The 288,039-nt window shown below is 43.0% G+C and overlaps 3 protein-coding genes and 4 non-coding genes across 8 annotated transcripts; 1 reads left to right on the top strand and 6 right to left on the bottom strand.

The window, feature by feature from the left end:
• Nucleotides 1-70,839: 70,839 nt before the first annotated feature.
• NOP58 (NOP58 ribonucleoprotein) lies at nucleotides 70,840-99,962 on the bottom strand. 2 transcript variants are annotated; one of them, XM_056111885.1, is made up of 15 exons: nucleotides 99,824-99,962; nucleotides 95,245-95,321; nucleotides 92,537-92,589; nucleotides 89,939-90,060; nucleotides 88,940-89,076; nucleotides 85,576-85,640; nucleotides 84,197-84,331; nucleotides 82,891-83,036; nucleotides 80,270-80,396; nucleotides 76,135-76,298; nucleotides 74,984-75,118; nucleotides 74,464-74,525; nucleotides 72,200-72,330; nucleotides 71,336-71,496; nucleotides 70,840-71,067 (listed from the first exon to the last, which is right to left on the bottom strand). In XM_056111885.1, the coding sequence occupies exons 1-15, from the start codon at nucleotides 99,866-99,868 to the stop codon at nucleotides 71,017-71,019; spliced, it is 1,611 nt and encodes a 536-aa protein (XP_055967860.1). In that variant the 5' UTR covers nucleotides 99,869-99,962; the 3' UTR covers nucleotides 70,840-71,016. The 2 variants fall into 2 exon arrangements, with proteins under 2 accessions (XP_055967860.1, XP_055967861.1); XM_056111886.1 differs by having other exon boundaries at nucleotides 71,336-71,490.
• Nucleotides 79,998-80,080, bottom strand: LOC130021216 (small nucleolar RNA SNORD11). Its single transcript, XR_008792115.1, has one exon. It is a non-coding gene; the product is annotated as a small nucleolar RNA SNORD11 (small nucleolar RNA).
• Nucleotides 82,757-82,840, bottom strand: LOC130021217 (small nucleolar RNA SNORD11B). The gene has a single exon (XR_008792116.1). It is a non-coding gene; the product is annotated as a small nucleolar RNA SNORD11B (small nucleolar RNA).
• Nucleotides 92,353-92,439, bottom strand: LOC130021211 (small nucleolar RNA SNORD70). The gene has a single exon (XR_008792110.1). It is a non-coding gene; the product is annotated as a small nucleolar RNA SNORD70 (small nucleolar RNA).
• On the bottom strand, nucleotides 93,276-93,360 carry LOC130021212 (small nucleolar RNA SNORD70). The gene has a single exon (XR_008792111.1). It is a non-coding gene; the product is annotated as a small nucleolar RNA SNORD70 (small nucleolar RNA).
• Nucleotides 99,963-118,513: 18,551 nt separating the features above from the next.
• On the top strand, nucleotides 118,514-152,038 carry SUMO1 (small ubiquitin like modifier 1). Its single transcript, XM_056111644.1, has 5 exons — nucleotides 118,514-118,652; nucleotides 142,886-142,960; nucleotides 146,530-146,607; nucleotides 148,559-148,630; nucleotides 151,206-152,038. The coding sequence occupies exons 1-5, from the start codon at nucleotides 118,641-118,643 to the stop codon at nucleotides 151,272-151,274; spliced, it is 306 nt and encodes a 101-aa protein (XP_055967619.1). The 5' UTR covers nucleotides 118,514-118,640; the 3' UTR covers nucleotides 151,275-152,038.
• Nucleotides 152,039-155,491: 3,453 nt separating this feature from the next.
• On the bottom strand, nucleotides 155,492-274,773 carry KIAA2012 (KIAA2012 ortholog). Its single transcript, XM_056111873.1, has 21 exons — nucleotides 274,653-274,773; nucleotides 273,174-273,446; nucleotides 261,128-261,287; nucleotides 258,270-258,425; nucleotides 254,620-254,762; nucleotides 252,800-252,983; nucleotides 251,817-251,947; nucleotides 248,523-248,691; nucleotides 245,760-245,900; nucleotides 237,851-237,952; nucleotides 218,047-218,123; nucleotides 202,948-203,085; nucleotides 188,014-188,086; nucleotides 176,157-176,247; nucleotides 172,381-172,552; nucleotides 170,145-170,259; nucleotides 168,184-168,521; nucleotides 161,504-161,694; nucleotides 160,669-160,841; nucleotides 158,280-158,499; nucleotides 155,492-155,806 (listed from the first exon to the last, which is right to left on the bottom strand). Exons 1-21 carry the CDS (start codon nucleotides 274,734-274,736, stop codon nucleotides 155,668-155,670), a joined length of 3,270 nt encoding a protein of 1,089 aa, XP_055967848.1. The 5' UTR covers nucleotides 274,737-274,773; the 3' UTR covers nucleotides 155,492-155,667.
• Between the last annotated feature and the right edge of the window lie 13,266 nt (nucleotides 274,774-288,039).

Below are 288,039 nucleotides of genomic sequence, written 5' to 3'. Positions count from 1 at the left end.
GTCCGCAGGCCGGGCCCCGAGCTCCCCGAGACTGCGGGCGCAGGGGAGGTGCCGGGAGGTTGCCCCTTCCAGCCCTCCCGGGTGCGCTCCTTTCTCTCGCGCTCCCTTTTCTTTTTTTTTTTTTTCCTCCCCTATCGCTGCCGCTCGATCTGGCCGGAGGTAAATTCCACCGTGAAAGTCTCGTATGCTCCAGGCAATGGCTCCAGGGAACGAATCACAACCCCCTCCACCAAGTAAGAAGCAGCCGCCGCCACCACCGCCACCGCCGCCGCCGCCGCCGCCGCCACCGCCGCCTCGTTCTCCCGCAGCTCGGGTCTCCGGGAGGAGCTCGGGCGTCGCGAGCCGAGGGCGGGGGGCGGCGGGAGGGCGGATGTAGGTGGCTGGGAGGGGGGTGTGGGCGGCGAGGCGGCGAGACCCTCTGCGCCCCTCCGGGAAGCACTTCCCGTGGCTCCGAACAGACCAGACACAAAGGGGGGAGTCGCCGCAGCTGCCAGTCTGCGGCGCTCCCGGTCACCGGAGTCGCCCCGCCTCCGCCGCCGCCTCCGCCTCCTCCTCAGTCTCCGGCTCTTCCCGGCCCCGTCTGTCTCGGGCCTGTGGTGCAGCGCGGGCGGCGGCGACAGCGGCGGCGGCGGCGGCGGCGGCGCGACCCAGCCCGCACTACGCCTGCGCGCTCGCGGCCCCGCCCGGCCCCGCCCCTCCCGCGCCGGCGGCGGCTGTGGGGGGGACGCGGCGGCGGCCCTCGCGGCGCGTCTCCTCCGAGTCGCGAGGTGCTGGGTGGAGCCGGCCACCCGCGACTGTCGGCGAGGGCCCTCCTGTGTCTGTCTCTGTCTCTCTCACACACACACACACACACACACACACGCACACACACACCCCTTCCCGTGCAGTCTCGGCTTGTGTTCGTGCGCTTAGACTCGAGAGAGGATAACAGCGTCTTTTGTCCGGCCTTGGGCCACCTCCTCGGAGTTTCCTGAGCGAGGCGTCGCCGTGCCCTCTCGGACCCTTGAAGGAAAACCTCGAGGCACAGGACGGTTCCCCGTGGTTCCGAGGGGCCCGGGCCTGCCTCTTCCTTTCCGTCAGTCACCTCTAGAACCCAGACGGACCCGCCTTTCCCAGAACCGGAAACCTCGGCCTCCTGGGGCTTCCCACCCGCACTCAAACAAAAGCCGGGAATGGCACCGACCCCCCGCCCCGGTGACTAGATCGTGTTCGGCTCTTATCGGCTTCGATCTTTCCTCCGGCACCCAGGCCTGACGCCTTGCTTGGCTGGCCGGAACGCTGGAGCTTTGGAGAAGGAAACGGAGCCCGAAAGCAAACAACAGTCTGTCCTCCCCCCTCGGCCGCCGTGTGTGGCCGGCTCTGCCCGCGGTTCCACTTGGAGGGTGGGTCCTGATCCACAAAGTCTGGGGGTCTTCCTCGGGTCTTGGGGAAGGAGATCGAGGCGCTGGGCGACTGTCTAGGGGGCCGAGAGACTTCACCCCCTCCTCCAGAAAACTCGACGACCCGCCTAAGCAGCTGCAAAGGACTGTCCGTCGGGTTGGGTTAATTACAAAAGAAAACAAAAAACAAAACAAAACAAAAAACCCTTAGCTACCGCGGTGGAGGAAGGCGGTCCTCCACGCAGCCTTTCTAACACTACACAGTCCTGGTCTGGGGAAAACAGGGAGAGAGGGTGGCGTGTGTGACACCACGATCGGAAGTCGGGGTTCGCGGCGCGGCGGCGACGTGGAAAATGTGCGTGGGCGGGAGATGCGCGCGGTGAAGTCTAGCCTCCCCCTTCTGCGGAGCGGGAGGCCGAGTCTGCAGGCTGGTTTGGCAGGTCTGGCGCCGAGACTAAAGGCAGTTTCAGAGATAGGTTCGGAGATACACTCCTGAAGTCATTCGCTGCTTACTCAAGTCCCCCTTTATCTCTTTAAGTAAACGATGGGAATAATCCTCACATTCCTTCAAATGGTTACTGTTATCATACGAAGTATCTTCCATAATTAAAGGTTGTGGTAATTCCAGTCTAGGAGTCTTAACACTCTCTTAATGGAAATATTTTTTTATACTGCTTACCCTCAGGCAGAATTTTTTCTATATAGTAAAATTCCTTTATTTAAAAAAAAAGGTCATAGCTTTATTAGTATACAGTATTTTGTTTTGCCCCAAAGGCCTAAAATAAGAAACCGGTATTGTTTTGCTGTTTGACTATCAAAAAAAGAAATCTAGCACTGAATTTTTAGTCTCAGGATTTTAGTATGTTAGAGTTGCAGAAAGTGTATTGGTTGACAGTAGGATCGGTTGTTACTGTTTTTACTAAAATTTAATAAATGTCAGTAAAATTTTTCCTAAGAAATAAATATCATAACTCATATAGAAAAGAAGATCCTAATAAATGCAAATGAAAGATATGCCACTAACTTGAAATAATTAGTAGACAACAGGACAGACAATCCTTTTCTGTTGCTCCTTGTAATATCTCAGTGAGGACTTGGCAGTTCCCGAGACAATGAGATAGAACATCAGAGAAGAGCTAGAATCTAGCACTTGGGCCTCTAAAACAATTGGTTATTTGTCCTCTAAGATAGAACAACACAAGTCAACTTCATGTGAAAACAAAGGATTGACTAGGCAGGCAAATCTCAGTATCTGAAATACTCAGGTTAGGATAGGTTGTAACAAAAATCTCAGGAACTTATTAAACAAAGGTTTATTTCTCACATGATACAAAGAGAGATGTTACATGTTTGATACAAGGCATCCAAGAGCCTTTCACCAATGGGATTCTTGTAGCAACAGAGCACAGGGGAGATTCTGGTGGAGAACTCTCAAAAGAAATCAAGAACTGCCTTGAGCTGCAACACAGTTGCAACTGAGGCTCCAATCAGTTCTGTTGGGAGCCGGCTTTCCTCCAGCACTGTCCTAAATTTAAGCAGAAACGAAACCTTTATACCAATCATTGGGTACTAGAGAAGAAAGAGGGCTCAGACCCTCGACTTGGAAGCCCATCTCAAGCGCTGGAGGAAAGGGTATCTAGGATGGAGAAAAAAGCACTAAGTAAATGATGGTTGGAGGGGTCTCTTGGGATAGTAGATGGGTGCTGAAAATAGACTATGGACCAAACATGATGGCTACTTGATACCATAACACCCAAAAGAACAGAGAGAGTAAGAGGGAATGTGACTGCCACAGAGACGGGGGTGGTAAAGGTTGGGGATGAGGGGAGGGGTACTGGGAACATTGGTGATGGAGAATGGGCACTGGTGGAGGGATGGGTACTTGAACATTGTTTGACTGGAACGCAATCACGAAAGTTTGTAAGTCTGTAACTACATCTCATGGTGATTCATTAAAATAAAATAAATAATAAAAAAAGAAAGAGGGTTCAAAGAGGCGCCCAGTTAAAGCAGTAAAACACCAGTATTCCCAGCATTTAGGAAATAGACAATTTTGATTCTAAAGGATGGATCTGAGTAAGTCTTTGTACTAGGATTTAAATCCAGGGCCTCATACATATGAAGTATGCACTCTGACAATGAGCTACATCCTGGTGATTAATTCTTAATTAATTATGGTTTTATTCTAGCCATTAAAATACTTTCAGGCAGAAGCAATGTGCATCATGTCTACTCATTTTATTGACCAAAGAAGTCACTTGACCAAGCTTATCTTCAAGAGAGCAAAGAAATATAAGCTTACCTTATTGTTAGAAGGGAGAAAACATAAAATATTGTGATCTACCCTGGTGACTTTCATGGTATCCAAAATCAATATAATCTCCAATACCCTAGCACTAGCACTAGCACTATCCTCCCATTGTTCATCGATTTGATTGAGCGGACCCAGTAACGTCTCCATTGTGAGACTTGTTACTGTGTTTGGCATATCAAATATGTGAGTCACGAGTAGCTTGGGTAGCTTGCCAGGCTTTGCCATGCGGGCAAGATACTCTTGGTAGCTTGCCGGGCTCTCCAATACCCTAAATCACCAAAAATAGAAGAGGAGGATCACCTACTAATTTATGGTAAAGATTTGGATGGTTAGAGGCCAGAGCAATAGTACAGCAGGTAAGGCACTTTCCTTGCATGTGAACAACTCGATTCAATTCCCAGCACCCCTATGGTCCCCCAAGCCCATCAAGAATGATCCCTGTATGATCCCAGAATTAAGAGTAAGCCCTGAGCACTACGAGTGTGACCCCCCCCCCAAAAATGAAGACCTGGGGGTTAAGGAATCAGGAAATTAGGGAAGCAATATAGAATTTTGGTGACAAAAAATTAGAGAGAGAGAGAGAGAGAGGAGAGAGATGCCTCCCACAGGGGCAGGTGAGATGGGGGAGAGGGAAACAGATAACATTGGTGTGGGGGGAGCTGGTGAAGGTATTGGTGTTGGAATATTAAATGAAACCCGATCATGAACAACTTTGTAACGTGTATCTCACTCTGATTCAATTTTTTTAAAAATTTTTAAAGAATTTTGATTTCGGACAAATCAAAACATCTACAAAGTTGATTTTAGGTGCTAGGGATAGAACCCAGGGTCTATGTGAAATGTGTACTTTGACAGATTGTATATTTCTTCTTAGGTAGAAAAGACTTAGAAAAGCAAGGCCCTGGGGCTGGAATGATAGCACAGCGGGTAGGGCATTTGCCTTGCACGCAGCCAACATGACCGGCACAGGTTCGATTCCCAGCACCCCATATGGTCCCCTGAGCACCGCCAGGAGCAATTCCTGAGTGCATGAGCCAGGAGTAACCCCTGAGCATCGCCGGGTGTGACCCAAAAAAAGAAAAAAAAAAAAAGCAAGGCCCAAGACTTAGAAGAGGGTTGGGCATGGTGGTGGAAGGGACTAAGCAGATTATTAGAAAATAGATTGGAATAGGATTAAAACATCATCCCCGTTATATGAAATAGGAGTTACCTGGTCTCAGAGATATGAGTTATTTTTAAGAATAAACCTTTTGATCATAAAGTGGTAGTGTTAAAGAAAAAGAGAAGACTGGCCCTAAATCTAGAAGAATTAATACAAATGTCTAGAATTTAGCATTGGGATACCCTTTAGGCTAGAATAATAGCAACTTAAAGTTGCATAGAAACTTCAGGGCTTAATTTTTTGTTTTGGATTTTAGACCATACAGGGCTTACTACTGGCTATTGTCAGGGAACAATATGCAGTACCAAGTATTAAACTCAGGTTGGTTGCATCCAAGGCAAGAAATGGTCTACCCACTGTATTATTTCTCCAGCCCTGATCTTTAAAATTAAATTTAGGAGCTGGATGTGGCATAGTCTCCTTTTATAAGACGAAAACATAGCTCTGGGCAAAAGAAAAACTCAGCTGTGAAATACAAGGAAAATGAGATTGGAGGTTACTCCTTTTGACATCTTCCATAACTAAAAGCCACCAATGTCTCTTCCTAACATAAGCAAAGTTTAAGAAAAATGAGAAAAGTAAAGGCTAGGAACGTAGCTCAATAGCATAACACTTGTCTTACATATGTGAGTTCCTAGGTTTGATCCCCAGCACCACACACAAACACACGCACGCACGCACACAAAGGGTGATTTGAGTTCAGCTGCAGAAATAATTCATGCACATGCTTGGCATACACAAATCTTAAATTCAATCCCCACTACTGGAGGTTTCAGGGAGCGCTTTGACTTTGGTGCCTACATCTACTGTCCCATCATTTTCCGTTTTTCTCTTCTTTTTTTTAATCTCTGTTTTTTTTTTTTAACCTAACTTCAAATGTCAAGTCGGTATAGCTTCTGACTTCACCTTTCTCTTAAAGAGCAAAATAAAACAATCTGAACTTCCTAACCTGAGTAACTATCGATGAACTCATTTTCTCCCTCGGCATTTGAAAAAGCTCAAAAAATATTCATTTATTCTTACAAATTTACCTGACTTGCTCTGGAATTTTCTACTAGCATCTTTTAATCAAAAACCCTCTCCTTTCTGATGCTAGTTCTGCACTCTGCTTTTTGTTTGTTTTGTTTTGTTTTTTGTTTTGTTTTGTTTTGGAGCCAGTCCAGGTCTTACTCCTGGCTCTGTGCTTAGGGATCACTCCTGGAGGGGCTTGGGGGACCATATAGGGTACCAGGGATCAAAACCAGGTAGATCTCATGCTGTGCCCTCAATGCTATCTCTTCAGCCCCTGCTACACATCTTTCTTTACTCATTCATTTATACAACCAACAAATGTTTATTGAATTATGTGCTAGTCACTGTTCCAAGCATAGACACAGCAGGAAGAAAACAAGGGAGTCAAGTTCCTTCCTCTCGTCAGCATATGATACTTATCTGCATTTGTTTTTGACTGGTGTGTAAGAAATTCTCTGAAAACAATACATTTATTATCTCATAGTTTTTATGTCTGGAGTCTTAGCTTAGTTCAGTAGGGTCCTTTTCTCAGAGTCTCAAAGTTGAGACCAAGATGTCAGTCTAGCTGGGTTTTCATGCATGTTTGACTGGGGAAGAATCTTTTTACAGATATGTTTTTTCCAAAGCTGGCTACCAGGGCTGCTCTCAGTTCTTCAATACACTAAAAATTCCAATAACATAATCATGGAACTGTTATCTCATAAACTTTGTCATATTCTAAGGATTTAAGACAAATGTATGCTGCTGACACTCAAAGAGAAAGAACTTTACAAGGATGTGGATGGTTGGGCAGTTAAGTTAGAGCGCAGTTTATTTCATTAACATGTGGCAAGGAAAAACAATCTGAGGGAGACAGATGTCCAGCTTAAAGAATTCATCAGGGAAGACTTCTCAAAGTAAGTGACATTTGACCTTATGTCTTGGATGATGAGAAGGAACCAATGGCTAGGCAGAGATCTGGTGGAAGAGCTTTTGACCTTGGAAACAAGTAAATCTCTGAGATAATTGGAACATTCTAGTAATCTGAAGAATAAAGAGGGGGCCAATTAAGTGGAACATAGATGAAGTTGAGAGGTGGGCATGTACCACAGCATACAAGCTAGTGAGCCATAATGAGAATGTGGATTATTTACCAATTTGTTCTTAGTCCCTTTCCCTTCCCTTTTCTTCTTTGTTCAGGTGCTGATTCCAACAAAGTAAATTGCCAAGAATCTCTTCTACATTAGGTTCAGTCAGTGGGAGGCATGAGATTCTATCCCAATTCTTTTAAATGTCAGGTGATTCCCTCTCATTTGGCTCTTTGTTCTGCAAAAACTTATCTACTTGCTCCACACTGGGTGCTAAGATATTATAGATACAATGGAAGAAAAAATGAGAGTCAGTTTCTCTGCCCTCACAGAGCTCTATACTATCTGAATTTACTTAGAAGTTATCAGAAGTTCCTCAAATACACTGACCTTTGTGACTTTGCACTTATTATTTTATGTATCATAATGTCCTTTTACTCTAACACTCGACTCAGAGAGTAACTCTAAAGGTAGCCTGATACTCAAGCTAATTTATTCCCTTTTTGTATGATTATGTGCCTTTTATAAATATTAGACAATATTAGGCAACATTTTGGGTTTTTTGGTGGGTGGGAGTTATTATGGTTTGGTTTTTGGTTTTGAGCCACACCTTACCTTGCTCAAGATTTAAGATTTACTCCTGGATTTGCACTCATAAATCACTCCTGGCGGTGCCTAGGGGACCAAATGGGGTGCCAGGAATCAAACCTGGGTTGTGCGTGCACAAAACAAGTGCTGTATCTGCTATGTTATCACTTTGGCCCAAACTTTTTAATTACTTGATTTCATTTTCTCCTCTACTAGACTGTGAATAATATTATAAGAGGAATTTTGTGGACTTGAAAATAACTCAAAGGGCTGAATGCATGCTTTGGGTAGAGGAAGCCCAGGGTTTGATCCCTAGCACCACACAGTCCATCTAGCACCACTATGAGAACACCCAAGCACAAGGTCACAAGGAGCTCCCTAGTAACACAAGGTATATGCTCCCTCAATTAAAGATAACAAAGAAAATGGAAGAATTATCTCCTATTACTTTCTTCCTAAAATTATAGTTAGTCCCATATAATAGGTGTTCAATAAAGACTGCTGAAATAAATTTAATTGGAATTGCTCTTTCTCTTGAGGATGGTGTTGGGGTTGGGTCACAGACGGCAGAGCTCAGGGCTTACTCCTGGCTCTGCCCTTAGGGATGTCTCCTGGTGAGAGTTGGACATGCAACCCAAGTCAGCTGTGTGCAAGGCAAGCACCCTACCTGCTATACCATTTTTTTCAGCTCCAGTTAATAATGTTTTTAGAACAACTCCTCTAGAAGACTTCTATTATGAGGAAAAGAACCATTGAGTTGGCTTTGTGGAATATAAAGTAACAGAATAGAAGACTAATACCCAAGAATAGTAGAGATAAGTATCAGAAGGATCACTCCACAGCTTAGAAGCCGGCCTCACATGCTGGAGGGAAAGGCAGCTCAGATAGAGAAAGGACCACCAAGTAAAGGGTGCTAGGAGGACCCGCTCAGGATGGGAGATGTGGGCTGAAAGTAGACTATAGACCAAACATGATGGCCACTTAATATCTCTATTGCAAACAACAACACCCAAAAAGAGAGAGAGAGCAAAAGGGAATGCCCTGCCACAGAGGCAGGGTAGGGTGGAAGGAATGGGATGGGGTGTTGGAGGGATGCTGGGAACATTGGTGGTGGAAATTGGGCACTGGTGGAGGGATGGGTACTTGATCATTGTATGACTGAAATGCAAGCACAAAAGTTTGTAAGCCTGTAACTGTACCTCACGGTGATTCACTTAAAAAAAAAAAAAAGAATCACTGAGTTGGGAATTGTCCAAAAGAAAACAGATATTAAAGGAAGAAACCATCCCTTGACCCATGAGAGCGGTTTATGTAGATATTTATGTTTTGGTACTGGAGATCAAACCCAAGGCCTCTCAAATGCAAGGCAATTGCTTTACGTCTGAGCTAACATTACCTGCTCCTTGCAACTTTTTAGTCGGAATGAATCTTAAACATAGGGGGAAAATATATTGAGATGGGACTATGAGATATAGTTCAAGGGACTATAACATACATAGGAGAGGCTCAGTTTCAATCCCAGTGCCACATAGTCCCCCAACGATAACATCTGAGCAGGAGCAACCTCTGAGTATTTCTGGTGTCTCTCTATCCTCCAAAATTCTCAAGACAGAGGCCGGAGCAGATAGGGTGTTTGCCTTGCATGCAACTAACCCAGATTCAATCCCCAGTACTTCATATGGTCCTGCAAGCCCTGCCAGAAGTGATCCCTAAGCATAGAACTAGGATTAAGCTCTGAGCAAAACGGGTTTTGTCCCAAAGACAAAAACCAAAATGATCAAGTTGGTGACATAACTCAGTGGCTTGGAAGGCCTACTTTTCTAGCCTAAGGCTTCTACATATATGGGCTCCCATCTTGGCTGCTCTGTTATTAAGCCTGGCAATTCTGTTGCTTGGTCCCTAGTGCTGCAAATTACTTGTTGAGCATGTGTATGTGTATCACAACAAAAGGAGATGACCCTATGAACACATTAGACATATGAAAACAAAAAAAAAAAGGTGCTTCCCTGTAAACATCACAGTCAGGAAGTGTGATCCCTGTTGAGCATGTGGGAAGTGATTGAAATATTGGAGTAAGGTGTCCAATCAGATAATAATTAGGTATTACAAGAGAGGTAAGCAGTGTACTGTGTTAAGCATGTGGCTTACTCAACCAGCCCTTAAAAGGTGTTCATCAGGGGAGTAACATGATCGAATATGTATTTTTTAAAATTTTTTAAATTTTTTTTTTTTTTGCTTTTTGGGTCACATCCAGCTATGCACAGTGGCTACTCCTGTCTTTGCACTCAGGAATTACCCCTAGTGGTACTCAGGGGACCATATGGGAAGCTGAGAAACGAACCCGAGTTGGCTGCATGCAAAGCAAATGCCCTACCCGCTGAGCTATGGCTCAGGAACGATAGCACAGCGGGTAGGGCGTCTGCCTTACACGTGGCCAACATGGCCGACCCGAGTTCGATTCCTCCGCCCCTCTCAGAGAGCCCAGCAAGCTGCTGAGAGTATTTGATATGCCAGACACAGTAACAACAAAATCTCCAATGGAGATGTTACTGGGCCCGCTCAAATAAGAAAGAAAATGAATAAAATTTGAGCACAGAGAAAATGCTTTGTGGGAGTTTGAGGTCAGCTACATACAAACTATCTTTTTACTAAATATTGGGGGCTGGAGTGGTAGTACAGTAGGTTTGGTATTTTGCCATGCACATGGCTGACTTGAGTTCAATCCCTTAACATCCCATATGGTCCCCTGAGCACCGCCAGTAGTAATTCCTGAGTGCAGAGCCAGTAGTGACCCCCAGACATTGTCAGATGTGGCCCCAAAACAATAACAAAAAAAGAGATTTTTGGCTGTGCAGTACCATGTAATTCACCATCATTTCAGTCTCCTGTGCTGCCTCTGTCTGACACCTTGAAGAAACCGGGCCCATAAGCCTTAAACAAAAGAAAAAAGCCATTATTTTTTGTTATGTTTGTTTGGACATATTTTTGGACTGGTTATTTTTGTGGGGGGGACTTTGGGGGGAAGGAGGAGGGGATTATCAAACCCAAGGGTCTTATGGACCTTATGTATATGAGGTGTGTGTTCTACACTGAGGTATATTCCTAGCCAAGAGCTATTCTTTATTAAAATAATTTAAATTGTGTTTATTGTTCATACTGTTGTGAATGCTGGGTAAAATTGAGAACTTGGGCATATGAGCCTTTCTTTGGGATAGACTTTTATCTCCCAGATAGTAATATTCTTCTATCAGACTAGCTCTGCCATGGACATACTTTTTCTGACTGCAAAATTGAATTTTCTTTGGCACATCTGGTGTTAGAAATTACCAAATATTTTTGGGGGCAGGGATACTTTATGTCTTTAATGTATTTTTCTCCCATTGAAACAAATCCATTTGTTGGTTGCAAATGTATCTAAACTAGGCCGTTTCATATGCTGGTAGAGAAGTAGCTAATCAGAGTCTTTGTGTTAGTCTGCTTTCTCTGAACTACCTGTCATCTTGACTCTGAAAATAAAGCTCTTTTTCTCATTTTATTTTGGCTTTTGGGCCCACATCCAGAGGTGCTCAGAGGCTTGGAAGTCACTTCCAGGGACAAACCAGGGCTTCACACATGCCAAGCATGCACTTAGCCCATTGAGTTACCTCTTCGTCTCTTATTTTCTCTTTATACTGGTGACTATTGTTGTTTTGGGTTTTTTGGGGGGGGCTGAGCAACACAAGCAGGGCTCAAGGAGTACTTCTAGCTTCAAGGGTCATTCCTGGAGCTTCTGGGGGACCCTATGGTGCCTGTGATGGAACAAGCCAGCCCTCCAGGCCCTCTTATGTAAAACATGCACTCAGCTCATTGAGCTATCTCTTGAGATTGGTTTAAAATGAGTGGCTTCAGAAGTCAGTTGGGAGACTAGCCTAGCAGGAGAGAAGGCCTTTATGTCAAAATAAGAATCCCCTGCACCAGATTCTGAGAGCTGTGTCCAGAAGTTAATAATAGAACCAGAAACTCCTGTCCATAGCTAATTATTAATGCCCAGCAAGCAATATTTTCAGATACACTTCAGTCCTACTTTAAACTAGCTCTCTGCATCAATCTCAAAGATACCAAGTCTTAGAATGATCAGTTTCATTGGGAACCCAGGCACCAAAAATAATAAAATAGGAATGAAACAGGAGCACAAGGTAGTCTCCTATACATTCAGAGAAATTGTAACCTAGAATTGAAAAGAGTTTTAACCCAAAGACCCAGAACTCTCATTGCATAATCCCTTCCCATCTTTGATCATGGGAGAAGGTGAGCCTAGACTTGTAGTAAGGAGAGAAGGCAAGGTGTCCCTCGTCAACTGACAGCTGTCCTGTGCAAAGTTTAGCTACTTTGCATATGTGGCAAGATATAGATATTCCATAAGCAGATCATACACTCCCCTATATTTACAATTCCTTTATGAGTCTGTTCACTTCCACACCAAAGCACAGAAGGGCCAGTATTACACACCAGCTATCATTTTCCCTGTTACAACCAGGGAAACCAAGTATTTCAGAAAATACAAGAGGGTTGCATCTTCATTAGTGTGTATTCCTAACAACTGAGCAGATACTTTATTAACATGCCCTATACAGGCTTCTTGAATGAGACACTTTTTATCTTAAACTATAGCAATGAGGAGATAATGACTGAGCACAATAGATCCTAATAGAGTAATAAACCAGGGGTTACCTTCAACAGTTAGAGTATCAAGCAACAGGCACCATCACTATGATGCTGTCTTATGTCAACACATTTTTACAAAACTGGGCCATGATTCACAAGTGAGAATTATGAAAAAGGACAGCTAAGTATTTATTAAAATTACTGAAATAAAGTAAAGTAAAGTAAATCAAAGTACTGGGATTATTATTAAATATCGCAAAGATTCCATGAAGAACAAATAAGAGTCTAGAGCACCTGTCTCTACCATGGGAACTGAGTCTATCCCAGATATCAGGTGGATTAATAAAAGCTGGCAATGGTTGGGCAGAGGGAGGTGGGTATATGAAACAATAGTAATTCAAAGATTCAGCATAGAAAAAGAATTTTGATATTAAAATTTATTTGTTTTTAGGTGACATCCAGCTCTGACTGCTGGCTAAGGGATCACTCCTGGTAGGCTCAGGACACCATATGGATGTCAGGAATTGATACCAGGTCTGCCTCATGTAAGGCAAGCACACTACCTGCTGTAATATTGTTCTATCCCCACACATATTTAAAAAAATATTTTGGGGGGTCTGATTAGGGGTGTTCAGTGACTAAACTCATCTGCATTGCTTGAGTTCGATTCTTGGTGTTACCCACTTTCATCGAGTGAAGTCCTGGCTGCCCTATTACCTGGAACCCCTGGCTGGCACACAATCATGTGCAAGCACCATAAGGAAAATCTGCCCCCCTGGCTGGCACCACAACTAAAGATGTTCTAGGGCGGAGAAGCAAGCTTGGTGGTCAGCAATGGATGCCTTGCATATTCAAGGATCCAAGTTTGATCACCGGCACCTTATAGCTTCCTGCAAGGCACTACTGGGGGTGGTCCTTTCAGCATCACTGGGCCTGGGCATTGAATTGTCTAGTCACATAAAAGCAAAGTGACTTGTGAGCACAAGCCCCAGCATGAATGTTTATGAGACCCACTGTGACCAACGGAGAATATTACAACCAGAATGATTTCTAGTACAAGCAAAGTGTGCCAGCACCACACCCGAGGGCATCTCCTTTCCTCATCACAACAGCAGCATCAAGAGAAAGGAAAGAGAGGGAAATAAACCAAAGCACTACTTTCGTCAATGGGGTATAATTGGCATATATCCTTCTTAATATTTTACAATTTTCAACGTTCATAGCTGGGGAGGGGTGTCAGTATGGTAGTTGAGAGCCTGTCTTACATGTACTGGGTTTAATCCCCTCCCCCCCATAAAAGCACTAAATCAAACTTTACATCTTATTCAGAATACTGTACCATAGGAAAAGAGAAATAAAGAAAAAGAAAAAAATCCCATGACATAAAAGTAAGATTAATTAGTAATTACCATTTATGGGTTCCCTGCTATAATTTTGTATAAATACTATGTCAATACTAATTTTTCAGGCTCTACAGTTTAAAGAAGTGATAAAGTTATCAGGTAATCTTTTTAAAATTATTTCAGATGCACTAATGTATGAAACTCTTCTTTCAGAAGTGGGGTGAAGTTTGGGCCACACCCAGTAGAGTTCACATACTTCTCAGATCATATGTGGTGCTAGGGATACAACATGCAAACATGCACTCAGCCACTCTTCCCAACCCCTGCTGCCCCCACCCCCCCACACACACTTCTTTGTATTTTATAAGTTAGGAAAAACAACAACATAATGAATAGGGTTTTTTTGGCTGCATTTTCTACAAATGTTTGAAACAGGTTTAATACTTTTCCAGGCATTAAGCATGATACGATTTTCTGCTTAGAGATGCTGAGGTTGTTGAATAAGCATTTGAAAAACCCTGAAGTTAAAACATAATACTGTTTATGACCTTGCATACTAATTTCTCTGGATTTTGATAACTATTTATCTGGCATTTCAAAAATGACCTCCAAATAACTGCAGTAGACTATCTGTTTGTAGAAATTACACAAAGAATTTTAAGAGCAGCTGCAGCTACTGTAATACCCATGCTCATAACCTTCACCCTGTTCAAGATAAGAACACGTTCACTGGGGCCTGGGAGAAAGCTCAACGGGCTGGAGTACATGCTTATTTTAATAGGAGCAGGTACTGGAGGGTGGGGAAAACTGGCTTGCAACATACCCTGCAGTGCTCAGGAGTTAATCCTGGCTGTGTTATCAGGGATCACTCCTGGCACTGCTTGGGGGACAGAAGACCATATGGGGTGCTGGGGATCAAACTGGGGAGTTAGTTGCATACAAAGCAACAACATGTTTTTTTACATTGGTGGTTTCTTCCTGCCCCATCTTCACCCAGCACATCCAGGGAGTGACCCCTGAACATAATAATGTAGTAGTCCCTGAGCACCATTAGGTGTGACCTTCAAAACAAATAAAACAGAACATATTAGAACTTACTACTTTTGATCTGGAAAGCTAGCTCAGTGGGCTGCACTCATGCCCTGCGTGCTCGAAGGCCTGAGTTCCGTGCCCCATTGATCCCTGGCTCTTATGGCCCCCTGAGCACAACTGGATATAGCCCCAAGCCCCAAAAACAAACCAATTAAAAACCCAAAGGAGGGGGCGGGAGCAATAGCACAGCGGGGAGGGTGTTTGCCTTGCATGTGGCTGACCCGGGTTCGATTCCCAGCATCCCATATGGTCCCCCGAGCACCGCCAGGAGTAATTCCTCAGTGCATGAGCCAGGAGTAACACCTGTGGATTGCCGGGAGTGACCCAAAAAGAAAAAAAAAAGGAAACTTTTTCCTTTTTTATCTAAAATTTCCCTAATTTAAAAAGTCAGTTCCTGGGGGGTATGGTGCCGCCAGCAGGTCAATATATACCTGTGTGTGAGGCGAGTGCATCAGCAGCCTATGGCGCCTTCAGATTTCAAGATACCCCAAAATTGCTGCTGTGCCTTTGGCCAGACCCCAAAAACTTGGGGCAAAGTTTACCAAAAAAGTAAACAGCCAAAAGTTAGGTATGTTGGAGACACACCCATAAACCACCTCCGGCTTAGCTATATAATTGGAGGCAAGGCCTCTCTGGTTGCTGATTGAACTGTTTAATGGCCATGATCCCAGAGACTCAGAAACAAATCTCGAAACCCAGCAGCTTTTGGCAGAAATGCGTCCGGTCCCTGCACTAGGTTACTGGCGCCGGGCCACCTCAGGTGGGAATAGGTTTCGTGCCTTGATCTGTTCCCCCTGGTGGCCCAGTGGCTGCCATCCTCCAAAGACCACTGGACAGTCAGGTTTGGACCCTCAGTCACGAGACATGCGGGACTTCACGGGTGGGGGTGGAGCCGGCCCTTTCCTCCCCATCCCAACAAGACCCTGAATTGTCGCCCACGAACGGCCTCTCTGGATCCTGATCAAGCTGCTTAATGGCCATGATCCCAGAGACTCAGTAACAAATCTCGAAACCCAGCGGCTTTTGGCAGAAATGCGTCCGGACCTCGCAGTAGGTTACTGTCACCGGGCCATCCCAGGGGGGAAAGGGTGATGGCCCTCCGCCTGCTCCCCCTTGGCAGCTCGGTGGCTGCCATCCTCCAGAGGTCATTGGACAGTCAGGTTTGGGCCCTCAGTGATGAGAAACGTGGGGCCTCACGGGATGGGAGTGGAGCCGACCCTTTCCTCCCCGTCCCAATGAGACCCCAAGTCGCTGTCCACGAATGGTCTCTCTGATTCCTGATCAAGCTGCTAAATGGCCATAATCCCAGAGACTCAGGAACAAATCTCAGAACCCAGCAGGTTTTGGCAGAAATCCCTCCAGATTTAAGTGTTAAAGTTTCGGAATTTCAAAATTGCACGGCTACTACAGCAACCGCGCCACATAATTTGTTATTCATAACCAGCAATAGAAAACAAATTGTCTACTGTTGCCTTTTTGGCAGATTTGAGTTTTGGGATAAAATCTCAAGTAATAATGGTGAGTCAGATGTCAAAATATTGAATGTAATCAAAGTAGAGAGAGAGTAATGTGGAGGTCATCTGCCCCAAAGGTAGGGGGAGGGTGTGGGACAGGAGTATACTGGGGTTTTTGGTGGTGGAGAATGGGCACTGTTGAAGGTACGGGTGTTTCATTGTATGACCAAGACTTAAACCCAAAAGCTTTTAACTGCTCTCACAGTGATTCAATAAATAAAATTATAAAAAATGAAAAAAAAAAAGTAAGGTGGAGTTCACGCGCAATTCAATCAGCCTAATCAGTAGCTGAATAAGTAGCAGTACTCCTACATTTAAAATAAAATAAAATAAAATAAAAAGTGAATTCCTAACTTAAAATTAAAATGTGATGTTTTTGTTCCCAAACATAAAACTTAAGAGGTTTTAAAATGTTAGCCTCTTTAACTAAAAGTCTGAATTAAAACAGAACAAAACACTTTTTTCTTAGGAAATTAAATTATACAGCAAATCTAGGACAAAATCTTGGTCTAAATTTAGGACCAAATGTCAAAAAAAAAAAGAAAATGACCACCCACTCTTTTGCATATGTGTGTGTGGTTTGGGGGCCACATTCAGTGGTGCTCTGGGCTTACTCCTGGCTCTGTGTTTGGGGGTTATGCCTGGTAGTGCCCAAGGAACCAAGAGGTACAGTACTGGGAATGCTGCGGGCAGGGCAAGTGCCTTAACCCATGTACTATCTCTCTATTCCCACCCCTGCAACACACACACACACACACACACACGTTCTTTTTATGGAGCAAAATCCAAGTTTCAATATAAAACTAGACTGATGACAAGTTGCTCATTTTAGGGCATGTCCTACTTCATCCTGCATGAGGCTTCTTTAATATTCTTTTGCTTCAGAATCATCACCACCTTCTATGACAAACTCATTCTTGGGGACATGTTTTCCTGTAGATGATTCTTATTATAATCCTTTCCCTTTATTCTTCTTAAAATACAAAATTAACAACTGGAAGTAAGGGACTAAAGGGATAGTATAGCAGGTAGGGCATTTGTCTTCCCCTAGCATCCCATATGGTTCCCCATGCACCACCAGAAGTAATTCCTGAGTGCAGAGCTAGGAGTAACCCCTAAGCATCACTGGGTGCAACCCAAAAAGTAAAAAAAGATGACAAAAACCTGATAGTACAAGGCTGGAGTGATAATACAGAGGATAGAATGCTTGCCTTGCACGTAGCTAATCTGGGTTCAATCTCTAGCATCCCATACAGTACCCCGAGCACATCCAGGAGTAATTCCTGAGTGCAGAGCTATGAGTAATCTCTGAACATCACCGGATGTGGTTCAAAAAACAAAAAACAAAAAACTGAAAGTGCCAAACTTTTAGGGGGTTCTCCCTCTTTCAATCAGTACAAATTAATCATTCCATATACTAAAAAAATATTCTTTGGAAATTTCTGAATACAACCAATTACAATAATTACTAGAGTGGTTTCACAGTTAAGGATTGTTCTTGGGCATTATGTTTGCCAATTTTGGGCGGGGGTGTTTTCTTTTGTTTGGGGCCACATTAAATGGTGCTCATGATCCTAGCAATGCTCAGCGCACTATGTGTGATGACACAGCCTATCTCTCCGGCCTCTTTTGCAAAAATTTTAAGTAGGACATCTGTTTGTAGGAAATCTTATTTGGAGCTGGGCGGGGGGCTGGGGGGTGCGGGGAGGATAGTACAGAGGCTAAGGAGCTTGCCTTGTAGGTACCTGATCTAAAAGCAGCTCACCCTGATTTGATTCCCAGAGCTCCACGTTCCCCAGTGTATGAATACTGCTTGGAGTAGCCCCTGAGCACAAAGCTGGGAGTAGCCCCTGAGCCCCAAGAGCCCCAAAACAAAAAACAGCAACAACAACAGCATGTATCTGCCATTGCATTAACTTTCCACATATTTCCTGGCCATAAAATTTTAACAACAGGAACTTACTTGAGAGGTAGCTACTTGCCTTGTAAACAGCCAACTCAGTTTCATCCTGAGGACCCTATATGGTCCCCAGAGCCCCTCTGGGATTGTTCCCTGAACACAGCCAGGTGTAAATCCTGAGCACCGTTGAGTGTGGTGCCAAAATAAATAAATAAAATCTTTAAAAGCAGAAAAAATGGGGAAGGTGAAAAATTTAGGTGGGGAGATTAGGCTAGGTAATAACTTCCAGGTTAAATCCTGATGATAATCTCACACTCCCAGAACGCTTTTCTGTACTCTGAAACAAGTCAGGAGATCTTGACCTGCTTCTGAGCTTTGTGAGCAGGACCCTCAACATTTTTTCCAACTTTCCCTTGTACACTTTCCTCTTTACTCTCCTTGAAACCTAGACACAGTCCTCTTAAAGAGGACTGAACAAATAAGGTCCTTTTCCAAAAACTACCTCTTAAGAAAAAAAAAAAAAAGGAGGTGAAGTCTTATCATTTTCTACAGATCCTTCCCCCTATCTTTCTTTCAAGGTTTTCCCTGACCCCTTCCAGACAAGCTCCTATTCTTTTTGTCAAACTTCATGATAATTGTTATCTACTGAGTTAAACATATCCCAATTTCTAGGTCATAATTGACCTTGTCCTCGGTGTTTCCAAAGCACTTTGTTCACACTCAAGTCGTGTAATATTTATCTTCTATTTTTATCACTCCTTGTTTTGATTTGGGAAGGGAGGGAACTGTGGGAAAATTTAAACTGATTTTCTTCCTGATATTTAAAAATATATTTTGATTTGCAACAACATATTATTCTGTCTGTTTGAGGCCACACCCAGCCATGCTCGAGGGACCATGTGGTGCCAGAGATGGAATTTGGGCCTTTCACGTGCAAGCATGCACACAGCTTTTGAGCTTCTCCCCAGCCTCTACAACTTACTCCCCTTTTATTAGAAACAAATAAATGGAACTATTTTTAAATAGTAGGTCAGGACAAAGAAAATAAAAAGAAAAATCTTTGGTATCCAAAAAAAATTTATGCTCAAGATAAGGAATACAAAAAAATACAGATACACAGCATATTATTTAAAAAATTCACTCATGGATGATGGCTTATCACAGTACTTTATCTTACAAATTATTTTCTGGGTATGTTTACATTCTATTTAGCACTCTGGTTTATTACTATATTTACTACTGTACAAACCCTTCAAGATTGATTTCTGAGCATAGAGCCAGGAGTAAACTCTGAGCACTGCTGTGTATAGCCCCCAAACAAAACAAAACAAAAAGAAGGAATTCAAACATTTTAAATTGTTTCTTCAGAGTCCACCAGATCCACATATATACCTGGAATGAGAGTGCATCTTTGAAGCAAGACCTCACAAGGAGAGTAAAATAACTAACCAAATGCCTAAAACCCATCATGTAAAAGGTCTCCCATATGTTGTATCACAAACATGTCTACATTGTAACAAACCAAAAATAATAAGCAGAAGGTTCTGATATTTATTGCCATGTCCTCTTCATTATAGAACCTGTGAAAAACCTTGGTTGCAAATGGCTAAGCTGTGTTTTCTGTTTTAGTTTATCTTCTTGCATAATTCAATACTGATATTCTTTTGTGTATTCAGTTCCTGTACCAGACGTTCTGGCTGGAATGCAGGGTGTCTTCTGAGGTTAGTGCCTTTATTACTATTTGTAAAACCAGTAATACTTTCCAAACCTGTCATTTCTGAATATTGCGTCAAGTAGGACTCAATTGTATTTGTTATGGAGGAGGTCTAGTCAATGCTCTGTCCTGTAAGTTCTGCTCCTTGGCAGCATCTCTCATTTAGCTGTCTCCTTGTTTGATGTGATCAGCGTTTTCTATACCATGGTGACTGATACAAGGTATAATTTATAACGTTTGACTTTTTTCCTTCTTCTGCAAAAACAGATTCCTTTCCATTCCCTCTGTAACATTAATTGAAATATATCTGTATCTCCACAAGTTTTGCTGTTGTTGCTTTCGTGGTGGGAGTCACTGCCTGCAGTGGTCACATCCCTGACCCCCTGAGAAGATTTTACTGTTGAGCCATTTGTATCTCCACAAGACGCCTACACACACTATTATTTAAGCAGGATATTGCAAGGATGCTTTAGGAAGCCAAGAGATTAGTATGAATTCCTTAGGGTGTGGGACTTGAGCTTCATGATTTAGCACAAATATGGCCCATATTAGTACCTCAATAAATGCGATACTCATTTGAATAGAGAGACAAAGGAACATAAAAAGAAGTAAATTGCCATTGCTAGAGTTTAAGTGAGAGGGAAATGGGAGAAAATTGAAAGTGACTTGTATTAAAGAGTTTCTATTAGGTGTAAGGGAGATAGAGAAATGTGGTGGAGTCCTTGTGGCAGATTTTGATCTCTTGCAGGGAGGTTTGAACTGCACTTGCCTGTGCTCAGTGGCTATTCCCAGCTCTGTGTTGGTTTAGGGGTTGTTCCAGGCAGTGCTTGGTGGACTATGCCTTTGCTGTTGATCCAAACCCACACATCCTGCCTACAAAGCATGCACTGAGCCAGTTGGCTCAGGGATTATTTGTGGCTCAGAGTGAATCTTGGTGTGTTTGAGGGACCACACATGGCCAGAAATTTTAATAGAGATCTTGTTATATGCAAGGTAAGAGCCTTAACTCTTAGAATTGAAGCACCGGCATGATGCTTGCCTTGCCTTGTTGGACTGACCAGGGCACCACAGGGTGTAACCCGAAACTTAAAACAAATAAGCAAAAAAAGAACCTTAACTCTTCTACTATCTCACTGTCTCCTGTAGCATATAATCTTTTTTTTTTCTTTTTGTGTCACATCTGATGATGTTCAGGGATTACTTCTGCCTCTGACTCAGAAATTATTTCTGGCAGTGTTGGGGGGACATTATAGGATGCCAGGGATTAAACTCTGGTAGGCCATGTGCAAGGAAAACACCCTACCCACTATACTATCAATCTGGCATTGTAGTATATAGTCTTAGTCTTACAGTAAAACTATGAGTACTTATACTAATATTACAAACAAAGAGAGAGAAAGAGAGTGAGAGCGGGAAGAAAAAGTCAGAGTTATGAAATTGAATCATTTCTTTCCCACAGGGCTTGACCTGGCATTATCACCACATTTCTAAATAATTCAGTTTATTGAAAATAATGCCTAAAATCTTAAACTAATTCAGAATATATGAAGGGGGAATAAGCTTATCGTGTAAACTTTAGCCTTCCAGTAGACAATAGAATTTGTAAGCTTTGTTTTAATAACCCATGGCCTTTCTACTTCCTTCTAAACTCATATGCAGGCAAATGGTAAATTAAACAAGAGAAAAAGCTATGCTAAGAGAAGAATTTCTTGTAACAGAACACCTGGACCTCTGCAGAGATGACATCTATTTGGTGACACACTTGTTCTATTTTTTCTCAAAAAAAATAAAACCCTAGCTAGCAATACCATAATTCAATCTATGCAACAATTACAGCAACTGAGAAAATAAAACCGCTAACCAACAATACAGATCCACTACAGTGCCAAAGTTGATCTCCACGACACAGAGGATTCCAATACTAGGGCTAGAGAGAAAAAATAATGAGACCAGAATTGAAGATACTCTGCTGAGCAACAAAGGAGAATGATGAGTGAAATGATCAGTCCTGAGGATATATCCAGTAAGTCAGTAGACATCTGCAAACATGTTTGCTATAAAATTTACATTAGGAATAAAAAGGGGCTTGCCTTGCAGAACAGTTTTAGGAGGATGGATTTACATGATTTATTCTAACAATCAGTAAAGTGTCTTTTACTTATACAAACCCCTCTCATAAGGGGGCTAGAACTGGCATTTCTTACAATACTATCAAAGAAATGACCTGAATTGAGATTTTATGGCCTAGACAAAAATGGATGTTTGGATGCCACCACTTTAACCCAATAAAACATTTTGACTGGGTCATGGGGAAAAATAAAATTTCATGGAATTAATGCTACTCAAGAAAACCCTCCAAAAGTAGTAGTCAAAAAGTTGATAGCATTTGATAGGGAAGATAAAACCCTGAGAACTGAAACAAGTCTCTTTATAAAAAGTTCACAGAAATTATTGATCCAGAGCAAAAACTTTCAGAAAAATGTAAATGAAAATAGAAAAATATTAGAAGTAGTTTCAGAATACTGCATAGAAATTTGATCAAAAATTAAATTGGTGGACTGGATAGATGGCTGAAAGGGCTAAGCATACATTTTGCATGGAGAAGGCCCAAGTTTGAGCCTCAGCACTATATAGTCCCCTAGCAGCATTGGGAGCACCCGAATGCATAAAGCCCAGGGAAGTAGCCCCTAAGCACTACTGGGTCATGGTCACGGTCACGGTCCTCCCGTTGTTCATTGATTTGCTCGAGCGGGCCCAGTAATGTCTCCATTGTGACACTTGTTACTGTGTTTGGCATATCCAATACGTCCTGGGGAGCTTGCCAGGCTTTGCCATGAGGACGAGATACTCTCGGCAGCTTGCCGGGCTCTCTGAGAGGGGCGGAGGAATCGAACTCGGGTCAGCCATGTTGGCTGCGTGCAAGGCAAACGCCCTACCACTGTGCTATCGTTCCAGCCCAAGCACTACTGGGTGTAGCCAAAAAATAAAATTAAGTTGGTTATAATAATTATTTAAATGAGTTTAAATATAAGATTCAAAATGGCAGATTAAAATAATATACCTGGTAAGGCACTTGCCTTGCACACAAATAAATGGCTCAGATTTGAGCCCTATCACTACATATGGTCCCCTACTCATGGCTTTGAGTGACCCCTGAGCACAGAGCTAGAACTAACCCCTCAGCACCGCTGGGTGTGACTCAAATACCAAATAAAAATAATAATAATAAAAAGTAAAATAAGAGGCTGGAGTGATAGTATAGTGCATAGGACTCTTGCCTTCCATATGGCAAACCAGTGTTTAATCCCTGGCATACCATATGGTCCCATGAACACCAACAGGAGTAAGTAATTCCTGAGTGCAGAGCCATGAATAACACCTGAGCATCACCAGGTATGGCCAAAAGCCTCCCACACACACCAAAAAGAAAAGTAAAATAAAACCACACACCTGGGAGTGAGGTGGGGAGACGACTCAAAGAGCTAGTGCACAAACTTTTGCTCAAGGTTCAATCCCCGGCACTGTGTGGACCCCCAGCACCCTGGGAGTGATGCTATAACTATCACTATCATCCCGTTGTTCATCAATTTGCTCTAGCGGGCGCCAGTAACATCTCCATTCGTCCCTGTCACGTGCTAGTGCAGCCTGATGACATATTGGGGGCTCTTTTAGGGCCAGGAGAATGAGGACCATCATTGTTATTGTTTTTGGCATATCAAGTATACCACAGTAGTTTGCCAGGATCTGCTGTGCGGGCGGGATACTCTCGGTAGCTTGCCGGGCTCTCCGAGAGGGATGGAGACTTTTGGAGCAGCCTCTAATCACCTTTACGGGTGATCTCAGTCAGGTATATATGCGGGCATGATACTCTCAGTAGCCTGCCGGGTTCTCTGAGAGCAAGAACTAGAGAATAAGAGGTTTGTGGCCCTGCGCTTCCAGGAGCTTGGTTTTATAGTCTCTGGATCTAATGATGGGGTTACATGACAGTTGGTGAGTGTTAACTGTCTAGCTACTGGAAGATGTGGGATCTGGGTAGAGGAAGCCCAGTCCCTAATCCAGCAGGCTTGGAGATCTCAGCCCCGGGTCCCGCACTCCTGGGTTCCTCTGCTGGTTCCTTCATGCGTGAGGCTAGTCCAAACGTGAGAAGAGTGGCCTCAGCATGGCTGTGACTGGGCCCTGGAGGTCTTCAGTTGCCGGGGCTCTGCTTGGGGCGGAGAGGGAAACTCAATCCGCCATCCTCCAAGGGGCCCCAGTGAGGACAGCCAGGTGCGGGGGCAGGAAACTTTGCCTTGTTCTCCTCCGGGAGCTTGGTTTTTCCGGGAGTGATGCTACCTTTAAAAAAATGTCAGGATCAAATTGGCATCATTGGTTTGATTTTTGGAACTCTGCCTGACATGAATGTCATGTAATGTTAAATAAATTTTGTAGTCAGGCTTTCTCTTTACCTGTTAAATAAGAAATACAATGATAGGAACTACCTCATCATGTTGCAAATTGAGATAATGCTTTTAAAGTGGTTAGCCTAGCATGCAGTGTAAGACAAGGGCATTTTAAACCTGACTTTTAGAAAAATGTACTGTATCCTTTTACAGTGCCAGGCCAGGGTTTTTAAAAATAGTTCCCCTAGTCACTAAGCCGCATTACTTTTATCTGTAAGCACATTTCTTGTAATTGACAGAATACCCCAGCAGATCTCTAATGAAGCTATAATAGCTTTTACCTCTAACTATTGATATATTTTAAAATAGAAATTTTAATTTAGAAAACATTGTCCTAATCAACCATTGGGGTATGGATTAATTTAAAATATTCCTGATAGTCTAGAAAGTATAAAGGTATCTCATTTTTAAAAATAACTCATGAATTTTAATTTTGCTTACCTTGTAAATAGCTTTAACTCTTTTCAAAAAGCATGGCAGGGCTGGAGAGATAGTACAGAGTTAAAGAGCTTGCTTTGCATGCAATTAGCCCTAGTGCGATCCCCAGCATCACATATGGTTCCCCAGAAGTGACCCCTGAACATTGCCAAATGTGACCACCAAACCAAAAAAAGCATGGCAGCAGGATAAGAGCTCAGATATTCCTATGTAAAAATGACCAGTGAAGTGATGGCTGTTTTAGTTTCACTAATAGTAATGAGGTTTGGAGTATAGGAGAATCTTGGAACCTACCAGTTTTCTCATATGGAAAACAGACAGAAAAAAATTGCATAATTCAGAATTGTTGTGAGTACTAATTACTGTCTCTGCTTTGAAATTCCCAAGTAAAAGGTACTTTAATAATCTAATCTTTATCAGCTGAGAACTGGTCTTCAGTAGGAAGCTTAAGGGGCAGGGTAGTAGGATGGAAGGGCACCTGGACAAACGTGGACGCTCTAGTGGAGGGTGTGGTGCTGAGATGTGTTATGCATGAAAGCCTACCATTAAAAGTATTGTAAACCATGGTGCCGAATATTATAAAAAAATATCTGATCCTTATCTAGGAGAGATGGATAACACATACACGGAAAGACACTATTCATCTAGAAGCTAAAATTGGCTCTTGCTTGTATAACTTGAATTTCTACTTGGCAAAAATACAGCAGAGAGAATGCAGCTAGACAGTATTCTAAGATGTATGTTTCAAAAGCAGTCATTTTTTTCACTGTTTCATTTTTAAATTATTTCATTTTTCTCGTTGTATTTGGAAGGGCTCTTTTGGGTCACACCCAGCTATGGTCAGCACTTACTCGTGGCTCTGTGCCCAGGGATCACTTCTGGTGGTTTGGTGCACTGGGAACCAAGTGGTAGGGGAGAACCAAATGTGTAAATGGGTATTGAAACCTGGCTGGCTGCTTGAAGGCAACTACCTCATTACCCTCTGTACTCGCTCTCTAGCACCATCTTCTCCTGGTAATTTTAGGTTGTCAAACACAAATCACAAAGTGCTCAATCCGATCTTCAAGCATATATGGCATGCCAAACTCTTGGTGTGTTCATGCTATTATTGCTTTCATCTCTCTTGCTCTTTCTGTAACCAAAAATGTACAGTTAATGTATTTATTTTTTAATTTTGTTGTGGTTGCTCTGAGGGATGAGATTTGGTTTGGGGGCCACACCCAGTGGTGCTGGAGGGCTGCCAGTTCTGTGCTCAGAAGTTGCTCCCAGCAGTGCCCAGGAGACCAAGAGGTGCTGGGATCAACCTGGGCCTCCCACAGGCAAAGCAAGTGCTCAGTATGTTGAGCAGTCTCTTCTGCCCCATAAGTTGCTTGTGTGTGTGTGTGTGTGTGTGTGTGTGTGTGTTAGCCACGCCCAGTTGTCCTCGGGACTTATTACCTGCTGTACTCACTCTCTGCCCCCTGTTAGTTATTTTTAATACAATATTTGAAGGAGGGCATGAGGAGGCTTGAGATCACTCCAGCTGTGCACAGGGCTTACTCCTAACTCTGTACTCAGGGATCGAACCTGGTGGGACTAGAGGGTCATATCAGGTGCCTGGGATAGAATCTAGGTCAGCGCTATACAAGGGAAGCACCTTACTCGTTATACTATCACTCCAGCCTCTTAATAAGAGATTTTAGAACTATGTAGCACTGTAGCACTGTCCTCCCATAGTTCATCTATTTGCTTGAGCAGGCGCCAGTGACAGCTCTATTGTGAGACCTGTTGTTACTGTTTTTGGCATATCAAATATGCCAAGGAGAGCTTACCAGGCTCTGCCATGCCGGTGGGATACTTTCGGTAGCTTGCCGGGCTCTCCAAGAGGGGCGGAGGAACTGAACCCGGGTCAGCCACGTGCAAGGCAAACGCCGTATGATTAAAAAAGCAAATATTTACAATCATCTCAAACTCCAGGAAAAAAATCACTTTTGATAACTTGGTATGTATGTGTGTGTATATAATATATATATAGAGAGAGAGAGAGAGAAAGAGAGAGTCAGTTTTCTTTCCCCTTAATACTTACACATACATTCAAATACACATGCAAGTGATAACTAACATATAACTTTTAGACATCTAAGTTTATATGCAAACATATACACACACACACACACACACACACACACACACACACACGGGCTAGAGCAATAGCACAGCGGTAGGGCATTTGCCTTACAAGCAGCCAATATGGCCGACCCGAGTTCGATTCCTCCGCCCCTCTCGGAGAGCCCGGCAAGCTACCGAGAGTATCTCGCCCGCATGGCAGAGCCTGGCAAGCCACCCGTGACGTGTTCGATATACCAAACACAGTAACAACAAGTCTCACAATGGAGATGTTACTGGGCCCGCTTGAGCAAATCGATGAACAACGGTAGCACCGAGATGACTTACACCGAGATACACACACACACATATATATAGTATATGTCCTTCAAAGAGTGTCTAACATAGGCCAGTGAGAGAGCTCACAGGGCTGGAGTGCATTCCTTGCATGTGGGGTGCCTGGGATTCATCCTTGGCATTCATGCTTCCCTTGAGCATCACTGGTAATAACCCCCAAAGGCAGGAGTAGCCCCTGAACACTGCCAGGTGTGGGTTCCCCAAACAAACAACAGCATGTGTCAATTTGCACAATCGCATATACTTCCACATAACTGTTATTTCCCTAGAAAGGATTGTCTTGTGCGCAGCACCTTGCAGAGCTGGGTCTAGAGTCAGAGAAAAAAAGGGAGATTGGATCTGACACATCAGGGTGATGAGGAGACTCAGGGACTTCTGAGTTCCTACACCACAGCATGAGTGCTCTTGTATACTGTATCCTAGGAATTGCCTCACAGGTGTCTGGTCTCTCCTGAGCTTTTTTTTTGGGGGGGGGGGGGGGCAAGGACATGTCCAGCAGTGCTCAAAGATTGCTACTGCAGTACTTGAGGATGATGGAGCTAGGGATCAAACTCAGGGTTCTATCACCCCAGGCTTTGAGCTCTCTCCCTTTCTCACAAGAGCTTTTAATTTTCCCTCTTTAATTTATCTTGTATATCTTTCCATACAACTATCTATTTTAGTGGTTGCATAATCTTTAATTTTGCAAATAGATTGTAACTTATTTTTATAATCATCTTTTGAAGGACTTACTCATTAATGTGTTGGTTGGTGGTTGGTTGTGACACACCTGTGTATCTGAGGATTTCTCTGCAGTGTCTGTATCAGACCTCTCCCAGCTATGCCCATGACAGCTCTCAGCATGTTGCTTCAGGGAATCCACAGTGCTGGGGGAAACTGATGCTCCAACATGCAAAGCATGTGCTCCAGCCTCTTTTTTTTTTCTTTTTGGGTCACACCTGGCAATGCACAGGGGTTACTTACTCCTGGCTCTTCACTCAATAATTACCTCTGGCGGTGCTCGGGGGACCATATGGGATGTTGGGAATCGAACCCGGGTCAGCCACATGCAAGGCAAATGCCCTACCCTCTGTGCTATTGCTTCAGCCCCCCCAGCCTCTTTCTTTGTGGGAGAGGATTTCTGGGTCACACTGTGTGGTGCTCAGGGGCTATTCCTGACTCTGTGCTCAGGAGGGACCCCTGGCAGTGCTTGGAATCATACGTGGAACCAGGGATTTAGAACCAGGGACAGAGGGATGCAAGGCAAATGCCTTAATCCCTATACTAGCTCCTTGGACCTCAACCTTTTGAGCTATCTTTGAGATCCCAGTGCTTATTTTTCTTCTTCCTTTTTTTTTTTTTTGAAACAAATAGATTTTATTTGGAGGATTTTTAGGTGCAGAGGAGGAGAGAGAGAGAGAGAGAGAGAGAGAGAGAGAGAGAGAGAGAGAGAGAAGAGAGAGAGAGTAACATACTCAAGAGAGAACACGGGCTTCTTCAAGGGCGGAGAGAGAGCCCCTACACACATCCTAGCATTAGACACGAAAGTGCTTATTTTTCTTAGTTATTTTTACTAATTTTATTTCCTCTGCCCTTCCCCTTTCCCTTCATTGTCACTGCTGTTTGTGGTATTGTTGCTGACGTTACAATAGTAAGAGTCAAACACCCACCTGGCTATGGTGCTCACACATTTTTAGCTGTGGTGCTCACGCACTCAACCAGAGTGCTCATCACAATTTACACATGTTCATTTGTAGTGCTTGCACACCTGACTGCCAGCACAAGCACTCCTAGCTGAGGCACACACAAGTTACAGTTGCAGTCATTGGGGGTTACATTGATGCCCACACACAGACTTGACAGAGGTTGTATTTCCTGATGGTGCTCACACTACAGTGCTCACTAAGGGTGGGGCCTCTTTTTGTAATGCTCATACATGTGGCTGTGGTGCAGCCAGAAATCATTTGTGGAGGCATGGTTCACAAGTAACAGAGCTGCTAGAATTAAATAGCAGTGCCGGGGTCAGGGAGATGACTCAAAGGGTTGGGGTGCAGGCTTTGCTTGAGAGAGGCCCAATTTCAATCTCTAGCACTATATGGTTCCCTGACATCACCAGAAACAACCAAAGAGCACCATGAGAAGATGTTGAAAAATTCTAGGTGTGGTTTAATAACCAAAACCCAAACACCAAAAGTAACAGAGCTGTCAGGATTATGTTCAGAGTGTTTGGGACCTGGAATTTGAACTTATAACCATATGCTATGCTCTCAAAGTAGGTATTCTAAGTCACTGCATTATTCTTTCAGACCCTGGTGGATTTTCAATTTGTTTCTAATTTTACAGTGATCCTACTCATTAAAATCATGTATAATTTCTGTGTGGGGGGCCGGAGAGATAGTACAGAGGTTAGGCACTGGCCTTGCGCATGACTGATAGATCCCAAGCATCCCATATGGCCCCCTGAGACTCACTGGGATTCTGGAGTGCATAGCCAGGATTTACCCCTGAGCACTGCAAGGTGTGGCTAAAAAAATGAAAAAAATATTTTTTGTGTATTGAATTTCTAAAAATAGAGAACAATTGGGCACGGCAGAGCCTGGCAAGCACGGCAGAGCCTGGCAAGCTCCCCGTGACGTATTCAATATGCCAGACACAGTAACAACAAAGTCTCCAATGGAGACGTTACTGGGCCCACTCGAGCAAATCGATGATCAATGGGAGGGCCTTTACTTTTACTTTAGAGAACAATTGGGCCAAAGGCTAATGTGCACTTTACTTTTTTTTTTTTTTAACAACTAAGGGCTGAAGCAATAGCACAGTGGGTAAGGCGTTTGCCTTGCATGCAACCAACCCAGGACGACCCAGGTTCAATTCTTCCACCCCTCTCGGAGAGCCTGGCAAGCTACCGAGAGTATCCCGCCCGCACGGCAAAGCCTAACAAGCTACCCATGACGTATTCGATATGCCAAAAAAACAGTAACAACAAGTCTCACAATGGAGACATTACTGGTGCCCGCTCAAGCAAATCGATGAACAATACCCTTTAAAAAAATTCATACTAATTTGCACTCTTACTAAAAGTGCGTGTTTCCTACCACTCTGAGCAACACTGGGTGTTATGAACTTCTTAAGTTTTCATAGTTGGATAAGTAAAAATAATGGCTTGTTTTTGGTTTCAACTGAACTTCTTTAAATGATATTGGGCATTTCTTCCTCTTAATCATCAGCAATACCTCTCTTGAGAATTGCCTCTTCATGTCTTTAACTCTTTTTTTTTTAATCACCCGTTCAGCAATGCACATGGTTTACTCCTGACTCTGCTCAGGAATCAGTCCTGGCAGTGCTCAGAGAGTATATGGTATGCCGAAGAGTGAACCTGGGTCAGCTGCATGTGTCCTACCTGCTGTGTTATCTCTCCAGCTCTGTCTTTAAATATTTTTCCAAAGCATTTTTTTTCTTTAAATACTAGAAGATTTGTGTATACTTAGGGACCTTTTTGTCTTTTGTATCTCTAGGAGCCATCCCTACAGTGCTCAGGTGCCAGTCAAGTGATGAACTCAGCACTTGGGGATCAGGTGGTGCTGGACCAAACTTGGATCTTCACATGTATATGGCATGTGCTCCATCTCTTTGAGCTATCTCACCTATAAATAATTTATAGTAATTATATTAATAATAATATAATTTGTATTTTAATTATATTTAAAACATACATATGTATATTTTAAGCTTTTAAAATATGTACATTTGGAAACACTTTTTGCAAGACTGTCTTGTCTTTTGATGCTGCCCTGTCATCATTTCTTGTGATTTATTTTATTGACTGGAGTTGAATTTTTATTGGTTGTTTTTGGCCACAATCGGCTGTGCTCAGGGACTAGTGAAGTGAAGTTCAGTGCTCTGAAGTCCCTAGTGAAATGCTTGAAGGACCATTTGTGCTGGGGGTTAAACCAGTGAACTCCCACATACAAAGCATATGCTCCAGTCATTTGGGCCAGTCTTAAGAGTTCTATTTTTTTTATGGAGTCCAATATATTAGCTTTTTCTTTTATAACTTCTGTGTTACATTACATGTACAAGGAGTCCTTTCTCATAACAATTTTTGTGCTCCCATATATGGAAAATTAAAAAAAAAACAGAGCAAGGAGGAATCAGAGAGATAATACTGTGGGTAAGACGCTTGCCTTGCATGTGGCCAACCCTGATTTGATTCTTGCCACCACAAGCACTGCCAAAGTGACCCCTGAGCACAGTGCCAGGAGTAAAGACTGAACACCACCAGACTGGGTGTGGCCTCCCTCCTCCTCCCCAATGCCCCCACTCCCAGCAAAAGAAAGAGGAAAGAAACACAGTAAAGAAATAATAAAAGGCCAAAGACAACAGAAATTAAAAACTGGTCTTTATTTATTTTTTTTAGCTTTTTCAAGATTCTAATTTTTTATTTATTTTATTTTTTATTTTTTTTATTGATTCACTGTGAGGTACAGTAACAAAGCTTCCATGTTTGAGCTTCAGTAAGAACAGTCATCAAACACCCTCCCTTCACCAGTGCACATTTTCCACCACCAAAATCCCCAGTATCACACCCCCCACCCCATTCCACACCTCCCCATGCCTGTGTGGCAGACAATTTGCACAATGCTCTCTTTCTCTACTTTAGTTACCTTCAATATTTCGAGACCAGTTCTACCACTACTCATACCTGCCGAAAAGGTAATGCTTGCCAATGTGTTTTGTATTGCTTGTTATGGATATAATATAATGTCGCGTGGCTGCACATTCTAGGAATTCTAAAATTTTAATAATTAGGGTCTGAAGAGATCGCTGCAGCAAGTTGCTCAAGTCCGAGATTCGTTTGTGTGTCTCTGGATGATGACCATGTGGGATCTTAAGTTGACGGTGGTCGGATGTGGAGTCATCTCAGAGTCCCATCGGGACAGGGGGAAGGAGAAGGGAGGACCACTCCTCTGCTGTCTTGTCAGGCCTGGCGTTTGCCACCACTGCCACTCGTACCTGGAGCTTGTCACTGACTTCTAGAAAATGGTGGCCACTGGGGTCCTTCAGGGCAAGTGGAGGGATGGCACCTGCCCCCGTCTGGAGCAGCCCAACAGAAACGGCCTATTGTAAAATCCAGGGTCATCTCTGCAGCAAGTTGCTCGGTTCCGAGATTCATTTGTGTGTCTCTGGATCATAACTGTGTGGGAGCTTAAGTTGACCGTGACCAGATGTGATGTCATTTCAGAGTCCCATTGGGTGGGGGAAGGAGAAGGGCCTGCCATGGGGACTTCTAGAGGGCAGACAGAGGGACAGCACCAAAAACTGGTCTTTAGTAGGGGAGAAGAGGAAAGTTTGGTCCAGGGTAGGGCAATAAGATGGTGGGGGGAGGGGGCGGGGGACACTGGGACAGTGGTGGAAGGAAGCTAACACTCTGGTGGAGGCTGTGGTGCTAAAGTGTTTTATTCATGAAGCCCTACCATTAACAATATTGTAAATGATGATGCCTAAAATTAAATAAATTTTAAAAAGGGGCCGAAATGATAGTACAGTAGGTAGAGCATTTACCTCGCTTGCAATGAATCCGGGTTTGATCCTCAACATCCCTTACGGTTCCCTGAGCAAAACCAGGAGTAATTCCTGAATGCAGAATAAGGAGTAACTCCTGGGCACTGCCAGGTATGTCCCCCAAACAGACAAAACTAAATAATAATAATTTAAAAAATTTGCAATAATTTGTTTTTGATTTTGAGGGTGGAAGGCCTCCCAAGCAGTGCCTGGGGGAGTCTTGGGCCACTCCCTGTGATTCTTGGCCAATAGACCTGGTGGTTCAGTGCTGGGCCTAAAGAGGTAGTGCTTCTTTGGCCCTGGGGGCCCAGGGACCACCAGGGTCACAGGCAGCTATGCTCAGAGTCTTCCAGGGCTCTACCCAGTGATGCTTCAGAGACATATGGTGCCAGGGATTGAATCCTGGCTGAGTACATTGAGGCATAAGCCTTAACTCTTGTACCCCTGCAATGTTTTATTGAGATATAATTCAATAAAATTCAATAAAAATGACACAAAATTCATTCTTTTACAGTACATATCTCAAATTTAAAAAAAAATTCAGAGTTGTACAGCCATCACCACTATCTAATTTTAGAACATTTCATTACTGCCAAAAGAAACCCAGATCCATTAGCAGTCATTCTAAATTGCTCCCTCTTTCTTGCCCTTGTCAACCACTAACCTAGTTTAGTCCCTATAGATGGTCTATTCTGAACATTTCAAGTAAGTGGAATTACCTGATATGTGGTCTTTGTGGTAACTTAGACTTAGCATGTGTTCATATTTCATCCATATGTGCCAGGCCATTTAACACCCTCTCCCCAGCATCTTTGGTGTGTGTGGGAAGGCAGACCCAGTGATTTCAGAGGTTAATTCTGGCTCTGCACTCAGGAATTTCTCCTGGTGGTTCTTAGGGAACCATATGGGATGCCGGGGATCAAACTGGAGTCAGCCATGTGTAAGGAAATACCCGACCTGTAGTACTAGTGCTCTAGTCATTAACATTTAATCCCTTTATATGGCTGCATAACATGCATAACATTGCTTATGTGAACATCCGCTGACAGGCATTGAAGTGTTTCCAATTTTTTACTATTTGTGTTTTCTTTGTTTTTTTGAGGAGACACATCCAGCGGTGTTCAGGGCTTACTCCTGTCTCTGTGCTCAGGGATTACTCCTAACGGAACTAGGAGTACCAGGTGCAGTGCCAGGGATCAACCCAGGTCAGCTGAATGCAAAGCAAGTGCCTTAATCCCTATACTACTTCCATGTATACCTAGTTTTGTCTGGACACATTTTCAATTATTTTAGATATATGGTTAGGAGAGAAATTGTTGGAACATCTGTTAACTGAGATTTGGGGTGAACTACACCCTGCAGTACTAGATGGGTGCGTTCCCGCTGCAGGGCTTACTCATGGCTCTGTGTTCAGGGATCATTCCTAGTGATGTCCAGGGGACCATTTGTGGTGCTGAGGATCAAACCAAGGTCAGCACACCTTACCTGATATACTCTTTCTCTAGCCTCCTCCTTTGCATTCTTGAGAAAACAGTATTCATGTACATTTGTAAAACTCAGAAAACTAACTGTCCTCTAAAGGCTGAAAGAACTGAAAGAACTCTTGATTAGGAAAAGCTACAGTAAAAATAACTGGAAGCAAACAGTAATCAAATAATACAGAGTTTTTCCAAATAAATTATAATTAAAAAAAATTCAAATTTCCTTACTTACATCCTCTGGAGTTCCATGAGAAAAAGAAAGGAGGGCTCTTTGTTCCTTGTTAGGCATTTGTAAGTGAAGTTGATTCTGAGCAAATAACACCTACTCAGTTGAGAAATTTGCATCATGAAGGATGTGGGAAGAAATCAGCCCTGGGGTGTTCAGGCTGCACACAGGAGCCAACGTGATCAACTGACTTCAGTGACTCAAGCCAAGCAATAAACAAAGAGGAAACATGAATGTCTGTGCAGGACTCAACTTGATGCAGAATTAAGGGAATTCAGAAATAAGCACCCAGCATTACGGTTTGGATCTTTGTTTCTCATAGTCTGTGCTTTGAATCTCTGCTACTGGGTCTATCCTTTCCTAAAGAGTCTTTTGAAGTACTCTCATCATGTCAGGTTTGTTCCAGAAGCACCAAGGAAGAAGACAGAGGTCTGCAGCTCTGCCCGTGGGAGAGTGGCCCTGGGACTAGCCGTGGAAGCACGCTTCGGTGTAAGTGCCCTTACTCATCCCTAACAGGGCAGGGTTGAGCACTGCAATGAAAAAGGATGAGACTAATTCTCAGATGCATTTATAAAGGCAAAATGCCAACATTATTCTTTCTTTCCTTATTTATCTGCTGTACCAGGGAGCCCTGTGTCTCACACCCCCACAGCTGTGGGTGCATGAGTATGTGTGTGTGTATGTGCGTGTGCTCTCGTGCACCCAGAAGTACTCAGAGCTTCTCCCCGCTCTACACTCAGGGATAATTCCTGGAAGTAACTAAGAATCTGCAAAAGTGCCTTAGCCCTTAGCCCCAGTACTATCTCTCTGGCCCACCTATCTTTGTTCTTTCACTTTAAAATCACCAAATTAAATCTGTGTTGATTGCTTAGTGTTCTTTATTTGCCCTAAAGATTAGTATCAAGGACCAGAGAGATAGTACAGGGATTAAGGTGCTTATCTTGCATAAAGCTGACTGAGTTTTATCTCCAGCACCACATCTGGTCCCCCAGTGACCCCTAGGAGTAATCCCTGAGCTCAGAGACAGGAGTAAGCTCTGAGAAGAGCTGGTATGTCTGCTCCCCCACTCCCTCCATAAAACACACAAAAATAATTATTATGATTGCATGCATAAATCATCCATAATATCAATACAAAATTTTTGACCGAATATGGTTTCTGATAATAAAAAAGAAGAAAGGACAGGGCTGGAGCAATAGTACAGAGGATTGGGCACTTGCCTTGCACGCAGCTGACCTAGGTTCAATTCCCAACATCCCACTTAGTCCCCTGAGCACCACTGGAAGTAATTCCTGAGTGCAGAGTCATTAGTAACCCCTGAGCATTGCTGGGTGTGAACCAAAAACAAAACATAAACAAAAAAAAAAAAGAAAAAGCATAGAAGTTCACATACCTTTACATTAATGCTGGCACTGAAAGCTTAGTTTTTTTTTTTAATTTAAAATTTTAAAAATTTAAATGAGGATCACACACTGTGATGCTCAGGGACTATTTCTGGCTTAGTGCTCAGGAGTGACCCCTGGTGGTACTCATGGCTTTGAACCATATTCTGTGTCCCCAAAACCCTCTTAAAAAATAAAAGAGGGGGACCACAGAGATAGTACAGAGGGTGAAATGCTTATCTTGCATGCAGCCAAGCTAGAATCGATTCCTGACATCCCATATGGCCTTCTGAACCTGCCAGGAGTGATTTCTGAGCATAGAGCCAGGAATAAACCATGAGCGCTGCCAGCTGTGGCCCCCAAACGCAAAATAAACAAATTTATCAATAAGAGGGCCAGAACAATGTTATAGCAGGTAAGACACTTGCCTTGAACAAGGTGGGTTCATATGCTTGTTATCTCATATGCTTGTTATGCTCCCCAAACATCTCCAGGAGTGATCCCTGAGCACAGAGCCAGGAGTAACCCCTGGGTACCACTGGGTATGGCCCCCAAGCAAAACAAAAATCAGAGAGAGAGAGAGAGAGAGAGAGAGAGAGAGATTCATATTAAGGATCCCAAGTAACTCAGCAGTGGAGCCTTGCCATGCTAGGATAAGGCTGGTAAGACTTAGCACCCTACATGCATGCCCGAGCACAATCCCAGTGGCTCTGCTATTTGGGATCCCCAGAGCCACAACAAAAAAAAAAACCTGTTATCTCTAGAGCACCCCAATCAAGTGTGCAGAACCTTTAGCCATCACAGAAAGACAAACAACAAAGGAGAAGGGAAGTGGAAACAATATCCACAATAGTTAAAAGATTGGTATCAAAGTCAGTACCACCATCATCATGTGCTGAACAAGTACCATTCTCTATGCTTTGAGACAGATTTCATGGGAGATGTTGAGTGTTATTGTTGGTGCTGGCATTTTGCCCTTATTTCCCATGCATCCAAAACCAAAAGTTGATATACTATTTTGGAGCTTTCAGTCAGTAAAATGAACCAATAGACTGGTTAAGATCAAGGTGTTATCCTAATGGAGTGTTTTATTTAAGAAGAAATGTCTTACATACGCCATGCTGCTCTCTCCACAAAGCTTTCTCTTTGTGTACTAATGTGACAACATGTTATCCATCCTTCAAATTCTAGTAATAAGTAATCCACCGCAGGGTCTATCTCGCAGTGACTCAATAAAAGTAAAGTAAAGGCCCTCCCGTTGATCATCGATTTGCTCGAGCGGGCCCAGTAACGTCTCCATTGGAGACTTTGTTGTTACTGTGTCTGGCATATCAAATACGCTCGGTAGCTTGCCGGGCTCTCCGAGGACTCAATAAAAAAGTAAAAAAAAAAAAAAAGTAATCCACCTTACCACTAGAATGGTCTATGTTTTCCATGATTTCCTTTCTGTGAATCCCATCTCCCTTTGCGTATACCTGCACTATATTTTTCCACTCGAAAGTTTAGTATGTGTGTTATGATGCAAGATATCTTGTATGAAACTGCCACATCAGAGATCGCATGTCCTTTTGTCCTGGAAGAGAGCATAACATGACGCTCGTCATAGCCATGCCACCAAACCCTGTGCCAGACTGTTTCAATCAGGGCACCCTGAGTGGGCAGATGAGAGCCCTCCCCAACCAAGGGACCCAGCCCTGGAAGCTGAAAACCTCCAGAACCCAACTGCTCAGGCCAAGCCTCATGCATAAGTGAACCTATTCCTGGACTCCGCGGCCATAGCCACATTCGCAGCCACATGACACATCTTAAGACACACCCTACCCATACTCCAAGAGTACTGCACCACATTTGATGGGGTTCAAATAGATTGCAACCAATAATATAGGGAAATATATATATATATCTGTATATATATACACATATATGTTCATGTATACATAAGGCTCATGTATACATATACATAAGGCTCAACCTTGAGCATGGTGGCAGTTCGGTTCTGGAGGTTTTCAGCTGCCAGGGCTGGGTTCCTTGGGGCAGTACTAGGGGACCAAGTAGTACCAGGGATCAAAGCAGGGGCTTTCTTATGAGAAGTCTATACACCAGCCCCTGAGCTAGCTCCTTGGCCCCACCCAGGAGGTGAGTACAGGTAAAATTGCTAAACACCATAAAAGGAGAAATATTTGTAGTAAAGTTTACTCCCACCAAGTGAAGCAGGTAAGAAAGATACTTTTAATTTAATTTTATTATAATTATTATTATTATTATTAGTAGTAGTAGTAGTGTGTATGTGTGTGTGTGTGTGTGTGTGTGTGTGTGTGTGTGTGTGTGTGTGTGTAGACCACACCCTTACTCATAGCTCTACACTCAGAGCTCACCTCCTACAGGGCTTGGGGAAATGTGGTGCTGGGGATTGAACCCACATCAGCCAGGTTTTGTTTTGGGGCCATATCCAGTGGTACTCAGGGGCTACTCCCAGCTCAGTGCTTGGCAGTCCAATGAGAATTGACAGAAGGGCAAAGGAGAGAAGGGATAAACTAGGATGGGAAAGAGGAGGAGGAGAAGGAAAAGGTGGAACAAGAAGGGGGGAAGAGGATCTGCCCTTAACAATCATTCAAGACCCAGGTTGTTGATACATTGTGGTCCCCCCCCCCTTTTTTTTTGCATCACATCTGGTGATGCACAGAGGTTACTCCTGGCGGTGCTAGGGGGACCATATGAGATGCTGGGAATCGAACCCAGGTCGGCTGCATGCAAGGCAAACACCCTAGCCGCTGTGCTATCTCTCCACCCCGCTCTGGTCCCCTCTTTAAGGACAGGAGGTCAGATGGTAGGCGAATATGGAATATGAGAATCTGGGAGATAGCTCAAAGAGCTGGATTGCTTGTCTTTGATGTGAAAGCCCTGAGTTTGATTCCCCATCACCAAGGTCTCCTAATCACTGCTTGGAGCAACCCTGGAAAACAACTAGTATGTGACCTAAAATCCCAACCCTCTCCCTCAAAAAACGATGATTGTACTTGGGAACTTTTGTGTACTAAGGAGTGTGAGGCATGAAGCCTTACACGTGTGCGTGTGAACCACAACTGAATCATAAGCCCAGCCCTGTGTCTAAGCAGTTTCTTTGCATCTGGAAGTGATGTCTGCCACACTGCTTGTCTTCCACTGACCAAACCATGGTCACATGGCCATGCCTACCTGTACTAGAGACTGTCAGAATTTTTTTTGAAAGTGCTGAGGATTGAACCCAAGGCCACACACATGGAAGGCATATGCTTTATGGCAAAGTCACTTTATTCCCAGTTCCCCCAAATTATTTTTATTTTTCTCCTTTAAAATACTTCTAACAAGAAAAAGGAAATGCCCTGCCACTGCTACAGAGGCAGAGTGTGTGTGTGTGGGGGGGGGGTCGTAGGGGAAGGGGTGGGGATGGTGGGAGGGATACTGGGACCATTGGTGGTAGAGAATGGGCACTGGTGGAGGGATGGGTACTCGATCATTGTATGATTGAAACACAAGCACGAAAGTTTGTAAGTCTGTAACTGTACCTTACGGTGATTCACTAATAAAAAATTAAAGAATAAATGAATAAATAAATAAAATACCTTTAACATTTATATCCCCTATTTCATAGAAATAAATTGATTGCGGAGCAGCCCCAGGGCCCAGTTTCCATCCTTCACCCGTCTTCTGGCCTGGGGAGGCGGCTTTCAGTCTGCCGAATGCCATTGACGTGTCCTGCTTCTGCAAGTCCATTGCAACCACCTTTATCTTTTATGGAAACTTACATCCATGGGCTGGAGAGATAGCACAGCAGGAAGGACATTTGCCTTGCACACGGCCGACCCAGGTTCGATTCCTCTGTCCCTCTCAGAGAGCCCGGCAAGCTACCGAGAGTATCCCACCTGCATGGCAGAGCCTGGCAAGCTCCCTGTGGCGTATTCGATATGCCAAAAACAGTAACTACAAGTCTCACAATGGAGACGTTACTGGAGCCTGCTCGAGCAAATCGATGAACAACGGGAGGACAGTGCAGTGCTGATATTAATATGTCTCTTGCATCCATTTTTTTATTTCATAAGCATGTGTCATTCTACTACTTCAATACTAACCATAATATAGACTTTCCTATAAGTATTATAAATAAATGGTGGTAACTCAGAAATGAGGGATAGCATCATACACAAAGATGCAGTGCATTGCCAGTTATCAAATTCAAGGCTTCCATGCCAGAGAGAGAGTCCAGAGGTTAAGGCTCTTGCCTTGCATGTAGCAGTGACTGTAATAATGGTTTGAATCCCAGCACCACATATAGTCTCCTGGAGGCATAAGGTGGGCCCCCTGAGCACAGCAAAATGTGTACCCCTGCTCCTCAAAAAGAAAAAAAAAAGAAAAAAGGAAAATAATGTTGAAATTCAGGGCCTTACACATATGCAAGATGAATGATTCACTGCTAACCCATATTACCAGGTCTCCACATATACTTTTTTTTTCTTTTTGGTTTTGGTACCACACCCAAATGTGCTTAGGGCTTACTCCTGTCTCTGGGTGTGCTCAGGGCATCACTCAGAGCGAGTTTAGGAGACAATAGAGGGTGCAAGAGATTGAACCCAGGTCAGTAGCCTTACCCTCTGTACTTTCTCTCCGCCCCTCACCCATAAATACATTTTTAAAAAAAATCATGTTGAGGGTCAAAGAAATAGTACAGTGGACAAGGCACTTGTCCCGCACACAACTGATAAAGAGTTTGATCCCCAGCACCTCACATAGTGCTTGGAGCACCACCAGGAGGAATCCTGAGAGCAGAGCCAGGAGTGAGCCCTGAGCACTGTTGGATATGACCCCAAAAAACAAAAAGGCAGGGAAAAAAAAACACATGCTGAATAACTTCAGCAAAGGCCTTGGAATCCTCAATTTGCAACCCCTAGAAATATGGAAACATTTAAGTTTGGTTTAGTTGCTATGGCAAAAATTAATGATTAAAAGATACACAGATGGCTTGATTTAATCATTGTTTGACGTTACAGTTGTGCAAAAGCAAGGTTTTCAGTACTTGTAAAAAAAGTAACTTCAGGGGGCTGGAGCAATATCACAGCGGGTAGGGCATTTGCCTTGCATGCGGCCGACCCGGTTTCGATTCCCAGCATTCCATATGGTTCCCCAAGCACTGCCAGGAGTGATACCTGAGTGCAGAGCCAGGAGTAACCCCTGAGCATTGGCTGGGTGTGACCCAAAAAGCAAAACAAACAAAAAAAGTAATTTCAGGGCTGGAGCAATAGCACAGTGGGTAGGGCTTTTGCCCTGCACATGGCCGACCCACGTTCAATTCCCAGCATCCCATATGGTCCCCCAAGCACCGCCAGGAGTAATTTCTGAGTGTATGAGCCAGGAGTAACCCCTATGCATTGCTGGGTGTGACCCAAAAAGCAAAAAAAAAAAAAAAAAACCAGTAACTTCAAATCTGGAGGGTTTGATTTTTTTTTCCCCTGGGCTAGTGATATACCGCTTGTGATTTATGATGCTGGACAATTACATGGAACCTCAGCTCACAACACATGAATTCTCAAGGGTAAACAAGTGGTACTCTATATTTGTTTCCTTTAGGGACCAAACCCAGCAGTGGTAAAGAAACCATGCAGAGCTGGGGATTAAATCCAGTCCTCTCTCATGAAAAGCATGCTTGCTAACCATTTGAGTTTCTCCCTTTCCCTGTTCTGGCTTTATTTCTTTCCACTTTCAGTATACTTATTCAGTTAACTACTTGAGATCTTCAACATTTTAAATTAAGTAGCTTTCAAGTTTGAATTTTGTTTCATTTGGCTTGGGTTTTGTGTTGTTTGTTTGGGGGGCCACACCTACCTGTAATCATATATTATTCCTGAGAACACACAGGCCCGCCTGTGTTTTGGTATCACTCCTGGTGATGCTCAGGGGATCACATATGGTGCTGGGAATCAACTGGAGTTGCTCACATGCAAGTAAGTGCCTTAACTTCTGAAGTATCTCTCTGGAACTCTGTTAAAATATTTTTTCCAGCTGCAGGCAAATGTGCCTTGAGCACATTTAAGGTAGGCTAGGATGAGTTCAGTAGATTAGTTATATGCATCTTTGACTTAGGATTTTTAAAATTTATTTGGGGGGGGTAGCAGTTTGGGCCATACCTAACTATGCACAGGGGTTATTCCTGGATCTGTGCTCATGGATAACATGCAGAAAACTCAGGGGAGACTCACCATCCACATCTGCCGCCATGTCAATTCACATACTAGTCCTGCTCCATCAAATCCTGACCAAATCTCCCAGGGGATGCAAGTCAAGCAGCCAAACCTTATTGAATTGCCAGCACCCATGGGAAGCAGGGGGGCCGGATACCACCAAACCAAGACTCTAGCAACAGCAACCATACACATCACTATACCTATGCCAAGGGCTCAACTCCACTGCCTCAAGAATATTTTCTGCAGATACCAGTCTCTGAATAATTTCAGGTACCAGTGCCTGAGCTGAGAACACTGGTGTTTCTTTCAGAGTCAGGGTGGGTAGTGTCTACCCCAACCCCCATATTTCCAGAAGTTACCAGCAGCGTGACCCACAACCCACATTGTCAACTCTTTGGCCCAGACCATAAATCTGGAATGTCTAGACTGCGCAGCCTCACTGGACACCTCCTGAAGCAACAGAAAGCTGAATAAATTCTTAGACAAGGACTTACCAACCAAGCAATCAGATATAACAATGTTAACAAAAATTTGTTGTCTAGATCTAATGATATTATCATTGCAACTTTGTTATCTAATCAATTTTAATTTTAGAATTGTATCAATAGTTGCCACTGTCCCCCTACATTAAATTAAATAATAAAATAAGAGCAAAAAAGATTAATGAATTAAAAAAAGAAAAGTTTGGAAACTGTATGTGGTGCCAGGGATTTGAACCAGCGTTGCAGCCAACATGGGTGCAGCAAGGTAGACGCCTTACCTCCTGTGCTCCCTCTGACCTGGCTTAGGATATTTTTTATTTACCATGAGTTTATCAAGATGTAGCCCTATCTTAAGTGAGGAGTATCTGTGAAAGGAAGATTATAACAAGGGGAGAGAGCAATTGAATATTCACCAAATGTATGAATCACCACAGGGAAATTGTTAACATTGCAGTGATTTGTCTGCTGACTGCATCTCACAAAAGTTTGTGGCCATTCAGCTTCGAGCACTTGTCAGTGCCGTCTCCAAAAGCATATGTATCTTTTGTGTCCCTCTCACATTGTTCAGCAATAAATTAGTTTTAAATTAAGATAACGATTTTTAGACACAATGTTATTGTATAGCAGAATTATGCCTCTAATTAGTACTGAGAAATTAAAAAACTTATGTAACTTGCTTTTCTCATGATGATAGTACTGAGGATTCAACTCAAGGTCTCAAGGATGGAGAGATAACTCAGTGCTGAGTGCATATTTTTGGATGAAGGGGCCTGGGATTCCTTCTAAGCACCACACGGTCCCCCAGCAGTGCCAAGAGCTACTCCTGAGCACAGAACCAGGAGTAATCCCCAAGCACTGTAGGGTATACCCCCCACCAAAAATAAAAAAGTAAAGTGGGGTCAGAGAGATAGAGAAATAGTACAGCGGTAGAGCATTTGCCTTATACATAGCTGACCCTGATTCAGTTCCCAGCATCCTATGTGGTACCCTGAGCCTCAACAGTAATTCCAGAGTTCAGAGCCTGAGCACTATTGAGTTTGCCCCTCAACCGCCAATAAGCAAACTCAGAGTCTCACACATTCAACAATGTGCTGTACCACTGAGACGTATCCTGAGCTCTCATGCAGTTTGTTTTACTGAAATATTTACTGTGGTGGGTAGTCTGGAACCAAACCCTCAATATCTCCTATGTGTGTATACAGCAAAGTGATATACACATACACATTTCAAAAAGGAGAAAAGTGCTAGTGCAGCAGAGTATTAGTATGATGCCACTGGAAATAAGATGATGGGTATTTTCTTCTGCTCTGTCTTTTCCCCCCTCACATATTCTAATTTTTATGTAATAAATCAATATTATTAGTGAAAAGTGTTTGTTCTCTTTTATGTTTCACACAGGCAGTACTCAATGCTACTCTAACTCAGTGCTGGGAAGACTCCTGGTGGTGTTTGGGAGGACCATGCTAAGTCTGGAATTGAACCTGCACCTTCTGTGTGCAAGCAGATACCCTTTGAACTCTCTGGCCCTAAATTTTGTTTGTTTGTTTGGTCACACTTAACTGTGCTCTGCACTCTGGGATCACTCTTAGTGGGCTTGGGGACTATATGTGGTGCCCGAGATCAAACCCAGGTTGGCTGCATGCAAGGTAAACACTATACCTGCAAGTTCCCCCACCCTATTTTAATAAATTTTAAAAAGTAATGAAAGACAAATGTTGCCTCAATATTAAAAAAAGCACAATCAGATTAATAGAGAATTATTTTTTATTTCTTTATTTTGGGTTTTGGGTCATACTTGGCTCTGCTCAGTATATGCTCCTGGCTCTGTGCTCAGGGATCACGCCTGACAGTGTCCAGGGACAGGAATAGAACCCAGATCAGGTCAACTGCATGCAAAGCAAGCGCCTCACCTGCTACACTATGTCTCCAACCCCAAACTTTACCTTTAAAAAAATATATTTAAGGCACCACCATCGATTTGCTCGAGCGGGCCCAGTAACGTCTCCATTGGAGACTTTGTTGTTAAGGCACCATCATTTACAAAATTATTCTTGCTTGAGTTTCAGGCATACAATGTTCCAACACTAATCTCTTCATTAGTGTCCACTTCCCTATACCAGTTTGTTCCCAGTTTCCCTGCTACCTCCTCTCTGTCTCTATGACAAGCACTTTTGTTTGTTTCTTTCCTCATTTTAGGCACCGTGGTTTACAAGATTGCTACTGATAGATAATCTTCCCAAAGAGTGACCTTCCACCATTGTCTCAGTGTCTCCCTCCGCATCCTATACTCTCTTCCCTCCCGCATCCTACTGAAGACCAGTTCTCAGTTTCTGTTGTCTTTGGGCAATTGTTATTCCTCTACTATGTTTTTTGTTGTATCCTGCAAATGAGTGAGATTATCCTGTGTCGGTCCCTCTCCTTCTGACTAACTTCACTCAGCATGATACTTTCCAAATCTATCCTTGTAGCATCAACTTGCATGGCTTCATCTTTACTTACCGCCTAGTAGTATTCCATTGTGTATATGTCCCGTATATATATCCATTGTGTATATATCTGGTCATCTGTTCTCAGGGTTCTTAGGGTTGTTTTCAGATTTTGGCTATTGTGAATAGTGCTTCCATGAACATAAGGGTGTAAATGTCTTTTCTAAATAGTGTTTTTGGGTCTTTGAGGTAGATGTCAAGAAGTGGAATCGCTGGGTCAAGTGAAAGCTTAATTCCTAGATTTTTGAGATGTGTCTATAATGTTTCCCAAAAAGGCTGGACCAGTTGACATTTCCAGAAGCAGTGAATGAGGGTCCCTTTTCCCCCACATTCATATAAACACTGTTGTTTGTTTGTTTGTTTTTTATGTGAGCCAGTTTGTTGTAAAATGATATCTCATTGCTGTTTTGACTTGCATTTCCCTGATGAATAGTGATTCAGAACATTTTTTCCGTTGCCTTTTGCTATTTGTATGTCTTTTCTGGGGAAGTTTCTGTTCATCTTTTCACCCATTTTTTGATGAGGTCCAAACATTGTCTTTAAAATGGAAATCTTGGGGGACCGGAGAGATAGTACAGCAAGTAAGGCAGTACAGCAGGTAAGGCATTTGCCCTTCATGTGGACAACCAGGGTTCAATCCCCAGCACCACATATGGTTCCTGGAGCCTGCCAGGAGTAAGCCCTGAGCTGTGTGTTCCCTAAAAATAATTAAAAAATTTTTAAAAATTAAATGAGGGGACTGGAGCAAAAGCACAACAGGTAGGGCATTTGTCTTGCATGCCGCCGACCTGGGTTCAATTCCCAGTATCCCATATGGTTCCCTGAGCACTGCTAGGGGTAATTCCTGAGTGCAGAGACAGGAGCAATCCCTGTGTATCGCTGGGTGTGACCCAAAAAAGAAAAAAAAATTAAATGAGGGGTCGGAGAGATATTATAGTGGGTAGGACACTTGCCTTGCACATAGTCAACCTGGGTTTGATTCCCAGCATACCAAATGGTCCCCTTAGCACCAGCAGAAGTGAGTCCTGAGTACAGAGCCAGGAGAAACCCCTGAGCATCTCTGGATATGGCCATAAAACAAACAAAAAATGAAATGAAATCTTAATGGGAGCTATGGCTCTGAAGACTGGCTCACATGCTCCACATGCAGGAGGCTTGGGTTCAGTCCTGGCACCACACGGTACTTTGAACAACTCAAGAAGGGACCCCTGAACACAGTTTGAAGTAGTCTCCAAGCCCTGCCTGGTACATCCCTGTAAAATCTATGCACGCCGAATGTTGTGTGTTCACAGACTCTCTGAAAGGCTCTATCTCACCACTTGCATTCGGTGCTCTTGAGCTACTGTGTGTGGCCTGGATCAGGACAGCTGTTGGCCAAGGACAGACGAAGGAAGAAACGAGGGCTAGGCTGGTCTATATCAATTGTAATTTATTCCAATATTCACTCCCCTTCTGCTTCTCTCTCTCAAGCCTGGGCCCCTCTTGCTCTGACTCTGGATCTCTGGAGCCCGAGCCCTTAGCGAGCTTACAATCTTAGTTTATATAGCAATCACATAAGATGGTGACACAAAGGTAGGTTGAACATTAACAAATCAACAAAGAGAGGTAAGACCACTCTTACAGGAGATTAACTCAAGGATAAAATCTCAAAGAGATTACTCCAGATTACTAGGAGATCTGCTCAAAGGTAGGATCCCAACAAGGGTGTGTTCTTTCCTCAGCTAGTAATCTACTTAAATAGTTGTAGTAAATCTATTGCTAATATTTCTAGCAGTGTCATTCTGTATGAGCACAGTGAGAGATATAAATTTACAGTTTGGTTCCTTCTTAGAACATCTCACTATATATTCCACAGTCCTTCAGGCCAGGTTAGTCTTCCTAGCCCCAGCAGGGTCTTAGTCTCATCATTAGCTTTGGATCATGACAGCATTTGTCTATGACCATGCCCTCAACTTATAGTTGAGTATTGTGGTGCTTTGGCCTGACCCATTTCAATGGCAGGGTAGCTCACAGCTTGTCCTGGGTCCATTCAGTCTCTCGTTGGGACCCTGCCTTGGGGGTTCTAGGAACTAAGGGCAACTGAGTCAAGAAAGAAGATATCCAAGAGTAAATATTATTCAGAGTCAATAAACTCCCAAGTTACAAAGCATAATATTAACTGTCTTCCTGTGTCCATACAGAAAGGACATTGCTTTAAGGTAAACTATGCAAAAGACGTAACTTACAATACAAGTACAGTGTCCTTAGAAGGATCTGATCTTACAAGCTAACAGAATCTGATTAGGGAGAAAAGGTTATTAACTGGCTGGGGAGGAGAACACAGAGAAGAGTTTACAGATAAACAGAGGAATGGGAGTGACTCAGGAACACTGGGATGGGTGTGACCCAATAAACCTAAGCTACCTGAGAAAGGACAAAACAGTGTTATCCTACACGTCCCAATGCCCCTCACATCCCCCTGCTCCATCAACAAATAAAACCACTCCATATAGCCAAAACTATAATAACTTTCCATACAAAAATAAAAATCAGGAATATGACTCAATGGTAGAGTACATGCATCTTGTGTGTGATGCCTGGCATTCAATCCCCAGTACTATAACATATATAAAGTTTGGAGACTGGAGAAATAGTTCAAAGCACTAAAGTGCATGCCTGAGATACAAGGGTCCCACGTGTGCTTCCCAGCACTGCATGTCACCCTCAGCACTCAGGGGCAGCCCGTCTGGTTCCCAGCAGCCAGGGACCTAAGCAGCACCACTTTGCTCACCAGGACACTGACCTCTCAGCATGCAGAGCTGGACCCGTATCACCAGGATTAGGTCCTGGGCTCCCAGCACTGCTTGGGTGCCCCCACTCCACATGGAATTAATAATTTTGGATTAATTAATTAATGGATTATGTAAAAGTCAAAGCCAAAGCAAAAAATTAGTATATATGATTTCATGCAGATATAAATAATAAATGAATAAATAATGAGGAAAGAAGAAAGGAAAACAAATCTCCCTGACAGGAAAATTTCTGTTTTTGGTTTTGAACTACACCTAGCAGTGCTCGGGGACCACTCCCAGTTCAGTGCTTCAGGGTCCCTCCAGGAAGTGATTGGGGAACCAAGCAGTACAGGGGATCAAACCTGATGCTGCAGTATAAATATTTGCTCCAGTCCTTTGAGCTATCTCCCCAGGCCCTGAGAGGAGAATTCACTTAAAATAATGTAGATGTTCCATGTTCCAGAAGGTTGGCTTACTCATTATTCCCCCTTTATAAGAGTAGGATAGACTTTCTCCCAAAGAATGGAGTACAGGGGCCAGAAAGATAGCACAGCCAATAGGGCACTGGCCTGACATCTGATAGACCCAGGTTCAATCCCCTGCACTGTCAGGAATGAACCTGAGCATAGATCCAGGTGAGTAAGCCCCGAGTGCCATCAGCTATGGCCCAAAAACCAAAACCAAATAAACAAACCAAATTTACCCCTTCCTTTCCTCTATTGTTGTGATGACTACTGGTTGCACACATACTTGGCTAGAGTGCTCACAGTGTGTTTTAGTGTGTTGAGGTCATGCCTTGCATACAAGAGGCCCAGGTTTGATCCACAGAATCATTTCCCCTACTCCCAAGCACCACTGGGAGTGATCTCTGAACACAGACATGGGAGTAACTCCTGAGTATCACCAGGAGTAGACCAAACCTCATCCCTAACACACACACACAAACACAAGAAAAAAATTTTTAGATAAAGGCTTGGGAGATATCTCAATTTGCAGAGCACCTGACTGTCAATCCCTCGTACCACATTGCACCACACGCCAGCATAGTTTTTGGGTTACACCTAGAAGTACCAGGCCTACTCCTACCAGTTCTGTTCTTTGAGAACCATGTGGTGCCAGAGATTGAACCCAGGGCTCCTGCATGCAAAGCACACACTCTAGCCCTTTAAACTCTCCCAGGCCCCTGAAAAAAATTCTCACAAGATTTTTTTTATATCAGATGTTATAGATGTGACTCAGAAGTAGAGTACTTACCTTGCTTGTGTGAGGTCACATGGCATCACACACAAATATGTTTTGTTTGTGAGGGTTGTTTTGGAGTGGGTTGTGTCCACACCCCGCAGTACTAAGGGCTTGTATGTGGTGCCAGTGATCAAACCTGGGTTGACTGCATGCAAGGCAAGCTGTATTATCTTTCTGGTACATATACATACATTATATATATATATATATACACATATATATATATATATATATATATATATATGTGCTCAGGAGTCACTCCCTGCAGTGCTCTGGGGACCTTGTGAAGCAGAGTCTTCCACATGCAGAACAAATGCTTCAATTTGATGAGCTATCTCTTTGACCCCTCCTGCATATCTTTTTTCAATTTTTTTTAAGGTTGGAGAGAGGCTTTTGGGGTTTTGGCTTTGGATTGGGGCCACTCCCATCAGTGCTAGGGCTTTCTCCTGGCTCTGCCCTGAGGGTTAACTCCTGGCAAGCTTGGGGGTCCAGATGGGGTGCCAGGCCATGTGCAAGTCAGGTGTCCTACCAGCAATACAATCACTCCAGCCCCTAAAAATTCTTATATAAAATGTGTGAAAAGGCAATTCTTTGGAAGGAGGCACAACTATAAAATAACTTTTAAATGAACTATTTCCCCTTGAAAGTGGTTTTATCAAGAGTTAAAGATGAGAGTAAAGAATTTCTTAATTTTATAAAATGTGTTTTAGGGCAGAATATATTAGGCTTTTGGTCTCAGAACTCCACGCTAAGCATTTATGTGGGAATTTTTAGAATGTTCACATAAGTAACATAGGGCCTGCCTGTCCTTGCCTGAGGCTTTATTCATCTGTCCCTGTTTTCTGGTTGAAACTGTGGATTTGACATCTGAAGGAACATTTTCCCACTGATTTCTCATGCTTGCCTGGGGGTGAGCCTTCAGTGGAACTCTGGATTTGGGGAGGGCTAGCAAAGGGGTGATTATGCAGTCTGAGTTCTCTGTATTTCCCTTCCTCCGCTTGGCAGCACAAGTACAAAGTTCTGAAGATAAAAGGATTCCATTAATACAAAGCCAATGGAAGTCAAAGAAACGGCTTGACTATGGTGAGATCATAACCACAATTTCTCTTTTTCCTTTAAAAAAAAATAACATGTTTATGAATTAAAGTCAGGAGTTTGATCCTCCCAGGCTATTTTCCAGCCTCCCTACTCTAGGAGTACTGCAAAGATTCAAAGGCAGAATGTTTCCAAGTATGAGGCAAAGCAAAAGTTTTCAATCCCTGGAAGTACCTTTTTCACTTGCAAGTGAAGCTGGCAGATGAAACTTGGCCATGAGTTCTTGGGAAGTAATAAAACCAAGATGTGATGGGGAAAAGTTACTCCAGGGAGCCAGAGGTAGTATAATAGACAGGGCTGTACAGTGGTAGGTAGTACAGCAGGTAGGATAGTTGCCTTGCACGAAGTCAAACAGGGTTCAATCCCTGGCACCTCATATGGTGCCCCAAGCTCACCAGGAGTGATCCTGAGTGCAGAGCATGAAGTGAACCCTGAGGACTGCCAGCTGTGACCCCATCATCCCCTCCCCCTCAAAGAAAGTTACTCTGTCATTAGCCCTAAAATAGTCAAAATCATTAAGGCTGGATCTGCTTTGTGGACACAGGACGGAGAGACCTCTAACTGGCACCAGAACAGGCCAGAGAAAGCTGGACCCCCTCCAGAGAGAAGCTCCAGCAGGAACAAAGAGTTGTGATAAGGACATGAGGGTAGACCACGAAGTTTCAAGCTTTTCCCCTTGACTATGCCAGTAGCAGTGGACTCTTATCTACACAGAAAGCCTGGGAACTTTCTATATAGAAAACCTGGGGACTCTGGGAGAAAACCTGCAACACCAAGTCTCAGCGGGGTGCTTCCCTATTCTGGGAGGCATGTCCCAAATCCCACCTGAGATGTGACTCAAGGGAGAACCCCATTCTTTCTCTCTCTCTCTCTCTCTCTCTCTCTCTCTCTCTCTCTCTCTCTCTCTCTCTCTCTCTCTCCTCAGAATCCCTGTAGAACAGATAAATCTGTTCTACTAGATAAATCTGTTCTACTTTCCTATTCGTCTCTTCCTGAAATTATTTCCTGTGAGGCAAAGCAAGGCAAGGGACCTGGAAGACCTGGCTAGAATTTAAGACTGATTCTCCTTTCTTGGGTTCTACAGGTCTTCGGAAAATCGGGAGTCAGGGATCATTTCCTGCAGAGGACAGAACATGTGGAACCCAGGAGTGGGCTAACAACCATCTCCTGTACCGTGCAGGTGCTCTTGGAAGATTCTTATCAGTCCTAGATGTCCCCAGGAACTTCCCTGCAGGTGGTAGAGAGGGAAGCATCAGTAAGCATCTCAAAGCTGCCTCCTCTCTCCCCCCACTTTACATAAGCCACATGCAACACACAGAAGGGAGGAAATGAATAGAGAGAGTAGAAAATGTCCCATCCCACACATCATTGCCCTGCACTTTGTGGCCACCTCCTGTTTGCATCCATCCTCAAGGAGAAGCCTCCAAGAATTGCCCCCACGCCTTCCCAGCATGAGACCCACTGTTTCACCAGGACCTCTCATCATCTTTGCTCTAATAGTGCACTCACAGCAGGGACCCCAATCTCCTGTTTTGTGGATCCATTTATTTAGTCTAAAGACTGGACTGAGCATACATTCTGAAGTGAATGAGGGGCAGGTTAGATCAATGAACAAAACAAAGCAGAGCCTGCCCACCAGAATTTACACGGTCACAGAGGTGGCTACGATGGAGGAGTAAATGTATCACTGATAGACTGAAAGTCTGGGAGTGAAGAGATAAAGGTTAGAAAGAGGATGGAGAAGGGCTCCTTTAGAGAGGTATATGGGGTACAGTCCACCCTGGAGTCACTCACAGCCCAGCTTTCTTTTACTTTTGGGATCTTTATCTCTCTCCCCACTCTCATACCTCCTAAGTAAACAGTTCTACTTCATGGGGAAGAAAAGAAGAAAAGTCAGATGTGTATTACAACCTGAGCACAGGATTGGTCTGAGTAGGAGTGAGTCTCTCAGACTCAGGGAACTGCAGGTGCCATGGTCCCAAGATAGGAAAGTGCCCCTGGCTCTGCCCTGCTGGCAGGCTCTGCCCAGAGATCACATGAAAGGAGATAAGGCCAGAGAGACAGACAGGAGTGGCCTCGAGGTCCATAAATTTAATTTTTCTGTCCTGGAAAGTTACAAGCAAGTTCTATCCTATTAGAAAATTATAAGCAGAGGAGTAAAATAATGGATTATTTATATATATATATATTTTTTAAGCCAGACCTGGCAGAGCTCAGGGGCTATTTCTGCCTTTGTACTCATGAGTGATGCCTGGAGGTGCTCATATGATATGAGGTGTCAGGGATCCAACCAGGGGTCCAAATGAGATTGGCAGCAGCATCTGCATGCAAGTGCCTTCCCTCCTGGACTCACTCCTGCCTTCTTTTTAAATTTCTTCTGGGGTTTTGGGTCACAGCCAGTGGTGCTCAGGGACTTGCTCAGTACCTCAGGGTCACTCCCCAAGAGACTTTGTGGTGCTTGCAATGGAAATCAGAATTCCCACTACAAAGTAAGTGCTCTTTCCCTAGCCATGGTTTACTTAATTTAGATGGGTTATTTTTTTTCAATATTCTCTTTACTCAAATTCACCCATTGTTTATATTTTATCTTTATTTGTTTGCTCTCATTTTGTCAAACTTCTACTATCTTGTAAAAGGAAAAAAAATCACCAATCATTAACAGGACATGATACAGAGACTCATATATAAATCTCGAAAGAGATCAACAAGTTGCAGAGATGCTTCAAGACCCTGCACCAGGCTTAGTCATCCGGGTCTACTAATGTCACAATCCAGTTAAAATTTAACTCCAGCTGTATTATCCCATTCAAAATTTGTATATATGTTATTCCCCCACCATGTTTCTTTATATCCTACATGAGAGAGATCTTTCTGTGTCTGTCCCTCTCCTCCTGGCTAACTTCACTCAGCATGATACTCTCCAGACCCTTCCATAATTTTTGATCATTTTTAGAGAATTATTTATAACAAGCAACATAAAATAAATTATTCAGGGCCTGATATAGGGGCAGACTTGAGGGGTAGTTGGGAAAATTGGAAACAATGGTGGGAAGATGCAGTGGTGGTGATATTGGTGTTGGAATATTAAATGTAACAAATCATTATAAACAACTTTATTTTAAAATTTTTTTAAAAATAAAGCTTATTGGCCGGTCCAAAAAAAAATCAGCAATAACAAAAGCTTCTTCTAGAGCTCCACTTCCCCTCTCAAACACTGACTTTCCTCTACCACTGCCTTCCTCAGAGACCAGAGGGGTTTTTTTGTTTGTTTCTTTCATTTCAGGGGCCACACCTGGCTTACTCAGGATCATTTTCGGTGGGCTCAGGGGACCATATCCAGGTAGGTGCCAGGGACCAAATCCAGATTGGCCAAGACAAGCGCCTTACTTACTGAACTATGGCTTGGGCCCCAATCATAGCTTCTTAAACTTTGGATCACAACACTACTAAGTAGAGTGACAAAATGTGTGGGAGAGGAAAACTTATTTGACATAAATTTTTGGAAGCATTTCCCTTAGAAGCTTTGCCCCAGGATTATCTTCTTAGAGGACCTTCTTTAGAGGTTTGAAGGCTGGGACACACACACACACACACACACACACACACACACACACACACCTGGCGGTGGTCAGGGCTTACGCCTGGCTCTGAATTCAGGAATACTTCTAGAGGGGCCCCGAGACCACATGGGTGCAGGGGCTGGAACCTGGGTCCTCCCCTTTGTACTCCCCTTTGCTCCTGCCCCTTAGAGGACCTTCTATCTTTGTCCATCTCATGATTGCAGGAGCTCCGCAATGGGAGGGAAGCAGCCGAGGGAGTGTCCATTTGCCCAGATGAAAGTTTTCTACTTTATTTACTTTTTAAACTTTGAGTACATCTGTTTATTTTTTTATCTGGGGCTGTTTCAACAGTTCCCAATGATGCTAGGGGGCCATCCTTGGCTCTGTGCTCAGGAGTGTCCCCTGGTGGTCCTCAGGGCACCATATGTGATACCTGGGATCTGAACCCTGGCAGGCCTTATGCAAGCCAAGGGCCTCCTGCACTTCATTACTCCAGCCTTCATTTGCATTATTTTATAAAAAATTTATTCTTGGCCCCTTAGCATTTTTCCCCTTTAGTCCCTACTAGGGGCTGGAGCAATAGCACAGCACAGCAGATATGGTGTTTGCCTTGCACGTGGCTGACCCGAGTTCTATTCCTCTGCCCCTCTCGGAGAGCCCGGGAGCTACCGAGAGTATCCCGCCCGCACGAAAGGGCCTGGCAAGCTCCCCATGTTGTATTCGATATGCCAAAAAAAAGTAACAACGAGTATCACAGTGGAGACATTACTGGTGCCCGCTCAAGCAAATCGATGAGCAACGGGAGGACAGTGATATAGCGATACAGTAATAAATAAATGTTAGACTTGTGTTTTATATGCCTGGGGTTGCATAAAACATTCTCAGGGGGAAAAAGGGTTGTGAGTAGAGAAAGTGTAGGAAGCCTTACCCAAGACACCTTCATTCATCTGCTTTGTTTTCTGCCTTCCTTTTCCTTTTCCTTAGCTCTACTCTAGGTCTCACCTTAAAGACTTTCACTGGGAAGAAAGGGGAGTAGAGAGATAGCACAGCAGGAAGGGTATTTGCCCTGCACATGGTCAACCCAGCTTCTACCCCTTGCAGCCCTATGGTCCCTGAGCCCCACCAGGAGTGATCCCTGAGTGCAGAGCCAGGAGTAAGCCTTGAGTTTTGCTGGGTGTGACCCCCAAAAGTATCTTGTGGGGGGGAAAAGACTTTCATGGGGGCAGGAGATATAGATAGAGCAGTGGTTAAGGGCTAATCTTAGGCATGACCAAGAATAGCAACTCTTTGTCCCTTAAGAACCACCAGAATCATCGAGTTGATTAGCTCCTAAGCACCATGGCATGTAGCAAAAACAAAAATGTTAAATAAAGCCCGATTTCCTGGGCTGTCGGAGGCACAGCTCACAATTGGGCATAATGCTGGTTGCACTGGCCATGACAAGAAATGTGTTCTCCAGAAAACACCCCAACTTAGTGTGGAGCTGGGAGCAGAATAGCCAAGTGTGTGTGACCCTGAACCATTGCAACAACAACAAAAGGAAGGGAGGTAAATCATAATTTTTCAAGTTACTTCCTAAGGAGACCTGCCTTCAGTGGGAAGGTTGCTTTGCAGGTTCCTTGTGCCCTGAACTTTCATCCTCATTGTCTGCAGAAAATGACCCCCTCATCATGAGCTTGCTTTCTATTTTAAGTTTTTGAGTTACATCCAGCAGTACTCAGGAGTCACTCCTGGCTCTGCACTTCAGAAATTATTCCTGGCAGTGCTCGGTGCTCATGGGATGATGTGGGATGCTAGGGATCAAGCTTGGGTTCAGTGTGTGCAAGGGTCTTACCCATTGTACTATCTCTCCAGCTCCGAGCTCTCTTTGTTTTGTTCTGTTTTGTTTTTGGGACACATCTGGTGATGCTCAGGAGTTAATCCTGCCTTTGCACTCAGGAATTGCTTCTGGCAGTGCTCAGGGATCATATGGGATGCTGGGGATGGAAATTTACATAGAAAGGCAAGGCAAGTGGCTTACCCACTGTACTACTTCTCTAGTCTCTCAACATAAGCTTTCTCCCTTAGTTCCATGAAAAAAAGAGTCAGGGTTTCTTGCTCAAAGATGTATCCCAAGCGTTTGACACAGTGCCTGAAAGTGTAGTTGCCAAATGAATCCATAACTGATCTTCCATCATCGGGCAACTTGTGCAGTGTGCAATGAGTCTGTGAGAGAGTGTTAACCACTTTGGGTAATCCTGTGCACATACTGCTACATTAGACAAACAGTAGATGAAGAACTTGCATGGACAGTCTTGCAAGGCATCTGGCTTCTTCTCTAGTGCAGCTAACTCCTCACTTAAACAGCTAAGTGATCATATGGAGAATGACCCTGTCCTGTGTGTCAAGCCTCAGTTAAAGGCAGAGAAGATCTGAGGCCACAGTTTACCATGAGGAATTGCATTCCCTTTAAATGGGCTTTCCCCCAAGATCTTCCACAAGACTTTACAAGGGTTACCATTCTGAGAAGCATCGCCCTGACTCTGGTTCTCACTGTGGAATCTTAAGATTGTACACCAGGTGACAAATACCTTACGAGTTAGGACTCTTGGCTTGCCCTTTCAAACCTCTATTCTCCCTCTAATATGTATCTCTCTCAGCTTTAATCCACTCTAGAGAAGCCCAAGTTCTCTCTTGAACATGTATTACTTTCTTCCTATCTCCTCATGTCTTTCTATGTAAAATTCATTTAATAAAAACTCTCCTGTTTCATACACACAAAAAGGTCTCTCCAGGGTGGAGATATAACATGGGGTTAAGGCACTTGCCCTGCATCCCAATTCAATCCTGACAACACATATGCAGGAATGATCCCTGAGCATCACTGTGTGTGGCCTAAACCTCTCCTGAGAAAATAAAAACAAGGGTTAGGATTCTGAAATCTCAGAGCCTGGGTTCTAATCCAGGTTCTTGCACATTCTATAAATGTGGCCTTAAACAGACAACTCAATCTAACCTCTCTATCCTCTTCACCTATCTCACTCAGAGTGCAAGGACTAAGAGTGATCATGACACTAAAGAAAGCTCTTATTTCGCTTAACATGATACTTTTCATGTAGTACCACTTGTATGTAAATTTCATCTTTTCTAACAGCTACATAGTATTCTGTTGTGTAGATGTACCAAAGTTTCTTTAACCAGTCATCTGTTCTCCGGCACTCAGGTTTTTTCCAGATTCTGGCTATTGTAAAGAGTGCTGCAATGAACAAACAAGTGCAGATGATGGCTACTGGATCATTGTATAACTGAAACCCAAGCACAAAAATTTGTAAGTCTACAACTGTAACTCATGGTGTTTCACTAATAAAAATTAAAAAAAAAAAAAAGAAAGCTCTTAGAACTAAGCCTGGAGCACAGTGAGTGTCCAGTATACAGAGCCTGTTACTACAGGAAAAATACAGGAGCATGCTAGGACGACTCCTCCCTGTAGAGCTCTGACTAGACAAGGCAGCAGTGTCAGTTTAGCTGACTTACCCACTTCCTCTGCGCCCTTAGGTTATAAATTTCCAGGTTTACTCAGAATCATTTTATTTTAATAACTCCATACGCAACTCACTTTGGAGCTAGTCAGCATATTTTCAATTGATGGAAACTTCAGTAGTCTCTGAATTTTCTCAGTCAAGTACGGGTGCCTGATATTGGAACAAAGACGGCTTTTCTTGCTTCCCTGAACCATTTTCAGATGTCCAACAGGTATATAACAGAATATCATCAGGCAGAGGCATTGTCCGCTCTGCACTGGGGAGTCTTAGGAGGCTTTTCTCTTCCCAACTTTAAATTATTTTGAAAAGTTACAGTAGCTATGTGGTCCTAGGAAAAAGAATCTCAAACAAATGGAATAAAATTGAGAGCCAGAGATAGACTTTCAAGGAGATAGCCAGCTAATCCTAAACAAAGGAAATTTCTTCAACAAATGGTGCTGGAAAAACTGGTCAGTCACATGTTAAAAAAATGATCTCAGATCCCTCTAACACATGAACAAAATTTAATTAAAAATGAATTAAAGACCTAGATATCAGACCTGAATTCATAGGTTATATTGAGGAAAACAAAGTCAACAGCCTTTACAACAATAAATTGATCAGTATTTATCTTCAATGCTACTGGCCAAGCAAATGGAAGTGAAAGAGACTACATTATTTAAGTAAATGGGACTACATCAAATTAAATTTCTGCACTTTAAAAAAGTGATTACCAGAATAAAAGACAACCCACAGACTGGGAAAAAATACTTGCTTACCACTCAACTGAAAAGGATTAATTTCCAAGATATATAAAGAAATGGTAAATATTAACAATAAAAAAATTAATGGGAATAAGTGATTAGCAGAAGTTTCTTCAAAGAAGAAACACAGGTGGCCAAGATTTGTATGGGGAAAAAATGCTCTATATTACTGAGCATCAGAAAAATGCTAATCAAAACAACAGCGAGATGTCACCTTACACCAATGAGACCGGCACTCATCAGAAAGAATGAAAACAAAGCACTGGTGTGGATGTGGGGAAAAGAAATCATTCATTGTTGGTAAGGAAGTTGATCAGTTCAACCTTTTCGGAAAATAACAGATACTTCTCAAAAAACTAAGAATGAGTCAGCAATCCCACATCTGAGTATTTATCCTAATTGCCCAAAACCTCTAATCAAAAAAGACATTTTTGCTTCTGTATTCATTACAGCACTGTTCACAATAGCCAAAATCTAGAAACAACTCAAATGCCCCCAAACAGATGACTGGATAAAAAAAAACTACAGTTGTTATGCAAAATGGACTACTACTACTAGCTATAAGAAAAAGATGAAATCATGCAATTCGATGCAACATGATTAGAACGGATGGTATCATGCTAAGTAAGTCAGCCAAAAGGAGAGGGACAGATACAGAAATATCTTTCTCATATGTGAGATATAAAAACCCATCGTAAAGAAAAAACAATTGGCCAAAAGCAACAGAATCTAAGAATGGGTCTACAGAACAGAGATAACCATGACAATAAGCCGTGGGGAGTTGGGGTGGGGTTGGGGGTAGGAGTGGGGGAGGCAGGAACCTTGAGACAATGGTGGAGGGAAACATGCACTCTGGTGGTTTGTGTGTCACTGGACTGTTGTAGCATGAAATCCTACCATCGACAATACTGTAAAATGTGCCTCATGGTGGTTAAAATCAAATAACAGTCCCACTCCCGGGGGCTGAGATCTCCAAGCCTGCTCGGATCGGGGCTGAACATCTTCCACCCAGATCCTCCATCTTCCAGTAGGCAGGGGTCACACCCACCAACTGGCCCCCTGGCGCCGTGTAATCTCATCAACGGCCAAGACCCAGAGACTATAAAACCCAGCTCCTGGAAGCGACATCTTATTATCTCATTCTTACTTTGGACAACCTGGCAGGCTACCGAATGTAACCTGCCTACACAGCAGAGTCTGGCAAACTCCCCGTGGCGTACCCAATATGCCAACCAGTAACAATGACGGGTCTCATTCTTCTAACTCTGAAAAAGCCTTGAATATGCCACTTTTTAAAATCTAGGGCTAGAAAGGAGACGTTACTGGTGCCTGCTCGAGGCAATCGACGAACAACAGGATGATCATGATCGTGACCGTGACTCCCCAAAAAAGGACCAGAAAGCTAGTTTAGGAGTTAAGACAACTGAGGCTGACCCTCCTCTGATCCCCAGCACCAGACAGTCCCTTGAGATTGACTGGGTGCAATCCTGAAGGCCCCCGTACACTTCAAGAATGACCCAAGAGGCCCGCAAGAACCAATGAGGTGGCCCTGATAGATCAGAGTCTGAGCAGTGCCACATCCTCACATTGAACTGCTGACCCACACAAAAGACCCAGGACCTCCTGAGCACTGCTTGGGGACATACCACACTTCCCTTAGCCCCTCAAAACAAAAAAACCTTTTTTGTTTTGTTTTTGGGGTACACCTGGCTGTGTTGAGGTATTACTCTTGGCTCTGCACTCAGGGATCACTCTTGGTGGGTTCCAGGAACCATTGGGGTACTAGGGATCAAACTCAGGGCAGCTGTGTGCAAGGCAAATGCCTACCTGCTGTATTATCTCTCTAGCCCCCAAAGAAGTTTCTTTCCTTGTTGAATTTTGCTTTGCTTTATACTTTTAGTACTCTTTTGATTACGTAATTGTTATGTAAACATATATATCAATATTCGGAGAGCCCGGCAAGCTACCGAGAGTATTCGATATGCCAGACACAGTAACAACAAAGTCTCCAATGGAGACGTTACTGGGCCCGCTCGAGCAAATCGATGATCAACGGGAGGGCCTTTACTTACTTTACTTTATTCACCATATTATCAAAGCAGGAATTATAAAAATATTTACTTATTTAAAATAACAATTGTGTACTTTATATTTTTCAGTTAGTTAACTATATTCTAGTTAACTATATTCTAAAAGCTACTGTCATATTTTTACAAGTCTCATAAATAAGGTTTTATTGAAACTCTGCCACATTCATTTGTAGAGGCATCTTATTACTTATGACTTTTCGCACCACAATGTCAAAACTAAGTAATGAAATAGAACGTATATGGCCTGTGAAGTTTAAAATACTTACTGGTCCTTTGCAAGTGAAGTTTGCCAAAAGTTCACCATCTGGCTTAGATGAAAGGAAAGGTTTTATGACACTGTTTTTAACACTGGGATATGTGGTCAGCAGAGCTTAGATGAATTTTCATTTTGGAAGGCAAAGAAGTTAGTCTAGGCTGTGGTTTAGAAGAAAAATAACTGGTCTTACCCTCCCCAGGAACCCTGAAAGTCTGTCCCTTCCAGTCCTGGGAGGCTATGGTTTTTACCCCTTGGGCTCCAGCCAGTCGCCTGCAGATGGCTAAAGGCAATGACCTGGCAGTGTGCCAACCCCCCCAACCCTCCCCCAGTTTGGAGCCTGAAATTCCTGGCAGATAAAAAAAGGATTTCCTTCAGAAGAACACAATTGCAATAAAGCTCTAGCCAGCTACTAGCTAGATTTCACAGGGTGGGAAAACATCTGTGATTTGAGAAGAGTAAAGAAAACTTATTCATAAGAATTGATGCGAGATAGAGGAAACTTCTGAGGAAGTCTATGAGGAATACAGTAACACTTCTAGAACAAGTAGAGAATTAGTAGTTAAAATCTTTCTGATTTCTTTCAAACTACTAAAGATCATTTAAGCTCCAATCAGAAGTAGTATTAAATTATGCCTACCATAACCCTTTGATCCCCAACTTAGTATTTCATAATCATGTTTCTCCCATATATTAAATAGGTTAAAGCTATTTATATTTCAATGAGTTATAATTCAATTGCTGTAACTTTTCTATGACTCCAGGATTTTTTTGCTATAAATTTGGAATGAAACTATAACATGTTCAAAATTATTAGGCAATTTCTCAGTCTAAAATCTAAAGACTAGTAACTAGTAACTGATGATGACTAAGGGAGGTTCATGTGTGAAGAACTGATAAATCCAAATTTGTTCATTTATTCTTCATTTATTCTTAGTGATTAAACTTGAGGCTTGAGAATTAAACCAGTGAGACAATAAAGCTATCAAATGTTTGTTTATATATATGTGTGTGTATCTATCTATCTATCTATCTATCTATCTATCTATCTATCTATCTATCTGCATAATATCTTCAGGGGGAAAAAAATTACAGAATTGAACCCTAGGCAGGTACTCTACCAATAAGTCACATCCCTGACTCCTGCCACACAATTTTTATGTGGCCAATTTTATTAACCTTTTACTTTGGTTTTCTGAATTTCATTTTATGTTTTAGAAAATTCTTTGTCTTTTAAGATGGAGTGTAGGGGTAAGAGAGATAGCACATAGAGCAAAGCACTTTTCTTGCAAGAGGCTGACCTGAGTTCGATCCCTGGCACCCTATATAGTACTCAAGCCTGCCAGGAGTGATCTCTAAGTAGATCCAAGAGTAAGCCCTGAGCACCACTGAGTGTGGATCCTCCAAAAAGACCAAACATGTAATCCTTTGCTTATTAAAAACAGATTTTTTGTGGGGGGCACATTTAGCAGTGTTTGGGGAACCATGTTTTGTCAGGGATTGAACCTGGGCCTACCACATGCAAAGTCTATGCATTAGCTCTTTGGGTTATCTCATTCATTGGGCCAGTTCTGTTCTTTTGATCTTGTTTAGTTGGTTTTAGGCTTTTGTTTGCTATATTGATTCTGAAAATCAAAAAGCAAATGAGAAACAAAAATTTTACTTTTGTTTTTTGTTTTGGGCCACACCCAGTGGTGCTCAGGGGCTACTCCCAGCTCAGTGTAAAAGGAATGCTTCAGTTCCTAAGTGTCAGAAACTGACCTTAGACCTCCACATGCAAACCATGTGCTCAGCTTCTTAAGCTATCTTTTCAGCCCAACAAAAATATACTTTAGGGGCTGGAGCAATAGCACAGTGAGTAGGGCATTTGCTTTGCATGTGGCCAACCCGGGTCAATTCCCAGCATCCCATATGGTCCCCTGAATACTGCCAGAAATGATTCCTGAGTGCAGAGCCAGAAGTGACCCCTGAGTACTGCCAGGTGTGACCAAAAAAAGCATATATATATATATATATATATATATATATATATATATAGTTTTTATTCAGTAAATGAATTCAACATTTAAAAACTATGTGTATGTGGCCGCCAGCCACCAGAGGCATTGGACAGTCAGTTTGGGGTCTGCAGTAATGAGACATGCAGGGCCTCACAGGATGGGGGTGGAGCTGGCCCATTCCTCCTCACCCCAACAAGACCCTGAGTCACTGCCCGTGAACGGCCTGTCTGGCTCCTGATCAAGCTGCTTAACAGCCATGATCCCAGAGACTCAAGAACAAATCTCGGAACCCAACAGGTTTTGGCAAGAAATCCCTCCAGATTTAATTGTTAAAATTTCAGAATTTCAAAATCGCGTGGCCACCACTGCAGTCACGCGACATCATATGTTATTCATAACCAGCAATAGAAAACAAATTGTCTACTGTTGCCTTTTCGGCAGGTCTGAGTGTTGGGGTAAAATCCCAAATAATAATGGTGGTCTGGTGTCAAAATATTGAATGTAATCAAAGTAGAGAGAGTAATGTGGAAATCATCTTCCCCACAGGTAGGGGGAGGGTGTGGAATGGGGGTACTGGGGTTTTTCGTGGTGGAGAATGGGCAGTGGTGAAGGTACGGGTGTTTCATTGTATGACCAAGACTTAAACCTGAAAGCTCTGTAACTGCTCTCATGGTGATTCAATAAAATTACAAAAAGGGGGAAAAAAAACTATGTGTGTGAGGCCAGGGTGATAGTACAGTGGGTAAAGTATTTGCCTTGTACATAGCCAACCTGGATTCAATCCCTGGCACCATATATGGTTCTCCAAACCCCAACTTCCCTACCCCCAGGAATGATCACTGAGCTTAGAGCTAGGACTAAGTCTAAGCGCTGCTGGGTGTGAGTGACCACAAACTCCCACCCCACCGCCAGAAAAAAATGGAAAGCTGGGGAGCCATACTTTACATGAGACAATATAGACTTGAAATTTTAAAAGGCCATAAGGAACAGGAAATGTTATTTCTTAATAATCAAGGGATCAATAGACCAAGAGTTCACACTCCTAAACATATATGCAATATATAGGCAACTAATAGTGGACCATCAGAATACTTAAAAACGCTGACACAAAGAAAGATATTGACAGCAACACAATACTAGTAGAAGACTAACATTTTTCTATCATTACTGGATAGATCAACTAAGCTAAACCCTAAACCAGGAAACACTGTTCCTAAAGGAAGAAATGGAAGATATAGATGTAGCAGAGATATAGATCTCGGGTCCTTTATTACCCCCAAATTTAACTACTCATTCTTCTGCAGTGCACAGAGTACTTTCTTCAGGATAAACCACATGCTTGGTCACAAAACAATTTCCATAAAATCAAGGATAGGCATTGTATCAACTATCTTCTCAAACCACAGTGCTCTGAAAATAAAAATTAGGGGCCAGAGAGATAGCACAGTGGGTAAAGCGCTTGCTTGCTCCCAAGCTTATCCAAGTTTAATCCCTGGTAGCCCATATGATCCTTCAAGTCTGCTGCTGCCAGGAGTGATCCCTGAGTGCAGAGCCAGGAGTAAGCTCTGAAAACCACTCACTGTCACCCAAAAACCAAAAATAAAATAAGTCACAAATTAAAATAGGGAAAATACTCAAACACTTGGTAATAGAACAAATATTTTCCGAATTTTATAAAAGGTCATAAAAAATCCAGAATCTCTGAGAAAAAATTTTAAATAAAGATACAGTTGAGGGAACAACAAATAGCCAAAGACAACAGAATTAGAGATTCGTCTAGAGAACTGAGCTTACCTTGGTTGAAGAAGATGGGATAGCTTTTTGGAACACCGGTGCAGGGAAATGGGCACTCTGGTTGGTGGATGTGTTATTTGAATAATGTATGCATGGAACTATCATTAACAAAATTGTAAATCACAGTGCCTCAATAAAAATGGGAAAAGAAAATAAAATTTTCTCAAAACCATTAAAAACAAGTTTACTCTATTAAACAGTGCACTACATACTAAAAAAGTTAAAAATAAGCAAGCATAGGCCAACAGTTTGTGAAGCTAATCAATTATGTATTCACTCACTTCAGAAACAAAGGTAGGCAAGCAGCCTAAAATTACTCTTTTTCTTCCTTTTTTTTTTTTCTGAGCCACACCTGGTTGTGATCAGAGATTGCTCCTCTGAGCTCTGAGCTCTTGGTGGTGCTCAGGTGACCATATGTGGTGCCAGGGACTGAACCCAGGTCTGTCATGTGGTTCAAGACAAATACCCTACCTGCTATATTGTTGCTCTGATCCCAGCCTATAATTTCTGACTCATCAGGGCAGCAATCCAGATTTCCCTACCAACCTTTGAAACTATGGCTACTGGGGCAAGACCTTGGTAGAACACCTGCCTTCAGGACGTGGAACCACAAATTTGATCCTTGGCATGACCACACACAATGGGTGTAATCCTGGAGGCACTGCTATTAAAGGCATCTCAGGTGCTTCACAAGCAAGTGTGTGTGGACACAGCAATTAAAGTGTATGACCACTATTTTGTTTGTGACCCCTGATAACTGCAACAACAGCAACAAGGGGAAGGGAAAAGGGAAAAAATGTCAATTGTGGCTTAAGAAAGGGGAGGTCCTTCAGGAATGGAGAGAGAATACAGCAAGTAGGGCGCTTGCCTTGCACACAGCCAACCTGGGTTTGATGCCTGGCATCCCATATGGTCCCCTGAGGAATGAACCCTGAGTGCAGAACCAGACAGAAACCCTGAACACCACTGGGTGTGAGCTAAAAGTAAAAAAAAAAAATATGGGGTGGGGGTGGGGGGCATGGCAGGGAATATGGCTGTGCTTGAGAATATTTCTACCATATGAGGTCCTGAGTTACTTCCTGGAACTGCATGGCATTTCTGGGTGTGTTCTTGGCGGCCCTTGACCACCACCCTGTCATGCACCAAGTAGCACCATGAGTGACCCTTTAAAAAAAAAATCTGTTCAAGACTTCCTCTAAGATGTGTTTACATTAGGTACTCAAACCAAATATATTTGGCTTAAAAAAAAGGTCATTGTTTTGGGACTACACCAAGTGATATTCAGGGAATATATTCAGTGCAAAGCTGAGGGACATGTAATTATGGGAATTTCGGGGGTGTGGGGGACCACACCTATTAGTCCACAAGGATTGCTTCTGGCTAGATACTAGGAGACCATCTGGTGCTCAATCTTTGGGCTCCACATAGCAAACCATGTGCACTACCTAGCATTTGAGTATTCTTCATGAGTGTGTGTGTGTGTGTGTGACTGTGTGTGTGTGTGTGTGTGTGTGTGTGTGAGAGAGAGAGAGAGAGAGAGAGAAACAGAGAGACAGAGACAGAGAGAGACAGAGACAGAGATAGAGACAGTGTCAGAGAGGAGTGCTGAAGAGCACAACAGTGGGGGAATTTTTATGATCAGATCTCCAAGTAATGTGAAGTACTATTCTACCTTTCATTCCATTGATGAGAGCTGTCAGATTGCCAAGGAAGGTTGAGAAATACGGTCTGTGTGTCAAAAATAAGAAAATGGGGCTGGTAAATGGTTGAGTTATAGCTGCCAGAAATTCCCTAATTCCCCCTACTTATATACTTCCAGAAACAAATGTTAAGTGGAATCGATTTTGAGTAGTAATTGTGGTTCAATTTATAAGGAAAATTTTGCATAAATATACCTCATCTAAGTTTTCTAGACACCTATAACAGAATTATTTCCATTCTATAAATGAAGAAACAGACTCAAGGAAAGCATACGTTGACTTGTCCTAAGACCTGAACTAGTAAGTGATGGAGCCAGCTCCTGACAGCAACAATACTTTATATAACATTTTGGTTCATGCAGCAATTTCATGTATATTATTTTCTGACCACTAGCACAAGTATTCCCATCCTGTCAGTCTGCTTGTGGCCACTGCATCATGCCCAGCTGGTTATTAGTATGCTGCTGGCCCAGCAGATTAAAAGATATAAATAGATGTATTTGTTGTCTGACCAACTCTTTTCCTGGAGTCAGGCACATTTGCCACTGCTAAAAAATCAAGGCCTTCTCTGAGTTTTGGCTCAGGGCAGAAAGGCAGAAATTCTGAGGTCCCAAGAACACACACAATGGTCTCCCTCCATTTCTGTAGTACAGCAGTTTCTCAGATGAGTACACCAGGTGACCCAATCTCAAAGGACATCCAAAAGCAGTTTAAAGGAAAGATGAGGTACAATGAGATACACCATAAACTCAAATCTCTCTTTATGGCTTGCTTTATGATTTCAATTTCTCACCTATTGAGATCTCTACGTGTTGCTTCCCTCTTCAAACACTAAAGGAATTAAAATGGGATGAGAATATATGATCTTCATCAGCAGTATCTAAGATTTGAGCTTCTCTGTGAATACAAAAAGTAATGGCTACAGAAATTTTCTGCTTCCTTGAGATCTCCCAGCTAGTTAACAAGTTCCTGGTCCGGAGGGGAAGTTTCCAAATGCTCTCTAAGAATGTCAAAATCTTACTGGAAAAATTTCAGAAGTAAAAAATTCAGAATTGAAAAGGAAATAGTTTTATTTGCTTTTTAAGAAAGACTTTCGGAGCCAGAAAAATAGTACAGGAGGTAAAAATCACAGCCAACCATAGCACCATCTATGGTCTCCCAAGTACCACCAGGGGTCACTCCTGAACAGAGCCAGAAATAGTCTTTAAGGAGGCGTGGCTTAACCCCTTCAAGTTTGGTGTGGCAAACAAGGCTGGTGGTTAAATGTCAGAGCCTAATGAGGTTCAGTGGTGGAGGAGAGGGAATTAACATCAAAATTAAGATTTACTTTTTGATTTGTGGGTCACACTCAGAAAAGCTCAGGGGATAAGATGTGAACCTGAGTGGCCACAGGCATGGCAAGCACCTTACCCACAGTATATCTCTATAGCCCTAAAAAAAAAGCGGCTTAATTTTCAAGCATAAAGGAAAAACTCAAGTTGATTAACATCTGTATACGCATCACATACAGTGCCTGACATGAAAGTGCTTAATAAATGACTCCATAAATTTTCCTTAATTAACCAAACAGAAGAGTGTTGTCAATTCATTACATGAACTTGGGTAGGGACACTAATTTACTAGTTATTATTTAGTTGACAGTCCGCCAAGGCACAGTGGTAGTACATTGAAGGGATAGTTTTTTTTCTCAATTTTCCTATTTGGGTTAGTAGCAGAAAACTATAATCTTGAATAGTTTTTATACAGCTTGACTATAAAATTTTGAGACGTAGAATGAGAAAATCATCCAGTTAAGAGATACTTAAGGTGGAGCTGGAGCAATAGCACAGTGGGTAGGGCGTTTGCCTTGCACGTAGCCGACCTAGGTTCGATTCCCAGCATCCCATATGGTCCCCTGAGCACCGCCAGGAGTAACTCCTGTGCATTGCTGGGTGTGACCGAAAAAGAAAAAAAAAAAGATACTTAAGGAACTGTAGACTATTGCAGATAAAGACACTTCGCACATGGCTCAGCCGGATTTGATCCTTCATAGTTCCCAGGCGACCACCATGAGTAGCCCCTGAGCACTGCCGGGTGCAGCGCAAAAACCTAAATAAAATAAATGGCAAGAGCTAGATAAAGAGCAAAGCAGGTTGGGTGTTTGCCTTGCACTGACAGGATTGATCCCTGAGTCCAGAGCCAGGAACAACCCCTGAGCATTGCCAGATGTAGCCCCCAACAAAAAACAAGAGATACTTAGTTCAGGGATCAAAGAAAGTAGAGGCAATGCCTGGCTTACACATGCCCAACAAGGGTTTGATTCCCAGCACCCCAAATGGTTCCTCGAGCCTTGAGAAGTAGTCCCAAAGCAGAGCCAGGTGGAAGCCCTGAGCAACACTGAATGTAGCCCAAAGCTGAGAGGGGCTGAGGGGAGACAAAGGAGGGAAGACACTTAAATTCAAGAATCTTTTTATTCAGTGCTGGGTATCAAACATAGGGCCTCACATAAATATAAGGAAAAGGGGGCTGGAGTGATAACACAGCGGATAGGGCATTTGCCTTGCACGCGGCCGACCTGGGTTCGATTCCCAGCATCCCATATGGTCCCCTGAGCACCGCCAGGAGTGATTCCTGAGTGCATGAACCAGAAGTAACTCCTGTGCATTGCCAGGTGTGAACCAAAAAACAAAAAAAATAAAATAAATATAAGGGAAGTAAACTACCACTAAGCCACATCTATGTCCCAATATATGAATTCTTTAATTTTACTACAGTGTTCTAAGGTGCTGGGGAGGAGAAAATGACTACTAGAGAATTCCTGGGGCTTGACAGACAGTATAGAAGCAGATAGAAAAAGCAGTTAAGACACTTGCCTTGCACACAGCTGACCGGGATTCATGGCACCCATATGGTCCCGCAACCCACCCAAGAATGATCCCTGAGCACAGTGCCAGGAGTAAGCCCTGAACACTGCTAGGTGTAGCCCCCCGAAAAAAACTCCTGATGGCAGTTTTCTCTTAGCAATATTGAATTTAATATGCAAATTAGAATATTTTGAAGGCATACTGGCACTATTTTACACTTAATCCCTGACACAGAAATTTATCCTATATGAACACAAGTACATGAATATAAACAAAGGTATTCAGTAGTTTTGTTTATAATGAAACAACATAAAGACCATCAAAAACTAGAAATACTCCAAAGAGAAGAAATGGTGACCTGGTTTAGACAGATTCACCACATTCTTTCGAGTTTTTAATCAACTGAAGCTAAGACAGAAATGTTTTGGGGCTTTGTTTCTATGATGTTCTAGTACTAGTTTACTTGCTTTTGTAACCTGCTTCAAGTTTGGTGTTTCTCACATAGACAAAAGCGGCCAGAGATAGGTTTTACTCAGAGAGAACTCCTGGTGGTACAGGAAACCACACAGTACAGATCTAATGAGGTTAACTGTCTGCTAGCTAAGTGCCTTAACCATTGCACTCTCTGGCCCTTAGGTAGTGTTTTAAACAGCTAAGACTTCAGTACTTAGGGCAGCTGGCAACTCAGATTCAAAGTTTTTCCCAAACCTGTAGACTACTGAAATCAACCAGGGATAGTTTATTAACAGCCAAGCGCCACTTTCATACAATGCTGTTGGGGGAAAAAGTCTGTTTATGTTAAAAATCAATAATGTGGCTGGGTACTGTGAGGAGATACAAATGACAACATCTCCCTGGGGAGCAAAATAATCAACTTCATTACAGAATTATGCTTACTGTGTACATGTAACTTCATGCAGTTACCTCAAAATATCTAAACATGAAATGAATTTACATTTATGCAAATTTGCTAATTTTTCTGGAAACCAACCACTGTCTATAAAAGGTGTTTGACATTTCAAATTAGTAAACTGAAGCATTGAAGGACTGGGGACTGTAGGGTTAATGACAGAATGCCTGCCTTGCATGTGAGGCCCTGGCTTTGATTCCCAGCATTATTTAAAAAACAGGTGTGAGGGTTGTATGGTGGGGGAGTTGGAGGGAGAGCTCTGAGTGATTTGAAGTTTCAGTTGATATTCCTTACCACTGAAAGCTTTTCAAACTTACTTGCCCTACTAACCTCTACTCAGAAAAATTAAGTGAATAAAGAACCCTCTAATTGCGCCCAAGGTTACTATTGCCTCCCGCCCCTCCATCGAAGAGAAAGACAATGCTTAAACTGGCCGCTGGGCTCCACCTGGCAGTGCTCAGGAATTACTCCTGGTGGGGTTTAAGAGAATATATAGGATGCCAGAGGTAAATCCGAGATCAGTTGCCTGCAAGGCAAACGCCCTATCTGCCATGGTACCTCTTCAGTTCACTAAATTGGTATTTTAGTATGCCTAGAACTTAAACTCAGTGTGTGTATGCCTGTAGCATACACAGATATGATTAAAAAAAAAACACACATTTAAGTCCTGTGAATGTTGCGATATGTCCATCAACCAGATCAATCACATTAACTGCTCACACAATAAAAGCTATCTTTCAGTAACAAAGCTTTTGTATTCTGTACTGGTCTATAACCTCACTCCTGTATTTTCCCGGCTACTCTTTTCCCTTTTCCCCCTTCATCTTTATACTGTAAAATCATTTTGCATTACCTTTTTGTTTAGGTTTCTGAGCCACACCCAGTAGTGCTCAGAGCTTACTCCTGGCTCTGCACTCAGGAATAACACCTGGTAGTGCTTAGGGACCATAAAGGGATGCTGGGGATTGAACCCATGTCAGCTATGTGCAAGGCAAGCACCCTACCAGCTGCATTATCTCTCAGCAAAGCATTACCTTTTAAAAAGTCAGTTTGGATCACTTTAGAAGCAAATCAGGGTCTAAAGTATAGTAATTATTTTGATACAACTTTTAAAAACTACAAAAAAGAGTAACTTTATCCACAGTTTTGTTTTCTTTTTGAAGATACATTGATACATTTTGCTCACTTACTTTTAAATCTAAAACACAGAACACAATTTTAGTTAGTTAACACAAAATATTAAGGAAAAAATGAAAGGCAGTCCAAAAAGGCAAGAGAAACAGTGAGGTTCTTAAAATGATCCATGGAGTCACTGTCTGCAAACAGCCATTTCAAGTCAACCATTCACAACTCTTTTCTTAGGCTTAACTAGCAAAACAATGATCTTCAAATGCTAGCTGAAATATAAAAAAGGGCTGAGGATTTTCTACCTAATATAAAGAGATCACAGAACTGCCTTAAAATACAAAGAAAATATTTTATTTGTATAACAAAGACTCTAAGAAATGATATATTAAAGTTAGCAGTTTATGCTATGTGACAAATATACACAATTAATTAATCACTTTGTTTTCTCCAGTCTTCCAGTCTTAAGCATGATGTATCCAGGTGAATTCAATTATGGTTCCCTTCCATTAGTCCTCATTATCTCTCTTTTTTTTCTTTTTCTTCTTTTTCTCTGGACTCTGAAAAGAATCACAAGAATGCTTTTTAAAGAGCTGTGAATAGTAACTTTTCCTTATGAAAAAATAAATGATACCTGTTCTTTTAAAAACTCTGGAAAAATATTAAAATTTAGATATATAAGGGGCGTGAGATATAACTCAGTATAAGAGCAAGGTGGCCCTGGGTCCAATAAAAATTGTTTTATTAAAATCCACCTGGCCAGTTTCATCTAAATGAAATACAAAATTCCAGTCTGAGCAAATGTATTAGCATTAAAAGCAGACATACAATAACAGTTGTGCTGGTGCATGGCTCCTCATCAGAAACTGGTTCTTCTTTTATGTGTTTCTTTTTGTCTTTTTTCTTTTTCTTTTTCACAGATGTTTCCTGTTCTTCTTCCACTACCATTGCTGCTTCCTCCGGTGCCTCTTCCTCCTCCTCCTCTTCAACTGAATGGGATAAATTCGAAAGACACAATTAACAAGGTATCATTTTTTTTCTTTTTTGGTCACACCTGGCAATGCACAGAGGTTACTCCTGGCTTTGCACTCAGGAATTACTCCTGGCGGTGCTCAGGGGACCATAAGGAATGCTAGGAATCGAACCCAGGTCAGCCACGTGCAAGGCAAATGCTCTATTCACTGTGCTATCACTCTAGCCCCCAACAACGTATCACTTTCATTGCCAAAATCTGTTTAATTATAAAAAATTTTCAGGGGACCAATGTGTTAGTACAGCAAGTTAAGGCTCTCTTGTATGTGGATGATCCAGGTTTGCTCTCCAATACCCCATCCAGTATCCTGAGCCCACCAGGACTGATCCCTGAGCACCACTGGGGTCGCTCCCAAACAAAAACGAGATGTAAAAATCCCTTCATTCTGATTAAGCATCCAACGTGAAATGCTATGCTCAGAAAGCACTACAACATGATATGTGACCTGCTGTCACATTTCCAAACATAACGTATGAATGAACAATTAAAAGAAGGGTATGGAAAATTGTACTACATGATCCCCTGGGTACCACTGGGTAAGGCCCCAAAACAAACAACCACAACAAAAGTGGGGAGAAAGGTTAAAGACTTCTACATAAATAACACATATTTATTAAATTATGCAATGTTAAGTGACACTTTAAAAATTAAAAACTAACCTTTAATTTTAATCTTGGGTTTTTTAGCTTTCTTTTCAATAACTTCTTCTGTATCTACCTGTTCTATCTTGCGTTTTTTAGAACAGGTTGGCAGTGTAGAGTCACCAGATGGATCATAAGTCTTCACTTCACTGAAAAAGCCAAAAGTTTAAAAAGACCTTAAAATTTAAGGCAAATAGCATTAGATATCTCATTAATATACTATGTTGTTTTAGGTTTTATCAGGTCACATCCACAGTGCTCAGGGTTTAGACCTGGCTGTGTGCAGAGGGATCGCTACTGGCAGTGTTCAGGGGACCAACCATAAATAATGATATTGGGGATCAAATCCATGTAGATGGCAAGCAAGTCCAAAAGTTCTACCCCTGTATCATCTCTCAGATTTTCTAAATTGTTATCTTTAATCATGAGGCAACTTAAGAATACTAACAGTTTCCAAAGGTAAAGAAGATTAATGTTTCATGTTTCAAATTTCATGTTTGAAACGTAAAGAGATAAGCTAGGTAAACTGATTAATCAATATGGTAATTATGGTAAAGGAAATTTTTAATGGGGAAAACAGAGGAAACCTCATACTAATGATTACAAATTAGGCTTTAGAACACCGGGAAATTTGACTGAAAAAAAAAAATCGGGGCTAGAGCAATTGCACGTTGCGGAGGGCGTTTGTTTGCCTTGCACACGGCCAACCTGGGTTCGAGTCCCAGCACTCCATATGGTCCCCCAGCACCACCAGGAGTAATTCCTTAGTGCAGAACCAGGAGTAACCCCTGTGCATTGCTGGGTGTGACCCAAAAAGCCAAAGTAAATAATAAAATTAAATGCTTAAAAACAAGCAAACAAAAACAAATAAAATGACCTTTGAAGAGGCAGCCAAACAACAGATACATATTGATTGTTCCTCTTGACTGCATTGGATTCACTAAAAAGGCTGCTTAATTGTTAACAAGGCAAAAATAAAAAATCAAAATAACAAGTATGTAAATGTGAACTTAATTTTGTAACTTGCTTTAACTGAATGTGCTAAAAAGTTTGAAGTATGATGTCAAAGGAATATTTGAAACAATTACTCTAAACAATTACTCAAAGGAAGTCTATCTCTTAAGCTATTAGACTCCTGGATGTTTAGTTTATAGGCTAAAAATGTGTAACAAAAAACCCCACACAAATAGAGATTGGGGGGCTAGAGCCGGATAGCACAGCAGGTAGGGCATTTGCCTTGCCTGCAGCTGACCTGAGTTCGATCCCCAGCATCCCATATGGTCCCCCCAAGCACCGCCAGGAGTAATTCCTGAGTGCAGATCCAGGAGTAACCCCTGTGCATTGCAGAGTGTAACCCAAAAAGAAAAAAACAAAAGATTAGGGAAAATGTAAGACCAGGAATGCTGCTTTTCATATGGTTGGACCCCAGTTCAACACCCAACACCACATGGTCTCCTGAGCACTGTCATAAATGTGCCCTGAACACTGTGCCAGAAGTAGCCTCTCTAAACACATAATACGTGGTCACTATATATTAACAATGGAAAATTTATAAAATGAGAAAATTATATTGGGGCTACAGCTTTTTTTACAGTCTAGTACTGATCTCCTACTAAACCCCCTACCTAGCCCTTTTATTTATATAGAAATTATACCTGGGAGTGCTCAGGGGCCCAAGTAGTGCTAAAAACCCAACTCAAGACCTCACAACTGTGTAAGATTTAATTCCTGGCATCCTATGTTCCCCTGAGCACTGCTAGAAGTAATTTCTGAGTGTAGAGTCAGGAATAACACCTGAGCATCACTAGATGTGACCCAAAAAGAAAAAAGTAAAATTTGTCCAATAATTAGGGTTGGGAAGATATAACAGTGGTTAGAGTATGACATGGTCCCCGAGGAGCAATAAAACATACTCAGACCCTCTCTCTTCATTAACCACCTCCAGGGCCTCAAAACACTGGTGGACATCCCCAAAAAGTCAATAATTAACATTTAAATTAGAAAAACCATTCATCTCTCTACCACAAATATTGCGATAGCATGGGGGTAGGGCATCTGCCTTGCATGCAGCTGACCCAGGTTTGATTCCTCTGTCCCTCTCGGTAAGCCCGGCAAGCTACTGAGAGTATCCTGCCTGCATGGCAAAGTCTGGGAAGCAAGCTACCCATGACATATTTGATATGCCAAAATCAGTAACAAGTCTCACAATGGAGAAGTTACGAGTGCCCACTCGAGCAAATCGATGAATAATGGAAGGACAGTGCTACCACAAATATACTCACCTTTTATGTTCATATTTTTCTGCTTTTGCTAAAGCTTTTCCTGTTCCACTAATTTTCCTTATCTAAAAGAAGAAAAGATATTAATGTTTTCCTCTTTTAAGTGAAGCAAGATTTTACTGAAACTTATCTAGGAAGATATGAGGTTAGAGAGAAAGACATTGAGAGCGAACACAGGCTTCTTTAGAGAAATAGGCAGGTAAAGAAACATTGAGATAGCAAGTGAGATATGTGTTCGAGAGGATTACAGAGCAAATTATGAATGATTTTCTAATACATAATCTCCTTATATATAATCTGCTTTTACCAACTTATCCAGAAAGCAGTTTAACTGCAATTACTCTATCCCACATCAAGTTTTGGTGGCTATAAGGAAAACCAAACAGCAAGCACCAAAACAATACAATGCATATAAATATTTCACAAAAGGTTCGCTAAATAAAAATCCCTCTGCACACATAAACTGCTGAGCTTACTAACTTTTAATACATAACAATTCTGCAATAGGCTGAATGTTTCTTACCCCTCTATCTTCCAAGGTCCTTAACCTGGCCTCTAATTTGGCTCTGTTCTCAACTCCCATGGCAGAACTGGAATCTTCACCGAACGCATCATACCGAATAGCCAGAACAGTCTTGGCTGCCAACATTCGAGAAATCTAATAGAACATGAAAGCACAAAGGCATTCAAATTACATTCCAAACTGGGATATAAAAATCTCTTAATTTTATCAGAAAATCACCACTCTGCTATTCATTCTAGTGTTTTCAAACTGAAGAATTACAAAGTATTATGAATTGAACAATTCAAGTCACCTATTTTATATTTAAATTATGGTATAGTGCCTTACCACAATGATTTTGGCAGACAAAATGATCTTAAAGCAGTTCATCTAGGGTTGGTCCACATGACTATTCCAATGTTTTTCTTAAGTTTCTGGTAGATTGACATTATTTCTAGACTCATGAGAAGTGTAGTCCCTTTCTCTTGTAACATAGTTTCAAATACTGGGCCAGAGAGATGGTGCAATGACTAGTGTTTGCCTTTCCCCCAAGCAGTCCTGAGTTTGATCCCCAGCATCCCATTTGACCCCGAACCTGCCAAGAATAAGCCCTGAGCACTGCTAGGTGTGTGTGTGTGTGTTGGGGGGGGGGGGGGGGGGGGGGGGGAGAAACACTTCTTTCGTGTATTTGAAGTTTCTTTTTCAAGCTAATTAAATTTTAGCTAACTAAAAGAACCTTTTCTTTCTCTCATCACTTTGCTTTAAAATTTACTATTTTATCTAATTCACAAGTTCCTCATTTGTAGAGAAGAACCTATTGTTTCATAGGACTATTAAAAAGGGTGCCGAGGATTGAACCTGGGTCAGCAGGATGCAAGGCAAGTACCCTACTCATGGTACTATCTCCCCCCTCCCCAGTTTTTGTTTCTGGGTCACACCCAGCAGTACTCACAAAACCTTACATGGTGCAAAGATTTGAACCAGGGTCAAAAGCAAGTGCCTTACCTCCTGCTCCATCTCTCTGGTCTTGCAATAACAATCTCAGTTTACAAAGTGCTTTTTATTTAAAGGACTTACCAATGATTAAAACTACTTATTACATAATACAAAGGAGGAAAAACAAGCTGTTTGAAAGGGAAAAAAAATTAGCCTACTATAAATAACTAACTCACCTTTCCTTTGTGTTTGGGACTTGACTGGCCTACAAGTGAAGCATGATAAATGAGCCCATATTTAGGAGTATCTCGTCTAGACTTGAGGGCTCTGAAGAGTGCCTTTTCTGCTCCAAGAATCTGAACGGTAGAAGCCGCATGTTTGGCCAAATTCAAGAGAGAACCTTAAAAGAAAAGACGGAATTAGAAGGAATGCATATACTTAGTATTTATAAGTCTCCTCAATAAATCACAACATCTACAGTCTTTTGTATTTACCAAGTAAATAAAATTCTGTATTCTCAATTTTGTAGTCTCAATATTCTAAATATCCTGTTCCTGCAGAGCACTAATGTAGCTCAGGTAGTTTAAAGTGCCTGCCTTATAAGTGTGAGGCCTAAATATGAACCCTGAATTTGCAGCACTAGCGATAGCACAGTGGTAGGGCATTTGCCTTGCATGCAGCCAACATGGCCGACCCGAGTTCAATTCCTCCGCCCCCTCAGAGAGCCCGCCAAGCTACCAAGAGTATCTCGCCCACACGGCAAAGCCTGGCAAGCTACCTGTGACATATCTGATATGCCAAACACAGTAACAAGTGTCACAGTGGAGACGTTACTGGGCCCGCTCGAGCAAATCAATGTACAATGGGAGGACAGTGACAGTGATCTGCATGCACCAAACATAACCCTGGAATCTCTGCTGTCTGTGGTCCAGGTATCACAGACTTCTGGACATTCCACAAAATGATGTAAAGGTTGTACAGATAGCTCAACAGGCCAAGCACATATTTTGCATGCAGAAAGCCATCTTTAATGCCCCCTAGCATAGAGCTGGGGGAATCTTCCCAACCCACAACCTCAGCAAGACTTCTGAGCACTGTGGCCAGGAAGATAACCCTTGGCAACCATTCACCACCGTATCAACTGATACTGGAAAGAAAACTGCGTAACCTAAACAATTATGATCTTTCCCTTAGCAATCCAGGCAGAGGTTTCAAATAAACATCTATAACAAATCAAAGGTTAACCCTGTTAGCATGTCACAGCAAGGTACCATAGCTATGCTGATAAACACCACCCAATCACTACCCCTGCATTTTTTTTTGGACAACCACACACAATGGTCCTCAAAGGCTACTCATGGCTCAATGCTTGGGCAACAATATTCTTTCCTCTGAGGATCTGAACCGTGACCATACATATGCACAAGCCAAGCACCTTGTCTATTGTCTGTACTCTCACTCAGCCTAGTGCCTATTATGTATTTCTCATATCTCCATTTTGTGGGGATGAGGTCACACCTGGTGCTGCTCAGGAGTTACTTCTTGCTCCACACTCAGGAATCACTTCTTTTGTGTTTGGAGGTGGAGTGGGACACACCATACAGGATGCCAGGGATAGAACCCAAGTTGGCCATGTGCAAGGCAAGAGCCCTACCTGCTATACTCTCTTCAGCCTCATAAAATCACCATTTGCTGACATTTATTTTGATACCAAATATTCTACTTTAGATACAGAAAACAAAAGAACCAAACAGTCAGGACATCTTTGTAGAACCAAGTATGTAGGAAAACAGCAGTTCGCTGGAGATCTCTCTGAACCCCATACCGAGCCAATTCCACTGGGGTACCTCAGATGAAGTGGGTGTGCCCTCTCCGCCCACTCCAGACAAAATCACAGTGGCCATAAACTTCCAGAAGCAAAACTCAGGTATGCAGATTCAAAGACTTAGGCTCCAGGCTACATGACAGCAGTGGGAGGCCATCCCTTCCCATCTCCCCGCCCACTTGGGGCCCTGGCTGTCACATCCACCATCTGCCTCTGGGCACCATCTCAGCACATCAGTAGCCTTGATCCAGAGACTCCTAAATAAATCTCAAAATGGATTAGTTCCTTACAGAGATGTCTTTGGACCCCAACCATTTACAATTTTAGAATTCCAGAAGTGCAAGGCCACTATTGTGGCTTCATGACCTCTCATGGTATTCATAAGTAATAGAAAATAAATTAGTATATATCCCTGGCAGGCAGGCTTGAATGGCGGTGGGAAAATTCAAAATGGTAGGATTGGCGTCGAAATACTGAACGTAATCAATTAATATGAACATAATAAATTAATATGAACTTTATAGAAATAATATTAGGGAAAGAAAAGGAACCATCCATGTGATAAAATTCTCACATTTTATTTGTCCAAAGGAAGACATGTTCAGGAGATCCACTAAAAGTGCTCACCAGATGTTAAAAGTTTATCGTTCACTCTAGGGACTAGTGATAGCTAATGGGGGGGAGAGGGCCTAAATCCTGCCAAGTATGTGCCCTCAAAACCCTTTATCTCTTACAGCTATAAATTTACCTAAACTTTGAAGTTTTGGATCTAGATAAACTAGCCCCAACGACCTGAATCTTGCATCTGAGGGTATTTGAAAGGAATACATGTCTGATTGATTCAACTAAAGGAGCTCTTCTGAACACTTTGGAGTAGTCAATACATAAGATCTTCTGTGAGAGGGAGTAGGGGAAATGGATCAAAGTAGAGCTAGAGCACATACTTTAAAGGTAGGAGGAGCCTTGAGCCATAACCATGACGCCAGATCCTGTGCCAGACTGTTTATCACTCCGGGCGCTCCAGAGGGGGGCGGGCGAGAGCACTCCCCACCCCGAGGGATCCAGCCCCAGCAGGTGAAAACCTCCAGAACTCAACCACCTCCATGCTCACGGCCGTTCTCCACAGGGAACCTATTCCTGGACACTTCATACCACACATCCTACCCAAATACACCAAGAGTACCACAACACATTTGATGAAGTTCAAAGTAGAAGGCAACCAATCTTAGAGGGAAACATACTAACAGATATATACATAAAAGCACACATGGCTCAACTTCTAACAACGTGCTAGTGGTCTCTTATAGAAGGGCCTAATCGCCCCTCAGTCGAATATAACAATCCTCACTCTCTTTCCTCTAATGATACTTTATTGTAGCATTCTCAGCGGTTTTTCATAACAATACAAAATATATTATTTTACTCTGCTTTGGGGCAGGGTTTTGGGGTTCGGGATGGAAACATCCAAAATATGGCAGTGGGAAGGTGTAATAATGGTGGGATTGGTTTTTGATTAAATGGAATCAAGTATTGTGAACTACTCTATAAAATAAAAAATTATAATTCTGATCCCTGGCACTGGTCTCCCAAGCACCCACTGGGTGTGATTCAAAAACAAAGATAATCTTCTGTGAAACGTCATTCCGAGTATTCAAGTGGATAGCTTTTAGTAGCACAGCAAAGTAACAATATTATTATATTTAGGTAAAGGTAAAGGTAAAGGTAAAGGTAAAGGTAAAGGTAAAGGTAAAGGTAAAGGTTCTCCCGTTGATCGTCGATTTGCTCGAGCGGGCCCAGTAACGTCTCCATTGGAGACTTTGTTGTTACTGTGTCTGGCATATCGAATACTCTCGGTAGCTTGCCGGGCTCTCCGAGAGGGGCGGAGGAATCGAACTCGGGTCGGCCATGTTGGCCGCTTGTAAGGCGAACGCCCTACCCGCTGTGCTATCGCTCATTATATTTAGGTATTAAAATATATTACAAATCATTTATAGTAGTGATTTAATACTTTGGCTTTCATCTGATTATTCAAAACCTACCATTAAAAAGTAATTCAACAAGATGGAGTAAAAGAGGAGTTAAGGCACACAGCTTCCTGACCCCAGTCTGATTTCCAGTACATGGTGCCCTGACCACATTGGGAATGGCCTGTGAATCACAGGGTTCATTCTAGGACCCTCCCACTGAACCAAGAATTGCCAAAAAATGACCCCGAGCATGGCTTTCAAAGTTTCTCCCCAACCACCCCAATAACCTGACAATGGACCATCATTAGTGTCTCAGAAGAGGTAGTGACTACTGATGCCTTCATTAACCAAAAGGAATCAGGCATGCAAACAAAAATCATCATTGAACACTTGGTCCTTAGTCCTTACCCATCAACCACCTATTTCTACTTACTACTTAAAATTTCTTTAATAACTGTAGTTTAAAGATTAGTAAGTACTGGGGTCTCTTATTTCCTAAATAAGATAAACTAAAATAAAAAAAAAACCTAGAAAACAACAAAGTCTACCCATGTTTACAAATTATATTGAAACCGTCACCTGCATGGGCAATAAGTCGTGCTCCAACTAATTCGCCAACCATGACTGTGACATTGGGTGCAATGGCCATCATTCGATTTTGTAGATATTCATAGAGCTGGGTTCGATATTCTGAGATTTCAATCACCTAGCATAAAGAGCAAAGTTGAGCAAATCACCAATGCCTTAAGATATTTCACATCATCTATTGTTAGAGAGCAGCTGTTCAACTCAAAAAACACCCTTTATTCTTTTATTTCCTATAAATCGGCTGTTATAAAGATTTTAACAGACAATGTCAACAAATAATTACACTACATAACATGTCACCTGTATCACATTAAAACATTTCCAAAGTATCTGATCAATAGCACTGCGGGTAGAATGCTTGTCTTGCATGTAACTGACCCAGGTTTGATCCCAGTATCCCAAAAGGTCCCCTGAGCCTGCCACGAAAGATTCCTTGATGGCAGAGCCAGGTTAACCTGTGCACGTGGCTGGGTGGGACACAAAGACAAAAACAAAACCAAATAAAAACCCCACATAACATGTCACCTGTATCACATTAAAACATTTCCAAAGTATCTGATCAATAGCACTGCGGGTAGAATGCTTGTCTTGCATGTAACTGACCCAGGTTTGATCCCAGTATCCCAAAAGGTCCCCTGAGCCTGCCACGAAAGATTCCTTGATGGCAGAGCCAGGTTAACCTGTGCACGTGGCTGGGTGGGACACAAAGACAAAAACAAAACCAAATAAAAACCCCACTTTAGAGCTAGAAAGACAGTATAGCAGTTAAGGTGTTTGCTTTTGCATGCAGCCACCTGAGATTTGATCCGTGGCACTGCATATGGTCTGGATCATCACCGGCAGTAACCTCAGAGCACCACTGAGTGTGGCACAAACAAGCCCGCCCTATAAAAATTTTTAAAAAATACAACCAAACAACAAAATCATTCCAAGAGGGCTGGAGATATACTGCATGCTTTGCTGCAGAAAGCTCAGATATTGATCCCTGGCCCACATGGTACCCCAGAACACTGCTGGTCTTGATCTCTGAGCAGTATGGTCTCCAAATGAAACTAAAACAAAAACCAAATACTCAAAGGGAGCTGGGATTGTAGCTCAGACAATGGAGCACTTGTCTTTCATGTGAGAGGCCTGTCATCAATCCCTAGCAATTCAGGGGCCCCTGAATATCACTAAATATGACCTCAAAACCAAACTAGCAAAAAACCTCCAAGGGGCAGTGTAGGAAAACATTGGCTTGTCCTTTCAGTCTTGCCTCAGGGAACTTAGGTTTATCAGGTTACACCCATCCCAGTGCTCCCAAGTCACTCCCATTCCTTTATCTGAAGTCTTCTCTGTGCTCTCCTCCCCAACCAGTTAATCACTTTATTCCCTAATCAATCAGATTCTTTTAGCTTCTAAGATCAGATAGTTTTAAGGACACTGACCTTGTTTTGTAAGTTATGTCTTTTGCATAGTTTACCTTAAAGCAATGTCCTTTCTGTAAGGACACAGGAAGACAGTTAATATTATGCTTTTGTAACTTGGGAGTTAATTGACTCCCAATAATATTCATCCCTGGGCATGTACTTTCGACTCAGTTGCCCTTAGTTCCTAGCACCCCAAAAGCAGGGTCCCAACAAGGGGCTGAAAGGACCCAGGGCAAGCTGTGAGTTACCTTAACATCAAAATGGGTTAGGTCAAGTGCCATAATACTTAACTATAAGAGTACATTCATGGACAAACTTTGTCATGACCCAAAGAGGTAACTGGACATAAGTACTCTGCTGGGGTTAGGAAGACTAACCAACCTGGCCTGAGGATTGTGGTCTGGAATATCAGTGAGACAGATACCCTTAGGAAGAACCAAACTTTAAGCATGATATATCTCCTACTGTGCTCTCATACAGAATGACATTGCCAGAAATATTAGAAGTAAATTTACTACAACTTTTAAGTGGATTACTAGCTGGGAAGGAAGAAATCAACACATCCTGGAAAGAAGAACTCAACACATCCTGGATGGAATCCCGCCCTTGAGTGGATCTCCTAGTAAACCAGAGTAATCTCTTTAGATGAGATTTTGTCCTTGAGTTAATCTCCTGGAGTGGCCTTATCTCTCTTTGTTGATTTATGTTCAACCCCACCTTTGTATCACCACCCTATGCGATTGCTATTATATAAAGTAAGACTGTGATTGCTATATAAACTAAGACTGTAAGAATCTAGGAATGAAGGGTGAAAAAAAGGGGGAGGAATAAAGAGTGTGTGAGATTGGAGAGACTGAATAAATGGCAACTAATCAGCAACCGGCATGGTTCTTGTTCTTCCTTTGCCTGCCCATCCCCAACAGCCATCCTGATCCAATCCACACACAGCAGGCTCAAGAGCACCGAATGCAGGTGGCAAGTGAGAGCATTCACTCTGAATGTGTAACTTATTAAGACAATGCTAACAAAATATTACGCATTAGTGTACATTCCCTGTGCATAAAAATCAAGATGGCATCAGATGAGGTAGTGACTGAACACCCTCATATTTACTTATCAGGTAAGTGTAATTTTTAAATCATCATAGCCATCAGATTATAGCACCACTACCATCACAACTACAAATCAATGTGTACATTTTACCTGAGTGCACAGATGCAGAATGTTACAAATATCTTCTTCTGAAACCTCCGTTCCCATAGATATCTCTGCAGCAGCCTTCACCTCTGCTTCAACTTCCTCAGGTAGTAATTCAGAAAGTGTGGCAGAGGCATAATTCCTCCTATCACCTATGGAATGTTAGTATTGAAGGAGGAATGTTAGTATTGAAGAGAATCACTCTTCAACAAATTATGTAAAATCCATCAATCAAAAGAAAAAGTAAGCCAAATAAAAATACCAAAAGGGTGCCTAAACAGAACAAAAAGCGAACAAATTTGGCTTAGCAATTTTCCTTTTTTTTTTGGGTCACACCCAGTGCAGGGATTACTCCTGGCAGTACTTGGGGGACCATATGGGATGTTGGGAATCGAACCTGGGTCAGTCATGTACAAGGCACACGACCTACACACTGTGCTATCGCTCCAACCCCCTAGTAATTTTTCTATGTAAAAGCTTGATCTTTGATGATAACCTCCCCACTACCTCCCTACAAATAACAAATTACATTTAGAAAAGCTACGCGAAGAAATAAGATTCATGATATCTTAACATGTTTAAGATTCTGTAGTTAGTTATACTAAAGCTAGAGAGAAACTTGGGAGGGTAACATAACAAGTTAATGACGTTATTAACAATCCCTAGATTTCTCTTATTACTACTAACAAAACTAGTAATATGGAAAACAGTACTACTTTCAACGTGTTAATGTATTCTAGGATATCCGTGTCAGTCTGTTGCCCTGTTAATGACATTTTCACTATGAAATATATTTACCATAAATAAGTCTTTAAATTTTAGTTTTGGGGCCAAACTTGACTATACTCCTGGCTCGATGCTCAGAACCTTGTATGGGACCAAGACGCAAACTCTGGTCAGTCACATGCAACGCAAGTGCCTTAACTCTGTCATATCTCGCAAAACTCCAAATAAACCATTTTAAAGCACCTGCCTTGAGCGCAAACGACCGGGATTCAATCCTAGGCGTCTCATATGGTACCCCTAAGCACCACTGAGAGTAATTCCTGAGCCAGGAGTAACCCTTGAGCATTGTCAGGTGTGGTCTCACCCCCAAAAAAATGTTTTCTGGGCCATAAAAATGCAAGTTAAAGTAATTATTGCTTCTAAAATCTAAGAGATATTAGGATATACCTATATTTCAAAAAACCCAAGTCATAAAAAACCTCCATGAAGTGTTTAAGGAAAAAATTATTGTAAACAAAGGATACAAATACATTACATTACAATACATAGGTACAAATACAGTACCTAAATCTATAAAGTAACTTACCAACTTTCTGTAGACATTTGCAATATGTCAAATTATCTGAAATAATTTTTCCTAATTCAGGGAAATGCCAGCCATACCATTCTCTACACCGCATAATGTAGTTGTTTAATTCTTTATCTAAATCATCCAATAAGGCTGCAACAGATTTCAAACAAATAAAAAAGCACCTTAAAAGAAGTTAAATTATGGTAAAGTATACATAAAATTTAACACTTTGGCCATGGTCAAGAGTATGTTTAAGAGGCATCTAAATATTTAAATACTTTCACAGTATTGTAGAGCTATTACATTATCCATTTCAGAATTTTCACCACCTCAAACTGAAACCATGTCTTCGTTAAATAATACGTTCACATCTGACCTAAAGTCCTTGTAACCTGTTTTGTATTCTTGGATTGCAGTGAGAGGGAATGGTTGGGTGGGGATCCACAACGTTAAGGAGATCATATAAAGCCCGGGAATAGAATCTTGGTCACTGTTGGTGACACATGCTTTCCTGGCTGTAGTATCTCTCTGATCCTCTTCTGTTTTACATTTCTATGAATTTCCCTATTCCAGCACCTTTTAAGTAGAAACACACAATACCTCAGTACTGGCTTTCTAAATCTGACTTATTAACTGGACAAGATTTCAAATTTCAAATATGTTTCCAGCCTTCATAAGAATTTAACTACATCTATTTATTTAGTTTTGCTTTTTGGATCACACCTGGCAATGCACAGGGATTACCAATGGCAGTGCTCAGAGGACCTTACTGGAAGCTGGGAATCAAACCTGGGTCAGCTGCGTACAAGGCAAACGCCCTTCCTGCTGTGCTGTCGCACCGGTCCCAAGATTTTTCACTACTTTTAAAGGACTGCCTAATATTCTCCCCCCCCCCCCTTCTTTCTGGGTCACACTCGGTTATGCACAGGCGTTACTCTTGGCTCTGCACTCAGGAATTATTGCTGGCACTGCTTGAGGGACCATATGGGATGCTGGGGACCAAACCCAGGCCAGCCATGTGCAAGGAAAATACCCTACCCGCTGAACTATAGCTCCAGCCCCAGGACCGCATAATATTCTATTATATTCATACATATATATTTATGCCATATTTTATCTATTCATCTGTTAATGAATATTAATTTGGTATTTGATTTTTGTAGCTAAGGCTGATAGTAATCTTGAATATTTGAGTAACTGCTTTCAGTTCTTCTGGATATATGCAAGTAATGCAACTGCTATTTAAATATTTTAAAATCTTAAACTGTTAAGCTTTTGACAAGTTTTTTTTAAAGAAAATCACTCAATGGCATGTGACAATGACCTATTAACTTAAGTTTTAACAGTAGGAAGAGGAATATTAATAGGATAAGTCTGGAATGAACCATACTTACAAATTGCCTGAACAATCATTGTGTCCACTTTATCTGCACTGAATTTCAATCGGTATCGGGACAAACTGGGTAAAAGGGGGAAATGAATTACTGTAAAATTCAGGAAAAGCATATTATTAACATCTTAAAATTACTTTTACCTAAATCTCTTTCCAAATACTCTTTTCTATACTGAGAAAGAAGCTTAAAAGAAATACAATATGCAAAACCAGAAAGCATACACTAAAAAAATACACTTCGCCTGCTATCTTCCTCCTGTATTAGAAATGACAAACAGTAACTACCATGTGATAAAAGTTAAAATGGCTCATATGACTTTTACAACATATTAGTATTTTTATACCCGCGGCTGGGGAAAAAAGTGCAATATTTTATTTAAAAACAATTTTTTAACACACCCAGCGATGCTCAGGGGTTACTCCAGGCTCCAAATTCAGAAATCACACCTGCGAGTGACTCGGGGAACCATATGGGGTGCCAAAGATAAAATCCCAGTGAGCCACATAGAAGGCAAGAGCCTTACCCACTGTTCTATCTAGCCCCAAAAGTGCAACACTTTAATATCTGAAAAAATGTTATTTTTTAGTGTGTGTGTGTGTGTGTGTGTGTGATAGTTGCACTTAAAGTGTCCCCAAGGACACTCTCAGCAGTATTTAAGGATTTTTGAGGATTATATTGTGTAGGAGACTGGACCTGAAGTTTCGGTATACATAAGCAAGTACATAGCCAAGTACTCCAGCCTTTTGGGCTCTCTCCCTTGAATACATAAGCTCTGTATAAGGTTTCCTTTTGCGGGGTCACAAGTGATGCTTTGACCATGTGTGCTGGGGGATCAAACCCGGGACTCCAACATGCGCTCCAGCCCAACTTGTGAACCTGACGCTCTTCAAGGTTTCTTTCTTGGCTTTTTAGGCTCACACCCAGCAATTCCTGGCTATGCACTTGGGAATTACTCCTGGCGAGGCTTGGAGGTCCATATGGGATGCAGGGGATCAAACCCGGGTCAGCCGCATATATGGCAAATGCGCACCCACTGAACTATATATATATATATAGATAGCTTCAGGCCCTCCTACAGGTTTCTTATTAAACTTGTCATTACTAATACTATTGACTTGCTAAGTCATTGTTATGGGAGAACGATCTGTAAAATATTTAGCAATATCCATGGCCCATACTGATTCTAATCAGTATCTGATCCCAACTCTATTTTGGTAACTAACTTGTGTCTCTAGATGTTGCCAAATGTGCAAATCAGAGTTTTTTCCATGTGACCTTTTTTCATTCAAGAAATTTTTATGTGATCCTGAGTATGCAGCAATATAACACATGTACACATATTTCGTGACTAAAAGTCATAAAGAGGGACTGGAGCGGTAGCACAGCGGGTAGGGCGTTTGCTTTGCACGCGACCGACCCAGGTTCAATTCCCAGCATCCTATATGGTCCCCTGAGCACAGTCAGGAGTAATTCCTGAGTGCATGAGCCAGGAATAACAACCCCTGTGCAACGGCGGGTATGACCAAAAAGCAAAAAAAAAAAAAAAAAAAAAAAAAAAGGTCATAAAGAAATTTGCGGCTGGAGAGATAATAAAGCAGGTAAGGCATTTTTGCCTTGCACATGGTAAACCCGGGTTTAAACCCTAGCACCCATATGGTCCTCAAGCACCACCAGATCCAGGAGCCCAGGAGCGCAGAGTCAGGACTAAGCTCTGAACACCAACAGCTGTGGCCCCAAAACAAAACAAAAAAACAAAAAAATCATGAAGAAATTTATTTTAAAACTTTGAAAATTTACACAGCCCCATATAAGGACCTGATCCATATAAACTAAATTCTAAGTGATATCAGACTATTTCAGATTAAGAATCATTGCCCAGGAGGCAGATAGAGTACAGCAGATAGGGCCTTACACGTGGGTTTGATCCCTGGCCTCCCACATGGTCCCCTGAGCATCACCAGGAGTGATTCATAAGTACAGAGCCAGGAGTAACCCAACACTGCCAGGTCTGGCCCAAACACCAAAAGGGGGAAAAAAAAAATCACTCCTAGGGCTGGGGAGATAGTGTAAAGGGCTGGCACAACCTATTGGCATCCTGAAATCTAACACTGCAAGGTCATCAGAGCACTGACTAGTATGGCCCTCCAACAAACACACAACAATTAAAAAAATAAATAAGAAATAAACCATATGAGGGGCTGTAACTATAATACAGCACGTAGGGTGCTTGCCTTGCACACAGCTGACTAGCTGGGCTAGATCTCTAGTACCCCATACGGTTCTCAGAGCCTGCCAAGAATAATCCCTGAGTACAAAGCCAGGGGTTAAGTCCCAAACACCTCCAGGTATGGCCCCCAAACAAACAAAAAAGACAAAAACAGTGCTATACACGCTACTGAGTCAGACATTTAAGTCCTGACTTAGTTTTAGCAATAGTTTTTCTTTTTAGAAATGCTTATTTGCATTTTAACTAGAATAAAGCAGGCAGCACAGACATACCCAGACAAAGCATGGAAACCTGTGCAGATAAGAAAACCTGAGGAAAGAACAGCGATAACATACAAGGCAAGGTGCTTGCATGGCCAACTTGGGTTTGATCCTTGGCACAATATATGGAGCTATTCCTGAGCACAAAGCCAAAAGTAAGCCTGAGTATCATGCAGCATGACCAGAGGAAAACCTGAGAATATGGTGGAGTAGCAAATGATTTACTTAGCAAAGAAAATAGCAAAGACCTTAAGAATTATAGGAGCTTAACACTAGAGTAGAAAATGACTATTAAGAGTGACGAGGGGAGGGGGCTGGAGCCATAGCACAGCGGGTAGGGCGTTTGCCTTTACACGCGGCTGACCCAGGTTCGATTCCCAGCATCCCATATGGTCTCCTGAGCACTGTCAGGAGTAACTTCTGAGTGTAGAGCCAGGAGTAACCCCTGCACATCGCCGGGCGTGAACCAAAAAAAGCAAAAAAAAAAAAAAGTGACTGGGAGACACTTGCAGGGCTGGAGAGCATGCTCTACATTAGTAAACACTGGACTCTAAAGCTGGCACATGTCCCCTGAGCACTGCCATGAGTCTCCTCTTTGTCCCAACAAAAAGAGAACACCTATGATGATATGAACTTTAGAGTCTGGGTAATGAAGTCAGAACTGCCTGGGTCCTCAAATCCCAGCTTGTTCATTTACTAGCTATATTAACGTAGGCACCAGCTTCCTCATCTGTAAAATTAGTATACAATTCTCTTCCTAACACCAGTCTGAGGATTAAATGAGGACTTAATGACTTATTGTAATATGCTTAAAACAATGCTGTATAGTTGCTTATTAAACATAAATAAGGTGATTCATCTTTCAGCATAGTTTTACCTGTGTGCCAATCCAAGACACATAGCTGCCATTTCTCGTGGCTCTACCCCAGGAATTAAACCATCCATCTGAGAACGAATTCCTCTCATAAGCTCATTAACAACGGGACTGTGGATACAACTGAGATTCAGCTTTTCCTATAACACATACATTTGGATTAGAAACACAAACTGCCTTGAATTAAGTATTACAATGACAGATTTAAACACATATATTAGTCTCATAAAAAGCAATTTTCAGTGTTTGTTGAAAAAATAATGTAATTGATCTAAGCATTCTACAGTTTGTCAATCTGACTCAAAATCCTTCAAACATCCCTTATGATCCCGAGTATAGCCCAGAGGAATTCCTGCGTGTGAAGGTAGAAATAACCCCTGCACAGCAGGTACGACCGAAAACTTGTTTAAAGAAAAAAAAACCCCATAAATGGTAAGCTGAAGCAACAGCACAGCATTCAGGGGGTTTGCTTTGCATGCAGCAGACCTGGGTTCAGTCCCTGGCACCACATGTAGTCCCCTGAGCCCTGCACCAGAAGGATTCCTAAATGCAAAGCCAAAAGGCCTACAATACAATACTATAATTTCAAGTTTCAGAAGAATGTTCATAAATAAAATGATTGCATGTAGTATCTATCATAACTAAAGATTATAAACTTGCACAATTGTCAAATTATTCTGTTTCTCATGTTGGGGAGCTTACTTTTCCAGCCTGACCCTGCACATTCACTTTAAATTTTACTATCTACCCTTCATAAAAATATATATATAAATGCCCTAATCCTGGGGGTGGGGGGAGTGCCAGAGTTAAAATGGTACTTAAAATAATTGGGTGGTATATCTGTCATTATTTTAATATATGCTTAGTTTGGGAACCCAGTTGTATAGCCTAGAGAAGACTAACTATGAGAACTTGTGACAAACAACTTGTGGCATGACTTTGTAGTCACTATGCCTTCTGGCGAACTTCTTTAGGAGGCAAGAAAGAAAACCCTAACTTTACCTTTATAACCCCTCCTAGTTTAGCATCAGCCACAGCCAAGGGTTCCTGGGCTTCTTTTACTATTTTCTTCAGAACTTTCTTCAGCTGCTTATTGATTTTGCCCTCCATCAGAGCTGTGAATGCTTTTCAGGAAAAACAAAAACAAGGGTCAACTCTAAAACTTTTAACTCATAAACAGCAAACTTTTCTGCTTCAAAACGTTGCAAAGTACTTCCTCCAAGAAAAAAAAAACTAAACTAAATTTAATATTACTTCTGAGTGACAAAAATGGTCTACAAATTACATATGTCACACTCTCATTTGACCTTTCCACCTTACTTCTGCTCCGGAACCGATGTTAAGCCAAGCGCAGCTGTCCTTTCCCTGTCACACAAACCTTCATTTGATTCAGATCTAGATCATAAAGTGTTTGTATTTATTTTAAAGTTCCATTTTATTTTAAAGTAAAGTCTACAAAATTTGGGGATTACTTTCACTTCTGGCAAGCTCTAAATCTGCTCAGTAACTCCTAACGCTGTTTAGACCTACTCTTAGATCATTCGAATCAACTTCTGATACATCTAAGTTCTCTTTACTTTTCTTTTGTTGGGGGGGGGGTCACACTCAGTTGTGCTAAGGAGTTATTCTTGGCAGGGCTCAGGAGACCACACATGATGTCAGGGATTGAACTCAGGCTGGTAGAGTGAAAGGCAAGGGCCCAACTTGCTTTATTATCGTTCCAGATCCACAAAAAGAAATTTCTAAGACACCTAGAGTCAGGGTTGCATCTTTTCACATATAATCCCAGAAGTTGTTCAAATCCCATTCTATGTGAAAAATACCCCTCAGACTGGGAAGTAAAGCTAACACAACCTTGCTTGCCAAAACAGAATTATCAAAATTCTACCTTTATTAAAAAAAATATTTTTTGAGGAAGAAGGGGGTTTCTCACAGCCCACTGTACTTGTGGGTCACTTCCTGTCAGTGGTCAAGGGGATGTGAAAGCGCCAGGAATTAAACCTGGCGCACCTGCAAGCAAAGCTCCAAGCTCCAGCCCTTTGAGTCATCTCTCTGCCCACCTGATTTTAATTTCAAAACTGTGAAAAATTATCCAGGCAAACATTACTACAAAATCTAAATATTGAACAGTGGGTAAGGTACTTATTGCATATGTCTGATCACTACATAGGGTTGTCTAAGCACAGAACCAAGAGTAAGTCCTGAGCATCACTGGGCGTGGCTCCATCAACCATCCCTCTGCCACCGAAACGTTTCTAGCCTTTCTTTATGACTCTAAAAGTCTTTACTTACTATTGTGTTGATAAAAACAACAATAGATTAGAATAGACTATTTTTGAACACAATACTCCAGGTCATTTCGGGGTCTTCCTTCAGCTCATCTTTCTACCAACAGTAAGGAGAGAACACCCAGTATCAACCGGCCATTATTTAGCTAGTCCTTCAATGTCCACAAGAAAAATTAAGTTGCACCTTTCTTCTGTGGTTGATCACCAACATTATTTGGGTCTATCAAGTCCTAGTCAATTTCAGCCACACCCTATAGTCCTTCATTTTGAAATCGCATCACAAAGCAGCTGGCAGATTTGTCACACAAAATATAAACAAGTGAAAAAAACCTATGATAGAATTTTATATTGAATCTTATTTTAACATTTAAAAAAATCATTATAATTAATGCCTACTGAAACTAAACAAGTTAATAAACTATATCACAGTTAACTGAGTAGTCAAAGAACGTAAGCCATCCATATGAAATCATTAAAAACCAGGCCCATTTTGATAAACTAGTTTTTAGAATTAAAAAAAAACCTACCACACAAATAAGAACTTATATCACAGTTAACTGAGTAGTCAAAGAAGGTAAGCCATCCGTATGAAATCATAAAAAAAACCTACCACACAAATAAGAACTTTTCCCCCCTAATAGCTTTAATAACATAGTACCTTTTCAAAATAAAATAAACAAAACAGTCGAAGAGCTGTTTTATTATAACTCCAACTGTGAATCCTGGCTAGTCTTACTGCTACTTTTAGATTAAAATGCTAAAAAAGCTGTGTACTAGACCAGCATTTCTCAGCCCAGAGACAAATAGCTCTTGATGGGAACCAGGCTATTCCAAGAGGGCCACAAGTAAAAACTGCTTAAACGGGGGCGGGGAGCTAGCAACACAGGACTAGGGTCAATCAGGAGATTAGGAAATACAGGTGCATCACAGAAAGGAAACAAGGTCAGAAGGGGCCACAGTGGGGAAAAAGGCTGAGAAACACTGTACTAGACTGCATTACCTTGGGCCCTTGTAGAATAGCTTTTACTGAATTGTGCTTCAGCATTGTGCTGTTGGCTTCCACAGATCAATTTAACCACTTCTCACCTCTCAGGGGAAAAAAAACAGGCCTACGGTGAAAAAAGCTAACTCAATGTTGTCTCAGTGGTAGTGACGAATTTGAGTTAGATCACTTAAATTCAGTTCCAAAAAGAATACATCATTGACAACATTGAGTAAGGTTAACTCAGGCAACTGAAGGAAACAATTTTCAATAAAGAAAATAAATGACCAAGATTAAAAACAGATTGAAAAAACAAATCCTTGATTTTACCTGCTAATGCTTCTGCTGTATCCTGAAATTTTTCAAAATGTTTCAGCTTTACTCTAGAATTAAAAAAAGAAAAGTGAGTATCTTGATTCTGCAAACATCTTATAAAGAGGTTGAAATTGTTCCCAAAACATACACAAAAATTTTGCTTTAATTTTTGTATCAGGGTACAAAGTTAGCTTTTCTTTATGTGTTTCTCTAAAGGTTAAGCTAACAATGTTGGATTACTACTAGAAAGTTGTAAAACACAAATTCTGTTTAAAGAACACAGATGACTTTTACTATATGGCATAAGAAGTGACCTGAGAAAAGATCTAAGAGTTCCTCTTAGGTCAGGAATCTCACACATTCATTTGTATATCCAGCACAAATGCTGTTTAAAAATAGCTTGCTGGAATCAGAAAAATAGCTCAATGGGTTAAGGGTATGCTTTGCATGCAGAAGACCTGGGTTCAATTCAGGTACCAAGCCGGGGATGGCCAAAACTAAAAAAAAAAAAAAAAAAATCCAAACAATTTTGCTCTCAGTCCTTATCCCTATTATACTTATTTTACCCCTTCCTCTGCATATACTTATGTGCAAGATAACACAGGGCAACATAATTTAAGTTTTCAGCATCACCCAGTGGTGCTCAAGGGACCATAAATGGTGCCAAAGGCCAAATCAGGGTTGAATATACAGAAAGCATCTTAACCCCTATTCTACTCCCCAGTTCCAGTTTTGAATTAAAACAAATGCTCAATTCATTGTTGTCTCAGTGGTAGTGACGAATTGTGCAGTCTATCACTTTAATTCAGTTCCAACAATACATCATTGACAACAATGGATAGCATTTACTCAGCAAACTGAGTCAAACTACTTTTCCATGGTATCCGAAAGTGTTACTGTAATCAAGATTTTCTCAACTCAACAGAGCACAACCTGTCCCTTCCCACAAACACAAAATGCAATGATTTAAGAATAATTTCTACAACTTTTCCAATTTTCCAAAGTGGCACCTGTTCATCTCTCTGCACTTCGCATAAAACTACATGCATCAAGGACAATGCAAAAACAGAATCGCATCATACGAACTACTCTGAAACAGTTTTGTACTAACCCTTCTCCAAAAGATTTATAGATATACTGCAGTTTAACAATTCTACCACTGATAGGTATTTAACTGCCCAAAATTTGGCTTTTTGCAACTGCAAATGCTGGAACACCTTATTTCTTAGAGAGACATACTTGATAGTGATGAGGGGGGAGAGGGAAGGAGGCATCAGGAATTGAACACAGGAACCAAAACAACTAACACTTGAGCTATCTTCCTGGCTCCAGCAATGATGTTGTTTCTCTAATTGTTTAAAGAGAACATCATTTGGGAATGGTACGTTTCCTATGGCCAACACAAGTATTTTCCTTGTACTTGTGTTCTGCTTTTAGTTCCAACAAATTTTAAAGGGCTTCTTGGCATCTATAGATATAATTCAAATATATCAACAGATCTTTAGCTTCTTTCTGGATCCCACTCACCAAATGCATTGGGTTTCACCAAGGAATTCATGGTGAAATAACCATCTTCATCCCATGTAGTTGAGAAATAGTCAACATCTGACTATTTATTCATTATTCTTAATTTGGGCAATCAAAATTATACTCTTTCTGGTCCAGACAACTTGGAGAACTCAAGCATACTTGAGAATTTATTAGCTAATAGCTTCAATTATTAAGGAGCTGATAAGCAGATGTCACAAAGAATCAATAAACATTTGACAATCACTTAAAGAAACAAAGTTAAAAATAAATCAGTAAGGCCAGAGAGTTTAATGGGCAAAGCACCTGCCGTGCACATGGCTGACCCAGGCTCAATCCCTGGCAGCCATCTCTCTCTGATTTCTGAAGTTCTGCCAGCAGTAATCCCTGAGCAGAGCCAGGTATACACTCCCCACAAAAATCAATTGGAGTAAGGGACTTTCCTTACCCTCAACTGACCCTGGTTTGATCCATATAAGGCCCCACAAACACTGCCAGAAGTGATCCTTGAACATAAACCCTGAACACAGTCAAGAATAGTAAAAAATGAAAACAAAGAGACTGCAGTCCATGTTTTGGGGACACTGCTGGTAGTAATCTGAGGCTACTCCAACACTGCATAAGGATTCCTCCTGGTGGTATTCTGGGAATGATACAGTGCTAGGGATCAAACCCAGGAACCCTCAACGCACAGCATGTACACTGGCCCATTCAGCTATCTGGCCAGCCCTTTCATTGTCTACTTTTAACAAAATTATACTTAATTCACAACCAGAGTATATCTCCAATTACTTTATAAAATAGTTGTTATAGGGTGCCGTCCAACCTACTCTTCAACTGATAAATTGAGAAGAACTATGCTTCAAATACACTATCTAGTAATACGGCTTACACATTTATTATTTCTGAAATAGACTAACCCACCACAGGGGCTGGAGTGATAACACAGCGGGAAGGGCGTTTATCCTGCATGCGGCCGACCTGGATTCTATTCCCAGCATCCCATATGGTTCCCTGAGCACCGCCAGGAGTAATTCCTGAGTGCATGAGCCAGGAGTAAGCCCTGCGCATCGCTGGGTGTGAGCAAATATAAGTAAATAAATTAACCCACCAAGGGAGGGGGGGTAGCATGTAAAAAATAAAACAATGGTCAAAAAAATCTTAAATGTTAACTGCTAAATTTCAAAATTACTTACATTTTATTGGCTTTCTCCGGAGTTTCAAATTCTTTCCACAAACTATCAACCTCTTGAAGTTTCTTTTCATTGAGAACCTGTAATAAATATTTAAATGACTGTTTATTTCCAACATAACTGTTCATGTAAAATTGAGGCTGGAGAGATAGTACAGCAGGTAGGGTGCTTGCCCTGCATGCGGCTGACCCAGGTTCAATCCTGGGCGTCCCGAGCACTGCCAGGAGTGATTCCTGAGTGAAGAGCCAGGAGTAACCATGATTTATTGCTGAGTAGCCCCAAAGACAAAACAATTATACACGTAAAACAATGGAAGCTATTTTTCTCTCTAAAATCATAAACCATCATGGGGGTTTATGGGGGGTACATCCAGCAGTGCTGAAGACTTACTCCTGGCTCTTCAAAGATCACTCCTGGCAGGGTTCAGCAAGCATCCTACTTACTGTATTATTGCTCTGGTCCCTAAACTAGCATTCTTTTCCTTCTTTAGGCACTTGGAATCAAACCTGGGGACTCATACATTTAAGATCTGCACTCTACCACAAATATATGACCCCCCCAAACCTTTAACATACCAGTTTTCTTATCCTGCATCCATCTGTGGTTGTATTAGTAGCCCATTTAGTAACTGAACATGAAACTCAGATCTACTTGAGATCTTTGATGAATATTTTTAATTAAGAGTCCTCTACCAAGTACAGCACATAGCTAACAATATCATTAACCTTTCCTGATGTTATACTGCTTCAGTCTTAATAATCTGTAATTTTACATTATATTTTATAGTCATGTGGATTAAATTTAAAATTTAAAGTGACAGGGGTTGGAGATAGTACATATAGTACAATAAGGCTTGCCTTGCATGTGGTTCAATCTTTGGGTGCAGAGCAAGAAGTAAAACCTGAGCACCAATCAGGTGCCCCCCCCCCGCAAAAAAAAATAAATAAACTTATATTATAGTGGGTGCGGGAGAATGGGAGAATAGACACAAAATGGACCTGTAGATGCTGAGCAAAAAACTAGGAAGACTCATTAAAATCTATTTGTCCCTGAAATTCTTCACTGTGAAAAACCCAAGACATTTAACAATGTAACAGATATACTTAGATCACCCACCTCTATACCAGAAAGGAATGAATTTTTGAACAAGGACATCACTTGGTTATCTCCCTATCTCACTTCGCATTGATTACTCAGGGCTTTGTTGCCTAAGGGCTAGAAAGATACTATAGGGATAAAGGACAAAGTAGTTAGCAGGTAGTCCCAGAACCTCTGGCCTAGGAGCCCATTTCACCCTTCATCCAAATAATAGCAAAAGTATGCTACGTGGAAAAGTTAAACATAAAAAAACATCAAGGCTGGAAAATCAATCAGAGTGCATATAAGGCAGTGCTAGGCCCCAAATTCAATCCCAACACTAAAGGGCTACAAGCACTGCTGGATTGGAGCAGCATCCACATCACTCAACACGAACAGTCAAGACCCTCACAGACAGGGCTAAGAGGCGCTCCAGAAAATGCAACAACTCCTTTTCCCCTGCAAAATCCTAAAGTGTTGGAAGGAGGGAGGGAGGGAGGGAGAGAGGGAAGGAAAAAAAGTATAATTTTGTACAACATAAAATTGCTAGTAAAACCACATCCCAACACTGGAAAGACTGTGGGAAAAGGTTAATAAGTTGTATATGGGGGCCAGAGTGATAGTACAAGTGGGTTGGGCGATTGTCTTGCCCTCGGCCAACCCGGGGTTCATCCCCGACATTCCATATGGGCCCTCTGTGCACAGTCAGTAGTAATTCCTGAGTGCAGAGCCAGAAGTAACCCCTGAACATGGCCGGATATGACCCAAAACACCAAAATAGATAAATAAATAGTGTACGTGTTTTTAATTGACACCAAACTGGTTTGCAATGTTATATAGGCTTCAGTCGTACAGCTATATAAATCTACATCTTTATCCACTGCAGGGAGGGCACCTCAAACCCAGCTATGCTCAATACTTATTCCTGGCTCTGCTTTCAGGCTAATTCCTTGGCGGGATGAAGGAGTGCCAAAGATCGAACCCAGTCTACCATGTGCAAGGCAAACGCTATCTCTCCAGGACCTTTATCCATTACCCCCCCCCCAATTTTTGCTTTTGGGGGCCATGCCTATCACTTGGAGCTTACTCTAGACTCTATACTCGGGGATCCCTTCCTGGTGGTGCTCAGGGAACCACATGCAAATGGCAGAATTTTTATCTTTATTAGATTTAAAACATACTAATTTGCAACATATATTTACAAAAAATGAGCAACTACCATTAGCTCCAGAATATTTTTATTCTAAAATAATCAATTAGCTGACAGATTAACATTTCTATTCGAGTTAGTATTTCAAAATATTTAAGTCTTTGGGTATCTATTAGGTTATATTATCTTGTGGTATTTATTCACAAAATTGTGTGCAACTGCCCTTAATTTCAGAATTCTTTTATTCCAAAAGAATTATAAGTTGAATAATATTTATATTCAACATATTAAAGCCCTCAGGTATTTCTCTATTAGGTTACATAAAACTATCATTTAACACTTCTGAACAGTAACATGCACATAACGTTGAAAACTGCAACCAAACCTTTCCATGGAGAATACTCTTTATCAACAAAAATTTACTTGCAAAAAGCCACAGCTGAGTATTTTTGAGCCAGCTCCTGAAACAGTAATATTGCTAGACCAATGCATACCCCGCCAGAAGCAACCATGACTGTTCAAAATCTGCCCCTTCCTCTTCGGTCAACCTTCTTCAGAAACTTAAGTTTTTATAACATATAAGTTCTAATTTAAAACACATAAAAGAAACTTGAATGAACTTCATCTGTAGATACAGATTCCAATCACAATAGATCTCCTTCCCCCATCAATCTAATGGAAAAGAAAAACAGACACTTGCTAGGCTCTAAAGAAGGAGCCCTTAAAAAAAAAAAGTCCCGAGCTGGAGCTACAGCACAGCAGGTATGACATTTGCCTTGCATGCTGCTGACCGTGGTTGGATTCCCAGCATCCCATATGGTTCCTCCAGGAGTAATTCCTGAGTGCAGAGCCAGGAATAACCCCTGTGCATCTCTGGGAATGACCCAAAAAGTGAAAAAAAAGAAAAAAGTGAAAACACTCATTTCCAAATATCAGAGAAAATTGGGAGAAAAAGAAAGGCTCTTCAAATCAACATTTCACTAAATTCGATACATCAAGATCCGGATTTTCTGTGCCAGATTTCTGGGTTCACAACTAGAATACTACACTGAACAATGAAAGACTTACTCCTGTCTCTTTAAAGATCACTCCTGGCAGGGTTCAGCAAGCACGAACACTTCTGCTTTCACCCCCCCCCCCCCCCCCCCCCCCGCCAAAGTCCCGCTATTCAAACGGTTCCCTGCTCTTTTTAACTTTTTCATCACAAACTTTACGTACATAGACAGTTAATTCTCAAGGGAATCACCACACAGCCAGCAACTTTTCCCGGGTAAAATCAAAAAGGCAGTTAGTAACGGCCCAGCCCAAAGATAAGTAACACGGAACGCATCACAACGGATGAAGTCTTTCGTCTCCCTGCAAACATTCCACAGCCTGGTTCTCCTCTTCATTCTGATCACTGCACTAACGTCTTAAAAGCCAAAATCCACTTTGAATCCATTAGCCAATCCTGTCAGTTCTACCTTAAAAAAATGCCGGGCCGGAGCGACAGCACAGCGGGTAGGGCGTTTGCCTTGCACGCGGCCGACCTGGGTTCGATCCCCGGCATCCCATATCGTCCCCCAAGCACCGCCAGGAGTAACTCCTGAGTGCAGAGCCAGGAGTGACCCCTGAGCATTGCTGGGTGTGACCCAAAAAGCAAAAAAAAAAAAAAAAAAAAAAAAACTAAATACTCTGGGGGGGGGGCGGGGGAGAACTATTAACAGCGGGAAAGGTGTTTATCTTATGTGTAGCTAAATCGCACTGGATCCCCGGCACCCCACATGGTCCCCCGGCTCCCACAAGGCGTGATCTCTGAGCATTGCTGTGGGTAAGCCTTGCGTACTGCCGAGTGTTGCGCCTTCCCCCCCCCGCCCGAATTCTCTGGATCTTTTTACATCAACGTCATGTTGCGGCCCCAAATGAAATACTGAATGTGTGTGGGGGGGGGTGGGGGGAGGGGGGTTCTGCTTCCTACCAGAGCCCATGAGCAGCCACTGAAGCAAAGTAACTTCATTGAAGAACACATTATCTGCCCATTCTATTATTAAAAAAAAACCTTCCGGTAATTCCTCAAAGCCCGCACAATAGAGCCCCCAGTCCTCAACACGACCTGTAATAATCGAACAGTCCCCCTCAGCTCTCGAACGCAGCAAACGCTCTTAAACTTAAACCCACGCCCCATTCGGCAGGGCCACGTGCTCTCCGGAAAAACGCGTCTCCCAGGCTCCAGGCCACCCCCCCTGCCTTCAGGGCACGGAGGCGGAGAGGGCCCCCCGATGCATCTCCGGGTGGTGGGTCCTAGCCCTCTTCTCACCTGCCCTACACCCAGGCGCTCCCCACTACCCCCTCCGCGGGCTCCATCGCCCCCACTACCTTAAAGATGGCGTAGCCGACGGACGTCTCAAACAGCACCAGCATGGTCAGGCCGGCTCAGGGCGCTTCGCCGCCCGTCACGAATTTAGACCGGTGGGGAAAAAAAAATGTTGCGGCCCCCCCCCCCCCAGAGGCCCGCAAGACCCGGGCGGGCCAAGAACACGCGCGCGCGCGGCTCCCGCAAAGAGCCGAACCACGTTGCTAAGCGTTCCACGCTAGACTGCAGGACGCGTGAACGAGCTTCTTCTCCAGGGATTCTGGGACATGACGTCACTTCCGACAGCTACAGCGCCTCAGAACGGGCGTCACTTCCGGGATGTTCCCGCCACAGCGGGGAGGCGGGGCGGGGAGGGAAGAGCGCCAAGGCTCTCGCGAGAGTAGAGGCAAGCCTTTATGCGGAGAGGTTGTGCGGAGAAACTCAGGAGTGGGCGTGGCTTTCCGTCACTCGCTGCCATTTACAAATAAATGGACCAACAAATCACAAAAAAACTCCCGTTTATCATATATTTAACATGCTAGAAGAGTGCCGCTGTCTCGGTGTCGGCCTCTCTCATCAAGTCTTTGGAAGCTGCTAACCTCGGGCTAGACTCCTCCCTGGGCAGCCATGCTTCACCTTGTTGAGATGTTTTCCTAAGGGCAGTAGGCCTGTGGCCGAACAGGTGACCATTCCTGGCCGCTCTGCTACTTGCCAAACGGATTCGTTCAAGAAGATCTCCTTCAAATGTCTATATGTGTTGCAGATAGCGAGTATGCACTTAGATTTTATATTCCTTGTCTTGGTCTCTGTGATACACCAATTCTTTCACAAATCTGCCTCCTGACTGGGAATAAAACCTTCCTCCCTCCGGTCCAGGGCTCTACCTACAGATGATCTGTATCTAAAGTTGCAGCCTGCTGGAGTTTTATGAACAAGAAGTAACTGTTTCCTCCAGCAGCTCTGCAAGCCACAATCGAGCATCAGGAAAGTCTAAACTGAAGAACAGAAAAAATGGAAGTGGGGGAAAGTTCAGGGATAAGGAAATTTAGTGACAAGAGCATGGCTGATTATACCCTCTATCTAATCAGTATGGACTGATTAGATCCCTGTGTTCAGGGAGGTGAGAAATGACTTAGTTGTGAAAGATGGAGGTGGGTGAGTGATGAAGAGATGAAGTGGAGAAACTGTTAATGGTGTTACAGAGCTTCACAATATTTTTTGGTCCTCTTATTTGGGGGAGAATACACCCAATGGTGCTCAGGGTCACTCCAGTGGTGTACCTGGGGGACCGTAAGCAGTAGGGGGTAGGGGCATGCTGGAAGATCAACTGGGGATTGGCTACAAGCAATGTGAGCATCTTTACTTTTTCTCTGGCCCTTTGATTAACTAAAATGCAGTATTCTAGGCATGAAGTGAGATATCAATTTTTTTGTCTTTTTAAAAATTGTTTAGGTAACATAATTACAATAATGTTAACATTTATGATATTGATGTACAAAATTACTGCACACCACCACCACCAAATTCCTAAGATTATGTCACCTCTAGTCCATCCAACAACCCCCGTTAACTAATTTTTAAACATTTAATGAATTAATGTCTGCAGGAAGCAGTTTGTTTTCTTATATTTACAGCTTGCATTGTGGGGCTGAAGAGATCATACTGCAAGTAAGGCACTTGCCACACATAGGGCTGACAGGGGTTCAATCCTTAAACTGCATATGGTCTTTCAGCACTGCCATGAGTGAGCCCTGAGTACAGAGCCAATAGTAAGCTCTAAGCAATGTGACACTACCCCTCCCCATCAAACAAGGTAAAAGGTAAAGGCCCTCCCGTTGATCGTCGATTTGCTCGAGCGGGCCCAGTAACGTCTCCATTGGAGACTTTGTTGTTACTGTGTTTGGCATATCAAATACTCTCGGTAGCTTGCCGGGCTTTCCGAGAGGGGCGGAGGAATCAAACTCGGGTAGGCCATGTTGGCCGCTTGTAAGGCGAATGCCCTACCGCTGTGCTATCACTCCAGCCCCATCAAACAAAAAATAAATAATAAAGTTTTCATCCTTTACCCAAAGAGAAACAAAATAACTAATTCAGAAAATAATTTCTTCATGGTTGGCATCTCCTAGAAGTTGTCTTTATACATTACCGTTTCTATAATCAGCTCGGTGATGAATCAGGGGTTCAGCCCAATGCTAATTTTAGATTTGAGTCCTCGCCAAACACAGTAATTGTCAGAAATTCCCTATTGTAAGAGAAATGTAGGAGATTTAATTCTTCATTAAACTAGTACTAGGTCAAGGGGACCTAATGCAAAGTAGTAAGAGGAGAGAGCCAGAGTGCATGCAGCTGACCCAGCTGACCTAGCAACCCATGTGATCTCCTGGACCCTCCATGAGTGATCCTGAGTGCAGAACCAGGAGTAAGGCCTGAGAACCAATGGCTGTGCCCCAAAAACAACCAAAATAAAAGGCCATATAGGAGAATATGGGGGAGGATATAGAAGAGCTTATAGCTCTAAGTAGGGACTTAACATGGTGAAGCGACAAGGACAAGAAACATGTTTCCTGTGCTAGAGATGTGGCTTAAGTGATAGATCCACCTGCAAGTCATGTTTGGGGACCTGGGTGTTGATGCCAGCTCTGTGTGGCCCCTGGAAGCACTGCTGGGTATGATCTCCACAACAATGACAACAGTAACAAAAGAAACACAGTTCTTCTATTCTCTCTACCCTCAATATCCCATTCAAATTCTGTGAAAGTGCATTGCTGGCGGTGGAGAAGGGAAACAACTGGAGGGCTAGTGTAGGGGGTAATGCACTATCATCCGGCTTTCATGCACCCAGGGTTTGATTGCCAGTGCGCCTTATAGTTCCCCAAACACTGCCAGGAGTGATGACCCCGAGCACAAAGTCAGGAGTAGCCTGTGAACAGCGGCGGATGTGGCATCCCAAACCCAATTCTTTAGTCATGCAAAAAGAAAAGCACATTACTGGATCTTCAGTACTAAGTCTGTGTCTGGCTAAATAAATAACTATGTAAATATGATTATGAACAAGCAAAGGAGAGGAACCAGGTACTTTGTGAGACCTAGTGCTATTAGCAAAAGATACCCATGTGCCTTGTTAACAGGAAAGAGATAATCTGGATCTTCATTTAGTTTGGATAGTGAATCTCTTTCATGTAACCAACACATATCTGAGTAATCACTGTCAGGTAACAAATTGCCAGCAATTTTTGAGTACTCACAGTCCTTGAGTACTGCCAGGAGTGCCTCTCCATAAAAAAAAATAAAATAAAATAAGATAGGAATAATTGTTGATTTTGTCTTTTACTGTGTCCAGAATTAAACCCAGGGCCTCATACAAAGCAAATGAGTTAAAACTTGAGCTACATTCCTGGTTTCTCAAATATAGTATTTTAAGTAAGCCCTGAGCATCACTAGTTGTGGCCACCAAACCAAAAAGTAAATAAATACTTATATCAGTATGACAAAAGTATAAAAATCTTAAAATGTCAAAGTTATATATTATATATTTATATATATACATATATCATTTGTTTCTTTATGGGCCACACCTGGTAGTGTCAGGGGTTACTCTTTTAATATTCAGGGGTCACTAAAAACTGAGGTCCCAGGGATTGAATCTGGGACTTCCTCAAGGAAATCATGCATTCTAGTCCTTTGAGATTTCTCCTTTGCCCCAAATTAATTGTCCTCCTATAATTACTATTTATATTCCCACCAGCTGTGTTTGAGAATATTCATCTTGCAACCCTTAATAATACTAGGCTTTATCATAATTCTTTATCATAAGTCTTTGCAAAGCAAGTAGATAAAATGTATCTCATTTTAACATACCATTTATTAATGCATTTGTTTTGGGGTCACACCTAGTAGTGCTCAGGGATTATATACTGGTTCTGTCCCCTGGAATGACTCATGGATGTGCTCTGGGAACCATATATGGTACTAGAAATTCAAATTGGGGTCATGGCTGATGAATGCACGTGGAAGTAAGGCAAGTGACCCTCTCCTGTACAATCTCTTTGAGCCCTAAAATGTCTATTTTATTTTTTTAAATTTGGTTTTGGTGGCCACGTCCGGTGGTGCTCAGGGCTTGCCTACTCCTGCATCTGTTCTCAGTGGTTACTACTGGCAATGCTTAGAGGACCCCATGTGCTGCTGGGAATCAACTTTGGGTCAATTGCATACAAGGCGAGTGCCATACCTGCTGTATTATTTCCCTCCTTTTCCTCTCCCCCCGGCCCCACCCCATAATTCACTTTTATCCAATCTCAGGAACATATTTCACAGATATAAGAATACTTGAGATTAAGCTCTAATTCTTGCAAGTATTTTGCTGGTTTATTTCAATTACACCAGTCTTAGTGGGACTACCTGTACTGGTCCCATTTCAAATCTTAGTTTAGAGTACTAGTAGTGTTTGAGGGCCCCAGTTGCTTGGAGAAGCATATGTTACTGTGGACTGAATGCAGTGCTTGTGCCTGGAAGCTGCAAAACAGCTCTTTGACCACTTCCCTGGTCCATATTCCAATCTGGAAGCATTTTCCAGGGTTTCCTCTTCTGATAACCTAGGTTGTAGTAATTCTATTGGTAGTGGGAGGCAGGTAGACTCAATACCAAGGATTGAACCAGGGTCCTCACACATTTGAAGCATGCACCCTACCACTGAGTCACATCGCTAACACTAGACCTAGCTCTTTTTTTTTGGTGTGTTCGTTTTGTATGTGTGAGTGTTTGTGTGAGAGTGTGTGTATGTTTTGTTGCTGTTGTTGTCTGCTATTGTTGCTCTAGGGCTACTCACCAGCTTTGTGTTCAGTAGTCACTCCTCATAGTGCTCAAAGAATTGAACTGGGTTCAACCAGATACAAGACAAATGTGCTATCTCAGGTAATATATGACCTTTTCATTATTTTGTTATTGTTGTTTTGTTTTGTTTTTGAGCCACACCCAGTGATGCTCAAGGCTTACTCCTGGCTCTGCACTCCTGCACTCAGGGCTCACTCCAGTGGACTCAGGAGGCCATATGTGATGCTGGGGATTGAACCCGGATGGACTGTGTGCAAAGCAAGCACCCTTCCTGTTGTACTATCTCTCTGACACCTGACCCTTTAATTCTTTTAATATTAAATAATATTTCATCGTATGGACATAGTACTAGATATTCTACTTTTTTTTTTTTTTTGCTTTTTGGGTCACACCCGGTGATGCTCAGGGGTTACTCCTGGCTCATGCACACAGGAATTGCTCCTGGCGGTGCTCAGGGAACCATATGGGGTGCTGGGAATCGAACCTGTGTCGGCCATATTGGCTGCGTACAAGGCAAACGCCCTACCCGCTGTGCTGTCGCTCCAGCCCCAGTACTAGATATTCTAGACTTATTTATTTTGAGGCCACATCTGGCTGTGCTCAGGGATTATACCTGGCTCTGTGCTCAGGGATCATTCTTGCTGCTCAGGGGATCGTGTAGGGTTCTGGGGATTGAACATGGGTCAGTCACATGCAAGGCAAGAGCACTAGCCACTGGCCTATCTCTCCATTTGCAATATTACTATTTCTTTATCCATTCATTTATGGATGGACTTTTAAATTATTCCTACTTTCTGACTATTATTAACAATGTTGCTATAAACAGTATAGCAATCTTAGGTATAGACATTTTTTTCTTTCAGGTATATACACATGAATGGAATTGCTGGGTCAATGTTAATTTTATTTCACTTTTTTTTTTTGGTTTCACTTTTTGAGGACTTTGGAACAAACTTGCACAAAAGTACAATATTTATTGTTCCAATTTCTCCACATCTTTGAAAATGCTTATTTTCTAATTTTTCATTACAGTAATTTCCAAGGTAAAGTGCTGCATTTCATTGTGCTTTTGATTTGCTTGTTTAATTTGACTAAGATAAAATTTTCTCCATCATAGAATCCCATAAGTGACAGTTCTCTTTTTCTCTTTCTTTTTCTTTTTGTTTTTCTTGGTTTTTCCCTTATATACAAGTGCCAGTTCTTTGCAAAAATAGGCTGTGGGGGCCATCGTTGCTTATACTTAAGATGTAGTAGTAACATTTGTAATTTCATTAAGAGTATGTAGTAGGGGCTGGAGAGATAGTACACCAGGTAAGGCATTTGCCTTTTGTGAGCTGACCAAGATTAGATCCCTGGCACCCCATATGGCCCCTGAGCCCACCAAAAATGATCCCTAAGCACAGAGTTAGGAGTAAGCCCTGAGCACTGCTGTGTGTCCTGAAAACAAAACATAGCATAACAAAACAAGACTGTGTAGTCAAAATAAAACAAGACTGTCAGGTTAGGTCAGATTATACTGTGGTAAGTGAAGAATTCTAAAAATTAGGGGGATAGGAGATAGGAGATAATTCAGTGACTAAAATACCTGCCTTATAAGTTTCAGACCATGAACTTGATCTTCAGTGCTATCTCAGGCACAATCCTGGAAGCCTTTCTGTTCGTGCCTGGCAGTCTGCTGTCTATGGTACCCTGCACTGCAGCAATTTCCAATCTTTAGACAACCAGATGTGTGCAAGCACTGTAAAGAGTGTGACCCCTTGGAAAGCACTGCGATTGAAGTGTGCGAGCAATACAAGTGATCTTGTGACCCCCTAGTCATCACAACAGTGGAGAGGGGGAGAACGATAGTTAAATAAAACACTTGCCTTGTGTATGGCAGGCCTGTGTTCAATCCCTTACACCATATATATAGTTGGTCCTCTGAGCATTGCCGAGAGTGGCCCTGGAACACAGCTAGGCATGCATGGTTCAACCATCCACTACCCCAACACATTAACAACAACCAAAGCAACAGCAGCAACATAGGAACAGGAAGGGAGGGGAAATGGTTTAGTTCCAGGAGTGTAGTGTGGCAATAAAGTACATGCCTCACTTGTACAAAGTCCTCAGTTTGATTCCCAGCACTCCCAACATGTGGTTTATTTCCACACTGGGTGTCTATTGTATGTTGGAAAGGAAAGAAAATTCTCCTCATCAAAGTTACTCAGACTTTTAAGATGATCAGGCCATGTCTCCAAAGATGCAGAGGAAAACAAGGGTTTTGAAAGGTTTCAACCCATGGGTTTTTTATTTATTTTTAATTTATTTTTTATTTTTTTATTAGACACCATGAGGTACAGTTGTAGACTTACAAATTTTTGTGCTTGGGTTTCAATTATACAATGATTGAGTACCCATCCCTCCACCAGTGCCCATTTCTCACCACTACGGATCCCAGTATCCCTCCCACCCCCTATTCCCCCTATCCCATCCTGCCTCTGTGGCAGGGCATTCCCTTCTTCAACCCATGTTTTATTACATATTCTCCAATAAATGGAATTTGTAACTACCACGCATGGGCAATATAACAGATAACTTCACCCAACCACGAGGGCCATTAATCTTATTATGCACTTGCAGGTTTCACTGTTCAAATTGTGATCCTTTTGGTCATAAAATGCTTGGCTCAGTTTGCTTCTTGCAGGTAACACACACACACCATCCACTAAGGTAGACAAACCAAAAGTGTCATCACAGCATCAAACTCAAAGCCAGAATTTCCAAGTAATGCACAATAAAGAATCTGTTGGGTCATTTTTAAAAGAAGCATTTTCAGATTTCTTTCTTGCTTGCTTGCTTACTTGCTTGCTTGCCTGCCTGCCTGCCTGCCTGCCTTCCTTCTTTCTTTTCTTTTTTTCTTGCAGGGGGTGGGGGGTACCTCATCCAGTGGTGCTCAGGGCTTACTCATAACTTTGTGTTCAGGGACTACTCATCACTCCTGGTGGTGTTCAGGGAACCATACGCGTTGCTAGGATTTGAACAAGAGTCAGACATGAGTAAGGAAAGCACCTTACCCCTGTACTCTCTCTCTGATGGGGGTTTCTTTTGATCTGGAGGTCTATGAATTGAAAGAGATCTGTACCTACATGTTCACTATGTCAAGGTGATGTGGGACAGAGCATCTGTAATAAAGTTCCTATTCAGAAAAGGAAGGCATGGGAGGCACACAGCAGTCACTTATCCTAGAAGAGAATGTGGTCCTGTTGAGACTTAATTTCTGTATTTGGGAAGGACTCCTTTGCCCTTTGATCTCCTTGCCTTTGGCTGCTGCTCTCTGGGAGGCTCTCCTTTCTGTGAGTCTCCTAGATCTAACGTGAAGTGGATAACACAAAATATAATAATTTCTGTGTAGTTTTCTCAGCTATGTCAGCTTACTTCCTGCTCATAAAATGTGAGACCCCAAATTCTGACTTATCTTTTCAGTGTTGGGGGTTAAACCCAGGGCTTCACATTTGCATGGCAGGTGCTCTTCCACTGAACTATGGCCTGGTTCCCGAAGGTCAGCTTTACAGCTCAGTAGTTAGTTACAGACCTCTCTTCCTTCCTTCCTTCCTTCCTTCCTTCCTTCCTTCCTTCCTTCCTTCCTTCCTTCTTCTCTCTATCTCTATCTCTGTCTCTGTCTTTCTCTCTTTCTCTCTTCATGGATCAAGCCAGGGCTTGACACATACAAGGCGAGTGCTAGACCATTGAACTACATCCCTCTCTTTCTTCTCTCCTTTTCTGTTACTTTTGTTTTAGTGTGGTCCCCTTTTCTTTCTTTTGTTGTTGTTATTATCATGACCAGGGGTCATACACACGTACTTGGTTGCACATCAGTTTGTGTTGTTTGCACCATCAGTCATGATGCTTGCAGGGGGTGCAACTTTCCTTGTCGGTGCTTGTGCACATTCTGCTGATAGTGCTCACAGGGGTCTCTGTGGTGCTCATTCTCCTGGCTACTGTGCTCACGCATCTTTAGTTACAGTGCTTGCTGGGTTTGCACAGCCCAGTAGTGGTGCTCACACATACCTGCCTGTGGTCAGTTGAAGATCACATACTCTGTTGTGGCATTGAGAGTCAGGGGGTCCCACTCAGCATGTGTTGGGCACCACTCAGACTTGAACTCACGGTCTCATTCATGCAAGGCAGTCAGTTTGTGCCTTTGAGCCATTCCTGGACCCCCTCTGTGTCTGTTTTTATTTCTCTGACATAATGAAAAACACAGGTCTTTTGGCAAGTTCTACTTCTGGCAGTGGTAGATGTTTGTTTTGAACTAACACTCCCGTAGAGATCAGCTAGACCCGTGGATAGAAAAAGAATTACAGACAGATGGGCCCAGGGAGCGTTCACTTGGTAGACCACCTGCTTTTCATCTTTCCTGAACCACCAGGCTCACACCACTGGCCAGCTATCACCTAAACTAATGCCCAGAGTCCCAGAAACTTATGGATTTGTTGAAATAAATATAATATAGTTATAGTCTTGAAATCAGAAGCAGATAACAGGTCAGGTTCAAAAGTGCCAAAGAGCATACATATTTTGACTCCAAAAATCATGTGGGAAAGTATCGAAATAGAAAGTTAACTTTTGTTTTGTTTTTGGGCTCCACCCAGTAGTGCTAATGCCTACAGGGGAAAAGCTCCTGGCAGTGCTTGGGGATCAAACCAGGGCCTGCTGCATGTAAAGCGTGTGTTCAGTCAGTTGAGCTATCCGTGTCCAAATAATCAAATTGAAATGCTACCTTATTTCCTTTTAGATGAAAAACACAGGGCTTTTGGCAAGAAGACCCTCCCTTCTCCCTCCCTTCCTTTCTTCCTCAATTTTTTTTGTTTGTTTCTCTATCTTTTGATCTTTTTCTTTCCCCCAGCAAGAAAATATGAGTATTGCATTTAATGGCTTCATTATTTTTACCATTAAACACCAATTTATGTACAGTTGATTCTTTGAAATCAGCAAAGAATTTTCAGGTTTTTGTTTTGCTTTGTTTTTGTGTCATACCCAACTATGTGCAGGGCTTACTCTTGGTTCTGCTCTTAGAGATCACTTCTGGCAGTGCTTGAGGTACCATATTGGGTGCAGGGAATCAAACCCAGGTTGACCATACGCAAGGCAAGTACTCTACCTGCTGTACTATAGCTATGGCCTGCATTTTTAGTTTAATTAAAAAGGTCTCTTTTAGAGAACACAAGGGATTGCCCTGCCACAGAGGCAGGGTGAGATGGGAGGGATGGGGGTGGGAGGGATATTATCCATGGTGGTGGAAAATGGGCACTGGTGGAGGGATGGGTATTTGATCATTGTATAATCGAAATCCAAGCACAAAAAATTGTAAATCTACAACTGTATCTCATGGTGTTTCACTAAAAATAAAAAATAAATAAAAAATAAATAAAATAAAATTTAAAAAAAAAAGGTCTCTTTTGGGGGGCTTGATTCACAGGTGGCCAAACCTGGTTTGATCCTCAGAATCCCATATGGTCCCCCAAGCACCACCAAAAGTAATTCATAAGTGCAGAGTCAGGAGTATCTCCTGAGCATCACCAGGTATGACATGAAAACAAATAATTTTTTTAAAGAAGGTTCTCTTTTTAAAAGTTCTATTATTATAACAGAATTTAGAAAAATATAGATTAGATAGCTGAGGTTATAAACATAATGTGGCAAGGGATGGGGTATGCTTCCAATTTTTTTTTAAATTTTGGGTTATGCCACACATTGATCAGGGCTCACTCATGACTTTGCCCTTAGGGACACTCCTGGTGGTACCCAGAACTAGTCATATGAGGTGCTGGGGATTGAACCTGGGTCAGCAAGCTTGCAAGGCAAGTATCCTATCTGTATATTTTCTTTCCAGTTCCCCAAATACTCTTTTAAATAAACATGCTTTATGCGGTGCAATGGATAGCACTGTACTTCTAAATAAATGTGCTTATAACTGCTTAACAATAAGATTTAGTTTTTTTTTTTTTATGGCATTGGGGATGTGCCTCAGCTATAGAGCATGTACCTTGCCCATATGAAGCCTGGCAAGTATCCTATTTGCTGCATTATCTCTTTAAGCCTTGCTTTCACTTTTTTTTCCTATTTTGTCCTAGAGAACAAAACAGTGGCCTGACATATGCAAAGCCAGTACTGTCTCGCTGAGTTATATCCACCACCCCAATGGTTCCACTTTTCATTGCTTTGCTTTTGAATACAGTTCCCCTTCCTAACAAACACAATTCTCAACTTTTTCCATGCTCTCTCAATTTTACTCTTCTGTACATCCAGCTTTGTTATTTGTGTGTTTGTGTTTGTTTTTGAGTCACACCTACAGGTGCTCAGGGTTCACTCCAGGTGGTCCTTGAGGAACCATGCAATGTTGGAAATCAAAATCGGGCCTCCTCAATCAAAGTGTGTGCTCAATCCTCTGAGCTATCTCACTGACCCCTTCAAAATATTTTGACTATTTTTGACTGGAGAGATGATACAACCTTGCACATGGCTGACCCCAGTTCACCCATGGCAACCCATATGGTTCCTCGAGGTAGCCAGGAAGTAAACCCTGAGTGCAGAGCCAGGAGTAAGCCCTGAGAACAGCAAGATGTGGTTCAGTAACTTCTCCCCCATAGATAAAGCAAAGCCTTAGATAGATAAGGCTACACACAGGCTCTGTGGAGTCCTAACTTCTTCAAATGTAAAGAAGTTTGTGCCTGAACTCAGGAATTTACTCTTGGCAGATTTATCCATCAATTAATACAACTGTGGGATTCTTCACCATGGAGTCATGCGAATACAGGAAAACCCTGTTGTGATTCTTTACTGGGGAAAGAGAGGAGATAGAACAGGGGATATTAAATAGTGGCCCAGAGCAACAGTGCTCCTGCAAAGGGTCTTTGATTTCTTCAGGTCTCTTGGTTGAGAAATGTTGAGATTGTTTCAAAACGCTACAGTTATAGTACAGCAAGTAGGGCACTTGCCTTGCATGTGGCTCACCCGGATTTTATCCCTGACACTACACATGCCATCAACTCCACTTGGCTAAGGCCTGAGTTAGTCCTATAATGGATTTTGGTAGTGCAGGAGATCAAATTCAGGTCTCATACATGTAAGTCATGTGCTTTGTCACTGAGCACATCCGCAGTACCCCCAATGATGTCTGATGGCTCATCTGTGATGGATAACATTTCTCCTGCCTTCATGACCTCATGCAATGCACTGGTGGAACTAGAGTCAAGTTCTAGGCTCAAATTCTGAGTTCATCACTCATTTAGCTAAGTCCACGATCTCATCTATTTATAAAATAACAAAATGATTATCCTTAATAAAATTAAGTGAAATCATAAGTGTGTAGTACTTCGGAGAAGACGTACCCCTCAGTAAATGGTCACTGTCACTGTCCTCCCATTGTTCATCGATTTTCTCGAGCAGGCCCAGTAACATTGTGAGACTTGTTACTCTGGCATATCAAATACATCATGGGTAGCTTGCCAGGCTTTGCTGTGTGGGCGAGATATTCTCCATAGCTTGCTAGGCTCTCCAAGAAGGGTGGAAGAATTGAACTTGGGTTGGTCATGTTGGCTATGCAAGGCAAACACCCTACCCGCTGTGCTTTCACTCCAGCAGTATTTGTATTCTAATTATTTCCAAGTCTTTTCAGCTAATATTTTTCTTTTCTTTTCTTTTCTTTTTTTTAATTTTTATTAGTGAAATACCATGAGGTACAGTTGTAGACTTACAAATTTTTGTGCTTGGGTTTCAGTTATACAATGATCAAGTACCCATCCCTCCACCAGTGCCCATTCTCCACCATCACTGATCCCAGTATCCCTCCCACCCTTCATTCCCCCCATCCCACCCCACCTCTGTGGCAGGGCATTCCTTTTTGTTCTCTCTCTCTTTTTGGGTGCTGTCGTTTGCAAAAGAGGCATTGAGTGGCAATCATATTCTGTCTTTAGTCTACTTTCAGCATGCATCTCCCATCCTGGGAGGATCCTCCCAACACCCTTTATTTGGTGCTCCCTTCTCTATCTGAGCTGCCTTTACCCGTAGCATGTGCGGCTGGCCTCCAAGTCATGGAGTAAACCTCCGGGTACTTATCTCAGTTTTTCTTAGGTGTTAGTCTCCTATTTTGTTACTTTATGTTCCCCAGATGAATGCAATCTTTCTATGTCTGTCCCTCTCTTTCTGACTCATTTCACTTAGCATGATACTTTCCATGTAGTACCACTTGTATGTAAATTTCATGACTTCATCTTTTCTAACAGCTACGTAGTACTCCATTGTGTAGATGTGGCAAAGTTTCTTTAACCAGTCATCTGTTCTAGGGCACTCAGGTTTTTTTTTTTTTCCCGGATTTTGGCTATTGTAAACAGTGCTGCAATGAACAAACAAGTGCGGATGTCACTTCGACTATACTTTCTTGCCTCTGCGGGATATATTCCCAGGCGTGGTATTGCTGGGTCAAATGGGAGCTTAATTTCTAATTTTTTGAGAATCATCCTTACTGTTTTCCAAAAGGGCTGAACCATTCAGCATTTCCACCAGCAATGAAGGAGGGTCCCTTTCTCACCACATCCGTGCCGGTTGTTCTTTTGGATGCGGGCAGCTGAGGTTCTTCTTAATGCATCAAATAACATAAGCTGCTTCCTGGACTTTTACTCTTGAGTGATTCTGAGCATCGCACACTTACATCTAAAACAATATTATTATTATTATTTGAAAATCTTTTCCTCTTCTTCACAGTTTTCTATTAATCTTAAAATACTGTCATCACCCAGAATTCTCCAGGTCAGAAGCTAATAATTCACTAAAATCTGCAGGATCATCTCCATTTTCATTTCTATAACTACCAGAATTTCCACTCATTTTTTTTCCCTCCTGGATGACCACTGCAGCTTCCTAACTTTCCTCTTTCTTTTGTCTTGCTTCTCCACACTGCAAGTGGCATTATCGCTTCCTGCTTAAAAACACTCTAATGTTCTCCCACATCCCTGCACTTTCAATCAATGCCTTTAAGGAGTAAGTTCACATTTCTTAATAGACTGACTAGAGTTTCTGTGACCAGACCTTTCCTTTCAGGTGGTTTCTTTGAAGCTCCTATCCCATAAAACCATACTGCTATTACACAGCACCCTTCATGCTGGCCTCTTAACCACTTGCTGTGCCTCTAACCAGGAAAATCTCTGATCTCCCTTCCTCTATCTTAGTGGTTCTCAAAATGTAGGCTGTAGGTAACTGGAGAATCTGAGAACTTTTCAGGGGGTCTGCAAGGTCAAAGCTATAATAATGTAAGACATGACTATATTTTTTACCTTACAGATCTTAGCATGGGTAGTGTAGAGGCACTGGTTAGTAAAACTGTGGGCATGTTAGTATGAATCAAAACAGTGATACCTTTGGGCTTGAGAGATAATCCAGGGGTTTAGGTACTTGTCTCACACACATCAACTCACTTCAGGTTCAGCCCCTAAAATGGTACCATATATATGGTACTCTGAGCTTTGCCAGGAGTGATTCCTGAGCGTAGAGCCAGGGGTAAGCCTTAAACATCAACTTTATTAGTGTTTATTGTGTTCCTTACTGTGACACAGTTGATGAGGGAAAAAAAAACAATAACTAACTAGTTTCATTTAAGAATATGCATGCTAAAAATAATAAAACATAACGGTGGGCTGATTAATGACCTCCTAAAGATGTTTGCTTTCTTATACCTGAAATCTGTGAGCATGAGCATGTTTCTTTACATAGCAAAACAAATTATGTAGATGTAATTAGTCCACATTGAGATGGCGGAGTTATCCTGCATTATTTGGCAGTTCTATGTAATCTGACAGTTTCTCTAAGAGGGAGAGAGAAGGAAGAGTGTCAGAGGAAATGTGGCCACAGAAACTGAGAAGGAAAGCGAGAAAGAAGGAAAGAAGGGCCTTATAGACCTTGAAGATGAAGGAAGAAAGGGGCTATGACCTAAAGAATAAAGGTTGTTTCTAGAATCTGGAAAAATAAAAATGAAAAATGAAAAAATCCCCAAACCCAAGTTTATCCAGAAGGGATGCAGCCCTGGTATACCTCGATTTTAGGGCTTCTGACTTCCAAAAATATAAGATAAAAATATAAGCTGTGAAATTTGTAATTGCAGCAGTAGAAAGTGAATTTATTTTATTAAATGTAAAATAAAACATTTATTTTATTAAATGTAAAATAAAATTTTAGGTAACATTTATTTGGGTATCATTGGAGATTTTTGTTTCTATAACATGTCTGTTTCCAGGAAAAGCATGAGATTTGAGTTATAAATTAATTTAACCACTTTAAAAAATGGAACACCATTTTTATATGAAGGAACAAAATGTGAATAAAAATCAATTATAGTTACCCAGACTTATAAATACAACATTATATGTATATATGTATACATACATAATACAAATGAGGAAACTGCTTTAAAAAATGCAGTCATTTTGAATGCAGATCTTGCGATAATGTGGCTGTGAATTCAATCCTGGATGCCACCACACATGCATGGCATCTCTGTTGTTTGAGCCTAAGCTGTACTATCTCTGATTCCAAGACCCACAACAATTTCTGGCCACATCACAGTTAGGTGTGTGTCCCCACAACCCCCAGTAGATACTACTAAAAGAAGTATAAATATCATGGCTAGAAAGTACAACCCCTGGTAAGCACTTGTGTGAACACTGCAGTGATGACCACTGGTGAACACTTTAACCAGGATTTGTGTGAGCACCATAACGAAAGAGTAAGAATCCAGTGAGCATGTGTGCAATGCACACAGCTAAAGAAGCATAATTCTAAGTGTGCACCATGGCAAAGCATGCAGTGAGAAGCACAACTAAACATGGGGAAACAATGCTAGGTCTGTCACTGAAAAGGGGAGGGAGGGGGGAAATGAACAAATATGAACAAATATGTCTAAACAAATGAAAAGAACACAAAATAAACAATTGGCAATAATGTCACTGAAAAAAATGAAGCATCCACACACAAATTAGCATTTTGGAGAATTTATATTTCACTTTGAATTTGACTTTCCTAATACTTAGATCTTTTCTAATGAGTTTGTAAATAATGAAAATGACATTTAGATGTTATATAATGAAATGTATTAACATTTAGAAAATTTATCTCAGTGCATCAATGTTTTTTATTTTATTTATTTATTTTTGCTTTTTGGGTCACACCTGGCAATGCACAGGGGTTACTCCTGGCTTTGCACTCAAAAATTACTCCTGGCGGTGCTCGGGGGACCACATGGGATGCTGGGAATCGAACCTGGGTCAGCTGCGAGCAAGGAAAATGCCCTACCTGCTGTACTATCACTCCAGCCCCAGCATCAATGTTTTTATTTATTTATTTATTTATTTTTGCTTTTTGGTTCACACCCATCAATGCTTAGGGGTTACTTCTGGCTCTGCACTCAGAAATCACTCCTGGCATACTCGGGGGACCATATGGGATGCTGGGAATGGAACTCGTGTTGACTGCGTGCAAGGCAAACTCCCTACTCTCTGTGCTATCGCTCCAGCCCCATATCAATGTTTTTAAATGACCAATTCATGGATAAAGCATCTCTTTCAAGTGCAACATAAACATTTTAAAAATAAGAGTGTAAAGCTTCATTTATGATTTCCAGTCTTACGCGATAGCACAGCGGTAGGGCGTTTGCCTTGCACTCAGCCAACATGGCCGACCCGAGTTCGATTCCTCCGCCCCTCTCGGAGAGCCCGGCAAGCTACCGAGAGCATCTCGCCCGCAAGGCAGTGCCTGGCAAGCTCCCTGTGACATAAGGCAGTGCCTGGCAAGCTCCCCGTGACGTATTCGATATACCAAACACAGTAACAACAAAGTCTCCAGTGGAGACGTTACTGGGCCCCCTCGAGCAAATCGATGATCAACGGGAGGGCCTTTACTTACTTTACGGTTCATTTTCATTTATTTATTTTGGTTTGGGGGCCATACCCAAAAGTGCTCAGGGCTTACTCCTGTAGGGGTCTTGGAGGAAGCTCTCTGTGGTGCTAGGATTGAACCTGGGTTAGCAGCATGCAAACAAGTACCTTACCTGCTAAAACTCTGGCTCCTAAAGTTTACGATTTATTTACTTTTTTTAAAAAATTGTTTGATGGGGGGAGGGGACTGACACCCAGCAATGCTCAGGTATTACTCCTTGCTCTGCACTCAGGAATTAATCCTGGCCATTCTCAGGGGACCATATGGGAGGCAAACACCCTATCCGCTGTACTATCGCTCCAGCCCCTAAAGTTTACAATTTTTAATCATTTCTTGTTTTGTTTTGTTTTGTGGTCACTGCTGGCAGACTCAGGACTTACTTCTGGTTCTGGATTTAGAAATCACTCCTGATGGGTTTGGGGACCATATGGGGTGCCAAAGAAAGAACCCGGGTGAGGGACTTGCAGAGAAAGTGCCTTTTTCACTGTATTATCTCTATGAACCCCTCAAGTTTACAATTTTTAGTTTTCTAGTATATTCACAGAAATGTGTAACTATCATCATAGTTTTAGAGCATTTTTTATCACCATCCACATCTCTCCCATCCGCCCCCCCAAAAAAAAATCTGTGCCCCTTGGCAGTCTCTTCCTATTTCTTCCTAGCAGCCAGTCTTGCTGTAGTGGGCTGAAGTAGTAGCACACTATTTCCTGTTCAGAGTTGCATTTACTGGATACATATCATGTAAATGAAATCATCTTTTTTTTTTTTTTTTTTTTTTTACCACACGGCTCTACTCAGGGCTTACTCCTGCCTCTGTACTCGTGTAATATTTCTGGAAGTGCTTATTACACCATCTAGAGCGCAGGGAAGGGGCCACAATGGGGTTGCCGGATCCAACCAAGGTTGGCTGTGTGCAAAAGTGAGCGCCCGTTTCTATACTACCAGGTATATAGTTTGGCACCCAAACCAAACATTTTTTGGCTAATATTTTTAAAGCGTGCGGGAGACGTTATTGGGCCCGCTCTAGCAAATCGATGAACAACGGGAGGCTAGTGCTATTGTGCTATAGTTTTTGAACGTCTATTAATGTTTATTTGCCCATGGGTTTATCTTCTTTGGAGAAGTGTTGACTCAAATCTTTTGTACGTTATAAAATTTTATTATCATTTTATCTGATGAGGATCTAATCAGAATATAGAAAGAACTAAATAGAACAAAATTAATTGATGTATTGATGTAAAGGTGACAGCTAGTCGATGTATTTCCTTAATCTCAATTGTTCCGTTTCTATCATCTTCTATACTTATGCCAGTAGGGACATTGCACCGCAAAGAAATAATGAAAAGGATGGGTCTTTAACTCAAATCAAGCAACTCAAGAATCGGAAAGTGCTTCTCCCCCTCTACCAGTTTAGAACTTTGGGTAGCAACAGTACCCACCCATATTGTCTCCAATGGGATCTTTGTTGGTTTCTTTCGTCTTCCAATCAAGATGACGTGTTGGGCGGTGAATGGGGACTGGTTAAACCAAAAACCAAAATAACGTTAGCTTTCGAGTAAGGAGCACTGGCATCCATTCCAACTTACTTCGGGAGTCTGGCCGGCCAAACCGGGAGACAATAGGAGCCCGGGCACGGCGCTCGGAACCCGCAAGGTGCCGCAGAGCGAAGAATCTGGGCTGTTCACGGGTTTCGAACACCGAGCTTGGGGCTCAAGAACTTTCTCCCCAAGCGCGGGGGGGGTGGTTCGAGGGAGAGCGGCGAGGTGAGGTTCTGGCAGAGGCGAGGTCGACGCGGACCATCCCCAGTGCCCGGGGGCCGCGTCCCGCAGCCGCGGTGCCCCACGCCCGCTTTTCCCGCCGCTCTCTTTCCTCCGTCCGCGGCCCCCTCCCCGCGCGGAGAGGAAGTGACGTGAGGCGGAGCGGAAGTCCCTCCAGCCGCGGTGTTGTGCTGTGTGGGGAAGGGAGACGGGTTTGTAAACCCCGGAGCGAGGTCCTGCCTGCCGAGGCCGCTGCTGTGCGGAGACCCCGGGGCAAGCCACCGTCACCATGTCGGATCAGGTAGCCGCCGGGTAGCCGCCGGCCGTGCCGGGCCAGCTCCGGCCGCACGTCCTGACGCTTGGCCGGGGCCGGGGATGGAGAAAGCGCGGGGGAGGGGAGCGCGGCATGGGGGAGGGGGCGGCCGGTAGGGACTCGGCGGGCGAAGGAGGGGAGTGGACGTGGGCCGGAGCCGCGGGGGCCTGCCGCCGGCCCCGGGAGCCGCCCCTCCAGCTCCCCGGGCTCGCTCATCCTCCGCGGCGTCCCGGCACTTGTGCTCGCGGCCTCTCCGAAGCCGTCCCCCGTTCTCCGGGGTCGACCAGGTGCAGCGCCCAGCTTCCACCTCCGGGAAAGGGTCCCCCGGGGAACCCGTCGGCCTTCGTCTCCGGAGGACGGATTGCAGAAGCCGGGCCCTAGGCCCCAGTTATGTAACGGCGGAAAAAAAAAATCCCTGCCCGGGAGGCTCCGTGGACCTGCAAAGCCAGGAGCTGGGGGGACTCCCACTTTCTTTGCTTCTCGGGCTTTGCGTAGTCCCGGAGTGGGGCCGTGGGGGCGGGGAGGGAGGCGGCTCGCGTTGCTGGGAACCTGGAGAGCTCCGCTTGGCGTTTGGCTGGCGAGGAGGGCCTGGCTGCTGTGGCTCTGCCGAGCCTGGTGTGTTTGGGGGTGGGGGCTCGGGGTGGGGTAGGGTGGGGTGGGGTGCGTAGCTGTCGCTTTTCTTGTACTTGCCCATTCCTTACTCGGGATTGGTTCAGCAACTCGCCAGTTGCAAGAAGAGCGCCCAGAATAACCCGGGAACAAAAGTAGGACAAAACTGCCAGAGTAATAAAAAGCATTTTATACGTATTCATCTGAAGATGCCTGATCATTTTGAGAAAAAGGAGAGGAAAACTTTGCGTGCATGGCGCAGTGGCAGAACCTGTGCAGAAACAGTTTTCTTTGCTACATTTCAATGTTAAAACGGCGGGAATTTATTGAGGGTTCTCAATTAGCAATGTTTGGTTTTTATACGTGGGAAAATTTTTTTTCAATAGATAAACTTTTTTGGGGGGGAGGTCTGGTTTTCACTTTGTTTAGACGATTTTGCCTTTTAAAAGTGTGTTTGTTTTCTTTTTGTTTGTTGGTGGATTTTAGATAACTTTTTTGGGGGGGGGGGCCGGGTGCCAGGCATAGACCCCAGGAGCTCAAGTATGGTATGAAATCTACCACTTGAGTACATCCCTAGTCCCTAGGAAACTTTTCTCCTCAAATTCCATAATGTACTCAAACTTTTAAATTTAACACACATATTCCCTTGGCATTTAACCCAGTTTATATCACTTGGTGAGAGCAAGACAGATGAATATTTCAAATATTATGTAAAACGTGCATTTATTTTTTTAAAGCTTAGCTATAATTTAGATTATTTTCAGTTGGATCTTTTTACTGTCTGAAATAATTCCTAAATTGGTTTGGAAAGCGTATTAGAAGTATCTCCCTGGATAGTTGTTTACTTAGTTACAGGGAAGGAAAGACTCCAGGTATAAATCTTAGTTTCCTCAGCCTTTTATTTTGATGCTTAAAAGTTTGTTGGATTTAAATTTTTTGGTTTTGTTTTTTGGAGACCACCCATTTACTCCTGGCTCTGCACTCAGGAATTGATATTGAGGGGATGTGCTCAGGGGATGATACAGGATGCTGAATGGAACCTGGGCAGTTCTAATACAAGGCAAGTGCCCTGTCTGCTGCTATCTGACCCCTTGATGCTTAGAAGTGGCCACAAAGCCTATTGAAATATACTGTAATTTATTGCTCAAGTTTGAGTCAGGTAATTTAAGGAAGTAATGAAGGAAGGAATAAAAGATACTGGAAACAAAAGATGTTAGCCTACCTGGGTGACTCTAGGCTACAGCTTCTGACACTTCATTTCTGCAGATTCCGGAGACTGAAGTCTATTTTCAGGATAGTATTGAGACATTATTGATGTTTTCACTCTCTTTATATCATGAGTGTTCTGTGGCATTTTTTTCAAGACATACGTGACCTGTGTGTAGCAGTGTGTGCATGCACGTGCGCACACACACACGCACACACACACACAGAGCGATACTCAGGCCACTCCTTGTGGTACTTGGGGGAACCATAAGTGGTGCCGGGAATTAAATGGGGATTGGCTACATGGAATGCAAATGTCTTAAATCTTCTGTACTATTGTTTTCAAGATATATTTTAGTAAAATAAGTTATCAGTACATAATGGGCTTATTTTAAGTGAATTAATAAATACCTGAAACCTGTTTTTTAGTTTCACTAATACAGAAAGCCTCAACAGATATAACCAATCTTTTTGGTTTTAAGTAATTTTTAAAACTACAAGTTTTGAGACCATTAAGTTTGTGAACTTTTTCTCTGAATTGGTTGCTCAGCATAGTTGTGTAGTTACTATGTATTTAAAACTCAGTTCTTCTCACCCATAAGATTCTTATGGGTGAGAAGAATCCCAAGTGTCTACATATCATACCTGCAGCATGAGACCAGATGACTGTCCTCAAAAGACAGTTTTAACTGGATTCTTTTACAAAGATTTAAAAAAAAATGTTTTTTTTTTTTTGCTTTTTTTTGGGGGGGTCACACCCGGCGATGCACAGGGGTTACTCCTGGCTCTGTACTCAGGAATCACTCCTGGCGGTGCTCAGGGGACCATATGGGATGCTGGGAATTGAACCTAGGTTGGCCACGTGCAAGGCAAACACCCTACCCGCTGTGTTATCGCTCCAGCCCCTTAAAAGTTTTTAAAATTTATTTGTTGCTTTTTGGGTCACACCCAGCAATGCACAGGAGTTACTCCTGGCTCTTCACTCAGGAATTACTCCTGGTGTTGCTTGGGGTACCATATGGGATGCTGGGACTCGAACCCGGGTCGACTGCGTGCAAGGCAAACGCCCTACCTTCTGTACTATCGCTCTAGCCCCAAAGATGTATTTTTCTTGGGCACCTCTTAGAAGCTAGTGCTGAAATTGCGTTGTAAATTCAGGGTAAAAGTCGATGTATTAGGTTCAAGCATCACAAAAATTTTGGGTTCTTCATTGATGAATAAAAAGTGGTTATTTTTTTTTTATTTTTATTTTTTTTGCTTTCTGGGTCACACCCGGCGATGCACAGGGGTTACTCCTGGCTCTGCACTCAGGAGTTACTCCTGGCGGAGGCTCAGGGGACCATATGGGATGCTGGGAATCGAACCCGGGCTGGCCGCGTGCAAGGCAAACGCCCTACCCGCTGTGCTATCTCTCCAGCCCCTTAATTGTAATTTTTTAAAAATTTGAGTGAAGCATTTTCTAACAATTTAACAATTCCAGTGTTACCTAGTATATATGTGGATCATAATCCTGGGAAACAGGTACTAAATCCTAGGTTCTTGAATCCTGAGGGCTGCAAATTCATGAAATGATGTGGAGTGCTTTTTGTACATGTGTATCTTTTAAAGTGGTTTTTAAATTTCATCAGGTGTACATGATTCCTCAGACAGGCTAAGAACTATCCTTTTGGGGCCAGGGAGATGTCTTGAAGGACTTAAGTGCATGCTTTGTTTGTGAGAGAAGTTGCATGTGAGAAGCCTGGTTTAATACCTGTCACCACATGGGCTCTCAGCTAGTACCAAGCCAGGAATGGCCTGAGCACTGTATATGGCACAGAAACCAAAATAAGGCTATCTTCTTACCAGTAACACATATGATGGATGTTCTTCTTAGTCATTTATAACATTCAGCAAAACCAAGTACTTCTACAGAATCAGAAGCTTAAAATCAAATGGTGTGGCTAATTTGTAGAGGTATTTTACCTTCTTCCTTCCCTTTATTTAAATTCATACGTGTATATTTCTATCCAGTATCATGAAAGGCAGCAGTGAATTTTAGGACTTCACATCAAGTTTATTTAATAATTGGATGGTTGATGTATTTTAAATAATTACTGAATCTTCTGTAAGAAGGTTTATCATGCTCTTTATCATTCTGGGAGTGATTAAATTATTTCTTTTTCTCACTAGGCAAGGATTTGGAAACCTATGATTCTGATTATCTCTTGGCACTTAACAAACTACCTCAAAATTTAGTGCTTTGAAATAGTTTCTGTTTTGCTCAGAAACCTGCAATGTGTGCAAGATTTGTTGGGTTGGACTTATTGGTCTCTGGTGTGGACATTTGGTCTAGTCCAAAACATGTTAGGGTGTTTGGTTTAGTCATAGGTCCGTGACAGTTGGTTCTGTTCAAAACTTTCAGTGCTATGTTTGGTTAGCACCTGCAGGTCTTTGGTATTTGGTCATTTAAAAAATGTAAGGAGTAAGCCTGAGTGGGTGTGGCTCAAATATCAGGGGGAAAAATATATCTGTCGCAGGCTAGGGAGATAGTATTGTGGGTAAAATGCTTGCCTTGCATGTCGCCAACCTGGCTTCAATCTCTAGCACCACATAAGGTCCTTTAAAACAATCAGGAGTGATGCCTGAGCACAGTAGAAATAGTACTGCATACATATATAGTTACTTATATGCATATGTTACATATAAGCATACATATAAGCACGTCCAGAGTCACTTCTGAGGTGCTTGTGTGTATGCATATATGTGTTCATATGTAAGCATGAAGCCAGGAATAGAATCTTAACATCACCAGTGTGGCCTCCAATAAAACAAAAATGCTATCATGTTTTCCTGTTTGTTTGGTTTTGGTTTTTGTGCCACATCCTGAAGTGCTCAGGGCTTACTCTGTGCTCAGGGATCACTCCTGGTGGTGCTTGGGGGACCCTATGGAATGCCAGACTTGAACTCCGCTCAGCTGTGTATAAGTCAAGCGCCTTACCCACTGTACTACCTTACTGGCCCTCTGTCACTTTTTATTGGTCTAATACTTTTGTTGTGGTTGTTTTGCCTTCAATAACTCTTAGCGTTTTTTTCTTAGTAGCGTTAAGCTACCAGGTAATGACACATGGATTAAGTAGATGGAAGGGATTAAAATCTTAAATAAGTACAGGATTTATTTTTATTTACTTGTTTATTTTTGTTGATAAGAGACCCAGTGGTGCTCTAATGGTGTTTCTGGGGCTACTCCCAGCTCTGTGCTAGGGGATTGCTTCTGTTGGTGCCTGGGGACCATGAGATACCAGGGATCTCATTGGGTCAGTTGCATGCAAGGCAAGTGTGCCTTGAACAAGCCTTTACTGTCTGGCAGGATAAATTATAATAATCATGCATAATTCATTGAGATGGAGGGTTTTTGTTTTGGGGCTATACTTGAGTGTCTTCAGAGGCAATTCCCTCCTAGTACAGGAAACCATGTAGTGCTAGGATTCCATCCCCTGGGCTCCTGGGCTCCTGTATGCAGAGCTTATGCTCTGCCCATTGAGCCACCTATCTGCACCAAGGATGAAATTGAAAGGAGGAGCTTGGTTTAGCTGCTTTGTAAAATGGACAGAAAAGCCTTGGTGTGATTTGGTCAGGAAGAATAAAGTTGTGGCTCTTTTAGACCAAATAGTTTAATGGATCTTTTGGACAGAATTAACGTGTTCTGTAAGGGATCCCAGGGTATTCATATTTGTGGCAGCTCAGGATTCATAAAGTGTTATCAGAGAATTTGGGTGGAAGCTCATTTCTAGGGCCACTGTAGGGAAACTACTTCTGCTCTTTTGGTGATTATTGGGGAGGGAGGTGTAACTCTCAGGATGCCCCGAGGCCACCAGGGTTACTTCTGGAGATGCTGAGTTGAGGAAGATGTGAAGATTTTGGGATCTTCCTTCATATTCTAGGCATGTGCTGTACTACTTGAGTGATATCCTTGATTATGAATTTTTTTTCCTTTTGGGTCACACCCAGCATTGCACAGGGGTTACTCCTGGCTCATGCACTCAGGAATTACTCCTGGTGGTGCTAGGGGGACCATATGGGATTCTGGGAATCGAACCTGGGTTAGCCATGTGCAAGGCAAATGCCCTTCCTGCTGTGCTATTGCTCCAGCCCCGATTATGCATTCTTTATGTAAGGCAGATCACAAAGTGTAGCCCAAATTCAGGTGAGAGACATTTGACTTCATTTCTCTATTCGAAGAGTAACAGAATTTTTGCAGTTATCTTTAACTTAATATATGTAAGTATAATATATCATGCAATATATGATACATATAATTGATATAATACATATTTTATAAATACATAAATATATACTTACATAATATTTTATATATATGTATATATTTGGGTTTGGGTCATAGCCAGCTCTACTGAGAGATCACTCCTGGCAGGCATGGGGATCATATGGGATGGTCTGCCTGCTCTGTTGTCTCTCTGGCTCCCTAACCTACCATATTAATTTTTTCTTCTGTTAAGATATCATTGTTCCCTGCACTGCTCTTCATACTTACTATTTTTCTTGTTGATATTTACCAATCTTAACGATCTCTTGATAGCATGAGAATATGAATATGTTAAAATTTGTAACTGTATGCTATTTATATCATAGAATAATTATATTAAACTGGCTATGACTTGAACATGTGTGTATATACACACACAAGATAAGTATTCCATTCCTAGGAGATGAATAATGTGTTATCTTTGACAAAAGGCATGAGTACATGATATCATTTTTTGGAGGGGCTGCACCTGTCAATGAATGCTTAGGGTTATCTATTCCTGGCTCTGCATTCAGGAGTAATTCCTGGTGGTACTCAGGAGACCATTTGGTATGCTGGGGCTTGAACCCTGGTCAGTAGTGTGCAAAGCAGTTGCTTTACCCACTGTAGTGTCTCTCTAGCTCTGCATGAGGAGGTGATAATGTTGGCAGCTGTCTAGAATAAAAGCATTTCGGACAAAATGACCTAGAAAATATTTAATACTATTTTGAAACACTGTGATTGTTATGATTATAACCCATGAAGGTTAGTTGGGCCATTTATGTTTCAAAACTATAAAAGCAGTTGTCAAATATTATTTTTTGGGTTGTTTCTGGGCCATATCTGGTGGTGTTCGGGATCTATACTCCACTTGATGCTTGTGTGTGTGTGTGTGGGGGGGGGTGGTTTCCTGGCAGTGCTGATGGACCTCGTGGCGCAGGAAATTGTTTTTTTTGTTATGTTTTATTTTGCTTTTCTGTTTTTTATTTTTGGGTCACACCCAGCGATGCACAGGGGTTACTCCTGGCTCATGTACTTAGGAATTACTCCTGGCGGTGCTTGGGGGACCATATGGGATGCTGGGAATCGAACCTGGGTCGGCCACATGCAAGGCAAATGCCTTACCCGCTGTGCTATTGTGGCAACTGCAGGAAAAAAAAAAACTGGACAAACTGGCAGGCTACTGAATGTAACCTGCCCACACGGCAGAGTCTGGCAACTCCCCGTGGTGTACCCAATATGCCAAATACCAGTAACAATGATGGGTCTCATTCTCCTAAACAGCCTTGAATATGGCACTATCTCAGGGCTAGGACGAAGGAGACGATACTGGGGCCTGCTCAAAGCCATCGACGAAAAACAGGATGGTGTGATCGTGATCGCTGTGCTATTGCTCCAGCCCAAGCTCTGTGTATTCATTTAATTTTTTTTCTGCAGTTGCCACAAGCTTTTTTTTTCTTTCTCATTTGTTGAATAACGAGATGATGAATATATCTGTGTTCTAGGACCTGAAATCAAAGTTACCTAAAAAAAAACAAACTTAAAACAGCAGGTATCATCAACCTTTTATAATTCCCATGTTTTATTATTGAGGGAAGATTGTCCTGGAAAGCCCAAGACATAGTATTGTGCGTGTTTGACCTGGTTTGATCCCCAGCATTGCATATGGTCTCTTGAGCACTACCAGCAGTACCCCCTCAAAAACAAACAAGAAGATTGTCTTGGAGTAGTTTCCCTTTTATTATGTTTTTACATACCTTTTTGATCTTACTAGCAGTAGAACTGGAAGCTTTAATTCTAAAAATGATTTGTTGCTTCTAGGACATTGGGATTGCTAAGGGTAATTTTCTTTAAGGTATCTTTAGCCATCTCTTTACTCAGATTTTGATTCTTTTTGGAGTTGGGTGGGTAGGTAAATTTCTGATAGTTCTGTGTGTGTTCATGCCTGGACTCTGTGTGTGTGTGTGTGTGTGTGTGTGTATGTGTGTGTGTGTGTGTGTATTTGGTCCTGGTCCATATCCGGCAGTGCTCAGTGTTTACTTCTGGCTCAATGCTTTGGGCTGAGCTCATGGGGTAGCTTATATGGGATGCCAGTTATTGAATATGGGTCCGCCACAGCCACATGCAAGATAGGCACCCTACCCCCTCACTGTCTCTCTGGTCTCCATATATTCTTTTTTTTTTTAAATGTAGGAGTACTGCTATTTTTTCAGCCATTGATTAAGCTGACTGAAGCAGGCATAAACTCCACATCACTTTTTTCTTAATATTTCATTTTCTTAAGATTTCATTTTCATAAAGTTGTTCACAATAATTGTTTACATTCAACATTTCAACACCAATCCCACCACCATTACACTTTCCCACCACCGTTATTTTGAATTTTCCCATCACCACCCAAGTCTGCCTCATAGGCAGATGCTAAATAATTTTTTTTTACATTGCTTGTTATGAATAATACGAGATGCCATGGGGCTGCTTTCACAGCAGCTTCTGGAATTCTAAAATATTTTAAATATTTGGAGTCCGGAGGCATCTTTGAGGCGTGCTGCTCTCTTCTGAGAATCATTTGTGAGTCTCTGATTCATGGCCATTAATGCGCTTAAGTGGTGCCCAGAAGCAATTCTTGGGCATAACTGTCAGGGACTGGAAGGGCAGGGTGATGTGGGGAGGTCGCCCATCCCCGAAGAGTGGAGTTTTCAGTTACAGGTCCTGCATGCCTGGGTTTCTCAGCGGATTCATTCTCATGTGTGGGGCGCAGGGAACGAGCCTGTCAAGGAGAGCCGTGAAAGTGGTGGCGATTGGGTTCTGGAGGTTTGCAGCTGGGGTGGGGTTCATTTGGGGTAGGTGGAGGGACACATCTGCTTCCCTCTGAGGTGCCCTGGTGAAATCAGCCTGGCACAGGGTGGGGAGACATCTCTACTGCGTGCTGCTCTTCTCTAAGATTCATTTGTGAGTCTCTGAATCATGGCCATTAATGCGCTTAAATGGCCTAGTTTTGATCTCTTTTGATATTTATTTATGGGTCTCTGAAGCAAGGCTGATAAATGAGCTTGTATAGCTGAGCTGGAGGTGGTTTGTGGGTGTGACCCCACATCACCTAACTTTCGGCCATTTAATTTCTCAGGAAACTTGGTCTCAAGTTGTTGGGGTCCTGCCAGAGGTACAGCGGCAATTTTGGGGTATCAGGAAGCCTGAAGGCACCATCAGGCTGCTGATGCACTCTGCCCACAGGTACAGGTTGACCTGCTGGGCGGCACTATAGCCCCCATATTATGATTTTTTAAAAAGTTACCCGGGTAAGTAAATACAGATTGTGTTTATTTGCATCTTAGGTTTATCGTTTAAATTTTGGATATTCCTGTACAATGACTTATGCTTGTGAGAAGATACTTTGTATTTGTTGTGCTTTCAAGTTTTGACCATTCTTTTTTCATTTAATTGCCTTTGCTGGGTTTATGGGACTCTAAAGGAAAAGATATGAAGGAAGGAAGGGTGCTTTTCTATTTTGCTAAACTTCCTGTTCTCAATATCTATGGCCAATTTTTTTCCCTCCCTCCCTCCCTCCCTCCCTCCCTCCCTCCCTCCCTCCCTTCCTTCCTTCCTTCCTTGTGTTTGGGCCATACCTGGTGATGCTCAGGGCTTATTCCTGGTTCTGCTCTGGGGGATTATTCCTGGCACACTTTGGAGATCATCTGTGGCCTGGGATTGAATCTGGATTACCTGCATACAAGGCAAGCACCCTTCCTGCTGCATTATCACTCTGATCCCTCTGGAGCTTTTTTGTTAGTTTGTTTCTTTTTTTTTGCTTTTTGGGTCACACCCAGTGATGCTCAGGGGTTATTCCTGCCTCTGTGTTCAGGAATTACTCGGGGCAATGCTGAGGGGGACCATATGGGATGCCAGGGACCAAATCCCGGTCAGCCGTGTGCAAGGAAAACACCCTACCCGTTGTACTGTAACTCCAGCCCCTCTGGAGCTATTTTGAAAGGCTTTACTGAAGATTAATGTATGTGGATAAAGTGCATGTAAGCGTGCAACTTGTTGATTTTAAAAAAAATTGGATCACTGTGAATCACAAACTTTCCAATTTATTTATGATTGAATTTTAGGCATGCAGTGTTTCAACAGTCATCCCTTCACCAGTGTCCCCAGTTAGTTCTCCTGCCCACAACTTTCTGAATTTTTATAAACTGAACAAAATATCATGTACTCAGTGTCCAGATTCAGAATCATTATTTTGACTACTAACATACAGATTAGATTAGTCTGTTGTAGAAATATTATGTGCCTCTGTGTCTTGCCTTATTTTCCCCTTGACTCAGTGTTTGTTTGAAGACTTTTCCGTCTTACTTATTTATATGTTGTGTAAATCTAACTGGTATGTATTTGTTGCATAATTGTTTGGCGATCACAGCTACCCATCCTGCTTTTTATACACATACATTTAGCTTTCTATAACTTTTGTTTTTGTGGGTTGTTTTTTTTGGGGAGGGTCACACCCAGCGATAATCAGGGGTTACTCCTGGAAGTGCTCAGGGAACCATGTGGGATGCTGGGGATCAAACATGGGTTCGACTCATGCAAAGCAAGCATCTTCCCTGTTGTACTATCACTCAAGCCCCTAGGACCTGTTATTTTCTTTTTTTTCTTTTTCGGTCACACCCTGTGATACTCAGGGGTGACTCCTGACTCTGCACTCAGAAATTACTCCTGGAGGTACTTGGGAGACCCTATGGGATGCTGGGTATCGAACCTGGGTTGGCTGTGTGTAAGGCAAATGCCCTACCTGCTGTACTATTGTTCTGGCTCCTGTAAATGTATTTTTTTATTGCTAATTTCATCTGCTTTGGGTATATTTCTCTTCTAACCTAATCAAGCAATTCTCTCTTTTCTCTGATGACCTCTTCTTCCCTACACAGTGCTGAATGTTTTCACTGTTTTGTCACTGCTATGCCATTCCATTCTGTAGTTTTTTTTTTTTTTAAACAGAGTAGGAAGGAAAGCTCACAAAAAACACTGAGATCATTGGAGACAAACTTTTCCTTTTTTGTCCATTTTACAGGCTATTTTGTCAAGGGAGAAAAAGGAGCATATGAAAAGTGAGATGACTGAGAGGAGGCAAGCATGAGACTTAAATAAGTGCCACAAGATGACATTGCTACATTGGATTCATGAAACACCTAGAAGAGATCACTCAAATAGGGTGATAGGGAAAGTGGCATTTTTTTTCCTATTCACATATTCTATGAAATCAGAACAAATTACTACCTTTATCTTATTCCCAAGAGCGAATTAAAACGTGCAAGGGTTTTGGTTAGACTGACTAATGTGTACTGAAGTTGAATGAATTATGAGTAAGATTCTGTGGTGGGATACAACAAATAGGGCTGTCAGTTTAATTGAATAAACATCAAATATCTAGTGTTTGCCTCTTCCTATGATGATTATAAAGATAAAAAGAACTGGTTCATTCCTTTGTAAACTGGTAGGGATGACAAGACATACAAAACTGTCACAGAAAATGCATCTAAAAAGCATATTGCAAAACCTCACTGTACCATTAACTGTGTTTGGCTGAAATACAAAGAAGTGTAAGTTATGTCAATAAGGAATCAAGCTGGTGGGAAGTAAAGATATGCATGCATGTAACAACAAGTCTCACAACGGAGACGTTACTGGGCCTGCTTGAGCAAATTGATGAACAATGGGAGGACATTGCTATAGTGCTACTTAAAAATAGGAAGTGTTAGAATGTTTAAGAGGGTATTCAGGCATACAATTTAATAGGAAATGATACTTGCCTGGTATTGGAAGAGGAATAGGGTAGGGAACTCCATTCCACGCAGAGGGGATTAGCATGTAGAGGAAGGAGACAGATTAGGGGGTGCCATGGTCAAGAACTGTAGATATTTCAATATGACAGAAGAAAAGGATATTAGCAAGAGTGACTGGATTACAAGGTAGGGAGTACCTCACAAAGAACACATCAGCTAAGTAGTTTGAATTTTAAACAAAATTCTAATTAAATTACTCTGATTGGGGGGGCCAGAGTGATAGAACAGTGAGTAGGGTGATTGCTTTGCACGCGGCAACCCAGGTCCTACTCCCTGAACACCGCCAGGAGTAGATCCTGAGCACAGAGCTCAGAGTAACCCTCAGCGTTGCTGGGTGTGGCCCAAAAACAAAACAAAAATCAAAACCAAACCCCTGTGATTGGCTTGCTCTTCAAGTCAGTGTTCTCCCTTGAACACTATCCTGCTTGCTTATCTGTTTCTTGCTTTTTTCCACCCTGGAGAAGGCTTATCTCTTTCATTTCTTCCTGGCTTTTTGGGTCATACCTGGTGATGCTCAGGGTTACTCCAGGCTTTGCATTCAGGAATCGGTTCCTGGCAGTGCTTGGGGGACCATATGGGATGCCAGGGATTGAATCCAGGTCTGCCAGTTGCAAAGCAAACACCCTACCTGCTGTTCTTTGGCCCCCATATTTTTCTAAGTAAGATCCATTCAATAAAAATCACCTTGCTTCACTAAAAACAAAACAAAACATGAAACTGTGATTTACAAAGTTATTGATAATTGAGTTTCAAACATATAATATTCTAGCACCAATCTCTCTACCAGTGTCAGCTTTCCTCCACTAGTGTTCCCAAGTTCCCTCCAGCTCTACCAGCCTGTGGGAGTTTGAATTTTATCTTGAATGTTCTATGCATATCAGGTTGCATTTTAAGAGATGGCTCTGGTGGTAGTTTGGAGAATTAATCTACAGGACCAGAAGCAGAAGGCAACTGTTACACAATTGAGTGATAATAGAGAGTGTCTAAGGCAGAATGGAGAGAAAATAGGATAGAGGAGAGCCACCAAACTAGTCAGAAAGATAAATCAGTAAGATTGAAGGAAGGAAATGTAGCCAATAATGATGAAGTATCTGTTGTGACCAGATGAGTATATGGTTGCCATTAGCTATTCTGGATCCAGAAGTTGTAGATGGGATGTTTTGGGTTGCATCCCATGGTGCTCAGGGGCTACTCTTGATTTGGTGCTCTGGTGTTGCTCTTGATGGTATTTGGAGAACCATATAGTACTGGGATTTAACTCGGGCCTCCCATATGTTTTCAAAGCATGCACTGGAGGCCTTTGAGCTGTCTGCTCAGCCTGAGAGTCAATTTTTTTTTTTTTAATGAAATGACTGTATTACAAAGTTACAAAGGGTATTTATGATTGAGTTTTAGGTGTATATTGTTCCACCACCAGTGCCTACTACCTTTCCATCAGTGTCCTGAGTTTCCCTCCCACACTTTCCCCCTTCCCCATTGTCTTGGTATTCCCTTCCCTAACTTATCTCCTCTCAGCCCCACCCCAGTGCCCGACTTTGTACTGAAGACCAATTCTCCTGCTCTTTGTTTTGCTTGCCACTGGACATTTGATATTCCTCTACAAGGCTTATTTATATCCTACATATGAGAGAGTTGGTTCTTCTCCCTCTGGCTGATTTCACTCAACATGTGCTCTCCAGATCTCCACTTTGCAGCAAATTGAACAACTTTATCTTTTCTTAAGGCTGCGTAGTATTCCATTGTGTAAATGTACCATGGTTTCTTTATCCAGTCATCTTTTTATGGGCATTTGTGTTGTTTCCATATTTTGGCCATTGTATATACAGTGCTGCAGTGAACATAGGAATGCAGATATCTTTTCTGGTTTGTGCTTTTTGGCCTTTGGGGTATGTTCCCAGGAGTGGAATTACTGGGTCATATGGAAGCTCAATTTCTAGTTTATTTTTGGGAAATGTTCATATTGTTTTCCAACGAGGATGGACTAGTCAACATTCCCATCAGCAGTGAATGAGGGTCTCTTTATCTCTGCATCCTCGCCAACATTAGTTGTTTGTTGTTGTTCTTTGTGAGTGCCAGTCTCTGGTGTGTGAACTGATCTCTTACTGTTGTTTTGATTTGCATTTCCCTGATGATTAGTGATACCGAATATTTTCTATATACTTCTTGGCCATTTGCATTTCTTCTTTGAAAAAGTTGTTTTTCATCTCTTCTCCCCATTTTTTGATAGGGTTGGAAGTTTTTTTTTTTCACCTACTAAGGTAAAACCAGTGTTTTAATTTCTTAGATATTGACCCTTTGTTGGGTGTGGTGGACAAATAATTTCTGGAGCGATAGCACAGCGGTAGGGCGTTTGCCTTGCATGCAGCCAACATGGCAGACCCGAGTTTGATTCTTCCACCCCTCTCGCAGAACGCCGGCAAACTACCAAGAGTATCTTGCCTGCACGGCAAAGCCTGGCAAGCTACTCGTGACGTATCCGATATGCCAGACACAGTAACAACGAAGTCTCACAATGGTGATGTTACTGGACCCGCTCGAGCAAATAAATGAACAACGGGAGGACAGTGACAGTGACTTTTTTTTTCACCTACTAAGGTAAAACCAGTGTTTTAATTTTTTAGATACTGACCCTTTGTTGGGTGTGGTGGACAAATAATTTCTCCCAGTTTGTGGGCTGTCTTTGGACATCATCTCCTTTGAGCTGCAGAAGCTTTTTAGTTTAGTGTAGTTCCGTTTGTTTATCTCTGCTTCTACTTGCTTGGTCAGTGGTATTTCATTTGTAAAGATCCCTCTAGTTTCAATGTCATGGAGAGTTAATCCTGTATTTTTCTCTATGTACCTACAGATTCATGTCTGATATTTAGGACTTTAATCCATTTTAAGTTGACTTTTGTACATGGCATTGGAGAAAGGACTAAGTTCAATCTTTTGTATGTGGTTAACCAGTTTTCCCAGTACCATTTGTTGAAGAGACTTTCCTTTGGTTCACTTCATATCTTTTGCTTTTTTTTATCAAAGATTAACTGATGACTTAAAAAATTTAATTTTCAAGTCAGAAGACGGGTTTCAAGCTAACAGATAATACATTCAATTTTGGACTCTTATTTTGAGGTACCTGTCCCAGAGTGGAGTTTTCTTCATTAAGTACATACATAAATGAGTATGAACGCAGAATAAACAGGTTGGATAGGATGGTTGTGACTCATTAGTTAGTAGCCTAGAGGTAGTTAGAAGCATGGGTTTTGTCCAATAAGATAAAAAGGACATGGAATCCACAGAGCCCCAGGATTTAAGGATTTAAAGACATGGCCAAATACAAGGAGAAAATGGAATCTTGGAGGCCAAATGTGAGGGGGGGTAAGTTTTCAAGGAAGAAGTCATCAATATCACTTATGTTAGACAGTTCGAGACGAGATTTGAAATTGTCCATTAGAGTTTGCAATGGAGTATTGAAGTGGTAATCTTGGTGAGAGCAGTGTGAAATAGAACCAGATTACAGTGAGTTGAGAGTCAAAGCTGAGTACTCTTGGTGAAGTTTGACTGAAACAACTATGAGGGCAAGTTAGAGAATACTGCCAAAGGTATTTTAAGATGAAAGTAATTGCCATAAAGGTTATTAACAAGTTATAAATAGGAGCATTAAAGGAAAATAGTAACATCAATGGGAGGAAGGTGTTGCAAGAACCTTTTGTTTTTGTTTTTGTTTTTTGGGGACATACCCAGTGATGCTCAGGGGTTACTCCTATCTGCACTTAGGAATTACTCCTGGCCGCTGCTTGGGGAAATCATCTGAGGTAGGCAGTATGTAAGGAAAGTGTCTTACCCACCCAGAACTTTTTGTTTTTATTTATTTATTTTTTTGCTTTTTGGGTCACACCCAGCAATTCCAGGGTTTACTCCTGGCTCTGCACTCAGGAATTACTCTTGCTGTTGCTCAGGGCACTGTATGGAATGCTGGAAATTGAACCCATATTGGCCACGTGCAAGACAAAATGCCCCATCCACTGTACTATCACTACAGCCTCAATACTTTGTTTTGGTGCCACACTCAGTGATGCTCAGGGGTTACTCCTGGCTCTATACTCAGGAATTACTCTTGGCAGTGCTCAGGGACCATACGGGATGCCAGGGTTTGAACTGGGGTCAGCCACATGCAAGGCAAGCACCGTACCTGCTGTACTACTGCTTGGCCCTTCCCCATCTAGAACTTTTTTTTTACTTGTATTTTTTTTTATTTTACTTTTCATAAAGTTATTCACAGTAATGGATTACATTCAATATTTCAACACTAGTGCCACCACTATTACATCTTCCCACTACCATTATTTCAAATTTTCCCACCAGCACTCAAGCCTGCCCCACACGCAGATGCTAGATAATTTATTTTGTATTGCTTGTTATGAATAGCATGAGATGTCACACAGCCACGAAAGCGGCTATGTGCACCTGGAACTCTAAAATTTTAAAATTTTAAATAATTGGTGTCCAGAGACATCTCTGCAGCAAAATGCTCGGTTCTGAGATTCATTTATGAATCTGGATCGTGGCCAACTGGCACCTGGAGGTAGTTCATGGTTATAACAGCCAGGACCCCCGAAGGGGAGGGGAGATGGGAAGTATTGACTGGTTCCCAGTCGACCCGTTTCCAGTCCCTTGAGGTCTGAGGTTTTCAGTCACTGGTTCCGCGTATCTGGAGTTTTCATTGGGTTATGGAAGTCTGTGGCTGCTGGGATTCATATGGGCTAAGTGGAGGTCCCCACCTAGAACTTCTTAATAGTGGACTTCAGATAATGTGTGGGGTGGATTTCTGTGAGTTTTCAAGAGAGGCTGAGGGAAGAAATACATATATTTTCCATGCAAAGGCCATAGGGACTCTAAATGACTGAAAGTAAAAGAATAGTGGTAAAGTTGAGGAAAAGCAAATTGTCTAGTTTAACCAAATTAACCAGGTTTATAAATTTCTTACTTTGGACAACCTGGCAGGCTACCAAATATAGCCTGCCCACACGGCAGAGTCTGGCAAACTCCCCGTGGCGTACCCAATATGCCAAATACAAGTAAAAATGATGGGTCTCATTCTCCTAACCCTGAAAGAGCCTTGAATATGGCACTTTAAAATCTCAGGGCTAGGACTAAGGAGACACTACTGTTGCCTGCTCGAGGCAATTGACGAACAACAGGATGATCATGGTCGTGATAGTGATAAATGGTAGGACATTTATGTCCTACAAGTGGTAGGACAGAAGTGAGACGAATTTGGTGAGGAATTGGAAGCTGGGCTGTGGAGTTTGGTTGTAGGTCTTAAAGTTTTAGAAACTATTAATGTTTTTTGATTGGGTAGTTTAGAGGTCAGAGAAGCAGTACTGTAAGAAAGAGTTCTGAAGCACGGTGGATGAGGGATTGGAGGAGGGAGAGGAGCTGCCCGGGACACACAATCTAAGAAGTAGGCACAAAATTACTCCTATTGTGCTGATGTATTGCTGCTGGGGATGGGGTGAGAACTGTCCTCCTTTGTGCTAACTCAAACAAAGCTTCCTAAGGCTTTCCTCTCTGCTGAAGAGAACTGAGGCTTTGGTTGCTGTTTATTGCTTTTCACTGCAAAGAATAAGCTGTCTTTGCCCTCTAGATACTTAAAGGAAGAAGCACCTGTTTACTATGATTATAAATTCTAGAAAAGTTGGGGCCAGTCTGTATTTGAAGACAGTTTTCTAGTCTGCAAATGAAATACTGTCTCACTAAAGAAGGTTAATTTTGCCTCCTGCCATAATATGCGGTTGTCAGCAAATGTTGAAAGTACTGCAGAATGAAAAACAGGCAAGGATTCACACTAATGAAGTCAATGTTGTTATCTAAGCATTTCCTAGACTAGCTTATATTTTGAAGTTAAAAGCTCCTTCTAGTTGAATAGATTAAGTTTTGAATGGTAAAGCAGTTCTTGGAAACTGGGGGAAGGGCATGTGAGGCCTAGCCTGATGCCAGGTTCAGTGTTTGCACCTGATGATGTTGTGCTGCGCATTTCCAGCAGTGCTGGGGGCCACCAGAGCTCCATTTGGCCTTGCTTAGTGGTCTGTTCAGTGCCAGGGGTTGAATTGGGGCCTTGACCATGGTCAGGTATGTGCTCCAACTGTGTTATCTCCCTAGCCTGTTTGCTTAGTTATTTACTTTTTAATCTGTTAATACCGATGTACCATGTACCGTCTTGGTGCATCACCACCAAAGTGCCCATGACCTCCCTCCCTTCCTCCCTTCCTTCATTTTCTGTTTTGGGGCCACACACAGAGGTGTTTAGGGCATATTCCTGGCAGGGTTAGGGCACCATATGGGATCTCAGGTATCAAACCTGGATCAGCTGTTTACAAGGCAAGCTGCTGTACTGTTGCTCCAGCCCCTGATTTCATCTTTTCTTATGCATAGCATTCCATTCCATTCTCTCTCTCTCTCTCTCTCTCTCTCTCTCTCTCTATATATATATATATATATATATATATATATATATTGGGTAGGGTGTTTGCCTTGCACGTGGCCGACCTGGCCGGCCCAGGTTTGATTACTCTGCCCCTCTTGGAGAGCCCTGCAAGCTACCGAGAGTGTCTTGCCCACATTGCAAAGCCTTGCAAGCTCCCCGTGATATATTCGATATGCCAAACACAGTAACAAGTGTCACAATGGAGACGTTACTGGGCCCGCTCAAACAAATCGATGAACAACGGGAGAACAGTGACAGTGACAGTGACAGTGATGAATGTATGAATATATATATATGAATGTATGAAAATATATATATATGAAATATACCACAACTTCTTTATTTGGTTTTTTGAGGGACAAACCCAGTTGTGCTTAGGGGCTTACTCCTGGCTCTGTGTTCAGGGGTCATTTCTGGTGGTACGTGGGGGCCACATGTGATATTGGGGATTGAACCCAGGTTGGCATTGTCTAAGGGTAGACACCTTATGTGTTGTACTATTTCTCAGGCCCAACCACATTCTTTTTCCATATGTGTTATTGGACATTTGGGTTGCTTCTATATTATGGCTGTTATACTAAGCACTGCCTGGTTATGTTCTTACACAAAGTGTATTAGATTTGAAATTGTTTTGAACACTAGAACTATATAAAAGCTAAACAAAGGTATAGTGTGTAGTAATGTTATTTCTATTGCACTATGGAATGGAATTTTTCATTGTTAAAAATGGCTTGCCCTTTTTTTGGCTGAGGTTTGGGTTTGGGCCAGATCTGCTAGTGCTTGGGACCAATTCCTGCTCTGTGCTCGGAATCTCTTGGTGATGTTCAAGGCAAGTCATTTAATCATTCTGCTCTCTCTTGGCCCTGGCTTTTCTTAATAACTTTGTGGTGAAATATACCTATTTTAACTGCTGTATTCTGTTAACTTTATTTTCAATTTTCCTTCATTTGAAGTTATTTTATAGCCCTCTTTTGTTTTAGTGGTCTTGGGAATTCAATCCAGGGCTCACACATGCAAGGCAGGTGCTCTGCCACAGAGCTGTATGTCTCTGGCCCCTTTTTAAAATCTTATTTTTTATTGGGATGATATTGGTTTACATGAGTGTAAATGTCTTTGTGTGTTTGGAGTATACCATTACCACACCATGGCCGCCATCAAAGTCTATATTCCTCCATCATAATCTTTTGGGCCCTTTCAGTTCATGCCCTTGCCTTCATCTTGGTAATCTCACTTCATAAGAGCTTTTTATTTTTTTTAATTGGGCAGTGACTATTTCCTTGCTTTGTTTGTGTACCACATGAATGAGAATACTGGATATTTGTCTTTCACCTTTTGATTATTCTGCATGACCTTCTCTAGTTCCATCTGTGTTGTTGCAGAAGATAATTTCTTATATAGAGTGATATTTCACTGTGTATATATGTGTGGGTGTAGGTGGGTGGGTGGGTGTGGGTGATTGTTACTGTTGGAGAGTGCTGCAGTGAGGGGTTCCTGGGAAAGTAGTGCAGGGGTCAGCCGAGTTCAGTTCTTGAAAAACTTCCTTGCCCCCATGGAAACACACACTCTTGTCAAGTAAGTCCAGCCCCTGTGGCCTGGGAACCAGCAATGTCCAGTCCAGCATGGAACTGCCCTCCTTGGCTGGCTGAGCCCCCTACCTCATTCCTACCACCCCCCCACCCCCTCAAAAAAAGAGAGAAATTGCTGCAGTGAATATGGATTCCAGTGAATGGAGTTGTTGGGTTATATAGGAGTTCCATTTTTAAATTTTCGATAAATCTTCTTGCTGTTTTTCATAGAAGACGAACTAGTTTACATTCCTACCCACAGTCAGTGAGGGCTCCTTCACACCTACTGTGAAGCTGCAACACTTGTTTCTGGCCTTTTCTATGTGTGCCATTCTCTTTGGTGTAGGTGATTTCTTACTGTTGTTGATTTGCATTCCCTAATGATGTGTGATGAGCATTTTTCATACACTCTATTGTAAATATTCTTTGTTGAAATGTCAACTCTTCTTTACCTTTGATTTTTTTTGTTTCTATAACTTGTATATTAACCCTTTATCAGATAACATTGAGTTTTTCCCCCATTTTGTAGAGTATCTTTTTTAGTGATAGTTTCCTTCGAAGCTCAGAAATCTTTTAGTTTGATGGAATCCCAATTGCTTTTTTTTTGGTTTAATTTTTCTTGCTAGTGGGACTGCATCATTGACCTCATTTCTGAAGTCAGTATCATGGAAGTTTTGCCTATGTTTCCTTCAGTGTGTTTTATTAACACACTATATTTCTTGTATTCCTATTTTGTTTTCTCTTTTCTTATTTACTGTTTGTATTTTTTCCTTTGGTTTCCCTTTTTGGTGGACATGTCTGATTATCTAAATTAAATGTAACAATTTGCGTAGTCAAAAATCACAATATAAAAGTTTGCTCTGCCTCTTTTTAGGGGGTGGGAGAGAAGGGTTTGGGCCACACCCAGTCAAGAACTATTCCTGACTGCTCAGGAGTGACCTTGGCCATGTTTGGGGGAATTCTATTCAGTACTAGGATTCCAGACAGGATCAGCTGAGGCAAATGCTTTAACTCCTATACTCTGCCCTCCATTTGCCTTGATTATTTAGTTTTTGATTTTTCTTTCTAAATCAATTTTGCTTATACTTATATGGTGAGGTTGTGGTTTGGTTCTTTTCTTTTTTCTTTCTTTTTTTTTCTTTTTGGGTCATACCTAGCAATGCTCAGGGGTCACTCCTGGCTCTGCACTCAGGAATTACTCCTGGCAGTGCTCCAGCCCCCTTTTCTTTTCTCTTCCTCTTCCTCTTCCTCTTCCTCCTCCTCCTCCTCCTCCTCTTCTTCTTCTTCTTCTTCTTCTTCTTCTTCTTCTTCTTCTTCTTCTTCTTCTTCCTCCTCCTCCTCCTCCTCCTCCTCCTCCTCCTCCTCCTTTTTTTTTTTTTTTTTTTGTGCGGGTAAGGTTTGAGGTTATTCCAGTGATGCTCAGGGCTACTTCTGACCCTGTGCCTGGGTGTGTGGGAGATCATATGCAGTGCCAGGAATTAAACCTGGTGTTGGCTATGTGCAAGGCAAGAACCTTAATGTTGTGCTATCTCTGGTCTCTGAATTCAGTTTTTTCTTAGTTTTCATTTTTTTGGACCACACCTGGTGGTGCTTAGGGATTTCTCATGGCTCTGCACTCAGGAATTGCTCAGGGATCATATGGAATGCATGGAATTAAACATGGGTGGGCCACATACAAGGCCAGCACCTTACCTGCTTACTCTCTCTCCAGCCCTTCTTAATAAAAGTGTTATTTCATGGAGTCAACCTCCTGGTACTTATATCCTCTATTCTTGGGTGTTAGTCTCCTATTTTGTTACTTTCTGTTCCCCAAATGAATGCAATCTTTCTGTGTTTGTCCCTCTCTTTCTGACTCATTTTGCTTAGCATGATACTTTCCATGTAGTACCACTTGTATGTAAATTTCATGACTTTGTCTTTTCTAACATCTACATAGTACTCCATTGTGTAGATGTACCAAAGTTTCTGTAACCAGTCATCTGTTCTCGGGCACTTAGGTTTTTTCCAGATTTTGGCTATTTTGAAAAGTGCAGCAATGAACATAGAAGTGCAGATGTCATTTCGACTGTACTTTTTTGCTTCTCCAGGATATATTCCCAGGAGTGGTATTGCTGGGTCAAATGGGAGCTCAATTTTTAATTTTTTGAGAATTGTCCATACTGTTTTCCAAAAGGACTGAACCAGTCGGCATTCCCACCAGCAGTGAAGGAGGGTCCCTTTCTTGCCACATACATGCCAACACCGGTTGCATTTGTTCTTTTGGATGTGGACAGTCTCTGTGGTGTGAGATGATATCTCATCGTTGTTTTGATCTTCATCTCCCTGATGATTAGTGATATAGAGCATTTTCTCATGTGCCTTTTTGCCATTCGGATTTCTTCTTTGAGAAAGTTTCTGTTCATTTAGTCTCCCCATTTTTTGATGGGGTTGGATGTTTTCTTCTTGTGGAGTTCAACCAGTACTTTGTATATCCTTGATATCAACCCCGTGTCGGATGGTTTGGAGGCCAGCTGCACATGCTAGGGGAAAAGGCAGCTCAGACAGAGAAGGGAGCATCAAATAAAGGGTGTTGGGAGGATCCTCCCAGGATGGGAGATGCATGCTGAAAGTAGACTGTAGACCGAACATGATTGCCACCCAATGCCTCTTGCGAACCACAGCACCCAAAAGGAGAGAGAGAACAAAAGGGAATGCCCTGCCACAGAGGTGGGATGGGATGCAGGGGGATAGAGGGGTGGGAGGGATACTGGGATCATTGATGGTGCGGAATGGGCACTGGTGGAGGGATGGGTACTTGATCATTGTATAACTGAAACCCAAACACAAAAACTTGTAAGTCCACAGCTGTACCTCATGGTGTTTCACTAATAAAAATTAAAAAATAAAATAAAATGAAAACTTTAAAAAAGAAGTGTTATTTTTTGCTTTGTTTTTTATGTTTGGGCCACACCCACTGGTGCTCAGAGTGTATCCTGGCACTGTGCTCAGGGATCAATCCAGGTGGGACTCGGAACCATTTGGTGTACTGGGGATTGAACACAGGTTTGCCATTTGCAAGGCAAGTGTCCCGCTATACTACCTTTTTTTTTTTTTTCCTTTTTGGGTCACACTCGGCAATGCACAGGGGTTACTCCTGGCTCTGCACTCAGGAATTGCCCCTGGCGGTGCTCAGGGGACCATATGGGATGCTGGGAATCTAACCTGGGTTGGCCAGGTGCAAGGCAGATGCCCTATCTGCTGTGCTATTGCTTCAGCTCCCTGTACTATCTTTCTGGCTCCAATTAATGTCTTTTGTGATTGGCATGATTTCCTTTTGGATAGTCTGAGAAAATAATATTGGATTCAGAATGTTCAGTTAAGAATTTAGAGGTGAGGGCTGGAGTGATAGCACAGCGGGTAGGGTGTTTGCCTTGCATGCGGCCGACCTGGGTTCGATCCCCGGCATCCCATATGGTCCCCCAAGCACCACCAGGAGTAATTCCTGAGTGCAAAGCCAGGAGTAACCCTGAGCATTGCTGGGTGTGACCCAAAAAAGAAAAAAATAAAATAAATTGGCTTCTAAAAAAAAAAGAATTTAGATGTGAGGGGGCCAGAGAGATAGTAGAGCAGGTAAGGTATGTATGTGCCTTGTACACACCAATCCGATTTGATTCCTCACTCTGCATTTGATCCCTCAAGCCCACAAGGAGCAAGCTCTGAGCTCATCTGAGTGTCACCCAACTTGTACCCACCTCCCCCGCCCCCCTTCCCACCTTAAAGGACAGACTTTCTTGAATATTAGTAGTAGTGGATTGTAGGTTGTTTCCAGCTTATTCTTTGGTGCAGCAGCATTTCTTTCCCTTTTTTCTTCCTTTGGTGGTTTTTGAACCATACCTGATGGTGCTCGGGTTACTACTGGCTCTGAACTCAGGAATCACTCCAGGGCAAAACATCCTACCTCTGCAGCAGCATTTCTTACAAGTTAGCTGTTACAAATGCAAATTACTTCTCTACCTAAACCTACTAATTAAATACTGGGAGTGCAGCCCAACAGTCTCTAAGACACCTTCAGGTGATTCTGATGCTGGAGGCAAGTTTTTAAAACCCTACTGTCAGATAATATAGACCTCTTTATTTTGCTTAATTGACTTATGAAAAGAAATGCTCTCTGTGTTTGCAAATGTAGATTTTGTTTCCTGAGTGAAAGTAATGGGTAATCTGGGAGTAATTTAAGGAGCCTGTAGGAAATTTCATCTTGACATTTGCTTTTCTTTTAGGAGGCAAAACCTTCAACTGAGGACTTGGGGGATAAGAAGGAAGGAGAATACATAAAGCTGAAAGTTATTGGACAGGTGAGTTTCATTATTTTCCTCCATTGAATCTCCTTGAATGTGTGAACAATTTCTGAAATAGGAAAAGTCAAGGAAGGCAAATTTTCAAGAAAATGGCATTTCCATGTACTTTTGTATATCCGGGGAAACAAAATACTAATAACTTACAAAAAACTTACTCCCTTGGGCAGATTTAGACCATTGTAATTTCTTCAAATAAAGCCTTTTTCTTGATTAGCATGCTTCAGTGGCAAGTATAAGAATACAGCAGAGTGGTAAGGCCTTTAACTTTTTAATTTTTAATTTTCCTGATTCTTTTCTCTTTCCTACACCTCATTTCTCTAGACAGACCTTGACCTGTAACTTGTTGACCCTTATTGAGATGTTAGCCCAGTTTTCCTTAAATGTGCCACCCCCACCCCCAAATATCCAGGGGGCAGTGGTCGTCCAAGGTGCAATGGGTGGTTTTTGGTTTTTTTTTTTTCACTTAAGGAAGGTAGATTTCCAGGAGGACACTTAGTAATTGCTTTCTGAAAAGGTAGGCCAAATAAGTTTGGGAACCATTATGTGAGCTAATAATTAAGGTTAGCTGAAGATTATTGGAGGAATAAATTATATTATTTTAAGGATAAAATACTGAAGTGGACTCTCATTATTAAAGTTCCTTTAATGGGACCTGAGCAATAGTGTAGCAGGTAGGGGCATTTGCCTTGCTCACGGCCAACCCGAGTTTGATCCCTGGCATCCCATATAGTGCCCCAAGCATTGCTAGGAGTAATTCCTGAGTGCAGAGCCAGGAGTAACCCCTGAGCATTGCAAAAAGAAAAAAGAGAGAGAGAGAGAGAGAGAGAGAGAGAGAGAGAGAGAGATTGATTTCCTTTATCGTTTCCTAAACCCAAAGTAATTCAGTCCTTCAATTTTGTGCCATTGTGAGATGCAATTTTTTTTTTCTTTTTGGGTCACACCCAGCAATGCTCAGGGGTTATTCCTGGCTCCACACTCAGGAATCACTCCTGGCGGTGCTCGGGGCACCATATGGGATGCCGGGGATCAAACCCGGGTCAGCCGCGTGCAAGGCAAACGCCCTACCCACTGTGCTATTGCTCCGGCCCTTTTTCTTAAACATTTTATTTGGAGGTTTTCTTGGAAGGGGAAGGAAGGAGACACAGTGAGAGAGCAGCGCTCTCAAGAGAGAACACAAGCTTCTCTAAAGGTGGAGAGAGCCCCTACACACAACCCAGTGTGAAAGTACACAGCTCCAGGGAAGATTTGGGTGACACATGTGCTTGGGGGCCACATGTGCTCGGCCTCATGGGTATAAGCAGCACAAAGGCTCAGGCAGCATCTGCATGCTGAGATGCAAGATTTTGCTGGTTATTTTGAAAATTTTTAATAAAGAGATCATTTAAATACCATAAAATTCACTGTTTAAATGTGTCTAATGCAGTGCATTTGGTTCTGAAACATCCTTATCCTCTTAGAAAGTTTCACTGTATTTATTAGATAACTCAGTATCCTCCTCTCCTCAGCCTTTCTCCAACTACTAAAGTAAAAACATTGTCTCTATCTGTCCTTAGGGCTTTTTCAATGTTCATACATTGTAATCATGTGGCATGTGATCTTTTGTGTATGGCTTTTTTCATTTCACAAAGATTTCAAGGTCATTTAATTTGCAGCATACAACAATGTGTGTGTGTGTGTGTGTGTGTGTGTGTGTGTTAGGGTAGAGGGGAGGACACTGGCTATGCTGTGTTTACTCTTGGATCTGTGCTCAGAGATCATTACTGGCAGTGTTTTGGGGACTGTATGTGGTGCCAGGGTCAATTGCATGCATGGCAAGCTCCTTCTCTGCTGTACTAGCTCTTCTGCTCTTTTTTTGGTGCTAGAGAATCTTATCTATGGCCTGATACATGTGAGGCAAGCATTTTACCTTTGAGCTTCATCTCTGGCCCTTCAATATTTCATTTCTTTCTTTTTTTTTTTCTAGTTTTTCCTACATCCACCTGTGCTCAGGGCTTTGTCCTAGCTGTGTACTCAGCGATTGAATCAGGGTTGCCTCATGGAAGACACGTACCTTACCCACTGCATTACTTCTCTGGTCCCCAATATTTTATTTATGTGACTTACCATTTCGTAGTATAAATATATCACATTGATTCCTAAGCTAATGGGCATTTGGGTTGTGCCCTCATTTTGACTTTCTTTGTTTTGTTTTTGGGCCACACCGGGCAATGCTCAGGGATTACTTCTGGCTCTGTGCTCAGTATTCATTCCTGGCAGTACTTGGGGAACCATATAGGATGCCTGAGATTGAACCCTGGTCAGTTGCATGCAAGGCAAGTGGTTAACCCGCCTATACTATCTCTCTCCAGCCCTTATTTTGACTCTTGCAAATGAGTGTTGCTATAAAAATTTATATACAGCTTTATTGAAATGAAAACGATTTTATTTATGGTTTTGGGTCACACCCAGTGGTGTATGGGCTTCTGCTAGGGCCTTGGGAGACCCTGTGTGATATTGGGGATCAAGTCCTGGGTTGACTGAGTGAAAAGCAAGCACCTGCTTGCTCTGCTATTTCTCTGGCCCAGAAAAAAAATTGTAAATTCTTTCTTTCCCTTTGCTGTTCTTGATGTTGCAATGTTAGTTAGCAAACATGCCTGGTTGTGGTGCTCGAACATTCTTTTTTTAGCTGTGATGCTTATGGGGTGGTGGTTTGCATATCAGGTTGCAGTGTTTGCACATGTGCTCACCGGGATCACACTCTTAGTTGAGGCACACAAATGATGGTTTTGGTGCCTGCTATGCTTGATTGAATGCTTAATTTTTAAACTGGACTAACAGTAATGCCATGTTATCATACCTGGATGTGGTGTGTTGCTAGGGATCCAGCTTATGACCTCATGCTGGCCAGGCATGCACTCTACTGCTGAGCTTTCTGATTCTTCTATTATTTTATGGTATATGTCTGCTTTGTAGATTTGATCACCTTCAGCCACACATTATTTGGTGGGAAGGAAGAAAGGGAAACTGGTGGTAGTGGTGGTGGTGGTGGGGTATGCTTAGGGGTTACTCCTGGCTCTGCACTCAGGAATTACTCCTAGTGCTGCTCAGGGGACCACATGGGGGGATGCCAGGGATTGAACTCAAGTTGATTGTGTGCAAGGCAAGCACACTTCCTGCTGCACTCTGGCCTTAAAAATAATTATTTTTGACAGTCAAATAATTTGGTTCAGTGCCAGAGAGGTAACTCATTGGAATGAGAGCAGGCTTTCACACTCAGGATGCCCTGGGAGGATTGGTCCCTGGCACTGCATGCTTCCTCAGCATTGCCACTAGCTACTCCCGAGCACAGAGCCTGGAGTAGTCACTGAGACTACTGAATATGACTCCAAAACTTAAATATAAAAATGAGATTCTTTTCCCTCTGGAGCTACCTGAAGGAAAAAAATTTTGGTCTGAAAATGTTTTTTCTCTTCCTTCATATTTCCTGTATGAAGAGATTTTATTTTTAAAAAACTAAAAAGATTTGGTTCAAGCAAAATAAATAATTTGCACAAAGAGGGATAATTTTTTTACTCTTTTCTCCTTAGGATAGCAGTGAGATTCACTTTAAAGTGAAAATGACCACACATCTCAAGAAACTCAAAGAATCTTACTGTCAAAGACAGGTTTGTATGTTTTGCTATTAAATATGGTGCTTTATGTGTTATTAATTTCTCTATTTTGGAAGCTTACCAAGAAAACTCAACAGTAGTCCTCATACCATGTTTGTTCTTACCCCTGTTGAACTATCTCAAAATTTGAATTTTTAAGGTGTGAGGATGGAATGAGTTTGAAAAGCAACTCAGTTGTAAAAATAAGCTCTACTAATGTTTCTGTTTTGATAGTTTATCTGTATTGTAGAGTTTGAGAAGTTGCTGTAGGAAGTCCAGAATTTTTAATAAGGTGAAACAACTAGAGTTAAATTTTTAACTGGGTGACGTTTTGGAGCATGTGCATGACTGTCAGGGCTTCTGGAAGTGCAGGAGAATGGGGGGAGATAGCCTACCCCTGACTCCGTGAAAGCCTTGAGATTTCAGTTACAAAACCCGCACACCTGAGTTTTTCCAACAGATTAATTTCTGCTTTTTGGGTCACACCCAGCAATGTGCAGGGGTTACTCCTGGCTCTGCACTCAGGAATTAGTCCTGGCAGTGCTCGGGGGACCATATGGGATGCTGGGAATTGAACCCGGGTCTGCCGCGTGCAAGGCAAATGCCCTGCCCACTGTACTATCACTCCAGCCCCTCAACAGATTAATTTCTGGGTGAGGCTCTTCTGAGCAGAGGAGTATGGCTGGGAGCATGGTGATGATTGTGGAGCGTGGGGGTTTTCAGTTGGCAGGGCTCTGGGCAGTTGGGGGCTCACCTGTCCCTCTTCAGGATACCATGGATGACTCAGCCTGGCATGGCGTCTGGAAGAATCTCTTCATCTTTTTGTTTGCTCTCGAGATTTTTGAGTCTCGATCATGACCGGTGAAAGAGCTTAAATCAGGGGTCACTAGGCAGAGCTTGGACACCATATATGGTGCCAGGGCTCAAGCCCAGGTTGGTTGCATGCAAGGCAAGTGCCATCCCTGTTGTACTATCACTCCAGCCCTTAGAATAGATATATGTGTGTATGTATGTGTGTATAATATATATATGTTTATATACTATACATATATATGTGTATATATATATAAATGGTTTTTAGAGGTTGAACCCAGGGCTTGACACATATGAGGCATGTGCTCTGTTACTGAGCCACATCCCTGGCTCTCAATAGTAATGTTTTGGATCTCAACACAAGATTGCTTTTTTTTGGGGGGGGTGGGGTGGGGAGCCTTGCCAGATGTGGTCCCTGAGTGTAGAGCCAGGCATATACCCTGAGCACTGCTGGGTGTGGCCCTAAAACCAAAATACAAATTAAAATTCTGTCTTTTTCAGTGAAGTTTGTTCAATATAAACTGGAAAAGTTTATAAATCAAATGAAGAACAAACTTCCCGGGGCTCATATTTATGCACAGTGAATATTGAAAGAGTTCTAATACAGGGGATGTCTCTCTCTCTCTCTCTCTCTCTCTCTCTCTCTCTCTCTCTCTCTCTCTCTCTCTTCTCTCTCCCCCTCCTCCCCTCTCACTCTACAGATTTAAGAGACTACAGAATAGTGGTCAGGAATACAGGTTTAAGGAATGGATTTGGCTTTAGATTATTGGTGACTGTGTGCCATCTTCAAGCCTTAGATTCCAGCTTTAATGGGGTGGGGAGATGACTCAAAGGTCTGAAGTCCATACTTTGCATGTAAGAACCCTGTGTTCTCATTCCTGGCACCATATGGTCCCTTAGTATTGCTTTAAACACCACTGGGTATGGCCCCATATCTGGTGGAGGCAGGGAAGATAAGGGAAAAATGCCTTTCTTCCAGAGTTGTTGCAGTATTGGTATCAGGAGTGTCTTGTAAATAGCTGCCTAATATTTTAGTTAGCATTCTGTTAAATCACTCATATTTGTCCTTTGTGTATTCCATTATCTCTTCTAAAGGCTTTGTAGATATATTTGTATATCTATCTGTAGTATCTTTTTTTCCTTAACTTTTTAGGGAGTTCCAATGAATTCGCTCAGGTTTCTCTTTGAAGGTCAGAGAATTGCTGATAATCACACTCCAAAAGAAGTAAGTATAATTTCTTCTCCAAAGTCAAAAGTTGTAAATTTTGCATTGAATGTTTCATTGGTATTCAGATGCTCTTTCTTTGTGCATTCTGTAATTAAGTATATCATTCATCAGAGGGGAGGAAGAGGTGGAAATGGGAACTGAGTACTGAACTTGTCATAAGTTATACAGTGTAGATAGATTTTCCTTAAATTTAGCAGATGATCTCTTGGTGATGATAACTTTATGGTTTATTTTTGACTTTCAGACTAATTTGAGAACTTGACACGAAACATTATATATCAGTATATTAACTCTGTTAACTTGGTTGATATATTTTAATGCTACTGTCTTTTTAATTGTTTTATCATAAAGAATATGGTTTTCGTTATGTACTCTCAACCTTTCCATATGCTTATAGTGGAGATATTATTTGTTTGGTTTTGCGCCCACACCTGGCTGTGCTTGAGGATCACCCCTGGCAGTGCTCGGGGAACCTTGTGTAGTACTGGGGCTTGAACCCGGCTTGGCCACATACAAGGCAGGTGCCTAAATTCCCTGTACTATCTCTCTGACCCTTAATTTTTGTTAATTTTTTATTTAGAAAACATTTCAGTCTGGTGGGGCTGGGAATTGAACTTGAAGCTTCTGCATGTGTGTATTTGTGAAGTATTTTTTGTTGTTGCTGTGTTTTTTTTTTTTTTTTTTGATCACATCCGGCAAGGCACAGGGGTTACTCCTGGCTCATGCACTCAGGAATTACCCCTGGCGGTGCTTGGGGGACCGGACCGTATGGTATGCTGGAAGTGGAACTCGGGTCGGCCATGTGCTAGGCAAACACCCTACCTGCTGTGCTATCGCTCCAGCCCCTGCGAAGTATTTGTTTCAAGGCTTTGAGCCATCTTTCTGCCTGCCCAAAAATATATAACTTTCTTTTATAACTATAACTTTTTAAATTTTTTTCTCCCCTTCTGTTTTTGGGCCACATCTTATAGTGCTCAGGGCTTACTCCTGGCTCTGTGCTCAGGGATCACTCCTGGTGTGGCTGGGGAACCATATGGGGTGCTGGGAATTAGATCTGGGTCAGCTCCGTGCAGGCCCACCCTACCTACTGTACTATATCCCCTGGGTTGGCCAATTCCCTCCATTTACTGAAAAGTTATAAGAATAACACACAGAAAATTGTATTATAAGAGTAACACACAGAAAAACCATCCTAGAGTCATCTGTTTTTGATGTTTTGTTGCTTTTCACTGTAGGTTTTTTTTTTTCTCCTCACATCCAGCAGTGCTCAGTTATAATCCTGATTCTATGCTCAGGAATTACTCCTGGGAGTGCTCGGGACCATACAGGGTGCTGGTGATTGAACTGGTGTCTACCAAGTGTAAGGCAAATAAGTGCCTTATCCTGTACTATTGCTCAAGACCCGTCTTACTGCTTTTGGGGGTGGGGGCGGGGGAGGGGCTGGTGTTGGGTCACACCAGGTTATCCTGGGTCTGCACTCAGAAATTACTCCTGGCAAGCACCAAATAAAGGGTGTTAGGAAGATCGCCCAGGATGGGAGATGCATGCTGAAAGTAGACTATAGACTGAACATGATTGCCACTCAATTCCTCTTTTGCAAACCACAGCACCCAAAAGGAGAGAGAGAACAAAAGGGAATGCCCTGCCACAGAGGCAGGGTGGGATGGGGGGATGGGGAGTGGGAGGGATACTGGGATTAGTGGTGGTAGAGAATGGGCACTGGTGGAGGAATGGGTACTTGATCATTGTATAACTGAAACCCAAGCACAAAGTCTACAACTGTACCTCATGGTGTTTCACTAATAAAAATTTAAAAAAAAAAACTGACCTACAATATGAAAGGGACCATCCAGACCAAAAAAAAAAAAATTACTCCTGGCAGTGACAGTGCTTGGGGGACCATATAGGATTTCCAGGATTGAACCCAGGTTGGCCGCATGCAAGGCAAAAGCCCTACCTGTTGTACTATTGCTCTGGTTCTTTTTGTTCCTTTTTTTAAAAAATAGGGCTGAAGAGATAGTACAGAGGGTAGCATGCTTATCTTGCACATGGCTGACCAGACTTGATCCCTCGCACCCCGTATGGTCCCCTGAGTCTGCCATACGTGGAGCTATTCCCAGCTTTGTACGTGTGGCTGTTCCCAATGGTGCTCTGGGACCAGGTGATGCTGGGGGTTGAAACTGTGTCTCCTGATTGCAGACCATAGGTTATCTCTTAGTCCCTCAGATTGAAATCTGAAAATAACTGCTTTGTAGAAAATAGGATATCCCATTATTACCTAAACTATTATGCATACTTTATTAGATTTTAAACTCCTTTAAGATACTTTTCAAAAACCCTAGTTTAGTATAGAGTGCAGTTGACTCCAGAGGGTAAAATGAATGACTTCATAGAATCAGAAGGAAAGACATACTTCCAGTTCTTTAAATTAGCAGAATCAGGTGTCATAGTTTTAGGGCAGTGCAACTATGGACCAATTTTGTATCTTTGTTCTCTAAAATAGTGTAGACATATACTTGTTGCGAATTTAAAAATAGTACTCTTATGGTCTTAATTTTCTTTTCTTTTACAGCTGGGAATGGAAGAAGAAGATGTGATTGAAGTTTATCAGGAACAAACAGGGGGTCATTCAAGGGTTTAGATATTCTTTTTATTTTTTTTTCTTCTCCCTCAATCCTTTTTTATTTTTAAAAATAGTTCTTTTGTAATGTGGTGTTCAAAAAAGAATTGAGAACAGGCACCCAGTCTCTTTAAAACAACTGGTAATTTGAATTCTAGTGCCCATTATTCATTATCATTTGTTTTCATTGTGCTGATTTTTGATGATCAAACCTCAGTCCCTTCATATTGTCCTCTCCTTTTAGAAAATGTCTTGTGTGCACAGAAAGGCCACCTTTTGCAGGGACTGTGCATTTTCAGGCTTGTGATAATAACATCGACCAATGCAAGTGTCCATAATGACTTTCCAATTGGCCCTGAAGTTCTAGCATGTGAATGCTTCACTCCTGGACTATGCCTTTCAGTGGGAGATGGAAGTTTTTCAGAACTGAACTGTGGAAAATGACCTTTCCTTAACTTGAAGCTACTTTTAAAATCTGAGGGTATGGACCAAAAGAAGAGGAATATGAGATTGGAAATGATATGACAGCTATTATGAGAGTAATGACTAACTCCAAAGATGGCTTCACTGAAGAGAAAGCATTTTAAGATTAAGGAGAAATCTTGTCAGAAGATCCCAGAAAAGTTCTTTTATTAGCAGTTAAAGTTATTCCTGCAGAAGTGTATACGACAGAACACTGCTCTTTTTTTGATTTTGTTTGTATTTTTGGCCTGGGATATGGGTTTTAAATGGACATTGTCTGTACCAGCTTCATTAAAATAAACAAAATATTTGTAAAAACCGTACTAATGTTCATTTTATTTTTAATTGTACAGGAAAAAATTTCCTAAACATAGTTTTCTTGCATAGTATTGGAAATTTTGATTTATACATGGTACAAATACATTTTTCTTCAGAACTGTACAATAAAAAATTTGACCTTGAAGCACTGAAAGTTACTGAAGTGCCTTCTGAATTAAGGATTTAATTAAGGCCACAATATTTTAAATACTCATTGTTCTGTTAAAAAAACAAAACTTGATATTCCTGTATGGTGCATATATCTGTGATAGTTAACCAACGTGTTGAATAAATGGGCACAAGAAAAATTTTTACTTGATTTATATAAGATAATCTTTTTCTTTTTAACAATTTACAAAATGTTCTTTGCTCACTTAAGCTTTGGTATGTCTATATATATTTTTCTTTAATTTCTTTCCAAAATATTTAAACTTTTGTGTCAAATTAAAATACCAAGTTCTTTATTAGAGTGCTTACCTTTTTCTTTTAACTGTAATGTTTTATGGAACTCATTACATAGTCCAATTCATATTACCCCAAGTGGAATTTATCTAACTAAAAGAAGAGCAAATAAGGCGCTGTTGAAATAGTACAAAGGTGCGGGCCCCGAGTGATAGTTCAGCAGGGAGGGCACTTGCCGTGCATACAGATGAGTTAGATGCAATCCCTGAGATCCCATGTGGTTCCCTGAGCACCACCAGGGATAAGTCCTGAGTGCAGAGTCAGGAATAAACCCTGATCATTGCCAGTTGTGAACCCAAAACAAAGAAACTATGGTGCTTGTCTTGCATACTGGTTTGAAGTCCAGCACTGCATACAGTCCTCAGAAAACCACCCCAAATAAATGAAAAGCAAATTTATCTCAAAAGCAAAAAACAAACAATACCCCCTCAAGTCACCTGTTGAAAACTGGCTTGCCTTTTTTTTTTTTATCTGATCCTAACTGAAAAATTAATTGTAGTTATACATATTTTGTGTAGATAAATTAGGGCTACTAAACTATCACATGGCATTTATCATATATTAAATAGTGACCAGGAATTTGACCCCATTTCTAGGAAATCCTCATTAAGCTACATATTTCCTTTTGTTAAAAAGATTTTTATTAAACTACCATGATTTACAAAGTTATTGAGTTGGGCTTTAGACATACTGGGAGCACTAGTCCCATCACCAAGTGTTTCCAGCTTCCCTGCCACCTACCGCCCACCACCATCCTTAGCCTGCCACTTTGACAGGCACCTTTTTAAGTTTGGATCTCACGTTTTCAGTGTTGTTGACTCTGTTTTAAATGCTTAGCTCTGTCACTCCGTCACATCAGCGATGCTCCCTGTTGTTTGTCTCTTCTTCCCGCTTCAATTTCTTTCCTTCTCTGCCCTTCTCCCTATACTCTGGATCCATGGGTATATTAGTCACCCCCCTTTCAAACATTGCATTCCCTTTCCAGTTATTCTATGAGTTATGTATTTCTGTCAGGACCAAGTAACAAATCTGATAGGTCATTTGAACTGTCCCATGACTAGCTTGGTATCCTTTGATCTCAGTATCTAAAGGTGCTCCGCATCTGAATGAGCTTGGTTACTGGAAAAATAATTTTCTTGTACATAGTTTTTTTAGACACTTCTAAATGCATTGCATTCTGCTATAGATAATGTAAAAAGTAATATCTAAAGGTGCTCAGCATCTGAGTGAGCTTAGTTAATGGGGAGGTAATTTTCTTGTATATAGTTTATTAGTCTCTTCTAAATGCATTACATTCTGCTATGGGTTAACTTAAAAAATGCGATTCTCTGTTGTGGTAGAGCTGACAAAATAATGTTTTACAGCAACAACTTATTCGTTGATTGCCTCAAGCAGGCCCCGGCAACAACTTAATAGAACTTAATCAGGTTTGGAAGGGACCTTGAATACCATGTAGTGCAGCCACTTTCACCTGGTGCTTTACTGCAACATCCTAAATTTGTTCAAGAGGAAGAAAATATGTTTGTTAATGTTAAGGTTCCCCACAAGAATGCTGTCCTGAAGTTTTCTGACCTTGATTGAATTTTTCTCACTGGCCTAAACGAATCACATGAACAAATGATAGTACATGTGGGGTCAACATGCGTGAGAAAAGTATCATTTAAGTTCACCAGTATTGTGACTATTTTTATTCATACTGAACATGAATTACTTAAAGCAAGGAATAAATAACGGATCTAAGTAAGTCAAATAATATAAAATAAGAAAGAAGTTCTGGATTCCATGTAGAGGTACAGTTCTTTCAGACAGGTAATAGTTTTATAGCATTAGTGGAATATAACTGAACAGTGAGGTATAGAGAGGGGCCAAAAGAAATTTGTGTGTATGGGAGGGGGTATTGCTTTAAAACCTTTTTATGTAACTTAACTTGCTTAAAGGTCTCTCACCCTTTAAACCTACTAAAGACAAATGATCCATTCAAAACTCTGCCTTACATATGAAAGAACTCTTTACAAACAGCTTGACCTCTGGGGGCCAGAGTGATAGTACAGTCTGACCCCCTGCATACAGTCCCCTGAGCACTGCTGGGAATAAATTCCTGTATGCAGAGCCAGGAGTAGTCCCTGAGTATCGCTGGTTGTGCCCTACCCCTGCCCCCCAAAAAACAAAACAAAACAAATGACCTTAAAAAAAACACTAGACTGCTTTAAGTATGATTTTGAGTGGGTTTTAAAAACAGTTTTGTGAGTGGTTCTTAAAGTTCCAGTTGGGAGCAAAAACTCAATGTTTGGTCATTTTAAGGGCTCTAGACAAAACTCCTGAGAAAATCATTTTTGACCAATGATGGCTCTTGAGCATTTGAAAGGTAGCTAGTGTCACTAGAGAATTGAATGTTTTAAATAACAAGCAACATTGTAACTGCTTATTGGACAAATGCAGCTCTAGAATTTATACTTTGAGGGTGTAGGAAAGCCTTTAACATCTCATTTTCTTTTCATAAAATGAATATCAATTTAAGTGAACATTAAAATGTCTTATTGTAAGTAGACATTAAAATGTAGGGTCCAGGGGCTGGAGCAATAGCATGGGGATAGGGCATTTGCCTTGCACACAGCCGACTTGGGTTCGATTCCCAGCATCCCGTATGGTCCCCCCAGCACACCAGGAGTGATTCCTGAGTGCAAAGCCAGGAGTAACCCTTGTGCATCGCTGAGTGTGACCCAAAAAGCAAAAAAAAAAAAAAAAAAGTAGGGCCATTTAAAAGTGGACATTAAAATGTAAAATGTAGGGACCAGGAATAGATATATGAATTACCTACTCAGTTCAGATTTGCAAAATTTCCATATACTTGCATCTCTTAGTTATACTGGCCAAAATGAAACACGTTTAACTCTTCTAAGGCAATGTCTTATTAACTGAAATAAAAACTAGTCTTAATGAAATATGGACACTTTCAGATATGAAAGTCAGATTTATGTGTTTCCAAAAACAGGATTTTGTTGAGTTGAATTAGGCTGAGTCAGTATGTGTGAAGGGAGGTGGGAATGGTGCTCTTAAAAGTGAAGGTAGGTGTGGATTGTGGCAGACCAAATGAAATGGAAATAATTGGACTCAGTATAAAATTCAGAAGGAAGTTCCTGTCCCAACTTACTTTTAAGTTTTCTTCTAGCTTTTAAGGTCTGGGTATTTGTAGGAACTGGAAATAAGAGTAGACCCATGGTCTGGAAATGTTGTGTGCCCACTGCAGGCCATTGGCTTCCTTAAGAAATTCTTGGTGGAAATGAAGATGTTTCTTCAAAGCAGATTTTTGCCTAAGGAGACAACCCCACCCCAATGCCAACATTGATTAAGTATTTGGATTTGAGAAATCATCAGTTCAACTACAGGCAACTGATTTTACAACATAATGGAAGGTCACTATTCATTTACAAACTACATGAGAGGTTTAGAAACTCTTGGAAAAGTGAAAGATGCAACACATTTTAAAAATTTCATTCTTAAGAGGGACTTAATTTAAGATGTGAGACAGTGAAGTAAAAGGATCTGAATCAATGTCACATAAGTTTGAGATGAAATTGAGCCTTTTGGCATCAAGTTCTGACCTGGATGGAGTGAGGCTTTTCCTCATACATCATCTCTTTAGTTACCTTGTTTCTTGCTTTCAGCTTCTTAGACTAGTTTTAGAAATTGCTCAACACCCCATTCTGTGACTTGCGAGTTTTCTTTTTGTGGAAAATTAGAACACAAATAGTTTGCTTTTTAGTCTACTTACGAAGCCAACCCTCCTGCTATGATACATAAAATACATTTCAAAATTGAATCAAGATTTGATTCATAATTTACATTGTGAATATAAATTATGTGATGTTTCATAATTTACATAATAGTAAAGTCCAAGAGAGAAGCGCTCTCTCTCTCTCTCTATATATATATATATATATAATATATATATGTATATATATAGCGCCAAACTGGCAGTGATTAGGGCTTACTCCTGGCCCTGCATTCAGGGATCTGTCCTTGCAAGGCTCAGAGAACTAAATCAGGTGTTGGGAATCCAACTGGTCAGCTGCATGCAAGGGAAGTGCCTTACCTGCTTAAACTGTATCCTTAACCCCAGAAAATCTTGAAATAGAGATGGTCTGACTGCCATCTCTTTCTAGTCCCTTAAGCAGTAGTTCCTTAGATTCAGATTAAGTTATGGGAAATAAATTTCAAGGGGTGAATAGTTTGCCTTGAAAGTAGGGAGATTTGGCTTTCTGTGTCAGTGTTCCTGCCTATTTTGTTGGTTCTAAAAAGGGATAAAAAAAAACTAACACTTGTATTCCTTTCTTTTGGGTTTCCTTTGCTATAGTGAGTGATATCCAGGATTTACTCCTGGTTTTGGGCTCAGTGATCACTCCTGGCAGTGCTGGGGGAGCATATGCGATGTTGCAGATCAAACTGGGGTTGGTCACATGCAATGCAAGCAACTTTAATCTCTACAATTTTATCTGGCTCTATATTCCCACCCCCAGCCACATCATGTGGTGCTCAGGTATTACTCCTGGTTCTGCATTCAGAAATCATTCCTGGCGGGCTTGGGGAGCCACATGGGATGCTATGGATCGAACCTGGGTCTGCTGTGTGCAAGGAAAGTGTCCTACTCACTGTATTATATTCCTAGCCCCAAACCCTGATATTCTTTATAGCTTTGGGGATCATACCCAGTGGTTTCCAGGCACAATTTCTCCTCAGGACTAACAGCTCAGGACTGACCTCTGGTGTGACTCAGGAACCCATGAAGTGCCAGGGAGAGAGCTTGGCAAGTGTATTATTTTGCTCCTGTATTATCTCTCTACCTCCAAACTTAGGTGTTTTTTTTTTTTTTTTTTTTTTTTTTTGCTGTGTGTGTGTGTGCGCGTGCTTGGCCGGGGGTAGGTGGGGCACACCTACTAAGGGGCTACTCTTCGCTCTATCACTCCTGGAAGTGGTTGGGGGAACCATATGGGATGCTAGGGATTGAACCGGGTCAGCCCACATGCAAGGCAAACTCCCTACTGGCTACTATTTCTCCAAGAGCTTAGTAGTCTTGCTCTGGCCAAGCAATCTGAACTAAGACCCCTGCTATTTTGTTTTAAATAAAATGTTAGTGCATTACTGTCTGTTTAAACAGATTTTATTTTAAATCTGTTTTAGTCGTTCTCTATATGGGTAGAAGAACATATGTATTGCTTACACTTGAATCCCCAGTGTGTAGAGTAGTGTTTGACACTTGATAAGTACCCAGGTAAATTGGTACCCATTGACAAAGGAGGTACTGATTCACAATCAGGGATCTTAGATCTTGCCTTGCCATATCCTCAAGTTGCTAATCATCCTTGATCAAGATTCTCTTTGGGACTCGCTTTTTTTTAGCTGTAAATTGAAATTTGAGAGAGATCTGTAAACTTGTTGGTTTTAATGCAGGTTCCTTAAGCTCTAAAGAAATTGTGAGTTTTTCTTTTTGGGTCACACCCAGCAGTGCTCAGGAGTTACTCCTGGCAGTGCTCTGGGGACCATATTGGGTACTGGGGATTGAACCTGACTTGGATGTGTGTAAGGCAAGTGCCCTACCTGCTGTATTATCACTTGGGCCCCAGAAATTCTGTGACATTTGCAGACAAAGAATATTTGCATATTCTTCCAAACCCATGCTTATAGAAAGTGAGAAGTTGTTACTTGCTCAAAGGCAGTGAGTAACACTAGGTTGTCAAGCCCTTGAACACCTCTATGGCATTTGTTACCCAAATAGGCATCCAGTACCTGGCTTCTTCCTGGGCCTGTTTCATGGCATCCTCTAGCGCCAGCCTCGCAGCCTCCTCTTCCTTCCGCCTTCTCTCCTCTGCTTCCAGTCGTGCCTTCTCTTCTGCTTCCTGTTTCTGCCTCTGATACTCCAGTCGCTCTTCTTCAGCCATTTCCATCAGACGTTTTTGTTCCTCTGCTAACTGCATTTCCAGTTCCTTCTGTCTTTGCTTCTCTTCCTCTGTAGAATAGACATGGGGGATATAGTCTTTGCAGAGGTCTCCTCATCAGAGAAGAGTTCTCTGACCTAACCCTCAAGTTTGTGAGTTTTAGACTATGATAAATGATGAGGCTTGCCTGCCAGCAGGCTACTGGGTCCCTGATGAAGATAGCCTTGGAGTTAATTCCTGAATTTAAAGATCTTTATTAAGCATCTATTATGCAGTGCTCTGTGTCATTAATGCAAAACCATGGGTCAGAGAGAGAGAGAGAGAGAGAGAGAGAGAGAGAATCAGCAGCTGACCCAGGTTAGAACCAAAGCTCTGCATCTGGTGCCCTGAGTCAGGACAAGAGTGATCTTCAAGATCAGAGCCAGGACTAAGCTCCGAGCACTGTTGCATGTGGCCCAAAAGACAAAATCTTGGAAATTTTCAGAGTTGTGTGCTCATGGGGTAATATGGCTTGGGGAGATGTGCAGATCAGGATTTAGAAAAAAATGGTTTGTACTCAGCTGCACCGACTAATCTAAATTAACTTTTTTTTTTTTTAACCTTAACTCAGTAGATTGGTGTTGGTCTTCAGAAATTTCCCACTGGTTTGTGAAAAACTAACTGCTGGTTAACACGTAGTAAGGGGCAGAAGCAATAGTACAGCATTTAGGGCATTTATTTACCTTGCATGTGGCCAACCTGGGTATGGTCCCCTGTCAGGAGTGATTCTTGGGGAAAGATCCAAAAGTCCGCCCTGGGTATGGCCCCCAAAGCAAAACTAAGAAACACATCATACATCTGGATTGTGAGGTCGTACTATTATAAATATTGGTGTATAAATGTTCTTACAATAAGATCATTTTAAATTTCTGCCCTAGAGGTCTGTAATTTCTTCAATTTGTACTGGTCCACAGATGTGAAAAAAAGTTGAAAACTGCTGATGTGATGACTAGCACTTGCTAAAGCTGCTTCTTTCCCCTCAAAATTGTAGCTGTAGAGAGTTCACTCTGAGCGGGCTGCCCTGAAGCTACCCAGCTATTTGCATCTGTTAGGAAAGGAAGTGAAGAGCAGGCCTGGGTGTTCAGTTTAGGCCCCTCCAGAGCACTGTGGAGGGGAGGCAAAAGGGGTGGGTGGGTGGGGGTAGGTCAGAGTCTCAGTTCAGAAGATAACTGAATTGGAAGCTGGACCTAGGAGTCATTGTGTGTGTGTGTGTTGGGGGGGATGGGGGGAGTGGAGGATGCATGGAGAAGGGGGCGAGAGCAGGGAGTGAGGAGGCTTGGGCCCACCTAGCTCAACATTTACTCCTACTTCTGTGCTCAGGAACTACTACTGGCAGTGCCTGGGAGACCATATTTGATGCTGGGAATTGAACTGATGTCAGCCTTAGAAGTCATTTTTATGTTTTTTTTTCCTTTTTTTTTTTTTGCTTTTTGGGTCATACCCAGCAATGCACAGGAGTTACTCCTGGTTCATGCACTCAGGAATTACTCCTGGTGGTGGGATACTAGGAATCGAACCTGGGTCTGCTGCGTGCAAGGCAAACGCCCTACCTGCTGTGCTATCGCTCCAGCCCCCTCATTCTTATGTTTTGATATTTTTAATTAATTAATTAACTTATTTATTTGCTTCCTGGGTCACACCCAGGTGATGCACAGGGGTTACTCTTGGCGGTGCTCAGGTCACACCCAGGTGATGCACAGGGGTTACTCTTGGCGGTGCTCAGGGAATCATATGGGATGCTGGGAATTGAACCCGGGTCGGCCGAATGCAAGGCAAACGCGCTATCCGCTGTGCTATCTCTCCAGCCCCTGTTTTGATATTTTTTAAATATTCCATCTCAACTACAGTATTTTATCATCATGACTTTGGGAGAAAATAAAAGAGAGTTTACACTTTATCTAATTAGGGTGCTTCCCACACTCAAGTTGAGACTAGGAAGAACTTGGAGATCCCAGCGAACACCACTGTGAGATAAAAATAAAACATTGAGACCAGAGCGACAGCACAGCGGGTAGGGTGTTTGCATGAGGCTGACCCGAATTTGATCCTCAGCATCTTATATGGTCTCCAGAGAAATGCCAGGAGTAATTCCTGAGTGCAGAATCAGGAGTAATGCCCTTTGCCTTGCGGGGTGTGACCCCCAAAGCAAAACAAAGCGAAACATTGAGCAGGGTGGACAGAGGATGCTAATACTCCCTCACCAGCCCGCTCCTCTTCCTCCTGCTGCTTTTTCCTCTGTAGTTCCTGTAGCTTCCTCCGGATCTCTTCCTGCTGCTGCCGGGCTCTCTCCTGGGCGGCCTGTAACTGGAGCCTCTGCCTCCTCTCCTCCTCCTCCTGCCGCCGCTGTTCTTCTTCTCGTCTCTGTTTCCTCAAACTGAGAAGACACAGCCAGCAGGGCAGAGGGGCTCAGACACCACGAGGGCATCCTGGGGACCCTCTGGAACATCCTCCTTTAGAGGAAATGCTACCTGGGAACCTGGGGCACAAAGGGAGTGCAGCTAGACGCTGAGTTTGCACACACCACCTGGCTCTGTGCCTTCATTTTCAGAACTCCGTTTTCCAGTTTAATCCTTGGGAAACTTCTGCAGTCAACAGTCAAGCAAGGCCGGTGGAAAGTGTTTACTAGTGCAACACAGGATGGTAGGGTCTTTTTTTTTTTTTTTTTTCCTTTTTGGGTCACACCCGGTGATACACAGGGGCTACTTCTGGCTCTGCACTCAGGAAGGTGCTTAGGGGACCATATGGGATGCTGGGAATTGAACCTGGGTCAGCCATGTGCAAGACAAACGCCCTACCCGCTGTACTATAGCTCCAGCCCAGGGCCTTATTTGTGAGATGAGCCTCAAAGCCAGTCCCAGAACATCCCGGAACATCTCTCAGGAGCAGCCCAGATGGCATGACCCTGCACCATATCTTTGGTCCAGGTGGTCACTGAGGCGGGAGGGAAATGAGACAGTGATATACAGCGTCAAGCAGATGCAAACTTTGGCCCAGGTGGAGGTGAACCCCTGTCTTTTTCCTGCTCGCGGGACTCACCGGATCTCCTCGGCGCGCCTCTGCTGTTCCAGCTCCAGCTCTGCCTTCATCTGCTCAGCCCGCGCCAGCTGCTCTTGCTGGCGGCGCCGCTCCTCCTCTTGCTCCCGCCGCTGCCTCTCCACTTCCAGCCGCCGCTTCTCGGCCTTCTCTGCCCGCAGTCTGTCCTGGTGCTCCCTCTTAGCCAGGAGGCTCTGCGGAAACGGAGCAGGGGAGGTCGCCGGAGACCGGTGGGCCGATGTCCCCGCGCCCCACTGCTCCCCACACTCAGTGTTGGAAGCACAAATTGGTTGCCACACTTGGTCACAGGTGCTTCCTCTCAGCTGCCACCCGCTGGTTTGGGCTCTGGGGTATCAGATCTTAGTTTCTTTCTTGCTTCATTCCCCCCCCCCCCCCCCCAGGAGCTTTTCAAAAATTACTGGAAGGGGGTGGGGGCTGGACCAATAGCACAGCGGTAGGGCATTTGCCTTGGAAGCGGCCCACACGGCCAACCCGAGTTCGATGCCTCTGCCCCTCTCGGAGAGCCCGGCAAACTACCGAGAGATATCTTGCCGGCACGGCAAAGCCTGGCAAGCTACCCATGACGTATTCCATACGCCAAAAAAAAAAACAGTAACAACGAGTCTCAAAATGGAGACATTACTGGGCCTGCTCGAGCAAATCAATGAACAGTGACTGGAGTGGGGCTGGAGAAAGAGTACATAGCAGGCAAAGTCTTGCACGCAGCTGAAGCAAGTTCAACCCCTGGCACCATATATAGTCCCCTGAGCACCACCAGGAGTGACCCCTGATTAGAGCCAGGTGTAGTCTCTGAGTACCTCTGGATGTGCCCTCCCTGCCATTTACTTAAGAAAATGGGAAGATAGGGGCTAGAGCGATAGCATAGCGGGTAGGGTGTTTGCTTTGCACGCAGCTGACCCGGGTTTGATTCCCAGAATCCCATTTGGTCCCCTGAGTACCACCAGGAGTAATTCCTGAGTGGAGAGCCGGAGTAACCCCTGTGCATTGCTGGGTGTGACCCAAAAAGAAAAAAAAAAGAAAATGGGAAGATGGCTCAAAGGTTGTTGAATTCAAGAATTCAAAGGTTCTTGAATTCAATAATTCACACATTCTTGAATGTGTGAGACCCCAGGTTGGATCCCAGAGCACTGCAGACCCCCTTAAGCACCCTCAGGTATGGCTGGGTGGTCCCCAGCTCTTCAAGTGAGCAGCACTGCATCACTGCATGCTGGAACTGGGCTCAGTGTCAGCAGGAGTAACCCTTGAAGCCTTTGAACACTGCTGGGGAAGCCCCCCACCCCTCCAATTACTGGAGGTCAATACCTCATCCAGATTAAGTGCAAATATCTCCATGGCTTTATAAACTGCTCAGGTTATTCTAATGTAAAGCCAGACTGGGGTCAGGGTTCCAGATGCAGGCTGTCATGCCAGGAACTACCTTGGGGATAGATGAATTGATCTCACATTGAATCCATAGAAACCCACTTTTTCTAGGAAAGATTTTTAGTATATAGGAAGGATGTCTTGGAACTTCCTTTCTCTCCTTTGCACTTTTCTCGGTTCAGAAGTATGCCCATGGAGGGGACCTTGAATTTTCCTCCTTCTACCTGTATCTGACTTGGGATAAAATGTCTTTGCAAATGCCTTTGCAAAGCAGCACAGTGGTATGAATTAATAAATTCAAAACAGGAGCCAGAGTAATAGTACAGAGGGGAGTATGCTTTCTTTGCACACGGTAAATGCAAGGTCAATCCCTGGCACCCCATAGGGCCTGCCAGGAATGATTCCTGAGTGCAGAGCCAGGAATAAGCTCTGAGCTCCACTGGATACATACCCCCAACCCACTCGACATTTCAAAATAGTCTGATAACCTGGCAGGCCCAGAAAAACTTTTTTTAAGAGAGAAAATTTCCATAATCTAAGCAGCGGGGAGAATTGATTACTATAAGGGAAAAAATTGATCTGATTCACAGTAGTATTAATATCAGATACTTTATTAGACACACAATGCTACTTCACCTACTCACCACCAGAGGGCCAGCACCCCTCCACCACTACCCTCTAGGTCCTAGATCCCCTACCCTAGAGGAAAAGTCTTTTTGACAATTTTTTTTTGTAGATCATGGGCTATAAAATAAACATAACTTTAAAAAAAATTCAAGACCTCTGACACTGGAGCCACAGGACCTGGGTTCAAGTCTTGCCTCTACCATTGGAAGGTTGTGTAGCTGCTGGCAAAAAATCATCTCCTAGGCGCAGGGGCTTGGTCTGTACAGCGGGACTAGTCAGTTCTGCCCAAAGTGTGGCTATGACAGTGAAGTGAGATTTAGCACTTCATTGAAAGTCTTCCCTTGTCAGTTTTAGAGACATTTCATCTTAAACCACCTTCCAAACTCCAGTGCTCTGTTTTAAAATCTAGTGCACTCTGCAGATGACTGTTTACAATTCTTTGCAGGTCCAGGCAGGGAAAGAGTCAACCATCTTCCACTGCCAGAAACATAATCAAATGTTGTGGGCAAAGAAAGTATCAACAACCTCCAAGGTCTCTGAGCCACTAGCAGAGCCTGCAGCTTCCAAAGGGCTTAGTTCATGCAAAAATAACACAGAATGCCATAGGAGACCAATGAAATGTCAGACGCTTCTTTCAAAATCTTGTCTGGAAATGTTGAGGTGCCCTACTTCAGTCTGGCAATTAAGAGATAAACTGAGAACATCATTACTCACAGAGTAGTTGTCTAAGCTAGTGCTTTTATGAAGAAGAGAACTGATAACCTCCTAGAAAACAACTATCGTGGGCTCTTTCTGATGCCCCTTCCATCAGGAGCCCTTCATGTCTCTACTCTCAATTAACTTTCACTTCTTTTTTTCTTTTTTGCTTTTTGGGTCACACCCGGCGATGCACAGGGGTTTCTCCTGGCTCTGCGCTCAGGAATAACCCCTGGCGGTGCTCAGGGGACCATATGGGATGCTGGGAATCAAACCCGGGTCGGCCGTGTGCAAGGCAAACGCCCTACCTTCTGTGCTATTGCTCCAGCCCCAACTTTCACTTCTTTGTGATTTGAACCTCGCCTATGGGAAACCCAGACCTATCCCAGAACACTCAACATAGCTGTCACGGTAGACTTAACCTGTCCTTATCTGCAAAAGATTCAAGTGTACCTGGAACTCAGTCGCACAGTCAGCCACAGTGGTTTAGCAATGGGGCTTCATTTTGTTTAGAGACTGCCAGCACCTGGCTCTGTGGTAGTGCTTGGGGAACCATGTGGTGCTGGGGATAGAACGCAGGTCTTCTGAGTGCAAAGCAGTACTCAACCTCTTGAGTTTTTTCTCTGGACTGCTGTGAGTGTTGCTGTACTGTTTAAAGGTACTTTTCTTTTTGTGGGAATGTGGGGGGCTTGAGTCACACCCAACTCTGCTCAGGAACTATTTCTGGCTTTGTGTTCAACGGTCACTCCTGGCAGTGCTTGAGGATTGCAGCGGTGGAGACTGAACCGGGATTGGCTGCATGCTTTTTCTGCATTCCGGTAATACGCTTTCTGTCCCCAACTTTATTTTTATTTATTTATTTATTTATTTATTTATTTTTTGCTTTTTGGGTCACACCCAGTGATGCACAGGGGTTACTCCTGGCTCTGCACTCAGGAGTTACTCCTGGCAGTGCTCAGGTGACCATATGGGGTGCTGGGAATTGAACCCGGGTCGGCTGCATGTAAGGCAAACGCCCTACCCGCTGTGCTATCTCTCCAGCCCTTTATTTTTATTTTTGTGAAATATTTTGTAAAATATTTTGTAAAGTACTCATAACAACAAATTATTCCAATAGCATTGAGGAATAAGCCGGCAGTGTCGATCCTATTAATAGTTTTATCTGTATGGTGTTATTACTTTTGATTAGTTGCAAGGATTTTCAAATATAGTCTTCCTTTCCTTTTTTCATCACTAGAGCCACTCCCAGAAATGTTGGGGGGTGGTCATTCAGTGGCAGGGATTGGACTCAGAACTTTGCATGTGCTCTGCTACTTGAACCATCTCCCTAGGCCCACTGATTCAGCAAAAAGATTTTCTTCCCTTTTCCTTCCCTCTTGCTAGAGGGTGAACAGTGTTTAGCTGTGCTGTGCACACAGACTTGCGAGGACCCATTCTTCAGTTGTGTGCTCTTGCACATCCTGGGAGACTGGAGACCACACACCTTGTTGTATTGCTGAGTACCCCATACAGCAGAGCTCAGGAAAGGTGTATGGGGGAGTATTGGGGATCAAACTTGCAGGCTCTCTATCCTTCGGCTTGCAAAACAAGTGCTTTTGCCACTGAGCCATTTCTCCACCAATCCCATTTATTAAACATTTTTTTCCTCACAAAAAATGTAAGCCTTGGGGGTATGGTGCCTCCAGCAGGTCAGTCTGTACCTGTGAGGTGAGTGCATCAGCAGCCTGATGGCGCCTTCAGACTTCCAGATACCCCAAAATTGCTGCTGTGCCTTTGGCCAGACCCCAAAAACTTGGGGCAAAATTTACCAAGAAAGTAAACGGCCAAAAGTTAGGTATGTGGGAAACATACCCACAAACAACCTTCGACTCAGCTATATAATTGGAGGCATGGCCTCTCTGGTTCCTGATTGAATGCTTAATGGCCATGATCTCAGAGACTCAGAAACAAATCTCAAAACCCAGCAGCTTTTGACAGAAATGCGTCCAGTTCCTGCAGTAGGTTACCAGTGCTGGGCCAACCCAGGTGGGAATAGGTTTCATGCCTTGGCCTGTTCCTCCTGGTGGCCCAGTGGCCGCCATCCTTTAGAGGCCACTGGACAGTGAGGTTTGGGCCTGTAGTGACGAGGCATGCAGGGCCTCATGGAATGGGGGTGGAGCCGGTCCTGTCCTCCCCACCCCTACGAGACCCCAAGTCATTGCCCATGAACAGCCTCTCTGGCTCCTGATCAAGCTGCTTAACGGCCATGATCCCAGAGACTCAGAAACAAATCTCGAATCCCAGCGGCTTTTGGCAGAAATACGTCCAGACCACGCAGTAGGTTACTGTCACCGGGCCACCCCAGGGGGGAAAGGGTGTTGTCCCTCCGCCTGCTCCCCATTGGTGGCTTGGTGGCCGCCATACTCCAGAGGCCATTGGACAGTCAGGCTTGGGCCCACAGTGACGAAGCTTGTTGGACCTCATGGGATGGGGGTGGAGCCAGTCCTGTCCTCTGCACCCCAACGAGACCCCAAGTCATCGCCCACGAACGGCTTTTCTGGCTCCTGATCAAGCTGCTTAACGGCCATGATCCCAGAGACTCAGGAGCAAATCTTGGAACCCAGCAGGCTTTGGCAGAAATCCCTCCAGATTTGTGTTAAAATTTTGGAATTTCAAAATTGTGAAGCCAGGAGCAATAGCACAGCAGGTAGGGCGTTTGCCTTGCACACGACCGACCCGGGTTCAATTCCCAGCATCCCATATGGTCCCCTGAGTACCGCCAGGGGTAATTCCTGAGCGCAGAGCCAGGAGTAATCCCTGTGCATTGCCGGGTGTGACCCAAAAAGCAAAAAAAAAAAAAAAAAAAAAAAAAAATTGTGCAGCCACTACTGCAGCCACGTGACATCATATGTTATTCATAACCAGCAATAGAAAACAAATTGTCTACTGTTGCCTTCAGCAGATCTGAGTGTTGGGGTAAAATCTCAAATAATAATGGTGGGTCTGGTGTCAAAATATTGAATGTGATCAAATAGAGAGAGAGTAATGTGGAAATCATCTGCCCCACAGGCAGGGGGAGGGTGTGGGATGGGGGTATACTGGGGTTGTTGGTGGTGGAGAATGGGCACTGGTGAAGGTATGGGTGTTTCATTGTATGACTGAGAATTAGACCCAAAAGCTTTGTAACTGCTTTCACGGTGATTCAATAAATAAAATTATAAAAAATGAAAAAAAAGTAAGGTGGAGTTCATGCACAATTCAATCAGCTAATCAGTGGCTGAATAAATAGCAGTACTCCTACATAAAAAAATTTAAAAAAAGTCAGCCTTAGAATCAAGGCCCCTGGAAGAAAATAACTCTTACCCACTAAAGCACCTTGTATGGCAGAGGTGTGTAGTTAAAGCTGCCCAAGGCCCAGCTGTGCCACAGAAAAGCAAGCTAGAAAAGGAGATGATTCCTCACCTTTGGGAGAAGGCAATGCATAAAATTCAGACAAAGCCGAGAAAAAGTCTGTGCTGTGGGACTGGAGAGGGAGCTCAAAGGGTGGATGCAGACTTTGCCTGTGAGAGACCCCACATCAGTACCTGGCATCCTCAGCACTGCTGGGAATGATCTCTGAGCCTGAATTGTGACTAGCTCCTGAGCTCCACTGGGTGTGACCTCCAAACAACAACTACAAAAATATGTGCTTGGCTCTAGTGGCCCATGTCCACCTTCTCTAGCTGGAGGCCTCGACCTCTCAGATTGCAGCTCTTTCAGGGCTGGGTACATGTAGCAGTTTTGGAATCCCAGATCATGTCAAAGGGGTTTTGATATTTGGTCAATTCTGATAAAAGGGTCAGAAGTACCAGAGGACAGTTTGGACCACTACGTAGTACAGTCATGTCAGTACCTGTGGGGTGGTCCAGGCATCACCCCCCACTTCTGTCCCAAGATCAGTGGCACTGATAAGGACCAAAGCCCCCAGCACTCCCCCCAGTCTGGGAATGGGCACTGACCTTGGCAGGGTCCTCAGTGCTTGTGTCTTCTGCAGATGCCACACCCTCAGCCACAGTGAGGGTCTGGCTAGGGGATGCTCGACTGTCTATAGACACTTGGCTCTCCTGAACCTCATCTGTGGGAGGAAACCAGGGGTCCTCTGCCCCAGAGCCCCGGGGAAAGAAACTCCCATCAGAGGTGTCCCCTGATTCCTTATCGCTGGGGGCCTCAGACCCACTCAGCTCAGCCGCTGTCTCCGGATTCCTTTCCATCCGTGTCCGTTTTCTTTTGGCTCCTGTTTTTTTTGCTTTGGGAACTAGGTGTGATTTCTTTTCAGCCTTTGGTTTCTTTGACTTTCCTGAGGGAGAACAATTGTGGGCAGAAAGTAAACATGATTTTGATGCAACTTTGTCTCTCTTTTTTAAAGCTTCCTTGTGCAATGGAATCAATTATATGGGGGTATAGATTCCTGAGCTCCAAGGCTGGGGCCTGAATCTAGAGGAATCTGTTTTCTTGAGTAGGGTAGTGCCACAGACTCCCCTTTGAGGCGCTGGCATTAGCCTATTGGGAACAACTGTAGCTCAGGAGTGCCACTGCGCTCTGTCACCCTGACCTGTGGTGGGGACAAGTCTCTGGCAGGAGAACTAGAGACACAGCTGCAAAGTCATATCCCAGGAGTCTGTCTTGAGTTGCAGCTTTGTAACCTGGCAACATTTTTAAGCCTTTGGTACTCAAAAGGATTCGTCTTCATTTCACCTCTTGGGTGACAAGTATTTTCCTTGCTTAATTTTGTCCTTGCTACTCAGGTCATGGGGAGCTTTAACAATGTGAGCAAGAGTTTTAAAAAGCACCCCCCCCCCCCCCCCCGCAATGGGGCTGGAGAGATAGTACAGCATGTGACATGCTGGCCTTGCATGCTGCTGACTCAGGGTCAATCGCCAGCATCCCATATAGTCCCTGAGCACTGCCAGGAGTGATCTCTAAGTGCAGAGCCAGGAGTTAGCCCTGAGAATCGCTGGGTGTGGCCCCAAAACAAACAAACAAACAAACAACAACAACCAAAAAAGCAACCTTTCAAAAGAGATTGTCCTTTCTGTTCAGGTAGTCTTCTGAAACACGTGAGTAGGAAAGGATGCATAGGTTTTAAGCTAAAGAAAGTTTCAGAAGTACAGGAGTTTGTTTTTCGTAGAAGATACAACACAGGTTCCTGAGAGGATAAAGTGGCAATGAGGGTAACCACTCAGAGCTGTGGTATCCTTCTCCTCTAAGTTAGCGGACTGTGAGTTACTTAGTTCATATAAACAGTGATACTAGCATCAGTTTGGAGCCCAAGAGCTCAGACCCTGCATTCATCCCTCTGATCTGTGGTTCTATGCAACTTTCAGCCACCAGCAACCTCAGTTGCCACAGGAAACAATAACAGCAGGAGATGTTCATGAAACTTTGTGGAAATTTCAGATCTCCAATCCAGTGAGTTATCACTGTTTTGTTTTTGTTTTTGGGTCACACCTGGTGGTGTTCAGGATGTAACTCCTGGCATTTTGCTCAGGGATCACTCTGTGAGGCTTGGGGGACCATATGAGCTGCTGGGGATCAAACCCGGGTCAGTGATATGCAAGGCAAGTGCCCTAATAGCTGTCCTATCTCTGCAGCCCTGAATACCCACTGTATTCACTATTATTAGGTGCTACTACTATAGGTGATAATGATAGGCATTGTTATCATCATCATCATCATCATCATCATCATCATCATCATCATCGCTTTCTTGCTCAGCATAGGTTTTTGGGCACCTTCAATCCTCTTCCATTTCCTGAGATATTGGAATGAAGTAAGGTTTGCAACACTTTCCTGACTGTGACAAGCCGTCTGTTCCAGAAAACTGCACTGAATGCTTTGTGGCATTGCTTCTGAAGGAAAACTTCCTCCTGTCCTCGTGGAAGCCTTCTTCTGGGTCATTCCTCCCAGTACTCTTCCTTACCCATAGTGACCTCTGTCTCCCTGTGGACCTGTCCTTTCCTTCCCCCTTTGGATGCCTTGGACTTCTGTGCCTTGGTTCTCTTCTTTCTCTTGGCTTTGTCCATCGAGTCCATTCCCTAAGGGTGAGAAATTAAGGAAAGGCATCACTATACAGAGACCATGGTGCATGCACAGAACAAGAAAGAAACCATCAAAGCCATATTGTTTTTGTTTTGTTTTGGGGCCATACCAGGTGGTGCTCAGGGCTTACTACTGGCTCTGCACCCATTCCTGGCAGACTCAGAGACCATATGGGGTGCAGGGAATCAAGCCCAGGTGACTGCACGCAAGGCAAGTGCTGTACCTGATGTACTATCACTCCAGTCCCCAAAGTCAGATTATGTTGAACAAGATGACAGATGGTTAAAATGGAATTCAAGTGGATACCAGATGCCATGAAAGACAGCCTTATTGTTTTGTTTTTGTATTGCTCCAGGCTGTGCATAAAGGTTACTCCTTGCTCAGCACTTGTGGGTCATTCCCTGTGGTGATCAGGAAACCATATGGCGCTGGGGACAGAACCTGTGGGTTCCTGTGTGCAAAGCCTATGCTCCAGCTTACTGAGCTACGTCCCTGGCACAGAGGACTGAGTTTTAAAGCAAATAAAACTGGTGATCCCAATGCTTAGCTTTTAATTTAAAACAGCTAGATATGATTCCATTAGACAAAAGAAGAACAGCATACACTTTATGATTTTCCTCCTTCTTGGGGGGATGGTAAATCATGTTCTACAGAGGTGGACCAAAGCCAGATAGTGATCACTTCTGTTAGTTTTGTTAGATCAATGGTTGTTGCCATAATAAACAATTGAAATCAATGCCACCTTTATTCCCTGTCACATCATTTGCTAACTTTCAGGAAACCTGCAAAGCTGATGACTGTCATGTCAGTCTTCACTTTTCTCCACATGCAGGGACAACATCAGGACTCCTCCTAAGACAGGATGGTAGAGGGTGGCTAGAGCAATAATACAGCAGGTAGTGTTTGCCTTGCACAACGTTGACTTGTATTCAATTCCTGGCATCCCATATGGTCCTCTGAGCTCACCAGGAGTGAGTGCAGAGCCAGGAGTAAGCTCTGAGTACCATTCAGTGTAGTCAAAACACAAAAAGAACAAACCAAACAAAACAAAAAGACAGGATAACAGAGCTGGGTCACAGCTATCCACTCAGTGAAATTGCTACACAATAAGAAATATGGATTTTGTCTCTATACCCACCTCCTTGCATAGAGATCCTAAAACCTTCATCAATTCTGGAGCATGAAAATCAAAGGACTGTCTTTATTATGGTTTTGGAAACCCCCAAAGAAGAGGGGAGTTGATTGACAGATGAGCCAACCATGTGATTAGAGGGTTGGGACTTTGAACTGCACTCAAACACTGACCTCCGTGGAGGGGAGAGGGCTTGGAATGAATTGCTCCTGGCCAATGATTGGATCGATCATGCCTGCCTGAAACAACGTCACCTCCAAAAGGACATTCGTGAAGCAGTTCAGAGTCCGCCTTGGTTAGTGACCGTCTCTTGTGGTGGGAGGAGCCACCCCTAAACGCCACAGGGACAGACGCTTCTGTGCCTGGGACCAATCTGGACCTTGCCTGATGTATCTCCTCTTGGGCCTGCTGATTGAACCTTCTAGTAGCTACTGTAATAAATCAGTAGCAAGCAGTAGTCTTTTACTTGAGTTTGGTGAGTCAGTCTTGCCAATTTCTGAACTGAAGAAGGGAGTCCCTGTTGGTTAGAGAGGCACAGGTGGCAGCTGGGACTGGCGATAGGTTTCTGATGTGGGGGTAGCCATAGGTGGCCAAGCCCTTGACCTGGTGGAGACGCTGTGCTAACTCCAATAGAGAGCATTAGGATGGAATTATAGGAAATCTAATGGGAGTCCAGAGAATAGGAGGATGGGGGACATGGGAAAACCTCCACATAGGTGAACGCTGTTGTGAGTGCACAAGGCAGCAGTGGTTGGCTGTTGGCACTTTAGTAGAGATTAGAGATGCGAGCCCTATCCTTTAGAAGGATGCTGCCCAATTGGGGACTGGGTCTAGGCTAGAGGAAGCAGACCACAGGCTGGATTTCTGCTCCATCTGCCCCTGTGATATGTGCGTGCCCTTGTCTAGCAGTCCACATGACTGTCTGTGCCAATTGGGTAGAAGCACGATCCAGCCAGGGCTCTTGGACCAAATCATGGGGTTTTACACTTATTTGACCCACCTTGGCGGGCAGGTGCTGGTTGAGCAGCCTTGGCTGACTCATCTCTTCTTTTTCTCTTGGAAGGAGAGATGCATCTGCCGAACCCAACCTCTGTGGGGACTCAGGTCCATGTCCTGGTAGTCCTCTGTGGAGATGGTGTGTAGCATAGTCTCTGCCCCTTCAAAAAGAGTAAAGCCACAGGAACAAAGTAAAGGAAGCTCGGGCATGGGTGAAGGAAAATAAACACACACCCAGTGCATACTGTCCCCAACCAGGTGCTATAATGGACATTTTGGACACCTGCTCAAGCCCCTTTTTCTCAGCACATCTCTGAATAAGGGAGAGTAGAAGGACTGGTCTTCACTCAAGGTGAAGTTCCTAAAACTTCTGGAATAAGATAATGGGGTGTTTATTTTGTTTTATCCTTTTAACCCTGTTTTAAGCAGAATAAATGGTTATATAAATGATTATTATTTATAATCAATTAGCATCAAAATATTTAACTTTTTTTATTTGGTTTTGGGGTCACACCTGGCAGTACTCAAGGTTTATTCCTGGCTCTGCACACAGGGATCACTCCTGGTAGACTCAGAAGACCACTGGGGTGCTGGGGATCAAACCCAGGTTGCCTATTTGAAAGGCAAATTCCCTACCCACTATACTATCACTCCAGTTCATTAACTGAAATTTCTTCTATTAAAGGTTTAGCTGTGAAGAAAAGAGAATTTTGAATAAAAGTCTGTCATAGGAACACACAACTGTCTATTTATTCCTTACAGACTCTGAGTTCTCTTCTTCTATCCAACTCCGTCATCTCAGTCATGTGCTGTGGTATTCAGATCCCTTAAAGAGTGGCTGTCGCAGGCAATGAGCCTTGGGGATAAGTGACTTATATTCTCTGGGACGAAGGGTCAGTGAGAAACAGTCACATGAATTTTAATTTATGTAGCAGTCACAGCTGCTGTGTGCTAGGCCCAGTTCTGGGAACTTAGGTTTTAGTTAAATCAGTATTATATTTATTGTGCTGTTCTAGCATAGGGTCTTACTATAGAAACTTGATAAATAGATTTTCCTGTAAATATATGGATCTTCAATCATTCTTCCCTTCAAATCATCCCTTTTTAAAAAAAACTATAGAAGAGAGCCAGATAGATAGTATAGCGGGTACGGCGCTTGACTGACTCAGGTTTGACCCCTGCATCCGTTATGGTCCTTGAGCCCTGTGAAGAGTGATCCCTGAGTGCAGAGCCAGGAGTAAGCCTTGAGCACCACCGAGTCTGATCCCAAAACAAAAAACAAAAAAACAAAAACAGATTGTATTCATCTGGGGAATACGAAGTAGCAAAATAGGACACTAACACCCACGAATAGCCAAGATAAGTACCAGGAGGTTCACTCCATGGCTTGGACTCCAGCTGTACATGCTAGGGGAAAAGGCAGCTCAGATAGAGAAGGGAGCACCAAATAAAGGGTGTTGGGAGGATCCTCCCAGTATGAGAGATGCATGCTGAAAGTAGACTATAGACCGAACATGATTGCCACTCAATGCCTCTTTTGCAAACCACAGCACCCAAAAGGAGAGAGAAAACAAAAGGGAATGCCCTGTCACAGGGGTGGGGTGGGAGGGATACTGGGAGCACTGGAGGTGGAGAATGGGCACTAGTGGAGGGATGGGTACTCAATCATTGCATAACTGAAACCCAAGCACAAAAAAATTGTAAGTCTACAACTGTATCTCATGGTGTTTCACTAATAAAAAAATAAAATAAAAACACAAACGAACAAAACAAAACAAAACAAAACAAAAAACAAATTAAATAAAACCCCACACAACAAAATCCATAGAAGCAACCGAGGAGAAATACAAGCATACCTTATTGTGTTGCTCTTTTTATTTTGCACTTTTCACATTGGGGATCTATCAAATCTGAGAGTTCTAATCTTACTTAAAATGATTGTAATGACCTTTGTGGGGCATTGGTTCCCTCACCCTCTTTTTTCTTCTTCATTAGGAAAAAAGTTGGTTTTTATTAATTGTGTGTGGGTGTGTGTGGTAGGGAGGAGGTTGTTGTAAGCAGTTTAAATCTCTTGTAGAGAAAGACGGAGTATAAAAATTTCTCTTAATCACAGTTCGCCTCAGCCTATCCCTGCATTTTTAGGGAACACAAAAGCTGCTTCCTCAGGGGGAAGATTCCTTATTCCAGGAGGCCAGGGAGGCAGCTTCTCAGATCACAGAGGTGCAGGGAGGCTGCAGTAGGCTTCAGCGCCACACGGAGGCAGACTCCACTTGGAATGGTCTCAAGGGCTGTGTGTTCCTGCCCAGCAACAGCGAGTGACGCTGAGTGAGCAGAGCGAGCCCCGAAACACATGGCAGCAATTAGTGTTAGTCTGATTACAATCCTTCCTTTGCTCAGAGCAGAGGATGTGCTGTGAAATGCTGACGTCTGTGGAACCATTTTTTAAATGGGGCCTCTCAGTCATTACAAAAAAATTGTGTCACCTGTCTCATTTAAATGAGGTCAAAGATCTCATATATAGAGCCAACATAATTCTTTTCCCCAATGTGTGTTGCTTTGGAATAGAACCCAGGGCCTCTCACTTGTGAGGTGTTATCCACTACAAAAGGAATTGTTTTAAGACTCTATGAAAAATTCAAGAATTTATCTAATGGGTCAGGAAAAGGAATGATTATGGACTTTCTCCCTCCCCCCCAAAGAACAGATGAGGTAACCAATATTTTGTCAGAAATAGCATAAATTTGTTAAACTCGTCAACTCTTATTTTTTTTTAACTTGAAATAAAACTTCTGTAACATTATGTAGGATTAGGATTTAGTTGCATAGACTTTATTTTATTTATTTATTTATTTATTTATTTTGCTTTTTGGGTCACACCCGGCGTTGCACAGGGGTCACTCCTGGCTCTGCACTCAGGAATTATCTCTGGCGGTGCTCAGGGGACCATATGAAATGCTGGGAATCGAACCTGGGTCGGCTGCGTGCAAGGCAAACGCCCTACCTGCTGTGCTATCACTGCAGCCCCAGTTGCATAGCCTTTAATAAACCAAAATCTGTATAAACTATCATCCCCCCCAAACTAGTTTTATTGAAAGAAATATTCTTAGAGAAATGAGAATGGAGAGAAGGGGAGAAGATATACACGTGTTCAAGAAAGACCACAGGCATTCCAGAGTGGAAAAAGATTGTATGTTCCATTTTATGTTTGCTACAAAATTCCAGTCTCCGTTCACCTTTTCTTTTAACTTCTTAGTTCTTCATATTTTAATCTTATTAAAAATATATCCTGATTTTGTCCCTCCTATGAGTGGGGGCACATTTTAGATTTCAGCCCAAATGCGTGTGCCCCAAATTGCAATTCTCATATGCTAAATAAATGTGCTCTGCCTTTTAGCTTTTGGGTTGGCAAAACTTAATGAAGAAACCAAGGTTGAGCGTGTAGACCATCTTTAGGGATGCTTGGGGATCTCAGAGATGCCGAAAAAATGTAGGAGATTGTTTCCACACCCCACATTTCATTTTTCACCCGCGCAGCCCCAAATGATGACTCAGCAGGAAGCACACTATGAGGATTCTCCTCAAGAATCTCTTTCACACACCAGTTTAATTCCATCTGTCAGGGCATGCTTTCAACTGAGGCTCTTCCTGCCTCTTAGAAAAAAACAAAACAAAACAAAACAAAAGAAAACATGGAAATAGATGGAAAATGAAGACAGAATAAACAGAGAGAGAGAGGTCCAGGTCTTTCCAGCTTGGAACACTTACTTGGTTTGGACAGTGTCTGCCTCTGGGGTTTGTGTGTGCTCAATGCGGGGAGCCGTGAGAGGCGCCAGGGCCTTTCTCCTTGAGTCTGGGCCTATGAAGAGAAAACTCCCTTAGTCAGCAGAAGTCAGTAGACCCTGATCCCAGATGTGGGAAAACATCAATGGCATACACATACCGAGTATGGAACACCCAGCAAATGTTGCCCAAGCCAGTGCAGGTGCAAGGCAAGTGACTGCAAATGCTTTTTGCTTTTGGGGCCCAGGATGTGGTTCAAATGGTAGAGAACAGGCCTCTGTGTTAGTGGCCTTGACCAGTGCATAGCATGCCCCCTGAGTACCTCATGGCTCTTCTCCTAGCACCATAGTGTGTGGTTATGACCCCTAAGCACACTGGGGACCTCATAAAAACATGAAAAAAAAGTCCCTTTTGGGGCTTAAGAGATAGTACAGGGGTTAATGTAACTGACATGTTAGGGCTGATCCTGTTTGATCCTCAGCACTACAGGACCTGGTCCTCAGGTCCAGTCTGGAACCTCCCAGTACTGTGGGGGTGGCCTGGGGGAATCCTGCCATCATTGCAGGGTCCCCACAGCATCACATCCTTGAGTCCTTGCATTGTATCACTGGCAGAGAGTGGCTTGAAGTGACCGCCCTGCCCCTCAACCCCCGCCAAATTCCTTTTGGGAAATGATATATGTATATTCTAGTCTTTGACCAGGAATCTCACTCTTGGGGGTTTATCATATGGAAGCAATTCAAAAGGAGAAATAAGCTTTTTGTACCAACTTAGTTTTACAATATTATTAGTAATAATAAACAAACAGAACAGCTCAGCAACCATGGGGGATTGAGAAGTAATTTGTGATGAATTCATTTTATATTTTAAAAATGACGGTTAAAATAAATAATATGGGAAGTTGAATAGATAGAAAATGTTCAGGCATTTGATCTCTTGCATGCAGCTGACCCCAGTTCAATTCCTGGTACCACATATCACCCCGTAAGCCAGGGGTGATCCTGAGCATCACCAGATGTGGTCCAAAATCCTCCTGGCCCTTTGGGGCTGGAGTGATAGCATAGCGGGTAGGGCATTTGCCTTGCATGTGACCGACCTGGGTTTGATTCCCAGCATCCCATATGGTCCTCCGAGCACCGCTGGCAGTAATTCTTGAGTGCATGAGCCAGGAGTAACCCCTGTGCATCGCTGGATGTGACCCCCCCCAAACCCCCCTGGCCCCAAATAATGAAAACTATGATATAATGATAGGAAGAATGTAAATTATAGCATTACATTAGAATGCGAAAATATTTCTGTAGAGGAATAGGTAAAAAGGGTAAAGGCCCTCCCGTTGATTGTCGATTTGCTTGAGCGGGCCCAGTAACGTCTCCATTGGAGACTTTGTTGTTACTGTGTCTGGCATATCGAATACTCTCAGTAGCTTGCTGGGCTCTCCGAGAGGGGCGGAGGAATCGAACTCGGGTCGGCCATGTTGGCCGCTTGTAAGGCGAACGCCCTACCCGCTGTGCTATCGCTCCAGCCCTAGAGGAATAGGACTAAAGGAAAAAATAAAAAGGAAATATTATGTTAGATCAGAAACATCTTATGTATTTTTTCCCTCCATAAAACATCAGTATGGTTTTAATATTAAAAAGGAAAGTAATTAAAACAGGAAATGTTATCCTATGAGGAAGGTTCAGCAGAACCCCCAGCATGGCTGGGTGCTCTGAAGATCAGATTAGGACACTCTGAGAATGAGAAAGAGTCCCCTGACTGCATTTAAACAGGGCATCCTTTCATTTTAGTTAATTTAATTTAAAAGTCATGGATAATATATTTAATTGCAGGAAAATTGGCAAGAGCAAACATAAAGAAGAAAAAACCTTTAGTCAATTCATAAGTATTAGAATGACCAAGTAGACTAACTATACTGAGATCGACAAGAATACGGAGGGTGTGGGACCCCCGTGACTGCAGGTTGGAATGTAAAAGGCCAGTCACAGGACATTTGTGTGGCAGTTTCTGAAACAGCTAAATTAGATACAGCATAAAATCCCGCTGTTATCACTCAGGTATTTCAGTCAGGAGAAATGAAAGGCTGTGTCTAGAGGATTTAGACACAAGTGCACACAAGTGTATGGAGTGAATAAAACCAGACAGAAGAAAAGGGAGGGGGTGCAACTGGTGTAACTCTATAGGAAGTTCTGAAAATTCACACATATAATGCGAGTGTGCAAGTAAGTGGTGGTCTGGGATGAGGGAGGTTGCACTAAGGGAATGAGGAAGAAATGTTTGTGAAAGATGGAGGTATTCTCTTGATCTTGAGTGAGGCAATGAGTTTATGGATATAATCCTTTATTGTTTTACTATAAAGATGCCCTCATATTTTGTTTATGTGGGGGTTTGAGCCACACTCAGCGTTGTTCAGTGCTTACTCCTGATTCTGTGCTCCAGGATCACTCCCGAGGATCATGGAACTACATAGGTGCTGGGGATCGAGTTGGATCAGCTGCATGCAAAGCAATACAGCCTCTGTACTCTTACTTCGGTCCTATACTCAAATTTGAAGAGATATACAAAATCCTGTATTTTGTGTATCTGTATTTTTATTTTGTATACCTGTATTTTGTAAATTTCTGGATGCTCGACCCGAGCCTCACGCAGGATTGAAGTCCCATGAAACCCAGGTAATGTGGAACTTTGTGACCTTGGACTCTGGACTCAACTGGATGGTAGCAGAGATACTCTACCTGCTTCCCCCAGTCTCCAGTGACCCAGGGGTCAAATCCATGAGCCACAACCTGCCGGCACCAGATAATCTCCTCATCAAACATCCTCCAGAACTGATGTCTGCTCCTCCCAGATGGGAGTATAAAACAAGGCCTACATAAACATGCCACCAGACTCTGCACCAGGCTGTTCTCACTCGAGGCGCCCCAGAGGGGGGCGGGCGAGAGCCCTCCCCGCCCCAAGGGACTCAGACCTGACAGCCGACCTCTAGTACCCAACCGCCACCACGTTCTAGGCCACTTTCCAGACACACCATAAGACACTTTCTACCCATTTTCCATAATTACCACACCATGTTTGATGGAGTTCAGACAGTAGGCAACAAATCATAGAGAGAAATATATGTATGTATGCCTCTCAGAGAGCCCGGCAAACTACCAAGAGTATCCTGCTCATATGGGCAGAGCCTGGCAAGCTCCTCGTCGCGTATTTGATATGCCCAAACCAGTAACAGGTCTCATTCCCCTGACCCTGAAAGAGCCTCCAATCATTGGGAAAGAAGAGTAAGGAGAGGCTGCTAAAATCTCAAGCTGGGACGAATAGAGAGGTTACTGGTGCCCGCTTGAGTAAATCGATGAACAATGGGATGAGGGTGATATAGTGATACAGTGGTACAAAATCCTGTAACGTAGGTATAATTTTACTCCACTTGTTTTTTAATTAAAAATGTTTTTTGTTTTCTATATCCAGCAGTGCTCAGGGTTTACTTCTAGCTCTGTCCTCAGGGATCAATCCTAGCAGTCCCAGGGACCCTATGGGATGCAGGGGATGGAACCCTGGTCAGTCACATGCAAGGCAAGTGCTCTGCCTACTGTACAATCTCCTTGGCCCAAAATCTTACTTTAATTTTATATTATTAAAATATCCCATATCATAAAATATTCTTTAAATGACTTTTAGGGTATAGGATAAAATCCAGGGTATCACACATATCAGACATATATTATATCTCTCAACCATGTGCCTGGCAACAAAGATTCATGGAACAAGCACACACACACACACACACACACTTTAATAGAAACATAGCATAGCATTTCATTAAATGTATGTTCTACAGTTGACTAACAGAACATCTAAACATTAAGTTCACATAGCTTCAAATATTTTGTCACTGCAAGGAACTTTACATAGCATATACTTGAAAGAAATGTTCGCTGCTGTTGTTGAAAGAAATGTTTGTTGTTGTTTAAAGCAGTGCTGAGGATTAAACCCAGAGGCCTCACACATGTGAGGCATGTGCTCTGCCACTGAGTCACATCGCTGGCCCCAAGGAATGTTTTTGGTTATAAGAATTACTCTTTGTCCACATTTCTGATTACTGAAAGATGTAAACTTTTTCTGCGGTGAGCGTGGGTGGGGGTGTGGTGTTGGGAAGGCTTGGGACTCACCTGCTGGTGCTCAGGCTGTTTTTGGCTCCGTGCTCTGGACCACGTGTAGTGATGCAGATTTGAACCGAGGTTTGCTGTCCGCAAGGCAAAAGCCAATACCAGAGGTACTCTCTGGACCCTATTTTTTTCTCTAGGAATTTTGTGCTACTTGCATTTTGATAAATTTGTTATTAATGCCTTTAAATGTCAGATGATTATTAAATCTGTACTACACGCTGGGTGTTAGATGTGAGCAGTAGAGAGGTGAAGAGCTTGGATACACTCCAGTCTTAGGAAGCTTAAATCAAATTAAATGACATCATGATAAATGTATAACATTAGCATATTGGGAGATGATTAAAGGTTAATTGAATGGGAATTCTGTGAGGGCAGATTCAGAAAAAGATATTGTCATTCATTACTTTTCCAAACCACTAGGAATTTGAAACAGGTCACTATAGGACCAGCAGAGGGCACAGTTGTACTGGCCAAAAACTGAGGTTCTGCCGAGCTTGTGTCCCTGTTAAAATGAAAATTTGTCATTCTAGGATGTGGATCCACATAGATCATAGAGTTTTCTCTAGTAAAATATCCTGACATCTAGGAAGCATGGGAGTAAACAAAGGGAGTACGTTGGACAATACTTAACTTAACTTAACTTAACTTCCCGTTAGTCGTCGATTTGCTCGAGCGGGCGCCAGTAACGTCTCCATTTGTCCCTGTCGCGTGCTAGTGTAGCCCAATGGCATCTCTTCGCTCCGGGAACATGGAGGGCCTCAAACCGATCGTTCATGACCTTGACAAAGAAGTCTGACCATCTGGTAGGTGGGCGGCCACGCGGTCTCTTGACATCCCGTGGAATCCAATCAGTAACAGCTCTAGTCCAACGGTCGTCTTTAAATCTCATTACGTGACCAGCCCATCTGATTTTCGACACCTTGGCAAATGAGACAGCGTCCCTGATCCTTGATCGTTGACGGATGTCAGAACTCCGGATTCGTTCTCTCATTTGAGTGAAACGTGATATTCCAAGCATAGCTCTTTCTATTCTTCTTTGGGAGACCTGAATGGCGTTCTCATCTTGTTTGCGTAGGGCCCAGGTCTCTGAGGCATATGTTAATGCAGGAAGAACAGTGGAATCAAAGAGATGTGCCCGGAGCCGGAGGTTCTTCGTCCTCTTAGCTATTTCTTCGACGTTCTTGAAGGCGTTCCAAGCCGCTCTCTTCCTCCTGCGCAGCTCGGGTGCCAGGTCATTTGTCATGTTGACCTCTCGACCTAGGTACACATAGCTGTTGCATTCGGAGATGGTCGTTCCATTGAGAGCGAATGGGGCGTCAGGAACAAGGCTGTTTCTCATAAACATTGTCTTCGTAAGATTCAGCTGTAGTCCTACCTTTCCACACTCACGGTCAAAGTCGGCCAGCATTTGTGCCGCTTGGCTGATGTTTGGTGTTATTAAAACAATGTCATCAGCAAAGCGGAGGTGGTGTAGTTGCCGACCATCTATCTTCACTCCCATTCCTTCCCATTCCAGTCGTCGCATGATGTTCTCGAGGGTGGCACTGAAGAGTTTTGGTGAAATGGTATCACCCTGCCGCACCCCTCTCTTGACATACTCTTGACAAGTATTGTCCAACGAAGTGATCGTTGGACAATACTTATAATGTATTAACATAAAAATATCTGTGAAATATTTTAAGAAAGTCAAAGTGTAGGAGGAAGTACTTTATAAAGATTACTCTTGTACTTAACCCCTAGCTTTGTGAAATAGTAACACTTTTTTTCTAAAATAGATTCACATTTTAAAAAGAAAAAAGTTCCATTTCAGAATCAGTCGAAAACATCATTTTAATATACAATCCTATCTTTTTCTCTCTCCCCCAGAGGTAAAGATTCTCTTACACTAGGTACTTACTTATCAACTGAATGGATTTAGAACACAAAAATCCCCCAAATGGGACCTGGGGAAACTGAATATTCTAATTTGAAAGAAACCAAGAACTGACAGCCAAAGAAAAAATGCTTAGACACCCCCACTCTCCCTCCCTACAGGGAAGGACTCCCTCCCCCAACCCCTTACAAAAAGCCACTCAGGTTAACCCTTTCTTTGAATCATCATTTTCTCTTTCTTTCCTTCCTTCCTTCCTTCCTTCCTTCCTTCCTTCCTTCCTTCCTTCCTTCCTTCTTTCTTTCTCTCTCTCTTTCTCCCTCCCTCCCTCCCTCCCTCCCTCCCTCCCTCCCTCCCTCCTTCTCTCTTTCTTTCTTTCTTTCTTTCTTTCTTTCTTTCTTTCTTTCTTTCTTTCTTTCTTTCCTTCCTTCCTTCTTTCTTTTTCTTTTTGGCTCACATTTGGTGATGCACAGGGGTTACTCCAGGCTCCGCACTCAGGAATTACTCCTGGCAATGCTCAGGGGACCATATGGGATGCTGGGAATTGAACCCTGTTGGCTGTGTGCAAGGCAAATGCCCTACCCACTGTGCTATGGCTCCAGCCCCCAAATCTTCATTTTCACACGAAGTTTCCAGTGTCACATAAAATTCACATTAAATATATTTGTGTGCTTGGCTCCGGTCAATCTTTCTTCATCAGTTGAGTTTTCAGACCCAACCAGGTGGAGGGAAAGTTTCCTTTCCCTTCACATAGTCCTCGGGCATAACTTTTATATCTTTATCACATAAATGTACCTATAAACAACACAGACTGTTGTTTAACAGATTAAATCTATGTGTCAGTAGTACTGTTCATGTATCTTTTGTGATTTGCTTTGCTTACACTGTGTCTTTGAGATCAATCTATGATAATATGTACTTTCCATTTAAGTGACTACACATTAGTCCATTATGTAGACATATCACAATTTATTTATTTGCTGTTGATGTCTGTCTTTTATTTCCCTCCCTCCCTCCCTCCCCCTCCCTCCCTCCCTTCATTCCTTCCTTCCATTTCTTTCTTTTTTTCTTTCTTGTTTATGGATTACATCTGGCTTTATGCTCAGAAATTACTCCTGGCAGTGCTCAGGAGACATCTGGGGTGCTGGGAATCGAACCCACATCAGCCACGTGCAAGATAAGCTCCCAAACCACTGTACTGTCACTCTAGTCCCTCTTCTTTTTTTCCTTCTTTCTCTCCTTCCTTCCTTCCTTCCTTCCTTCCTTCCTTCCTTCCTTCCTTCCTTCCTTCTCTCTCTCACTTTCTTCTTTCTTTCTTTCTTTCTTTCTTTCTTTCTTTCTTTCTTGCTTTCTTGCTTTCTTGCTTTCTTGCTTTCTTGCTTTCTTGCTTGCTTTCTTGCTTTCTTTCTTCTTTAATGAATGGTTTTGTGTGAAGTACTTAAGGATTTTTCTCTGGTGGGAGCACAGCTGGTTCTGCTTGGGGACGACTCCTAGTGCAGTGCTTGGGGGTTGTTTGCAGGTCTTCAGGGTCCTTGGGGGAGACCATGTGGGACTGAAATCTGACATGGAGTCCTGAACACAAAGCATCTGTTCCAGCCCTTTGTATATTCCCGGCTTCCAAGAAGCCTGAGTTAATGTGACCTGAGAATGGAATTAATTGTTGGGTTTCAGGGTATGTTCATCTTTAATTTATTGGATAATTTCAAATTTCTCTGAATATCTACTATGTCTTCATCAATAATGTTAATAATGGGTATTTAACAACTTTTTTTTTCTTTGCCCTGCAGCTCTCAGGGATTACTCTACTATCTCTGAGTTCAGGGATCACTCCTGGTGGGGTTTGGGAGATCATATGTGGTGCTGGGAACAGAATACAGGTCAGCTGCATGCAAGGCAAGCTTCTTACCTGCTGAGTTATTGTTCTGGCCTTGAAGACTCGTATGTTTGCTAATCTGTCTCAATTTTCCTTACTGGCTCCAGAGTTGACTTTGTTTTCAGGCTTTCACAGGAACCAAGACCACCAGGGATTGAACCCGGGTCTCCTGCATGCAAACATGTTTTCTAGCCCTTTAGCCATTTCCTGTACCTCAGGATGGCCTTCTTATGATTCTATAATATATATATCATAATATTAGTTTTAGGTATAATGTAATAGGTCTATACTTGCATTATTATAAAATGATCACTACAATAAGTCTAGTTAACATCTGTCCCAATACAGAGTTATAAAAGATCTTGGATTTTGTGGGGAGGTGAGCAGGACAGAAAGGAACATTTTGTATTTAAGTAATAGCAATTAATTTTTTAAACTTTTTTTTTGTGTGTAGTAGGGTGTGGGTTGGGCCACATCCAGTGGTGCTCCGGGCTCTGCACCCTGGGATCACTCCTGGCAGTGCTCAGGAATCATACATGGTGCTGAGGATCAAACTTAGGTCAGCCGGGTGCAGTAGCAAGTGTCCTACTCACTATCATTCCCCAACCCTTTTGGACTTGGAGATTGCTGAGTTGTCCTGAATAAGGAAATCTTGCATGCAGTGTTGTTTCTCTCACAGATGGGGCCTGGTGCACTGCTTATCATAACTAGGAACATCCTCTCAGGTGCTCTGGACTGAGGTTTAGGTTAAGACTTGAGGACTCGGTGGTAAGGTATAAGTAATATGCTCTCTATAGAAAGATCTTTGCATTTTTTCCCCTGTGACTTTGTTTGTTTGGCAGCGTTTTTGGTGTTGATTCCATGTTTTTGGTTCCATGTTTTTGTTGTTAATTCTGTATTTGTGTTTTAGTGATGATAAAATATTGACTGAGGATGCTGAACCATAATGAGACCTCAAGAGTGAACAACTTTACAGACCTTTCCACTTCTGGTAAAATAGTTGATGCGTTCACAAGATAGTGAACACTGTTATGAACTAGGTTCTGTGTTAGATTATTTTAACCAAATGTAGGCCAAATGCACATTGAGGGGAGACTGGGCTCAGTGACAGTGCTTGGTAGCTTAAGCAATTAAAGGAGTTTCCTATTATGATATTTTCTACTTACTGGATTTACTGGGACATAACCCCACTCAATGCTGAGGAAGATCCCCATTTAACTTACAGAAAGAAAAGACTCCTGACAAATTGTGTTGAGATCCCCAAGGGGAAAATTGATCCTTTAAGGAGTTAAAACATTTTCTTGGCCTTTCAATGATTTTGAAATCCCTTTAAAACATTAATATTTATCCTTCAGGAAGGAAGATGGCTCTTTAATTTTCTGCAGTGGTATTTCAATGCATTAAAGGCTGTTTGAGTAACCTTTATGAGACTTGTTCCTCTGTCATGAGAGAGAAAACGTGTTTTGACTGACTTGGTCATTGGTTAGATTTGACCATGTTCTGTACTGCCTAAAATCTCCACTGCACTTGTCCATGCCCTGGGAGCCTTGTTAGTGTTCATGTCCTGGTTATGTGATTTATCAGATGGAAGGTTTGCCGACCAGAGTGAGGGGCGCTGGCTGTTGTCAACCAGCTTTGAAAATCAAAGTGGTAGGAGACTGATAGGAATAGATTCCCTGCTTAAATTTTTTGCCATAGGGACCAGACTACCATGGTGTTTTATTGTTTTCTGTCTGGAAGCAGCAAAAGCTTCTATTTATTTCTTTTCACTCTTTGTGGCACTGGGAATAGAACCCAGGGAATCACTCCCATGAGCCACATGCTGTCTCTGAACCTTATCTGCAGCCCTGAGTGAAGGAAGCTTTTCAGAGGAATATAAATATTATTATTGTTATTTTGTTTTTTTCCCCCATACCTAGTTGTGCTCAGGGTTTATTCCTGGAGCTGTGCTCAAAGGTCACTCCCAGCAGGCTTGGGAACCACATGGGGTACCAGGGATTAAAACTGGGTGGACATGTGCAAAGCAAGTGCATTACTCTCTGTACTATCATTCCAGCCCCTGGGAGGTTCAAGTTTGATCTGTAGCACTGCATGGTCCCCTGAGCACTGCTGAAAGTGACCCCCCCATGCACTGAGACAGGAATAGCCCCTGAACACTGCTGTATGACATATATATGTTATATGACATATATAAATATGTATATATACATAAATTTGGACAGTGGACCTTTAATGAATATTCACCTGACATTGGTTATCACAGTGATGAATACAGTTCTACCTTCTCATAGCTACTACCCACCTATCTTTTGCAAATATGGCCCCATGTCTCTTCTCTGCATCCCCAATGGGGTGAGGGGTATGCATGTGCATATGTGTGTGTGTGTGTGTGTACATATATATATATATATATATATTTATTTATTTAAAACCCAAGTGCTATCTTAAAGAAAAAGTTAATGATGTTAACAGAAATCAATATGGGGTCAAAATCTAAGCTCCCTGGAGGCTGGAGTGATAGCACAGTGGGTAGGGCGTTTGCCTTGCATGCGGCCGACCCGGGTTCAATTCCCAGCATTCCATATGTTCCCTTGAGCACTGCCAGGAGTGATTCCTGAGTGCAAAGCCAGGAGTAGCCCCTGAGCATCGCCAGGTGTGACCTGAAAAGCAAAAAAACCTAAGCTCCCAAGTTCATGAGTTTTCACATTTATCTTTAGTGAACTCCTATGATCTCCCTCACCCCATGTGGGTCCAGAGAAGAGACATGGGACGATATATGCAAAAGATAGGTGGGCAGTAGCCATGAGAAGGTAGACCTGTACTGATCACTGTGATAATCAATGTGAAATGAATATTCATTAAAGGTCTACTGTTCAGAATTCTTTTCTTCATTCTTCATTTCACCTCAGAAGAAAGGTGCAGGTTTCAGCTTCAGCTGACACAGAGAGGGACACTGAGGCACTGAGAGTCTTAGGCAGAGATTGTCAACCCATGCTCTTCCCATGGCTGCTCATGTCATCTGCTGCTAAGGAGGGAGGGAACCTCACCGGAGGGCTCACGAGGAAAAGGGACCCAGAGGGGCTTGATGCACACACACGCACACACACACACACACACACACACACACACACACACACACACACATGCACACGCACGCATGCATGCATGCATGCACACATTTAGGGAGCAGAAAATTAGGTGGGTTTTCTGCTCTTGCTCCTTCCGGTGAATGCATTTGAACAGTAACAGGTAGACTTCCGGTGGGTCCCCTTTTCTGCTTTTTGAGAATGCAAGTCTTGCAGCCATCTGTTTCCACTTCTGCAAGCTGCAATGAGGATAAAGATGAGCTCTGCTCCTAGAGCTTAGCTAGCTGCAACATCATACAGCACACCCGGATGCCCTTAAGGGAAGAGCTTAGTGTTGAAGCTTAGGAAAATGAATATAATGACAAAAAGCTTTGCTCTGGGTCCACTAGTTCCTAGAACAAATGCACCAGCATTTTTGGAGTAAATTGCACGCGGGCAGGTCTGGTCCTTGGGCACTGTAGGTGATGAGTCTGATGTTCAGGGTTGGAGACTCTTCCTCTAGGCAGGGAACTGCAACACTCTCACCACATACCCTATGACGGGAGTAACAAAGACGCGAAGGTGCGGAGGATCTTTTTGCTAAGCCCCTAGTTCTACAGGCCTCTGTCCATTTGTCGCCTCTGGCAGGAAAGTAATCTTTCATTAAGTTCAAGAACATAAAAGTGTATTTTTATCAGTTGGCTTGTTGATGCTCTCAGAACACATGGGAGTGTGAACTAGCACGTTGGTGTGTGTGCTGATTTCCACACAAGGACTTGGGAAGTGAAGGAAGGGTCATTCCCCACAAACACTTCGTAACTGCATCCGACAATTACAGTGATAAGATTACCATGCCCTACCCAGCTGTCTCTACCTTTGGTGTCTTGATAACACTCCTGGAAGGATCCTCCTTGTTCTTCATGATAGTCCAGTTCATCTCCACTGTCCTGTTAGGGCAAGGCACAACAAAAATTATGTAAGACAAAATAATGGTAGAGGCCCTGTGCTCTGTGCCCTTTCGTTGAAGTGAATGCAGTTATCTTGGTTGTTTCTGCTCCTTCTTTGTCAACTGATTTTTATTGGCTATGTCTACAGAGTGTCACTGCAGTGAACGACCTTAAAGAACCATCAGACTAAGCTGCAGAGGTGGGGACTGTTGGGTTCTTCCCTAGTCTCCTCTCTGGGAGCTTCCCCTTCTCTCCATTTCCTGGTGTTTGGGGGAATTACCCCAGGGGTGGGGAGACAGTCATAGGTCATGGTCAACTGCTGAAAGGATACAATGTAACTTGGGGGATTTGAGGGCAGAAGACCTGGAGTGACCAGAGCAGAGAGTGAGAAAAGTAGAAAGTGTGGGAGCAGTCCAATTCCAAAACCTTGAGGGAAGGTCAAGAACTTGGTTTTCTTTATTTCACAAATGGAAGGATCCATGGATTTTTTTTTTCTTTTTGGGTCACACCTGGCAATGCACAGGGGGTACTCCTGGCTTTGCACTCAGGAATTACTCCTGCCGGTGCTCAGGGGACCATATGGGATGCTGGGAATTGAACTTGGGTTGGCCACGTGCAAGGCCAATGCTCTACCCACTGTACTATGGCTCCAGCACCCCCCCCCCCATGGATGTTTAAAGGAAGGGAGTAAAAGGGTCAGCTTGGCCTTTCTCTTTCTTTAGGGTTAGTGGGTCACTAATCACACTTAACCCTGTTTCCTTTATATCTCTGAGACAGAATGCTTGCAATTCCACCTCCCAGAAATCTTTCAACCCTGGCTGCGTGTTGGACTTCAGGATTGTACACCATATCACCACTGCCACTGCATAATCATCATGCCTGTGACTTTTTGCTACTAGTAATACTGGCACAATTTACAAAACTTTTTACATGATGGTCACGCTCCTTAAAAAAAAAAGAAAAGGAAAAAACAGCCTAAAGTCTATGATGATTAGGACTAGAAAGATAGTACAGAGGGTAAGGTGCTTGTCTTGCACGTGGCCAATCTTGGTTCAAATATATGGCACCATGTATGGTTCTCTAAGCACCGCCAGGAGTGATCCTTGAGCACAGAACCAAAAATAGTGCTGAGCACTGCTGGTATGGCCCCATACCACCCTCAAATCTACAACAATTATACAGTGAAATATGATAAGAATTCCAGGCCCTAACCCCACATGTTTGAATCAGGCTTCCTGGAGCAGGGGCATGTACAAGGTTTTCAGGGGAATTCTGATAAGCATCTGCTCCCGTGGGAAAGGCCCCTGCATATGAGGAGGCCGCTCTAGCCCTTGTTGCCAGGATCTCTGCTTACCACAGCTTCATGTCAGCCTCAAAGGTCTGATGTGGAGTGTCTCAGAAATTCCCCCTAGGACTAAAGTTCTTCACCCATTTTCCACCTTATTATCAAATCCCATGTTGCTTTGGAAAGAGACATTTGCCCTGTGACTTCTTTCACATTGCATTTTCTCATTTGATGGCTTTTTACCCTTCATGTGTTCCTCACTTGGTGGTTTAGGGTTTAGGATTTTTTTTTTTTTGGCCAGAGGTGGGCTGGGGTTTTTCCAAGCAGTGTCAGAGGCCCAAGGACCTCACCTGCACCTCTTGGTCAACCAGGTTGGTGGGTCAATGTAAGGCCTACAGATTCGATGCTATGAGCCCTGGGGTGCTGTGGATAATGAGTCATCACACCCCAGTTGTGTGTGGGGCCTCTAGAACGGCACCCATAAAAGTGGGGTGTGGTGTTGAGATCAAACTTGGTTTGGTCACATGCTAGACATGTGCTCTAACTGCTGTACTATCTCCTGGGCCTAGTAGTTTAGCTTTTATAGTAGTAAGATATTAAGGCATTAAAAAAAAAACTGCAGCAGATTGCAGCTGGAGAGGTAGTACAGTGGGTATGGCATTTGTCTTGCGTGCGACTGACTGGGGTTCAATCCCTGGCACCCCAGATGGTTCCTGGATCCCTGCCAGGAGTAAGTCCTGAGCAAGCCCTGAGCACAGCTGGAAACAGCTCAAAAACCAACAAATAAACAAACACAAACCAAAATCTACAGAAAGAAAATAAGGTTTCTTTCATTTGCACTCGGAGACAAAGCAGATTTAGTCTGGTACTATGAACAACAACAACAAAAAACCTTCATTCCTAAATAAATGAAAAGGATTTATAGTGGAAATTTACAGAAAAAAACTGGCCTCTATCAGTGTTAACTGCTAAGTTAGAAAACTAGAAAAGATAAAATGAAAAAAAAAATCTGTTTATAAATAGATCCTTTTGACCTAACAGGACTTTGGGTTAAAAGGGAGAAATAAGCTTCCATTTTTTTTGGAATTTCAAAGACAAGAAGGATAGATTTTCAGTCTTATCAATATATAGCTATGCACCACGAGTCTTCAGGGACAAAAAATACATTTCCTGTTTCACAGATGGGGGTACAGAGGTAGAGAGATTGCTCGGAAATAATCTCTTGGTAAATTCCTGCCAGAAAAAAGAAAGAGATTTAATTTCAAATTGTTTGTTGCTTAGAAAAGTGTCAAAAAAGCAAAATGATAATTCATACAATGAAATATGATGCAATTTAAAAAGTATCCCTATTTTTATGTAGTGAATTAACATAAAATAACTTCAAGATAAATTAGTTTATAAAAAATAGACTCCATTAAGTCAAAAAGTTAGACTCTGTAAACCAGAGGGAAAAAAACAAATATAGGATGATCTCACTCATCTGTGGAAGGTAGAGGTTAAGATGTACAGTATTAAACAATGGCAAACCCTTGACACTGGTATATAAAACCGTTTACCAAACAGAGTGGGGAGGCTGGGGGGAAGGAACACCATCTGGAAGAGACGTAGGGACAGTGGTGGGGAGTAGTGGGCACTGAGGATGTGGTGGGGGGTGGTAAGTATGCATATCAATATCATAAAATTTAACACTACAAAAACTTCCCAAACTATAATAAATAAAGTATATTTAAAAAAGTAGGCTCTAATCATTGTGTATGCTAAATTGGGTATAAAATACCTCAGTTTCTTAACCTATCTCTATTGACTTACATAAGCAGATCACAACTGAGAAACTTCCAGAAAGCTGGCAACAGTGATTGTCCAGCTAGAAGGGGACTGAGCTCGGGGATACATAGTTTTTGCTTTTCTTTTTTGTTGTGCTGAGATCAAATCCTGTGTTTCACACATGCAAAGAAACTGCTCTGCCATGGAGCAACATCTCAGCCTGAGACACATATTCCTTTACACTTAATTGAAAGAAAAAAACCTGGAGAGATAGCCCAATGGGCTGGAGTGCATGCTCTGGATGTGAGGGGCTCGTGTTTGATCCCTGGAACTACATAATCCCATCAGCACTGCCAGGAGTGCTCTGAGTACTGATGACTGTGGTCCCCAAATGAAAGAACAAAGCAAAAATCCAAACCAAGCAAAAAAAAAACATGAAGTATAATTTGGACTTAAAGTTAGAATAAAAGAACTGAAGTAAAGTAAAATGCTGTCACTTTTACTGTAAGTCACGAAGGCAATGACCAAATCAAATGATGGAAAACAGGTTGGTAGTACTTGGCAAGTGACCCAAAAGGAGGGACTGCAGATCCAAATCCCAGCTTCGTCATTCTGGCCAAGTCATTTGCATTTCATCTGCTCCTTCTGATCGCAAGCTTTAATTAAGTGTCTGCCATGTGCCAGGTCTTGTGCAAAGCATTGGGGGCAAAAAAACCTGAAAGATCTACTTGTAAGCAGCTCGCTGACGTGCAGAGAAACGACAAGAAATCACACCATTGCTATGCAGTGTGCGGAGTGGAGTGACAGATTATGACAGGTTTCTGCAGGACCTCAGGGGAGGTGAAGCTAAATTAGGCTGGGGGAAGGTTTGTCTGCCAGAGACATGGTGTTAAGTCTTGCAGAGAAGGAGAGGTAGGCAGTTCCAGGCGGGGAAAGCAGCAGGAGCTGGTTTGGAGGTAGTGCGGTGTGACTGCATGGGCTGTGTGAATTAGACACAGAGCCGACTTCATCTCACAGGCTGCAGTTTGGGGCTTTAAAAAGCACCTGCATGTGTCATATTTTTCTATTCGTGAAAGAAATACAGCATGGATGCTGGGATTTAATCAGAAACACAATGGGGAGGTGGTCAAGGATTTCAAGCTGACAGGGGACCGGAGCTGTTTTTAAAAGGAACACGGGAAGCGAGTGGGGGTGCTGCTACAGGGCCAGTGAAGGGATTGGGACAGAGTAACAAATGTCATAAGCACAAGTTGGATCACTGAAGCCAGAGTCGAGTGTCCCTGGTTGTTAAGGTTTAACCCCTGTACTGAAGCCCTAACTTCTCTGCATGAGCATGAATCTCAGATCATGCCGGTTCCTTGAATCTCGAGTCTCAGTTTCTTCAATGACATGGTCCTGGAGAACCTGACCTGGACCTTCCCTCTGCACTCACACATGCTCTGAACTGGGAATCTGCTGGAAAGATTCAGAAATCAAAGGGTAGGAAAGACAATGAATCAGCACATGACTTATCATTGATCCTCATCCTTTCCATCTGTAAAATGGGACTATAATAAGAAATATTGTCCAAAATTATTTTATTATTTTGTTATTTTATTTTTTTAGCCACACCTGCCTGTTCTCAAGGGTTTTTTTTCCCTTTTCGGGTCACACCCAGCAATTCACAGGGGTTACTCCTGGGTCTGCACTCAGGAATTACTCCTGGTGGTGCTTGGGGGACCATACGGGATGCTAGGAATCAAACCCAGGTTGGCTGCATGCAAGGCAAACACCCTATCCACTCCAGGCCCAAATAATTTTTTTTTATTTTTGGGTTACATCTGGCGATGCACAGGGGTTACTCCTGGCTCTGCACTCAGGAATTACTCCTGGTGGTACTCAGGGGCCCATACAAGATGCTGGGAGTCGAACCTGGGTCTGCCGCAAGCAAGGCAAATGCCCTACCCACTGTGCTGTCGCTCCAGGCCCTGTTCTCAAGGTTTAATCCTGGCTCTGTGCTCAGGGATCTTCCCTTGGTGGTACTTGGGGGACCACATGGGGTGCTAGAGATCGAACCCAGGTTGACTATGGACAAGGCAAGCACCCTACCTGCTGTACCATACTATCTCTGTGGCCCCTGTTCAAATTTCTATTTTTGGTTGGGGGTGGGGGCAGGTAGGGTAGTTATATTTGGCAATGCTCAGGGGTTACTCATGGCTCTGCAATCAGAGATTAACCCTGGCAGTGATCAGGGGATCATATGGGATGCTGGAGATTGAACCTGAGTAGCTGCATATGATACAAGTGCCCTACCTGCTGTACTCTCTCTCCTGCCCTTCTTTTATTTAAAAAAAAATTTGTTTTTGTTTTTCAGGCCACACTCGATGGTGCTCAGGGCGTTTACTTAGTTCTGTACTCAGGGATCACTTCTGGTGAGCTTGGGGGACTATACTGCGTGCTGGGGATTGAATCCAGGGCAATTTTGTGCAAGGCTACTGCCCTATCCACTGTACTATCTCTCTTTCCCTGAAGTTCTTAGAAGACTTAAATAGGAAAGTGCATTTGGAAATTCTGTGTAACATGTCATGGTCTAAATGACTGATTCAATCCCACTATGATGGGAGAAGCCCAGTACTTCACTTGAGTTTCAGCTTCAGGATAGTACTGCTTCTTCTGTATAGTAAAAAGATCCCACACCTTTTTATTAATAAAGAAAACCAACTTATGATAATCATAAGGTATTTTGTGTTATTAAGATGAAAACGTATTATTAAATATCTCCTCTCTGGAAGCCAGCAGCACATGCTGGGGGAAAAGGCAGCTCAGATAGAGAAGGGAACACCAAGTAAAGAATGTTGGAGGATTTGATCAGGATGTGAGATGCGTGCTGAAAGTAGACTATAGACTGAACATGACGGCCACTCAATACCTCTATTGCAAACCACAACACCCTAAAGGAAAGAGAGAGCAAAAGGGAATGCCCTGCCACAGAGGTGGGGTGGGGTGAGGGGGTTGGGTGGGGGAGTGGGAGGGCTACTGGGATCATTGGTGATGGAGAATGGGCACTGGTGGAGGGATGGGTACTTGATCACTGTATAACTGAAACCCAAGCATGAAAGTTTATAAGTCTACAATTGTACCTCATGGTGTTTCACTAATAAAAATAAATAAATAAAAATAAATATCTCCTCTCCTTTCAGATTCTGCAGCTAGAATAAAGATGTCTAATTAAGGAGCCAGAGAGATAGTATAGGGATAGGGCACATATCCTACATTAAGGCTGCTGATCCTGGTTTGATCCTGCCACCACATGATCTCTTGAGCATTGTGGGGTGCAGTCCTGGAGGCTCCCAAGCACTGCAGGAGTGACCTGGGTTTATCCCTGGCACTACAGGGCCTATATAACATCTTGCCCTTGGGTCCATGCATTGAGCTGCTAGCCTGGTTGGCCAATATTTACTGTAGGGGCACTGAGCACTGCTCACCCTTGACCCCCAGTTAAATCCTTCACAGGAACAGATGAGATGGTTTCCATTAACCAGATATTGCAGGTTTTGTAGCTTTGAATTCTAACTTCATCTCATGCTAACAGGTCACAGTTTCCTCATCTGCATATTTACTAGAAAATGGGGGTTGAGAGGGTGGAATTTAATAATGTTTATAGGAGAAGGGTCTGGCCCATAGAAGGAGTCAGTGAATACCCACTGGTTTCTCCTTTACAAATGCAATTCAAAAAGTATGAATATTCTTTGATAATTATTTCATGGAATGCTTGCATCACTGTCTCAGGGGCAGATATATATTGTCATTTGGGTTTCACTAAAGAGGAAAGGCATCCAGACAGTGTTTTACAGTCACTCAGAGTTAGAGAAGACCCAGTCTTTTCCAGACTGGTTTATGACTTTAATTTGGATAATAGTTCTCTCTTGGAAAAAGACCCAGTGCCTTGAATTTTTTTTTTCGCCAATTTTCTTGTTCAAGTACCCTGAAGTCATTGAGTCAAGAAGGCAGTTTGGCATGAGATAATGGTGGAAGGATCTTTGAAGCACTAGTGGAGGGATTCATGTAACAGTTTTGCAACCATAACATCTCCAAAACTACTGTAAACTAAGATACCTCAATAAAATTATTAAGAGAAATTAATATAGCAGAGAATTGTGAAAATTTTTTTGCTTGACATAACTCTTGAAACTTTTATGGAAGTTCATATATATTATTCAAATTTGAAATTCTTATTTCTTTTGGCTTTTTTGGGTCAAAACCGGCGATGCTCAGGGGTTGCTCCTGGCTTTGCACTCAGGAATTAGTCCTGGCGGTGCTCAGGGGACCATATGGGATGCTGGGAATCGAACCTGGGTTGGCTGCATGCAAGGTAAACACCATACCCGCTTTACTATCGCTCCAGCCCCAAATTTGAAATTTTTATCTGAAAAAAAAAACAAAGTAACTTTGGGAGGCACTGATGCCACAAATCGACATTTTAAAAGGGATCAGGCAATACTCTTCTCTAGGAAAAGTTTCTTGTAGTTCTTAACAGGTAGATATGCAAAGAGGATTCAACTGTTTTTTATGGAAAAAGGAACTGGAAAGGAATCATGTGAAACCACCAATATCATATTGTCTATGTGTGATTATACCCTGCACATATTCTTTTCTGATCATCTTGCAATGAAATGTACATATTTAAACAGAGCGGCATCTTGAACTCCCGAGAAACCTCAATGAGCTTGGTTATCGTGTGGTTATGGTCAATGGTGCTGAATCCTTTGCGGATGCTGCTCTGTTTAACGTTTATTGATTTAAAGAAGGCCTTTGATTCTGTTGAGACGGAAGCGGTCATTGAAGCCCTAGCCAATCAGGGCATTCAAGCCCAATACATCAAGATCCTCTGTGAGCTGTATTGCGCCTTCACTACCAGGATCTCACCATTCTACAAAGAAGTGATCGTTGATGTCAAGAGAGGGGTTCGGCAGGGTGATACCATTTCACCGAAACTCTTCAGTGCCACCCTCGAGAACATCATGTGACGACTGGAATGGGAAGGAATGGGAGTGAAGATAGATGGTCGGCAACTACACCACCTCCGCTTTGCTGATGACATTGTTTTAATAACACCAAACATCAACCAAGCGGCACAAATGCTGGCCGACTTTGACCGTGAGTGTGGAAAGGTAGGACTACAGCTGAATCTTACAAAGACAATGTTTATGAGAAACAGCTTCGTTCCTGATGCCCCATTCGCTCTCAACGGAACGACCATCTCCGAATGCAACAGCTATGTGTACCTAGTTCGAGAAGTCAACATGACAAATGACCTGGCACCCGAGCTGCGCAGGAGGAAGAGAGCGGCTTGGAACGCCTTCAAGAACGTCGAAGAAATAGCTAAGAGGACCAAGAACCTCCGGCTGCAGGCACATCTCTTTGATTCCACTGTTTTTCCTGCATTAACATATGCCTCAGAGACCTGGGCCCTACGCAAACAGGATGAGAACGCTATTCAGGTCTCCCAAAGAGGAATAGAAAGAGCTATGCTTGGAAGGAAGGAATATTACGTTTCACTCAAATGAGAGAAAGAATCCGGAGTTCCGACCTCCATCGACAATCAAGAATCAGGGACGCTGTCTCATTTGCCAAGGTGTCAAAAATCAGATGGGCTGGTCACGTAATGAGATTTAAAGACGACCGCTGGACTAGAGCAGTTACCGACTGGATTCCACGGGATGTCAAAAGACCGCGTGGCCGCCCACCTACCAGATGGTCAGACTTCTTTGTCAAGATCATGAACGATCGGTTTGAGGCTCTTCATGTTCCCAGAGCAAACAGATGCCATTGGGCTACACTAGCATGCGACAGGGACAAATGGAGACATTACTGGCGCCTGCTCGAGCAAATCGACGACTAATGGGAAGTTAAGTGATTAAGTGATTTAAGTACATATTTATTCCATGATGCAAAAAGAAAGACAAAAAGGCAGAGAAAGGAATGAAGGATGGAAGGAAAGAAGGAAGGAAGGAAGGAAGGAAGGGGAAAGTAAGAAAGGAAGGAAGTAAGAAAGGAAGGAAGAAAGAAAGAGAGAAGGGAAGAAAGAGAGAAGGAAAGAGAGAAAGAGAGGTTTGTATCTCTCTACAACTCTCTTGCCGGGGTCAGTACAGCACATTTAAGCGACTATGGATGATGAACTTGCCTTCCCAGAGACCTGTGCCATCTTGTCACCCTGTCTTAAGTTAGACATTTTCCTGCTCCTTCCCTGGAGTACCACTCTATTAACTTCCCTGTGAGTCACTGAAGTCCCTGCTATCCCTCCACTACGTGGCCTTAGGAAAAGTGGCAGGAAAAGTCATCTTCTGCTTAGACTGGGGCCAGTTCCTGTCAGGGAGTGGCCGATTTTAGGCAGATTCATATCCCTTAAGAGCACTAAGTGAAATTTGCCTTGTGAGATGGCTCTCAGGTGAAGGAAAGAGAAGGTTTCTCACTTCCTCCTATCTTTTGGACATAACATGTCTGATATCCATGTAGATTATTTCTGTGTCTAACATTAATTGACACTATTGGTATTTTATTCCTTTAACCACAACCTAACCCTGATCATTTATTAATGTTTTATTGCTTTTTTTGGGGAAAAAAATCCTGATCCTAATGTAGTCATCAATAACCAATTCTTCAAAACTCACGATCACGATCACGATCATCCTGTTGTTCGTTGATTGCCTCGAGCAGGCACCAGTAACTCTCCTTCATCCTAGCCCTGAGATTTTTTTTAAAAAGTGCCAGATTCAAGGCTCTTTCAGGGTTAGGATAATAAGACTCATCATTGTTACTGGCATTTGGCATACTGGGTACACCACAGGGAGTTTGCGAGACTCTGCCGTGTGGGCAGGTTACATTCGGTAGAATTTTTAAAAACATGACTTCAGTTTTATGTCAACCCATGTTTCCCCAAACCCAAGCCTGTTATAGTCCTATAAAATGGGCTGAAAGCACTTCCTATAGTGTTATTAACTTTGATGATTCTGTGTGATAACTGAGAAATTGGCCCCGCCACAGCTCTGTGCTGATAGGATCCGTTTCACTGTTTATCCTCTTAGATTACTGGCTCTTAGGAAGGTCAGAGATGAAGATGATTGACTCTGAATTCCCACTACTTAGCACAGAGTCTGATGTATTCAGGCTGCTCAAAATGGTGTTTGAAGGGAACCAAGTGATCATTGAGGGGATAAGAATTTTTATTTTGGCTCCACAGAAAGTAGGTGAGAATAAGGGTCAAGAGTTCTGCAGGGTTGAAAAACCTTCCTGCAGTAAAGAGTAAGAGTGGCCAGGGATGGAATTTTCCAGTACCCATCTAGGCTGGATACTTGGCTAGTATATCAGGCAGTGTTTTATTATTGGCTAGCACTCAGTTGGAGAGGGTAGTGAAGCTTTATGGCAGAGGGTTGAGAGCATGGGCTCTAGTGCTTGGCTGCCTGACTTTTAAATCCGGTTTCTGCCAGTGACCTCCAGAAGGTCATTTGTCTTTGCAACACCTTAGATTCTCATCTGTATGGAATAATTTTTCCTACTTAGATTCATTTTGTGAACTTAGTTGTTCCACTTAAAACTTGAAGCCCAGCATAAAGGAAGTGCTTAATCATGTGAGTAATTGTGATTATTTGCAAGTCTTTCCATTTGCTGCTCTAATTTTTCTGGTCACTTATCATCATTCCCTGAAATGTAGAAAGATTCTGATATGCATCAGGTAAAAATGAATAAAAGATACCGTGGAGAAGAAGGAAATGCTTGAATGAAACTTCAATATAATGAGTTGTCTTCTCAATAGCTCCAGAAGCTGTGGACAGCCCAGGTCCTTTTTTTTTTTCTTTTTGGGTCACACCTGGCGATGCACAGGGGTTACTCCTGGCTCATGCACTCAGGAATTACTCCTGGCAATGCTCGGGGGACCATATGGGATGCTGGGAATCGAACCCAGTTCAGCTGCATACAAGGTAAATGCTCTACTGGTTGTGTTATTGCTCCAGCCCCAGCCTAGGTTCTTTTGTACTGCTTGAATTCACTGTCCTTTTCTATGACACTTGAGATTTGTGTTTTTACTACTAGGCAACCTGTAAGAATTCTCTAAATTAACAAGGAGAATGTCAGCTAACAGAGAACTATTCACATTGAACATTCCCAAGAAAAGTTGTCACTGGGACAGAGACTGCTCTGGGAGTCAGCAAGTCTCCTATCTTCTCTGAATTCCCTGAAAAGTTACAATTTCTTTGAGTCACAATGTCTTGAAAAGAATAGGTCACAAAATGGATTTTAGGGGTGAGCTGTTTCCCCTCTAAAATATGCTGACAAAAATGCGGGACAGGACTGGAGCAATAGTACAGCTAGTGGGTAGTGTGTTTTGCATGTGGCCAACCCAAGTTCAATCCCCAGCATCCCATATGGTCCCCCAAGCACTGTCAGGAGTAATTCCTGAGTGCAGAGCCAGGAGTAACCCCTGAGCATCGCTGGGTATGACCCAAAAAGCAAAAAAAATGGGGGGCTACAGAGATAGCATTGAGGGCAGGGTACTAGCTTTGCATGCGCTGGCCTGTGTTTAATCTCTGGTACCCAGTATGGTCCCCTGAGCACCACCAGGTATAATTTCTGAGTACAGAGCCAGGAATAACCCCTGAGTCTTGGTTTAGACAAAAGTGGTGCACAATAAAAGTAACACAAAGACTGAAAGGCTCGAATGGAGTCGGGAATGGGTGACCTCCTCCCAAATCCCTGTGCTACCGGTAGCCTGGCAGTCATGCCCACGAACTGTGTCTGGTGCAATATAAGCTCCTTAACAGCCATGATCCAGAGACTCACAAATAAATCTCTCGAAGTAGAGCAACCCAAAAGCATCACTCCTCAGAGATGCCTCTAGACTCCAAAATCACCATCCAGTTAAAAAAAAATTAAATTAATCTCAGCTGTATAACTGTATTTAAAATTTTAGAATTCCCAAAGCATGCAACCACCAATACTCTACACCCTGATATACCAAGAGTAGCACACCGCATTTGATGGGGTGTAAAGTAGAAGGCAACAAATCTTGGGGACAAAAGAATATATATATTAGCACACGAGGCTCAACCTTAAACAACATATTAGTAATCTCTTATACAAGGACTTAATGGCTCCAGGGTGAAATAAAGCAATCTTCACACATGTTCCTCTACGGAAACTTTTTTAGATCATTTTTAGCAGATTATTTGTAAGAAGCAATCAAAATAAATTATTTAGGTCCTAAAAAGGGCTTGGGGGTCAGAGTGGAAACATTTGAAATATGGTTGTGGGAAGGTATAATGGTGGTGAGATTGGTGTTGGAATGTTAAATATAATAAACTATTGTGAACAACTTTATAAAAATAGAATAAAATTTAAAAAAAGTAACACAAAGGCATTATCTACATTAAATATATAAATGAATGATTATAAAACACCACTCTGAATTTTGCAGTATCTAAGTGCTCCATAACTATATATTCATGGCTCATTTCTGTAGCAAATATAACCATTTTTTAAAAAAATTAAAAAAAAATTTTTGGCTCTTTGGGTCACACCCGGCACTGGGAACTGAACCCAGGTTGGCTGAATGCAAGGTAAATGCTCTCCCCATTGGACTATCACTTCAGCCCCAGATACCACTTTTTAATTTACTCTACTCTTGGTTTAGAATTAAGCACGGCTTTTGGTCTATTTTGTTTGCGATGTATCCCAAGATCTCAGAAAATGTCAGCCATTTAGTAAATAGAAGCTGCTCAACAGGGCTTGAATGAATGAAGGGTGTTTGAACAATGATGATGTTATCTTCCTCAGGAAGTACCAATCATAAGACTTCAGGCCCTAAGGGAAGAACTAAACTATTTCTAAGGGGCAGAAAAAAAAGGACTTCTTCATCCATACTAAGTGTTTACGCTGATTCTTCTTCCTCTAAAACTCACAAGTTGAGGCCCTACTCCTTATACCTCAGAATGGGACTAACTGAATTTGGAGACAGGTTCTTAAAAGGAAATCACTGGGGTGGAGGGGTCCTAGTCCAATATGGATGGTATCTTTTTTTATTTTTTTCTGGAAGTGGACAAGCTGACTCAAAGATTTAAATGAGGGACTGGAGCAATAGTACAGTGGGAAGGCACTTGCCTTGCATGCAGCCAACCCAGGTTTAATCTCAGGTACCTCATATGATCTGCTGAGTCTCACCAGGACTGATTACTGAGTGCAGAGCTAGGAGTAGGCCCTGAGCACTGCCAGGTGTAGCCCCCAAACATCAAATTTATCTGAAAATTAAAGTGGCTGATGATAGTGACTAGTCTATTTACAAGAAGGTGTGATTAGGATACAGACATGTCCAGAGGACTATGTGAAGACCTTAAAAGAAATGGCTACCTATCAGACAACAAAGATCTCAGGTCTTTCACTTTTACTCTCCAGAATTATATCAAAATACATTTCTGTGGTTTAAGCCACCTGGTCTGAGGTAGTTTGTTCTTGCCCTGGCACACTGATATGATCAATGTAATTAATTTGAATACTTTAAACAAACATGCTTCCCAGAATTATTCCTTTTCCTTCTGTTTTCAAGAGCCATGTTTCTCTCTCTGATACATCTTCCCTCGTCCCACCTTAGTCCCTGTGACTTCAGCTGGGCCTCGTAGTGTCTCCCAACATCCTGCCTTGATGGATGAATGATTTGGTCTGACATCTCAAAGCAAGCCAATGAGATTCAGTTCCTGAATACTCTCCATCTGCCAACATGTAGCAAGAGTCTAACAAAAAGCCTAAGAAAGCAGAACCCAGACATAAAGAGAGATAGTCATGGCTCCAAATCAGAGACCACTTTCAGGCTTGGGACAGGGACCACTCAGAGAAGGTGTTGCTGGAAAACCTCTGGGTTGACTGAGGTTAGAAGGATGACCTCCTGATCTCTGAAGTCCCTCCATGTTGGATGCACATCATTATAAATCCCTCAGGGATGCAGTTTGTTCCACTCTGTGTCTGTTTCTCCTAGTAGTTCTTATCAAGAGAGTGGGCTGTGGTCCTCCAGGGCAGTATAAAAGATCTGAGATCTCCCTGCGAACCTTGCTCTATTTCTGGATGGTGTCTTTTATGCCAGGGTTATTGAGTTCACATTCATTCATCGCTAAAGAGGCAAAAAAAAAAAAAAAAGAGTTGGAAGAGGGCCCGAGGCTACAGGACTTTTGGGTGAAAGTGTGAGGCAGTCCTGGAGTGCTTGGTTTGCCTTCTCTGGGCATGGTTTTAGATCGTGTAGGGGCAGGGTGGAGGATTGCAAAGATGAGCATATGCCATCCCCACTGCAGGAAGTCTCAGTCCCCTCTATTAGATAGGAAGTGGGTCTTGGCAGAGTAATGAACTCTCAGGAAATAGAAGACAAGGTCAGGGATCCAGGAGCAAAGTTGCAATGGACTTCCAATGTTAACTCACCTGATCTTCTCTAGAGTAAGAATATCAACTCTACCAAGTTACTGTGATAAATCAATAACAATTATTTTAGCCCCTGGTTAAGGTAAAATAAATTTTGTTTGCCTGTTTTATGAAGTGGTTATCCTTTCTTCTCTCTTTTCTCTTTTCTCCCTCACCCAAACCAGGCACCCAACAGATTTGTCCCCGATGGCCAGCTGTGATTACTGTCCTAGTTTGTCCTTTCTTCATCGGCTACAAACTGCCTATTTTCTGTCCCTTATGATAAAGCAGGAGCTCCGAGGGACTTCTGAAGCTGTTTTGTACCAGGCAGAAGTGTATTAACTAGAATGCCTGTGTATGTATCTACAAAACCCTCATCTTCCCAGTGTGAAATCACCTTCAGGAACGGCGTCATGTCGATGTGCAGCTTGCGTGTGTAAAATTCTTTTCTGTTTGAACATATCATCCCGTTATTTATACAATTTTGAGGTTCTCCTGTCTTCTGAGCTGCTGCCTTCAAGGACTGCTGGGCACTCTGTGAAGAGAAGCAGAAAGCCCAACATTCAGAGGAATGATACACAAGGGCTAGTCCAGATTCCCAAATATTTATAGAAAGCAATTTTTCAGTGTTGGAATGCAAATAGCAGCACCTTTTAATTAATTTATTGTCTCCAAATAGGACACACTCCCAGCAGCCGGAGGTAATCCAGATGGTGGGGCATGAGAAACCAGGGCCATGCCTAGTGGTGCTGGGGATGGACACAGAGTGCCAGGGATTGAATTCATAGTAGGCATGGACTCTGCTCCTGGCCTTAACATCCATTCTTATTATTGGCAGCACAGATGATTCATGTGTAGAGAACAATCAAGACTGGGCGTGAATTCATTCCTGGGGTGAATATAATGGGCAAGTGACAAAAGAAAACTATGTTTTGAGGTTTTAATCCTCTCAGTTTTCATAACAGAAGTGAGGCGGGTATTGATATTTCCATCTCACAGATGAGAAACTAGGAGCTCTGGGCTAGTGAAGTACTTGCCCAAAGCCATACAGGTGGCAAGTAGCAACTGTTGAAATCACTGTGTATTCAAGACTCCTTTTTGTTTTGTTTTATTTTATTTATTTTTTTAAAGCTATACCTACTGGTGCTTAGGGTCTATTCCTGGATCTATGCTCAAGAGTGAAGTCTGGCAGATCTCTAGGACCATACTTTCTTGGTTCAATGGCTCTGAACCAGGGTCAGCGCATGTAAGGCAAGAACCTTAATCCCAGTACTATTTCTTTCACCCTCAAGACTCCTTCTAAAAATTTTATTCTATTTTATTTTTTAATTAGTGATTTACAAAATTATTTATAATTGAGGTTTAGACATACAATATTGCAGCACTGGACCCACCACAGTGTTCAAGACTCCTTTTAAAAGAGATCTTTTTGGTAATCCTAAAGCTTCTGTGAATGACTATCAAATGTGTCTTGTAGCAAATTAAGCAATATTCTGATTTTTTTCCCAGACAAAGCTGTACTTGACATGAAACAACCAACCTAGGAGAGAGGGAAGAGGGCACTATGAGAGAGGAGTCTGGATGGGTACCTGCTCTCCTGTCAAAATCTCTCCTGCCCCCTCAACCTGCAGATGAGGTCATGTTTTAGGGCGCTGCCAAGTGTGATCTGAGGCTGCTTTCCAACCCAGACCCCCATTCGGCAGCTGGAGTGATCTTTTTGAGATGAAACTGGACCATATCACCTCTCTGTTGAAAATCTTCAAAGGCCATTCCAGGCAGGATGTCAGCCAACCTGCTTAAAAGGTTTCTATGTCCCTCCTTGCTTGACTCTGGACCATCTCTCTTGCTTCATTCAATTATTCTATATGTATTTATCAAGTGTCTTTTCTGTGCCTGGAGAGTGGAAAACGGCAGCACAAGAGGCACACAGAAGTCTGTGTGTCTTCGTGACAACTATACAAATGTTCCACAAAGTGGAAAGAGGTGATAAGAAACAAGCGAGTGAAACATAAGTTATGTTTGAACAGGGATTTATGGTAAGTGGGAAAAGTAAAGCAGCGAAGAGAGTGAGGTGTTGGAAGTTTCAGCAGGGTGTTTGGGGGTGGCTCCACAGAAAGCCATGCTTAAGCAAAGCTCTGTACAAAGAGAGGAAAGGTTCTGTGGGGAGTGTTGACCTTACTGTGGAACAGCAAGTACAAAGGGTTACCATTAACACTGACCTTACCCTTCCTGGAGCAAGACTTTCCTACTTGCCCTTCCTCTCCTGGGAACACACTCCTTTTCTAGTTTTTTCTCATTCCTCTTACCTCCCATGGTATCCCCAAGCTTAAGTACTTTCCCATTATTGTTCATTGCTCATGGCTGAGTTGCTACCTCTTGTTGCCAATACACTGTCAGTCAGCTCCATCAGGACAGAAACCAAGATGGTCCTGTTACCCTTGCAACAGCTGTGCCTGGCATGGGTCTAGAAACACACACACACACACACACACACACACACACACACACACTTCACGGTTGTTGAACAAGAGATCTGACCATATCTGGGGTAAGCTACCTCTCACAGCACTTCCATTAGAGTAGGGACTGGGGTGGGGAGCCAGGGTGTCAGGCATTTCTCTTTACAAGAATGATGTGCTGACCTCGGAGGCCTGACTGTAAAGAGTACTGGCTCTTCCCTGAGAGTCAACTTACTGATTTTTCTGATGTGCTAGGGTCACATACATTAGTGTGCCATGAGATCACCCTGGGTGTGGGTTTGATCATTTCCATATTTTCTATGAGATTAGCTCTTGGATGTCTGTCTCCCTGGGCCATCATAAATTCTCCCTCCCATAACATTTATATTGCTTTTAAGGGTTTTTTTTTTTAAGTATTAATGATGAATTAATAGACGGTGGGTCTCTGCAATCTGCAATCATTCCACTGAACACCCACACCCTTTTCCTTTGTTATGAAATATGGATAGAGGTTTTTCTGGACAAACACATCTCCAAGATTTGGGTCACATCAGCCATATATCTGATGAGCTGCTCAGCATGAGACAGCGCCTCCCCATTTCTAGATCAAATGAAAGTATTTCATCCAAGCTACAATCAGACAAAACATTTCAAGCTTTTTAGCTTCCAAAATCATGCATGAATCACTGGATGAAATCAGACAATTCTCCATCAATCAGACATTTCTCCATTACCCCCATGGGAAGATTTTGTGTTAGGCGAGACTAGAAGGACAAAAGGCATCGCCAAGACCAATTCCAACAGCTGGAGTGACTTTAACTCCTGGTGTGAGGCTCAGTTTGGAGAGTGGGGAGTTGAGAGGATACGAGAAAAGCTTCTCCAAATCACTGGACCTATAAACCTTTGGATAAGACAATTCTCTTGACGGCATGGCTCGTCTCCCTAGTGTGTACGTGCCATCAATTCTAGTCCGATGAATTGTTTTTTAATGAAAATTCTTTAGTTCCTAGAATTTGAAGCGCTGTTTTTGCTTATATGTTGACATATACTCATGAGGAAGTGGTAGTGAGAGATGGAGAAAAGGTAAAACACATATAAAAAGAAAAGAACATAAAGAAAAGGTTAAGCATATAAGGAAGATTCTGAGAGGAAGTGATGAAGAGAAAAATCAGAAAGTTAAAATCAGTAAAGAAAGTCATGTTTCAGGGTGTTTTTAAAATTTATTATTTAAACTCACATTTATTATCTGGGGAGCTAGTACAGGGGTGAAATGTTTGCCATGCACGTGAACACTAGTTCATTCCCTCGCATCACATGTGGTTCCCATCACTAGTGAGCACAGGTCCAGGAGTAAGTCCTTAATGGTTCCCATCAGAACTAAGCACAGAACCAGGAGTAAGACTTGAACACCCCAAGCCAAAACCAAAGAAACAAATAATATTTATTGACTAATATTATCTGTTTTGAATAAGCACACATGTATGGGAGATTTTTAGATAGTGACAAAAATATGAAGACAATGAAACAATCATGAGATAGAAGTTGATGGAGTGGGGCGGGGCTTGCCATTGGCTATGATGGGCTAAACTGTCTGAGGAGATGACATCTGAGCAGAGCACTGGATGACAAGGTCCTTGGGCCCTGCAAGGATCTATCTTTAGCTGCCAGCCTCCCCTGTATCTGGTGATCAAGAGGCAAAAGTAGGCAGTGAGTGGTGCTGGGAAAAGGAAAGTAGAACTTAGGATTTCTTGCCCTATTTTGCCCAGTCTTCTGGGTTCTATCCTGCTTCCTGGGCAAACACCCCTCTGTTTCCTGGGTGGCAGTGCCATTTTAATTGTCACTTACAGCTCTTAGGTTATTTTGAGAGCAAAGGCAGCAGAATAAATAGTAAACAGGAATAAAAGGTATAGAGGGAGAGAAAAACACCGGTTAAAGAGAAGGGGAGCGGCTTGGGGGAAGGGAGGGACTAGAAGAAGCAGAGAAGCATGAAGCTTTTTTCTTTCCTTTATATGCGCACGGGGCAGTGGGAATGATTACTAGGTGGTGGAAGGGTGAACCGCTCCGCAGAAAATCAAAGCCCATCCCTTCTCCTATGTGCAATAAGAAGACTTTAACATTTTTATGTCCTACTAAAAACACCTGGAAGCCTTTCTCTTCAGTAAATGAAACAATAAAGATTAATGAGTTAATTTAGTAAAGCTGATTTGAATTGCACAGAAGTTGCGCAAGTACTTGGCATTTAAAAAGTTATCTGACATTTAAAAGGAGAGGACTGTTAATGAATTCAAGAGCTAATCTTATACTCTGACAGACTGAGCCATGGAAAATCCAGGATTATTATCTTGCTGTAAACATAATGTGATTCAGTTGAAAGCCAGAACAAGAGCGAGCTCTTGACTGTATGCAACTCTCCATAGACTCACAAACAGGATGAAGCAATGCAGACAGCAGATAGCCACTAAGCGGAAGAAATAGCAGCGCCATTCTTATTTTTGAATTATAGTACCTGAGTCATTATACTCAAGGGGAAACTCCTCTCCGCAATGATTTCACCTGTGCATTCGGAAGGGTCACTCCACGGGTGGGCTCTCCAAACACTGGGACCAAAAGGGATCCAAACCCAGTCAGCTGGTTCTCCACAACCGGGTCCCACAGTGCCACCAGAGATACGGATCTGTCCTGCAGGCGTCTCTCAGGCCCTTCTCTTGATTTCTCCCACTCTTTCTAATTGGGGTTCCCCATCTCTGGAGCTGTGGTTTCATGGCTCCAAGAGCTATTGTCCCTCATTAAGGAGGCTGCAACACTTGCTTGTCTAACTGCCTCCCACGCAACTCACAACTTCATTCTGCCTGAGAGCGAGCTGCCAAGAGTCTCTGGGAACCTGTGGGCAAGCGGAGCTGGAGGGAGAAAACAGGAGAAAGGGCCTTTGGAGCCAAGATCTGAAATGGGCTAGGATGCACACCCGGCCATTATCTGGCCATTATCTTAATGCCGGGTGAGTGGGGGGTTGGGAGGCCTTTGCTGAAACCCTTATGTGGTCTATCAAGTTGTCACATCAAACCTCTGTGCACACAGGGAGTTTGTCCCCTCCTGTGAGCAAACAAAAGGAAGAGAGTCAGTCTGTCCTTTGGCCTACCAGGCCCCCTCCTCGGTGGGGAGAGCCTGTTTCTCCACTTCGCTGGGGGTGTGAGAGAGGAGACTCAATCGCGGTGGGGTGGCTAGATCTGAGAGATTCTTTACTGAGGGTGAGGAAAGGAGGCCTGGGATTCTGAGCTTTTCTCTTATCCCTTCTGGTTTTGTGGGTACAGATCAGATCCCAGGAAGGGCCTCTCCTGCCCAGTGCTAAGGACTTGAGGGGCCTGGCACCTGGCAAGTTCTTCTGCATTCAGACTTTTTAGCCTTTGGACTTGCTGCTTGTGGGACTAAAAGTAGGCAGGAGGAATAGGGCTGAGGTGGGGGCAGGGGGGGCGTGGAATTCTGCTGGGCTCCCTGTGATGGAGCTGTCTACAGAGGGAAGCTGAAGAAGCCTCCTGTATTCTGTGAACTCAGGCTGAATTGGAGCGGCATGTCTGTCAAGGCCCGTCAATGGGTCACCCTCCCAATCCTGTCAGACCTTGTGTCTATCTAGGTTACTCTAGCCTGGAGAAGGTAAGCTCTGGGCATTGGAGGCCAGAAAGGACAGAATCTCGACAGCCTGCTTGCATGGCCTCTTCCTGAAGAACAGGAGGAACCCCAAAACACAACATATTTCCCTGTACCCTGAGTGGGCCCAGTGGCACATGTGCTGGTTCCTTGAGTTCCTCTTGGCTACTTGACCTCTTAATCGTTTACAATTCAAAATAAAACTTATATTTTAAAAAAATTCATTAAATTTTTGGGGTGTTGTAACACTTCATGGTGATAAGGTATATCCTCACTTCTTTGTGTGTGTGTGTGTGTGTGTGTGTGTGTGTGTGTGTGTGTGTGTTTTGTTGGGGGAATTTAGTCCACAGTTTCAAACAAGCAGATGTGGGGCTTGGGCTCTGCCACTGAGCTACACCTAGGCTCCAGAGATCTTGCTCTTCTTGTCCAATAGGTGAAGGGCTGCATGGAACAGAGAGAAGACTCCAGTTGGAAGCCAGCTCTTTTCTGTTGCTCCCCAACAGGAATTTAGTCTCCATATAAATGGCTTGTGAACATTAGGCTGGGAAGAGACACCCCTGTCTTCAATATTATCAGCAACTGTTATGAGCAAATCATGTGGCAACTTGCCAAGTCATTTAGCTATCTGTGCCTCAATTTCTCTGCTGATGAACTGGGGCTAACCTGACCACTCTCCTCAGGCAACTTTTGAATAACGAAACTCAGGACACTGTAATTCCAGGACTTCTGCTATCAGGAAGTAAATCTTATCCCTGAGTTCTAATTGATATTGTTCTCAGTTTAATTAAGTACTTTGTTGATGCAACAGAACCATTGTTTATCTAGCTTTGCAGGGGCTGGAGGAGAAAATTTTTAAGCCGAAATAGTGATCTCTTTTGCCCCAGGGAACGTAGAAACTCTCTTTTACTATGAGGGGGTGTCTGGCCGTATTTGGGTTGGATTTCTGCCTGTATTTGAGAAATGGCGCCCCCTATTTTAAGATGGACAGAAGAGAAGAGGTGGGTTGCAGGGTGGGAGATCTGAACACATCCTTAGCTCCTCCCAACCCCAAATTTTCCTTTAGCCCCAAATGGTGGACTTTTCTTATTCTGTTAGCTGAGAAACAGAGCATCTCAACTTGTGAACTGATTCCACTGTGAAAAGATCATTTACACTATAACAAAACAAAACAAACAAGCAAAGCCCCAGTGCTTTGATTCTCACACTGGCCCTTAAAGACTTATCTAGCTCATCATTTAGCTGGACTAAGGAGCTCCATTAGCTCAGGTGATTCTTAGAGAGCAGAGGACTAGGAAAAGAAGTGGGGCAAACCCTTTCCCTTTCTTCCTGCCACCTTCTTCTCGCCTCCACTGGACTCTTCTGATGTCTAAGTTTTCCTGGGCAGTCAAGGCTGTGGGGGTTGGGAAACCACTGAATACAGCGATTCCTGCTCCAAAACTCCCCCCTGTAGGATGCAGGCTGGACAATATTTAAAAAGTGCAGGTAATAGAGGAATCTTACTAGGCAGAACTGCAAACAGTAAAACCAAACTGCAGACAGAATGGACACACGTTTGGATTTAGGAGCTGGGAGGGCAGGGCAGAGGGGTGGGTGGAATTGATTAATATTTTGACTCAAGTCATTCCTGCTTGTCAAGCTTCTCCTTTTCCACATCTGAACTCTTAGACTGTCCACAAACTCCAAGTCCTGTTTTATAATAGCTTTCAAGGCAGGGCAAGGGAGTAGAACAAAAGTTACTTTTATAATTTATTGGGATTCCCTAGTGCTGAGACCATATGCAAATGTCTTCCCACTTGCTGTTCATCTGATCCTTGGGCAGACTGAAAAGGGAACTGTGATTGTCTTTACCAATGAGGGAAGTGAGCCCGGGAAAGTAATTGCCTGCATCCCTTGGCCAGTATGAAAGAAGCTGGGATCTCAACATGACTTGGTCGCTGTGGTTGGCTCTTCTTTGTGAATGCAGGACACACAGTGGAGGGGTAGGGTTCCATGTGTTGTAACATCTGTTTCTTCATCTGTGAAATGGGGATATTGTACCTCACAGGGATGATGTAAGCCTAAGGGAGATCATCCTCTGCTCTGCAGAGTAAACCTCAAGAACATTAGGGTAGTTAGCATTTAAAGAGACACTCTCAGAGGTGAGAGAGAGCTGAGTTTGATCTTGGAATAGTCCTAGCACTATTGGGTAAGTCCCCCAAACAATAAAAAAGGCCCTTTAAAAAATAATGATGGCAGGAACCAGAGGCATAGTACAGGGGTTAAGGTGCAGACACAGCATGTGTCCCATCCCTTAGCACTACAGAGAATGACCCCAACACCCCCCTCCACAACTAGATTATATTTGCTGAAGTTTATGAGCATAGCGGTAGGGCGTTTGCCTTGCACGCAGCCAACATGGCCGACCCGAGTTCGATTCCTCCGCCCCTCTCGGAGAGCCCGGCAAGCTACCAAGAGTATTCGATATGCCAGACACAGTAACAACAAAAGTCTCCAATGGAGATGTTACTGGGCCCGCTCGAGCAAATCGATGATCAACGGGAGGGCCTTTAATAATTTTAATAATGATAATTATATGGAGATTCATTATATTATTCTCTCCTTTTATATGGGTTTGAAATTTTTCGGTATTAATAAAAAAGAGAGGTGAGTAGAAATTAGCAGACAATAGATCAATAAATACAGACTTGCTGAAATAAATGATAATCATCGTGAAAATTCAGCAACCGAAAGCCTCCACTTTGTAATTAAAAACAACCCCTCTCAGTAAATTATCCTTAAATTGTCAGTGGAGTTTTTGGACTGAGAGAGTAATCCTGTGGGTGAGACTGAATGAGAAGATGAAGTTTGCTTAGATCTTCAAAAAACCTTTGAATCAAGCTCTATAACCAAAGCTATTTACAAAACCAGGGAGAGAGGGAGGGAGAAGGGTGAGGGAGGGAAAACGGAGAGGGAGAGGGAGAAGCAGGAGAGGGGAGGGGAGGATCTGGGAACAAGGAGAAAGGCTGGGACTTGCTTCTTAGAAAGGAGACACAAAGGGAGGAGGTGGTGGGAGAGGCCTGAGCCCTGGGGGAGCTGTCCTAGGAGGGCTAATTCCCGGCCCTATCTGAGAGCCTTAAGAAAATCTCTCTGAGGCCACGACTCCCCACTTCCCTGTGCACAGGGCTCAGAGCTTCTCCAAAGAGGGAAATACCAAACGCAGGCCAACAGCAGCAAGTGTCTGAGATGTGCGTGATTTTAGTTTAAAAAAAAAAGAAAAAAAAAAGAAATGCCAGCTGAACTTCCATTTCTTTATTACTGAGAGCAAAACAAGTGCAATCCCAAATCCTACTTTGAGGGTCAGGAGCCTTTGTAGTATACCCAGGATATGAACCTTGTTGTCAACCAAAGATTCGTCCATGTTTCTTGCTGTCAGTGTGTTTGTGTGGCTAGCTACCAGGTCCCGGGATTCGTAGTAAGCACAAAGGATGTTAAGATAAGTAGTGTAGTATAAGAAAAAAGTGCATGTATTAGTATTTATTTATCTAATTTTATTTTTTATTGACTTCTTAGTGGGTTAGCTCTATGTCTATGTATGTGTGTAACTGTCAACACACACGTCACCAAAATTTCAGAGAGAGTACACCCCCAAAGAGATTTCTCTGCTCATCCTTCTATTCTTAAAAGGGTAGTTAGCTTGTTCCTTTAGAATGTGGCTAAAAATATGAGGCTTAGAAGGATGTTGAAACTAAAGGTCACCTTTATACGCTTTTATAAAAACTCAATGCGTCTACAGATAGGTGTGTGTGTGTGTGTTGTATGTGTGTTTGTGTGTGTCAGTGCACACTCAAAAAGGAAAGCTGAAAGGGGATACGAATAACCATCTGTGAAACCAGATGGGGAAGCACAGGTTTATTCAACCTAAATCCTAGTGAGCTAAAATTACAGTCTACTCTTTGAAATCCAAAAGAGGTAAATTTAGGACACCTAAGAGCATATATTAATTTATATTGTCACAAACTCATGAAACCTGAACTCCAGAGATAATATAGGTCAAAATAGAAGTGGCTTTGTGAAATGGGGAAGAGGAACATAATTCCAGTTTAACAGGATTTTTAGGACAGGATGAAAGTTCTAATCCCCACCAAGCAAAGTCCAACATAAAGCATGTGAGAAAGGATGTTTGCACTTCTAACAAAGGGAAAAAAAATTGACAATGTGAAAGCTGGTGAGAGGGTTTCTTTCTTATTTTAAACAAAGACATGTACTGATTCTTGGGAAATCTAATTAAGGTTTGAGCTCGTACTTTGATAGTCTTTACTTACAACTTCTCTTCCCTGGCAGCTCAATGAGCTGATGGGATCAACCCCACTTGTGCCCCAAGCTCAAGAGCTAGGTCCAGATGGACTAGAGTTTCATCCTTTTGGAGCCCAACTTTTTGGAAAAAGAGGTAAGTTCACTGTCCCCCACAGTCTAAGGTCAGAGGGATAAGATGCTGTAAAAGGGTTAAGATCTTTAACAGGAAATTTCTAAAGAATTGAGACTTTTCCTTGGGGAAACTTTGATGTATTTATATGGTTGCTATCATAGTAGACATTACTGTGTTTTCCACTTTAAAAATTAAATTGATGGCTCCCAACTGAGGGGTGTTTTTTTCCTTAAGAGAGAGATAGTACAACAGGTGAGGTGTTTGCCTTGCATGATGCTGACCCTGGTTCAATCCTGGCATCCCATATGATTCCCTGAGTACTGCCAGTAATAATTTCTGATCAATACCAGGTATGATCCAAGAACAAACAAAAAAAAGGACATTTGACAAGGTCTAGGGATACTTTCACTTATTACAGCTGGGGCTGGGGGAATTATATTTACTGTAGAGATGAGGGATGATACTTCATGCCCTACAATTCATGGAAAGAATGTCTGGTTCCGAATGTCAGTGGTGGTGAGGGCAGAAACCCCACATTAAACCATTCATATGAGACTGTAGTCTGAGCAATCAGCATTTTTAAAATGCTTGAATTAAACCCCTCTCTGAGAGGGATATGTTATCATTAACTCAATCAATGATTATCTGATGTTGGACTATTAGGTTTCTTCCAATTTTTCTCTATTATGAATAATGCTGCAAAAGACACTTTCATTCACTGATTTTTCTACTGAATAGGATAAAGTCCCAGAAATTAGAAATATTGAATCAATGAATATGAATATTTTTCCAAGTTTCATAGGCCACATTGCTGTTTGACTTTACAAATGGATTGTGCATAATTTTACAAATTATAATCTTCCAGAAGAAGCATATTGTTCTAGTTTCCACCATAATCTTGCAGAATTGCAAGGTCCAATTTTTAAAAAATGAGAGAAGGGGCAATATAGATCTCAAATATAAAAAGGTATCTCTAGCTGGCCTCAGTTTACTTTAAAATTGCTACTGAGGGTGAATATGCTCCTATATTTGTTTTCAATGACAATTACCTTGAATATAAATTATTTCTTTTGCTTATTTTTCTAGGTTTTTAAATGTTTTCCTTTTAAAATAGAAAGTGGGGCACCAAAGAGATAGCTTGAAACTTTGCAAATGGGAGCCCCAGGTTTTGTCCCTGGAATAGCATGGTACCTCCAATTCCTAGCTGAGAGGGAGGAGCCCCAGCACTGCTGGGTGTGCCTCCCTAAATCGCACATGATCTTTACCAAGTATAGACAATTCTGTTGTAATTAAAGCAAGATTTTTTTAATTTTTTTTTTTTTTTTTAGTTTTAGGGTCATACCCGGCAGTGCTCAGGGGCCATTCCTGGCTCTGTACTCAGGAGTCACTCCTGGAAGTGCTTGGGGGACCATGTGGGATGCTGGGGATTGAACCCTGGTCAGCCATGTGTAAGGCCAAGTGCCATATCCGCTGTACTATCTCTCTAGTCCCATTTTTGTTTTGTTTTGTTTGAGGGCCACACCCAGCAATGCTCAGGGGTTATTCCTGGCTCTGCACTTACTCCTGGTAGTGCTGTGTATGCGTGTGTGTGGGGGAAGGAACCAATGGAATATGGTGGGGGATGGAACACGGGTTGGCCATGTGCAAGGCAAGGGCCCTACCAGCCACACTACTGCTCTATCCACTTTCTTCTCTTTTTAATCTTACCCCACCTCCCTCACCGGGATAGGTATGTTACCATTTTTTATTTTTTAATTTTTTGGGGTCACACCTGGCAATGCTTAGGGGTTACTCTCCATTCAGGAATCACTCCTGGTGGTGCCCTGTGAAACATATGGGATGCTTGGATCTGCTTGCAAGACCAGCACCCTACCCCCTACCGTACTATCTCTTGGACCCAGTATGTTACCATTTCTTTCTGAGATTTGAATTGACAATTTTAATGCCTTTCTGAGGCGCTGGTCACCTCACCCAACTTGTAGTCCCTACAGAGTGGCCCAGGAAGAGGAAAAGCTTCTTTAGCGACTGATGTCAGCCTCGAGCTAAGAGCAGTACTTAGTCGGTTAGCACCCCAGGAACAAATTTTCCTGAATCAAATGGAAGCCTTCCGAGGAGCCACAGACAGAAAGGAATAGGAACGCGCCAGGAAAAGACCAAATTCCACGAGGAGCTTGAGGGACCTGCATTTAAAGAAGGGCATCATACTTTTTAGGACTGCTGGGCTGGCAAGGCTCCATGTGCAGTTATTAATATGCAAAAAATGCCTTCATAAATACTTGATTCAGCTCACAGTGGGAGGCAGTTCATTTGAAAGCGGGAAACGGGAACTTGGAGTTGAAGCACGTCTGCTCGGCTCCCTTTTCTTTCTTCATCATGCTTTTCATCCCCTTATCTCCCTCTGTACTTTCCATCCCCTACTCTGTCCCTGGTTTAGCCCCTCCTCCGGCTCCAGGGAAATGAATATTTCGGGGTGACACTTATTTCTATGTAGGGATTTGCCACTCGGGCCAGGTGTAAAAGGGGCGCCTTGAGGAGGAGTTCGTCCTACTGGGTGGAGAATGACATCCTGTGTCCTGGGGACAGGACTTCCAATCCTTGCTGCACCGGACACCTCTCGGGCAGCCCCTTAGGTCAGCATCAGAGGGTTTAAGATACCGCCGGTAGGGGGCGTCCGGAGGCAGCCCAGGAAAAGGGGGTATCCGGGCACGCAGTCAGGCCACAGTACCCCACTCCTACCTACCCTGCAGAAGTGGATTTCTAGAGCCAGGCCTGCGTCTCATTAAAGGTTATCAAGGGCCAAGAGTGCTCCCTGGGGGTTTCCCTCTCCCTCAGCTAGTGCAGTGATTTAAAAAGAAAGGAAAAAATATTTTATGTGACTGAATGAATAGAGTCGGACCCCAAGGAAAGGCAGGCGCGGTGTGGGGGGGAAGTCACGGAGGGGGAAGAAGACAACCGAGAAGCAAGCGGGACCCAGAAGCATAAAAGCCCGCGTGGTAGGGGCCCTTGCCAGCTCAGAGTGGGGAGTCCACCGTGGAAGGAATCCACGGAATTTGCCAGGGTCCTGCCACGTAGGTAACTGAAATTTGTGGGGCAGAAATTTGTTTCTAAATCCTTTCCAGATGCTTTATAGTAAACATGAAATTAGTCATTTATGTGCAGTAGGTTAAGGAAGTAGTTAAAATCCAAGTCAGTGATTAATCTAATAAAGGGCCATTAGCCTGGAAAAGTCAGGGCTAGGGGAGGGAAGGGAGAGTCCTCCCCCTCTTCCTCATGACCCCTCCCCCATTTTCTTTGTACGTGGGGATTGGTTGGGGATCCCTGGATTTTTCCTCAAGTGACTTTACTTTTGGGGTTACTTGTAAAGACTGTAAGATGAGGGTTACTGAACAAAGCAACAGGTTCTGGAAGGCACAATACCCCTGGAGTTAGCAGGTTTGGTGTGCCACCATCTCTGAGAGGAATCTGGGATTAGCATTAGAGGCCCCTGGTCTGGGGGTTCCTCTTCCTGACTACAAACAAAGCTCATAGCTAGTCTAGGGTGGGCTTTTACAGATGAAGCCACACTGGGTCTCACAGACTCACAGGGCCATGTGAAGCTGGTGAGTTATAGGATAGTGCAGTGGTCAGAGCTGTGGAATTGGGAGGCTGGAGCGATAGCACAGTGGGGAGGGTGGTTGCCTTGCACGCGGCTGAACCGGGTTTGATTCCCAGCACCCCAGCACCACCGGGAGTAATTTCTTAGTGCATAGCCAGGAGTAACCCCTGTGCATTGCCAGGTGTGACCCAAAAAGCAAAAAAAAAAAAAAAGAAAAGAGCTGTGAAATCATGATATTATATAGCATATTGTATTCTCAAGAGGAAAAAGAGCTTTTAGACTGCCTTAGAAAGGATGCCTTCAAAGTGAGCATGTTTGGGGGGGGAAAAAAAGCAAACATTGTTTCTTCAGTAGCTGGAAGGTCAGCTCTGCTATTTTTCCTCAGCAGAGGCTGCCCTGGACCTGGGATTCTAGCAGTGAGAGTTCAGGTCCTTTCTTGGAACCCAGCTCTTTCCACAGATGAAAACAAAACGACTTTTATTATTACTGTTTTTTAATGAGTTAGTGAGAAGAGGGGAAAACCCGGCTATGGCAGGAGGCTGGAGATGTAGAGAACAGAAAGGTCCACCTCCCGCTCCTTCTGAGGCTGGGGACAGAGGGAGAGGGCCTGAAGCCTCACTGCTTTACCTCAGCTATTCTGAGACTCCTATGCAGCTGGCTGGATTCACCCAATTTACCTTCTGAGGTAAATTTGAAGACAGTCTCAAACGGACGAATGGACAGATTTTGTTTGTTGACATGCATCCCTGAACCAGTAACAGATATTCCTAACCCATCAAATGGGAGCGTTTTCCTTACTTAAAAAAAAAAAAATCCGGGACTGGAGAAATAGCACAGCGGGTAGGGTGTCTGCCTTGCACGCGGCCGACCCAGATTCGATTCCCAGCATCCCATATGGTCCTCTGAGCACCGCCAGGAGTAACTCCTGAGTGCAGAGCCAGGAGTAACCCCTGTGCATCGCCGGGTGTGACCCAAAAAGCAAAAAAAAAAAAAAAATCCTAGACCTGCAATTTATTCTTCGTTGCTATATCCCCCCTCCCCCCATTAGGAATGAGAATTGGAGTGGATGAAGTGGGTCCTCTGACACCCCGTCCAAGCCCTCACTGCCTTAATAAATAATACCTTTCTGTGCCTCCTTGTTCCCCTTCTGACTTTGCAGCTTATTCATGCACACGAAGAGCCAGACAAAACAGTCCAAGTTGGGTTAAGACATTCCAAGTCTATGAGTTAAGGAACCGCTGTGATTTTATAGCCTACTTGTCTTATTTTATTGATGAGGCAACTGAGGCCCAGAGAGGCGAAGGATCTCACGTAGAGTCACACAGCAAGCTGAGACAAGAACCCAAATGTTCCTGAAATTCCCAATCTCAGGTTCATTCAGAGATGGTACAATACCTGCTTTTCTGCCTTTTGTGTCAAAGGTCTGGTTTCATTAAGACTCACATGTAGCTCAGTTCCAGATTCAGTGTTAGCTATTGTAGAAATCAGAGACAAAAGGATCAAGGCTGTTGGATCAAAGTCTCATGAATTTTTATAAATATATACATATAAGCCTGGTTCGTAGGTATAAGATTATAAACTTACATGCACCCACCCATGACATTCATATTTATGTACCAAATAACCTGTACAAGTACAATTTATAGACCACATTAATTATAGTGTTAAGACGTTATATGAAAATTTTTACTTTTCTTGCTCTGGTTGCTTTTTGAAAGAACAAAAGTAATTCTTTGTATAACTTAAGGTCTGATAAGGCTGAAATTAAAAAGGAAATATTGATGGGAAAGAATCTGCTGATGCTGTTGAGTATAAATTTTGCATGATCACACCTCATTGAAGTAGAAAAATGTTTCTGCAACCTTCCAGATAGAGAGATCAGAGACACTGCGTTTCCCTCATAAGGTAGAAACCAAAGCAAACAGGAAACACTACAGTGAGGCTGGTGGGAAGTGACTGACAGAAATCATGGTTACTCCCTGACGCAGGCATCAAGCAGTCCCCACATGACACTGGTGTGGACACTGGACAACTCTCTTCCACGCTTGTGTTACCGTTGCTTTTTTGCTGGTGGAACCAGCAAGGCGGCTTTGTTTTGTTTTGTTTGTAGAGCCATACCCTGTGGTGGTCAGGGCTTTCTCCTGACTCTGTGCTTAGAGTTCACTCTTGGCAGTGTTTCAGGGACCATATTTGCTACCAGGGATCAAATCAGGGTTGGTCATGTGCAAGGCAAACTCCAAGTTTCCCCTTGTGCTATCTTACCATCCCCTGCAAGATAAATTTAAACCTACCTAGCTAAACAGCTAATGAGATTCTCAGTAAGGATTTTAGCTCAAGATTGCCTAACTGAAAATTCCTTGCTGTTAAAGGGCAGGATTTATTTTGTTTTTCTTTCTTTTTACCCCCAAAATGTAAATTTAATGTTTATAGATGAATGTTTATTTGAGGAACACATGTCTCTATTGACAAGGATATTAGTCTTTTGCATGGAACCAGTATCCAGAAAAAGTTCTTACTACTCCCAAGTTTTCATTAACACTTTTAAGAATCAATAGTCATATAGACTTTGCCTTTTTGTTTTTCGGGTCGCATCCAGCAGTGCTCAAAGGCTGACTTCTGGCTGTACACTTAGGGATTATGCCTGGCAGCCTTGGGGGATCATATGAGATGCCAGGAATCAAACTCAAGTCAGCTTCATGCAAGGCAAGCGCCCCACCCCTTGTAGCATTGCTCTGACCCAACCTTCATCTTACTGACCCAAGACATCTACTTACTTCTTTTTCACTTATTCTATTGTTCCTTAGCTGTCATCTTTTGTTTTGCTGGAAATGCAGAAAGTGACTTCTGTGCACATTTACAACCTTCCTTAGTTAAAACAAGTAGGGAAACTGAGGCTCTGAGACAGTGATTTTGTGGTTCAAGACTATACTTATGAAATAGTACAATATCAGACCTTCCCAGAACTTCTGAGCTGTCATCTTGTGTTCTTCCTTCCACTTCAGAGTACCTCTCGAGCTCGCTGCAGCACCATATCGCATGGCTGTCCTCTGGACAAACACAGCCTGGCAGAATTATGTTGCAATGAGGTTCACTCTGCTCATGGCTGGGAAGGAACCACACTCTCAGAAATGAAATATATAAATTCTAACACATCAGGGAAGTTCTTGCAACACTAGGAGAATGAATCAGTCAGCCAGAGCTCAAGAAATGTAAACACATCTTTAGATAGGAGACTGAACAATCGCTGAGGACTTCTCCATCTCTTGGGTCAAGACCCTGGTAATTTACTGAAGTCCAAACTGTCAAGGAGGAGACACAATTCAAACTGCATTCCTGGGAGATAAAGTGATGGAACTGGTCAAACTTCCTTTCTGTACAACAAGGCAAGATTTACCACTGTTATCAGTGGTAATAAAGACTGAAGGAACTGGTCTACCCATTGACCAGTGCAGGCAACTGGCCATGGCGACAGCCTGGAGCTTTTTCATCATCCCCAGGCTGGGGAGCCCAATCAGAGAGCATAGACTGTGTAACTTCCAGGAGCACTGAAACTGGGAAACTCAGACCATATGTGATGAACATTTCTGCCATGATAAAGAGAAAACACATTCCTTCCATGACTGGCTACCAGCAGGCCCAAGTAGACTTTCAAACGCTGGCATTAATCTGACTGCAGGCTTTTAGCTAGGAGATAGCATTCCCACAGATAATCAGACTGTCTTTGAGATGACCTCGCCTGGCTGGGCTCTCATCCCATCCCAAGCTTCTTATGTCTTCTTCAAATCATGGGTTTCTTCACCAAACACTCAAAACTTGAAAGAGCAGCTGATTCTGGCATGGGGTACAGTGCCTTAAAATTTGTTTCCATTTTAACCTATGTTGACTCTGTTTAATTTCCCAGCTGTTGTTAATTGTTCTTCAGTATGAATGAAACACAGTTGTAGTTATTCCCATTGTTTCAGAGCACTTCTTTCCCTTGCTGTTGGATATTCTGGTGGCTTCTGTCAGTATCAGAATAGACACCAAACTCTAAAAACTTATCAGCAATGTCACTCTCATGACCCCTTCTTATATTTGAGTCAGAGTTTGGGAAAGAACGTCAGACACTCAGGCTCTATAATGGCCATAGATTTGGTGGTTACAAGGGCAGTGGCTGTTAGAGATGCTGGCAAGAAGCCTTTTAAGTAGATTTAAAGCTTTTCCCATACGCACTATGCGTGGGGCTTGTGCAGTCTTTGATTGTATGTATTTAAGGAACTTCCTTTTTAATTTGAGGTGGTTACTCATGGAAAAAAGGGAAGCTCCCTGCCAAACATATCTCAGATGTTTGAAGATGGGGAAGACAGATGAGTTGGATCCCCAGCACTGTATAGTATCCCAAGTACCACCAGGTGTAGCCTGAAAGTCTCCCCTCTGCTCTGAAAGTTGAATGTGGCCTTAGTGACCCCAGTTTTGCTGGGCTTGAACAGCACTGCATCTCTGGGCACAGCTGAGCCCCAAACTGAGAAAGTGTCTAAGCTAAACATGGCTGGACTGAATGCTGCAAGAGGAGGGAAGTGAAAGAGAGAGAGAGGAGGGAGGGTGAGAGACAGAGTCAGAGACAGAGAAAAATATAGAAACAGAGACAGAGATAGGATAGAGAGACAGTGAAACACAGAGTGAGAAAGAGAGAGAGAGGGAAAGTGTAGGAACAAGTGAGAGAGAGCAAGAGTATCTTTGCCCTTTCACAGCTCTGCCTGTGGACATGCTGGTCCAGCAGAAACCAATGGGAGGAGAATAAAACATCCATATTTGTACACTTTTGGTTTTATAGTTTTGTTCAAAAATGGAAAATTCAAAGGCAAATTCCAGATTATTAAAATAATTCTTCCCATTATAAACTGAACCATAAAAGGAAGGATAATTCTGGTTCTTCTACATAGCCCTGCTACCCTTTCTAAGAGTGATATCTAAAAATACTTTATTTTATATGCTCTGACTCAAGGCGCCTCTGACCTATAGAACTTTTGTTGTAACAAATAAATAAATCTCAAGTGTGCCTGCTTAACACAGGAGGCCAGGAACCCAAGATGACCTTTTGGTATTATCAGTATTAAATTTTGGAGGCAAGATGTTAGATCTTTATGGTACACATTTTCACTTGAGATCTTAGAGGAGGAGAAGAGTGAGATAGGCACAGTAAATAGTTGCTTAAGACCTGAGAAAGTGACTAAGTTAAATCCAGACACCATGGAGCTCTATTAAAGGATACAAATGGACATATCTATAAGGTATGTAAATCTGCATTTAAATATGAAAATCCATAGTAAATGTAACTGCAATATTTTCATTCCAATTTGGAATGACAGTTATTTTCCTTAAAACTTTTAAAACAGAGCCTAGCTCAGTCTGTCTCCAGGGTCTGGATTTAGCTCTGGGAACACCAACTTCTCTTGCAAGTTCATAAATTATTTTTTATGGAAAGGTCCAAAGATGCATGGCAATTTACCAAGTTCCAAATGGAAGACAAGCTAGATGATGGGATTTAAAACTGAGTCGTGCATCAGCAAAATATCAACTTTGTGAGTAAACCTCCAATTAACATACTTCATAAGATTAATAAGAATATCGTGGGGAGACGGAGTAGAAGGGGGAAATTTAAAAAAGAGGTTGAAAGTAGATCTATGGACAAAGGAGTCAACCAATTGAGTTCAAGGGGTGGTTTAATTCTATAGAAAATATTACTCTTTGTCACTGCTCTTATGCAAGTCTAGATATCTGACCTTTATGCCTTCAGTTTTATCTGTTTAAATCCATTCTCTATATAGGTGGAAGAGTTACTTCTCTAAAATAAAAACATAGTTATGATAATTCCTACATAAGTAGGATTCCAGCCTTCTCCACCCGCTATGTTTCTTGTCTTTCCAACCCCTACCTGTGTCCTAGAGATCCAGAGTTGATAAGTTGCTTACATTTCTTTCTTGCTATCCTGTTATCTAATCTCCCTATAGTCCCTTTCCCTGCTCTGGCCTTTCTTCTCCTCCCCTTGGCTCATTCCTTCATCAGTCCATATATATTAGAGCAGTCCCTGAGTATAACTTAAGTCTATGTAGAAAGCTCCAGTGTTCATAGAGCATCATTTTATGAGGTTCACATAAACAAAATTGACTCAGGATGCGTTTTTCTGAATGTTTTCTTGTAGATAAGTGGCATACACTCATTCATCACTCTTAGCACACTCCATGACAGGGGGACAACATTAAAGCATGGACTTGGTCTCTGTATTCTTTTTGTTTGTTTTGGGGTCATATTCAGTGATGTTCAGGGGTTACTCCTCGCTCTACACTCAGGAGTTACTCCTGGCGGGACTGTATGGGAGACTGGGGATTAAATCCTGGGTCATCTGAATGCAAGGCAAGTACCCTACCCACTGTACTATCAGCTCATAGAATATCATGGCATTTGGTAGTAGATGGCAAGTTAGTGTTTGATGAATGAATGGACGAATAATGAATGAGCAACTATGTGCTTTGAAGAAAAGTTTCACTAATTCTTTCTATTGTCTTCATTAATTTTCAGATGAAGAATTGTGGAGAGCTAAGACAGCAACAAGTGAAATCTTTAAGTTAAGTTAGGAAGATGTGTGAAAGAAGCAAGAGAAGAACTGTGAGAGAAACAACTCTCAGTCACTGTAACTGAACTATATAAGGGACCAAAAATTCGAGTATGGGTGAACTATATGATGGACCAATAGTACGAGTAGAGGTGGGTAATTTGAAATTATGTCATGTTTTAAGGGTTGAAATACTTCTAATGATGGGGGACTCAGTAGGCTCAGATAACCAGAATAATATTTACTTTTAGGAAAGGAAACCCAAGAAGAGGAGGAGGAGAGAGGATGCTAGGATGGCAAAGACATACCTGGCCATTCTGGAAACACCCCCATGGCAAGCTCAATTTATGGGAAAGAGAGAGAGAGAGAGAGAGAGAGAGAGAGAGAGAGAGAGAGAGAGAGACAGAGAGAGAGAGAGAGAAAACTGTGATTCTTTCTCTTCTACGTTGTAGTTACTGAAATACCTTAGGCTAATGCAACTTTATTTCTTCTTTCAAAGCTTTTAAACATACTGTTTCCTCTGCCTAGAGCACAATTTCTCATCTCCTTCTTGTCCCCAAACATTTTTAAAATTGTAAAATACATGCAAAATAAAATTTGCCATGAGAGACATTTGAAGTGTACAGGTTAGCTGTATTAAGTGAATTCACATGGTTGTGCAACCAATTGTCAAAATTCTTTTCATCGTACAAAATGAAACTCTATACCCATCAAATAACAACTTCACTTGCTCCCTCTCTCCAGCCCTTGGCAAATACTGTTCCACTTTCTGTTAGCCCAGCTTCCATTGCATTCCTGGTTAACTCCTACTAATCCTCCAGCCCAGACAGAAGTGGCAGAGTACACGATTGTACTCAGGGGGCTGCCCGGGGGCACCTGGTTGTCTGGCAATTGTGGTGCATGGGGGGCTGTGTGAATTTGTGAATCTGATGTTCTAACTTAGGGTCTCACACATGCAAGGTGTATGCTCTTCCTCTAGGGCTATCTCCCTGGCCTCTAGACCCCAAGTCTTTTAGGACAGGGACCCGTGTACCTCCAGTATTGAAACAATACTACTGGCACACACCAACTGTAGGTTTTCAATATGTATTTGATGAATGACAATCCATCATTAGGAGGCCACTTCCTCCCCCAATAAATAAAGTGGCCTGACAATTCGATGATTCTCTGCTTTCCTCCCTGCCTTCCTCAAAAGAGGATGAAGATGATTTATAAATCACTCCAATTCTGGATTGATAGACTCACTGAAAGTCTGAAGAATTCTCCTTTTCTCATTTCTACTTTCATTTTGTTAAGGATATGATGCACATTGCTATTCACATAACGTATGAGATACAAGGGGACTGGAGCTATAGCACAGGGGGTAAGGCATTTGCCTTGCACGCGGCCAACCCGTGTTTGATTCCCAGCATCCCATATGGTCCCCCAAGCACCACCAGGAATAATTCCTGATTTCATGAGCCAGGAGTGACCCCTGTACAACACTGGGTTGACCCAAAAAGAAAAAAAAAGCATAAGATACAATTGATCTGGGTCTTGCTTGAACTGTGAAGAAGCTCACTGCATAATACATTTGGGATGATGGGGGGTGGGGGGGACAACACCACACATTACTTAGTTGGTGCCAGGAATCAAACATAGTCCTCCCACATAGAGATAATGTGCTCCATCCCTTCGAGTCATCTCTCTGTCCCCAACACAATGCAGTGTAAAACCAGTGTGCATTGAAGATGTTTGCATGTGGGGGATATATTCAGCCATCTGCGATCTGATGAAATACTTTTCTTTTGACAAAGCAGGGTATTTCAAGTCTCCTAAATACATTTTAATAAAGTGTGGATGACTATTGTCTTCTCAGAAGTATCAGTATTTCTAAGAAAATATTTCTAAATTCAAACTGAAACTATGAATAGTGATATTGTAATTTTAGAATGAAGTAAAATTGTAATATTTTCAGCCAAATTAAAATAATATTTTTGGTCTGGAGAGCTACCCAAAAGAAAGGATTAGCTTACTTGAAAAATATGTTTGTTTCTCCCAAACTTTCACCCTTTCTTCATTTTTTCCCCATATCTCCATATCTCTAAAGCATGCAAGCCACTAACTGCAGTGTCATGCACAAAAAGGTGTGTGATGCTGAGTAAAGGGAAATGAAATGTAGGGAGGAAAGGATGTATCACTGAGCCATCTGATTGGTAGGGTTAGTTACTAACCTACTAAACTTCCTAAACTTGTACATATTAACAGATGAAAATGTGACTGTTTAGTCTGACTTCACTAATAATGTACAGGGATAGAAATACGGTGTCTACCCAAAAGGAGAGAGAGAACACAGGGGATTGCCCTGCCACAGAGACAGGGGGGATGGGGGGATGGGGGTGGGAGGGATATAATCCATGGTGGTGGAAAATGGGCACTGGTGGAGGGATGGGTATCTGATTATTGTATAATTGAAACCAAAGCACAAAAAATTGTAAATCTACAACTTTAAAAAAAAATACAATAAAGGGAAAAAAAAAAAAAGAAATACGGTGTCTAGGACTCAAAACCAGGCTTTTACTACCTACTATATGACCATGAGTAAGTCCCTTTACCTCTCTGAGTCACAGCATCCTTGATGAAAATGGGAGCAAAGAGTAGAATTAACCTCGAATCATTGCTGTGAGGCTAAAGTAAAATGATGAATATGAAACGTTAAGCATATTGTTTGGGATATTTGAGATAGATAAGATGGTAGCTTTCTGTTTCTTCATCATCATTGCTGTCATCCTTTGCTGGGAGCTTCTATTTAAGAGTTGCTGTGGCCCTGTTCCAGTCAACGAGGAAGCAAGAGCAGATTGCCTCACATAGCTCTCTCACTGCGGGGAGGATGTGCATCCAAGGTGAGGGCAGGAGGGGCTGCAGAATGGCAGGTTCCCAGTCTTCCTCTTTTCACAGAGTTTGACATTGGCAAGTCTAAGAATGTGTCTTTTCTCCTTGTAATTTTGTAGTTTCTGGCAAAAACAGTTGCCTCCACCCAGGTCTGGCTCCAGCTCTCAGTCTGTGGCATTGCTTCCTGTTACGATAGTAGGTCCCTCCTGCAGAATTCATTGCTGAAAGTCTCCAAATAAGCAGTGAGGAAGGCCACACACATCACACACATTTTCCTACAGATCAAAAGCTATTTTAGGAGAGCGAGAGAGAGGGAGAGAGAGAGCAAGTGAACTTGTTTCTCCACAGAGAAAATTAAATATAAAAGGAAGTTTAGAAGAGGCAAACTGAGCTCTGTGCGCCATTCAAAACTTGGACAGTTGGGCCTGGAGGTGAATCAGTGTCAAAAGTGCTTGTGTTGCAAATATGAGGTCACCAGTATGATCCCTGGTGCTACTCACATGCATCAATGAAGTCCCTAGCCTGCTTTTTGGAACTCCCAATGCTACAAAAGTGTGCAGTCTACATCATACCACAGCCAGGTATGAGTGTATGTGAGCATCATAACTAAAGTGTGTATCCCCTCCCCTGCTAAGTACTGCAAATAAAGTATGTGATCACTGAAGCCAGGTGAGTGACCTCTGGTGAGCACCATGGCTCAGTGTATGAGCATCACAACCAAAAATGTATGTGTGACCCTCAATCATTGCAACAACAGCCGAAAGCTGGGGGAGGAAGAGGAGAATTAAATGAAAAAGTAGATCATTCTCTAGTTTGTGGTTGTGCTAGTTGAGCTGTACAACTCCAGACGGGGAGCTGTTCCCCTCATTATTGTGCACTGTGGCACACAGGACATCCCTGCAAATTCTTCCTGGATCAGCTAAGCATCAATACTCAAGTGAGCCCTATACCTCCCTGAATATTTACGCTCAGATCACAGCACACAGGGAGGTCCAACTCATGAAGACCCCACATTTTTCAGGTGCAAGAAGTGAATGCATTTTCCTACTTGTTGCCATATCTAGGGAGAAACTGTGTGTTTCTGGAACTCTAGGTGTGAAATATTACATGTGTCAAAGACATAGATAGGAATTGAGGTCACTTTTGTGGTGGAGAGACTAGACTTCTAAGAGGTTTTTGATACCAAATCTCTTTTTTTTCTATGGCTGATATTTGAATCAACAGATTCAGAAGCTGAAATCAATTAGGATTTTACCCAACCATGGGAAGAGGTCTTGAAAACACCATTTTTCTTACCCCATGACAGGGAAAAACACGAAGTGAGACACTTAATGTTTTAACTGTTGTATGGATCAGATAGTTCTGAAAGTTCACTGATACCACCAAGAAAAGAAGATTGATCTAGGCATTAAGAAGCAGTGAAGAAAGTAATATTTTACTCAAATGTTTTAGCAGGAAACACAGGCACTGTGAAGCAAAAATTCTGAGGAGATCCTTTGATAGAGCAAGGGGATGGAAGAGTTAATTCTTAACCCATGCTGTGGGGAAAGATGTTCAGATTTGAAGAGCAGATGTGCCCTGGGCCCCTGTGCACAGCCATGGAAGGGTCAGGTACAATGAAGGAGCCCCTGCCTCCAGCTGACGCGCGAACGCAAATGTGAGGACTGGGGAGACAGGAGGGGTTCCCACCCAAAGCACACTCAGTACAGCCTTGCGTGAGCTGTTGTTGTCTTTGTTTTTTTTTTTTTTTCAAAATTTTAGAGTCACTTTGGGTGAAAATTATTCACCCAGATGTACTTGTTAGCAGAAGTAAAAAGGTAAAACATGGCTATTTTAATGGCTGCAACAAAGTAGGATCGAAAGACCCAAGAAAGACAGTTATAGCAGAAAAAAAAGACATGTTGAGAGGATTTTGTGTGTGGAGAAAAAATATGTATATTTCAACATATATTATATATATATATATATATATATATATATATGCAACAGCACAGCAGGTAGGGCATTTGCCTTGCATGTGGCTGACCTGGCTTTGATTCCTCCATCCCTCTTGGAGAGCCTGACAAGCTACTGAGAATATCCCACCTTCAGGGCAGAGCCTGGCAATCTCCCCGTGATGTACTTGATATGCCAAAAACAGTAACAACAAGTCTCACAATAGAGATGTTACTGGTGCCCGCTTGAGCAAATTGATGAATGGGAGGACAGTGCTACAATGATCTATCTATCTATCTATCTATCTATCTATCATCTATCTATCTATTCTCTCTCTCTCTCTCTATATATATAGTCTCTTTCTGTCTCTGTCTCTCTATATATAGACATCTATATATATAGACAGAGAGAGAAGAGAGAGAGACAGAGAGAGACGAGAGAGAGACAGACAGACAGACAGACAGATATGGGGGGTGTCTATTTTCTTTTTGGGTCATACCCAGCAATGCACAGGGGTTGCTCCTGGCTTAGGAACTCAGTAATTACTCCTGGCAGTGATCAGGGGACCATATGGGGTGCTGGGAATCGAATCTGGGTTGGCTGCATGCAAGGAGAATGCCCTACCCACTGTGCTATTGCTCCAGCCTGTGTGTCTATTTTCTACTCAAATGACCCTTTCTGTTTGTTTGCACTTCCAGTTTGCACTTTAGAGAGAGAGAGTCATGAAAAGAGAAAAAAAGGGAGGAAATAGAGGAAAATCAGAAAATTCAAACTGGAAAAGGCTTTATCTTCTATTTAACAACTTACCAACTGATTTACAAATACATCTATGCAGGCCTGCATCCGTATGTTTATATTTGCACTTCATTTTCTTATTACCAATAGTAACTATATTAAAAGATTGCCAGAAAAGAATGTTTGGGTTTCCTGACTTGCTAAAGTGTGTTGGGGTTTGGAAAAGCTTGCTCGTGGGCACAGCCACACGCATGCACACAATTTAGGATGAGCAGCATGATTTGGGATTCTGAGAATCAACACTAAAGAGAAAAAAGCCATAATTAGTGTTAATTGTTGACCCTACGGTTCAAGAATAGATGCTCTGGAGAATGGGAAATGAGAACAAACATTAATTATTGAGCAGGGACCTTGGAGACAGACACTCTGGATTAAAAGGAGAGAGATAAATTGCATAATGAATGTTAATTTTCCCTCGAAGAATTGAGTGGTCGCTGGTTAGAAGGGAAAAAAGAGGCTAAAACAGTCATGAAAGAGAAACCTCAATGTGTGTTGGGGTCAGAGGGCGCAGGGGGGTTATACAAACACTTTCCATCACTGCCAAGGCCTGTCCTTTCCCTACTCACAGATCCCAGGAAATTCATGGACAGTGTTTTCTTCAGGACTCTCACTAGTTACCACAGGGATCTGCTAGGAGGCTCCACAACTTCACTTCCCGCGTAGAAGCCAGCCAATAGCTACAGTGCCTTACTGACAAGATGAGAGGTGACTGATGCTGGAATTTCTTTTTTCATGTTTGTTGGAGGGAATGTATTTAAAATGAGGGCAGAGGCTGAGTGGAGGGCATGCAAGAGAGGGCTGAGGGTCTGTGTGTCTGCTGCTGCCGCTGGGAGGTGAGGAGGGCAAGGTCCTGGGGCTTGGGGCATACCTTGTTGTTTTATCTTAATTACAATACACAGAAGCAGAAAAGGGAGGAAACTTCTTCTTTTTTTTTTTTTTTTTGCTTTTTGGGTCACACTCTGCAATGCACAGGGGTTACTCCTGGCTCAAGCACTCAGGAATTACCCCTGGTGGTGCCCGGGGGACCATATGGGATGCTGGGAATCGAACCGGGGTAGGCCAAGTGCAAGGCAAACGCCCTACCCGCTGTGCTATCACTCCAGCCCCAGGAGGAAACTTCTTAACGGAAGTGCAAACAAACAAACAAACAAACAAACAGAAGTAACCTCTTTTATAAAGGAGCTCTGCCTACAGAGTTGTGGCTGGTGGCTCTTATCCCCTTTGTGGTCCCCAAGTAGCTTCCTGAGTAGCTTCTCTTACATCTCCTACTTCTGTTCAGCCTCCCATTAGCTGTGTCTGAAAGGTTCAGCAGGGGCCTGAGCGCTCAACCCTTCCCCTCGCAGCTTCTCTCGGGCAGACACACTGGCTTGTGTACTATCTTTCCTCAGACAACTGTGATTCCTTGTTGCTGCAAAAGTCTTTCATTTCTGTCTGGCCCTCAAGGCCTTCCCTGGACTGGCCCTGGCCTCCTTTGCCAGCCCCTCTGTCCACAGGAAGTCCCATCCCAGTGCATTCACACTGGCTATTTGTCATTTCCCTCCTATAATCAACTCTCCTGTCTGCCCTTTGTTCCTCCAGCTGGTCGTCTCTCTCACTCTTTCTCTTTCTCTCTCTCTCTATCTCATCTCCGTGTATCCATTGTAACTAGTTTCTCAAAGGTCAGTCCTCAGTGGGATCCACTGCAAAGCCTTCCTATGTCTCTTGGATGCCAAGGAATTACTTCTTTGCACACCTCTGAATTGTGTTTCTTGGAACTCTAATACTGATAGCACTCATGTCATTCTACCTGGTGCTGAGTCTGTTGCTTGTGATTCAGGTTTTGCCTGGGCAGTATCCATCCATAAGGTCCAATATAAAGCCTTGGGAAGTGGGGAGGGAGAAAACAGCCTTAGGGAAATATAGGCCTGGAGGCAAACCCTCAGCAGGTTTAATCAGCTTGCACAGTGCAATCACCTCCTTCATTTCCATTTCCTCACCAAGCTCAGCCTTTTTGGGATATTTGGGATGAGGGAATGGTGGGCGATGTTTGTAACACAATGCCTGAAAGCATTCACTCTCAATATTAGCATCTATATGGAGATAAAAATTTTGTTTTAAATTTTACTTAAAAATTTAATTTATAAAATGAATTAAATTAATTAAAAAATAAAAAACATTGTTTTGTAAAAATTAAATGAGTAAAAATGAGAAATACCCTTCACTGATCCATGCCCATGGTGGTTGTGTTCAGTACATTTAATCAAAGATAATCATGTAATGTCTTCTCCTTTATGGCTCCTCTGGTGTTTTATGTTGGAATTTTACTAATATTTTTGCAAGGTGAACTACGGAATGGTCTGGTTTGATTGGCACAAAGTGAGGTGAATAAGGCTGGCAGATGTTACTGTAGTTGTGTTGTATGTTAAGGACCATGTAAGCTACTTTAATAGAGGGCAGAATATAAACACATCTTCCCTGCTCCCCTCCGTGGCCAGGTCCACAGGAAGGTGGGTCCTTCAGAGACTCTTCTCTACGAAGTTATCCATGCTCTGTACCTTCCGGGTTTTCTTTTCTTTTTTCTGTTCTTTTTATGTTTTTTTTTTGTTTTGTTTTGTTTTTGGGCCATACCTGGGCAGTGCTCAGGGCTTGCTCTTTGCTTTGTGCTCAGGTGTCATTTATGAAATGCCAGGAATCAAACTGGGTCTGGTTGCATTTAATGCAAGTGTCTTTTTGGGGGGTGTGGTGGGGTGGGGACACACCTGGCTGTGCTTAGGACTTATTCATAGCTCTGGGGCTCTGAAATTACTTTGATGGGCTCTGGGGACCATATGGGGTGCTGGGATTAACCCTGGGTGTTGTACCTGTACAGTGCCTTGCCTGTTGTACCATCACACTGGCCACTCAAGGCAAGTGTCTAAACCCATGTACTGTTTCTCCAAACCGTCTCATGACTTTAGGTTTCTCTAAAAGAGTGGTAGAAGGCAGTTTCACAAGCTATGTAAAAATTATAAATGCCATACTATACAAGATAAGGAAGAAGAATGAAATGTTCAATTCTCCACATAGAATTTCTTCTTCATAAGCATTGCTAGCAGCTTCAGATCTGGTTTTGACATTTGTCTATTTTGGAACCCAACAAGTGGTGATGACACTCCATTTCCAGCCCCAAGGAAGGCAGGGAGTCTTAGTGCTTGTTGAACTCATGAGAGGTTTCTGTCCAAGGAACAAAGGTTCTTCAGAGGTGCACTGCTAGGGCGACCAGTGCATCTTCCTGGGTTTCCCCTTTGCTGCATTCACTGTGGTAAGGGGAAACTATTTCATTTGTTTGAGGTTGAGGAATCTATGCTTAGGGTCATTCCTGGCTGTGCTGGGAGTTGTGGAGAAAACCATCTATGATGTCGGGAATTGAACCTTGGTCAGCCCATCTCTCTGGTCCAAGGGGAAACCATTTTTTGCAGAATGCCTGCAAACTTGAGGAGTTGGAATTCTAGGGGTTGCCATAGTCAGGGTGGTTAGGTCAAATCCCCACTTTTCCTTTTATATGGGAAATAGCTGAGAACTACAGCAGTGAAAATATATGCCCATGATCATAGAATCTATAGGTGGTAGCACTGAGAATAAAACCCATGACAATGGGCAGTTGCTCCAGAGTTTGCTCTTCTCACAGTGCATCTGAAAAGCTTTAAATCTCCAGGCACCTTCTTTGTAAGAGTGACTAAGAGAAAATTCCTTTTCACCGGACTTACCAAACTATTTTACTACATTTCACTACATACAATCCATCACCCATTTTACCACAACCAACCCATCACACATGGCAAATGGGGGCTAACAAAGAAAAAATCCACTGTTTAGTGGATGTGTGCCCCCAAATATTTCTTCATGCTTTGAAACCAGCTGAGATGTTTGTGGACCTTTCATCTTTCTGTTTATCCCAATTGAAGACCATTGGGAAATCATACCCAAATATCTTCTTTATTATAGAAACAAATGACCCTCAAAGCCAGAGACTTATAAGACTAAAACTTTATTATAGCACCCATGGTTGCTGCAGGAATCTGGGGTGACTGAAGTGTGAGCCTGGAAGGCTTCTAGGGAGCTGTGGGCACAGCGTCAGTCAGTAAGGCTGTCTTACAGGAGCTGGACCATGCCTTTTATTTTTATTTTATTTATTTATTTTTTGTTACTGTGTTTGGCATATCGAATACTCTCGGTAGCTTGCCGGGCTCTCCAAGAGGGGCGGAGGAATCGAACTTGGGTCGGCCATGTTGGCCACTTGTAAGGCGAACGCCCTACCCGCTGTGCTATATTTCATTTTACTTTTATAAAGTTGTTCACAATAATTCATTACATTTAATATTTGAATACCAATACCAACACTGTTGCACCTTCCCACCACCATATTTGAATGTTTCACCCCAAATCCCAAACCATGGCCCCCAAAGTAGAAGGACCGTCTCCTTTAAAGATGACTCATTTACAAACATTTAAGGTTCATTTAGTCCCTTGTATGGTCTTGCTCCATAAGACCCAGTGTTTGGTGGTACCCAGAGCAACTAACCCAAGAGAGAGACAGCAAACTGAAGACATAGCACCTTTTGTGACCCAGTCCCAGAATGTACCTACCATTACTTTGGTCACATTCTATGTTCATTAGAAGTAAATCACTATGTCTAGACCACACTAAAGGAACATGTAAAAAAAATTTGTGGACATATTTTAAGACAACCATGCCAAGGGGGAGATGCAAAAGAAATGCTCAATTATGTGGCCAAAAAAAAATCATTTTGGGGGGGGGTAAAGATTCACTTTGGATGAAAACAAGGTAACTGGAGACTGTAAGAGGTCAATAATTCAAATTGACACGGAACCTGATTCATCCCAGTCTAAATCATTGGCACAAATACTCCCCTGAGAACTGCCAAGAGTGATCCCAGAGCTTAGGACTTGGAGTAGCCTTGAAGCACTACCAGGTGCATCAACACCCCCCTGCCCCCCGCCACACAAATATAAATGAACAAAAAAACTTCTGAACAAAAAGTTTCTTCTAGGGCCAGGCAGATAGTTCAAGTGGCAGAGGACATGCTTAGCATATGATGGGACTGAGTGTGATCCCCAGCACTGGCTCTCGTAGTCCTCAAGTACCACTAGTCTCTGATCAAGGACCTATCAGGCCACACTTCTAGGCTGAGCATCCTTAGAGGTGGCCCAGGGCCCCTCATCTCTCAGCACTACTGGCATGTCTCTTATAAACCCCTCAAGACCTTCTAAAATCAAACTTTGATTGCTGCCCCATAACTTGGAAAATAGGAAACAGATTTGAATCAAGGACTAGCAATCCAGAGAGCACATCCAATGTTTTCACTTGGATCCTTCCAACTTAACTTTCCTTTCCTTTCCGAAGCCTTTAACTTCTGAGTGTTGCAATATCCTCACATGACCAAGAGGGTCAAATTCCAGCTCTGGTCTTTATATCTTTTTTTTTTTCCTTTTCCTTCTGAAGGTTTACAGTCATTTCTCAATGCAGTCTGAAAGCAAGATATCATGATCTAATTGCTTAAGAATTTATTTCCAAATAGATGTTGACAGAGGCTGAGAGTCTTAGAGAGATCAGACAGATCATATTCCTTCCTTGACCAAGATTTTTTTTCAGCTAAAAAAACAACAACTATGATCCCCAAAGAACTTTCCTTTGTAGCATCTGGGGTTTCAGTCAATTACAAACATTTCTTGGATATATTGTAGAGATAAGGGTTTCATGTAACATATTTGGGAGCAAAGCAGAAAATAGATTCAGATAAACACAATAATCACAAAAGTGAGATTAAGAGGGAGAAATGACTGAGACTATATCCAGGCAGTTGCATGAAATGAGGTGGATTTATAAAGGAAAATGTACTGTGAAAGAGAAGTCTTTGTCTGGAACCCAAAGGTAGTCAGGGGGCAACTAGGCAAAGACTAGGAGATAAGAGAAGGAAAACTGAATATCTGGGCCATCAGAAATATGAGAGAGAGGTGGGCCTGATTCTCTAGGAGAGAAGACCTGAAAAGTAGGGTGGATATATGGGTCAAAATGGATTCGAACAAACTGAGCTGCAAAGAATTTGGTTTGGTTGGAGAAAATTCTTTGCAAGATTTGAAAAATTGTTTTTTTTGTTTGTTTGTTTGTTTGTTTTTGCTTTTTGGGTCACACCCGGCAATGCACAGGGGTTACTCCTGGCTCATGTACTCAGGAATCACTCCTGGCAGTACTCAGGGGACCATATGGGATGCTGGGAATTGAACCTGGGTCAGTTGCGTGCAAGGCAAACATCCTACCCACTGCACTATCGCTCCAGTCCCGAAAAATTGTTTTATATACAGATTCTCAAATACCCATCTAGACCTCAATTCCAACAACAGACCTTTTCCATGAATAGAGGCTTTTTGAAAGCTAGACCTAATCTTGGTCCATTGTTGAGAGTTGTGGGTTTATGGTTCTGCTCCTCATTTTAGGGGCCAGCCAATTACCATCAATACTGAAGTTCTGGGCTGGAGAGATAGTACAAGGGGTTAAGACTCTTTCCTTGCATTTGGTGAATCTGTCTTGATCCTTGGCACCACATATGGTATTCCAAGCTCTATAGGGTGCACCTCGGGGCACAGAGAGTAACCCCTGAACATCATGGGTGTTCCTCCCTCCTTCACACAATTGCAATGGGGGAAAGACTAGAGAGAGGCCAGTGATCAATTAATTGCCTGTTTCAGTCATTCATTTATTTCAAGCTCACCGTGCATGCCTTTAGGTTTGAGAGGCAAGTTGGATTAAATATATTGTTCATATCCCTGAAAAGATGAAAGCAAATCTCCATTTATTCATTTATCTCTTTTTATCTTACAGAAGCTATTACTTTTTTGGGGGAAAGGCTGTTCCCAACATAGTTAATGGTGCTGGGAATCCATGTGGTGTTGGGGATTGAACTCAGGACTTCTAAGTACAAACCCTATATTCCAGCCTTTTAAGTTACCTCTCTGGCTTAAAAGATTTTTTTTCATATGATTTTAATTTTTTTACATAGTTTAAAACCATATAGCAATCAATCACCACAAATTTGTCTTATTGATTTATTATTTGATAATTCCATTTGTCAATTTTTAAAGTTTTGTTGGAGCAAATAATATAAAATAAATTTGTTATGCATCTGCCAATGGGGCAGGCTGAAGGGTGGGAGGGAATATGGGGATACTGGAGGAGGGAAGGTCATGCTGGTGGTGGAACTGATTGTAAGATTTTTTTTTCTCTGATTGTAAGATTTTGTTAAATGAACAATTATTGTGGTTCAAAGGCTCATGTGTCAGGAACTGCGCCATATGTTAGGGAAATTGATGTGACCAAAAATCATTTCAATAGTATGATAACAAACTGGGCTGGAGCAATAGCACAGTGGTAGGGCATTTGCCTTGCGCGCAGCCAGCCCAGCTGAGCCGGGTTCGATTCCTCCGCCCCTCTTGGAAAGCCCGGCAAGTACCGGGAGTATCTCGCCTGCACGGCAAAGCCGGGAAAGCTACCCGTGACGTATTCAATATGCCAAACACAGTAACAACAAATCTCAAAATGGAGATGTTACTGGGCCCGCTCGAGCAAATCGATGAACAACAGGAGGTCAGTGTTGTGTTGATAACAAACTATAAGCCTTAAGAGACCAGAGAGATAGTACAGGGGTTAGCTACTTGCCTTGCACATGGCCAATTCCAGTTCAATTCCTGGCATTGCATATGGTCCCCCAAGTACTTTCAGAAGTAACCTCTGAGCACAGAGAGAGGAGTAAGCTCTGAGAGCAGCTGGATGTAGAAAACAAAAACAACCTAGCTCTTTTTGCCCTCCCCACCCCTAATTAAAGCCTTAAATATTTCCTTTTCTCCTTCAAGCTTTTGCTGTGTCAAGAGGGGAGTGATTTCTCCTGGAACTGAGTGGACAAATGTGTAGCAGGTGAACAGAATCACATTTGCTCTCCAGCTGTTGTACCAGCTGTGCCCCACGGACGGGCTCTCCATCTGCTTCCGCCACGCAGAGTCAAGTTATATTTGTACCCATATCATGGTATAACCCCAGTGGTGGTGGGAGATTTTTACTGCCAAATTTGGAAACAAATGCGTCCTAAGTTTCTGGAAGCCAATGTGTTAGGCGAGCCACATTAATAGCAACAGGCACAGGAAGCGCAGTGCAGCACTAGTCATTGAACTTCCCAGTTGATGGGGAGGTGAGAGATACACATTTCCAAGGGGATGAGGAAGCTTGGACACAAGGCCTGTAGGAAGGACCCACACAAAGTCATTTGACAAAAGGGCAAATCAGAGCTCCTGCAATCTCCTGGCTCTCCTTATTGGGTCAGTAGAAACACAACGCACTAAGTGAGCACAGAGTTCACCTCTCTTCTCCTGAGGTCTGCTGGCTGTTACACCTCTTGTACACACATCCTGGGGGTTCCAGGGTGGTTGACACTCATTACCCTCTGACTTCATTTCTTTCCTCCCCTTGCAAAATGGCTATTTCCCAGAGCCAGCATCTCTGGTCCAAAAAAGTTAACATGCCAGAAGGGTTTTGGAAACTGCCTTGCTAGCTGTCAGAAGCCAGGTGATTCACAGGCCTGAACCAACACACTAAACAAGGATGCCTGATTGGATTACCAATTAGCTGCTTTCACCTTGGAAGGGTGGTTGGAAGAAAAGAGAAGGCGGTTGTTTAGTTTGGGCAAATACCAGAAAGGCTTTATCATTCTCATCAAGGCACCAACAGAGCACAGCAGACCTCTTCCAACTCTTCCACGAGAACATCTCTCTTCAGAAGCTCAGCAAGTGTCGACTTGTTGAACAAACATTGGGCTATTGTGTCTGCACTATAGAAGCACCTCTGTGTCGGGGACGGAGGCACTGGCTGGCTGGCCTCTGTTTTTAATGATGTCTCTGCTGCTGGGGATATTTGAAAGCTTTGGTTAAAGTGTCTCCTATGAGAACAAGGCTGACCTGGTAGGGTGAGGGGAGTCTTACCTTCACTGGACAGACGCTCCAAGGGCTGGGGAGGCCCCAGGAAGACCTTTTCCTCATCTGGACCCAGCAAGAAGTTCTCCTGTGTGGGGTCTCTGGATTTTTCTTGAAAATAAGCACAAGCATGGGCAGTGTTAGTGCCAGTGCTGGGTAGGGAGGCCTGGCCTGATTATGATCACCTACCCACTGCCCCCCACATCCCTGGCCCATAGTCAGAGATCTGAGTATTTGGATGCTTATCAGAGGACTGGAGTAGCCCAAACGGTGCCATTATTCTGGCCCTGGACATTAAGGTGGGATGAATGGGGGTGGGGTTGGGGTTACACTGGCCTATATCCAGCCCCGAAGAGAGTGAAAAGTTAGTCATTCTGGGCCTCAGCAGCCTGCAGAGGCAAAGATTGCTCCAGGCTGGTAATGGGTGTCTGTCTTCAGGAAAGGGAGCCTCTTCCTCCAGTGTGTGCCTCCAAGTCCCTGGGTAAAACGCTGGTGCTTATGGCAGCATTGTCCCTCTCTGTCACATGCCTGGTGCCAATGTACTGTGTGAATGGCCCTACCCAAAGCCAGGGCCACTTAGCAACCCCAGAGACTTGGGCCAAGGAAGATGATGAAGCTGCATTTCTCTCAGTTGTTTAGAGAGACTGAGGGTGTTTTTTGAAATTTGCCTTCCTATTTGGCAGGGCAAAGGGATCAGGCCACCAGTCATGCAGGTGCTTATGAGCACAGAAATGCACACATCCACATAGGCAAGACAATGCAAACATGAAAAGACAGATGTTCACAGACAAATGTACACACATGTATGCAGGTGGCACACACATGGATGAACATGTATGCAAACACAGCCATACACACCACGAATTGTGCATGTATACATACGTGCCACTTGTAAAGGATGACTTATAACCCAAGTGCCTTTGCTGGAAGGCATGCAAACTGCATGCCTAAGCACACAAATGAACTCAGGGCTGAACGTATGTGACAAACACATACATGTACCCAGAGGTGTGCACATGCTACAAGCACACACAGATGTATGAGCACAAGTAATCCTCACACACACGTGCATGTGTGCACACATTTGAGGCTTCAGGCTATAACCCTGTCATAGTCACAGCCCTGGCATTCATTCTAATCCCACGATTTTCCCTTTATGAGGATCGGCGTGGTGTGGTGGTGGTGATGGGGTGTGTGTGTGTGTGTGTGTGTGTGTGTGTGTGTGTGTGTGTGTGTGTATGTGTATGGCACAAGTTGTACTGGATTATCGCAACCTCCTAAGAGTGTCCTTGGTGCTAAAAACACTGTACATAAAGTTTGGCTAATTTTCATCCAATTTAGAGAACGGATCTGCCACTCAGATATAAACCAGAGTGGAGTCATTCGAGACATTTCTGTTACTGAAATGGTGCATAAATGAAAAGGTCACTGGTGGGGGACTAATAGTGGGGGAGATAGGAGAGAAGGGAGAGAGAAAAGGAGAAGGAGAGAGAGAAAAGGAGAGAGAGAGAGAGGGAGAAAATTTGGTATTCTAGCGTGGCCATTTTAGTCTTAAACAGAGAAGCTGCGAACACACAATAAAGCTATATGCTTAATTGTACAGGTATATACTGAATTTGTGCTTACAAGACTTGAGCTAGAGACCAGGTCCTTGAATAGTGCCATCTTGCTTAACATTATTTCATTATAACATTGGTGGGAAGAAAATGATCCCCGCCTGCTTTAACTGAGAGCACATAATCTGAGGTCCTCTTTTTATTATTCCTTGTTATCCAAGCATTCACTGATGACATGAAGTAAGGAGCTGCTGTTCTTGCTGGGGGCTTAGGAGGAGGCTGGGAGATGATGGATTGAAAAAGGGGAGCATCCATCCCCCAAGGGAGGGAAAACAGGAACTGAAATGCAAGGTGTGTCCCTCTTCATAGCACTAGAGGCTTCTCCTCTTACTGATGTTTCCTTCAGAGAAGAGTCTGAGCCCCATCAAGCTCTCCCTTCACCCAGTGCTCCATGGAGAAGGCACCCAGCACTCCGAGGATGGAGGAGATACTGCTAGCACTACACTTTCTTGAAAATGGGTTTAAAAATTTTCTCTTCTTGGGGAGCCTCCTAAATGATGCCCTAGGGATGAAGTGGGGGCACTTGGCAATTCTCTGCCAATCAGGCCGGCAGTTCAACGCGGCGCAGGCCTGAGGATATGATGCTGCTTGTGCCTGTGATTCTGGAGATTATCCTGGTCATGCTCGGGTCCTCAAAGCCACACCCAGTGGTGCTGGGGACTGGGAGAGGTGTGGGGCCATGTGGTACTGGGAATTGAACTGGAGGTCCTTGCATGTGCCCTAAGCCCCACATAAGCTCCCCAACACCCTCTTTTTTGGGGGATCACACCCAGTGGTGCTCAGTGGTCACTCCTGGTAGTGCTGGGAATTGGGGGATCCAGGTTGGCCACATGCAAGGCAACGCCCTACTCACTATACTATCTCTGCATTTTTTATTTAACTTTATTTGTATCCCTCCCACATTCCCTCTGTTGTGGATGTTGTTGCAGTGACTGAGCTGGCTGGGGTGCTTGCTGGGGAGTCTTACATTAGGTTGTGTTGCCCACACACTTCGCTGTGGCACTCACGAAGGTTTGAGTTCCTTTAGATCTGCACTTTACACACTGCGCTGAGGCTGTGGTGCCTACTGGGGTGTGCTGTGGTGCTCACACACATATGTGCTGGAGGGCACATTTCCTCGCCATGGTGTTTCCACTGCTTTTTGTTTCATTTTTTTTTTTCATTTTTGGGGCCACACCCAGTGGTGCTCAAGGTCATACCTGTGAGCACCATCACTAAGAAGACATGTGAGCCAACAGGGTGGGGTGTGGAATGATGCTCAAAGGGCTGGAGGGCACCATCAAGTACCACCACCAGCAAGGAGTGACCTTGCCAGGGTGGTCCCTGAGTGCAGAGCCAGGTGTAAGCCCTGAGCATAGCTGGGTGTGGAAAACAAACAGAAAACTGTTCCCCTTGCCACCCCTCCTTTCCCACTCCCCCTCACCGCACAAAAAAAAAAAAAAGAAAGAAAGAAAACAACAACAAAAAAATAGAAAAGAAAAAGAGGAAAGTTTACAGCATGGAAATTCCAACCAGGAATTTTCAGAATGAATTTGGACTCAAGCAATTTTTACTTTATGACCAAGCCCTCCGGGGGAGCTGATGTTGCACTGGGTTTGCCCTACTGTTCCTTTTTAAAAAAAATTTTTATTTTTTTAGCTTTTTTGGGTCACATCCAGCCATGCACAGGGGTTACTCCTGGCTCATGCACTCAGGAATTACTCCTGGAAGTGCTCAGGGAACCATATGGGATGCTGGGAATCGAACCTGGGTTGGCTGTGTGCAAGGCAAACACCCTACCTGCTGTGCTATCGCTCAAGTCCCCATATTGTTCTTGAAGAAGCATCTTCGTCCTTGTCCAGACTGTCTGCGCTCAGTGGCGCGAAGTCACAGAGGCCTGGCCTTGGTCTGCCTCAGCCTTCAGTTGCGGGCAGAAGCCCCCTTTCCTGGGAACAGACCTCAGGTCTGGCTGGGGGCAGAGTTTCTCCTGAGACTTCTAGTTAGGAAAGGTTGCAAGGCTCCTTGGGCCCCTGAAGGTTCTGGCTTGAAGGTAAGCAGGCCTGCTGTCAAGTGCATTACTCCCCAACAGCTTGGGGAGAGCCATGGCACAACATGCTGCTTCTAGCAGTGAGGAAGCACACAGAGCTGGGTCGTGCATGTTGATGCAACAAACCCTGAAAACTATGTTTTGTCTCTTTAGGAGCTAATCCCATGGACGTGTGTGGAAACCAGACCAACTTCCCCCTTTCAATGGGATGTCTGGCGGAGAGCTTAAAAACGAGCCTTGAGTTCCAGACAAATCTAGGGATACCCATTCAGGGTTGATTGCCTTGTCTTGCTGGGAGTGCTTCCCCGGGGGTAGAGGTTGTACAATCAGGGGCCCAGAGAGGCTACTGTGATCCTTGAGTGATGTCCTGGAGCTATCCAGGCCCTCTGGTTCTCAAGACCTTTCCTTCCTTTAACCAGGGTTGGAAGGCTCAGGGGGCATCATGATCTTTACGGGAACAATGAGAAAAGGCTTGAGAGAGAGAGAGAACTGAGGCTGAGCAGGAGAGGATGCTTTTTCTCACTCAATACTCATATTCAGAATGGTTTGTTCCACTCATTCTCACTCTCATTTTTTAAAAAAAATTTATTATTATTATTATTATTATTATTTTGGGCCACACCTGGCAACACTTGGGGCTTACTCCTAGCACTGCACACAGAAGTTACTCCTGGTAGGCTCAGGGGACTATATGGGATGCCAGGATTTGAATCTGGGTCAGCTGCATTCATGTCAAGTGCCCTACCCACTGTGCTATCTCTCTGGTTTCTCTCTTTTCTTTTCTCCTTTTTTATAATTTTATTTATTGAATCACCATGAAAGAGGGCTGGAGCGATAGCACAGCGGTAGGGCGTTTGCCTTGCACGCAGCCAACATGGCCGACCTGAGTTCGATTCCTCCGCCCCTCTCGGAGAGCCTGGCAAGCTACCGAGAGTATCTCGGCCCCACGGCAAAGCCTGGCAAGCTACCCGTGGCGTATTCGATATGCCAAACACAGTAACAACAAAGTATCTCGATGGAGACGTTATGGGCCTGCTCGAGTAAATCGATGAACAACGGGAGGACAGTGACAGTGACACCATGACAGAAGTTACAAAGCTTTTGGGTTTAAGTCTCAGTCATACAATGAAACACCCGTCCCTTCACCAGTGCCCATTTTCCACCACCAAAACCCTAGTATACCCCCCACCCCACACCCTCCCCCTACCTGTGGGGAAGATGATTTCCACATTACTCTCTCTCTACTTTGATCACATTCAGTATTTTGACACCAGACACACCATTATTATTTGGGATTTTACCCCAGTACTCAGATCTGCTGAAAAGTCAACAGTAGACAATTTGTTTTCTATTGCTGGTTATGAATAACATATGATGTTGCACGGCCACAGTAGTGGCCGTGCAATTTTGGGATTCCGAAATTTTAACAATTAAATCTGAAGGGATTTCTGCCAAAACCTGCTGGGTTCCGAGATTTGTTTCTGAGTCTCTTGGATCATGGCTGTTAAGCAGCTTGATCAGGAGCCAGAGAGGCTGTTCATGGGCAGCCACTCGAGGTCTTGTTGGGGTGGGGAGAAAAGGGCTGGCTCCACCCCCATCCCGTGAGGTCCCATGTATCTTGTCACTGTGGGCCCAAACCTGACTGTCCACTGGCCTCTGGAGGATGGCGGCCACCAAGTCACCATTTCTCTGATCTCTTATTCTTGCTCTTTTCCAACATTGCTACAGAGTAGAAAGCAGGTATTCCCAGTGGCCAAAGAAGAATCCACTTTGGCTATAGTAGTGGCCCTTCCCTTACGGAATCGCCTATAACAGGGAGAAATTGAGCCATGGTGCTTATTTCTCATCTTGTTGATGAGGTCTTAGCAAAATCCTTCCAGTTTCCAAAACTTTAACTGGGGCTACCCCTGTCTTAGAGTTTATGGGATTATTGGTTGGAGTTTCAACCACAAAGTCAGCTTTCCAAACAGAGCCCAGGATCATAGGCTTCTTGATCTCATAATGTACAAAGTATCACCTTCCAGATAATAGCCAGGCAAAGGGACTGTGCTCACCACACACAGCAAGTCCTGTCTTGGTTTTCTGTCTCTAGTTCTCAAGACCAGCAGAGATTGTTCCAAGAAGGGTTGAAAAGCCAGAAATCTAAATGATTGAGACCTTACAAAGAGTATTTTTTATCTTGTGTTCAATACTGTTGCTGTTTAAAAGCAACATACACACACACACACACACAAATACACACACACAAATCTCAAAATATCACAGGCTACTTAGTTATTAAAAAAGGAAAAATTGGCATGTTTACAACAGAGAAATCCAGAAGATACCATCTTTTACCTAAGATAACACCACTTACCGATGGAACAAATTGGAACAAGTGGAATAAAGTAAAGGGATATCTGGTGTCCTCTGATATGATGCATGGAGAAAGCTCTAAGATCCCCTTTATGCTATTCTTGTGAAATATGTTAGATTCCTACTAAACTGTGAAGAAACAGACAAATCTAAATGGGCATAATTCTGCAAAGCATCTGGCCTTTGAAAAATCTCAACATCAGGAAAACCAGTACTGGGGAAGGTGAAGAGATTATAGAGAAGTAACCATGGGAAACAAAGCAAAGTGATAGCCAATGAGAACAAAATCTCAGACTCTGAGGGCATTACTGAGGTTACAAAGTTGTAGGGAGATGGGTGGTAGGGGTGGGGGGAAGAGGTGAGGGGGGCTAGAAGAGACACAGGACAGTGGTAGAAGGACTTTGCACTGTTGTATGATAGAAGTGTAGTAACTTTGAGCACCAGAAGCATAAACATTAATAGCACTGTAGCACTGTCCTCCCATTGTTCATCGATTTGCTCGAGCGGGCCCAGTAACATCTCTACTTTGAGACTTGTTACTGTGTTTGGCATATTGAATACGTCATGGGTAACTTGCCAGGCTTTCCCGTGAGGGCGAGATACTCTTGGTAGCTTGCCAGGCTCTCTGAGAGGGGCGGAGGAATCGAACCCAGCTTGGCCGGGCTGGCTGTGCACAAGGCAAACGCCCTACCACTGTGCTATCACTCTAGCTCCCATAAACATTAATTATGGTCACAGTCCTCCTGTTATTCATTGATTTGCTCAAGTGGGCCCAGTAACGTCTCCATCATTAGACTTGTTACTGTGTTTGGCATATTGAATACGTCAAGGGTAGCTTGCCAGGCTTTGCTGTGTGGGCAAGACACTCTTGGTAGCTTGTCAAGCTCTCCGAGAGGGGCGGAGGAATCGAACCAGGCTTGGCCAGGCCAGCTGGGTGCAAGGCAAATGCCCTACCACTGTGCTATCTCTCCAGCCCATAAACATTAATATTAACATTAACTATTGTAAAATAAATTACCTTGATAATCATAAGATAAATAAAATCTGGGGATCTAAAAGAAAATTAAAAGTGGGAGATATATAGTAAATGATTCTTAGCTGCTTTCTGCAGTGATTGAAAATAAAGACTTACTAGGAATGTTTGTTCTAGAGAGATATTAGAATAAGATCTCTTTATATGTTGGAAAATATTCTACCTTGGTTGTGATCATTGTAGTTATGAGGGAGACTGTCCTTGCTCTTAGAAGATATGATATAAAATTAAAAAATTTACTGATTGTTCAGCAACAAAATATGTATATGAAAATATTTATTCTTCTGATAAAAAGGAAATAATTTATTATTTATTATTTTTATTTTTCATTTTTTAATTTTTGTTAGTGAAACACATGAGGTACAGTTGTAGACTTACAACCCCCATTTCCCCCATCCCACCCTGCCTCTGTGGCAGAGCATTCCCTTTTGTTCTCTCTCTCCTTTTGGGTGTTGTGATTTGCAAAAGAGGCATAAAAATGAAATAATTTAGAGCTAAGCAAGTCAGTGGGTGTGTGTAACCTTGGTGTAACCTACTTACTAGCTCTAAACTCTCACCCAGAGACCGACTCCTTCCTTCCTTCCTTCCTTCCTTCCTTCCTTCCTTCCTTCCTTCCTTCCTTCCTTCCTCCGTCCCTCCCTCCAGGGGTGGGGGAGGGGCATATATAGCGTCAGGGATTGAACCTGGATTGACCAAGTGCAAGGTAAATGCCCAATTGTAGCACTATGGTTAAGGTTGTTGCTGCTTGAATAAAATCAGCAAGTCGCTGGGAAGGAGCCATGCCCTGGCAGCGGGTGGGGAATTTAGGGGCCTGAGGACCCTCTGTGTCTTGCCTGGCTTCCTTTGGAGGAAGAGATCTTTGGGATGGTGGAGGGAAGGAGCAGCTACCTGGTGGGGGCCACGTGTCTCTGTCCTGGTCCACTGAGAGATGCACCATCCACTTTCTCAGCCTTTCTGAGGGCTTTCGGGGAGACTTCCAGAAAGACCTGACCTCTTCTTTTTCTGGTCCTGACTCAGGCTGTGGAGCACCTAGGAAATAAAACATAAGTCTGCAGTTAAAAAAAAATGTAGGTGGAGGGATGGGTACTTGACCATTGTATAACTGAAACCCAAGCACAAAAATTTGTAAGTCTACAACTATACCTCATGGTGTTTCTCTAATAAAAATTAAAAAAAAATGTAGGGGGCTGGAGAGATAGCACAGCAGGTAGGGCATTTGCCTTGCACGCAGCTGACCTGGGTTCTATTCTCTGCATCCCATATGGTCCCTGCGCACTTCCAGGGGGCAATTCCTGAGTGCAGCACCAGGATTCCCTGTGCATCGCCAGGTGTGACCCAAAAAGAAAAAAAAAAGTAGCAGTGTTTATTAAGGCTACGTGATTCACAACGTTGTTTATTATAAGAGTTTCAAGTGTACAACGTTCCACTCCCAATCCCACTGTCAGTGTAACCTTGCCTCCTCCTGCCCTATCCACAGCCTGTATCCGTGGCAGGCACATTTTGAAGTCTAGTTTTTGTAGTTAGGGTCTCCTGCTTGCAATGCTGTTGGCTCTGTAGGTTAGACACATATATAAACCTACCTCATTGCTACACTACTGTTGTACCTCCAGTAAAATGTACAGATCCTCAATATATATAATTTAATGAATATTGACAAATGTATATATCCACACAAGCCCCTAAATGAATATTTCCACCAGCTCAGAAACTTCTTGCATGGTCCCTTCCATTGACTGACCTTCTAAATTCTTCGATATTCTTTATAGGGAGAAATCCAAATAACCTCATGACAAAAATTTCTCTGAAGAACCAGAGATAAATTTACAAAGTTTCTTAAAAGCCCAGCAGATCCATTGGGAACCTCCCTAAACTGGAGTCAGCTGTTTAGAGACACCTTTTGCTTTGGGCTAGAGAAGTCCCAGGAGTAAGAATGTGTGCTTGAGTCGGGGTTGGGAGTGAAAGTGGGGGAGTGATAGTACAGTGCGTAGGGCACTTACCTAGCATTCTGTGGACCTGGGTTTGATCCCTGTCATCCTATATGGTTTCCAGAACACTGCCAGGAGCAATTCCTGGTGCAAGAGCCAGCAGTAATCCCTGAGCATTGCGGTGTGTGGCCCCCAAATAAAAACACGTAACCAAAAAATGGATATGTGGTTGGCTGTAGGCCATGTGGAGGGAGGTGGAAAGGTAAGAATTTTTCCCCAAGATCACTAGGAGGCCTCATCCTAAAAGCGTATCTAGGGCGAGAGAGATAGCATAGGATCTGGGGTATAGGATTTGCATGACACCATGGCAGTGCTTTAGCACCCAGCATGACCAGGTGTAACCCCAAAGGTCCTCAGCCACCTCCTGGTGACCTAGGTACTCTTCACCACCACAAGGTCCAAACAGCACTGTGTCCTTAAACCCATACACTGAACTGTGACCTAATTGGCTGAGGGTTGCTGGGAGAATTCCCTGGTCTTCTGAGCACTGCTTGGAACCTTCTCTCTCGACCCCCAAGAAGCTACCTAAGTTGCCATTGGAATTGATTTCTCCCTTACCCAGATTCTCTTAGTACTCTGTGTGAAAGCATAAAATGTCTGCTCTTCGAGGGACTATAGGGATCATTTGATGTTACATAATAACTAGATTCAAAATTAGAAACTTTTTAAACATGTTGAGCTTTCTTTTATAATGCAAAGATCCAAATGTCTCCCCTCCCCCTTCCCTTGACTGCCAGGGGCCTGAAATCTAGTGCTCACCTGAAGCAACAAATTTATCCCACATGGCAATTGCATTTATTTCTCTGTTCTTTTGTACTCGTTCCCCTTCACCCCCCAATTTTAATATTAGTTGCTTGGTTTTATGTACAGATGTTCCCAACTTACAATATGCAATGTGTAATACATGGGACCATATTTCTCACAGTGCTGAACAGCGAGTGCCAGTGACCCACAATTCCCAGTCAACCATGCTACTGACTGGGTCCACAACTCTCTGGGGACAAAGAGTAAGTTCCTGAGCACCTTTAAGGTAGACTATGCTAAACTGTGACATTTGGTAGTTTAGGTGATTATGTGCACTTTCTACTTAAGAAAATTCACTTTACGATGCTTTTATTAGTATATAAAAATGGAGGGAGATTCCTATTGCATTTGTAAGCTGCCTGTAAATTCTTGCACCTTCCTAACACATGTGGTGCATTAGACTTATTTATATGCATGCCTGTTTTTTTTTTCCTACTCCAGTTTAGTGAAATACACTAATCAGCTAAAGGCTAACTGAATACTTTTGAAAATTGAGTTGAAGGGCCAAAGAGATAGTTGGGGAGCTCAGGTCCTTGCCTTGCATGTTGCTACCTCAGTTTGATCCCTGGCTTCTCATGTAGTTCCCCAACACTCCCAGATGCCCTGAGCCCAGAGTCAACAACAGCCCCTGAGCACTATCAGGTCTGGTCCAATTCCCCACTCCTTCCCCATGACTGAGTTGAATGTGACCAGGAGAGATCTACTTCAAGATTTTATCCTTTCTTCCTTAAGAAAATTATTTGTAGGGGGAGACCCTGGACTGATCAGCCTTGATTTGGGAGAGGGTTGCATTATGGGTCCTGAACGCCATCCTTCTGGACCTGCTTGAGTACTCCTGTGCACTCAGCTACCGGGAGCCTACCTCCTCCTGGAGCCTTTCCTTTGAGGGGATTCTGAGTGTGAAAATGAATCTCCACTGGGAAGATGAAGAGCTCTGCAGGGGGCTCACTGACTTTTCGTTGACTCCTCAGTGGGGCCAGCACTCCAGGTGGTTCCTTGGTGATAGGAAGCAATTTCAGACCCTTTGGTGCCTGGAGAAAATGTAAGAACAAAACAAAAGCCAAAATGGCAGCTATGTCAACCCTGTTGTCCTGCAGAGGACAAAAACATGATAGTGTTTCGCATCTCTAGCAGCAGGAGGTGCTGCTGGGATAAAGCTTCACTTGTGAGGGAGACTGAGAGGTAAATCAGCAGGGAACCAGGATCTCACTAGAGTGGCCTTGCTTAGCCTCTTGGGAGCCTGACTATATCCTCAGCCAACTAGTTATCTGGTGAAAATGTTTGCAGTGAAAATGATGATAGAATCTACCAGAAATGGAAATATCGATGAAAAGGGCTAAATCTCAACATCTGTTGTGATGGGGGAAAAGCAAGGTGAGGGGCCATCGTCTCTATAACCAGTTAAGTCAGAAAGGACAGCGAGCAGGAGAGTGCATTTACTACCCTCATCAGCCTCTCTGAGTCTCGGTGACTTCTGCTGTGGGATTGGGGCGACCAGGTCTCCGGTTTCAAAAGGTTACCATTCGGATGGAGATGGAATGAGTTAAGCACATATAGTTATTGCTGTGTTTGGGGTTAAAATTATTTCTATGATACTTCTCTGAGAGTAAATTCTTTTTTTAGTAGGGCTTAACCCCCAATCTTAACACTAGCAGAATATCTAGGTATCTTCATTCTCCTGCAGTATGAATAGAGATTTAAAAAAAAAAATCAGTGTCAGAACCAAAATCTTTGGTTCAGTTTTTTGTGTGTCCCCAAATCCTCGAACATAAGTGTGCATATGTATATCCAAATATATGTAGGATGAGAGACACTAGCAGTAGTACTTTAGGTACTACTAAAGCCTCCTGTTTCCAATTATTCAGAAGTTGCTGAAAATTTCTCCTTTTAGTTTGCAGCTTTTAACATATGAACTTGACTCTGGGGAATGTATATGTGTGCTGCAGATCAGGGGAGTTCAATTTCACAGGCGGAAACATAAAACCATTTTTTTTTTTACTTTGTCTAGTGCTCAAAAAGAATGAAAGGATCTGAAACATGTACTTAGATTCAAATAATCCAACGTACTTAGAATTAAGTGAAGGAGGACATTAGACCCAATATGTGCAGAGGACTCGTCATCATTCTAAGACATCAAGAAAAGGATTAGCCAAACAAACACAAGCACATAGGAGCTTTATGTTCCTGGAGACCTTCATGGCCCAGGTGCCAGCTGCCCACCAACTGCCCCTTACTGAATACTGACCTTGTGCATTTTATTTGACAAGGTTTGCATTGAGAAATCTATGTGAAAACTCAAATGGCTTATATGTGGTATGGCTGGAAAGCCAAGCCTTAATGTCTTTATTCCAATGGGAAAAAAAAAGGTGGTAGACTTTTAACACGGGGGTGGGGGGGGGTGGGGGGGGAGGTGGGAATTGCTTTCTGTGCCCAATCACATGCATAGACTAGGAGATGGGATGCCTGCCCCACCCTGCTCTGTGAACTCTTAGGACCACAGAGTCGCCGGCAGTTCCAGCCTACTGCTCACTCAGGGCCAAAGAAACTGGGAAAGAAGAGGTGCTTCTGGTATATATAGGAAAGTTCAGATTAGCTTAAACACAGGGAAATCTGAGAAAAAGCCCAAACAGACAAAACGGCCTTTCTCATTGGCACCAGGTCCCTTTTACATGACATACAGCCCTGTAATGAAGGATAGTGCCTCAGTGCCCAGTCAAAGGACACTTGCATGGTACGCATCATCTCCCATCCTTCCATTAGTCCCATCAGTCCTTTGAGGTTGGCCCTGTCATATGTGCAGAGCGACAAGGTCACTGCAGCTCAGAGAAATGAGTGACCTCTAGTTCACATGGGGCAGATTCCAGAAGCCCCATTAGCCTGAGCTTTGCACAGGTATCTGTAAACCATCAGGACCCACCTGGAGTTGCACAGCAGGTCCAGAGATGGCACACGTCATCTCTGCAGATGAAGGTACACAGGACACCCAAAGGGGTGACTAAACCTGTAAACTAGAAGCCCCATTTTCAAAAGTAACAGACCCCTGATGAAGCAAAACCTATCTCTGGGTTCAAGATCTCAGCATGTTGTGAGTTTGAACTAGGTCAATTGCTCCCTAGTTCCAAGCTCAGATCTGTAAGTCTGAGGTTTTACAGAGAACCCTCAACCCTTTAACAGAACAAAGTACTCTGTGGCGAACAGCGAGTGTGGTGATAGCAGATGCTTTAAGGTAGAATTCAGGGCAGCATGAGTTCCTTGCACTGTGTGCACCATTTTCAACATTTAGTAAATTACTTCAGCTTTCCTCCACTGCCAGCTCCACAGGGGTGTTCAGAAATGAGTGATGGGGCACAAGGCGGACCGGCCCCCAACATGTTGCTTTGTTATACCGATTATTTTGAATTAAAGTTTTGTGAGAAGCAAAAGGGTAAGAAAGAACACTCTGACCGTCTTTGTTCTCCCCAAAAAGCAGGAAATAAATATCCCACTTATTTGGGAGGAAAAGTACACTGGCTGCACCAGGAGGCAAAACCAAAATTCCAGAAAGGGGAATTTGGGTGTTCTGTGTGGTAGGGTGGGGGCAGTGGGGGAAGGATTGGAGAGTGGTAGATGGGGCGGGGGCACAGAAATAAGACTTTCTTCTATAATTAGTACCCAAGCAGAAAGTTTGTCTCTTCAAAATTATATTGTTTCTTTGTCTTGAAGACATAAAAGCCAGCCCGCTCTGGCCATCTGTTAGATTCTACATCTATGATGCCTCCATAAATACACAATTTGATTTGTTTCTTTGTTTCCCGTGTTAATATCTTTCATTTCAACTTTTTTTGGGGGGTGGTTTGGGTCATACCCAGTCAGGTCAAAGGTTACTCTTGATTCTGCACTCAGAAATTTCTCCTGGCAGTACCCAGGGGACCATATGGGATGCCAGGGATTGAAACCAGGATGGTTGCATGCAAGGCAAATGCCCTACCTGCTGTACTATCGCTCCAGCACCTCATGTCAATTTAATGATTAGCCCCACTGAAAGGGTTGAGGACCTTTTCCTTTCCGGCATGTGATAGGCCAGGTCTCTGTTTCAGATGTCTCTCCCTCATTTGAAATTAATCTTTCAAGATTGCACCACACACACACACACACACACACACACACACACACACACCTTTTTCTTCTTTACTTCTTCTGCTTTGTTCATGGCAGGAGCTACAGGAGGGAAAAGGCATCGCTCAGCCAGAGGCTCCCGTGGGCAGGGGCTGATCCTGCCCTCGCGTTGGTGCCGAGTCCCTTGCTGGCCTGTGAAACAGGAGGTGAATGAGACTAGGGTCTGGACAGCTGACTCTCCACTTCTGTCACTGAGCGTTAATGGGAAGCAAGGGAAGGAGAGGCTGCTTTGGGGAGCCAAATCTGTATCTCATTCTCTGGGCTTGGTGTAGTCTGTCTGAGTCAGGTGCTAAAATGATAATAGTTAATGTGTATTAACGGATAAGGATGGATAAAAATTGAGCAAAGTATTTTATATGCATTAACCACATCCCTGCAATTGCCTGACAGAAATATGATTATTATTACCATTCTGCAGATAAGGACAGGGAGCCACACCTGGCAGGATTAACACATTGATGCCAGTTTGTACCACTGGGGACTTGAACAGGGTTTAATTAACTCAAACTGATTGCAGTGCTGCTGTCAAGATGTTTTCTGTAACTTGTCCAAGATCACAGCTAGCAAGTGGGGGTCAGGAGAACAGGGGGAGTGACTACAGAATGTGTGCAGTTGGGGAGGGAGGGGCCTTCCCTTATCCTTCACATCTCCTGCTGGACATGGACTGTTATTTATTTTCTTGGAAGACTGGTACTTGGTTTTAGAGCCACACCTGACATTGCTTAGGGTTTAACCCTACCTCTGAGCTCAGGGATCAGTCGTGGTAGGATTGAGAGACTATACGTGGTGCTGAGCCTCAAACTCATGTCAGCTGTGTGCAGGCAAGTACCCAGCCCACTGTACTGCTGCTCTGGCTTCCCCGGGGCTGTTATTTCTAAGGTGAATGGCACAAAGAAATGCTACTCAGCAGGTCTCTGTGTTCTCCTACCAACACCAGAGGGCTGGGTTTATCCAGATTGCCAAGCAAGGCATAGGGCTTCTTACCGCTGACATCTGCCTTCCGTCTTGGGAAGGCTCCTCCATAGAACGTGACTTGGGATTTGTCAGTCAGGAGCCAAGAGGGATCCACGAGGGCATGTCCAAAGGCTCTGCTGCAAGTTGGCTGTGCTTTCTTTTTGTAGCTTTCCTCTGAAGTGTGTGTATGACGGTGAGTCGCTGTGGGCGTGTCCTAGGGAATGACAGTTACATACCCCTGTAAACAGGCTTTTGGAAGGGAACACAGCAACTTCCTTTACCAGTCAAACTTCATGTGGCTAGTAGTTCCCAAGGGTGGGGGGCAGGGGGGGACTCTTCACAGCCTGAGAAGAAAACCATGGTTAGTATAACAAGATGGGGAACACATATGATAAAACATGTGATTATGGGTGATAAAATGACGTTTAGCCATGATTGACAGATTTTTTCTTGCAAAAATATGTAAAAATCAGACTGCAGCATAAGTGCCATTTTTATACATCATCAAATGTTCCCATCTCTTCCCTCCCAATGTAGTCCTTTCCTCATTTCCTCCTTGTAGTTCTCACTGGTGTCTGACCTACTTCAAAGAGTTTACTCAGTCAGGTTAGGAGCTTATATTGTCTCTGTTGCTCTGAACCACTGTCGTGTGTGTGTGTGTGTGTGTGTGTGTGTGTGTGTCTGTACCCCCTGCTAACACATCTAAGAATGTATTTTACCCTTTAACTTGTTTAAATCTCATTTAAACAAGAGATGTAAGATAACAGCACCATTATACAGAAGAGAGAATTCAGGTTCAAAGTGAGTTAAAAGTCTTAAACAGACGTGCACACTTAGTAGGATGCACAACTCTCAGAGGCCTTTAATTTTGGAGGGGGGTGGCTTGACTATACTTGAAGGTTTTCTGGGCTTACTCCTGCCTAATGTGCTCAGGATCCCTCTTGGCAATGCTCAGGCAACCATTTACAGTGCCAAAATTGAAGTAGGGTTGGCTGCCTGCAATGCAAAGTCCTCAACCTCTGTACTATGTCTCCAGCCCCAGCTGATGTCTTTCAATGTTATTATTCCAAGAGCTCTTTTTTCTCAGGAAGACAAGAGAGACCTAGAAGGGGTCAAGACTGAGGTGAGGTTCTGTGGTTAAATGAGTGAAGAACTGTGAGTTAAAGTTAAATTGGCTAATATTAAACAAGGACTTAGAGGACTGGTCCATGATAGAAAACTTGCCATAAATGGGGGAGGAGGAGTGCAGTTAGGACTATGATGATGATAGTTGGGAGTGATTACTCTGGACAAAAACTGAGTGCCTAAAGGAGGTAAAGTGACATGCATGATACCCTTTTAGTAACAATATTACAGACCACAGTGCCTAAAAGGAAAATAAGGAGAGAAGAAAAGAGAGAAAACAAAGTAAGAAGGGAGAATAAGAGAGAGAAAAAAAGTGTCTGCCATAGAGGCAGGCTGTGGGGCTTGGGGGCAGGTGAGTGGAAAGAAAGGTGGGCTAGGAACTTTGGTGGCTGGAAAGTGCACTGGTGAAGGTATGGGTGTTGAACATGTATGACTGAAAATCAATCATGAACAGTTTTATGTTTTTTTTTTTTAAATGATTACTATTTTACCACTGCAACTCAACATGGTGCCTGTCTAAATGTGTGCATTCCCAAATGAACTGGTCATGGAACACTTTTCTTTGCAAAGCATCTGGCAAGGCTAGGATTGCAGAAGTGATGAGAAGCAGTGGTCATAACACTCAAAGGACTCTTCTCTGGAGAACTCCAATAAATGGTATAGAGAGGGAGCATTCCCTCTGAAGTCAAGAAGAATGGCAAAGGAAAGCCCATGAGAAATGGTACCTCTGCCTGGGCTTCATCTTCCTGCCAGGACTGCTTCCCGAGGGGTGGCAAGCGAGTCCCCTGACTGTAGTGGCTCTGAGGGACAAAGACCTGGTCGACATGTCCAGCAGCCCCAGCTTCCCCTTCATCCTTGCCCTGCTGACCTGTAAAGGTGAACAGTGGTTCAGCCCAGGAAGCCCGGAGACAGGTAAGATGCTGTCAGCTGCTGCTGAACCACCCAGTCCCACCCCTGCCTTCTTGATTTTCTAAGCAAAAGTTTTGACGAAGGCCTTTGGTCCTCCTCTGCCTCTGTTTTTCTGCTGGACAGTCAGGGTGGAGGATGGTGTGGCACTGGGAATCAGGAGAGCAAGGACGGAGATGCCTTCTTTGGTCTCCATATCCTCACCTGCAAAACGGGGGCCACCATTTCCTTGCAGAGTTGTCTGGAGTTCACATGACGTAAAGAGTTAGGTAGCCCTTGCAAATGGTGAGGGTAGGGGATCCAGTGGTGAGGTGGTGGTGGGTGTGGGAGAGGCCTGGAACCTGCTTCAAGCACCCGGGAATACTCTATCTGAAGCAAGTGGGTCTCCTGAGCTGTCTGTTGACTGCTAACTCGTGGGAAACCCTCTGCGGATGGATGCGTTCACTCGGACTGCTGGGTGCCCCCCCTGAACTCACCGTGTCTGTGCAAACCCCAGGAAGCCTCTGAGTCAACAGATGACTCTAGCCAAGTTAACAATCTTTCATCGATAGTTTAAAGGGTCCTGCAGTGTTTTCATCACCTACTCCAGGTAGATTTATTGCTGACAGTCTGGCAAATCTTCCTGGCGTTAGCAACACCTCCATTCTCAACATGCAGCTCCGTGGAACAGTGTGGGCTTGTCTTTCAACCAGGGGCTCTGGAAGTCTGCAGGGGCCCTGGGTATGATGGAGCTCTGGGCTCCTGCAAGCTATTCCCCCCGCTCTGCAGTCCTCTCTGTTCCAACCCTTGCCTCCAGGCAGAATGCTCCACACTTGTTTTTATGGGTTGGATGCCAAGTGTCCACTCACAGATAGACATATCACCCTCCTCAAACTGGCCCTTTTCTCTGCTCACCAGCTCCCGAAGGCTGCTCTTAATTCACAGAGAGTTGGAGAGATATATTCAGACTTGGGCTCAGGGTCATTGGAGTCTGCACAGGTTGTGGAGGCTCAGGGAAGACTGAGGAAAACCCCTTAATCTGAGGAGACCTAGAGCCAGTGAGGCCTTCCTACAAAAAGATTTTAACTCTACAGTGGGTGCAGCACTAAAATCTTTCTTAAGTATTCACAAATGATCTTTTGGATTCACACCAGGTTAAGATAGATTTACCCTGCCTGGTTGGATTCATATAGAACCAAGTGCATTTCTTAGGGTAGAGGAAATGAAGCTCTGTCAATGGTTGTTCTCCTGCAGAACAGTCTTATGTGGAAGACTGCCTAAACTGGGGTCAGGGGCATGTGGGTGTGGGGACATGGAAAGACGTTCTTCCCTCAGCTGCAACCCAGGTAATATTAAACATATGACTCAATATTGTGGGGAAATGGAGATTTTTCTCTGCAAACATCACCTCGGGCTCATTTTTTTATGCTTAATATAAACAGGTTTGCATATAAGGTTCTGTATGTTTAAGCTGTTTAAAGACCACAAAACTTGGTATCCCTCTTGATGGATTCAGATCACCCAGATAAGATGTACTGAGGTGACAAAATCAAGCTCTTTTTTGGAGGGAGGGGTTTGTTTTTTTGGGTAATGCCTGGTGGTGCTTAGGGCTTACTTCTGGATCTGTGCTCAGGGATCAATCCTGGCTGGGATGCTGGGATTCTGGGGATTGAACCCAGGTTGGCTGCATGCAAGGTTACCCACTGCACTATCACTCTGACCCTCTAATAAAGCTCTTTTAAAGAGTACTTTTGAACTTCTCCCCTGTGATTTTCTAACATACTACACAGGAGAAGAAATGCAGTATCTCATTTTGATTATCCTCATTTGCAGAGAGAGCAAAATAAGGATTCAGGAAGTGTAGATGACTTGGCTAAACTCACATTGATGGGTATGGGAATTGCAGCTAGGATTTTTGTTATTTCTACAAAGTATCTGGCAAAGGGAGAGAGGCCAAGGTGAGATAAAGTTAAAAGTAACGTAACCATTTTTCAGGATTATGATTTTTAAAAAACAAGCTAGACATCCTGTTAACAAATATTTATTGAACAGTTGCTATGTGCCAGAAGGTGGGTATGGTCATCTCCAGTTATCTATTATTTATTTTTGAACATGGGACCACACCCAGTGATGCTTAGGGTTATTCTTAGTTCAGCATTCAGAAATTATTGCTGGTGGTGCTTAGGGAAACATCTAGGGTGCTGGGTATCAAACTGGGTCAGCTGCATGCAAGACAAGTGCTCACCCACTGTACTATATATCCAGACAGTCATGTCCAGTTTATAAATGAGGAAACTGAAGTCCAGAAAGGTCACATAGTTTGAAATCTGGTACTAATGTTCACATGTCTAATTATTATTCTGTATTTCATCTCAGAATCAACTGGGCTCATGGATGTTGACTCATATGAGCAAAGTGCAAAGAGACTGATGCACTAATTTTAATGTATTCAGAGTTTTAATTTACAAAGAAAATACAATTGTCTGGTCAGCACACTTTCTATCAACAAACTACATATTTACCAGGTTAGTCTTGTGCCCAAGTGAAGACAAAAGGGAGGCATGTGGTAGGAATATTTGATGATATCAGTCCTGTAAACTGCCAAGTTCTTATCTACTTTTTTGATGGACAAGATTCTCTATTCTGATCAGATACTTTTCTAAGATCCAGATTTAGCTAGACACTCTCATTATTACTGGAAACTTCTTTTTTGCACTTCAAAAATTAATTTTATAATATATTAAGATTTTTGTTCTTTCCTGCTCTTTTCTCAAAAATTCAAGATACAAACAAAGGGCTTGTTTTCCACTCATTAGTCCTATCCAATCATCTTTTAATCTATCTCCCTTAGCAAAGGTAACTTCAGGATCTTTTAGTTCTTCAATTTTCCAAGAATGATAGTGACAAGTGAAATCCCTGTTGTATTGATCAGCTCACAATAATGTTCTGTCATCATAATTGTAGAGATGAGCAAACAAAGAGGTTAAGTGAGTTGCTCAAGATTTTGCACTGAGATAAGAGAGATTATAACCATTAAAACCCATATTTCAGACTCCAAATTTCCTATATTTTTACAGGGTATCACAACAAAGCCACAGGATAAAAAGATATTAGAATGGAACAGAACTAGAAAATGATTCAAAATTTAGTGTCTAGATCTTTATCTTTAAAACAGTAGTCACTTGCCACATATGACTATTTAGATGTAAATTAATTAAAATTAAATATTAAACTTAGTTTAACAGTTGCACTACCTAAGTGTCAAATACTCAACAGTTACATCAGACTAAGGTTGTGATATTGAATAAAATGCAACATTTTATCATAGCAGAAAATATGATTTGAACAGAGCTAATTTAGACTTAACCCCTTGAATTTACAGATTTGAACATGAAACTCAGAATCCCTAGACTTTATTCTGAGAAATTACATTTCAAGGTATTTAAAATGTCCCAGTATTTTGAGAACTGCTCAGAAAGTGAACATGTACCTTGTTCAAAGGATTTTCCTTGTTGAGTCCAAAATGAAGGGAAGACAGGCAGGAGGTGGTATTTTGGGGGCACACCTGAAAGATCCTGCTGTGGCCTGAAATTCTTTGGTACATTAAGTTGACTGTCCTGGAGTATCACAGAATCCTTGATGTATCCTAAAGAGTAGGTTGGGAGTTACTGGTAGAAAAAAATGGTCACCAGTCTACAGTTCTTGCAGGTGACTATCAAATTCTTTATCTGCATGGGTCTCGACTTTGGATGTTACTCATTAAGAAGTAGAGTGAGAAACTGAGAGGGACTAAAAAAATCACATAGAACCCTTAATGGTTCTCCACAGTGTCTTAGGCACTTTGGAGTCTGCACCTTGAAAGAGCACTTCTTCCCCTTCTCCTTTTGTAAAAACTGGTTCTCTCTGGAGAAGGAACATGGCTGCCACTTTGGGGGTAGGGAAAAGGCTTCTTCTGCTTTAGGAGAAACTAAAAAGCTTCTGATTTGTATCCTATCTGTTTCTTAAACCCCAAGATACTCCATCCAAGCTTTCTGCAGATATTTACAGAGGGTGTGGGGGAGGGGGGTGGGGAGTGGTGATGCACTCTGGCAGTAGAGCAGATACAGATAAAACAGACCTGGGCCCTTTTCATCTTTTTGGGGGCAGGTGGGGTTACTGCTGGCTTTCCACTCAGGAATTACTCCTGGCAGTGCTCAGAGGACCATATGGGATGCTGGGAATCGAACCCAGTTGGCCTCATGCAAGGCAAAGGCACTACCCTCTGTACTATCACTCCAGCCCTGGCCCTTTCATCTTAATTAGCATTTTTTTTTTCTGGTGCTGGAACCACGCAGCACTGGGGACTGAATGCAGGGCTCTTGCATGCAAAGCATGCAACTCCATCCTTCCAGCCATCTCCCCAGTCCCCGAGCCTTTTTAAAAAGCAGAGTCTGGTGAGAAACAGAGTTCTCCTGTGCTCAGCTGTATGGTCCCAGCTGTCAGTGCAATTTAAATTCAAAACAATGAACTCAAGGTTCGATGGAGTTGTAGAGAAACCTATGTCGAAGACAGCAGGCCTGAAATATGGGAAGATTTATCACAGGGGTAGAAAGGTGGGACCAGAGAAAATACCAGCATCACAAAATGGGTGAACTCCTGGATGTGAGGGCCTGGAGTGGAGACACACTTAGCCAGTGAACTCGTATCATTGTTTTGCCGTTGTTCTTCTGGCTCACCATCTCATCCCCAACAGACCAAATAAAATACAGGATTCCAATTGAAATTGAATTCCAGATAGATAACACTCTCTTCCCAGCCTGAGCATCTCACACTCAAGAGGGCCTTTGGGGGTCCAGTGATAAAGCTCAAGTGGTCGAGTGTATACCGTGTGTGTATGAGGACCTGGGCTCAATCCCTAGCCCTGTATGGACCCCCAAGTGTCACCCAGACCCAAGCACTATAGGAAGTGCCCCCTGAAAGAGAGGGGCTTTAGTGATGAACTATGCAAGGAGCCCACGAATGCACCTCCCTTTTCTTAAATCACACACTATCGTCATATGATTTCCAGGGGTCTGAGGCACATTTGTTGTTAAGAGAGGCTTTCATCCTTGAAGATATTGGGCCAAGGGGACAATGGTTTGTTCTGTCTTTTGTCCCACCTAATGGTATATCTTTAGCCAAGGGGCTCTTTATAAACGGAACTGCTAGTCATGGTCTGCTGGCTAAGAAAGTTAAACCCACTTCTAGACCGGCCTTCCATTCTCAAGTCATCATTTACTATGGAGAGGGGTGTTTTCTCTCCTTCCCCAAAGACATCCTCTAAAGCGAGGAGAAAACCAGTCTTCCTCTGTGTGTTTGTTGGTGCTGAAGAGATGGCAAACAGCCCAGTGGGCACTGGCAAACCCTCTGGCTCACCACCTCATCCCCAATGGGCTTGCCAAATAAAATACAGGGTTCCAGCTCAAACTAAATTCCAGATAGACAATTAACACTTTTTAGTAGGAAAATGTCCCAAGGATTGCGAATTGAACTTCTCTGTGTGTGCTTGTGTATGCGTGCATTAACTCTGGCACTCTAATCCTCAACCATTTCCTGTTTTCGTGTTTAAGCCTTTATAGAATGCACATGGGGTGACTTTTTCGTAGAAGGGTGTCTGTCTAACTCCTAAGTGGATTGTTGGGAGAACCTAACATTTTCACTTCTTGGGGGTTGGAGCAATAGCACAGCGGTAGTGCGTTTGCCTTGCGCACAGTCAGTGCTGCCGAGCCGGGTTCAATTCCTCCACCCCTCTTGGAGAGCCCGGCAAGCTACTGAGAGTATCTTGCCCGTAAGGCAAAGCCTGGCAAGCTACCCATGACGTATTCGATGTGCCAAACATAGTAACAAGTCTCAAAATGGAGACGTTACTGGGCCCACTTGAGCAAATCGATGAACAATGGGAGGACGGGAGGACTGGAGATTTGCCCACCTCAGGTGGGCAAATGTTAGAGCGAATGGGACAGGGAGTGTGGGGAAGATCTGACTCCTGGTCTCCGATATTCCTTGCCACCCCCATCCTTGCCTTATCTTGTAAAGGGGAGCATTGAAGTGGAGGCTCTGAAGGCTCTTGGGAAGAAGGTTCTGGCTTGGGATGTGAGTGTGAGCCTGGTGAGAAGAGAAATAGTGAAGGCCAGACTCCAGCTGAACTTCCTTCTGTGGGTGTGCGGGAGATTAAAGGGTAAAGCTTGTGGCACATGTGGGCAACCAAGTGGAACCAACTTTGCCTTAACACAAAATTGTACTTGAAACCATCCTGCTCAGGCCTCCATGGAAAGCCCCTGCTTACACCAGAATTTATGGAAGGGTTCCTCCTCCCGTTCCCACACTGACCTGCGCAATGGAGCCTGTACATAGTGCCAGGGGGCCATGTCCGCAAGAGGCCTCGCAGGTATCTCTTGGCTGAATACCCAGGTTGGATGTGCCGCTGGGCCTGGCTCTCTGGTTGCCTTCGGAAGTGGAGATAGGGTTGCCAGCCTCTGTCCTGCTCCCTCTGTTGGGACACCAGTAGGAAAATATGTGTCTGCTAAGCCCCGAGTCTCCCGGTGAGACACGGGCTAGTTAGCACAATACTCAGCAGTAACCCGGAAGGCTCCCAGAACGTGAGAGAAGGCACTACCAACAGATGCCTCAGTTCACAGACATAAACCAAGAGCACACAGAGCAAAGCTCTGAAAAGCCTCTCCAGCTTTTCAGCTGGGAGGATAAAGAGATATGAGAAATACCAGACCTCCATCTTGAGATAGAGCATCAGAAAAGGATAAAGAACCTCAAAAGAAAACACATTACTTAGTTTGGCCTGTGGAAAGCATTGTAGTACTTTTTGAAAAGTAGGGGGAGGGGGAAATAGTAATGGGGAAGCCAGCTAAGCAAATCAGTATTGACCAAAAGTGTTTCTCTGTGAATAATGGGATAGACACACGACGTTCATGCTGATGGGGAGCCTGGAATTTTGATAATATCTGGCTCTGTGGCATTTCATTGCATCCAGGGAGAATTCTCTGGGAACCTGCCTGCCAATGTCAGTCTCATTGCGCAAGGCCTCATGGAAAATTAATGTGAACAATAATAACTTGCACTTGGCCAGGGATTTCTATTATACCAAGAACTTTCACCTCATTATAATCCTTTGGAGTGGACAAGTTTATATTATAACCACTTAAGTGATGCAGGAGCTCTCCAAGGATGACTAGGGAAGAACAAGGGTAGCAAACAGATGGTGCTTGTATGGGCACCTCTCCTGCCTGCTTGCTGATGGCAGGCATCACCAATAAGTCAAGCTATTCTCAGACAATGAATTCATTGTGATCTCAGAATCTTTTTCTTAAATTTTTTTGGAATATCATGGCATATTTTAATATGTATATGACCAGAGTTTAAGTGTTCAGATTAGTAATTTTTGATAATTTTGTGACCACCCCAAATTGTAACATTTTGACAACTGACAAAGACAACCAACATTGTAATAATGACATAAAACAAAGTATAGAAGTTTTCATCAGTCTGGAAAGTTCCTTTATGCCACTTTCCAGTCAATGCTTTCCCTCACCTAGCAGTTTACTCATAGTTTCACATTAGATCAGTAAGTTTCTGGCCTAGTCTTCCTTACCATTTGTTGCCAGAATCTACTGAGAAAGTTTTATGGATAAAAAAATGAAAAGGAAAAAGAGAAACTTAGGGAGAGTAAGGTCATAGGGTCCTTGCTGGGTTTCACAGATGGGCAGAGCTGCGGAATGCTCTCATTTGGATACCTTCAGGGCGGGGCAGCTCAGGTCAGAGCTGAGGATTTAAGACCACCGAATGCTTCTCAGCTAAAGAGAATGCTGGAAGACCAAAGTCCATTAGAAGAAGGAATTCCTCTGCTAGAGAGCCAAACTTCCAGGATATTGACTCATTCATTCATTCATTCATTCATTTATTCATGTACTTCATAAATTAAATAAAACAGAACATCAATTCTGGACAACTTATTGGGCAGAAGATTCTTCTTATTGGGCAAAAAGGGGACTGAGGTTTTCAAAAGTTAAGAAAGAAAGAATTGTAGGGAGTGCAGTGGAAACAAAATGGCTTAATTTCCTTCACACATTCCCCGCTTCCCCCCTTGTGATTATGCAATAAATATTTGCTTCTATGTTCAGGCCCTTGTAAGGTCCTGGAACATGATCTTTTCCAGGTGAATTGGGACTTCATTTTCTCTCTATACAATCTTTGCCTCAATGATTTCTTTCAACATGCAGAAAAAACAAGTTTTCCCTGAGATGCTTTGGCTCTTGTATACATATACATGACTTGTTTGATCTGGACAAGAGCGCCACATTATTTCTTATAAATATTTCTGAAACAACAATGTTGTTCTGGAGCGTCACTAAGCAGTTGGCTCAGTGGCACAAGAATTGCTAGGTTTCTTTAAATAACACAAATTCTGCAGGTCAGATGTTGGAATAGGGTCTCACAAAGGTAAAAATCAAAGGATTGACAAGGCTATAGGTTTTCTGGAGACTTCAGGGAAGAATTTCTTTTTGCTGTTGTTGTCCCTTCCCCCCTCAGTTTCTATAGGTCATCCGTGTTCCTTGATTTGTGACATATTTTCTCCATTTTCAAAGTCAGTGTTGTCCTGAGTCCTTCTGAAGTGGCCATCTGCTTGATTCTCTTTTGGGTTCCTCCTTCCATTTTTAGGGAACAATTTGAGTCTACTGGTTCTGCCTAGGAAATCCAGGATAATCTCTCTCTTTGAAGGCCATGTGGTTAGAGACCTCAATTCCATCTGCATGTTTAGTTTCCTTTTACCATTTAACCTAACCTAGTCAGAAGTGATACACATATTTGGGGGAGGACATTGTTTTATCTACCTGTCCCTTAAGGTATTTATAAAAAATTTTTTTTTCTGCTTTCTTTCAGTAGTTCCTCAAATTATACCTGTGAAGTTGGTTAATCAATTTTCTATCACATAAGTTCAACTGAAGCATTGTGTGAGGTTCAAAGCTTGCTTATGGTAGCCAGGGAGCAAGGTGGGCTAAATCTAGTCCATCCTTTCTAATCCGTAGAAGATACTAGTGAAACAGAGAAAATTGCAAGAGAAGAATGTATTGTGTAATTACAATCTCACTTAATTTTATATCATCATGGTAGAGGACTAAAAGATAATAGATTGTGTGTGTGTGTGTGTGTGTGTGTGTGTGTGTGTGTGTGTAGCGGGGTGTTTGGGTCACACCTGGTGGTACTCAGAACTTACTCTTGATTTTGTGCTCAGGGATCACTCCTGGCGATTCTTTGGCACCTGAAATTCTAATAACAACTATATTAGGGTATTGGAAGTAAGATGTAAATAGCTTTTTTTCTGCCTTGTAAAATCCTATTTGGAGTACTATGGTTTGGTTATATTTACACATAGAAAACATATTAAAAATCATTTATTTTATTAAACCCACACTTCTTTTCTCAGGCATATTTTCCCACTTTTCCCTAACATCATCTTTAACTTCTAATTGCCCACCAGGAAGTTGCTCTACAACATAAAAGGGGACAGAAGGCAGTTTCTGGAACACAGAATGAGCGGCAGCAGGAGGCTGGCTGCAGTTGGTCACAGACTGCTCATGCCTGCCGTGGCTTTGCCAATCAATCCGGCTTCTGGTTTCTTCTGAAATGAGTAATTAGTGGGCACAGAGTGGCCTGTTTTCCACGCTTGGCCATGAGGGCTTCTTTGAAAGAGAGACTTGTTCCTGGAGGCAGCTTTCCGAGAGCCCACAGGCCTCCACAGGCATAGGCAGAGGGAAGCCCTGCACCTGCCCCATCCCTGTCCTGGCTGCCATGGCTGCCACCCCCAGAGCTGGCAGAAGAGGAGGGAAGGAGCCAGGGCTAGCTGTGTGCGCCTCCTCCCACCCACACCTCCAGCAGATACAGGGTGGTAGGGCACCAGAAAGTCCTGGACAGTCAGCTGCCATCTTACCACAGAGGGAGTGGCGACTTTGGGTGTTGGCCTTGACTGGGGTAGAGAGAGAAGCCCGGGAACCCCAGGACTGGCAGGCAAAGGCCTTGATGATTTGACCCCACCCACTTCCAGCCTGGGCCCCACCCATCTAATTACCTTGACTTTCTTCATCTTGCTCTTCCCTCTAGGCCTTTACTCATCTCTGCCTGGGTCTCTCTACTTGCTTTTACCTCAGCTCAGCTCAGATTTCACCTTTTCAAGATGCCAATCTAGACTTTCCCAGTGAGAAGCATTTGCAGTCTCGACCTTTTTAAAACTTGGATCTCGTCTTCATAAATGACAGTCTAGCTCCTTTCTTAGGCTGCCTAGTATCAAATAACCCTGGGGCATTAATCTGCCTCCTCCCCCAGCATCCCTGGCAGGGAGAACTTATGACCTCCCCATATATATCCTGGCAATGAATATGTTTACCCAACTCTTTGTTGAATATCTGCCATGTATCAGATACTGTTTTAGGCATTGGCTATCTAATGACCACTCGTTTGATGTCAGCTCCATTGAATGGATAGACCCCTCAATGTCTTTATTTGACTGCCAACCACTCAGGCCCCCCAATGCCCACTCCAGTCTATAGGCCTCTTTGTGGGCATGTGCAGCTGGTGAGCCTCCCCTGCAACCAGGCATGCTGGAGGCTGTGGGTGATGGTGATGGCTCAGCCTTAGAACAGAGGGTGACTGCCCATTGTTGTTGCACCTGTGCAGCTGTGACTAGTGACAGCCTTGGGGCTGCCAGGTGAGTGCAACTGAGGTAAAGTGGAGCGAGGGAGGGGGCAGGTGGGAGGGGAAAGATGTGTAGTCACTTGCCACTGCACTTGGAAAGGCCGCTCCATCGTCAGCCTGCCTTTAATTAGCCTGTGCCAACACCGCCACTCTGCCAGCCTCCTTCCCTGCAGGTTGAGCTTCGGAGACTGTGTAAATGATCTTCTCTCTCCCCTACAGCTTTGGCGGCCATGTGTTCCTGGGTGACAGTCCATCAAGAAGAGAATCATGATATGGCTTGATTTTTCCCATAGTTGTAATGTTGCCATGGGGCTTTATGTGAAACAAACCGTTTAGGATCAGAGATTCTACCAGCCAGATGTCACAAGCCAAGGTATAATGACTAGAAGTGAAAATAGCAAACACTAAGCTCTACTTCATAAATGCTTGGAATATACTCAGTACTCAGTAAGGGTTAGCTACTGTTTTTTTGTTTTGGGGGGGGAAGGAAGCCCACACCTGACAATGCTCAGGGGTTATGCCTGGCTCTGCACTCAGGACTTTCTTGGGGTACCACATTGGATGATGGGGATTGATCCCGGCTTGGCTGTGTGCAAGACAAATGCATTACTGCTCCAGCCCCTGGTTAGCTACTGTTGGCAGTACCTTTGGCCTATTGATATATCACATAGATCAATCACAATTGATCCATGTTTCTCTGTTGACCTTTCCTAACTGAGTTTTCTTAAAGGCTTTAAGTATATAGTGCATGAGCAAGCAGTCAAGTCACTTTCTTTCCCTTTCTCTGCTTTGGTCCTTTTCTGACAGACACACTTCTGATACTCATCAGAACATCAATTTCTTTTTATTGAGGTAGAAAGGGGCAGTTGAGGGTCATACCCAGCAGTTTTCAGAGTCTATTCCTGGCTCTGTGCTCAGGGATCACTTCTGGAAGTGCTTGGTGAACCATGTGTAGAGCTGGGGGTCAAATTGGAGTTGGCTGCATAGACATATTTCTTAACTCCAGACACAACACTAATTATCTCTTATGGACAACACCCAAAAAGCATCTGGTTAGTGATCAGAATGGCAACTTCTTCCTTCTGACCTTTGGCTCACAGGATAATTTATTGTTATTTCTATGCTTCGGTATCTTTCTATTTTTACATGATGAATTTAAGTTAAGTTGGGATGGAAAAATGAGTTATCAAAATATGGGGCTGATGTTATAGTACATTGGGTAGGGCACTTGCCTTGCATATGGCCAACACAGGTTGGATTTCTGGCACTAACCTAGGCCAACCAGGAATGATTCGTGAGTACAGATCCAGGAGAAACCCCTGAGCATCACCAAGTGTGGCCCAAAAACTAAAGTTTTTTTTCTTATAAAATTACTAGAAAAGATAATCTTGGGTTGGACATCAATGACTTAAATACCTTGAGTATTAAAAGGTAGAAACTAGAAAAATACTAGAGAATGAGTAATATTATAGAACTCTATACTCAGTATAGAATAAGTGGAGATGTGTTCAGTGAAACAAGGTTACAATTATTTCTTTGTTAATTATTTGTTTTTGTTTTGTTTTTTTTTTTTTTGCCCATACCCAATTGCACTCAATGCTTAACTCCTAGTTAGATTTCAGAAGGCTCAGCATTCAGGAATGGGTGCTGGCAGTGCTCCAGGGACTATGTGGGATGCCGGGGCTCAAACATGGGTCAGCTGCATGCAAGGCAAGTGCTGCCTTGCCTTACCTACTGTACTCACTCTAGTCCCTAACAAAACTTCTAAAATGTAACTATATTTGTAAGGGAGACGGCAGAATCAATACAAACTGGGTTGAAATCAGGTATAGGATCTGAATCTTGCTTATCTTTCAGTGGGAAAGAGAAAGAAAATACTCAATGAATTTTTTGAGGTCTCATGATTTTTTAATAGGATTAATATTTAAAAGACAGTTATTCAACCTGATTGCACCATGCTCACCACCAGAGTGGGAAGTTAATTTTAATTTTTTTAATTAATTAATTTATTTTTTTGCTTTTTGGGTCACACCCGGCGATGCACAGGGGTTACTCCTGGCTCTGCGCTCAGGAATTACCCCTGGCAGTGCTCAGGGGACCATATGGGATGCTGGGAATCAAACCTGGGTTGGCCGCGTGCAAGGCAAATGCCCTACCCGCTGTGCTATTGCTCCAGCCCTGAAGTTAATTTTTAAAACAAATCATTTTTAGTAGTTTATTGTGTCCCACTGTTGGAGATTAAAAAAATTATCACCTTTGCAAAATTCTGAAAGGATAAAAACATGAATTACCAAACAATGTGCAACTGATTGAATATTTCCTGAGATTTGGGCAGACACTTTAGGCTTATGTTATGGTTTCAGGGCATCATTATGATGGTCATTCAGTTACGACCCCAAATTATGGTGTTTATATATATATATATGTGGTTTTTCATATACTTTATAGCTATTTGATTTCTAAACAATGGGAAACTGAACAAATTAAAGGCCTCAGGAGGAATGGTTATAATTTTAGGAATGTTTGAGCATGTTTCCTTCTTTCTGTTTATATAAAAAAAAAAAAACCCAAATACCTGTATATTCATCCAGAGGTATGAGAAGTCTGACTTAACTCTGTCTAATCTGTTGGTTTAACTTATTTTACTTATTAGGAAGTTAGACCACCAGGAAAGTTAAAAGTTGGTGTATATTGAACTATAAATCCCAGACACACTGTCACATACATGCCATTAGGTCCCTACAGAGAACTGGAGATGAAATGAGGTGCTTAAAAATGTAAATGCCCTTCCCTGAGACAGTCTTAATTCCCACAGTTTTGTTGGGAGCCTGTGTGGTGCAGGTTTCTGAATTCACAGTCCTGCCAGTTTAGAGCTTTTTATAAACAGAACTATTTCATCAGCAAACCAGTCTCCGCACTCCCACCACTTCCCTGTTTTGGCTCTTTCAGTTTGAATGAGATATTTTTAACTGTTAAGCTGGAATATTTACACAAACAAAGACAGACCCCAAGGAGCAGCTGCTCTGGCTCTTTGGAGGACTTCAGTCACGCCATTCTCTGCTCCTCTTTCTCTTCCTGCACCCACCTGGCTCTCCCGGTCAACCCAGCTTTCCCCTTCACTGTCTACTTCCTTCAAAGTCAACAATACCAGTTTTATTTAAAAAATTCTATCACCAAAAAAAAAAAGTCTGGTAAAAAAGATACATACAAATGTGACTTTTAATGCTACAACCCATAATTAAGTTCTCATGTATATCCTTCTGCTCACATATAACTAGTTTTTTTTTAAAGTTGAGATTGCATTAAAGAGGGAATTAAAAAATACTGCTATGTATTAAATATGGGGCTGGAGCGATAGCACAGCGGATAGGGCGTCTGCTTTGCACGCAGCCAATATGGCTGACCCGAGTTCGATTCCTCCGCCCCTCTCGGAGAGCCCGGCAAGCTACCGAGAGTATTCGATATGCCAGACACAGTAACAACAAAGTCTCCAATGGAGACGTTACTGGGCCCGCTCGAGCAAATCGATGATCAATGGGAGGGCCTTTATTATTATTATTATTTATTTATTACCTATTAAAATGTAAACTCTTGAATGCATTGCTCAAACTCTGTGTACATATATTTCCTTGCCTTTAAAATGGAATGCTAATAGATGCCAGAGAAATAGCATGCAGGATACCCAGGTTCAGTCCCCATCACTGCATAGTTCCTGAGTACCAAGGGGAGCTCTGAGCTGAGAGAATCCCCAAGAACAGCTAATTGTAGCCCTAAAACTCCCCTTAAATCAATTTTAAAAAAGAAAATTACATCAATAAAATGAGATAATAATATCTACCCCCAGGATTCATGGAAGACATAAATGGAAAGTACATAAAAAGAAAATAGTGTAGAAACAAAATAAATACTCAGAAAAAGTGAACCAACTTTGATACTTTAGTCACATGAATATTATTTTGGTAACCTGCTTTTTAAAAAGTCATTGTGAATACTTTATTATATTATTTGTCACTGAAACATGACTTTGTTTTAAGTCTTATCTAAGAGTTATTTTTTTAAAAATTTTTTCTTTTTTTTAATTCATTTTTAACTGTTAAGCTGGAATATTTACATAAACAAAGACAGATCCCAAGGAGTTTGGGGTTCATAATTCATTTAATCAATGTTCCATTGTTGGACATTTATTGTTTTCAATGTTTTTCAGAGTAATAAATAAGCCTGTAGTAAAAATGCCTGTCCATGAATCTTTGGACTCATCTCTGATTATTTCCTGAGGCAAATTCTTAAAAGTAGAATGCTAAATCAAAAAGTATCCATCCTTTTCAGGCCTTTGCCAAAGTGCCCTTCAGAAAGGTGCTTGAATATGGGCTCCTGATGTGTGAGTCAGCTCTGCCCTGACAGCGTTCCGGCACTGGACATTATGGTTTACAAAGTTTCATGCCAATCTGTAGTTTGCATAATCAGATGCTCTATAGTTTGTGAAACTCTCCTCTTCTGAGGCGTTCATTTTCTTTAATTCTAAGTCCCTCTGAGTTCCTTTTCCTTCTCTTTAAATCCACTGTGTCCTTTAATTTTAAATTCCTTCTCCAACTTTCCTTTTTTAAATTTATACCATTTCCTTCTACCCATTCTGTGCTCAACTATAGCTTTCTGTTTTGCATAGGTATGTGTTAAAAATCTAGAAGATGGATATAAAGAAGGCACCTTTATTATTATTATTATTATTATTATTATTATTATTATTTTGGTCACACCCGTGATGCACAGGGGTTATTCCTGGCTCTGCACTCAGGAATTACTCCTGGCGGTGCTCAGGGGACTATATGGGATGCTAGGAATCAAACCTGGGTTGGCCACATGCAAGGCAAATGCCCTACCTGCTGTGCGATCACTCCAACTCCATGAAGGCACCTTTAGAAGATGAAAGTTTTCTTAGGAACCCAACCCAGGCTTCATATACAGAGTCATAGCTCTAGCCCCAGAAGCTTCTTCTTCTTTTTTTTTTTAAGGGTGAAGGAGTTACATCTGGCTGTTCTCAGGGTTTACTCCAGCTCCATCTTTGCACTCAGGCTTTATTCTTAGTAGTACTTGGGGGACCATACGGGGTGCTGGGGATTGAACTCTGGCTGTGTGCAAGCAAACATGTACCCTACCTACTGCACTATCACTCCAGCCCCAACTTCGTTTTTTTAAAATTTAACTGAAACATAACCAAGAATGAAATCACCCCCAAATAGACTTATCTACTTTATAAAATAATCAGATCCTCCCACGGAGACACACTTCTGAAATCAGTAGAAACTATTTTTACTCTGGGTAGCTTGTGAGTTTACACATTAGTCCGTTTCTAAGCAGGAAAATAGAGACCTTTCTAAGCACTTAAACACAGAATGAATTTGATTGAGGGAGTTGCTTGCATAGGTGATTCAAGAGCTCAGAAACCAAACAAATGATGAGGCAACACCAAGATTAGTTAACAGAGGAAAGCCAGTACCAGCTCTAGGCTAGAAAACAGAGAAGAGAGCCTTGTGGTCACTTAGAGGAATCTGAAACCACATTGGACCTCTCTGTGGGACTTAGGGGTGATGCAGCGTCTGCTTCTGACTAAGGAAGGGCAGAAATAACCTGACTTTACTCTCTTCCACCCCCAGGGTCCTTTCCAATGTCTCCAATGTCAAATTCAATGAGAAGTCCACTGCTGATGTAATTAGTTGCTCATTGTTGATGAAATGAATTCCTTGAATGCAGAACAGAGTAAGGTAAGGATGAGGAGTGATATGAGGACAAACAGGCTAAGATCTGACTTCTGAAATTCCAAGCCCACAGAAAACCAAGCAAAGTGTCAAGCATGCTGGCCCTGGAGAGTTTGGCTATTCCAAGTTTGAATCCTTGCTCTGTCATTTTCTACCTCTAAGGCCTGGGCCTAGTTCCTCAACTCCTCTGAGCCTCAGTTTTCTCATCAATAAAAGAGACCAAGAAAAAAAATACACATCTCAATGGGTTATAGCAAAGAACAAATAAAATGATAGCTATAAAGTAACAGCATTCAGGAGCAATTGGTTTCCTTTAATCCAAGAATTTATTTTAACACAGAGAACAACTGTCAATTGGTCAAGGAAGAAGGAAAGGGAAAGAAGAATCTTTTTCTTAGGAAGCTCTGCTAGAGTGGGCAAGATGGTACATTTGCCAAATAATGATACTAGAAGTGATCTGAGAAATACCAAAAGTAGGACACGTAACCAATTCATTCATTTAACAACATTAAAAAATATATAAAACTATTTCTGGATGAGACTTTGGACACTGTTCTTAAGGAGATCATAACAGATGAACAAAGAAATTAATCCTAGTGCACCATTGTAGGAGAATGTTTATGGAGGAGGGAACAAGGGGGAGATTATTTTCAGTGAAAGTGTGAGAGAGGGGGGCTGGAGCAGTAGTACTGTGGATAGGGTACTTGCTTGCATGAGACTGATCTTGGTTTGATCCCCGGCATCCCGTATGGTTTCCTGAGCCTTGCCAGGAGTGATCCCTGAGCGCAAATTTAGGAGTAAGCCATGATCACCACTAGGTGTGCCTCCTACCCCCAAATTATTAAAAAGAAGGTGGGAAACAGGTTCAAGCTTCAGTAAGAGTTGTGTTGTATTTTGAAGGATGAGTAGGAATTTTCTAGCTAAGAATTAAATTAGATGAACTTCTTTTCATTGGGATTTGGAGGGGGTCTCTGGTCAAAGTGGTGGTATCAATAGGTGGGAGGTGTGGCTAGAAATGGAAGGGAATGGCAGTAAGGTAAGGGTCTCGTGTCAGAAGCTAGTGACTGTGTCCCGAGGAAATTGTCAGGGCAGCTGAGACTATAGGGAGTAACCCATCATCTATAACCTAAATTTTTTTTTATTGCTTTTTTTGGGTCATACCCAGCGATGCTTAGGGGTTACTCCTGGCTCTGCACTCCTGGAATTACTCCTGGTGGTACTCGGGGGAACATATGAGATGCTGGGAATCGAACCCAGGTCGGCTGTGTGCAAGGCAAATGCCCTACCCACTGTACTATTGCTCCAGCCCCTAACCTAAAATTTTTTAAGTGACATGTTGTTCCCCTCTCTCATGACCTCAGCCAAAGGACTAATGCATGCAGTTAATAAAGCAGGGACCCTGTGCCTGTCTCCCAGGGCATTCAAAAAGATAATTCAGAAAAGTGAACTTAGGGCTTGTCCTATAAAATTCAGAAGAGAAATTGGCTGTAACTTATTGGGCATGCCAAAGGGCTCAAGGTAAATATTTAAAACACTCTCCTGCCCCGCCTACCATGCCGAAATATCAAAGGTGTGAGGAGGATGTTTGTGACTGAGAAACAGGATCCCTAAGACTTTGAAACCTCTGCAGACAGGCCCAGAAGACTCTGTGTTACTCTACCTGAGACACAAATACAAATTGACACTGACACAGTGCACTCTGCCTTCCAGGGCACTCTCTCACCTCTACCATCTCATTCAAGCCCGGAGAACGCAGGTGCGAGGCTGACAGACCTCAAACCCATCTTAGAAATGAAGAAATTGCTATCCAAGGGTTTTCTCCCAAGTGCTCCCTAGGAAAAGTGACACTCCAAAGCCACAACTGGTTTTCTAGACACAGAGGTCAGAGACTTCTCAAATCCAGGACCCATTCTGCCTACCTGTCTCCTTCCATAAGCCAGGATGGCTTCTTTGAGGTCCTGGAGTGTGTTTAGTCTCTTCCTGTGTCCTTTGGGGTAAAAGGAGCTTCTCCTCTTCCCTTCAGGCGTCCATGCGGATATGGCTAACCCTTCTGAGTAGAGAATGAGGGCGCCCTTTCTGGTGCTGAACGTTTTAGGGAGAAAGAGGCTCCAAGTGTGCTGGGTGTCACTGCCCTCATCCTGTGCTCGGTTGACCAGGATATAATCTTCTGGGGACTTCCAGTTCAAATAATCCTAGAAAAACAAAGAAACCTTTTGGCTGGGCCCTGTGGGGTGAGGCCCATTGACAGCAGATACTGCTTGTGTCAGATTGTGAGTGGTTACCTGTCTTCTCATTTCTCATACCCTGCCAGGGGATGTAATCACCCTTCTTAACACTGAGATTTTGTTCTCCACATTTTAGAACTGGTAGGACCCAAGGCACAGTGCTATATTTTACTTCCAGCCCCTCATGCCCCCACATTTTGGGGAGCATCATACATGCCTGGAGCCTTACATAGTGTGGCATGTAGGTGACAGGCCAGTAAAATGTCTTGGTATGTAAGGCAAGTACACAAGACAGAATTATCAAGGGCAGCAGATATCTTTGAAATTAGACCCGGTCTAGCTGGCAGTTTAAATTGGGAAAAACCATTCCAACCCATCACTTCAGTTGTACACAGGGAGAATTTCTACACATTCCAGATGCTATGTAACATTACCTAATTTGGCTGTTTAGGAGCCTACAGAGTCATACATATCTTGTAAGTAAGTAAATGCCTTTGGCCACAGTGGTCCTTTGAAACTTTACACTTCTTTCTGTAAAACTGGGGTCAGCTATTAGGACAAGCTACCATAACAATGGGAATTGATGTGGGATCCAAGAGTTTTCAAGGTACCTCCCAATAGATTTTTTTTTTATTCCTAGCAGGATTTGAGGAAATAAAATTCCAGTATAATAAGGGAATTTTGCCACCTCTTTAAAAATCTCTGAAAATGAGACATTTTGTGGGGTGGGAGAAACCAATATGAAGGACTCCTGTGGGTTGAATTTCAGAAAGTTCAAGGAAGCAGTTCAAACAGCAGTCACACTCATAGTGTTTCAACCACAGAGCTGGGCTTCAGAAAACCAGAGCCACCTCTTGCCTAGATTCTGGTAGAAATTCTGGTCTTGAACCAAACCATTCAGATTCCAGATAATCTGGAGGCTTCTGTGAGGCCCCAAGTAATGGTCTCAGGGGAAGGAAGAAGGTCCCCAGTGATGTGCAGGTGCCAGGCAAAGGGTTTTTCCCCCCCTGGTGTTTCACCAGGGAGAAGGGAAGATTGACCAGCAGAGCCCCCAACTCTGGTCCACCTTGCTACCAAATCCAACCCACACATAGCTCAAACCTTAATGGGGAAAAAAAGAGCACCAATAACACCTTTGTGCCCTAAATGTGGTGTATTCTGCAAAAGACTTACCTCTGGTTCAAAATACACTTCCAGCCTCTGTTTGTTCTGGGCCAACTTGCCATGTCCCCGGCTCAGAAGCGAGAGCGTGAGCATGGTTTTCCGGGGAATCCCCCTCCTCAGGGGCAGGTCATCTGGGTTCTGAAGACTGTGCTTGGATCACACTTCCAGGTGTCTCAGACTTAGCAGCGAGCGCAGGAAGAGCACTGGGATTTTTATGAAAGCCATTTTCCTCCTCATGCAGCAGCTTCTTAATAACAACAACCAGCCCCACGGTTTAGACACTGTGTCTGTGCCGGGAGGGAAAAAAATGCAGCGCAAAGCCAGACTCTTCAAGTTCTGGATGGTCTCCCCACGGTCAGTTCCCTCCACCTGCGGGGCCCTGTCCTTGTTGTCACTCAGCTCTTGTTGCCCTGTTACCAACGGGTTCGGTCGCATGCAGCTACAGACCCAGCCCCAGCACCTCCGGTTCCCAGAAGGAGGTTGTTTCCTGGTTGCTATGGCAGCGAGGCAGCCAAGTCCCTGAAAGCCTCAAGTCCCAAAGATCCACTAAAGACAGTGCTCAGGGTTGGTACAAAGTGCTGGAGGACCTAGAAAATTTCAGGGTGCCACATGCGGGTATTTTTTTTCTTAGTCTTAGAACTCATCTTGCTTCTAGAATGTCTTCTTTCTCCAGATATATGAGTTTGTCACTGTCAAGACACTAAGAGTCTATGTCCCCTAAAGAAATGTGTGTGGATGTGCTGGTTATTTCTTTTTTCTTTTTAAGATGGTGCTCAGAGCTTTATTCCTAGCCCTGTGTTCAGAGATCACTGCTAAAGGTGCTCTCAAGAAATTAAACATAGAATTACTATGATCCAGCAATATATGCAGAGTATATATCTACTTCTGGATATCTATTCAAAAGAATTGGGAGCAGAAACTTGAACAGTGTATAGCAACCAGCCACTATTATTGCTCAGAATGGCCAAATCGTAGGAACAATCCAAATGTCTACTGACAGATGGATAAACAAATGTGGTAGATACTTACATTATATGTATTTATTTGGTTTTGAAAAGGAAGGAAATCTGAACACAGCTACAATATGGATGAACTTTGGGGACATTATGAAATAAATCAATCACAAAGGAACAAGTATTGTATGTACTTAAAGTAACTGAATTCATAGAGACAGACAGTAGAACTGTATTTGTCAGTATTTGTCAGGGTATGTAGAAGGAGGACGTGGATAGTTAGTGTTTGTTTGCTCTATTTTAGTTTGTGGGCCACACCTAGTGGTACTTACAGTTTACTTCTGGCAGTACTCAGGACACCATACGTGGTGTAGAGATTTGAGCCCAGGTCCCAGCTGATGCAGCTCATGTAGTACAAGTGATGCATTTCCAGTACTAGCTCTCTGACCCTGGACAGTTAGTGTTTAATGGTACAGAGTTTCAGATTTAGGAGGATTAAAACATTTTGAGATGGATGGTCTATAAAATGTCTGCAAAAATGACACAACCAACCCAGGTTCAAATCTCTGACACCACTTACGGTCTTGGCATCCTTGGAATCCCATATGGTCCCCTTAGCATTCCAGGAGTGATTCCTGAGTGCAGAGCCAGAGGAATCCCTGAGCACCACCAGAGGTTGGCCTAAAAAAAAATTCCTCAAAGTTGTGTGCAAAATGAGAATTACTTAATATCTCTGAAGTAGGCATTCAAAATGATTACAATGGTAAATTAGGTATTATGTATATTTTACTACAATTAAAACTTTTATTGTATAAGCAGAAAAACAAAAAAGGGGGGGAGATTTGGCACTTGATGATCAGAAAGTGGACTGATCAGAACTAGTGTGGGGTATAAAGTCCTATAAAACAAGGCTCCAAGAGTCAGCCCAGTACCTTGGCTACAGGTGCTTTCTCCTGTCTCCTTTCTTATCCCTTCAAAATCCAAAAAGTCTTCTTTTCTTTTTTTTTTTTTTCACAAAACTGTGCTGAGAGATGACTCTGTGAGACTTAGCCCCTACCCGCAAGAAGGAGGTCATGTGTGACCCAGGACCTAAAAGATGATGTGAGCTCAGGATTAAGGGTATGAAAAGGAGCTCTGGGGAAAGAGCTGCAGTGGAGGGGTAAGAATGGATGGTGGCAGGCTATAAAGATCAGGGATATTTGAGAGGGTTTTAATGGACAGCCATGTATAATGAGGAGGGAAGAGGATATAAAGAAGAAAGAGGAAGTGTAGATGTGAAAGTTGGGGGTCTCTGGGAAAGTAGCAACTTCTTTGGTGTAGGCAAAGCCATGGGCATTAGGGAAGAGATAAAGCTGGAGAGATAAGCCAACTGGTCAAAGCTGTGAAGGCCATACAAACCCAGGCAAGGCCCTTTAGGTAGGTTATTATGATGATTATAGTCATCATTATCATAGGTCGGGGAATTCTGAGTTTTAAAAAGATGACTCTCAGAATGGAATCCATTCTTCAGTTGATAGAAGGAACAATGTTTATCTCATGAATCTCTGGGTTAACTTGGGTTTTGCAACCCAAGGCAAACCTGTCCTTAGATTTGAATGAGTTTGTTGAATAGGTTAAGGAGTCATGCATACTTTGTTCAATGACCTTAGAGGGAGACACAGAAGGGAAGCTGCACACCAGTTGTGATGAGATGTTAATGTTTCCATTGCTAGGGAAGCAAGAAAAGAAAGTGCCAAAGCCACAAGCAAAAAACATTGCTCTCCTCCAAGGTTTCACTCCAGGGCTTTCCAGTGGAAAGCCTCTGAGCTCACCTGACTGAGAGATTAAGGTACCTGTAATTGGAGAAGCAGCATACCCCCACCTACCCCACCGCCCCTGGGAAGTGATCTTTCTAAATCATTTGGGGCAATCATCTCACCTGGGAGGATACGCAGGTACCCATCTGGCCCATCTGAGGGTGCCTGTCTGACCCTTCCAATGCTAGATCAGGATTTTCATCTTCTCTGGAGCTGTGACCTGTGAGCCAGCAGCCACAGCCCCCAACAGGCCTGCCCTAAACTGTCTTGTTTACATCCATGCTGTTTAATATGGACAATGAGCAGATGTACAGATCAATTAATAGACATTTAAAGGCATTTACTCAGTCGCCACAGCAGTTTATGGAAAGTGCATTTAGAAAGCAATCGAGGTTATTGCTATTCTAAAGTGCTTGGGGATCCCAGATGAAAGGACCTTGTAACTGAAAAGTATTTATAACTCAAGAAGAAACCTTCCACACCCATGTTATATAACAACAACACCATCTCCTGGCATGACTGACCTGTCAGTCCATGCAACATGTCTGTTTAAATTACACTGTAAAGTCTACAGGGTGGGGACCTTGTTTTTATGGTTTGTAAAGCATCATGAATAACCATGGCACTCTGTAAATAAATAGAAACCACATGAAACGAAGGAAAGAGATGCTAGTCAATGGCAGCGTCCCCAGTGGGTTCAGGAATGTCCCTTGCTTCAAAGTGCTTGGGATAAGTGGATGCCACTCTGGAGAAGTGACCTATGGGGTAGTGTCAGGATCAGAAAACCCCCACTTTCAAAGAACAATGTATGAATGTTTTCTAATCACTTTATTCCTCCGTAGGAGCATCTTGCAAGAAGATTCATTGGTGATACCCAAAGAGAAATGACTAGTAACCAGAGGGATGAGCTGATTGGCACAAACTAATAAATAAAGCAAACCAGAAGCAAAATGGGATCTTGAACAAATTTGGTTGGTATCCCAGCCCATTGTTCCTCTGCTTTGGCTGGAGATCATTGAGCTAACTACCCCAAAGCAACTCTTTGGAGGCAACCCTGGCAAGCAGGAAGCAGCTGTCACTGGTCAGCACAGCGCCCTCTTCAGCCAGGAAGTGGATGACAAGACAGTGGGTCTAATTTGCTGCTGTGGTAGACTTGAATGTCTTCAACCTTGCTTCTCTTTCCTTTTCCTTGTATATATAGTTGTGGGAAGTTTAAGAAGAGACCATTTCAGCTTTCTGACCTCCTTTATTAGAAGGCAGGTAAAGTGAAGGTAATAGTCGACTGCAGTTATATACCATAAGTCCCTAAAGGACTTTGTATGAGCAAATCCAGAGGATTTTTAAAAATATGTGTTGTGGGACCAGGAGGATGGTTCAAAGGGCTAGAGCACATGTGTTGCAGCCGAGAGCCCGAAGTTCAATCTCTGATAGTATATGGTCCTCCTGGATCCACGTAGGGAGTCACATTTGTGAAGTTTTGATATATAAATCAATGTACCCAAGAGGGAAGCAGCCAAAGAACTGAGAATTGAGGCAGAGGAAAGATTCTCAGGGAGTCTGGGATCTTGGGAGCTTTTCCCATAAATCCATGAGTTACTAAGAAGCCACCATGTAAACCTGGGCTTCTGAGTCCCTGGGTTTCTTTGCTGCTTGTTATTTCAACTTTATGGTTTCCTCGGGTAAAGCACTCAGATTTTCTTGAGAACTGAACTAATCTGCAGGGACTGAATTAACCAGGCTGTGCATAAATGGGACTCAGAATAGATGCCTGGATTTGAAATTGATGGGGGAAGGATGAGGCAAAAGGGAGAAGAAGCCAGGGCAAGATTGGTGGTGGGTGCAGTATAGCAAAGTTCCTTCCTTCCTTCCTTCCTTCCTTCCTTCCTTCCTTCCTTCCTTCCTTCCTTCCTTCCTATTCCCTTTGTTGTTTGCCTGCCCTCAGCCCCCACTGGTTGTGAAGGTGGCACATACATTCACACTTTTAGTTGTGTTGTTCCTCCACAGTCTGGTTGTGCTTGCTGGAACTCACACTCCTGGTTGCGGTGCCCACATGGTTGGTTTTTGTTTTTTGGTTTGTTTTTGGGTCACATCTGGGGGGTGCTCAGGGGTAGCTGTGCACTCAGGAATTACTCCTGGTGGTGCTCAGGGTATCATATGGGATGCGGGAGATTGAACCAGGGTCAGCTGCAAGCAAGGCAAGCTCCTTATTGCTTGTACTATCTCTCCGACCACAGATAGTTTTTTTAAGTTGGGGTGCTGGTCAGGGTCACCCACTTTGGTTGTGGTGCTCCCACACATCTGGCTGTGATAGGCTGACAATCACAGACTTGTAGCAGAGGCATCACCAGGATCTCACATGGACAGAGGTCAGCGCAGGGGATGGAACTTGCGTCCTTGCTCCAAGGCAGGTGCTTTCTGCCACTGAACCATTCCCTTGACCCAAAACACTTATTTTGACAAGATGTGAAATTGCACCCTTAGAATATATGTGGTCTTTATATTTATATTTATTTGTTGAATCACAATGAGAGACACAGTTACAAAGTTGTTCATGATCAGGTTTCAGTCATAGAACTACGTAGTTTTGAGGCCAGAGAGATAAAAGAGAGGTAAAGGCAACCGAGTTGACCCAGGTTTGATCCCCAGCACCACATGTCCCCGAGCTTGCCAGGAGTGATCCCTGAGCACAAACTTAGGAGTCAGCCCTGAGCACAACTGGGTGTGTGTGGTCTCCAAATAAACAAAGTCTCAAAACAACAACAACAACAACAACAACAACAACAACAACCATATACTGTCTTATAAAGCAATTAAGAAAAACAAAAAAGTGGGGCAGATGGCAGCTGGTGTTGGGAGGTGGGTCGAGAGGCACAGTCACATCCCCAGGGGTCAGCACCTCCTGTCTCCTCCAGACAACACCCACACAACAGGACAGAGGCTGACAATCTGTGTCAGTGTACATTTCAGCGAGAAGATAAACAGTCTCTTCTCTAGAGACAGAAAGAACAGATAAAACTCTACCTTGCATGGGGGCCGAGGAGACAGAACAAAGGGCTGAGCTCATGCTTTGCATGCGGGTGGCCTGGATTTGATCCCTAACACCACATGGTCTCCTGAGCACTGGTGGAAGTAACTCCCTGAGCACCAAGCCAGGAGTATGTCATCACCCGCCTCCTCCCACCCTTGAGGAAAAAAATCCCGAACAACAGACGAAATGAAAACCCCTGCCGCTGGTTGAGAGGAATTGATAGTGTTTGAAGAAGTGTGAGCAGATGAGAGTGGTGCCCTCTGCAGAAGTGGCCGCCACCCCAGCAAGAAATCAGGGACCCAGGCATGCCAGGTGGGACAGCTGCCTTTGAAAGAGCCATTCTAGTACATGTATCTCCTGACAGTAGCAGGGGCCGGTTTTTTTTGGTTTTGTTTTGTTTTTGTTTTTGTTTTTTTTTCTTTTGATTTTACAATGGTCTTTCTCTTGAGTCACCATCTAGACACGGTTGGGAGCACAAAGGGTTAACAGGCCTTGTAGAACTCAGCTGCCAAAGACACTTACTGCTCAGTCCCCGCTTGTATTCTTACACTGCTGGAGTGGCTTGTTCATGGCATCTGGTTCCCTGGCAACTGCTTTCATTGGCTCAATCAAAGCCCTTTCTTGTTAAGAAAGCTCCTACTGAGACGCCCACCACCACTAATCACCGTCTTAACTCAGGGTTTAGGAGGCAGCTGGTATGAAAAATAACATTTGTGCATGTGAGAAGATAAAGTCATGACCAGAGCAAATACACCTGCCTTGCATGCTCCTGGTGTTGCTTGCTCCAGGATCAGTTGAAAATTACCTGCTTTGCCACTGGGACAGAGAGAAAGGCCGGGCCAGAAAGTTTCCCAAGGCTGGAGTTCTTTGTTCGGCAAAAATCCATGAACTTCTGTGATTCATGACTAGCAGTTTCCTGGGCTGATCTGTGATAGAACGGCAGGCTCTGTGCTCTGACAAGGGGCGTTGCTGAGCTGAGGGAGTTCAGACAACGAAATCCATATTGTGCAAGGCTTGTCCCCAGTCGGCCACAAGCTGGGGAAAAAACTCAGCCTCCACCAGAAGCAGGGGAGCTGCCAGCTGCTCCACCCCACCCAAGAAGTCTCAGTAGCTCCCAGTTTGCTGAGAACCACAGGAAAAAGTGGCTCTCCATCAGCATTTGGGGTGTGTGTGGGGGGTGGGGGGGTAATGATGGGATTCTTTAATAAATATGGGAAGTTTTAGAAGAATTCTTTCATCTGGCTGAGAATTGCTTCGAATTATTTTGTTTTGTCTAGGGAATAGATAAAATGAAAAGCAACAAAGAATAAGAGGAAGGCAAGCTGTTCTTTCAAAACATTTTTAAAAATTTGTATTTTTGTTTAAATTTGGGGCCACACGCTGGCAGTGCTCAGGGCTTACTCCTAGCTCTGTGCTCAGGGATCATTTCTGGCTCTGTGCTCAGGGGACCACATGGTGTGCAGAGGGTCAAACCCAGGTCAGTTGCTTGCAAGGCAAACGCCTACCTGCTCTACCAGCTCTCTGGCCCCCAGCTGCTCACTTTTGGCTCATCAGTGTCAAGCCACTTCTTTCAGTTTATCTTTCTCCTTCTTTCCCTTTCCTATGTTAATACTTTGGGTTCCTCACTCCCACTCCTAATTCCCAGGGATTGAATGCATGTGCGCGTGCACACACACACACACACACACACACACACACTCACACACACACACTCATACACACACACGCGATTGTAGTACTGGCACATTCAGCATGATGATTGCCTGTGATGGCACTCTGTGGTGCTCTTATTCTGTGATGTATTGCCTGGGGGTGGGGGTGTCCCATTCCAGGCCATTTTGTACCTCCTTTTAGTTCCATGCTCATCGGGGGCTGCATCCCTTCAGTTCTGGTGCTCTCACACACCTGGCTTTATTTATTACTTTTTTAAATTTAGTCACCGTGAAATTACAAAGTTATTCATGATTGGGTTTCAGGCATACAATGTTTCAACACTGATTCTTTCACCAATACTCTCCCACAAGACACTACCCCCCTGCTTTTACTAGCGCTGGTTTGGGGTTCTTTTTGGGGGGGGTTCTTTTTTATACATATATTTTACACTGTAGCTTGCAGTACTATTGTTGATAAGGTTTCATTCATAACTCTTTAGCGTCTTTCAGCCGCACCTCCTCCTCTAGGTAAATACTTTCCTTCACCATAGGCATTGCCCCCACCCTGTCTTATTCCCCACCCCCTTAGGTGGTATACCAGTTCTGAATACCAGAGAACAAGAGAATACCAGTTCTCATTCTTTGTTTCCACTGTCTTTCTGTATTTGTTATTCCACCATTATGTTTCTTTATGTTCCACATGTGAGAGAGATCATTCTGTATGGATCTCTTTCCCTCTGACAAATTTCATTCAGCATATTCTCCAGGTCCCTCCAGGTAGCAGTAAACATCATGACTTTATCTTTTCTTATGGCCAAGTAGTATTCCACTGTTATATGTATCATAGTTTCTTTATTCAGCCATCTATTCTTGGACACTTGGGTTGTTTCCAGATTTTGGCTAGTGTGAATAGTGCTGCAAAAAACATAGGGGACACACTTGGCTTTAGGGCAGCCAGAAAACACTTGACACACTGGGGAATCAGACAGCAGAGAGCCCAGGAACAAATGGGTGGTCAGAATCACTGTTGCTACGTGTTTGGTCACAGGGACTGAGTTCTCAGCCTCACTGCAAGGTTGGTGCTTTTGCTACTGAGTCATCTCCTGACCCTCCCTCATATTATCTTTTGTTGTTGTTTTGGGGACACACCCAATCGTGCTCATGGACGACTTGAAGATCACTCCTGGCTCTGTTCAGGGGACCTGTGGTGCTGGGAACTGAACTTGAGCCCCTTGCCTGCGAAAGTATGTTCTCCAGTCCATTGAACTATCTCTCCGGTTCCCCTTTTTTCAAAATAAAATTTCATCCCATACACTTATACTCACTGGAATCTAAGTACGTATTCAGGAACTAGGTCTCAAACATCCACAATAGTACTTAGAAAAGTTGGCTTTTGGCTTTGGCCATCTATTCTAGTATTTGTGCTCCTGTAACATTCTTCAGGATCCCATGAGAAGACAGTCCTGTTGATCATGGTGTAGAGATAAAAATCAGCGATGAATAGTCTAGAGACCATTAATGTTCGTGGGTGTTTTGTTCAGAGGAAGGGCTTCTCACCCAAACTCTCTGAATAGCTCAGCGTCTAAGCCAGTCTTCCCCAGCTTAGCAGGGCAGGAGCTCTTGGCAGTGGTACTTTGCACGTAACTACAATGTGTCATGGAGGGTACTTAAGGATAGCAAACTCTGGGGACTCTTTGTGGGCCAGACCTATTCTCTGTCTTATTATATATTATATAATAGATTATAATATATAATACCCCATTATATATATACATATATATAATGGGAAGATTCTGAAGTGTGTGGATCTTTAGTTACTCATCTATTATTATTATTATTATTATTATTTTGCTTTTTGGGTCACTGTCAGAAGCTGCTCAGGTGATTCTGCTGTTTAGCCAGCTTTGAGTAGCCCAGCCACCTCCAACAGGAAGTGCCCCGTGGTTATTATCTATTATTAACTAATTTAGCCAAGGAGGCCTCCCAGGCTGTAACAAGGGATCCCTCCTAGTGATTCTTAGCCAACTGTGCCAGAGGCTCAATATGAAGACCCTAGGACACAATGCTGTTCAGGGCCTGCAGTGCTGAGTGCCACGAGGGGTAACCCCAGTGATGCTTAGGGGAGCTCTAAGGTTGTTCCCATGATTCTCAGGGGACCATGTGATGCTGCAAATGGAAATGGGGTTATAAAACTGGCTCCTTCTGGATCCTCCCAGGAGGGGAGATGCATGTCGAAAGTAGACTATGGACTGAACATGTTTGCCACTCAATGCCTCTTTTGCAGACCACAACACCCAAAAGGAGAGAGAGAACACAGGGGATTGCCCTGCCACAGAGACAGGGGGGGATGGGGGGATGGGGGTGGGGGGATATTATCCATGGTTGTGGAAAATGGGCACTGGTGGAGGGATGGGTATCTGATCATTGTATAATCGAAACCCAAGCACAAAAAATTGTAAATCTACAACTGTAAAATAATAATAATAATAATAATAATAAAATGCTAAACCTCAAAAAAAAAACTGGCTCCTTCTATGTGCCTTAAATCTTGAACTATCTCTACAGACCCGGTGATTAAATTTGAGGTTGGACAATAAGAGACAGAGAGAACAAAAGGGAATGCCCTGCCACAGAGGCAGGGTGGGATGGGGGGTGGGAGGGATACTGGGATCTGTGGTGGTGGGAAATGGGCACCAGTGGAGGGATGGGTATTTGATCATTGTATAATTGAAACCCAAGCACAAAAATGTGTAAGTCTGCAACTGTACCTCATGATGTCTCACTATTAAAAAAAATTTTTAATAAAAGAAATTAAAATTAAAAAATAAATAAATAAATAAATTTGAGGTTGGAGAATTCTTGACTATCAAGGGTTTGGGGATGGAGATGAGGAGGAGGTAATATTCATGGAAATAAGGTTCATTATTCCTGCCTTGTCTTCAAGAGTTGTGATGAGAATGAAGACAGTGCAGTGGAAACTTCTTTCCCATTCAGTGTTCACTGGATTTTTTTTTTTTAGTTAAAGTAAAAAAAAGGACGACTTTTGATATGATTGTTCTGCTAAGAGAATCTAGTCCCTGGCCTTGGGAGGTCAAGTTACAACCCAGCCAGTAAAAGTAACACAGAGCTCAAATTCCTTCCCTCATTGATTGCAGGTGTGGGTGAAGCCTGTAACTAAGGGGCACTGCCCAGAGTTGGGGTACCATAGCTGGGTATAGGCCCCAAGGTAAGGAGGATACCCTCCTCTTTGGTAACCACAGCGCTGAGGTCTGAGACTATGGGTTTGTTTCCATTGGTTTAGTCTATTTTTTGCTTTGCTTCTTTATATCTCCCATATGAGACATCTGATATTTGCCTATCTCCTTCTGACTTATCTCACTTAACATGATCTCCTTGGGTCTCACTAATTCTTTAGAGTAGAAAAGAGGAACTTGGTGTTAGAACCCCTTTTATGTTTTTCGAGCTTAATTCTGTGTAAGAACAGAGCATGAGGGCCAGAGAGAGAGCACCAGGGTTGAGGCTCTTGCCTTGCATGCATCTGAGCCCAATCAGATCCTGGCACCACCTACGGTCTTCCCAAGCAGCACTGGTTGTGACTGCTAAGCACCACTGAATGTGATTAAAAACAATTAAATTAAAATTTAAAATTAAAACAGTATATAGCATCAGGATAGCGTTAGGTTTTCTAGAGAGAACTAAATCCTGTAAGCTGGTAACGGCTTCCTGGTCAGTTGACTAAGAATAATTTGACTCAGAGTAACTCTGAATTCCTGGCCTGGTGAAGAAGCATTCTGTGGCTATTAGTTATGTCTTCCATAGGCAAGGGAGGGGAGTGATGAATACGCTGAGCTTTGCCAAGTCAATGTTGTAAACTGTACAGAATTCTCATTACAGGGCGTGTATCTAATTATTCTTAACAAATCCTTTTGGCATCAACTTAAAAAGTCAAAAATAAAAGAACCATTCCATTTATATTAACCCTAATATTTCAATATTAAGATTCTATATATTTTAAGATTCACTGCTGATTTAATAATGGTGTTTTAGTTTCTTTTTTGGTTTTGGAACCACACTCAGGGTGCTCAGGTTCTGCTCCTGGCTCAGTGCTCAGGAGTCACTCCTGGTGCTGCTGGAGGATTAGTAGATGCTGGGCTCCAGCAGGCATAGCAAACACTCCAACCCTTGAGTCATCTCCCTAATAATAGGTCTTGAGGCCCAGAGAGATGGCTCACAGCACTGAAGTCAGGCTTTGTGGGCTCGAGGTCTAGATTCAATTCTTTTTTTTTCCTTTTTGGGTCACACCCGGCAATGCACAGGGGTTACTCCTGGCTCTGCACTCGGGAGTTACTCCTGGCGGTGCTCAGGAGACCATATGGGATGCTGGGAATCGAACCCGGGTCAGCCGCATGCAAGGCAAACGCCCTATCTGTGCTATCTCTCCAGTCCCTAGGTTCAATTCTTGACACCACATGTTTCCCCAAGCAACAGTGGGAGTAACCCCTGAGGACAGAGCCAGGAATAGCCACTGAGCACCTTGGGAGTGGCCCCCAAATAAAGGAAAAAAAATAAAAAAGTAGTACAATAAATCAGCACAGACTCTTTTTTCATACCCTATTTTTCAGTACTTTGTTCAAGATTTTGAGAATAGATCTCTTTTGAATGCAGCCTTTGACTTACTTTTGCTTTGTGTTCACATGTGCTCAGGACTTATTCTTGGCTCTGTGCTCAGGGATCACTCCTAATGGGACTTGGTGAACCAAATGTAGTACTGTGGATCCGACTCAGGTTGGCTGCATGTAAGGTAAGGGCCCTACCCACTGTACTATACTCTGGCCTCTCAAATACAGCCTTTGAATTCTTCAGAATCATTTGTGACCATTGTCAGTTGTTCATAGTATTATTCAGACTCTTCATCAATCATCTGGTCTTGAGATTCAGTTCCCTAAGCAAATGTAGGCTAGGTAACTTGGTTGTTAGTTACAGTTTAAAATGTTGGAGTGCCACACCCAGCAGTGCTCAGGGTTTATTCCTGGCTTTGTGCTCAGGGATCACTCCTGGCAGTACTCAGGGGACCATATGAGATACTAGGAATCACACCAGGGCAAAATCAGCACTTTAATCCTTTTATTATCTCTCTGGCCCCACTAATTAATTTACTCTCCCCTTCCTTTCATTGTTGTTGCAATTAGGGGGGGATGCATTCTCAAACACACTTCACTTGTGATGCTCATGTACGTTGGCTGCAACAATATATGTTGTTCATATCAACCCCTCTTGAAAAATTCTACTATTTTTTTTTCATTTTATCATATGCAGTCACAGTGCCCAATGTGTACACTGGCAATCCTCTTCCTCTTCCTCTGAAGTGCTTGACTGTTGTTTTGCTAGAAAACATGAAAGTGTCTCCATGCCTTTAGCAATAAATATTTGCTTCTCTTCTTGTAAATAGGCAGGCTAAGTTCTCCCACGGGAAGACAATAACAGCTCTGTCTCAACTTACTCTCCTGCTAGTAGGTGGCAAATTTCTTTTGACATAGTTGTAAGTAGCATCCCAACTTTAGAAATGTTAAGAGGTGAACAAAGAAGAGTCTGAGAATAAAGGAAATAAAGCAGATACCTAAATAAGCAAACTCTAATACTCAGGTTAAGATTCCAGTGTCCAGAGTAAATACAATAGGCAACTGCTCCACTCCTCTTCCAAGTCATGGTCTTATAGGGTCTAGTTGTATTTGGGAAGTGCTGCATATTCCACAAGGTCAGAACTATTACAAAAAAGTAATGCAAGAGAAAAAGTATTGAGTCATGTTAAGACAGCAGTGAAGAAAATACTCTGGGAATTCACAGGGTTAGAGCAATGGTCCACAGAGTTAATTGTGCAATGAAAGTCACATAAAAATACTGAAAACTTGGGGCCGGAGTGATAGTACAGTAGGAAGGGCACTTAACTTGCACATTGCCATCCTAGGT

Source organism: Sorex fumeus, unplaced genomic scaffold (assembly GCF_029834395.1).
Source record: "Sorex fumeus unplaced genomic scaffold, SorFum_2.1 ptg000014l, whole genome shotgun sequence".
In the NCBI taxonomy this organism is placed as follows: domain Eukaryota; kingdom Metazoa; phylum Chordata; class Mammalia; order Eulipotyphla; family Soricidae; genus Sorex; species Sorex fumeus.
Note: the sequence above shows the minus strand (reverse complement) of the source record. Positions and strands in the feature narration are given on the sequence as shown.

What these genes read in the sequence shown, in the direction of transcription:
- NOP58 (XM_056111885.1), bottom strand. Translation starts at nt 99,868, where the DNA reads ATGCTGGTGCTGTTTGAGACGTCCGTCGGCTACGCCATCTTTAAG. An exon ending in CAAATGTCTACAGAAAGTTG is followed by an intron (nt 83,037 to 84,196) that starts GTAAGTTACTTT and finishes AACATTCCATAG; the next exon opens with GTGATAGGAGGAATTATGCC. An exon ending in ACCCAAGATTAAAATTAAAG is followed by an intron (nt 71,497 to 72,199) that starts GTTAGTTTTTAA and finishes TATCCCATTCAG; the next exon opens with TTGAAGAGGAGGAGGAGGAA.
- SUMO1 (XM_056111644.1), top strand. An exon ending in AATCTTACTGTCAAAGACAG is followed by an intron (nt 146,608 to 148,558) that starts GTTTGTATGTTT and finishes TTAACTTTTTAG; the next exon opens with GGAGTTCCAATGAATTCGCT. An exon ending in ATAATCACACTCCAAAAGAA is followed by an intron (nt 148,631 to 151,205) that starts GTAAGTATAATT and finishes TTTCTTTTACAG; the next exon opens with CTGGGAATGGAAGAAGAAGA.
- KIAA2012 (XM_056111873.1), bottom strand. Translation starts at nt 274,736, where the DNA reads ATGCTCACGCTCTCGCTTCTGAGCCGGGGACATGGCAAGTTGGCCCAG. An exon ending in ACGGAAGGCAGATGTCAGCG is followed by an intron (nt 251,948 to 252,799) that starts GTAAGAAGCCCT and finishes CCTGTTTCACAG; the next exon opens with GCCAGCAAGGGACTCGGCAC. An exon ending in GGAGCGTCTGTCCAGTGAAG is followed by an intron (nt 218,124 to 237,850) that starts GTAAGACTCCCC and finishes TTTCTACAATAG; the next exon opens with CTAACACTGAATCTGGAACT.